The sequence below is a fragment of the Carassius gibelio genome, chromosome B8, assembly GCF_023724105.1.
Source record: "Carassius gibelio isolate Cgi1373 ecotype wild population from Czech Republic chromosome B8, carGib1.2-hapl.c, whole genome shotgun sequence".
Taxonomy (NCBI): Eukaryota; Metazoa; Chordata; class Actinopteri; order Cypriniformes; family Cyprinidae; genus Carassius; species Carassius gibelio.
Window position 1 is genome coordinate 4,633,763 of NC_068403.1, and position 241,011 is coordinate 4,874,773.

General features: G+C 35.6%; 4 protein-coding genes and 1 long non-coding RNA gene across 9 annotated transcripts; 3 read left to right on the plus strand and 2 right to left on the minus strand.

The window, feature by feature from the left end:
- Positions 1 to 31,172: 31,172 nt before the first annotated feature.
- On the minus strand, positions 31,173 to 139,946 carry LOC127963334 (uncharacterized). Of its 4 annotated transcripts, none has more exons than XR_008154784.1 (3): positions 139,791 to 139,946; positions 138,755 to 138,926; positions 31,173 to 31,187 (listed from the first exon to the last, which is right to left on the minus strand). It is a non-coding gene; the product is annotated as an uncharacterized LOC127963334 (long non-coding RNA). The 4 variants fall into 4 exon arrangements; XR_008154782.1 differs by lacking the exon at positions 31,173 to 31,187 and adding an exon at positions 129,663 to 130,931 and having other exon boundaries at positions 139,791 to 139,945; XR_008154781.1 differs by lacking the exon at positions 31,173 to 31,187 and adding an exon at positions 129,663 to 130,988 and having other exon boundaries at positions 139,791 to 139,945.
- LOC127963333 (leucine-rich repeat transmembrane neuronal protein 4-like) lies at positions 77,284 to 101,925 on the plus strand. The gene is made up of 3 exons (XM_052563179.1): positions 77,284 to 77,657; positions 83,660 to 85,272; positions 100,989 to 101,925. Exons 1-3 carry the CDS (start codon positions 77,654 to 77,656, stop codon positions 101,052 to 101,054), a joined length of 1,683 nt encoding a protein of 560 aa, XP_052419139.1. The 5' UTR covers positions 77,284 to 77,653; the 3' UTR covers positions 101,055 to 101,925.
- A 21-nt stretch (positions 139,947 to 139,967) lies between the features above and the next one.
- On the plus strand, positions 139,968 to 152,112 carry LOC127963330 (coxsackievirus and adenovirus receptor homolog). Its single transcript, XM_052563177.1, has 8 exons — positions 139,968 to 140,111; positions 141,297 to 141,402; positions 144,766 to 144,929; positions 146,113 to 146,314; positions 147,873 to 148,022; positions 148,283 to 148,405; positions 149,799 to 149,937; positions 151,375 to 152,112. Exons 2-8 carry the CDS (start codon positions 141,327 to 141,329, stop codon positions 151,619 to 151,621), a joined length of 1,101 nt encoding a protein of 366 aa, XP_052419137.1. The 5' UTR covers positions 139,968 to 140,111; positions 141,297 to 141,326; the 3' UTR covers positions 151,622 to 152,112.
- Positions 152,113 to 158,974: 6,862 nt separating this feature from the next.
- LOC127963331 (uncharacterized) lies at positions 158,975 to 161,414 on the plus strand. Its single transcript, XM_052563178.1, has 2 exons — positions 158,975 to 159,134; positions 160,180 to 161,414. Exon 2 carries the CDS (start codon positions 160,218 to 160,220, stop codon positions 161,199 to 161,201), a length of 984 nt encoding a protein of 327 aa, XP_052419138.1. The 5' UTR covers positions 158,975 to 159,134; positions 160,180 to 160,217; the 3' UTR covers positions 161,202 to 161,414.
- Positions 161,415 to 164,911: 3,497 nt separating this feature from the next.
- LOC127963329 (dedicator of cytokinesis protein 5) lies at positions 164,912 to 228,989 on the minus strand. 2 transcript variants are annotated; one of them, XM_052563175.1, is made up of 51 exons: positions 228,798 to 228,988; positions 223,759 to 223,842; positions 222,667 to 222,707; positions 222,493 to 222,548; positions 220,676 to 220,772; positions 220,356 to 220,504; positions 219,987 to 220,122; positions 218,974 to 219,131; positions 218,670 to 218,751; positions 218,327 to 218,456; positions 215,473 to 215,545; positions 215,134 to 215,276; positions 213,962 to 214,087; positions 213,650 to 213,774; positions 212,815 to 212,913; positions 211,808 to 211,880; positions 211,301 to 211,404; positions 210,342 to 210,522; positions 209,934 to 210,031; positions 209,759 to 209,848; positions 207,902 to 208,002; positions 207,559 to 207,693; positions 206,877 to 206,992; positions 206,421 to 206,487; positions 205,859 to 205,965; positions 205,631 to 205,767; positions 204,022 to 204,117; positions 203,658 to 203,756; positions 203,172 to 203,342; positions 195,657 to 195,757; positions 195,503 to 195,561; positions 195,101 to 195,255; positions 193,209 to 193,294; positions 192,338 to 192,494; positions 192,142 to 192,182; positions 191,959 to 192,049; positions 190,923 to 191,042; positions 190,179 to 190,268; positions 187,000 to 187,104; positions 186,323 to 186,464; positions 185,087 to 185,168; positions 184,926 to 185,010; positions 183,532 to 183,618; positions 178,818 to 178,994; positions 178,532 to 178,615; positions 177,087 to 177,224; positions 175,981 to 176,126; positions 169,092 to 169,236; positions 168,770 to 168,920; positions 167,581 to 167,702; positions 164,912 to 167,438 (listed from the first exon to the last, which is right to left on the minus strand). In XM_052563175.1, the coding sequence occupies exons 1-51, from the start codon at positions 228,838 to 228,840 to the stop codon at positions 167,337 to 167,339; spliced, it is 5,583 nt and encodes a 1,860-aa protein (XP_052419135.1). In that variant the 5' UTR covers positions 228,841 to 228,988; the 3' UTR covers positions 164,912 to 167,336. The 2 variants fall into 2 exon arrangements, with proteins under 2 accessions (XP_052419135.1, XP_052419136.1); XM_052563176.1 differs by lacking the exons at positions 164,912 to 167,438; positions 167,581 to 167,702; positions 168,770 to 168,920; ... (15 more) ...; positions 193,209 to 193,294; positions 195,101 to 195,255 and having other exon boundaries at positions 195,517 to 195,580; positions 228,798 to 228,989.
- Positions 228,990 to 241,011: the final 12,022 nt, after the last annotated feature.

Sequence of the window (241,011 nt, forward strand, 5' to 3'; positions counted from 1 at the left end):
AGTTAGTTTGGGGATCGCGAATCATTTGAATCAGTTCGGGGCGGGTTTGCAAATCATTTGAGTCAGTTTGGGAGTTTGGAGCGTGAATCATTTTAATTAGTTGGGGAGTTCGGAGTGGGTTCGCGAATCATTTGAGTCTGTTCGGGAGCTCTTAGTGGGATCGCGAATCATCTGAGTCAGTTTGGGAGTTCAGAGCGTGAATCATTTTATTCAGTTCGGGAGTTCGGAGCGAACTCTCGAATCATTTGAGTCAGTTTGGAGATCGGGAATCATTTGAATCAGTTCGGGAGGTCGGAGCGGTCTATATCACTAAATAACTGGCACAAGAAATATGAGCATACATACCCAGTTCTGTCGTCAGTCATGCAATCTCCAAAATGATGATTAAAGCTGCAAACTTTGCATGTATGCAAGAACGCATGCAATAACGTCGCTCAAATGCATGTACTAAAATATATTCTATAATTCGAGAATACCTAACGCACAAACTGATATGTTTTTTTTTTATTTGTAATTCAATGCATAGATAAATGTGAGCACAGTGCACACTAGTGTAGTGTACTGTGCTCACATTTATTTGTGCATTAAATTACAAATTTTACAAATCTACTAGAACACATATGAAAATGAAAATTGAAATGCATAAAATAACAAATTTTATATCCTGGCATTTATGTCTACTGTTGACTTCCAGCCATTAGTATGCGGTATTGGAGAGCAAGCATTTGGGAGTTTTGAGAAGTTGAATGAGCAATAAAGCTCTAGTGAGCCCCTTTATAAAATACCTGGAGGTGAGGAATAATACAAAAATTGTCATATACACTCAGTATTACTTGATCTAATTCACAAATATCTCAATTACAGTTTAGTAGAAATTAATTGTACTTAGTTGTTTTTTTGGAACGAAAACAGTCCAGTAAATTATAGTCAAACACATGTTTATATTGAAATAATGAAGATTTCTGTGCCACACCAGACTGGTTGCTGGCCCTCCCTGGCCACCCCTATGAAAACGTCCTGGCTCGCGAATCATTTGAGTCAGTTAGGGAGTTCGTAGCGAATTCTCGAATCATTTGAATCAGTTCGGGAGGTCGGAGCGGTCTATATCACTAAATAAGATGCAAGAAGTCAGTTTGGGAGTTCGGAGCGTGAATCATTTGAGTCAGTTTGGAAGTTTGGAGCAGGTTCGCGAATCATAGCTGTATATGGATAGGCATTTTTAACTTATTTAGTAGCTAGTTCTAATTATGTTTTACACGTGTGTTTAGGTGTGATATGTGAACTCGTATTTTTTTGTTTTAATGATGTGCCCTCTAACAGTATCAAGTATATTCAAAAACTAAACAAATCGTGCCTAAAAAGTGCAAGCATAGGCTAATGTAAAGTGACATGATGAAGTCATACTAGTGCGCGTGTGCATTTTGAGTGCGTTCTTTCACTGCATTATTCGGTGTATTCAAATGCATGTGAATGATCACAAAATTCAAGATATGGGGGTTAGAAAATGTATATATTTATATCATTTTATGTAGTTAATCAATATCACACGAAGAGTGCCATTTCAGTTTTTCTCCAAAAATCAGCATGATTAAAATGTGATATTAAGTTACTACAAACAATAATTTAATTATAAATACAAAATGTTGCAGAATAATATAATATATGACTGAATAATAGCCTAAATAACCTTTGTGCCAAAGGGGTTCTTTCTTGTCATTATAGAACCTTTTTAGCATAAAAGGTTCTTTGGAGTTGAGTAAAGAACCCTATGGTTCTATATAGTACCCCAATGAACCATTTTTTCTAAGAGTGTAGAGATGGTTGAGCATGAAATACAGCAGTTTTTTAAATACTCGGACCAGCTCGTCTGGCACCAGTGATGCACGGGTTGATCCAAAATGAGCAGGTGCCTGCAGTCACCCGCGGTTATGAGTCATCCAAAAATATTTTTTATTATATTCGGGTCGCGGTCGGTCGGGTCATTTGAAATAAGAATACCAATTAAACCTTTGTCATTTATATAGTACTAGACACATTTTTGATAGGCCTACACTTTATTGGCTGAATAACTGGCATGAAGATGACGCAGGAGTTCAGTCTGCATGTAGAGATGTTTTATCAATCAGTTAACCCGTATTTAATAAAAAAGAAGCAAATACATAGCCTAGCAGACAATGTAGGCTAATAAGGCGCCGGCACGATCACTTGCATTGCATGTGAACTGTAGGGCGCAGAAATTCAGCTTGTGCCTCACAGATTTGAGAAATATTGGCTATATATTACAGAAAGCTTGAAATGTCTTCTTTTAAATGGAAATATTCAAACCACAATAAATGGGCTACTCTCTGATGATGTAATCCATATGAAATGTGCATTTCTCTCTGGCATTCATGGCGAGCCTGCATCGTCAGCTCCATCTTTGCAGCGACACAGAAAACACCAGTTTATTAGTAAACAATTAAATGACTCCTTGCATATTTTCGAACCAGCAGGCCATTCTGGGTTGAGCGAGACCCCACGGAATGAGCGAGCGGATCGGGATATTAAGAAATGCGATCTTTGCTCACGAGCTCTGATCGGAATCAGAGCTCTGATCGGAACAAACCCGAGCCTCAATGTCTGCAGAAACATACAAATAGACATAGCCAGACTAGACTATTTTAGTACAAATTATGAGCTTACTGACAATTGTTTTTATAATTCTTGACAAAATTATAACATATGAAGTTTTTTTTTTTTTTTTTTTTTTTTTTGCCTAGTTCGTTTTGCCTACGTACCTATGGCCCAATGACGCTACGATGAGCATTTACTGCTTTTAAAAAATGTGGGTCAGGAAGCGGATCATGTACAATATTTTATTTTTTTATTTTTTTGGTCCGAGTTGCGGGTGGGTTATTTGAAAAAGTCGGTCGGGTGCGGGTTATTATTACATTGTCCCGCGCATCACTGATACATGATACATACATAGAATGTGTATGTATATTAAACGTATTATTGAACGTTCCCTCTGGGCCCCAGAGAAGCATTTACAGTTGCATAATGACACTGTAATGTGACATAAAAGCAAATCATTACCGTGGGAGAAAATAAGCTTTTTGTGCCATATTGATTCAATTATCGCACTTTTTTATTTCGAGTCAGCCTTGCGTCGCACCTGTGAGCTCATTTAAACCAAGAAGCTTATCACCAAAACCATAGTTTGTGTATGCAGCTAGAAAATGGAGAGTGTATATGCACACATTGCTCTATTGTCCATCTGATTGTATTGAAGTAAAGGAGTGTGAAGCCGCAGCAACAGTCAATAGCATGAAATTGGAAACTATGAGGCCGCGTTTCAATCAGGGGAGGAGGGAGAGAGGCGCCACTATTGACTTACGGTCCTGTCACAATCCCTTGATTAAAAATATAGCTTGGTTCAATTTCACAGCATTGACTGACTTATTGATTGCTATTTCTATACTTGAAGTAGCTTTTGCAAGAAATGAATTGTAGTTATTTGGACTAAGGGAGAACATTACTGAAGGCCGGGGGACCATTCACAGTCGGCATATCGCTTTCCTCGCTGCTAAAACCCAGAAAGTATTATACATTTTATGCACTTTACTATTCAACAGACAACATGCTGGGAAATTTCTCCAAGACTCCATGAAATCTAAGCTGGAGTTATATGGCTTTTAGTTTTAAACTCATCTGTACACAGTTTACTCCTAAAAAAAAAAAAAAAAAAAAAAAAAATAAATAAATATATATATATATATATATATATATATATATATATATATATATATATATATATATATATATATATATTTTTTTTTTTTTTTTTGCAAACCCAGTAACAAGTTCTTCAGTAGTTCTCACCACTGCTAACTGGAAAAGTAGTAAAACCCTGTAACTTGACTCTGGCTCCAGGAAAATGAGTAAAAGCCAGTGAATCTGATTGAAGCTTGGAGCTCTTGCCATTTCTGTGGGCAATAAACATCAGATGATCAATGAGCGGCTGCTGCACGGTGGCGTCTGAGGCCAAGACTATCCATTACCCCTAATGTTGAGCTTTGAGGAACATCAGTCTTTCCAGAAGGCAGAACAGAACCATAATCTGACTTGGATGTCTTACATGTGACCAGGTGATGTGAGAGGTCAAGTTCTTTGTACTTTTCTTGGAGAAACGTCTTGGTTACGTTAGTAACCCTCATTCCCTGAGGGAGGAAACGGAGACGTTGTGTCTTGTGTATGACACTAGGGGTCGCTCTTGGGAGCCCAAACACCTTTGACATACAGTATTTGAGAAAAGCCCAATGAAATTGGGTGTGCAGAATTTGCATAGCTGGCTACGCCCCAGACATCCATGTTAAAATAGGCATGCGTGGCGTCAACTTGCTCGTTCTGTTCTGAGGAGTCGAGAAGCGCCTCAATCCACTCAGAGAACCATGCCACAACTCTGCCAACCGTACCATAGATCCAACTACGAGGAATCGAGAGGAGAATGATCTCAACTTCACAATGAGAAATGCTACATTCAGCTCCGAAAAACAGAACGAGTGAGCAGATGCCACGCTGGCCTATTTATACCCGGATGTCCGAGGCTTGGCCGTCTATGCAAATTCTGCACACCCAATTTCATTGGCCCTTTCTCAAAGGTGTTTGGGCTCCCCAGAGCAACCCCCTAGTGTCGTACACATGACACAGCATCAGAGTGAATGACAGAAAGTGAACTCGGCTCTCACTTTTCACTTCCATCTCTTCCGCTGTCTGTATCACGCATTGACACACGGGTGCAGGTGTTTGATGGGCTGGAAACGGATGTCAGTCCATAAACCGTCCCTACACTGCATCGCCAACTCTGTCACAGCTGCTGGAGGGATGATGCTCTTCCTCACCCTCAGCCCTCATTTCTGCTCAGATTTCCTTTCCTTTCAACCCTTTATTGCACAAGCTGCATTTCTTAATTTTACAAGCACATGGTGAATATGAGATCAAGTACGCAATTGTAAAACAAAGAAAAAGGTAATGAATAATAGTGCTATAATGTTTTTTTTGCCATGACATCACCATTTTCTTTTAGAACTTTCCTCAGATATTTGTTTTTTCACTGTTTAAAAAAATTGAATTCAGTGAATATGGATGCAATAAAGTTTTTTTTTTTTTTTTTTTTTATAGCTATGTGTTGCAGCATCCATTATTAAAAATCCCTTGCAGTATTAACATTCAAGGCAAAAATCAATCATTAAAAAGAGACAATTTTAGAAGATCGTACCATGTAGCAATTAGTATTCTAACATCAGAACATATAAAGTATTCATTTTCAAAAAGCTTTCATAATGCATCCATGAAGTGGATGAGGAGATACCCCCTGACTATGGAAAGCGCTTTGAGTGCCTAGAAAGCACTATATAAATGTAATGAATTATCCAATTATTGTGTTAAATAAGAAGGAACGAACAAACAAATGAGATGCTTTCTGTCTTGTAGAGAGTAATGAAGGATAAGGAAATGTGAATAGCAGATTTGCCCTTGCTGTTTGCTCTTGTTCAAGTATCAAGGGTCGTATCAAACCAGCACGGTGGCCACTTCTCTGTCTAGTCTTTTAAAAACAAATCTGCCACCCGTGGAGCATCAGATGTTTGAAAGATTTGGCAAAACACTATTTTCTCTACCATTAATGCAAATAAGCCAATTGTTTCTAGCGATCAGTAAATCCACACATTAAAAACAAGTAAATATGTAAAAAGCCTTTAATAATTACCAGGTGAAATGGCAGTGTTTAATTTCTAACACTGAATGTGTCTGTACACTTTCAAACTTAAGACACCTAGAGAGGCAATCTTGTCTGGTCTCCATAGCAACAAATACATTTTAGCTCTTGACCTTTATTGAATAACAGAATTAAACACAGCAGTTATGCTCCAATTAATAAATGCCCAGAGACTGTTTACCACCCAAAAACTTCTAAAATCTGTGAATTTCCTATCAGTTTATACGTTGTCTTAATGTAGGTGTTTGCCAGACTCCAGCCTTAGCTCCAATCAAAGAAAGTTCAGTCTAATCAAATCTGGTGTTACACTGGAAGCAATAACGCACAGCCAAAATAAGTATGCAGAATTGATGGAGGCTGTTATTATGTTGTCTCGTCTCAAACAAAAGCAGCAGACAACTGAGAACAAGCATGGAAATATTCCAGATCATGAGTTCACTAGTTTACCGAGTGCATTAACATTTTAAAATCAGCATATTGTCAGTTACAAACTAAGTGCAGATTAAGTCATCATCATCATCATCATCATCTCACAACACAATTTTGTTTGTATTCACTTATTATATACAGTAGTATGAGGTGAAATAGTCATTAGGTAAAGGGTGGTCAAGCGAGTCGACCCCAACTACTCTGTTTATGTAGGTTTCTTTACTTAAACATTTACTGACACAGTTTTCATAATCATAATTACTATTAACAAACAAGATGTACACTTGCAAAAATGTGTAAAATGTTGTATTCCACAATGATAATGCCTTCAACTTGACTTTATATTTTCAGTGTGACAAATAAATAGGAAGAGTCAATTTCTTGACTTGTAAATTCACCCAAAATAAAATAAAATAAACGGGTAAAAATTGAATCTTAAATATAATTAGTTTTAACCTTTATATACCAAAATGTGGACTTTATTTCAACCTTATGATTTGAAATGATTAATTTCAGTCTATTTGAATAGAATTTTAATAATATGATCAGTTTTTTCTTTTTTTTGTTTGTTACATAAATATATTTGTTGCACTGAATGGCAATGGAATATTTCGCGCATATTTTATTTTATCTTATTTTTTATTTTATTTGATTTTATGCTGGTCAACTTTAGTTGGCTCTACTAATCCTAAAGTGAAATATTGTTGCTATAAGAGAACTTCGGTGATAACTGCTTTAAAGTGCTCTGTTGTGCTTTAATGTGGCCAGGCGTATCAAAGTTCTGTCTTGTGAAGCTGGCTGTGTGAGAATCAGAGCTCATGGAGACAAACAGCCAATAAACAGCTGCTTTATGCTGATAAGAAACCACATAACCAGCAGAGAAACCATATCATTAGTGACCATAAACAAACATTATGGTCTGGTCACCTTTGAATCATGGCGTTCTACAATTCCACCGCTGCTTTCCACGCTTATTTACTGTAATAATATGCACACTGCTGATGCTCCAAAAATACCTGGCGTTTCCTATTGCATTTTGAATTTGCCTGCAATAAAAATGCTGTGAAAAAGTAAAAGCACAAATTCGAAAAAAGCATAAATAAGCAAGGATTATAGACTTATTCCTTGAAATATGAAATATGAAAGGTATCTCTCATTCGCACTTTATGTGAGAATTGAATTGAATCACTTACTTAGTAAAATCACCATTCACTCTCAGTGCTGCCAGGGTCATGTTTACTGCAAAACTAGATTATTTTATAATGTACCATGGCCGCAAAAAAGTTTTTGTAGAAAAAGAGACTACAGTCTTTTAATATAGTCTATTTGGAGACAACGTATAGTTAAACCTAACCATCTGGCAACCTAAGGACCGCAATCGAATGAGAAACACATTTGATGTCAGGTAACAAACTAGACGTCACGTGAGATTGGCCCACATCAGAAATTTTTAAGCAGGCTAATTGAGTTATTGTAATATTGTAATCGCATGTTAACTGCTATTGTAGATTGACAAAACAACAAAGAGAAAAGAGTAGGCTATTAATAGTGATATCAAATGAAATCAAAGTTGATTTTAATGTATGAATGGATACTAGCATGTCAGTTTGTCACATATGACTGATATTCATATTTATATCTACATTTGTACCAGTTTATCATAAAAAAAAATGCCTTCTCATGTGTTTTTATATATATATATATATATATATATATATATATATATATATATATATATATATATATATATATATATGTGATTTATAAATATAAAAGAATACTGGTAGTTATTAAAATTTATGTTGTTTGGATTTGGTAAAATAATCGCATAATAATCGATAAAATGTAAATAATATATAATGAACAAGTAACAAATAAATACATATAATCATTTTAAATATTATATACATGTATATGTGTGTGTGTGTGTATATATATATATATATATTTAGCAACTTGAGAGGTAGAAAATATAGATTAATTAAATGCACATATTACATATAAAGTTGTTAGTCAAGCTAAAATCATTCAAATAATTTTTTTAAATATAATAATTTAAAAAAAGGGTTTACATTAAGGCTAACGGTGTGGACACAGAAAATAATGGTGAAAAAAAAAATTGTTTAGGTGAGTGTTTAGTCAAATTGGAGCTTGAAATTTCTCTGGGACCTGGCAACCCTGATTACTCTCAGCTGTATTTTCCTAGTCAGCAATGAGTTTGAATAGAGACAAACTGGATTCTTCACAGAGAGTTTTTCACATCTCAAATCTCCTCCAACATTTCAAACTGTGCTAAAATGTGCCAATATAACAGTGTCTGCCATAAAAAGTCACAATATGACATCTCAAACAATTCTCAAACACTTATAATCCCAAATGATCTGAGCTGATATTCATCTTCCGTTCTAGCTGTAAAATCTTACTGCATGATTGATTCATTTGTGCCCATTTATATTCCTCCTATGAAACACATGAATCTCCTGAGCTATGGAAGGACATCCTCTGAGGAACACAATACTCCTCTGGGACTAAAGAAAAGGTTTGTGTGTTATATTATAGATTATATACAACAATAAATAACTGGGCCATTGCCATAAAACTCTTAGTTCATACCTGCAAATGTAAATCTCACTCATTCTTAGTTCATCATGCAGAAAGGCCATAAATCTTGTGGTACAGAAGACCAACTGGGATTTCTCATCATTTAATTGGCTAATGGTGAGCTTTAAAAGCTCTGCATTTTCTGAAAATGCAAAAATAGAAAGAAACTCATTATTACTTGAACCATTTCTTTCACATTTCACCTTGTTAATCATTTTCCAGCGTAACCGGCTGACCGGGACTCTTAGATCATTACCGCGTGTATCATTACCGTCCCTCGCAGTTCCCTGAGGTTGTCCTTAAGCGGCTACGCAACTCAATGCATTTTAAACACAGAACTCCTTTGCATATATGTCCTGAAAAACCCTTCTGCAAGCAAACACAATTTCATTATGCATCTTCACAACAGTCTATAAAAACTGCTGTGCCAGCTGGACTGTAGAACTAACCTCTGAAAACACTCTTCCTAACCCCTTCACACAGCGAGCACACCACAGTAAACCATCCTTTTACCCTGATTTACACCGAGCTGCAACAAAGACAGATCTGTCCCAGGTGATCACTTAATTCAAAATCACAGATGCCCAAAGGAACGCAAAATTTACAGTGGTGCAAAAACAGAATCAACAGCTGCAGCGTTCATAAATAATGACACTATTAATTCAAAACACCACTCGCTTTCTGCTGTCCTGTGGGATGGACTCATATTTTCAGTGTAGCATCAGATTGTCCTGTAGGCAGATGACTGAAAAATTTGAGTCCATCGATTTATGAATCTTGAATGTTTAAAACCGAAAAATGTTAGTTGAGTGGACAAAATATAGCTTCACAAGAACATTATTGGAACTAAACTCTGAGAGAAATTCTCATCATGTTCTGTATAGCAACAGATGAAGTGCTGCTCTTCCACAGTCAATCAACCCTAGAGTTATAGAGCGCAGAGATCATTCAGAGCACAGGATCCTGAAACACATCAGCCTCCATCAGGCTGGATTGCAGAGCTGTCAGCCGCAGGGATTGATGCTAGCTGGCAAATTTGATGCCCTGTTGACTTCTCTTATGTTTCCTTTCTTCTCCACTGATCTGAGACAAACTTCTCAGTCCACATCTCACACAACAGACAACTAAACTGCTTTACTAACAAGAAGATATGTTTCTCTTCTTTTTTTTTCTGCAAGCTGTCTAAAGCTTTTGGGGCGTACTTTTGAATATAAATTCACATTTATGTGAAGGATTGTTAGAATGAATTGGTTCTGATAAGGGCTTTCATATGAGTTTTGACTCTTGGTTTTATAGTTCTCAACTGGTTTTTATTTCAGGCGACCCAGATTTTAACAGCCCAGGCTCAACAATAATCAAAATGAGTATAATGGCATGGGATGAGCAAATGCATGTGTAAATACATAAATAGCAGCTGTTTATTTATGATTTACCAATCTAACATATATAATAACGACATATATAATACTACTACTATTAATAGTAATAATAGTTTAGTTTAGTTGTCCATTCTGCTGGTCTCAGAAAGAAAAAAATTTATTTTGACACAATAATAATTCCGATAATAATGATAAATGCTATTTATACAGTAATGATTTAGTTCTTATTTTAGGTTTAAAATGTTATATTAGAAATGTATATTTTATGAATTAAAGTATTTAGTAATTATGGTATTGTTTACCATAAATACCAATGAGATATTTATGATATTACAAAATATTTAGTTTGTATATATATAATTTATGCATATACATGCATGCAATAATGCTTTAATTATTTTATATCTAAAAATATAAAATACTAGTTTATATTTTAATTGACTTTTGATATACTTTTGATCTATATGTATATACTAGTATTAAATATACACATATTTTATATAAGTATAAATGGGAAAAAAAATCTGATCATTTATTTTTATTTATCTGATCATTTATCATTTTATTATTTGCATGTGCCAGTTTTCCTATCAAACACCAACCTGTGACTCATTTTTGCAGTGCAGCCCACCAGCTGTGAACCGCTGCAAAACTTGTCAGCTCTCACTTACTTTCAAGTCCCCTAACAAGTCTGCATACCCCACCAGCGTGATCCACCGTTCCTTCCCAACAACGGCGAACACAAAGAGTAAGCAGTCTTAATTACTCCAGCAATTGACAGCCACCTGTCAGAAGAAAATTGACATGAACTTTGAGTCAAAGACTATTATTACATATCTTTCATCCCTCGCCATCCACCCAACCGCGCTAGAGATGTTTAATCGTCTTCTTTTTAGCAGCTAGAGGCAAGCCGTCTGAGCGACCGTAGGAATGTTTTAATGAGCTTATCTGAGTCAGGAGGCAGATGGCGTTAAGATGCTTGATGCTTAACGGGAAAAGGCCTCGCTAAAGGATGGAAGCGAGGTGTCTTGCAGGAGATGAGGCAAAAAGGTGAGTCATTAGTGTCGGGTCCCAGCCAGTCAGGTTTTTTCCATCCCTGGAGTTTAGAATTACAGATGACGGGGCGAGAGGTAAACAGGTTCTCTGGCCTACCGCGGGTTCAGAGAGCTAAAGTAGTGAGGATTCACATCTGCTGCGTGAACAAGCTATGAGCCCATTAGCTCAGCCGTGCTGGATAGAGGTGATGCATCTCGCAGGCTGTGACGTGTACATTAAATATCGCTGAGGTCACAGCTCATTCAACCTCTGAAGACCGCCATATCTGTTTTTGGGATGAATAGAGTTCAGATCTGAGGACTGGTGCAGGTTGTTTAGTACACTGAAAAGAAAGACTCCAGGTCGTGATGACATATGATAGGAGATGATTAATGACTTGATGCTATATAAAACTGAACGTTTTAAACAAGCTAATGATCTAGTGCATTTGAGTTGTGCTGTTCATACAGACAATGTCAGTTTGAATTGATTCCCCATCATTCCTGTACTCTGCTCCTACTGCATCTATCACACAATGGCAAATATTCTAAGAAAAGGTACTTTAATGACAAAATCATACAATGTGCACTACAAATGCTTTGTGATCCTGCACCTGATCTGCAGAGGACAGCTGCTCAGAAGGACAGAGACGAAAGACCAAGGTGGTGAAGGACATGCTGTCTTAGCTACTGTTCATGTACATGAAGAAAATAGAAAGAAGAAGAGAGAAGATGTTGTGAGTGTTTGAGTGTGTGCTCTTGTTTTTGTGACATATCAGGACACAACTCTGAATAATGACATGGGTATGGCACAGGTATTACAAGGAGAGAGTGACTTATGAGGACATAAGCCATATCTCCATTTTTCTAAACACTTATAAATAATACAGAATGAGTTTTTTTGAGAAAGTAAAAATGCACAAAGTTTCCTGTGAGGGTTAGGGTTAGGTGTAGGGTTGGTGTAGGCCCATAGAATATACAGTTTGTACAGTATTTTTATAATGGTTTTTACCATTACGCGTATGGGATGTCCCCACTTTTCACAAAAACAAACATGTATGCATGTGTGTGTATGTGTATGTGTGTGTGTGTGCGTGTGTGTGTGTGCGTGTGTGTGTGTGTGTGTGATAGAGCGAGAGAGAGTTTAGCCAGCTAGTGAACACACCGATAACTGCAGCTTACTTTTGCATGGCAGAAGAACAAAATGCGTGAGAAATAACTTACTGACTTACATTAACTGAGTTTTGACCACCCAGAGCACCTTAGCAGCCAAGGAAATAAATAAATACAATACAATATTGTCAGAACACCTTAGCCACTGCCCAAAACACCTTAGTAAAGTGCGCACACACACACTCTTTCAGCTCATATAATATACAGTCATGCCCAAAAATACGGACACCCTTGGTAAATATGATCAATGAAGGCTGTGAAAATTAATCTGCTCCCATGCTTATGAATACCTACATAACATCAAATGCATTAAAGAAAACTGCCATTCCCTAAATTCCAGAGGTTTCCCGCAGTCAGAGTTGCTTTTACGGAGTCATCTCTGAATTGGTGAGACTGTTATTTCTTACTGTTCTGAATGTGCTGACAAAATATGAGATCATGATCAATTATGCACAACATACATACAGTCCCTTCAGTGCGTGATTTGAATTCCAGAGTGACTCAGCTCTTCGCCTGTGGATCTGAATGCTAACATGTTTGCAGAAGGGTTTAGCCATCTGGGTCTGCAGCATTTTCCATTCATTTAAAAGTGCTTTCAATCACATAAACAAAAGGAGGATGTGTGCATGTTCTGGTCTGTGTGTGTGTATGTGTGTGTTGTGCATCAACACTCCCACCAACTGGAGAACAGCTAAAAATAATTCACTTGTCTTTCACCCAGATACCCTTTATATGTAAGAGTAGTTATTCTAAAGTATTTTATTATTTTACTAGTAGTTATTATAAAGTTGTTGTTTCTTCAGTACAAAATTACAATCTACCTGATGCAACTTCGTGATGCAGGTGTTCCCAGCATGTAGCAAGATATGAATAATTAATAAGGTTATGTGGTTTCACAGTTTGACAGTTTTCATTTCACTGTTGTTGATTTTGTCATGTTTAGTAGCCTGTTGTTTTGAAAAGTCTGGAGTTCATTTTCTATGTAAATTTATCAGCTTCTTTAAAAAAAAGAAGGTTTTCTGGGGTTCAGTCTTGTTTCTCAAATAATTTTTTATGTTGCATCACAGATTAGACTGCAGGCATTCAGTCCTTCATATGACTGAGCGGTTTCTACATAATTCGTCATAAGGAAATTCTACCATAACTGTAACAATATTGTTTATTTCAATGCTAACAACTTCAGCGCTATGGCATCAGATTGAGGAGTAAAAGTTAATGTATACATTAATTCTATACTTGTACTCTTCTGAAAATACTTTAGCCAGTTTGGTGTTCCCACTCAAAAATAACTGGTCTGGTATTGAAGGTATTGAGCGCTGTACATTCACTCTCCCCACCTACAGCCCCTGCCGGCCTGAGACTCGAACACACAACCTTTGGATAACAAGTCTCTCCGAATCTCAAACCTAGGCCACGACTTCCCCTCAATTAATAATTATTGTCAACTTGTTTACTTTTAATTAGCATGGGTTTTGTATTTCTTTTTAAAACTGGTTGATCATAGGTCTTTATTAATCTGAGTGTCTGCACTTTTCCAATGTTCTTTAAAACAGATAAGTGCTTGAACTGATCAATGAGGTCTATGATCAATCAGTTCAATGCACACAGATTGATTCACAAAAAAAAAAAAAAAAAAAAAAATTATGTTATGATGTTTATTTCCAGGAGCAGGAAAACATAATTATTTAACTAAGAATGCATTTGAAATACAGTAAACAGCTGCACAATCCACAAATAAAGTTGGCAAAAAGCCTGCAACTCCGACCATCCGTGTTTGGGGCTTGACTCGTGGCATTCTACTAAAGGCCGCTGCATTATCTATTAGGTTTTCTACTGCTTTTCTGGTTTCATAGATATGCTTTGTTGCATTCTGTCCTTGGAGAAAAGAGCAACAGACACTAGAAGCTGGCAGATTTGTAACGTGTTGTTACAGTAATCGTGTTTTTAGCAGAGATTGTTGTTTTCAGTCCTTGGGGATGCAAGCATATTCCACTGCTGGCTGCATGAGAGGGCTCCATTTCAAAGTCCTCTGCTTCGCTTCAACCACTTTTGTATGGAAATTGAACAGCATTTTCCTTTCGAAAACCACGGGTCACTGCCTGCCTCCTCACTTACCAGGAGACGCGGCCATGAGAGTTTGTAAAGTATTTCAAAAAGCTAACTAGTGCACTATCAAATGGAAATCGGAGTCATTTGAAAGACAAAATGCGATCGACTGATGTGGTTTGATCATATTTTATTAATATCTCAGATCTATAATGTAACATGGTCTTTGAGTTTGTTGTCAAAACTAAATGCTAATCATGTTATACGGCTTTAAACACTTCTAAAAGCTTCCAGAGTTCTGGTTTCAAGAAAGTGAAGCCTTTTTTATTAGTTTCAGTACAAACGCTGACATGTTGGAACATCTGCTTTGAAAATGAAGCTGTACTCTAAATAATAAGCCAGTGGATGAATGTGTAAGTGAGCACAGTCTTCAGTCGGAGAGCTGTGAGTCAGACACCGAGCAAGTGGGAGCCATCTTCTATATTACTAATACAAATCACATCGAGAAGACTTTGACACTGTCTTTATTGCCAATATGAGCTTTGGAACAATCCTGAAGTTGGAGACAACGTGTCTTGATTGAAAAAGTCTTCCCAGTGTCATAAATCAAAGACTGCGTAATACTTTTGTATAATTTTTCTTTGTGTCAGTCACAGACAGAAAGAACACAGATCGCCCACGGTATGTTTGCTGACCGTTTGATCCATATTGCAAACAATACCAGTCAGCAATTTTTCAGTCAGGAATGCTAGGATCTTATTACGATTTTATGCCACTACCATTTTCCCTTAGTCTGCACTGACTCTAAAGTCTGGCTAGAGGTAAAGATTACATTTCTAGGACTGCCAAATTGAACTGATGTAATGTGTGGGGGAAATTAAAATGGGTATGACTGCTAATAACTGCTAATCTGCTAAGGTTTTGCCAAATATTGAACATTGGAAATGTTCCAAAATAAAGAATCCCAAGTTTGCCACTACTGCTGTATATTTGCTGTTGGGTTATTGGCTTACATTCATCAGCAAGCAATAAATGCGATCTTATTTCAATTCAGTTCAACACAATGCAATACGATGCATTTTTTTTACAGGTGCTGGTCATATAATTGGAATATCATCAAAAAGCTGATTTCAGAAATTCCATTCAAAACGTGGAACTGGTAAATTATATTCATTCATTACACACAGACTGATATATTTCAAATGTTTATTTATTTTAATTTTTATGATTATAACTGAAAATTAAGGAAAATCTCAAATTCAGTATCTCAGTAAATTAGAATATTGTGAAAATGTTCAGTATTGAAGACACCTGGTGCCACACTCTAATCAGCTAATTAACTCAAAACACCTGTAAAGGCCTTTTAATCATCTCTCAGTCTCGTTCTGTAGGCTTCACAATCATGGGGAAGACTGCTGACTAGACAGTTGCCCAAAAGATGACCACTGATACAATGTACAAGGAGGGCAAGACACAAAAGGTCATTGCAAAAGAGGCTGGCTGTTCACAGAGCTCTGTGTCCAAGCACATTAATAGAGAAGCGAAGGGAAGGAAAAGATGTGGTAGAAAAAATTGTACAAGCAATAGGGATAACCACACCCTGGAGAGGATTGTGAAACAAAACCTATTTAAAAATGTGGGGGAGATTCACAAAGAGTGGACTGCAGTTGGAGTCAGTGCTTCAAGAACCACTATGCACTGACGTATGCAAGACATGGGTTTCAGCTGTCGCATTCCTTGTGTCAAGCCACTATTGAACAACAGACAGCTTCAGAAGCGTCTCACTTCAAAAAAGACTGGACTGCTGCTGAGTGGTCCAAAGTTATGTTCTCTGATGAAAGTAAATTTTGCATTTCCTTTGGAAATCAGGGTCCCGGAGTCTGGAGGAAGAGAGGAGAGGCACACAATCCACGTTGCTTGAGGTCCAGTGTAAAGTTTCCACAGTCAGTGATGATTTGGGGTGCCATGTCATTTGCTGGTGTTGGTCCACTGTGTTTTCTGAGGTCCAAGGTCAACACAGCCATATACCAGAAAGTTTTAGAGCACTTCATGCTTCCTGCTGCTTGATGGAGATGCAGATTTCATTTTCCAACAGGACTTGGCACCTTCACACAGTGCCAAAGCTTCCAGTACCTGGTTTAAGAACCCTGGTATCCCTGTTCTTAATTGGCTAGCAAACTCACCTGACCTTAACCCCATAAAAAATCTATGAGGTATTGTGAAGAGGAAGATGCGATATGCCAGACCCAAGAATGCAGAAGCGCTGAAGGCCACTATCAGAGCAAGCTGGGCTCTCATAACACCTGAGCAATGCTACAGACTGAGCGACTCCATGCCATTGCTGCAGTAATTAAGGCAAAAGGAGCTTCAACTAAGTAATGAGTGCTGTACATGCTCATACTTTTCATGTTCATACTTTTCAATTGGCCAAGATTTCTAAAAATCATTTCTTTATATTGATATTAAATTTGGGATTTTCTTTCGTTGTCATTTATAATCATCAAAATTAAAAGAAATAAACATTTGAAATATATCAGTCTGTGTGTAATGAATGAATATAATATACAATTTTCACTTTTTGAATGGAATTAGTAAAATAAATCAACTTTTTGATGATATTCTAATTACGGTATATAACCAGCACCTGTAAATATACACTCACTGGCCACTTTATTAGGTACACCTGTTTAATTGCTTGGTAACACAAATCACTAATTAGTATTTCAAAAACTGCTGATCTACTGGGATTTTCATGCACAATCATTTCTAGGGTTTACAGAGAATGGTCTGAAAAAGAGAAAATATCCAGTGAGCAGCAGTTGTGTGTACGAAAAGGTCTTGTTGATGTCAGAGGTCAGAAGAGAATGGGCAGACTGGTTAGTGATGATAGAAAAACAACAGTAACTCAAATAACCACTCGTTACAACCAAGGTATGCAGAATACCATCTCTGAACACACAACACGTTGAACCCTGAAGAAGATGGGCTACAGAAGCAGAAGACTACTCTGGGTGCCGCTCCTGTCAGCTAAGAACAGGAAACGGGGGCTACAAAAATTGGACAATTGAAGATTGGAAAAAACGTTGCCAGGTCTGATGGGTCTCAATTTCTGCTGCAACATTCAGGGTGTACTCACACTAGGCACGGTTGCCATGAACCGGGCCCGAGTACGATTGTCCCCCCTCCCCACTCCCCCACTGGCCTGCACTCACATATAGGGTTTCAGCATTCGTGCCGGAGCACGCCTACGTCATTATGGTGCGACGGTTTCGGGATAAACAGGAAGAGCGGTGCTCTCTGAACACAATGGAGTCCATCGCTCTGTTTTCTTTGTGGATAATTGTGTGTCGTTTGCTCCACAGCCCTCTCACAGCCTGTTGTTAAACAGATGTGTCACCTTAGTGGCGTGAAAATTTTCATGTAATCGTGCTGCTCGTATGAGGATGTTTGCAAGGTACCAGCTGAAGTGCAGCAAGGACTTTGCAGTTTTTATTTTTTATGTGTTTTGCACCTTTGCTGTAGACCAAAGCGACCTTTTCCCTGCCATGTTGGTTTTGGAGCGTCGCAAAACCGTGACGCAACGCGTCCTTTTCCGTGCTCCGGCACAGTTAGCACTCACACTGCATGCGAACCGCGCCCAAGTCCAACTGAACCGTGCCCTGGCCCACCTCTTCCAAGCGGGCCAGGGCCGGCTAATCAAGCCGCGCCCGGGCACGTTTCGGAGCACTCACACTAGTCAAACGAACCGCGCTTTAGTGGTCAAACGCACTCGGGCACAGTTCAAACGGGCTAGTGTGAGTACACCCTCGGATGGTAGGATCAGAATTTGACATAAAGAACTTAAAAGCGTGGATCCATCATGTCTTAAAGGTTCTGGCTGGTGGTGGTGTAATGGTGAGGGGGATATTTTCTTGGTACACTTTGGGGCCCTTAGTACCAATTGAGCATCGTTTAAACGCCACAGCCTGCCTGAGTATTGTTGCTGGCCATGTCCATCCCTTTATGACTACAATGTAATAATCTTCTGATGGCTACTTCCAGCAGGATAATGCACCATGTCACAAAGTTCAAATCATCTCAGACTGGTTTCTTGAACATGACAGTGACTTTTCTCAAGTGGCCTCCTCCACAGTCACCAGATCTCAATCCAGTAGACCAGCTTTGGGATGTGGTGGAACAGGACATTGATGTGCATGGATGCTTGAGAAACAGTTTAGAGAGGAGAAATCATCTACATATAAAAATTGGTCACAAATTGTTGATCACTTTCTAAATGATGAAATTATAGCATATCTACTAATAATTAAAAAATGTTTTTTCTTTTTTTTAAGCAAATATGTTAGAAACGATGCATCACAATACAAATGGCAACTTGTATACAATCCACACTTTTTAAAATCAATGCATTGCATCGTTAGCTTTTATGCCGATGCACTGGTGTGAATTGGTGAATCTTACTATCCCTAATACATACATAGTAGCCTGTTTCATAAACAGAGCGATGGATGAACCATTTAGGGCAGGGATAGGCAACTCCGTTCCTGGAGGGCCACTATCCTGCAGAGTTTAGCTTCAGCCCTCATAAAAACTCACCTGCCTGTATCTATCTATTAATCCCAAAAAAACACTGATTACCTTGCTCAGGTGTGTTTAATTAGGGTTGGAGCTAAACTCTGCAGGATATTGGCCCTCCAGGACCGGAGTTGCCTATCCCTGATTTAGGGGTTTGTATAAATCTGCAGAGAAACTTTGAGCATGAGAAAAATTTTAAACTATATTTATATTTCTGATAACAAAACCAAATCAGGACCTGGTTTCCCGATAACGATTTATCTTACGATTTAGCGCTTCAGAATGTTTTCTACGAGTAATTTTATGATCGTTCGTTATTGTTTTTACGTGCATTTCCCAAGAATGCACATAATCGCACTAACTGTACTTCAAGTGCTACTTAGGAGTCGCTATCCGTTTGTCAAGTGCTGAAATGTTTTTGATTTTTGATTTTAGTACACAATCGTTTATTGATGTTAACCTAATGCTGCGTTCCAGACAGACAACTTGGATATAATAACTATAATACAATACAATATTATATTATAGTGTACAATATTATACTTTACATAATGAATATTATAAAATATACTTTATATACTTATGTTAGGTAAAAAATGTTAGCCGGAATGCACTGTAAGTCACTTTGGATTAAAGTGTCTGCTAAACGCATACATTTATTTAAATTTATTTGTTTATATACAGTATAACAGAGATTATTTCCGGGTCCAATACATAGCTGGTTTTCGTGCACTTCAGCAAGTCATTGACATATTTATTTTTTTCAGTAATTTAAATGTGTATTTCTAATTTTCCTGCCCTTTTTAATTAATTCATTTATAAATTAATAAAAAACTTTCAAAGTGTACAATAAAACACAATCAGATCCTTATATTATAATCACATTGCACTTGAATCAAGTTAAAGGTGTAATCTGCCGATTGTCCTGCAGGTGACTGCATAAATCTGTCTTGTTACGATGCACTTAGGACTTAACGATTACTCCAGAGCACCCGTAGATCTATGATGATTTTCAAGTGTTACTTAAGTTATGATTCTTTTGGGAAACAGACCGTAATATTTAGATCAGTCGTACAATCGTTTTTACCAACTTCTTATGCTTATGAAGCTTTTGGGAAACTCAGCCCAGATCTGTACTGACTAAAGACTGCAACAGTGGACTTCCAGAAACAAAAATCTCATGTATTTTCTCTGTTAAGAAGCTGGTTTTACCAGTTATTTATGAAATCATAAACCCATTTATCCCATTTATTTTCTCTTTGGAGAAGTTAACAGTGGGTATCAATAGGTGACAATTTCCTATACAGTTTAAAACGGCTTTGCAGTTCATTTCTTCATTTATTTTCCCCGTAGAGAAGTTGATTCTAACAGTAGGTGAAGTAAGTGACATAATTTGCAGTACTTCAAGGGCTCTGTAGTATTTACGAAACAATTTTTAGGATCTGTTTTTTTTGATATTATATAACGTCCAAGAGTATTGTGCAGAGGTATTTATTTTCCTCAGTCTGCATTTAGTCAAAGGTCTGACAAGATACGAAGCTGACTATTCTGGGACTGCCAAACTCGACTGATGTAATATGCAGAGGAAATTAAAACAGGAATAATTCAACAAAAGTTTTTTTGTGAAATATTTTAATATTTCTCTTTACTTGGAACTTTTCTCTCCCCCTACAGAGCAGCTGATCTTTTAAGATTTTGCCAAACATTGTGACTAGGAAATGATCCAAAATAAAGCATATCAGGTTTACTGTGTTTGCAGTATATTTGCTGTTGTGTTATCAGCTTACATTCATTTGCTGTAACACAAATAAATAAGCCTGCAAGCAAGTATATAAATAAAAAATTATGTTAAATAAATAATAGAATACTGCTTTAAAAAAATAATAATAAAACAATAAATAAAAAATAAAAAACAGGACAAAAAATGGATTATTAGTAATTTATGGGGAATATTTTAAAGATGTTTGCAAAGCCCCTTAGGGATATGGACATCAACACTTATTTAGGAAGTCATAAACCCCTTAAACTTTCCAAAGAAACACTGAGAATTATTAAACTTATATTTTATTTATCTTTCTAATTACAAAGCCAGATGTGTCTAAAAAGCACTACAAAATAAACGTCCCATTCATTCTCTCCAAAAAGAAGCTGATTTTTAACAGTAGATAGCAGTGATGTAATTTCCAACATTGCCCAAAATGTGTTGTGAAGTTTTCATGAAAAATATTAAGGACATTTACCCATATCCCACCACAGTACCAGCAAAAGTGTTTTGCAATAAAATAGGACCACAATAAGTACATTGCACTTATTTTTGGATGTAAGTACATAGTAGTTAAGGCCACCTAATATAATGTGTGACCAATTTTTCTATAATAGAGAGTTAAAAATGAATGAGAAAACACTGTCCATGTCTGAGTACTACGGAGTCAGACTTTCCAACTTGTCTTGATTCATTTAAGAGACAAAAAATAAAAAAAATAAAAAACTTGGACTTCCAATTTGTAAATGTTCAAGCCGCAGGTGCATAATGTCATTCCAGCAAAACACCTTTTAGCACATAATAAACACCAGTGAGTCATTGAAACACAATATAACCTGTTCTGCAAATATTTATAATCACACACTTGCAGAACACATCAGAATTGCCATTTTATTTCTTAATATGCGATGTTCCAATTATCAAACAACAGAATGCTATATGGTCGAATGTCTGAGATATCAAGAAAGTGGCACATTCAAATTTGTAATGGAACTCAACATTCAGGCTGAAATTAGACTGCCAAGAAACACTCACAGATGAGTTTCAGCAGAGCTTAAAGTGCAAGAGAGATCATGTGCTTCGGTATTTCAGGTTGACATCACACCCGTTAATACCAAAGAACTTTAGCATATCCTTGCAAATGCCTTGGTTATTAACTGACCTGGTAGTAATCAAAGATTTCCACAGATCACCTAATCTAGCACAAGCAGAACATAATTTAGCACAGTGTCTATTTCTAACTCAAATTTCCAATTCATTTGTCCTTTGCACATTTCCCAAGAATACCACCAGGAGACTATCCTTTGGAGGTCGTTGTGATGTTTTTGAAGCCCCTCTCATGGAGAGCTGATGGGGACAGATCACATGAGAACTCATGGAACAATTTAAGGCCCTCTGCACCAGGTTCACTCCCATTCTGCCCAAAGTTTTATGCCGTCAGGCCAGATGTGCTTTCTGAGCCATGCATGGAAAATTGGCCTTGTAAGTTCTGACTCCATTGTAAATGTCTTTTGAGATTGTCAGTTTTAGGACACAAAGTAGCACAAACTGGCAACACATTTAGAAACCATGCTTTCAAATAAAGTAAAAGCATGAATAAATTACTAGTAGCACCGTACTTGACAATAAGCAACACATTCTGTTCTGACCAGTTTTGACCCAGATTCCAGCTGGCAGTTGTTGGATGGATGAAAATGACTTGTTATTTTAGGAGACACATACAGCTATTCAGACCATACAATGACATCTCTACTAGTCTTAATTATGTTTACCATCAAATTTCACCCTATTATGCGAAAACGTGAAAAATGCAACCTGGAATCCAGACTGTGCTTAATACCTCTGGCCTGCACATTGTAAGAGAAAACAAATAACTCGTTCTTCATTATGTTAATGGAACCTCTGGAGAAAGCTGTGTTAATGAGTACAAATTAATTTTTCATTTCAAAGAAGATAAAGTCCAATCCAGTGACAAAAGTTTAAAAAGTAAACAGAACATCCAAATGGAGCATTTGTGTTGAATTAAAGTCAACGCTAAATTAAATCAAATCTATTTACTCAACATTCCAATTGGAATCCACAAAAGTCTGTCTTTATCCTCCATCTAGCCCCCGTAAAGAATCATCTCAGAAGATAATCGTGGGAAGGACCTCCCTCAGGCTATTTGTTATTGTTTTCTGATTGATTTATGCCTTGCATCGTGATTTATGTGGAATGAGCTCATTGATTAATAACTAATACATTACACACACACATTTTCTCTTTGTTTTATTAGACAAAATCAACATACCTAAAGTTACCTAAAATGTGTTAAATAGATTTTTTTAAATTAATTAAAATCAACTGAATTCTAAAAGAAAATCCTTGTTTGTATTTTTGTCCTTGTGTGTTGTGCAGCTGTTACTTGAATAATTCAGCAGAGAAATCAGTCAAATTAAACCAAATAAGATAGGTTATATTAAAAATGCAATTCAGTATACTAAAAGTTAACTTTGGTGCAATTTAATGTTTTAATCATTAAACATTTTAGGGCACAATCTTTTTCATTACCATTTTAAAGTTCAATCAACATGTACGGACTTACAGTGTACAAATTAACTGATATATATATATATATATATATATATATATATATATATATATATATATATATATATATATATATATATATATATTATTTTTTTATTTAGTTTTTTACTATTTATTACATTTGAGAAAGCATCCATTACCTTCAGCATTTAAACAATTGTTCTTTCTGGCCCTCAAATCTGATTGATTGATAAAAGTGTTATAATTAAAGCTGTTGAGATATATTTTCTTTCATGCTGAAGAGAAGTTCAAAATCTAGAGCACTTACTGCTCTCATTCACTTCTCTTAATCATTAGACTGTAACTGTTTTTTCATTCTATATCATGGTTAACGTTAAGATTATGGGCTGCAAAATTCCAAATGGGATTTCCTTGTACACTACAAAGTACGATTGGGAAATTTATTGGACTATAATATACAGCAATCTCAAGCACACTTGGACAATATGAAATGCGACATCAGCAGTTTTGAAAGCCAGAAGACAAGTGCTTAAATTTTACTTGAGTGAGTCAAAGGAAGTGTTTTCATTGATGGTGTCTTAAATCTTAATTAAGTAATTGTACTCTTTACTTAAGTAAATCAATTTGCTTAAGCCATGCTGTAATTTAGGTTGATCCATAAAACCTGCTTTGCAAAGGCCTTCTTTCAATAAACTTTTATTCGTACTGAGGGCATCTTCTAGGCTTAATAGGGGCCAAATCCCCCCTAAACCTTACAAAAAAAATCCAATGATGCAATTTAGGACCTAGTTTCCAGGGTTTTCACATAAATCCATTAAGCTCAGGACAAGTTTTATGCATCCAATAAAAGAAGTACACCAGCAGATTATATTTTTGGGCCTCTTCAGTCATTGGGGGTAATGCATTACAAGTAACGTGATTTGCCTAAATTATTATTATAATATATTTTTTTAAGTAACTTGTAAAGTTATTTTTTTATTATTACTTTTCAAATAAGTAATGTCAGTTACAGTTTTCCCATTCAATGGTTAACAGTTCTCCTGTCCCCATGTTGAGAGAAATTCAGGGGAATTGTGTGCGCTGTGTAAACATGATGCTTAAAGGGGGGGTGAAATGCTATTTCATGCATACTGAGTTTTTTACACTGTTAAAGAGTTGGATTCCCATGCTAAACATTGACAAAGTTTCAAAAATTAAGTTGTATGTTTGAAGGAGTATTTCTGTTCCAAAAAAACCTCTTCCGGTTTGTCACAAGTTTCAGAAAGTTTTTTTTCGAGTATGGCTCTGTGTGACGTTAGATGGAGCGGAATTTCCTTATATGGGTCCTGAGGCACTTCTGCCGGAAGAGCGAGCGCTCCCGTATAGCAGAGCAGAGAGAGCAGAGACATTCACTGATCAGAGCGAGAGCGTCGCGAAATGTCACAAAAGGAGTGTGTTTTTGGTTGCCAGGGCAAGACAAACCTGCACAGATTACCAAAAGAGAAACAGCATTAAGGGACCAGTGGATGGAGTTTATTTTTACAGAGCATCAACGGAGTTGTGCAAGTGTTTGTGTTTGTTCCCTGCATTTCTAAAATGCTTGTTTTACAAACAAAGCCCAGTTTGACGACGGATTTGCGTATCGTTTATTTCTTAAGGATGATGCAGTCCCAACGAAAAAGGGTCACGATTGTGTGTTGGAACCAAAGGCGGTGAGTAAAACTGCTTAAAATATCTCTGCCTTCTTGTTAGTGCGTCCGCCTCACATGCCAGAGACCCGGGTTCAAGCCCCGCTCGGAGCGAGTCGTTGCTGCTGCTGCTCTCGTTCAGTTTCAGCCTTCACAGCTTCCAAACGCTGTCAACGCAACTGGCGCTCATGATTCTTTAGCTCCGCCCACACGTCACGCCTCCAGCCGCTCGTGTTTTTCCGGGAAAAATCAGTACAGACTATCTTTCTCTTATGAATATAATAAAACTAAAGACTTTTTGGAGTTATGAAGGATGCAGTACTACTCTATAGGTACTCAAGATTAACAGGATATTGATTGAAAACGAGCATTTCACCCCCCCTTTAATGTAGATCTAGACTAAATATGGACACACATTTATTCACCTTGCACAAAAACAGATTTAACATTCCGAAAAATGAATGGCATTAAAATACTTTAAAAAAAAAGGAAAAAAAAGAAAAAAAAAGTAAATGGTAGGGATGTAGCGATTAACTACGAGCTGGTTCAAATATGTGATGATTCAAATCGTTTGAGATGCTAAAAAAATTGAAAAATGTAATTAGAGTAGGACTTTATATGAATGCATGTCTGAGGGCAACTTACTGTCTTTAAAAAAAGTTTAGATGGTATTTTTTTTTCCATCTAGCCTTTGTATAATGCTCCAGCTGATGGCAGAGAGTTTTTTATGTAAAGTTTCACAAAACTCGAGTCAAACCATACTATTTTTGCTTCAAATTTTGAAATTGCACAATCTAATTTCGATTAAAAACTGCTCATGTTGCATGTATTCAGCATCTTTGTTTGGATCCTGATTAAAATGCAGTGCTTGCCTCTCAGTTTAAACGGAAAGAGCACAGACCAAGCCTTATTTTGTTTATATTACGAGATTTATTTTATTTGCATTATTTGATTTGGGGATTGTTTCAAAATGTTGGGAATTTTCAATTTTATTTACGTCATATTTTACATTTTGTTATTTAGCAGAAACTTTTACCAGTAGAAGCTACTTTTATTGTATTTAATCCCATTTTATTTAGCAATGTCTTTGCCACTGATCTTTAATAATCCAATTCAGTCATACTAATAAGCACAAATTTCTTTAGATAAATGTAACATTTGTGAGTTTTTCTTTGTTGTGTGTGTGTTTTGTTCTGGTTGTTTTTGTGTTTGTTTGTTTGTTTGTTTTTTTTTTGTGATTGAGGAGAGTGTTGAATTTTCTTCTCTAGCATCATGCAATCCAGAATGACAGCAGCTGAAAGATTTGTTTGAATTGAAGTGTGAAAGACATTTTCTTCAGCCTGAGGCTTATTCATTTCAGTTTGGTGTGGAAGTGCTTTTGCCAAAAATATAACTTTTTTACTTAAAAACAAACAAGTAAGCCCAGGCCAGATGAGAAAGAGTAATGCAGAAGTAATATAATGCATTACTTTCCATTAAAAAGTAACAAGGGTATAAAATTAGCTACTTTTTGGGGGGAGTAATACAATGATTTGTGAATTAATCTTAAAGCTAACTTTCCCCAACACTGGGCCTCTTCATTTAAATTCACATACATTAATTTTCAGTCAAATGTTAATTGATATTTCAAAGTCTGTCATCATATAGAAAGTAACCAAATAGTGGTTCTTTCTTAATTCTTATAGGTTTCTCTTTCCAAACATAATTGCATTCCCAAAAGAAAGCACGGTGACTTTCAGAATGAGGCAGCATTGGAAATATTATACTTCATTCAGAAAAGGTGATTCATCTGGAAGCTTCTTAAAAGAATAGCTTTCAGCAGTCATCCATTATGCACTGACGGCTTCATCAAACTGGATGCAGGCATCACAAATGAATCTCATTTGCACTTTGGCACGGACTGAATGATGTATATGTTGTGCATCTTCACTCTGACACTTCTTAACTATATATATATATATATAAATATATGTGTGTGTGTGTGTGTGTGTGTGTGTCTGTGTGTGTGTTTTCGTGACATATCAGGACACAACTCTGTATAATGACATGACACAGGTATTACAAGGAGAGGGTGACCTGTGAGGACATAACCAATGTCCCCATTTTTCAAAACGCTTATAAATCATACAGAATGAGTTTTTTGAGAAAGTAAAAATGCACAAAGTTTCCTGTGAGTGTTAGGGTTAGGTGTAGGGCCATAGAATATACAGTTTGTACAGTATAAAAACCATTACGCCTATGGGATGTCCCCACTTTTCACAAAAACAAACGTGTGTGTGTGTGTGTGTGTATAAAACCAATAACAAAAACAGCAAGAAGACCCTAAATTTGGGGAACAGATCAGTGCACAATTATGTAATGTAGAAACCATTTTCAGCCCAGGATATTTCTCTGGTCCTTGTCTGAACGGACAGGACAAAGGAATTAAATTTGCATTTAAATAACCTCTTTCATCCTCGTAAGGAGCCAAAAATGACTGAGGTAAACTCAAATCTCTTTCTCAGCTGCTCCCCGAAATGATACGGCTCACAGCGACACCAAATGTAATGCCCTTCCCAAATCTACCTTTACAAGACTCGTTCTGTATCAACGCACGTGGATCACTAAATTGCAACCTGATGCCTTTAATCTGCTTCTTCAGGTTCCAGAAGCTCTTCAGAAGTCTGTGTTTAGAGTATGATTGGCTTATTCATGGCTAAATCCCTGCTCGCTGCTAATCTCAGCTCGTGAAACTAGAAAAAGCTTAATCACCTTATGTCACTAACCAGATCACACTCAGAACGCTTATGATAATGACGGGACTGAACTGCTGTGACACAATGATTTATGGGGTTTTTTTAGGATCACAATATTATCATTATAAAGGAAACATCATTATATTCTTCAAAGCCTGGCACTAATGGCCTCAGATAATTCAGGAGGGAGAGATTCACTAACAAGCCCAAAGAATTCACCAGAGACCTCATTGAGTTACTCAACGGTCAGCTAATTTATGTTTGGAGCAGCATACTGTTAATAGGAGTATTTCTGCAAAATACATTATGTATATAGTGTAAGGTATATGTGAAGTCCATGTATGCATAAAATGCCCCAGAGTGACATTTTACTTGAAATCAAAGAAAAGAATGATTAATAATAATAATAATAATAATAATAATAATAATAATAATGAAAATATATTCTCATGTCTCTTCATCTGAAAAAATAAATAAAATAAATTGGAGAAATTTAACATTACATCATCACTTGTTCGCAAAATAAAATAAAATACTAGGCTTTAAAGGAATAGTTCACCTAAATATGAAAATTTGCTAAAACATTTCTGAAAATGTTTCTTCATTGGAACAATTTTGGAGCAATGTACAGTTACATGACCAATTATTGCTCACCAATGAAAACAAAATACAGTTAAAAAAAAAATTTGTTTTAGTTTTTTTTACTTTTATACTTTTACTTTTGGTAGCATTTTCGTTTGACAGATGTTTTGAAAATGTGACAGCAAGTTTCGTGTGACAGAATGTATTTTCACAGAGAATGCACTTCACTTTAGATAATGTGTAAATGATCGTACAATGCATCTGTAATTCAACTGCACTGCTCAAAACTAAAACTAAATACATTTTCAGAATTTTCAAGAATAACAAAACTACAACCGAACACATTTTGTTTGCAACGTAGAAGACAAATTAAGTTTCCAATTCTCAATATAATTATTATTTTAACAATGTATTGAATTTCCTTCTGAATTTAAGAACTCCCAATGAAAAAGAAACCACCAAATGATTTATTTACAACAGATGTTATTTTACCTTTTGTATTCTTTATGAAATGATGTGCTTTACATTTTCAAGCCTGTAGCCTAGCCTGAACACTTCTGTAGCAGTTATTAAAGGTGCTTTAGATGTTCAGAGCTATTTAATCTAACATTAATACCACCTTTTTCATAAGAATGTTTTTATCAACTCCATTAGGACTGGATCCCTCTCTACCTCTCTGTTGTAGCATAATAACGTTCACTTATACGACGTCTCGTGTCCCTGTATCTGGATGCCAATCGAATACCACCAGCTGCTGTGAGTGAAGTGAAACTTTCCGTGGATTGTTTTTAACTGCTGCTTCTGCATGTAATCGATAGTAATATCTGCCATAGTTGCTGAGCCAATGTGAGCTGATCTCCAGAGGTGTGTGTTTTTTTGTTGTTGTTGTTGTTGTTTATAGGAGAGTGCATCTGGTCATGGCCTCCTGTTGCTTTCACGCACGAGCAGCAGATGAATGCTGATCTGACGATGGCTACTCTTTGCCATAATGAGACATTGATTTTGTGCTGTCCAGAGTAAAATCCATCCCAGACTGCTAATCAGACCTCGGCTCTGAGGATTTGGGACAAAACAAGATGCAGTGGATGACATCTTCATAAAGAAATCAATTAACATGCTTGTCTGTACTAAGCATTTATCAATAAGACATATAGGACTAGATTTTTTGCCTTACAATATAATAATTATAAGAATATGCACTGTGAAATATTACCGGATTATACCTATAGAACTTACAAACCAATAGTATATACACACACACACACACTGGACGGACAGACAGACAGATAATCATAGATTTAGAATTTTATTTACTATTAAAATTAATATTTTTAAAGAATCACACAATGAATGTCTTATTTACTGCATGTCTGAAATGTCATTCAGTGAAGAGAAGCAGTAAGATATTGATAATACAAAAGAAATCTTGGGTTGCGCAAACTGGTGAGTGCAGACAGGTGTCGCTTATCTCCAATTACTGTCCCCAGGATCTCAGCCTCACCCCACTCATCACAACAGCATCATACTGTGCAGTATTTACTAAATGAAACCAGAAATAATCCATTGGTAAAAACAACCGCAATTATTATTCTAGAAATATGGCTGCAGAAGTGTAGTGAAAAATGCTGTTATTAACATGCTAATTTTACTAAATTGTATACTTATAAAAGTAAATTAACATCCAGCCTCAATTATGATTTCATTGGATACCACATATCAATATTATTCTTTCATCACATTAATAATACATGCATTTGGAGCAATGTCAACATTCATGAATAACGCATGTTGCCAATGTCATTCTCCATTATTTCTTTGTAGGTTCAACTATTTATCAATTTTTGAAACGAAGTAATCAGCTCACAATTACAGTTCCTCATTTTGCATTTCATTTCCTATCCGAAAACGTTTCTTCTAACAGCAGGTCAAATTTACAAAACCAGATTGGACTCCACAGGTTTCAACAGAATGCTGTGCCTTTAACAAAAGGTCCCTGGACCTTCACAAGTTTGTTTTTTAGCAGTTAGCCTGGAAATTGAACTTGACCTATAATTATTGCGGTGCCCACTTGATAGATTCAGGCGGTGCATTTTTATTAAACCGTCTTGGAAGAGAACAAAACAACGGGGAAATAAACTTGGGCATGCAACGAATCTTAAATGTGCTCAGGCAACACATTTATTTCCTCTGAGTCTGTCAAACTGAGAACATCTATCTTCTGTAGCGGACGCTCCCAATGCTCTATTTTTGGAGACGGCATCAGTCAGACTCTCTGCACAATGTGGTCATCATCTAAACGTGAAGAAAATCTGTGGCAGAGAATTAAAAAAGAAATTAAAACATAATTGCAGAAGTGCAATTAAGATTGAGATATGGGAAATAGTTGTGAAGGCTTGTCGTCACTCCACAGGAAAATGTCCTTTACGGTTCAAAACGACATTCTATATAAAGTAACGAGAATGTACATCATCTTCAAGCTTCAGGTCACTGAGGAACAAGGTCTTCACTAATCAATACAGCAATAATGAGAACGCCTTTCCTATCTATCATGCCAGATCACATACATTTAGTTACAACTGATGTGAAATATTATCTTATGAAAACCACTTATAGAACTTAGAAAAAAAGTACCATGGAAGTACTATAGTATATTTTAAATGTAGACATTGATTAAACTGAAAGCTCAAGTTTCCTTTGAGACACAGACAAAAACAACACTGGGCTTTAAATAGTTCACCCCAAAAGGAAAGTTTGCTGAAAATGCACTTACCCTCAGGCCTTCCAAGATGTAGATGAGTTTTTCTTTGTCAGAACAGATTTGTAGAAGTATAACATCGCATCACTTGCTCACCAATGAATCCTCTGCAGTGAATGGGTGCCGTCAGAATGAGAGTCCAAACAGCTGATAAAAACATCACAGTAATCCACAATCTATCCAAACCACTCAAGTCCACCGATTAACTTCTTGTGAAGCAAAATGTAGTGTGTTTATAAGAAACAAATCCATCATTAATCATTGCATTATGTTGTGGGTCAATCTGACCCATTTTGATTTTCAAGCTGTTGGAAATAACAGTCATTCTGGTATTGTATTTTTGATATATTGTGACATGTTCATATTTATGGCCAAGAACATGCATGCAAAGTAAGGAAACACTGATGTGTTTTGAAGTGCACACAAATAATTTTCTAACGATTTTGTTGTTTGCGGATCAATTGACCCACTTTTTTTTTCCGTTTTTTTTTTTTCTTTTTATTTCAAGGCAAAAGTACAGACCCAAATTAAATAAATTTATTGGGTAAATGTTGTTTAAGAAATTAGCTTTTTTTTTTAGGTCTATTTGCATTGTATATGAATTACTATTTAACTTATCTTTTCTTCCAAATATTTTTTACATTTTTCTCATTTAGGACCATGAACATGTCTAAATAAGTTCTGTTACAATTTAGAAGGTTGTTTTTTTTTTTTTCACCTAGGATGTCTGTGAAGAAAAAGAATTTGCATGTTTATATTTGATCTGTGTATTAAGTGACAGCAGTGTAATATACAGTACCTATACTTCAGTCTACGCTGTTAATATGAGCCAAACATTAAATTAAAAGTGAAAAAAACTACTTCTATTGCTTTAATGAGAAGACATTCCTTACTTTAATGCTGCTTTTAAATGCTCTAGAATGAAGATCAACATGGCAGGTTATGTGCAGCAAGAAACAGTCGTGGGCGAAGCCTGTAAAATGCGACATCAAATTTGAGAGATTCTGCAAAAGGCTTGTTCTGAGACACTGCTTTTGTTTTATGGGGATTGAAAAAGGAGTGTGTGGATTTTTTTCATTATAGGGTGTTTGTGTACACACACTGCCAAAACACATTTATGTTCAAGCAACATGTAAAAGTGAATTTTGCATATGATGGGTGCCCTTTAATGCGTTTTTAACTTCAAACCATTGATTCTGGATACAGTCTGAGTCCTCTATTCATTATATTACTTTTTTCAGTGAATAAATAGTCTCAGATTAGTCAGGAGAGATAAATGCACAGATGTTACAATCAAAAACAGTCTAAGACTCTTCTAAACAAAGGACTCTTGGACTCTCATTCTCATGCCACACATTCACTGTAGACGATCCATTGTTGAGCAAGTGATGTAATATTACATTTCTCCACATCTTTTCTGATAAAGTAACAAACTCATCTCGGATGGCCTGAGTGTGAGTACATTTTCAGTGCAATTTCCATTTCTATTCCTTTAATGTTTCCTTTAACGTCCTTTAGTAGAAAGAGACCGTCTGCATGGTTCAAAACAACCTTACAGTGACAAAAGCAGAAATCAATGCTGTATTCAGGGAACAAATAATTAGCAAACAATGGAGAGAATCACCCATTTAACATCGATGGAGGCTTAAAAGGTCAAACATATATCAGCTTGCATCGAAGACAAATAATTATTAGTGCTTCCATATAGACCCAGGCTCAATAATTCAACTATTATCCACCTTAAAACATCAAAGTGACAAGGCATTCACAATATCTTGCTACACATCAAGATAAGTGCTAGGACTGCATGTCCGTGGGCTTTTAAGACACGAAATGTGAAAGTGGCGATGACCTGTCAAATCAAATAACCAGTCATATTTCAGAGGATTCACTGTGATTGTTTTACCATTATTGAGATGCTAATTAACCCTCCCAGACAGGCTGTCAGATGAAAAACTAGAGAGCTCTCCAAAACACTTCACTGTCAGAGCCGGTAAATCCACAGCCCTGTAAAGTAAAGAGAAACGCTCTCCTAGCACAAAGCTTGTGAATGCATAGTCCTCAGAACAGCTCCTCTTAAAAGCCGCTGTCCTTTTCCAATGCTGAAATATTCCTGAAGAGTCTAAACACTGTGGATTTGTGACTTTTCAAAACACTCAGCTGTTGTTTGAGCACTGTGACTCAACCAATGGTGTGGTTTTTGTGAGGAAGAGCCTGTTTTTGTGAACAAAGCACAATAACATTCAAACGTTTGGGTGTCAGAAAGGTTTCTTTAATGTTAACGTTTTTTCTGCTCACAAAGGCTGCATTTATTTGATCAAAAATACATTGAAAACAATATGAAATATTATTATATTTAAAATAAATGTTTTCTATTCTAAGCTGTATTTTCAGTATCATTACTCTTCGGCATCACATGGTCCTTCAGAAATCATTCTAATATGCAGATTTGCTGCTAATTTCAAAGGTTTCATTCCATAAGGTAAAGAGTTCATAAAGTTAAGATTTCTCAATCATTCCTTTAAGCATAAATGCATTAAATTCTTTCAAAAAATAAAAGAAACATAATTGAGAATGAATGAATGAACCCATACTTGAATCCAAAAATGTATCTGCATAAAAGGAAATATGCAAATGCGTTTTCCTTCCATAATGTGACATACAGCAAATGTTAATGGAGCCAGACAAACAGTGATGAGTTTTGTGAATATGACTGATACTATAACATAGCTGATTTGCATACAAAGGAGGGGCATGTTTTTCATGAAAAGAACATAATGACCAAATTTAGTTGCAGATTTCAGCACATTCAGCAACTGCTTAAACTGGATTGTGGGTGTTTAATGAACATGACACTGTTTTTGTTCTGAACTACCGTGAGCAGTTTACCCAGCTGACTTCAGTATTGGCACAACATCCTTTCATAAAATGGAAATATAATTCCACCTCAGCTTTCCATGTTATATTGTCTCAGTCACACAGAACCGCCACACGTAGTAAATGTGCTTACCTGAAACAATTAGTCATCTTCAAAGAGAGCCTGTTTCACTTTTCTCGGTCACCCTCTGATAGCTTCAACTAAAAAAAAAAATAAAAAAAAACTAAAAAGAAATGTAGTGGGAAGATGAAAGCACACTCAATGCTTTACTCAGTGACTTATTTTAAGAGAAGTTTTGATTATCACACTTTCTGTCATGAGCAGGATGTCAGCAGGACAGAAAACAAGTTAATTAAGAGAGCGTGAACATCCTGGTAGAATTATGCATCTTCAGAATGAGAACTGGAAGGAACAGACAGTATGACAAGGAGAAAATGAGGAGAGGGGATTCTGGCGCCTACCGGGGATGAATCGCAACCTATTAACTTTAGGTAGATAGGACTGCCACTGTATGCTGTGTTTACCAGTTATCTTCATCTCGCTGTCTAAAGCCATGGTGGAATATGCTGCAAGAAATGAATTTCTTAGAAATAAATTTGCTCAAAATACAGCGAGCCCAACAACTTTCAACTGTCCTCAAAGAAAAAAGCCAATCATTTCATTAAATCAATTAATTATTTAACCAGACAAAAAAGAACAGCCTTTGTCCAATTCATGACTTGAGAAATAGAGAATAAATGACTAATGTGGACAGAAATGCAATTTACATATATATTCATTATCTAAATAAAAGTCTATTTTCAAAATCACTAAGTACTGACATTTAACAATGTTTAAAAGTCAAACTTTCCCTTTTTGTATCTTTTGAATTGGCCAAACTCATTTCAAAATGGGCAATCTGTCGAGATTCCTTAAAAATATTGCTAATCAGGACACATACTTTTTAAATTAGCTTTAGTCCGTACATTTCTTTGATTAAAAATTATCCAAAATCAATATCTGAGCAAGTACAAAACCAGCCAGTTTTCAAAACTATCACCTTACTTTAACCCGGATAAAAATTTAAATTAAATAGTTTATTTATTTATTTATATTTTATTTTATTTATTTTTTTGTACATACACAGAAAATCCATATTCATGTGTCTTTTCTTACGGTGTGTGGACTCCACATAGTAGAGAGATAAAAATAAAAATAAAAAAAATATATAATAAATATACTTAATTATAATTAATATTTTTTTTAATGTGAATTCTTTTTTTCTTTTTGTATTTTTATTTATTAATTTTCATTTGTATGGATGAAGCATATGAGAGTCTTAATGTATTGAATAATAATTAATTTCTTAGTTAACCACATTTGTTAATGTGAACTAACAATTAAAATTAGTTAATTCATTATATTATATAATTAGGTAATTAATATACCTAACTGTAGTTCATTTCAACATTAAGCGAGAGAAAGAAAATTATTAACCGACATTAACAAAAGTTTATTAATGCTGCTGCTTTAATTGTTGTTAAATGCATTAACTAATGATAACAAATTAGACCTTATTGTAGCATTACCAAAATACTGTGTAAAAATAGCTTTGGTTTTCTACAATCTGCAGCAACATTTATTCCAATTGCTCCATAAAGTTCATAATAAGATAATACAGAAAATATTTGTCATTTTAAAAATGACACACCTTTGACACACCACAAGACCATTAGAATGAACTAAACCAGTAAAAAAAAAAAAAAGGTTTAAAATGTTAAAATAAACTGTGAACAGTTTCAGCAAGTAAAAATATATATTGCTTATTACAACCTAAAATCTTGATATTAAAAATGCACATTATGTTCATGTCCATTTGCCAATTTCCCATTTATATCAGAATGAAAATGTATGAATCGCTGTCGCAATAATGGTGTTTCCAGTGGGACAAGATTTCAAGCAATGACAACATGTGGGTGTATCAATTTGCCCTCAATTTGGGCCGCTCTCACTCACTGTAATGATCTGACAAAAGTCACAGTGAACCCAAACTGAGACGGATTATACCTCGCTCATGCCAGACAACAAAGATTGTAAAAGCACAAGAGGGTCTTTTCAATCCAGTTATGACACTGAATCTGCCAAGTCGTTATGTGACATATGAAATGCCTTTGTGCTAGCGTTCATCTACTGACCGGAAAAAAAAAAAGAAAAAAGAAATGTCCTTTGGAATATTGGAATCATGGCTTAGGCTACAAGAAGACAACATGTTTGTTATGAATTCCAAACTTGCTTTAAGGGATATAAATTGCAAGATGAGTCCAATTTATTCTGCATCAAGGCGATACCAGAGGCTCTGGCATTCAGCGAAGTCATCGGTAAATCAGATAATGCCAGTTTCCCCTGCAGTAATAACAGACTTAGTTTAATGGAGTACTAGAATGAACCGACTTTGCAATAAATACAACAAAATAACTCTTTATTGGTACTGTTACCGCACTTAGATTTAAAGCACACGACCACAAAAACACATGGTATATTATTATTATGGAATAATAACACAGGTGAAATCTGCTGAAAAAGTACACACCCTCAGACCATCCAAGATGTGGATTAGTTTGTTTCTTCATCAGAATAGCATTGCATCACTTGCTCGCCAATGAATCCTCTGCAGTGAATGGGTGCCGTCAGAATGAGAGTCCAAACAGCTGATAAAAACATCACAATAATCCACAAGCAGTGCATTAATTAACGGCATGTTAAGGGAAACATTAAGTGTTTTTATCTTCAAATCATTCCTTACAACTAAAATGTAATCAATTAATAATTAACTTAATCCATCATATAGATGTTTTTTTCTCTCTCTCTCTCTCTAAGTCTGGTCTTAATCAGGGGGCTTTAGGTTTTTTAAAAAAAGATGCTAAGAAAAGCCAAAACCTGACTTGAAATAAAGTTAGAAAGCAATCGGGGCTAAAGCGGTTCCACAAACCACAGTTTAAGTTCCTGCAATCTCTATAATTCGATCCAGGTTCAGTGAGTCAAGATACTCTGATGTGTGCGCTTGGTCTAAAGCAGCCCTTAATTGCGATCATGGATCAAATCAATCCACCATGGCAAACAGCAAATATATTTGTGCTATTTAATGAAGTAATAAAGTGAAAAAGTAAAGTGAAATGTGATAATAAAGTCTAATAATTGTATGTGAGAGAGTCAGAGGTAATATCATTGCATTCCTATTGGTCAGTGATAGAGAAGTTCAGCTTAGCCTGACAGTTAGCCTGCCCTGGACCAGGTTAGTTTCCCAGCATAAATTACCACAGTGACTGAGCTTGAGCTACAGGATGGTAAAATATCTTACTCAAGACAGTACTAAATAAAAAAACAATATGCATTTAGTATGTCTCTCTTATTTTGTTAAAATTATTCACTTTTTTACAGATTCTACAAGGGGCTCCCAAACTTTTGCATGTCACTGTAGCTCTATACTCCTTCTGTATGTCAGAGATCAGCTCACCGGTGTCTGTTCTTATGTCTTTAAGAGGAATGTAGGAGAAGATTCAGCACAAGATGTTGTCTTGTTTTTTGTTTTTGTTTTTTGATGTCTTAAAAGCTGAATATTAATTCAGTCACACATGCTGTGTCCTCCATCTGACAAAACAGTTTGCTGAATGAATTATTTCACTCTGATGAGATAAAACATGATGTATGGAGGTTTAACTCCTTTTTCTCTTGATTTCTCTTGACACAGAGGAAACATACCATTTCTGATTGAGACTCAAGATTTGTTCAGATGTTAATACCTCTGATAAATCAACATGTTTTCTTCTTTCATTCTGATCCCTAAAGCTGATGAACTCATTTTCAGATCTGTTCCATTTATGGCAAACAAAAAATACAGTAATATCTGTGAAAGATTCTTTTGCTTGTGTTATTGTAAGTGAAATGTCTTAATTAACTTGATTAGGAAGGAGTAGCCCAAGCCAGTCTTTTGACTTGAGCTAGTAATTTCAAGCCAACAGAAGACTGTCAGATCATCTTAGCAATTGTTTTCTCATTTCCTACACTAAAAAGCATCCACAACAACCTAGCAACCATCCTAGCGACACCCTAGCAACCACAAGAACCACCTAGTAAACAAACAACAATGTGATAAAAACAGTCAGATCAACTTGGGAACTGCTTGTTCATTTCCTGCACATCATGGTCCAGGTTCCTTCATTTATAGACGGTTTCTCAAACTGTCAATACAACTTCCTGTATTTCTGCTTTCTGAACAGACATCTCGTCACAGCAGTTAGAGCAGCATTCGGTTCTGCTGTGAGTTTTCTCTTGTGTCTTTTCTCCTCTGGCCAGCATTTTCATCAGTTCCAGTTAATGCCTTCAATATACTTGTAGAGCCGGATCAATTTGACCTCCATAAGCCAGCTGGATATGATTCCATTGACCCTGTCTCTCTGAAAAATTGTGTCTAATATGGTTTTTGTGGCACTATCTCATTGCTCAAATCTCTTATTTGACAGGACTGAAGGTCCCGGGACCCTTAAAGTTGTCTGTCATTTTACTCCTAATTCCAGTTATGGATTTCTACTATGATATTTGGGTAAAAGAACCCAATCAAAACTCTGAATGATGCATCAATGATGGCATTGTGCTACTATATGACCGCATGACCCCTGACCCAGGTTTGGACTCAATTCATTTCCACACTCCATCATAAATGTATTTTCATGCAGTCCTCTTCTTATCAAAATATCCTTTGTAATAATCTTTGTAATAAAAATGACTTATTGACCCACTATTCAGTTTATTTAAAAAAGGTGGGGAGGTCCCAGACAAAACATAAATGAATATCAATTAAACTATAGCAACAGAGGTCTTCTGACAGCATCATTTTACCCCTTCTGTAATGCTCTCATCCCAGTCTCCACAGTAAACAGAGGTCATTTTCAAAAACAGAGAAAGTCTGCCATCTGCTGTTTTAAATGAGGAACTGAAGTGGAGCAATTTGTTGGAGAAAATGTATACCAAGGAATGGTTATTAGTTAATAGTTAAAGAACACTAATATATATATATATATATATATATATATATATATATATATATATATATATATATATATATATATATATATATAATGTATACTATATACATAGAGAGAGAGAGATAGAGAGAGAGAGAGAGAGAGAGAGAGAGAGAGAGAGAGCGCGCGAGCGAGCGAGAGTGGTATTATATGTATTTATACAGAGATAACAAAAAAATTATAAAATAAAATAAAATGAAATAAAGTTTTAATTTAGTTTAACTTCTTGATGTCTTAAAATAATCTAAATTTCAATAAACATTAAGAAATCTATAAGACATTGAAAAATAAAAAGTAAAAATGAAAAATCAATCAGTCAATCAATGAATAATTAAAGGTAAATAAACTAAATGATTTAGCTAAATATCTAAGCTTATATAATAAACTGGGAATAAACTGGAAAGGACTGTTATGTTGTATATCTGATAATTAAGTAAAACACCCATAAAAGACAAAAGTAGCCTGTGTTTAGTCCATGTGATTTATGGCTTGTGCTCACTTGTCACTGTTCGGAAACGTATTGATCTGAGATTAAGCAAATTCTCACATACATTTCGTTTAATACCCTGAGAATACCTTGATTTGAAACCGATTATCTGATTTAAACATTACTGCCTCTACAATCCACCAGAGTGCACTAAACACCACACTTTAGAAACACCCCACTCAAACATCAACTGAAACATCACTCAAACAGCGCTCAACATTTCAGATGCATTCACACATTATTGAGTTTATTTAATGAATAAATGTGTTAAATATATAATCAAGCTGTTTAATTCCGAGAGAACATCAGTCCAGAGTCATAAGCATATTAATCATGCGCGTGTTGATTTTCCCAGCGCACAGAAAACCTCAGCAAACTCAATAAAGACTGCAGAAACTAATTAGTGCTGCAATCACGATTCTTTTATTATTTCCATACTCAACTTTTTATTTTAAGCCTACATAATAAGAGGCATTGCTTTCACAATTACACGGCCTATATAACCTCCAAAGTCTCTCGCAGCAATTACGCACACAATCCCTCTGAAATTACCTCAAGTTCAGATCTCCCTCAAGTGCACAAAGGTTCACAAATGTTTCCTTCCACGCATTGAACCTGCAACACCACCCGGGTTGACCCTTGTCATTTTGATTATGGGTAATTTAGGTATTAATTTACCATTTCAACCAAGCTTAGATTATATATGATCCTTTATTAGCTCTGCTTTTATTATGCAGAAGATTTTATCCACGGCGGCGTGTGATCCCGCCTAGCCACTGACACGCACAAAAGCACAGTGGGGTTAAAGAAGAGGCTGGAACCTGAAACATCCTTTGAGGATGAAAAACTGATTTCTTTCTTTCTAGAGTGGTAGAGTCATTTCAGCCGTGACACATCTTGACCTTTAACCCCTTCTTTTCACATGCTTGGAAAACGCCAAATTGAATTTTCGGCACCGTCAATGCCAAAGCCTCTCATTTCTTGCCATCAAATTTTTCCTCGAGCTTTGATCAATTCTTATCGCTCTTCTCGTGGTTGAAATAGACAGGGCTGTGGAGTTCACGCCGACCGTGCTGCTCTTTGTAGTGCATCACTCTGAAGTAACAACAGTTTCTACCAACACCTAACCTCACAATCAGCTGCCAGCTGAAACTAGCCTCAAAGCCATGTAATGACAGACGACTGCTATACAAACATCCAACCGTACGTGTCCTGCAAAAACAGAGGCCAAAAACAAATGCATCTAACCTCATCGAATGGAATCGCAAAAACCTGCCTCAACTTCATACTCACTGATAAACTGAGAAATGTAAATGAATAGATAAACAAATGTATAAATAGCAACTTACAATACTGGTCAATGGAATGTTTTAATGTTTTCTGAAAGAAGTCTCTTCTGCTCACCAGGGCTGCATTTATATGATCAGAAATACAGTTAAAATCTGAAATATTATTACAATTTGAATAAACTCTTCTCTATTGTAATATTTTTTTAAGATGTAATTTATTCCTGAGATGTGAAGCTGAATTTTCACCATCATTCAGGATCTTGTCTTCACTGTCACATGATCCTTCAGATTTCATTATATTTATATGCCGATTTGCTGCTCAAGGACAAAAAGGACAGCATTTATTTGAAATAGAAATCTTTTGTAACAGTGTGAAAGACTTTAATGCCTCTTGCCACATGCATCCTTGCTGATTCAAAGTATTCGTTTCTTTTAAAAAATCTTACTGAAACTATTGAACGGTAGTGCAGAATGGATAAATGTTCATTATATTTTGTAGTAAATGTGTGTGTTATGGAGATCGGGTTTCAGTGGAGACTTTGAAACGGATTAACATTACCATTCGAAATAAAATAAACACACGTTTACGTAAATACTTTCAAATGGCACAAAATTCCTCTGATATACTTAAAATGATTATATCATTTGTATTAAAACAGCGATTCCCTCAAGGATAGCGGCCTGTTGGTTGAAAGCAGTGATTTATAATTAAGAAACTTCAGTTCAGATCCAGGATCCATCTGAACCTTGTAAATATATATATACTCAATATATAATCAGAAACACAGGAACCAGAAACAATACCAAAAATCAAACCCGAACACCATCTGTTTTAATAATAATAATTATCATAATCTCTAGAAAAACACCTGACAGTCAGGTCTTTCAGATTCATGAGCTAAACAGTCTGGATAATGAAGGAGGGGTACATGGGTAAACGGGTCAATCTGAGAATGTCTAAAAGTGGAAGCTTGTTGGGTTTGTTAGGGATTGGGATAAGGATGGAAGGAGATGAAAGAGTGGGAGCAAGCCGAGGGAATAACATTGGGAAACAAACTCAACACGACATGACACATCACCACATCACAGAGCTTTGTCAGGATACTTTCTACACTTTCACCTACATATTGATTCACTCTGTTAGCGAGTTGTTGTTGGTGGGTTTTTTCCCACTCACTTCTAGAAATGGCAGACACTTGAGGTTTAATCAAGGGTTTTCTTTTTTTTCTCCCGGGGCTGGATGATTGCAGCAAACTCTGATCATAGCCGTCTAATGTATGGACAAATGTGTCTAGCAGAGGTTTCCCTTCATGTTTTCTCTTCCCAATCTGATTTAAAGACACTTTTCACAAGGTTCAACCATTTAATCAGCATTATCAACAATAATTCAATAATAATAAAGTAAATTAAAATAAAGCTATTATATTATATTATATTATATTATATTATATTATATTATATTATATTATATTATATTATATTATATTATATTATATTATATTATATTATATTATATTATATTATATTATATTATATTATACAAATAGTCCCAGTCCTTGGTTCGGATTGGTTGAGCCACAATCAAATCCATATTATTATATTATATTATATTATATTATATTATATTATATTATATTATATTATATTATATTATATTATACAAATAGTCCCAGTCCTTGGTTCGGATTGGTTGAGCCACAATCAAATCCATATTATTTTATTATATTATATTATATTATATTATATTATATTATATTATATTATATTATATTATATTATATTATACAAATAGTCCCAGTCCTTGGTTCGGATTGGTTGAGCCACAATCAAATCCATATTATTTTATTATATTATATTATATTATATTATATTATATTATATTATATTATATTATATTATATTATATTATATTATATTATATTATACAAATAGTCCCAGTCCTTGGTTCGGATTGGTTGAGCAACAATCAAATCCATATTATTATATTATATTATATTATATTATATTATATTATATTATATTATATTATATTATATTATATTATATTATATTATATTATATTTTATTTTATTATATTATATTATATTATAATTAAAAACATTATTCAGTTCATGTTCAGCAACATTATTTCATTAGCATTTCTAAATTTAATTTCATTTAAGATAAAGAACTGAAATTATTGACTGGAAATGTAACAAATAAAAACTAGAACTTAAAATGAGTAAAATGGTCAAAATGATATTAGAACAACAATTACTAAAAATGTAACCTAAAGTGAAAATTGGATAAAATAAAAACCCATTCAAAATATAAATAAAAATGTCTATATAAAAATCCTAAACTATACAAAAATAGTTTTAAGATTAATTTAATATTATTTGTAGTCTATGTGGAGGCAAGACATTGCAAAAGTTTAAACACACACCGAACAGCCACAAGCCACAAGCCACATCCTTAAATAAGAGTGATAAAATCACTAATCTTTTCTGGACAAATGTATATCATCCTGTCATGACCTTTGTAAAGCCTTGTCACAGCTGAACTGTTTACACAGAGAGAAATCACGCACAGGAATGACTTCAGTGATAGTGTATCCAGCTAAAACACTAGTCTAACCACTAAAAGGGTCACTTAGACACTTTACAGTACAACTCAAATAACACATTTTTGTTTTGGAAGGAATTAGTAAGTGCTTTAAACAAAGTGCAGTTACAAAGTAATTATCTGGAACGTTGCCCTTAGACTTCCATTACAAGTGCATTACCGAGAACATGATTTTTGTTTGTGTTTACAAAGTGAGAGATGCTTCAAAATATTACTGTGGTACACGGCAGCCATTCGTTTAAAATACCTTAGCATTTATGAATCCTGCAAATTGCTTCTTATCGTAATGTTTTGAATAAACAAATCTACAAGCAATTATGAGGCAGACTTTTTTTTCAAGACTTCAGCGATATTTAAATGTCATTAAATGTCACAGACTACACTAAAATGAAGTAAATAACTAAAAGTTTCCTCTCAGGTGCCTGCAGAGAACACCTAAACCCTATAGATAATGCATGTGCTGCTGTTCAGCGGAGGCGTCTTGTGGCCCGTCTTCAGACAGATGAGGTTGTGAAAATTTCATCAGCTATTAGAAAAGACAATGTGGCGTGCTTTGACATTCATGCAATATGCACGCAAATCATTTTTCTGAATAAACTATGTGATGATGAGGAGTGAGCAACTAAAATAAGCTAAAAAAAAACTCGGAAAGGAAATATTTTCTTCAGTGAATTGTTTACCCTTAAATTACAATTCGGTGAAACTCAATCTCATTCCATGCAAGATGTTGATTTGTTTCTTATGAACATGCAGCTTTTCTCTTCACAAGATGTTAACTGATGGACTGGAGTGGTGTGCATTATTTGTGGATTATTGTAAACATCTGTTTGGACTCTCATTCTGACGGCACCCATTCACTGCAGAGCATCCACTGGTGAGCAAGTGATGCTCCAAATCTGCTCCCATAGAGAAAAAATCTTGGATGGCTTGATGGTGAATAAATATTCAGCTAGTATTTATTTTTATTTTTGGGTGAACTATTTCTTTAAGTTTCTTTGCTGAAAACTTTTAACTACACAGCAACTCAGAAAGTGAAATATACACTTCAGCTCATGGGTACCTGGTATACTTGCAACTTTGAACAAAACTCTGGGCGTTTGTCAAAGACTAGATGCCACTAACCTCGCGAACATTGCCAAATCCAACAACTAGTTCCAACTAATGCACTCATTTTATGAGACCACAAGCTTGTAAACATGATTGTGTGCAGCAGGCATACTGATGCACGCAAACTCCGAAAACCTGCAGAAAGTCAGCAAACTGCAAATTTTTAGCTAGTTCTTGTCAGTTTTTTGTGTGCAGTACACCAGCTGTGGAAGCAGAGATGAGAAATATTCAGTCAGTATTTGTAGAAATGTGCAAAACTCCACCAGCAGCACCACCACATGATTTCTTTGGGCATGATTATAATGACAGTTAGGTTACTGAGTCCACCAACACTGCACTGACGTTTGCATTATTTTCCTCTCTTTTGTCACACAGAATCAAACGGATGGTAAGGCAATCAATGGCATCAGTATTGAGCTCAATGTATATGAGTTTTCTATGTGTGTCCTCAGATTGGATACAGGAGAACATTTGATATAATAACCCAGTTTTGCTGCACGCTTTCTCTTCTGTTTGAATACTGGGCTTACCTCTAAATTCCCTGCCAAACACAAAATTGCATTGCACCATTATTTCCGGCAAAAGCAGAGAGACCTCAAAAAGAAAGTAAAAGAGTTTTTTCCTCACAGAAATTCAAGCACAAAACAAAACCTATTGACAAATAAACTAAGTGTAAGGGTTATTTAGAAAAGAAAGCAATATCTCTCCTATTCTCCACAATATTAAAACAAACATCTAATGTTGAAGAAGGAGGGAGAGTGTGTAAATATCATAAACACTAGGGTAAAGCAAAATCTCAGCTGACAGAATTCAAGACAGAGATTGCCAACAATCCCCAACATAATCAAAGCACCACTATATTTGGTCTCCAGCAATAAAAGAAGGAGAAAAATAAGATCAGCCTTCATTAAAAAAAAAGAAAGAAAAAAAGAACTGACACTGCACTCAGAGATGGTGCTTTTTTTTTTTCAAAATGAGTTTCTAATAAAATATAATATTAATAATAATTTAATAATATATATATATATATATATATATATATATATATATATATATATATATATATATATATATATATATATATATATAATTAGTAGTAATTAAGTGTTTTAATATAAAACTTGATGCACTGAAGTTTGAGCGGGTCTTAATTGCGAGGAAAAAGAGAAGTCATTTCTGTGAGACTCTGTATGATATGCTAAAACTCTGAATGTGCAGTTTATTTGGCTGAGAAATAATTTCAAAGGTAACAAAAAGGTAGGGGATAAAATTAGTTCACCTGTGACGCTCTAAGATCTCATTTACTCTTGGATTTTAAAGGTCAAATGTTCCATTTTAAGGTTTGCAGACCAATGCAAACCATTGACATCAGTGACATCAAGCATTGCATGATGCATCTTGATGATCGATATCTGAATGAGATTTGAGGAGAATATTAACAAAAATGACTCTAGAAAATTGAAAAGAGCCATATACTCCTTTAATGGTGCCTTTTTTCTCTCTCTCCTCAGTGTACTGTGTATAATGGAAATCTGGACATCTCATTTTGTGTTCTACGACTATAACAAAATTGGGTTTGAATTGACATGAGGATGAGCAAAAGTTTACAGAATCATCAACTCATTACACTAAACCAATACCTACAGTATCGTTTCATATATGAACCTCTCTCTCATGTACAGTAGCGTGTGAAACAGCGGAGAGCCACTCCAAGTCCTGCGCCTCTGATTTCGGGGGTTCTTAATTATGTTCGAGCACATGGATTGCATTAATTCACATCACTGTGCTTGAATCAGCAACTGACTGCGATCATTTAAGCCTCTCAAACTCCATTTGCCGCTCCTCTCCTGTAGGCTGTTGCTCTAATGGAACTAATGCAGTCTCCTAATACAAAAATCGCACTGCACCGAATACCAGATTTTCATTATGGCTCTACTGCCTGAAATGTGAATACTTTTTGATTGCAAGACACAAATTCTGTTCAGCTGGACATGTTTTAGTATTTGAAAAGTACAGATATGGTAGACAGTAAGCAGCGTGTTTTATTCTTAAAACAAAACAATCAGAATCTAATCAACAGCTCGTTTATAGTTGACATGGTGAGTATAAGTTCCATAGTGTTTAAATTTTAGCTACTGGTTAAGTACAGGTGTAGTACAATGCTTAGCAATACAATATATACTAATACATAACAGCCTAGGTCAATTCAGTGGCCATCTGATACATAATGCACACAAGAATAGTAAAATCTCTTGGTTGGTCAGGCTTTATACAGTTCTGTAAGCAAAGTCATTTTGAAAACAAAACACATTTCAGAAGTCAAGCATACAGCTCTTAAAGTTTATGAGGTTAGTGGCATAAAATCATTGTTTGACGCTTAAAGATGAGTTTTTTGAGACACTTATTTTAACAATATATATATATACATACACACACATACAGGTGCTGGTCATATAATTAGAATATAATCAAAAAAGTTGATTTATTTCACGAATTCCATTTAAAAAGTGGAAATTGTATATTATATTCATTCATTACACAGAGACTAATATATTTCAAATGTTTATTTCTTTTAATTTTGATGTTTATAACTGACAACTAAGGAAAATCCCAAATTCAGTATCTCAGAAAATTTGAATATTGTGAAAAGGTTCAGTATTGAAGACACCTGGTGCCATGCTCTAATCAGCTAATTAACTAAAAACATCTGCAAAGGCCTTTAAATGGTCTCTCAGTCTAGTTCTGTAGGCTACACAATCATGGGGAAGACTGTTGACTTGACAGTTGTCCAAAAGACAATTACTGACACCTTGTACAAGGAGGGCAAGACACAAAAGGTCATTGCAAAAGAGTCTGGCTGTTCACAGAGCTCTGTGTCCAAGCACAGTACTAGAGAGGCAAAAGGGAAGGAAAAGTGTACAAGCAATAGAGATAACCACACCCTGGAGATGATAGTGAAACAAAACCCATTCAAAAATGTGGGGGAGATTCACAAAGAGTGGACTGCAGCTGGAGTCAGTGCTTCAAGAACCACTACACACAGACGTATGCAAGACATGGGTTTCAGCTGTCGCATTCCTTGTGTCAAGCCACTCTTGAACAACAGACAGCGTCAGAAGCATCTCACTTCAAAAAGGACTGGACTGCTGCTGAGTGGTCCATGATTGTTTTCTGATGGAAGTCAGGATACCAGAGTCTGGAGGAAGAGAGGAGAGGCACACAATCCACATTGCTTGAGGTCCAGTGTAAAGTTTCCAAAGTCAGTGATGGTTTGCGGTGCCATGTCATCTGCTGGTGTTGGTCCACTGTGTTTTCTGAGGTCCAAGGTCACACTGTTGTATACCAGGAAGTTTTAGAGCACTTCATGCTTCCTGCTGCTGACCAACTTTATGGAGATGCAGATTTCATTTTCCAATAGGACTTTGCACATGCACAAAGTGCCAAAGATTCCAGTACCTGGTTTAAGGACCATGTTATCACTGTTCTTAATTGGCCAGCAAACTCGCCTGACCTTAACCCCATAGAAAATCTGTGAAGAGGAAGATGCGATATGCCAGACCCAACAATGCAGAAGAGCTGAAGGCCACTATCAGAGCAACCCGTGCTCTCATAACACCTGAGCAGTGCCACAGACTGATCGACTCCATGCAACACCACATTGCTGCAGTAATTTCGACAAAAGGAGCCCCAACTAAGTATTGAGTGCTGTACATGCTCATACTTTTCATTTTTATACTTTTTTGTTGGCCAAGATTTCTAAAAATCCTTTCTTTGTATTGGTCTGAAGTAACATCAAAATTTTCTGACATAGGCCTACTGAATTTGGGATTTTCCTTAGTTGTCAGTAAAAATTAAAAGAAATAAGCATTTGAAATCTGTGTAATGAATGAATATAATATACAAGTTTCACTTTTTGAATGAAATTAGTGAAATAAATCAACTTTTAGATGATATTCTAATTAAATGACCAGCACCTGTATATACAGTGCATCTCAAATTAGAATGTCGTGGAAAAGTTCATTTATTTCAGGAATTCAGCTCAAATTGTGAAACTCATATATGAAATACATTCAATGCACACAGACTGAAGTAGTTTAAATCTTTGGTTCTTTTAATCATGATGATTTTGGCTCACATTTAACGAAAACACCCTAATTCACCAATCTCAACAATTTAGAATACTTCATAAGACCAATAATAAAAATAATTTAAAAAAATTAGTGAATTGTTGTCCTTCTGGAAAGTATGTTAATTTACTGTACATGCAGTCAATACTAGGTAGGGGCTCATTTTGCTTTAATTACTGCCTCAATTCAGCGTGGAATGGAGGTGATCAGTTTGTGGCACTGCTGAGGTGGTCTGGAAGACCGGGCTTCTTTGACAGTGGCCTTCAGCTTACCTGCATTGTTTGGTCTCTTGTTTCTCATTTTCCTCTTGACAATAGCCCATAGATTCATAGATTCCATGTATTACTGCCACCTATCTCTCAAATGGGCTGCTGACACTCCTAATTGAGATTGTCAATGGTCCATCTGAGAAATAGGTTGCGGTAATGCACTTACAAGTCTGTGATCCGCCGTAAAGCAAGAAGACGACTTGTCAAGCTTAAAAAAAACTTAATTGCATACTGACCCCTAAATGTGCTGCATGGTATAATGTATACTCCAGACTTGCTCCCTTTTTTTGTACATTTCTACAAAAAAATCAGGTTCTGAGGTTCAGATGCATTAGGAGTAGTGTAATGCAAATACTGGTGAATGCAGTGTGTTACCAGAGAATCAAAGGCATGCATAATATGTACCATGACCACTGCACACTGAATTCCTTTTGAACATTGCAGACTCGAGCTCTATTCAGAGTTTTCTGCTGGAAGAATGAAACGACCACAGCTTTGATGGTGCCATGACAGCAGGTGCAGTTTTCAGATACAGACCGGCTGAGACGGAGAAGACCAGCTGGACGGCATGAGTTGGAAGCACACCAGAGCTGCTCGCTAGCTTGCTAGTATGATGATGCCATCTTCAGATCTTTGATCATTTACTGATCATACATGGCCTGTCCATTGCTTTGGGTCCCGGCATGTGATAGGATTTTATTGAGGGTTTGGGGAGGATTGAATTTGCTGTATATATATAAAACACATTTGATGTATAGCATCTTTCATTAAAATACATGTATTAAAAATAATTTATATGAACGATAGATAGATATTAAGAACAATGATTTTCTGTAAAGCCTCTTTGAAAATGTCTATTATCAAAATCACTATATAAACAAAGTTGTTGCAGGATAACTGGGTCAGATTGCAAGACATATGGTCATTTAAGCTCAATAAAACAGCTTTGATAAGACTAATTACGTCTTCATTTAATATGTGTATTTTTAACAAAAAATAGTGTTCATTTTGTTATGTGCAAAACTTTTTTAATTATCAAAAAGCTACTGAGTGCGCCTTTAACCGTGAGGTAACTTAATCATAATTACAAACGCATTTGCAAAGGTGAGTCACATTAGATTGATTGCCAATTAGCAATTAGCATTAGTATCTGTCAGAAATAAAAGAGGTCTGACAATTAGCATTTAGATAAGCAAGCTTTCAAGGCAACGTGAGTTCCACAGAAGACGGATAGTCTGAATAGGAAATCTGATTGAATAACAGGTGCAGCGATCAGAAAAACACACTCTTTCATGGATCAAGGCGAAGGTCTTCGAATGACAAGTGCAATTTGAACCATAATATTTTTACTCATAAATTGATAGTAAGTGAACACACACACACACAAACAGCAAATAGCACCGGACCAAGGTTTTTTTTTTTTTTTTTTTGTAAACGTTGGACCTTTAGTATATTAACCAAACTACATCACAATGTTTTACCTTAGAGGAAAAGGCTATACTCAATGGAATAATTCACCCTAAAATGAAGCAAAAACAATTATGTTTAATAATTTAATAATTCACCAAATATGTTGGTGGGTTATGACAACGGGAATGTTTTTCTGTGTGTGTGAAGTAGGCACTAGTTTTTATAACTAGCATTTATAACTAGTTATTAGTGGTTAACATGGTTAATTAGTGGTTATGGTTGACAATACAATAGTGCATTTTATTGGTCTTATTTATTATCTGGACTTTTTTTAAAATCATAAAAAGGCAGATGAAGCATGCATAAGATCAAAAACATGTACTAAGTCGGTTTTCAATTCAACTGAGTAATTTCCAAAGTCAATATTTTATGTCAATGCCTAACCCTAAGAAAGCAAACTTAATTATAAAGATATGTGCTCAAAGCTAACAAAGATATTCTCACTTAACTCAATTTCACATCCTGAGATTGGTCCCTTTGTGAGAGCCAGTCTGTTTTCATATTTAACTCGTACACCTACGTGAAGGATTCTCAACCTACCATCTGCCACAAACTGTAAAAATAGTTAGGTTCTCTAAAACTTCTCATAATTAGATAAAGGGATGTCATCAAAATATGCTTCCGAACCATTTCACCACAAAACAAGGCCCTTACCATCTGTGAAGATCACATAGCTCAACCAAAACTGTTCCAGGAGGAAAGTTTAACTCCAAATCTGTGGAGTATATGATCTGGAAAATATAAATTATAGGGTGATCAGCTTGTGAGTGGCAAACAGACCAAGTCCAAAATCTTGGAAAAAGACAGTGCTCCGTTTCAGAAGTCTGAAAAGATTTGAATAATTCAGATCTGTTTTTTTATTTTACCAAGCCAGAGTGCAGTGCTCACCACTTCATTCAATTTACAATATACATGATCATGTGCACAGGCAAAAATATGGACTTTCTTTTCCTTCCTCATATAAAAACACAGTAATGTCAATTCAGATAAGGTTCAGAGGTTCACATTCTGGGATTGTGCCTTGCACTGCATAAAGGTACTGCAGCATATGGAGTCTCTATGATAACATATGGATCCATCCTACCTTATTAAACAAAGTTGTGTTTGTGTCATGATGATTTATTCAGTACTGTCTGCACTGACAACCATTCTTAAACATTATCCTAGTCAAACCGGAGGAGTTCAGAGACTCAAACTGGAAAAGAAACTCTTGGAATGTAATCAAATAAACCAGGCTAAACCTCGTTGGAAACTCTGACAGCAAGCAAGCTCATTTCATTTCCTCTTGACAGTTGAATTGTGAAATATGTTCTGTTTTTTCCAACCTGAGATGCTGATCTGTCATGCATCAAAGCAAAGATGATTTCAATGCCTTTAGCATCTAAAATGTTGACGTTTATTATGCACTTATTTGACGCTTGCTAAAGCAACCATCATTTGCTACTGCTCATCCTAACCATTAAGCATCACACTTTGGTGCACATTGTTTGTGCAATGCAGATGAATGATACCTCAGACTGTACGGCTTGCTGAGGAGAGGAGTGCCGTTACTTTTCTAAGTGATCAGATTTCCATTTTCTGATCCTCAGATTCATTAAAAACCAATATAGGATGTTATATTGCATGAAATAACCACAGACCTTATTTCGGATATGTATCCAAAAACCATTACTAAAATAAAAAAAAACATTAACTTTGAGACAATGGAACTGAAAGTGTAAAAATCCTAACTCTGGTATTTAGTAATCATTCCTGCAACTCTCTGTCTTGGCAAACACTGTTTGCATCTTTTCACACAGCAGAAAACCATTCACATCTTTTCAGTACATTTGCAAATCTGCAGTAGTAGTTCTTTTCATTTTTCCATTTGATTCTTTTACATAACGGGTCAAATTTGGCATGGTATTGGTAAATAAAAAACTTGTGCTAACCAGTCCATCTGAGATATGCCATTCATTTTAGTAGGGATTTTGCAATCCTGAAAGCCCCACACCTGCAGCAGCTCTCCACAGCGATAAGCTCGCCAGATCAACCTCTCTCAAGCTCTCCATCAGAGGACAGCCAGAGTCAGCTGCCAGCTTCTTCAGATAGTAGGTCAACAGACCTGAAGTCAGTGAACAACACAGCTGTGCTCTCAGCTGTTCTCCAAAACCTCCTTGGATAACAGACCTTCAAAGACTGCCGTGTGCCGAGATGTGATTAGTCTTGACAAACCCTTCACTTTCTCAGGTCTCGGTAGAGCAAATAAGGAGGTGGAGTTGTCTTTGCAGCAACTATTACTTACTTAGTCTATTAATGGGCTGCAAATGAAGATACAAACAGGTTAAGATAATGATGAGGTAAAGCAATAAGCTTTGAGGTTTGTGTTTCTTGACATTGAGAATTAAGTTAAAAAAGAAGGTTGTTTATTAAACTGAAGTACTTCAGATATTACTCTACAGACTATTCAAATGTCATTTTACTCTACAATGACATCCATGTGGAAATGTATGACATCCTTACATCAGGTGTCATATATGTTATCTATAAAGCCTTAAATAATTTTCACATACATATTGTCTGAAGAGCTGTACCTGTAAGTTTATAACATATAGTTTACATGTCAATAATAGATACAGTATATGATTATTTGTATATGGTATTATATGTAGCAACCATATATACTATATCCAATTTCTAATAGGTTTAATATATGTGTGTGTGTGTGTGTGTGTGTGTGTGTGTGTGTGTTTAACTTCATATGACAATGCAATTCATATATGGAAATGTAATACATATAGGCTATTAGATATGCAGGAAAGGCTCAGTGAATGTAAGAAAGATATGGGCAGTATTTCAAACAGTACTAATTTGCTTGCATATTCAGTATATATCCTGCAGATAGCCAACGACCAAAAATGTCTTCTATGTTGTCTGTCAATTTCAATAGCAACTGAAAACCAAGGTGTACCCCGCCATGAATTTATATAACAGCAATCAGTTTTATCCTTTTTTCGTGACACCTTAATCTTAGTTCGTAAGAAGCAGAGTTTTTTTTTTTCTCCCACTTCTCTAATACAACCGAGTAGAGAAATCACCGCCGTCAACATCAATTTCCCTCTCATGATGGTTTAAAAGTGAACAGCATGGACAGTATCGAATTGGAGCATTGATTGTGGTCTCATGCAGTGCTGTATATTTATTTCTCACTGTCTATTGCCTAAGTCATCGAATGCAGAAGGAAAGAAGGTGAAGGCTTGCAATCATTGCCCCGATAAATGCCACCATCTGACGCCGGTGAAATATGGGCGTCATTACAAGCGCACAGTCAAACGTGATTGGGCAGTGAATGTTTACGGCCACCCGAATTGACCTTCATACCCTATTATCTCTCGGCCCTTACTGACAGCCTTGTAGAACATGGAGTCGCTGATGAGAATTGCCACTCAACTGGTCAGAAAAGCCATCAGTCTTGCGGATGTGAGCCACAGGTAACAGGCACGCGGAAAGCGGCGCACGAGAAACATGAGTCCCTCTGCCTCGACACGCCAGCCTGGTGCCGCCCGCTGTTCGTGCTGAGCTGAGCTGTCTCGATTGGCACTGCTTCTGCCCCATGTGCCTCAGTGAACACAGCCAGGCAGGAGTGTGGAATAATGAACAACAAGCCTGTCACTTTTTCGGGATCTTAAATTAGAATTAGCGGAAAGGGTTTTCTCTCTCTCTCACACACACACACACGGTGCAATTATCTCACTGACTCCAAACTGATGACTCAAGAGATGGCTGATGTTACACTCAATTTACAAGACTTGAATGAAATGATGGAACCCCCACTCCTTATATAAATAACAGCGTGGTACAGTGCAGTCCGTTGTCTAGCGTGTTTACATCATGGCTCTTGCATTGTAGTGATGTGTGTAAAACTGTCTAGGCATTGACAGCAAGAGTTTTTGGCTTGTAAAATTTGCCACACTGTAAAAAAAAAAAAACAATCCATAGGAAAACAGAAAAATTACAGTACATTTTCCTTTGAATTTACAGACACTTCTTTCAGACCTAAAAACACAATGTTTTGAATGTATTGGTTGGTGGCATGATTTTGTATAACTTATGGTTATGCATAAATTAATACTGAAAATATTTTAATGGTTACTTTTACAGACATTTATTTCAACCCCTAATGCAAACACAATGCAACGAGTGATTCAAAATATGGATTAAACACCGTTTCAATGTAGAATTTCAAATACAGAAAATACTTTCATATTAACAGTACATTGAGCCATATTTATACAGACTTCTCTTAGATTGCAGGGATTATGTATGTGTCCTCCAAAATGGGACCAGGTGTCTAATATTTATTGTCCTAAATATGAAGATGATTGAAGGAGAACCGGATTTTGAATTTTATTTAAAAAAAAAAAAAAATGTGAGAATGTGGCGCTTTGAAGTTGCTGTTTTGGGTGGTTAAAATTTCTGCTCAAAAATGTACACCCCCCTTGCAGAATATGCAAAATGATAATAAACTAAAAAGAAAAATGCATAATGTTGTTTAGTACTGTGCAAGGATTATCAATACAGTAATGTTTTGTGATAGTTGTTTGTCCTTGTTTGTGTGTTTATATCATGACTCTTGGACTGTGGTGAAAGTGTCTTGGCTAAAGTTATTTTAGGTGTTGAGAAGAGATGCTGAAAGCAGCTAAACTGACAGCAAGAAGAGTTTTTGGCCTGTCAAATATACTAGAGATGAGTTTTTTTTTTTTTTTTGAATAAACTATCCCTTAACTAGTATTGGAGCAGTATGTACCTCATTATTGATCTAAAGCGCTTCTCTCTTTTAAAGGATAAATTATGTAAATGTAAAAGCTGGTAATAATGTAAGTGAGAATTACCTGTATGAAATTAATTATGGATTGTTTGCTAAGATCAGTTGCTGTTTTAAGTCTGCAGTTATGAGGGGCTGTATTATGGTACTATAACTAGCATTTACAGGACATTAAACTCCAGATTTGATGGATTCTGAATGAGTCACAACCTTTTTTTTAATCAGTACATTATTTATTTTTATATTTGCACTCTGTGCTCTGCAAATGTGCCATGAAGCCTTGTAAAGCATCTCAAGGATCCTCTATGGTCTTTATAGCTCATGCAATTTCAGCATGCTTGGAAAGGCCTTCTCATGGGGACAGTATACATTTAGAGCAGGGTACATCATATAGAGAAACTAAAAAAAAATAAAAAAAAACCTTGTAGCCTGTATGCAATGTTGAAGAAACACTGGTTAATATTTTTTTTAAATGTACGTGTACCAAACATGTGCAGCATGTACAGTATTACCACAGATTAGTGCTTTTGCATTTTATACACTACAAATAATAATAATAATAATAATAATAAATGACCTAAATAATAAATTAATAATAAATAATAACTTTTAAAGTAATTTTACTTTGATTTAATTTAAACCAATTTTCACCAGTAAATTGCTAAGTTTCACAAATAATTACAAAGACATAACATGCAACACTGAAATAAAATAAAAAAAAATTAAGTAGAAAGATTAAAAAGTGACAAGTTCTATCACCTAATCTGAATTTAGCATTTCCCATCATCCCTCCTACTGCTCACCTATCATCCAGTCACAATCACCAGTTGTCTCTCATTCCACCTGTCCTGGCTAAAAAGGCTTACCACACACACAAAGATCAGATCGTCTAGTCTCGTCTAAGACTTATCAGATATTCTCCTTGTATTGTTACTTACCTGTTGTTCATCTACACTTCCAGGTCTCCTATCTCCAGCGTTTAAGTTTCTTGTCTACAGCTCTGTGTCTCCATCTCCAAGTGCAGAGCTTTCTTCCTACAGGAAAAGAAAGGAAAGTGATTACCTCTTCATCAAGGCCTGTAAATGTGTGTGTGTGTGTGGATTCTCACCTGTCTGATCTTCCTCTTACTGCATCTGCAGTACTCATCTGTGTCTCTGTTCCTCCAAACACCAGCAACTACAAGCCCAGGTACCCTGGCACAGTATATTGATCATGTGCTATTGCTAGATGGTTCCTCTTTCATTATTGGCGAGGTCAATGTCAATGCCAGTATAACTCATTTGTTGCTGTCCCAACACAGTACAGCCCGTCCGGTACCCACGGTTTATTCTGTCGAGCCAACTCCAGACCCAAAGTTCTCTCCAGTGTGTGAAATTGTCAGACCAGGGCCACTAGACTTGGGGGCGAAAGTGGCAGATTCCGTGGTTATTTCTCTCTGGTGGGCCCTGAAGAAATTACTGCGTCTCAGGTTCCCTTATCCAAAATCTCATCCAGTCAGTACCTCCATGCCAGAGTTCCATCCCATCATGGCTGCCGCACCTGATCCCCGTTAAGCCCAGTATCGACTCCAGATCCCCAGTTAAGCCCAGTATCGACTCCAGATCCCCAGTTAAGCCTAGTGTCAGCTCCAGTCCCAGAGCTCGCTCAAGAGTCCACACCAGCATGTCTCTTGGCGATAATGGACATTACGCTAATCCTAGAGTTCTTGAAACCCATCCTTACCCCAGAACCCACTCTAGGGTATTTCCCTGAGCCTCCTTTATCTCATGAGTCTCCTTCGCCTCCGCCAATCCCATCCAGCCCCTCCTTCGCCTCCTCCGTCCCTGATCACCCAATGTTAACTAGCCATGCATCTCCAGAGTGCCATCAAATGCACGCTCCTCCTGAACCACCCCAAAATCCCCTTTTTTTCTTTTGGGGGCTTATACCTGTGGCAAAGCCAGCCAAGACCACAGAGGATCCGCCATGGTCTCCTGCTCCGCCATGGCATCCCGAGTCTCCTGATCTGCCATGGAGTCCTTAACGGCCGGGGCCGCCTTGGATCCCAGAATGGCCGGCTACTCCCTGGCTCCCTGAGTTGCCGGCGCCACCCCTGGAGGTGTCCCAATGTGCACACACCACCCTTTTCACGTGTTTGTCGACTGACACAGCTCCAAGACGCCCGCCCTCTCCAGTTGGATTCCTTTTGGGGCGAGGTCGTGCCTTCCAGGAGGGGTAAGTACTGTCACAGTCAACAAGTCTGTCACCTAATCTGAACTACATTACCAATTATCCCTCCTTCTGCTCATTGTCACCTATCATCCAGTCACAATCACCAGCTGTCTCTCATTACACCTGCACAGGTTAAAAGGACTTACCACACACAGATTGTCTAGTCTCATCTAAGACCTACCAGATATTCTCCTTAGATTTTAACTTACCTGACGTCTACTTACCTGTTGTTCGTCTACACTCCAAGGTCTCCTATCTCCAGCGTTTAAGTTCCTTGTCTCCTGCTCTGTGTCTCCATATCCTAGTGCCGAGTGTTCTTCCTACAGGAAAAGAAAGGAAAGTGATTACCTCTTCATCAAGGCCTGTGTGTGTGTGTGTGTGTATTCTCACCTGTCTGATCTTCCTCCTGCTGATCCTGTTTTTTCCTCCTACTCATCTGATCACCCATCGCCTTATCAATGCTGTTGTGTTCAATAAAGCCTGCTTGAACCTTACTTACCATCTCTCTGGTCTGTGTACCCCATGACAATATTTCATATGTAATATTTAATAACTGCCCGAATAGTCCATTTAAGGTGAGTCTATTTTCCTACGCTTTGAACATGGATTACTGGCATAATTCCTGTGGGTGGAATTTTCTGACTTGAGCTGAAATTTGCCACGGCCATTGACAGCATGCAACAGACACAATACATAGATGTCAGATCCTGAAATCAAAGAGGAGACTGTTGCATTTGAAATGAGAACATGTATGCTCTTCATAATTAGTGTACATCCCATAGTGAGTTGTATCTTTTTAATATCAAAGGACTGAAATATGTATCTAGCTTGAATAACATTAAATGTGCATTTACATTCTAGATAAAAGCATTCAAACGGTCCGGGCTCCCTTTTGGACAGAGATCCAAGCTTCACATATTTCATTTCCACTATGACACTGAAATAAATTATTCATGCTATTCAAATCTAACAAACACACTCAACAAGTGAAACCTTCCTATTGGAATATTCCATGCTTGTGTCTGTAAAGATGTTTGATGCAGGCTGAGTCTTGTAATGGGGTTATACATCATGTTTGGCAATTGCATTCCAAGAGCACAATCTATCACAACGAATCATGCTGCTGCATTATTTACAAACATATGATTTAAAAGTCTAAATTCCACCCAGAAGAGAAATTATGACTGACAGTTCAGTTTCTGCTACATAATTGTCTACAGAGTCAAACAAACAGAAACTCAAAGGAAATCTGCACAACCATCTTTATGGAATAATTGTCCCAAACCAAATTATTTTCCTGATTCATATTATTTTAAGGATTTCAAAACATCCATCCTGTACACAGACTTTGTACCCGAGCTTTACCTAGAGGAAGGAAACTTCATAGAACTGACTTATCAAAAGCAGGCTGCTGAGCAGGACTTCAGCCGGAGGGGAAAGCTCATGGTCAAGCTCAAGCTCCATAATCGGAATATTATTCAAGCTACTATGATGATCTTGGTGACATGAAAAATGAGGTGCCAAGAGGCGAATGTATGAGCTCTAAATCACAAAAGAGGGCTTTTCAATGTACAGTTTATAAAACAATGCCTAAATATAGTCAAGCACTGGTCAGATCTGTGTAATAATAATCAGAGATCGACCAGACTGGCATTTACTAACTTTATTAATTATAAAGAATATGCTAGACTTTTAGTACACAACTTTTCCAATTCACTGTGTTAGGATGTTGTGGGCTGTTGTTATGTGATTGCAAAGTTTTTTTTTTTTTTTTTTGGGGGGGGGGGGGGGGGGGGGGTATTTTTAGAACTTTAGAATGTCGCTGTGTAGTTATGATATTGTCATTGGTTACCAGGGTGTTGCTATGTGTTTGCTAAGTTTTTTTTTTTTTTTTTCAAACTAAGGACTTTAGAACGTTGCTATGCCTTTTTAGGTCATTGCGAGTGGTTGCCAGGATTGCTATTCAATTTTCAGAATTAAGGATTTTAGAATGTAGTTATGAGGTTTTAGTGTGTTGTGGGCTGTTGCCATGGTGTTGCCAAGGTATGTAGGACTATAAGGATTTTAGTTGATATGCAGTTTTAGGGTGTTTTTTTTGTTGTTGTTGTTTATTTTTGAGAATTAAGTTTTTTTATATATATCACTATGCCATTTCAGTTTTATTGTGAACAGTTGCTAGGGCGTTGTGGATGGTTGCCAAGGTGTTGGAATGCAGTTTCTATAATGAAGGTTTTTAGAACGTTGTTATGCAGTTTTAGGGTGTTGTAGGCGGTTGTTATTGTGTTTTTAGAATTAAGAATATAAGAATCTGGCTATGCGGTTTTTAAGTTATTGTGGGCTGTTGCCAGGGTGTTACTCTGTTTGCTAAGGATTTTACAATTAAGGATTTTTGAATGCTGCTATGCAGTTTCTAGGGTGTTGTGGGCGGTTGCCAAGGTGTTGGTATGGATTTTAGAATGAAGCATTTTAAAATGCTGATATGCAGTTATCAGGGCTTTTTTGTTTCTATGCAAATGTGGTGTAAGGTGAGGAATCAGAGTAAAAATAAAATTAATAAATAACAAATCTACAGGCTTTTTTCAGATATTTTATCAATTAAAAGTATATGAAATGAAGGCCATACTGTATGTAGCCTATGTGTAAAGATGACAAAAAAGAGCTGCTAATAATTTTGATCACATGACCAATGCTATTTTCATCCTCTGATTCATCTTCTTCTAAAGGATTTGAGATCAGCTAATCAGTGAATCACTCTATATCAATTCATAATTTCTCATTAAACACCCCAGTGTGTTGGATGGCATCATCCTTCAGTGGAATTCATCTAGAATATGATCTACAGCTACAACACAAGGGAACGAGGCTTTTCTTGGAAATTAAATAAGTGTTTGGATGAGAAATCAAGAACAGACATGCAGTATTAAAACCCCACAGACTCACATTGAAGGAGGGACCTGAGCTGTACATGGAGAGCAGAATATCACATAGACTTGAGTATGGGCTCTTTTGGCTTGGGCTAATAAGCAACCTCCAGACCACCCTAGCAACCGCATAGCAACACACTAAAAAGCTCTCAGATCAGGTATGTAGCACTGCCGCAGCAGCCACCCACAGCACACATGAGCGCCGCTGAGTTTTGCCCAGGTAAGCACCACTCACATATTCTGCAAAAAAACGTACAAATCTGGTTTGAGTAATGGTTGTTAACTCCGACTTGAACACCTTCTACAACTAAAAATAGTCAGAAATACTGTATTTAGCATTGCATTAAATATCTGCATTCTGTAAAATCGTCTGCTTGAACAGAACCTTCTTCTTTCACTCATTAAAACATTGTTCAAAGGTTTGAGGTCAGTAAGATGATTTGTGTGCGTGTGCAACCTGATTTTAGCAAGTGTGACAAGTTCCTGGATCAACATTTTTGTTGACCCTGGAACAAAATTATTTGATTAACCAGTCAGATCTGAACCACCAGTTTATAGTTTGTGTGAAGTTTAGGCTTACAAAGTTTGCTGCTTGAACATAAGTGTCTTTTAGGGATTTCTCGTGGTTATTAAGGTTAGGTTTACTGTAGGTGTAAGGATATGGTCAAGAATACATTTTTGGATTAAAATGTTGTTCAAGGGTCAACAAAATATGTGGACCAAGGAACACATCTTACTTCACAAAATCAGGATGTGTGTGAGTGTCTATGTGTGTGTGTACTGGTTTGGGTGGTTTACGGGGACACACATTTGTATAATGACATGGGTATGACAGACATATTACAATGTGAAGGTGATGAGGACACTTCCTGTGTTCCCGTAAAACATACTTAATGTTTTTTATTTTATTATTTTTTAATCTAAAAATGCACAAAGTTTTCTGCAAGGTGTAGGTTTTTCGTATAGGGCGATAGCAAATACAGTTTGTAAAGTGTACAAAAACATTAGGCCTATGGAGAGTCCCTGTATTACCAATGTGTGTGTAAAAATGTATTTTATTCAGCAAGGAAGCAGTAAACATTTTTCTTTTTTTATTCAAGCAACATCGGTTCAAACTGATAAAACAGGAAAGGGGGAGCTGAGCTTACACAAGAGTTAGAAACATCATCAAGAAAACATAAGCATGGACTAGACATGTAATCAAGTTGTAGTAAAAAGGATAAAACAGAATTCATAGGCTGTCCATAGACTGAAAGCATTTGGACACCCCCCCCTAAAGATTACTTATTCGAAGAAATGTTTATGGAGCAGTCTATAAATATATGTCCCAGTGTACTGCATTAAAATGAAGGAATTTTCAAAATTGTTGTTCTCCCCCATCTGCTGCTAGAGTAAATCCAGTAATGTGTGGAATTGTCTGTGAGTTAGTACAGCAAGACATTGTGCTAGATTCAAGGTCAAAACAGAACAAAAAGAATTGGAGATGCTAGTGATTGGACTAACATTTTTTTTTGCCCGAGGGCCGTATCAACAGACAAGAATATTGGAGACCCAGTCTAGTAAATAACCACCTAGTAACCACCCAGAACAGCTTAGAAACCCTATGCTAAAGCCTAATCAAAGGCAAAAATTTCCCTCACACCATTAGATTATCTGGATGTTGCAAAGTGTTGCTATGCAGTTTTTACAATTAAGGGTTTTAGAATGTTCTTATGCAGTTGCCAAGATGTTTCAGTTTTTTTACTAAGATTTTAGAATGCATTCTTAAGGGTGTTGTGGGTGACTGCAAAGGTGCTGCTATAGGGGTGGATGGGGTCTTAAAATTTAGAATGCTTCTATGCAGTTTGGGGGTGTTGTGAGTGGTTGACAAGGTGTTGCTATGTGGTTGCTATGCAGTGTTTTTATTGAATTACGGGTTTTAGAATGTTGCTGTTGCTAGGGTGTTGTTGGTGATTGTTGGGGGTTGCTATGCTGTTGAGGTTGTTTAGAATGTTTTAAGGGAGTTGTGGGAGATTGCTAGGGCATTGTTATGGGGGTAAATAAGGTTTTACAATTAAGGATTTTATGATGTTGCTATGCATTTGTTAGAATGTTGTGGATGGTTTCCAGGGTGTTGCAATCAAGTTTTTTTTTTTTTTTTTTTTTTTTACATTAAGTGTTTTAGAATTATGCTACGCAGTCTTAGGGTGTTGTGGGTGTTTGCCAGGGCATTGCTATGTGGTTACTAAGGTTTTTAGAATTATGGATTTAGGAAAGTTGATATGCAGCATTTAGAATCAGAAGCAAGGATTTTAGACTGTTGGTATGCACAGTGATCCAGGTCAGACAGGTTTGTGAATCTATGGTATGCAATTATTTTCTAGATTTTGTTTTTGTTTGTTTTTTGGAGACCAGGACATCAGAGATCTAGACTAGTTAGTAACTACTTAGCAACACACTACTGTAGCAACCCCACAGTAACATGCTGAAAGCAATCACAATCACAACAGCATTGCATCATGGTGCTGAATTCTGTACTGGCAGACAAAACTCTTAGATTATATGGATTACTTTTCAACATTTACACCATTTTATGCATTACATCAGTGTAACTTCACAGATCTTGCACAATTGAGAAAATAAAATGTAACCATCAACAGCACATCTGTTTACTTTGGTTCATTTCACCTTTAAAAGGTTTCTCTGATCAGAAAGTAAAGCATTCAGTAGCTTCTATAATGGGTTTTACAGCCATGCACTGAATGTGAAAATACAGCGCCTGTGAGAGACTCTGGGTACGAGGAGAAACACTGAGCTTGTTCAGATTGGTTAACAAACGCATCTATTCATTACATCAGCATGCAGAAGGGCTCCGATACGGCCCAGATTCTCACACAAGAACTGCATACGCAAAGACGGTGCGTTTTACTGTCCACATTTACTGGAAACTGTTAATGGGGTCATATCATGTGGAAACACATTTTTTCTCATTCTTTTGCGATAAAAGTTTTTGGTTTTATGACTAGAAGACATCAAAACTTCCACCCGCGGTCCATAAAGAGCATTCATTAAATGCATTAAGCTGTAAAAAGAGCTTTTGGCATTTTGTCCCGTCTGTGTCTTTTTTTGGGCATATCGTGATCCAATTTGGACTCTAATGTACTCTGGATTGCATCCAGTTGCTATTTACACCCTTATGGTTTTGGAATTACACTATTGTTCAAAAGTTTGGGGTCAGTGGGGCTTTTTTTTTTAGATTGTAATTACAAACAAATTAATAGTTTCCTTCCAGAAAGGATTAATTAAATTGATCAAAAGTGACAGTAAAGATGTTAAGATTCAAATCTTTAAAGACTCAAATCTAAACCAGGCGCAATATCTCTGTAATTGTGTTGAGATGCATGCATGCATTTAACCTATTGTGTGACACCAAGAAAAATTCCTAATACATGGAAAAACAAGTGCCAACCATGATACATTATTCAATACAAGAATACACAACCAACTCCGCTATAATTAAGTGACATTTGAACATATTTCAGTGCTGATTGTTGTCAAGCTGTATTTAATTTCACATGCAAGAAAGCGAGTACACATGCATGACCTGACTTCTCTAAAAGATAATGCCACCTCATTAATCTCCTTGACTCCGGCATGATTGGGAATTTCTGGCACATTGAGCCACCCATAGAAGGCTTAAGCGATGCCACAGGGCACAGCTCCTACTGAGACTCGAAATTAAAACACTGGCCTCCCTCCGCCTGTGGATTTACGAGGAAAATTCAAAGCTCAATAACTGTGCGCAAATGGCCAAACTCTCAAACTATTCTGCTTTATAGCATAATTTTAGGAGTGCTTGTGCGGTGTGACCGTACAACCAGTTCCGTTCACTCAGCTCTGCTTTATCATTAATTCATTACCTGACCTTTCAGAGGTGTAGTTAGCTGCTTTGGGACGGTTCTAGTTTGCTACACACTACTTCCTTGAATTTATGTTCACAAAGCAAACTAAGTCATCCAGATGCAGAGGAAGTACATGGTGGTTCAAACTAAAAATGTACTATATATAACAAAACAACACATTTCTACATTAAATATGCAATATTACAAATATAATACATGTTGGTATATGTACATGCAAATGTGTATACACTCACAATGTTTTTCTGAAATGTTTAAATAACATTCAGGAGTATATGTAAATACTCCTAATTGTCATTAATAATGCATTAATAAAATAATTATTATTTGATAAATAAATACATTACGCTAAATATAATAGATATGTGTATGTATATGCACACACACACACTTTCTAAAAGGCGTAATTAACATTTATATTCAGTAAAGTTGAATACTTCCAATTATTTTTAAGTAATGCGGTTGCCAGGGTTTTTTATTTTTTTAGGCAATAGCACTATAGGCTATTCATTAGTGACATCTTAGCCACGGTCTGGAAATCAGTGCCACACATGGCCTTCTGTGAGTTATTGCTTCACAGAGGCTGACATTAACACTGTAGATTTCCACTGATACACAACAGTTTTGACAGTGCAAATCACATTACAATCTGAGGGATAATGCCACGGTCCAGTGCACTGTCATCTTATGTATAGCACCATGAAAAAAAGCTGTTTGTATAGCCATGAGAGACATATAACACGTGTCTGAAAGACCACAGTAAATAATTATGTGGTATTGCTTTCAGTTTCACTTCAGACATAGAGCACCGTGCGGTAACCTTCTCTTAAAGGTCAAATGACAGAGTCAAGATGAAACCGCTAGACGGACATCTAACCTGGAAAAGAAAGTCCACAAAGGCATTACAGGTTTGAGTTCAATTCCCATACCTCCAATTTCTGAACTTCTTGAGCCGTTATTTGCTTTCAGTGGAGATTCTGAGCGAGCGGGAGAGAGCGAATGTCTCATATGTGGGCGAGTGGGCGGCAGTAAGCCGAAGAGGAGCCACAAATACAACATAACTGTGAAAAGCCTTGAAATCTACACATGCACTTTCTAAAGAAGTTTGACACGCTGCTCCCGATGGTAACATCAAAAAAGGGAAAAAAGAGAATTGCACTGGATTCAATCCATCAGTGTGATGAACTGTAGGTGAAGAGTGCAATTTCTGCGCCACTGGCACCCTGAAGAGACTTGTGTGGTGTTTGCCCATGTAAAACTGACAACAAAGATGCAAATGTGTTGCTATGCGGTTGCTAGGGTGTTCTGAGTGGTTGTTAGGTGAAATGCATTTCAATAATCCAGAATAGTCTGGTCTCTAGATGTGGCTGTGGGAGCCAGAGTGTTTACACTCTTAAACAATAAATGGAGAAAGCGTTTTAACATTGCAAATGTAACACACATCACCATTAAACATGCATGTTTTCAGAGAGCAGGATTTCACATTTTATTGACCGGTATAGACGTGTCCTTACGCATCACTTCTTCAATATAAGAAGAGCTCGGCTTCAATTTATTAAACTAAATAAAAGATGACAAACAGATGAAGAGGATTTGAAATTCACTGTCAAACAGTCATTCCAGGGCAGTTCAGAAATCAGAAAAAAAGCATCCCAGTTGCACTTGGTGTGCCGTTGATGAGATGAGCTATTGTTTTTTGGTCATATTTCGAATTATGAACACAATAGCAAGAGCTGCACGCCATAACAGAATGTATTCATTGGTTCGAGCCACACAAACCAGCAAACATGCCAGAGTATTATTGTACCTTTCATCTCAACTCTCATAAAGGACACATCATTGATCAAGTGAGGCTGTCACCCACTCATTTCACAATATCTATGTGAGGTTTTCAAAAGGTTCATCTCATCCTGATAGCGACAAGTGGTGCAACAAAACAAGGGCATGTTTTAGAAACGCTAGAATTGCTGTGAATGCAATAATGAACCTGTGGTTCATTTTAGGCATATTGACAAATACGTTCACAGAAATGTTACCAAATACTGCATCCTTCTGATCAAACGCCATTTCCAAACTCAACAGTATAGACCCACACAATGTATATATCTCAATGAAGTTACAGGTTTACTGCCAGATTTGTAGTTCGGCAAAAAGGTACAAATGATGTCACTGGGTCAATACTCTTTTAAACTACACCTTATTTACCCCTAAAGGGTGAATATTAGTACTTTAAAGGTAAATATTACCACCCAAAATGTTGTATATAAGGACCCTTAGAAAGAGTACTGCCTCCCTGACAGCTTATTCCAAAATCAAGATGACAGATAATGCTCTATAGTAGTTGAAAAATAGCGTACCACCTACACTGCCATAATATAACCAATAGTATTAAAATAAAAATCAATCCTGATATAATAATACATTTTCTGAAGCAGCTATGCCTCTTTAGCTCTTCTTTCTACAAGTGTTTTACCATGACTTGTCTTTCACTGTGGATCACAAGATGTACAAATGCTCCATTTTACCAGGTGGGGAAACAGAGCAATTTTACCATGTCAGAAAAGCCATACAAGTGCAGATTATTTTTATTTTATTTATTTTTTGGTTCCCCAAAGGGCCTTTCAGTGAAAAGTTATTAAAAGAACAATTTTTTCTTAGTGTGAAGAAAATTTAATGAGCTAAAGAATGTTTCTCCATTGTAAAGATTCAATTGTAAGGCTCCATGAATGTTTAATATTCTTCATGAAACTGCTAGTATAGTGTCATATAAGGTCATATAACATAGTATTTTGCAAAGTATGTGAAATAAGTATTTATTAAAGCCCAAGTGAAAATGCATGTTAATTATGTTTTATTGCAATTGGTGTTCATTTCAACTGGAAACCACAGTGCATTGAAGGTTTGTTCTCATTTTACAAATGAACCAAGGTTATGCTGTTGTATTTAAGCGGTTTACTATCGGTTTTAACATGTGTTCTGGCTCATATTATATCCTTTTTCTCTTTTTCTTGCCAATACATTAATAAAAAGGACAAACAATGTAATTGATATATTGGCTTAGAATAAGAGTTTGTTCTAAACCACTAACCTTCAGTATAAAAACTCTAGCTCATAACTCATCCCACATCATTTGTGCTACAGAAAAAAAAAAATTCTCTCTCATGCAGCTTTATAGAGATTCATGTTATTACTTTTCTTAGCAATCAGATATGCACCTTTCACCTGAAGGATAATAAAACAGCTGAAAATGCATTTAAAGGAGGAACACAAGTCATATCTAGAGACTAGAATATAATACACACTTGAGGGTGGGCAATATATGACCTAGCAACCAACTAGAAAACCCTAGCAACCGCACAGCAATGTCTTGAATCCACTTTAGGCAACATACCAACCTTAAAGCACCAGTACTTGAACTAGCATAACTTTTCACTCTTTAAAACTATCTGAGACCACAGGAGACTGGTCATTTAAGTCATAAAAACACTTTGTTAAACTGGAACAATGAAATATTAAAGTTATATCAGCTATAGAGAGGAGTCAAGAGAGCTATATGAGGAGAGGTGGAGTGGTGGGTGAGTCAGTACTGATGGTCGAGGTACGAGATGGTGAAAAAGACTTTGAATAAGGTGCATTTCAAGGTTGATGGGGGACTGACAGATCAGCATTTGAGAATAGAGGAAAACCTGAGGCGGGAAGAACAATGTCACAGAGCTGATGAACTCAGATGACACTCTCCTCCACACGCGAGAAACTTGTTTGATGTCTTTTTCTCTTTTTTTCTTTTTTTTTGATGAGTTACAAAACATTACACTTGTGTAAAATAGTCGAATGCCTCAAGACAAACTTTGTTTTATGATAAGTTTAACTCTAAATGTGGACTGGTCAGCCTGAATAAGAAATAGTAATGTTATAATGCTATAACAATACAACCAAGCAACCTATTCTACACAACTCAAACCTTTATTTATTATTTAAATCAAATCACAACAAAAACCTTTTGTTCACACTTTATTTTAGGGTCCACTTGTAGCTATTGACAAACCATTAACTACAACTTTTGCCTCAATAAACTCCCAATTTGCTGCTCATTAATAGTTAGTAAGTTGTTAAGTTTGGGTGTTGGGTAGAATTAAGTTGTAGTTCACACCAAGAACTACAACTATAAAGATAACTATAAAGATAACGATATTAGCGTCCACACCAGCGAACGATATCGTCTGTTTATTCTGAGCGAATTTGCGTCTGCCGCTTTAAACCCTGGAGCTGGTTATAGCAGGGTGGATTCTGATTGGATGTCAATGTTTGTATCGTTCATCAGCTGGAAAATAAATCGTTCTGAAAATAATTCCAACAATACCGTTATGTAGTGTGGTGTGGACTCTGCTATTCTTTAATATTGAGAACGATTTTTAGAACTATATCTTTATCGTTATCTTTATAGTTATCGAGCTTGGTGTGAACGGGCTTTTAGGGACGAAGACTATTTATTATAAGTACTAATAAACAGCCAATATGGTAATAATAGACATGCTAATAAGCAACTAGTTAATAGTGAGAACTGATAAGCTAAAATGTTACTAACCTTTTTCATTTCTCAGCTATTTCTTCTAAACAGTGATGTCATCAAACGACTGTTTAAATTTATTGTATTTTACAGTATATAACAATACAATTACATTCAATGCAGCATATGCTATACATTGTTTAACTATTTGAATGTAATAAGGTAACAGTTTATTAATTAAAAAGTTTTTACTTTAGCATTATTCCTTTTTTTCTGTAAAGAACAAACTGTGCAACTATGCTCAAATTTGCAAGTATACAAGAGCCTGCAATCGACAATCAGAGATCTCAATTATCCCAAGGCCAAATGATGTATAAAATGAGCTATGATATCCACATTCATTTTACAGCACCACACTCTGTATACTTTTCTTTTTCTTAAGGACTCTTAGTATAGGCATTTTACAGAATCCGAAAATTCAATTACATCTCCTGAGCTAAGCAAGAGCAACCTCTAAGCAATAAAAAAATTCTTTTTGGGTGAATGGTTTGTTCGTCTTCCACTTTGTGCGGATTTTTTTCTTTTTCGAGAGGATGGCGGAACAAATTATTTATTTTCTGTGACAGCACAATATGCTTAAGGTGTCACAATAAACTAAGCAATGTGTCTTTCCTTTGGGACTGAGCCCAGAGTGCTGTCTGAAGTGAGACATATGAAGACTTCCTCTCATTTCCATAGTTCGGCATTTCAGAGTTTATTCAATTGAATTGAAATGCACTTGTTATTTATATACATTTACATGAATTTATTCCACATCAGTGCCGTATATAACATGGCCATGCGACCATAATTGGAAGAAAGCATCACAAATATTGGCATAAAAGTTTCCAGTTGCACATGAACTGAATAAATCCACCGCAAAAAATGTAAAATGCATTTAGCACACCATATGAAACATACTGTAATTCCAAATAACCTAAAACAACTTGACTTCAATAGAGGTTGATTAAAGTTCATAGGTTTACCAAGACTTTCTGCCACGTCAGAATAGATCGGCCCATTACGCAGTCAGAGGGCTGTCTGGCTGATAAATTGCATATTGTCATTTTCTGACCAGTATTCCACATTCACTGCAACGCAAGAGACTATCGATTAGGTAAATGTTTTAAGGGTTTCATGATGAGAGCTACAAACAAGCACAGTAGCAAATTCTGAACAGGGTGTCTCTCATTTTTGTCCTTTCAGAGCAAACCACGGGAAGAAAAACTTGCTAAACACTAACAAGTGCCACATGAGGTCCTCCATCGATCCAAAAGACTCATTCCTGAGGTTCTATTCTCTCTCTCGCCTCATGCCTGCCAGGAACTAAAAGCTTTCATATCTCACGCTCGTTCCAGACTCGTGGCCCTCTTCTTCCCTCTTCTCCTGCAGCGGCGGCCCGGTGGCTCGGCGGCTCGGCAGCTCTGCTGCCTTCTGAACCATTTCTTAATTACTTTCAGATGAGACCTGACAGAGAGCGCTCGCTCTGATTAACTGGACGCAGCGAAAACTAATTCCTCCATCAGAATTAATAAAGTCCAAGAGGGGTGTTTTGGAGCATTGCAATGATATCATTCTCCATTTCTGCATTGCTTTCCGCCATCTTGAATGAAGCAAGTTCTCAGTGGGTCATTTTGTGGCAAATCACAGAAGTTTAAGCACTCACAGTGGGTGAAATAAAATACACATGCAGTCTATACTGGAATAGACTTTCTAAATGCTACACAGCCTCGAGCACGTCCATGGTTTAAGTATATTCATAAAGCCCAGTTTAGAAACGTTCGAACAATTGACCATAAGATAAGCAATGGTGCTCTCATGCCACACATGTTATTATTTTTTTTTTTTGGGGGGGGGGGGGGGGGGGGGGTTGTAAGAAATTCAAAAAATAAATACCATTTAGTGGCCCTTTAATGTATCGTGACAGATCACTGTAGCACCTCAGTTCAAGTGTCATGTAAACCGATCATCTTTTCAAACTAGTTAAAGCATAAAATAAACACGAATGAAAATCAGGAGGTATCTTGTTTTGATTGTTTTGAAATAGTTAATAGTGAAATCTCCTGTCTGTTTGTTGTTGTTGTCTTTTTATGATTTTTTTCCCCAAGCAATTTCATTTTTTTTTTTCTCCAAGAAACATAAAAGTGTTTTTGTCCATACAATTACATTTAAATGCTGTTTGGTCCACACTGTCTTTCAAAATGTCTCCTTTTGTGTTCCACAGAACCACAGAAACTCATAGTTTTAGAGCAACATGAGAGTAATAAGAACAAAATTTTCACTTTTGAGTGACCTTACCCTGCATTAGGTATCCTAAATAACACTGAACAATATTTTTACAGCATTTATTAATCTAGACTCTATTCAGGTACTAATGCATTTAACATTAAATTGATGAAAAAAAAAAAATGAAAAAAAAAAATATTGCAAATAGGTCTTTTCACTGCCGCATTGTCAAAAGGGAAAGCAAATACTAAAATACAATAATGTGCATTGCTTTCATAATTATCACACATTAGCACTTTGTGCAAGTTCTCAAGGTCCTTTTTCTGAACATGTCTGCTAATTTCATTCTATATAACGTAATGGTTTTTACTCAAATGTTCTATTAAATAAAAGGCATGTGTGCATTGAAGAGAGCAGAGAGCGCAGACAGATGAGGGAAAAGCATGACATTCTCAAAAATTAGGAAAGTTGACAGGTCATGAAAACGTTATACATTTAGTTGTATAAAGGACATAAAAAGTCTTAAATGGTACAAGAAAGTCTTAATTGTGATTTCAGGAGGTCATAAATTTGAGGACAGTAAGACCGAATTGCAATACGGCGGCTTGATGTGACGATTAATATGATTTCATTAAATATAAGTGCTGCACTTTTCAAAGTCAGCTTCTCCGCTGTTTTGTGTGCTAACGTTACCAGGGAAACCATTTTATTTCTGCCATTCCAAAAGCGCCTTTCGCTGGCAGAGGGAGAATTTGCATATTTAATAGCCCATCTGCTGTTTTTGTTCAGACCAATGTGAAAATTAACCAAAGTTTGTATCCAGCAAAAAATGCAGAGATGTAAATATGAACTACGGGATCAACCAGAAGACAATGCATTATAAAATATTTAACAATTAAGACAGTAACATCTATTCATGTTATTTAACTAATAATAAACACATATATCAATACATGATTGATAATAATTGATTCAATTACTTTAATAATTAAACATTTGGCCTCCATGTTTAAAGGCTGGAATGTGAAGTATCATTTTATAAAATTTTGTTTTTGTGAAAACATGTATCTGAACTCTAAGTTAGAAATTTTTACATTGATTTGAATTGTATATGTGCAGGTCTAAAAGAGGTCTTGAAAGGTCATATATACAGTACGAGCTTAAATATCCTGCAGATACCTTGAATTTTCATGAATTTGCCTTGAATCTAATGGTTTTAGGTTGGCCTACATTGTCCGGACCTCGGCTGGTGAGGAGGGTTCATTACTGGACCTCAGGCAATAATAGTATAACTGAAAATCACATGATCTATACGTTACACTAAAGACTGTAAGTCAATCCAAAGAGTACCATTACTTGCCAAGTGAAATGAGTACAGCACTTTTCTCAGACAGACAGTTGTAACCTCTCCTACTTAACGGTTTGTGATTTCATTATGGTTACATAACATTATATTTTCCGTGCATTCTGTCAGCCTCAGTAATCTTATGAAGCCAAGGTGGAGTTTACAATATTGTTGTTGATGGTAAAAGGTTAATACATATACACCCCTGACATATACACACATGAACACAAGACACACACAAAACCTTAGAGTATGACGTGAAGACACTTGATAAAGCAGAATAAAGTATGTATAAATGCCATGCCTTTCTCCAAGGATACCTTATTCCTGAATGTTTTTTAAGGCACCACAGATTATTAATTCATGTTCACTCTATAGAGACAAGCTGAACAATGTTTAAGTGGTTTATTGAACGGGGGGAAACAGTTGGATGTGTTAACACTCCAGCAAATACAGAGGCTGCATGAATAAAGTCCATACGGAGTGTGTCGCCACAGGTAATAAGAACTAAATGCTTTTAGAATCAATTCTCAGTGTCAGTCATTGTCAAAAAAATAAAATAAAAAAAAGGTTTAACCATAAAACCTGAAGAAATCAGGAAAGTGAACAGATTTATTAGTGGTTAATTGGCACACAGCTCTTTTAAGTTATTACCCAGAAGCCTCAGCAGACAGTGTTGCATAAGCCAGGGCAGGTAGTTTGAGATTCGGTCTTGCATTTTCCAGTGCTAATGTGATCAGAAGCACCAGGATAAAAGCAATGTCTTCTAGTCTGAGTGCACTCTTTCAGATTACAATATCAGCTTAACATGTTATAGGTGGAGCTCTTTTCTGCCTTTTCTTTGAACACAAAAACAGCAGTAATAAAGATATTATTACTTTATTTATTTATTTTTTATGAAAAGTAGCTTAGCAGTTAAATCGGTGCTGGAGTTTCACTTTTCACACATCTGGACTCTTTACAAAACTTCACTGAGAAGAAACTGATATCAAAATGACTGCATCGAAATGCCATGCTTCATGATAAACCACCAGATAAATTCTTAAAACCCTTTAAACGCAGTGGCACATTTTCAGTGACTCAACAGTAATAGAACACTTTTTGTAGACACTTTTGACTTTATAACCTTTAAGCAACATTCCAAATATTGATGCTATTTACTATTGTGCCAGAAATCTTTGAATTTCCCCTCCCAAAGAATCCTCCGGGAGTTCATGGAGCTGCACACAGACAGCTGTGTATATGAGCTGTTGATATGAGATGTAGTTTGCACACACCTTGGCATTTAAAAATTGGACTCTTTGGGGATTCAGTAGCAAGTCATTGTGTACTGTTAATTATGTGATACATACAAGTGCCTTTAATGTAAGGTTTATATATTATTAGGTTTATATACACACACAAACACACACACACACACACACACACACATATACATATATGTATATGTATGTATATATATATATGCTGAATAAATAATATTTCCATTGATGTATGGTTTATTAGGATCGGACACTATTTGGCCGAGATACAACTATTTGAAAATCTGGAATCTGAGGATGCAAAATATTTAATTGCCTTTGAAGTTGGCCAAATAAATTCTTAGCAATGCATATTACTAATCAAAAAGTAGTTTTTTCATATATTTATGGTAAGAAATTTACATCCCAACATCCTAATGATTTTTGGCATAAAAGAAAAATTTATTATTTTGACATAATTTTATACACAAAACTTGTATTTTGGATACAATTAATCATTTGACAGCACTAATATACATAGACTAGTTGAAGCCTTTAAAAATATGATCTACTTTACATTCAAAGACATTTTACATTCAACAAATCCCTCAGCAAAAGTATGAACCTAATCAAGTTACTTGCCCTGCACAGGATATACAGTAAATGATTCCTCAAATCATGCGGAGAGGTTTGCTATTACTTTTCTAAAGAACTGGAAGGAAATGGGCAAAAAGGCAATTACATTTAAGGAGGCACCTGAGTCATACTTCGAATATAATAGAGATACTGGCAAGTAAGCAACCACATTGCAACACAATAAATAATTAAACAAAAAAAACAAACAAACACATACATAGAGCACCCTAATGTCCACATATCAATGATCATGCAATCAATTTGGTCAATGTTTATAATTTAATAATTTACATTACTCTCAATAACACACAAAATGTTTAAAACCAGGAAAGAGAACTTTGTTTTCCTGTGGCTCAGTGGTAGAACATTGTGTTAGCAGTGCAAAAAGTTGTGGGTTCAATTCCCAGAGAACACACACACTGATTAAAAACAAATTATAGCCTGAATGCACTGTACAGTACGTTGCTTTGGATAAAAGTGTCTGATGAATGTAAATATCAGCAACATTGTTTTCAGTTATATAAAACAAACTTAACTTATAACCACCAAGGACAAATTAGTTAACTTCATTTCAAAACATATGTAGAAGAAAGAAATATCTAGAAGCACTAGGCACTTTATGCATCCTGTTTACAACCATAATTAAAATCACTCTCTCTCACTCTCTTTCCCTCTCGATGGATGGATGGATGGGTGGATTGATGGATAGATCGATAGAACTTTAAAGAACTCCTCTCATGATCAATCGCCTTCAAATCTAACAGCTGAGGACATAATACTATAAATTCACAGGTTATACAACCGACATTTACTCAAACAAGTCCATCATTATCTCAGAGACTGCTCAGAGGTAACTCAATGTTTAATGAAGAAACACGAGGGGTTGAGAATGAGAGTTCTGGATTAAATATACAACACCCATGTTGAGCCGGGACAAAGACATCGCTGATCACCGTAATCACAAGAGTCATGTTAACATGACCTTTAAATGTCACTTTAAGCACATATAGCTCTTTATCAGAGCTGATTCCGGTCCAAAATGATGGTGCTGCTAATCTGTGATTAGCTGGTGAGTCAACAGCAACTCCTGACTTTGGCTGATGATTAGAGAAATACAACATAATTACATCTGACATCAATTAAAGATCACAAGAGCATCGCCTACTGTCTGCCAACAACTTTCATTTATTCAGAGGGTGATTTCAATGAAGCATTAAATAGTCAAAACAGTCCTCAAGGCACATCAAATCGTTACAAAGCGATTTCACTTTAGCGGCGATGAAAGATGGTTTCCTTCCTAAACTTCTGCAGGGCAAATTTTAAAATCTTACTGTCGTATAAAACTTTCTGATATTTATAGTGCCCTCCATGGAATCAGTGAGAAATGGGTGTTTATTCTGCACAGACTGATTTAGTTGAAGGTAAGATCTGTCATCATTTACACCTCCTCGTTCCAAACCCAAACTTTCTTTTTTGGTCTGGTGGAATACAAAAGCAGATGACTCTTTTCCATACACACAAAAAAAAGTGAGAGGATGAACTCTGTCAAGCTTTAAAAATGACAAATGCACCATGAAACTATCATAAAGTGGTGCATGCAACTATTGCAAGTCTTCAGTAAAATATCATAAAGATCTGAAGCAAATAGCTCAAGAGCCTATCTCATTCTGCCAATATCATCTCTTATATAAAACCTTAATATTGGCCTTCTGCTGGCTTTACAGACGGCAGTAGAAGAGATGTAATGTACTATAAGATCACACCATTAGACATCAAAATGAGACCACATTTATGTCAATCAGTGTATCCTCCTCCTTGCCATCAAAACTTTGATATTTAAACCTTGAGTTATAACTGCCTGACTCAGCGATTGAGGGATCAGGCTGTTAACTTCCCCGTGAAATGGTTTACCAAACACAATTTTCTTTCTAATGATCTCTTTCCAGTTGAAACAAGAAGTCAGGAGGGACACAGTAAATCTAAGACCTTGTTCTTGTCCTTGTTAAATCGCTTGAATAAGGCCATAAAACACATACAGAACATTTGTCCACAAGACTTTTGAGAAGCCTGGAGTTTTTGCTTCAAAATGATGTGAAAATTATCCTGTTCACTCATTCACAGAAAACAAGGTATTGATTTTAATTTTCTAAGTTACTTTTTGTCCAGAAAGCCTATATGCGAGGAGGCGTGAATTTTTATATATATATATATATATATATATATATTGTATATATATATATATAAATAAAATACTTTTTTTGTGTGTATTTAGATATATTCACTTGAGATAAAGTAATAAAACACAGCCTTTCACTCCACAAGACGGTGATAGATGGACTGAAGTGGTGTGGATTACTTGTGTATTTTTGTGATGTTTTTATCAGCTGTTTGGACTCTCATTCTGACGGCACCCATTCACTGCAGAGGATCAACTGGTGAGCAAGTGATGGAATGCTAAGTTTCTCCAAACCTATTCTGATGAAGAAACAAACTCATCTAAGCTGGCCTGGGGGTATTTCAGCAAATTTGTAGTTTTGGGTGAAGTATTACTTTAAAGATTCTGCAAGGGATATGCAAACTCATAAACAGATTTAAGTTGTCATTGACTCAACTGTATACTGTATGTATCTGCTATGAAGTGATTAAAAAAAAAGCACAAAGATTAGGAAACAATCCTAGGAGAGTGTGGTAAAGAAAGGGGGAAATCGGTGAAAAGCTAGAATATTTAATAATAAATAACCAGTTTTTCTTGTTAGAAGACATGAACAAAATGGCAACATCCACTTAAACCAAAGTTGTGGATTCAAATTAGCCACTATGTTGACAACAGGCCTATTGCGATACAAAATAAAATGCATGATTGATATCCCACCCAATATAAAAGGAAAATGTGAAAACGTACATATTTAGTTACTCTAAAATCATTTACAGGTAAACAACAGATATATTTGATGAATCAACACTTGTTTGAGTTGAGTTGAGATCTGCAGCCTATCAGCTCCCAGCGAGATCTTCAATCATTAAACCACTAAACCACAGCCACCCCCAGACGCGTGACGTGTGATCGCTGCCGTCCATCCGCGACGCTCCTCAATCGCTCGCAGCGCAACATTGTAAGCAGCGGATGCAACACGTCCCTCAGACTCACCGGTGCTGAAGCTGCGCGCTCCCGAAGATTCCAGCATCCCGCGTTCTTTCTCAGATACAGTATGGATCATGATGCCTTCTATCGCCTGATAAACTTCTCTTCGTTTTGTTTTGTCGCTTTACTCATCACGCTCGCATCATCTCGCGATTTAATATCCGTGGAAATTGGTAATCTGACACATCAACTCGGTTTTTTGTAGTTATGCTTGTCAGTTTGACTCTCGCGCATCTGCGCTCAATAAACTGAGGCTTTTATTTAGTTGCACTGAAGTTCAGCATCACCAAAAAGCGCAGAGAGATTTCCATCACCGTCTAAACACTCAGCTGGAGCAGAACCAGTGTCATGGGTAAGAACACGAAGCAAAGACACATTCAATTTGAATTATCTATTGTGAATGCGATATTTGTCTCGTTTGACGCGTTTGTTCATTATGGATTTATGCGTGTGCGTTTGTTTTGCATGCATTTCAATGGGCAATCAATTTCACCATTCCTGATTTCAGTCATGTTCTTTTCCACCTTCCTCCTCATTCATCACTAGACACAAGCATTTACTCAAACGCATCGTGATTTATATTGAAACACGGAGCTGAAATTGAAAAGCGTTAATGCTTCTGGACTTTTAATATGAGCCTTTTTGAACAAAGCGAGTTTATTAAAGATATCAACATAAGATGCAACAAATATATTAACAAAAGCATCTATTTTTCTTTTGTTTGTAGTTTTCTAATTATTATGGACAGAAAACGGACAATTTTTTTCCTTAGTGAAAAAATAATGTTCTGTTGCCCACAGTAACGCGTGCAGCACAAGTGCGTTTTCTTCTAGATCTATAAGGTTTGGTGCATTTATTTTATCACCATTATAGGAAAGCGTCATCCTTTTGCTTTTACCGGTTAATTATGTGCATTTATCACACAATTAAACATATCTAGTTATATACAAAAATGCTATATTTCCCTTATGTGTCGTTAGCAAAAATACTGATAAATATTCATAGTCTCACATCTGCATGCATAATAAGAAGAAAAATAACGACCACAATCTTACTTTAGATATTTGCATGGCACACCTCAAGACATCAACTTCTCAAAAGTATTTCTTTTCAACAGCCCTATTAAATACTCAGAAGCGGTTTATGATAAGTCTGAATTATATGGAAAAGGCTTTAATTGGTCTCTTGCTGGCAGTTCAGTGGAACATTGTATTTTGTGTCTTTGCATACTAGGCTTCATAATGTTACAGTTCCTTGTGTTTCCCATTGAAATCCACAATCATCATTTGAATCAGTGGCCATGTTATAATCAATTAAGACTGTGTATTTGAGAGCATCCATCTGTTGACACTGCTGACTCTTTGTGCTGTTTCTGAGTTATGTACAAATATACGTTTGTCCTGCAGTCACATAGATCACCAACTACTGCACAGTAGAACCAGAGTTCTGCATGTTCTCCAGAAACATTGATGTCACATTAAGCTTCTAACACACACATTTTATATTAGTTCCATAAAGTATTGGTTTTGAGGTTTTTGTGGTATCTTTAATCATAATTCAGATATATAGTCAATTATAAACAAAAATCTGCTTAAAACCAAATTGTATGGCAAAGGTTTGATCAGTTTGAGCTAAACCTGCTTTTATGTTGAGCCAAATGTTGGAAGAACTCCAAACACCTATAAAAGGAGCATGTGAGGTCCTCCTACAGAAACTGCACCTGAAAACCAGAGAATTCCCATACGTGGCATAATGTGCAGAGCTGCAGATCATCCTGTGATAAAATCTTTAACAAATACTCCCTTTTGAGTCTCAGAGCTGAACAGTGTTAAATGAAGTATGTTGACATGAATAATTCATTTTCAAACCACAGATATGTTAATGTGAGTGAACACTTAATGCATGCCATAGTATGAGAAAACACCAGCTGATAACTGTATTCTCTATCAAGATTAATCTAATTTATTATTATTATTATTATCAAAATGCATTATCTTAAGGACTCCAGGGAAAAGAAGGGCTTTGTCCATACGGCACAAATCCAACTGCATTAAGAACATTTTGATATTCCAGTCATGCACATCAAAGTAGCTTTAATAGAGTTAGCCATGACTGGTTACGATGCCCAGACTGCAGAAGTAGCCACAATACAGTTTACTCAGCTGGTAAACACTTTAAAATCAACATGTTTTACGTAATATGTTTCTATTTTTGTTAGTAGTAGTAGTACTAATACTACTACATATTCATCCATGAATGCTTCTAAGTGCATAATCTAAAACAAAATTAATTAAGAAAAAATTAATACATACATAGCAATCATAATTTTTCATTAAAACGTAAGATCTCATTCTGCCTCTGGAACAACTTTACTTTTGTCTTATGCAACTTAGACTTTAATGCTAACCATTAGTCAAATTGTTATTTAAGTTCCTGACAAAAAGATACAAAAACTGTCACCGGGGTAGCTAAAGGGGGCATAATATGCACTTTGAAGATAAATATTAGTGCCTTTTGAAAAGGTACCTCCCCGGTGACAGCTTTTGCCCCTTTTCGGCCAAGAGTGTAGGTAATGCAGCCTATGTAATTATAAAATACACAATGACAGCAAGGATTTGAACATTTTTTCAACTGGGATAAGTAGAGATGCTCTGGAGTGAACTTGACCTTCACGCCTCCGCGTCCCAGTCCTCAAAGCCTCCTCAAAAGTGAGTGTTTCAGGAGGGGAGTAGTCCTTCAAACCCACTGTAAACTCACATTATGTCTCTATTTTACGATGAAATGCCCACTTTAAACCCTAAAATCATAAAATCAAGTTTCGCTCTTTTTGCCCCTTTTCATTGGATATGCAGTTTGCTAAGTGAATCGCACTACGAAAACAAAACAGGTTTCTGAAAAAGAGCAATTCACAGTGCAATCGAGATATATTTTCCATAAGCATGTAGGCTTTCTGGGATATGAACCCATGACCTTGGCATTGACTGCAACAGTTGAGCTATATTACTTGCACAGAGAACAGATGGGGTTGAATGCTTGTTAATTTCAGCTTCATCTCTAACAAAAAAATAAAATAAATAAATAATGAAATTCTCAGAACCACAATGTTTTCACCTTTTCCTCAGGCAAGGTTTAGTTTGCTCTCCCCTATGGCTCTTGACAAGGCTTGTATTTCAATCACATCCATTTTCCTTATGATCGAATGACACACAATAGACTCAAATTAGGATTAGCTATGCCCTTAAACGTTAAACTCTGAGGACACAGAGAAAAAGGCATTACAAAAGCACAGCTAACTCCTCACAAGGAGAGTCCATTGGGAAGGGAAGTCCCTGTGGACAGTCAGCCTGAAAAAAGGAAACTTTAATACACTCCATTGGAAAGCGTTGGGAACTCATTCTGTGAACAGGGAATTGATGCTCGAGTGAAAGTCAATCTACCACAAAGCACGACATCAAGCAACATCCTCCAAAGTTTAAACTAGGTCTGTCAATCGATGTGAATTAATTGCATGATATCCCATTTAATTAGTCATTTTCAAATTGATTGCATTTATCAATATTAACTAAGAAAAGCTCCCAAATTAAGATCATTCATTTGATTAAAAGTTATTTTTGTGCAATTACTTGTAGTAAATTCAACTGACAGCTCTAATTTGAACACGAATACTTCTCTAGAGTAACTCTTGACCTTTCTCCATCTGGTGCATTTCTAGCTGTGTTGGTTTTTGTTATTTGGATAAAAAGACAGGCCCTACTGCTAGCAACCAAGATCTAAATACTCTTGTGTACCCGAAGAACTGGATAAATGTGGCCTGTCTGCCACATTTTGCTTTATTTGGTTTGTTACCCTGTTACATTATTTCTCAATCCCTCATTGCATTTATCTTGTTTCTTAATCATCTCCTGCTGAGTCCGGCCCGGGTATTCCGCTCCATGTCAGGGTAATGGAACACTGCTGCATTCATTTGAAATATCAACTTGTCTTTTTGCCAAGGAGATGGCAGCCCTCTTTCTCTCAGCCTCTCTCCTCGTCCTGATGTCGAAGCGCCTGTTAATGGCCTTCTGAACCACAGAAACATGGACACGAGTGTCTCAAATGTCAATTAGTTTTCTTTGGGCTCCTCAAAAAAATGTCTGTTAAAATGTGGCGGTGACACAGGTGAAAAGTTCACAGTTCCACAGTAAATTATTCATGTCATTTTGTGCATCCATCAGATCACGAATATGGCCTTTATAGTGAGACGCTGAGGTAAAAGACAGGGAGCAGCAAGCAACGAAACAATGTTTGCAACTTGATTTACTTCTATAATGTGGTACATTTCAGGTTGGTAGGTAGATACTGTAGATTCTATAAAAAAAAAATATATATATATATATATATATGTATTTTTTTTTTTTTTTTTAAATAAATGTTGTTCTTTTTCACTTTTTATTCATCAAGAATCCTGAAAAAAGTATCACAGGTTTCAAAATTGTTTCCAACATTGATAATAAATCAGCATATTAGAATGATTTCTACTCATTCTAATTTGTGACACTGATGGCTGATGAAAATTTAGCATTGCATCATAGAAATAAATTACACTTTAAAGTATATTAAAATAGTAAACCATTATTTTAAATTGCAATGATATTGTGCTGTTGTTCTGTATTTTTTATCAAATAAATGCAGCAGCTTCATGAGCTTAAGAGACTCCTTTTAAAACAAAAACATTTAAAATCTTACTGATCCCAGACTTTTGAACAGCAGTGTATAAACCTGAGGAAAAATTAATTACATTTTGATGTAACATTACAAACACAAATTAAGACCAGGATTGTCTTAATTTAAACAGATCGATTTTGATTTAATGTTTAGTTCAGGTAATCTAATCCAAGAAAGCATAATTGTAGCATGTGGATAGTCAGAAAAGCACAACAAATCTTCAAAAAAAAAAAAAAACTCCATTAAAAACACATTGGGCAGCTATGATTTTAAAAACATCCTTCTCTGTTTACTCTTGATGTTAAACAGTTAAGTGAGAGGAAAACATTACGCGAATAAGCTCTGCAAATCTTTGGCCTCTAATGACTCTCAAAGGTTTAATTTGCTCATTGATTTCTTTAACAGCTAGACGTGGAGATTGATTGCTAAGGTTCACATGCAGCCTTTTCTTGGACTATGTTTTTTCCTGTTGTACCAGTTTAATAACAAGCAGTAGAAAATGTACCAAATCCATCGAGTAGCCCACTGCTCATGAAATTTCCTTGAGGAAAACCCATACAATATCTCTGTGGGAGCACGGCTCTCATCAAATTTTTTGTCCCCAATTAAAAGAATGTGCAGTATTAATGGGTCATATAATTACTTATAAAATGTTGTCTTCTTTTTATATAAAAGACTGTAGGGAATACAGCCAGCTTGCTTGGTTGCAAAGTCTCCTGTTGGAAGAATTACTATTTTCTTATGGATCTTTATCCATTAAGACCATACCGCTAATGATCTCTGCTGCTAAGGGAAGCGACTTGGTCTCAATGCCATCTCTCTGTTCCAATAACTAGTCAGCAGGAGATGGGTGACTGCCCTTTAGCCACAGGATGAAACATATTTACTGCCCCAATAGGACACTATTATATCAAATTGATGACAGTGTAAACCGTTTGGTATGCCCCATTGGTAATGTACATCTCTTCTTGTTAAAGCATCAACGCAAAGCAGCAGAACAGTGGGAAACTTATTTGTCATGTGTTACTTGCTAATGATACAAGCAAACTTTGAGATGGATGACCCTTATGTTGCCTTTCTCTCATACTTAATTTGGCTTGAAGTCTAAGATGCATTCAGAATTCAGCTGCTTTGAGCTATGTACTGTAGATTGTGCATGCTATTTTTAATCTGCAACATTAGTTAAATCTTTTGAGGGGGTGTACGAGAAACGACTAACTGTTCCATGCATATGTTAGATGTATGCTGATTAGCTCCGCTCTGATAAGTGGATCTCATTGATTTCCATTCATTTAAAACACCCTCTTCGCTTCCCACTTGCTTCCATTTTGGCTAAAACCAGTGCACGTTAAAAGGTGTAGTGCTAAATGATGGATAATTCAGCTTGAATTTTCATATTCAATTAGAGGGTCCCCAGTGTTTTTTTTTTTTTTTTTTTTTGATTTCATGCATTATGTCTTAATAGCTTGCAAACACTGCACACTCTACAGGATGTTCCCCATCCATCACAGTCATGAATCGTTTTTCTTGATGATAAAGATGCGGCTGTGCATAACTGATGAGTGCACCCACTGTCACTTGCAAACCTGTGCTCACTAGGGTGAATACTAAAACTGACCTCAAATGTTGTCTGTCTGTCTCTCTCTGCAGGGCCCTTACTCTGGGAAGGGCGCCTGTCATGTTTTCTTCTCCATGCTTCTGTTCTCCTGCTGCTCAGCAAGGGGGAGCGGATGTGCCCTGTGAGTTGCCGATGCGAAGGCAAGATTGTTTACTGCGAGTCTGGAGCCTTTCAAGACGTCCCAGAGAACATCTCTCTAGGGTGCCAGGGTCTATCCCTGCGGTACAACAGCCTCTTGTTGTTGCTACCTTACCAGTTTGCTCACCTCAACCAGCTGGTCTGGCTCTACCTGGACCACAATTCCATCAGCGTAGTGGATAGACTGGCTTTCCAGGGGCTTCGCAGGCTAAAGGAACTAATCCTAAGCTCTAACAAGATTGCGCAGTTGCAAAACGGCACCTTTGAGACTGTCCCAAACCTGCGCAACCTTGACCTGTCCTACAACCAGCTGCAGGACTTGATGCCAGGGCATTTTCATGGACTACGCAAGCTTCAGAATCTTCACCTGCGATCAAACAACATTAAAAGCATCCCTGTCCGTACTTTTATGGAATGTCGAAGCCTGGAGTTTCTAGATTTGGGTTACAATCGCCTACGGACTATAACTCGTACGACATTTCTAGGACTGCTCAGGCTGACAGAACTTCACCTTGAACACAATCAGTTTTCCAGGATTAACTTTTTCCTATTTCCACGCCTCTTGAATCTGCAGTCTCTCTATCTGCAATGGAATCGCATACGGTCAGTTGTCCAGGGTTCGCCTTGGACTTGGCACACTCTACAGAAATTGGATCTATCAGGCAACGAAATTCAAGTTTTGGATCCGGCTATTTTTAGGTGTCTGCCCAACTTGCATACACTCAATCTGGAGTCTAACAAGATAAGCAACGTGTCCCAGGAGGTTGTTTCATCGTGGATCTCCATTAGCACTATCAACCTGGCAGGAAACATATGGGACTGTAGCTCTAGTATCTGCCCTCTGGTGTCTTGGCTGAGAAACTTCAGGGGGACTCGAGATGCCAGTATTATTTGCAGCACTCCCAAATCCCTTCAGGGAGAAAGAGTCATGGACGCAGTGAGGAACAACTCTGTGTGTGAGGAGATATTCACTGTGGAACCGACCACGGAATTAACACTTCTTTTGACTACAACTACAACAACTCTTTATGTAACAAAACCACCCACAACCACCACTACAACCCCACGCACCACAACTAGACAGGTTTCTAAAGTTACCCACGTACAAAGAGTCACCCCAAAGGTTTTGTTCCCTATTCAGTCCAACAATGAATTCCTACCACCCCTTTCGGTAACACCTAGCAGCCTACCCTTCACCCCCGAACCTGAATTTGAGCATATGACCTTCCACAAGATCATCGCTGGCAGTGTTGCCCTATTTCTATCTGTGTCTTTAATCCTATTAGTGATTTACGTGTCGTGGCGACGATACCCTAACAGCATGAGGCAACTCCAGCAGCACTCCATTCGACGCAAGCGCAGGAAAAAGACTCAAGAGCCTGAGCACAACATCAACTCTCAACTTCAAGAGTATTACCTAAGCTACAACCATGCCAATGCCGAGACCATGGATTCTTTGGTCAACGGGGCGTGCACCTGCACCATCTCGGGCTCCAGAGAGTGCGAGGTATGACCTACCGCTAAAAAAACGCATTCTCTGCACCAGGGAGTCAGAGGTAAAGTTTTTATGAGCATGACTGCCCGTAAACCTTCTCTCCTTCTTCCTGTTGCTACTTTGAAACACATCATTCAAATACTCACATTTAATTGCATGAGTAGAGGAATGGTTCACTTAAATTAAAAGATTCTCTCATTAGTCACTCACCAAGTAATTCCAAACATGCTGTTAATTGTTTTCGGTAGTTCTCTAAAGGTGAAATGTGAAGAATCTTCACACAAAGACTTTTTCATACAGCAATAGTTCAGTGACCACGTTAATCATGCTCATGAAACTTGTCATATGAATCTTTATGGTTTGAATGAATGGATGGTTAATGGAAAAAAATAAAAACTAAAAGATGCTCCTTTCATGTTCTACAGAGCAAATAACAGTATAAAAGTTTAGAAAGAGTAAATGATAAAATTGTACACTTTGGGCAGTGCTTGAATAGAGAGGGGGTTTTGGACCTTAAGATTTTGAACAGTCCACAGTCCTTATGATCAACACTGCACAGGACGTTGGTCACTATTATAAAAAGTATAAAAGAAGTAGGCACTTTAAAGGACTGAGGCTGCTCACTGAAAAATAAATGTGACTTAGTGTGGCAGGTGATGGAGCGGCTCCCTGCGGTATACTTTTCTCCCCACCATCTACCTGTCTATCTCCTCATGAGAAAGTCTCCTAACCTGTAAGAGACCAATCAATCAAGGACAATCATGTGGATAAAATAAATAAAATCACATGACCTCCTCCTTCAAATGCAAAAGTCATACTACTAGACATCGCCTGAGCCTCTAAATAAGTAAATAACAATAATCTACTTTTGTTGCTGCATGGTTTTAAGTGAACTATTCCTTTGAGTTGGAGTTGTCAGAGATGTGGCACACAGGGAAGTGTTCAACAGGATACAGGTTTAAATTCTGCTACCTTGGTTTACATTGATAAGTAATGTGTAAAAGTTGTAAACAACTTCATCCTTTGACCCATCATACTATTTTATTTGATTTTACCACCCGTAAGTGCTATTCAACCAGCTCTATTATTTTCTTTTGACGGTCTCCCTCGATTAAACCTAATTCATAGCTAACAGTCCTAGCAGAGTAGTGTCATCTGTAGTTGCCTCACAGAAACGAAGCCTTCTTGACATGAAACAACACTCACAATGACATTATTGTGAGTCATTATTATAAGCCTTGTGTTTATCACGGAACGAGAAGGAACTGAAACAGCGTTCAGTAATTATGGACTTAAATTATGGAGCTTTATTTTACAAAGCATTTTTTTTTTTCTAGACGCATTATGCTGCATGACTACATGCCCTTTACCAGTACCAGCTGTTGGAAATCAATGTACATATTCATGTTTTCCATCACCTTCAATTATTGCCTAGTCTTTTAACTCCTGCTTGGGGCTGCTACATTGTTCATTTGGTCACATCTTTGGAGCTCTGTGTTATAATGGGTCATCACATATTCAGTTTTGACATTTAATGAGTGGGATACTCATTTGTGCATCTTATTCTTTATCTTTCTTTCTCATGTTTGTGTCAGATCGACTCTGGTCTCTCTTATTATTTTGGGTGATGCAAAATAATTAAAAGTAGCCTCATAAAAGCTTTTACAAACCTAACCAGATAATGCATGACATTTCTGATGGGGAAGATACACGCCTTAATTGTACCCTGTTTGACTTTCTGTCCCACCCCAAGAGAAAAGCACAGCAATAGTAGGACTCACTGGATGAGATGTGACGGCGCAAGCTTCTATCAAATCCTCACTGTATTTTTCAGGGTGAAATACTTTTCTGCATGCATTGCATCAGGCCTCAACTGATGGACCATATTGAAAGGGTGACAGAAAGCAGTGGGAAATGCAAATTAGGCTTATCATTTTAATTTAATGTTCATTTAGTGTGATTATTTTAAAATGTGATGCTATTTATCGTGCCCTCTAATATTTGTTAACTCTGTAATTAGGTATTTTCTAACCATTCAAGCCTGAAGTATCCATTCATGTTTTTGTGAGTCTGCTTAAAATTACTTAAAAACCAAGTAAATGTAAAAAAATATAATGCACTAGCCAAATGTGTATGAAGACCAATAAATAAATAAGCAAAATATGTCAATGCAAATGAATGGATCCTACATAAATAGCTGTGAAGACTCCATTGTAAAATTAGTTTTTTTTTCCATTTAACTGAATATCAGCCTACATGTATTTAACAATTCTAAAGCCATTTTTGTCTATTATATGCTTTGAAATGTTAATTTTACATAAATATCTTCTCAGCAGATATTTGCAATCAATTCTGTTTAATTTCATGAATTGGCGTAGTTAATTTAATTTAATTAATTATCAGGCCTAAAAATTGATTTACAGCCATAATATTATATGGAACTAACCACGTAATCATGCATAGTTAGTAAAGAGCAATAAACAGCCTTATTAAAAGGAGGAGGGGTGGGGGTGGGTAATTTGGTACTATGGTAATTTGGGACAATTTCATCTGTATATTACAATATAATCAAATTACAACAGGGCCAATACGAGAATATGCATGAACACACACATACACGAAACTACACAAGGTAATGTCTGCTGAAAGCATAAAACTATTGCATTTCAAAAGACATTTACACTAACCAAAACAGTGAATCATCCTGCTGCTATCCAATTCTTGATGTCCAATGCAGTGAAACCAGCTGAGAGCCACTGCCTTGACTCGTGTCACCATAATGATGAAAGCGACGCCACTGGCTTTTCTCCCAGTGCTGATGTGTGACATTCAGAGAATGTCACATTTTACAGTGCCTGATAGTTTCATAAAGATGCCAATCATCTTCCCACCACTCTAGAAAGCTTCCAAATTATAAAAGTATACAGTGTGGCATATGCTCATATGCATCCTGCTGAAGGCATTTAGAGCTTATATTATTCCTCAGGGGCTAATAAATGACATGACTAATTTCTCCTACCACAAATACAAAAATAAATAAATAATAATAATAATAATAATAATAAATTTGTCTAAAACATGTCTGTTTTGTTAAGTGAGACTTGAGTATTTTAGGATCAGTAATGTAGTTGTTATGAAACTGATTTGTAACACCATAAGCAGAATACATTTAGCATTTGCATAAACATCATTTTTGCATGCTGTTCTTGTGCTAATTATTCAGTCAATCTCCTGGACAGTTGACGGTTCCCAATTCAAACCCAGCTGTTGTGGTTTTGTGTTTTGATTCGTTAGGACAACCTGGTGGAGCATGCATCTTGAATTTGAAAGGCATAAACACTAAATGTCATGCTCCGCTTTAACCTGTATTTCAGTACTGTGACTAACTTTTCCAATCTTCTGGCGACCCTAATAAGTGAGATTGTTTTTCTAGCTGTTTATCAGTGGCACTTCCACCTTGGCTTCACATTTCTAATCTCAGCATGAAATTGCTCATTTTTTTTTCATCCCTGCTGAAGTTTTCTAAGTGGATACTCGCTGCTTGTTTGCTTCTACAACTGATAAGGATACTTTGCCCCCAGAACCATGAAGTAAAATGCACTTAGAATTGCATTTTGAGTTCATATTTTTCGACTGAATGCACATTTCTTCATAGAAAACTGCAGGTCCAATTTCAAGCAAGGTAGTGTATGCAGTAGATTGTCGCAACATGGCTTTTCTAAAACAAATCACAGTTTTTCAGTTTGAGTAAATATCACAAAGCTGAGGAATTATATTTTGCGTAAAGAAAGTTTTACTATTTTTGCATGCAGAAAATGATTAGTGATTTATATATTAATACGTCTACTATATATATTTTTTGTTCAGCATTAATAAGCAATAATTTGTATAAATAAGTTACAACCCACACTTTTTTTTAATAAAGTCATTTAATAATTAAGAAAAAAGAAGTAAATCTCTCCTTGTCTCTCTCTCTTTAAAAACACTAGCAAATATTAATTTAAAAGGAATCTGTGTGAGCAGGTCTGTTTTGATAGTGTGACTGGCTCAGGCTGATCATTTAGACAACAACAGTATCAATTACGTGATAACTCCATCGTTTCCTGCAACAAAATAGGCCTAATGATAATTACTTTAAATTTGCACTCCAAATTAAACTGCACACGGCTCTTCCCAGGAGTAAGCCAAGGACGCCGTTTACACAGGCGTCACATTTATTAGCAATTTTCAAACAACAGGCTAAAATGGATGAGATACAAAGGCGAGGTGTATTAATAGACGGCAGTTGGCACATTTTTTAGAGGCTGCGGCATTTTCTGAGGGAGAAAGCAATGCGTGTTTTGTGTCAGGAGCCTTCAGACTAACGGATCAGAGTCAAGATGCTAATGTTATGTATATGTGCATTACATGCAAAATGGATTCCACTGCAAGGTGAAGAGGGATTTGTTATGAGTTATGCGAATAATCAAATCATATCAATGTAAATAAATAGTAATAATTATTATTATTATTGAATTACTGTAACATCTGCAGTTGTGCTTGGTGACTCAGAAATGTCATATAAAATGTGCAGCATTCTTAGAAATATGAAATGTCTTCACGTTATCATATCCTGAAGAAACCATTCATTTCACCTCAGATATTGCGTATCATTTGTGAGACGAATAAAACTTTACAAAAGATAATTCTATGCTGTGCTTGCATCCTTCCCCCTCGAGTCTTACACTCTTTGCATAAGGCACACAATTCTTGTATTTACTTGGATCGAAAGCAATGTTAAAATCAACATGAAATCCTGACTTCTTTAATATTATAAAATCTAATGTGAATCCTAAAAACGATTCAGTATATTTCATTGCAAAATCAAGTTTAGAACTGCTCGGGTCAAAACTACAAACCACAAAATCAGAAGTTGATTGTGTTTAGACGTGCTGATTAGGGGTGTTTTATCTGAAATAGTTCACACCACGATGATAGCCCAATCATTTAAAGAGTGTAATTGCACAGCAGTGGCAGTCTGTGACTGCTTATAAATAAAACACAGTCAACTGTGTGCAGACTTTTCAATTAGAATTTGTATCTGTCTAAATGTAGTGAGTAGTGATTATTTCACAGACATAACCCAGAAAAAGAGCAGTTCTGCTTTGAGGATATCTAGTTCACTTGCCAACAACTGTCTCAAATAAAACTCAGAGCAATGTGTGATGTAACTCATCTGTAAAACTTTATCAATACATGTTTATTGAATCTTTTTCTTTCAGAGTAACTGAACAAAACAAAAAAAAGACTTGTCTTGTTTTCCAGTACAACATCTAAACATAAAAGAAAATTAAAACAAAAGTGTGTAGCCTTGAAAAACAAAATCAGTTAAAATGGATAGTACACCCAAAAATGAAGATCAAGTCATCGTTAACTCACCCTGGTGTTGGTCTCATTTTTTTAATAGCACGCCTCCCATCACAATAAGCTCTGCGCTGTTTGTTTGTTTTTTATATGAAACAAAGTGTCAGATTTCAAATTCTGTCCATTTTATCACAATATTCAAATAATAATTACTGTTTAGATGCTGTTTAATGTAGAGTGACGAGTAGTGGCAGCACAAAGCACGTGAACTGATCACCTCCTCCGCTTTAATAAAGTTAGAAATACAGACCCAATTATGTAATTGTGAAGTCAGAATTATACCTTCATTATGAGTAAAAAAAAAAAAATGTGTTTGCATACACCATTTAAATTTAACCAGCAATATTATAATAAAATAGTACTATCGGATTATCATGTAGTTATATAGCTACAATTTATAGCAATAGTTGAGAGATTAATATTGATTTCTAACAACTTGTGTGTTTTTCCTCGGCGAGTTGGAGTGAACTGCAGTGCTAATAGAGTCTTGCACAGAGACCAACAGCCAAGGTCAGGATTTTCTGGCTGTCATAAAAACCTGACGGATTTATTCAAACATAAATTAGATACTGAAGATTACATAAATGAAACACAAATTAAATTCTCTTTAACTGAGGCACTGTAATCGGTCACTCCACATTAAACAGAACCAAAACGGTATTGTTTGGATATTATAATAAAATGGTCAGAATTTGAAACGCAGTATGAGGCATTGTTTCATATCAAAAATAGCAGTACAGTTAAATAATACAGCAAAGTTTGGTTTGTTTTTCAACAAACTCAATAATATAGGCCTACACCCATAACACTTGAAATATATGACACGTTTTTTTTTTTTTTTTTTTTTTTTTTTTTTTTTTTTACTTTTGCATCAAAGCTTGATGCCAGGGTTGCCAGGTATGTGAAACAAAGCTAACCCAATTACTATTCAAAACTAACCCTAAAGTAGGCCAGTGTAGTTTTTTTTTTTTTTTTTTTAAAGGGGGGCACCTGATGTTCAACCAAACAGCAGTGTATAAGTTATTTACACACTGTATCCCTCACTTCTGCAACTATTTCAGTTTCAGTGGAGTTTTTCCTCCATCAGTTAAAGGCAGACACTTAGTGCCCTATCTGCTGAAAGCGGCTGCCTTCTCGAGCTGTGGCATATGCACATACACACACACACACACACACACTCACACACTCACAGTGTGACAGCAGAGGTGTAGAGCTGAAGGGACGGTTGAGCTCAGGGGGTCAGAGGAAGTCCTGCTTTATTAGAGAAATCCATTGGCACAATCGCTTCATAACTGCCCTTGCAGTCTCCTCTCTCTCTCTCTCTCTCTCAACACTCTTTAAGGAGTGAGAGAGGAAATTAAAGTGAGCAGAGAAGCATAGAGCAGAATCCATCTTGGATTAAAGGTGCAGATTAAAAACAAACTGTGCGGCAGGATGTTAATGCTATTTATATCACACTACGATGAGACTTCATCTAAGAAAGAAGGAATTTTGCCTGATCCCTCGACCCAGTGGCTAATTAAACAGAAAGGTAATTCTCCTATTTGCAGTTCTTCTCCTTTAGTTTTCTTTCTTCTATTAAGCACAAATGGAAAACTTGATTCTGAATGTCTGGTATGCCCTATAAAATAAAAGTCAAGAAAAGAGAATGGGGAAAGATGCTGATCAGAAAAAAGGCTAAAAAACAGCATAAAGCCACCATTAAAACTGCCAATGCACTGCATTTCAAGTCATCTGAAGTCATATAACAGCTTTCTGGGGCTTCCATGGTGCTTTTACTGTCATTTTTTAGTCTAAATTAGCCACATTAACTTTAATTGCATGAAAAAGCCAAGCTAGGACAAAAAGTGCTTTTGTGTTCCACAGACGAAATAGAATTTTATGACCAAATTTGAGCTGAATTACTCCTCTAGAGCTAAAGCACTTCACCCAGCTGGCCTACAACAAAACCTACCAAAAAGTGCAGTATACAAGAGCACACCATGTAGAATACCATTACTGTAAAACATCAGATGTTGAGAAGACTCAAAAACTTGAAGCATCAACTTTAATTTAGTCTGCGCTTCCATCAACTATTAAAAAAGTCTTATATTAACTCAATAACTGACTGTTGTTTGGGAATTTAAAGTTAAGATTATGATTAACTTCCTTTTTCTTTATTTATGAATTATGATTAACCATCTTATTTTTTCTTGTGTATCAGCTTGTTGAGTAAAGAGAAAAGGTCATATAGTGTTATGTCCTGATATGTCACAAAAACACGCCCACACACACATACACACATTATATATATACAGTTTTGTTCAAAATAATAGCAGTACAATGTGACTAACCAGAATAATCAAGGTTTTTAGTATATTTTTTATTGCTACGTGGCAAACAAGTTACCAGTAGGTTCAGTAGATTGTCAGAAAACAAACAAGACCCAGCATTCATGATATGCACGCTCTTAAGGCTGTGCAATTGGGCAATTAGTTGAAAGGGGTGTGTTCCAAAAAATAGCAGTGTCTACCTTTGACTGTACAAACTCAAAACTATTTTGTACAAACATTTTTTTTTTCTGGGATTTAGCAATCCTGTGAATCACTAAACTAATATTTAGTTGTATGACCACAGTTTTTTAAAACTGCTTGACATCTGTGTGGCATGGAGTCAACCAACTTGTGGCACCTCTCAGCTGTTATTCCACTCCATGATTCTTTAACAACATTCCACAATTCATTCACATTTCTTGGTTTTGCTTCAGAAACAGCATTTTTGATATCACCCCACAAGTTCTCAATTGGATTAAGGTCTGGAGATTGGGCTGGCCACTCCATAACATTAATTTTGTTGGTTTGGAACCAAGACTTTGCCCGTTTACTAGTGTGTTTTGGGTCATTGTCTTGTTGAAACAACCATTTCAAGGGCATGTCCTCTTCAGCATAGGGCAACATGACCTCTTCAAGTATTTTAACATATGCAAACTGATCCATGATCCCTGGTATGCGATAAATAGGCCCAACACCATAGTAGGAGAAACATGCCCATATCATGATGCTTGCACCTCCATGCTTCACTGTCTTCACTGTGTACTGTGGCTTGAATTCAGAGTTTGGGGGTCGTCTCACAAACTGCCTGTGGCCCTTGGACCCAAAAAGAACAATTTTACTCTCATCAGTCCACAAAATGTTCCTCCATTTCTCTTTAGGCCAGTTGATGTGTTCTTTGGCAAATTGTAACCTCTTCTGCACATGCCTTTTTTTTAACAGAGGGACTTTGCGGGGGATTCTTGAAAATAGATTAGCTTCACACAGACGTCTTCTAACTGTCACAGTACTTACAGGTAACTCCAGACTGTCTTTGATCATCCTGGAGGTGATCATTGGCTGAGCCTTTGCCATTCTGGTTATTCTTCTATCCATTTTGATGGTTGTCTTCCGTTTTCTTCCACGTCTCTCTGGTTTTGCTCTCCATTTTAAGGCATTGGAGATCATTTTAGCTGAACAGCCTATCATTTTTTGCACCTCTTTATAGGTTTTCCCCTCTCTAATCAACTTTTTAATCAAAGTACGCTGTTCTTCTGAACAATGTCTTGAACGACCCATTTTCCTCAGCTTTCAAATGCATGTTCAACAAGTGTTGGCTTCATCCTTAAATAGGGGCCACCTGATTCACACCTGTTTCTTCACAAAATTGATGACCTCAGTGATTGAATGCCACACTGCTATTTTTTTGAACAAACCCCTTTCAACTAATTCAACTAATTGCCCAATTGCACAGCCTTAAGAGCGTGCATATCATGAATGCTGGGTCTCATTTGTTTTCTGAGAATCTACTGAACCTACTGGTAACTTGTTTGCCACGTAGCAATAAAAAAATATACGAAAAACCTTGATTATTCTGGTTAGTCACATTGTACTGCTATTATTTTGAACAATACTGTATATATATATATATATATATATATATATATATATATATATATATATATATATATATATATATATATATATATAAATGTTGATACTGATTAAAATAGAATGGTAACTTGAAACAATCAAATGCAATCAAAAACTCAACATAGATATGAAACTGCTGTTAACTCTGAATAATAAATATATGTTATCGTAAAGTGGCCATGCACTAACCAAAAATACAAACTATTCAAGTGCATTAAACTGAGCATGCTCAAAAAGCATATTAGTTGGACCTTCACCACCAAACTTGACAAAGTTCTTGCCATTTAATATTTTGGGTTCTAATAGCCCAAAGTTAGATTTTAATTTACATAAACTTTTACCTGTTGAATACAAAAGATGATATTTCAAAAAAAGTTTTGGAATCAAACAGCTGCTGGTAACCATTTACTTTCCTAACATCCCAGCAAGTATTTGGGCACCAACATTCTTCAAAAAAAAAAAATGTTTTTTGTTGTTGTTTTTTTGTTGTTTTGTTTTTCATTAGATGAAAAACTCAGTGAGTAAATGTTTGTTGTGCGGGGGTTGAACGATACCTTTAAAAGTGTCCGACTAGGCCAAAATCTTACAATTAACTAGTGCATGAATTCTTGCTACGTCTTACTCACTATTAGTAGGCAATATGCACGGAATACTGCACAGTATGCAGCATGCTAGTATTCCCTTCCACACATCGCCAGCTTTTCAAATCCAACCAGCATTGAAGAAACAGAATCAGTCTAATCAGCAAGTAAAAGAGGAGTCTTTCCTGCAGAGAGCATTGAATATACATCTTAAAAAGGTCACAATTCTCCCTCAGTTATCAGCACGCCTGCAATTGTGGAACTTATTTAACTTGATTTCAGTTATTCACAGCTAACAAGCTGTTTCACTTTTGTCCTGTTTCATAATGTACAATGGGGCACTTAAAAGCGCAGTTAAACTTTTTCTTGAAATTTCCCCTCTGAGAATGTCACAGTAGCCTGAAGATATCGCCATCCCTACCTGCAGATGCTGGTCTAATTTTTTATTTTTTTTCTGCAATCACCAACATTTGACATATAAAAGTCACTCTCCTGCTAGTAATAGAGACAATTATACAAATCCAAACTCCTACGAGCCCTCTGGGTGTGCATCTGCATACTGCCTTCACAGCCGTCAAAAAGGAAATTGTTGCATGACCTACATGCTCGCTTCACTCTGCAGCTTTACTCATTTCGATGTTACCTGATGGGAGTACGAGTGAATGCTGTGGGTGGGCATGTAAATGCGTGTGCACATATGCGCAATCACCTCTGGGATCCGATTCAAACTGGAATAATGTAAAAATAAACTAGGTACAAATGAGGTCTGATTGCACATGCATTTTTTTTTCTTGCCACATTCTGTTATTGGAATCCCTTTGACATCCTTTCCCAGAGGAGAGTAAAGAAAAAAAAAAAGGGCTTTCTTTGCACAAGCTCATTTGACTTCATAAGATTTGGAATATAGTGCGTTAATGTAAATGAAGAGCATTACCATGAAAGAGTTATATTTACCTATTTTTGAGCCCAATTTGAGCATTATGAACTATCATTGTGTAGCTATGAACATTCTTCAAAAATGAGTTTTGGATTGGGTTTTTTACATTTGTGCATTTTTAAAATTGCATGTGCAAACAATAAATTAAAATTTTTGGGTGAGATGTTCCTTTAACCTCATTAAGCCCATATACTGTATCATATGAGACATGAAAATATGCACATTTCTAATGCCTTCTGTCATCTGATTGATGATTCTTATTGTCTTAGCAAGTAAATGTCATTTTAGTTGTAAGTCATAGGTTTACTTGATTGTCCATACATTATTTTTAGAGAAAAAAAAAATCATGTTAAAATATGAGAATCAATTATAAATCAGACTCTTTTTGCCCACACAATATTAAAAAACTGAGTTTGATCATTTAAGAAAATTTAAATATCCATTAATAAGACATATTAATGGGAGATAAAGAGTGACAACTCATATTCATTTGCATTATTAATACAAGTAGTCTGCTACACTGTTATAAAGCAGTAATATAAATATCAGTAACAGCCCCAAATTGCATATTGTTGCTCGGTTTGGCCTCTGAATGAAATCGGGAGATTCTCGAATATCGTAGGAGCCATAAAATACACAATAAAAACACATATCTTAGATTTTTTTTCCTATGTAACAATGAGATTAAAATAAAGCACAATTGGAGACATTTGCTGAAATCTCCTATCTAGATTTTTTTCCTCTGTGATTAAGTTAGAAGCCTAATGTAAGTTTAAAGTGGTTCCCTAAAACACTGTGGCCGAAATCACATTGGACAAAAATAACACCACCGAATACAAAACCTCTCTCCTCTAGAGGGGAATGTTTAAACTATGCTCAGTCTTGCCTAGAAAAATTAAAAAGTCAGAGATCTCAATATAAATTCAAATATTTCTCACAAAAGCAAATGATCCTAGCTGCTATGCACATTTAATGCTGTTCCTGTATTTCAGCTTGTGAGAATCTGTATTTTTCTTAAGGGTGTTTTAGCAGAAACATCTGAGGCATATTGACATATCAAAAGACTAATACATAACAAAATATTCCATGAGACTTCTGAGCTGTGAAAGTAATAACCTTTCATTTTTGTGTCTCACTACTGTTATATTCACTCCAGCCGTCTGCCACATTATATGAAATGTGTTCCAACCTGGCGAAGTGTTGATGTTGACGTTTTTATTTGTCATCATAACAATTTATGTGGTCCATCAGTTAATTTGCATCACTGCATGACTCATGATTCTATTGTACAGGCGGAGAGGTGGAGTGGCCATCAAGATTTATATGCTTGCCTGTTTATTTGTCATAGCGTTTGGCTTGCATCTCTCAGAGCTGCTGTCCTTTATTCACAATCCACAGCAATTCAGGCTTGATAAATCAAGGCAAGTTTGCATACAAACACACACACAATTTAACACACATGAGTGCAGACGTGTGCTGAAAGGGTAGTTAGGTGGCACAGAGGCAGATTTATAATGATGGCATTATGGTAAGTGTTATTTTGTACAGAAATGAGCACCTCTGATGGACAGGCTCATTTAGAGTCTCTGAGAAAGACTAATCAATGATAAGGTGAGCGCTATCCATTCTCCGTCTGGAAAACTCTATAGCAGGACTGATGAGGTGCAAATTAAAAAGCCATTAGAGAAGCATCTCCCACCGTGGTGAAAAGAGTTCTCAGGTTAGCGGTTATCTGAGGTCTGAGTGATTTATAACAATCTGGAAATCTCAAAACTCAGGATCAAAAGAAAACATAGCTGGAGTCAAGGTTTATCAATAAACACACTGACGTGCTGCAGTGGTGCTTCTAAGGGCAATTAGAGTTTGAATCTGGCTCACAACGTTTACTTCCCCATTATCATCCTCAGTACGTCCCATCTTTATAAAAGTGTTTATAACGTAAACTACAGCTAGCTAGAACAATAGCTCGAACTAGCTAACTAGTATGGTAGTTTAAAAATAGCTAAATAAAAAGAATGACAGATAACTAGAATGATTATAAAAAGCTACCTAGTTTGATGGCCAACTAGAACAAGAGCTAGATAGAAAAATAGAAAAAGAGCAAGAATGATAGTTAGCTATAACTATAGATCAGTCAATAGTAAGCTAGAATGACAGCTAGAACTACTGTATATCTAGCTAGATAAATAACTAGCTAAAACAATCGCTAGAAGGACAGCTATCTAGAATGATAGCTAGAACAACAGCTAACTAGGATGAGAGGTAGAACGACAGCTATATCAATAGCTTACTAGAGTTCTAGCTCTCATCCTAGTTAGCTGTTGTTCTTAAATTTATCTAGCTAGATATAGTTCTGGCTGTCGTTCTAGCCAACTATCGACTGATATATAGTTCTAGCTATCATTCTTGCTCTTGTCCTACTATAAATCAGAAGATAGCTAGAATGGCAGCTAGATCTAGCTAGCTAGATACAATAAGTAGCTAGCTAAAACAATAGCTAGAATGCTAGCTAGAACAATAGCTAACTAGAATGAGAGATAGAATGACAGCTAGCTAGAATGATTGTCAGATAGCTAGCTAGAGCAACAGATCAGTAGACAGTAAAACGATATCTAGATGCGAGCTAGAATGAATGACAGCTAGCTAGAACAAAAACTAACTAGAACAAGAGCAAGAATGATAAACTAGATCTTTAGATCAGTAGACAGATAGTTATAAAAATAGCTAGCTAGAACAATAACTAAAACGAAAGCTAGAAGAATTGCTAGATAGCTAGAAAAATGACTTCGCTACAGCAAGAGGAAGAATGATAGCTAACTAGAATGGTACAGATAGATAGAACTATAGAACCTTAGACAGACAGCCAGCAGACAGACAGCCAGCAGACAGACAGACAGACAGACAGACAGACAGACAGCCAGCAGACAGACAGACAGCCAGCAGACAGACAGCCAGCAGACAGACAGACAGACAGACAGACAGACAGCCAGCAGACAGACAGACAGCCAGCAGACAGACAGACAGACAGACAGATAGACAGACAGCCAGCAGACAGACAGACAGATAGATAGACTAAAATGCAAAGAAAACTAAAGAACTGTATGTTCCCTTACGTATGCATGCAGTGTTTGCATAATGTCAACATGACCTTGAGTGATTCTTTTAAAGGTTTCATTAGTTTTTTTTTTTTTTTTTTTTTTTTCACAGTACATACTGTTCATGTACATTTAGATTAAAACTGGAAAGATTTGGTACTAAACTATCTTGCTGTAAGTTTAATACACCCACACAGTATTTAAATTGTTATTTATTTTTTGCACTAAAACCTTACAGTGTGAATAGAATGAGATGAGAATGACAGACTGGGCACAAAACAATTATACAAATACTTCTTTCTTTTGATTTCAACAAATGCAACAAACAAAAAATAATGACTCTTTTGATCTTTTTTATTATCATTTATCAGTCAACAGACTGTAATACTAACTGGATGTTCATTCGACATCAACTCAATAGAGAGATATAGAAGAATAAATAAAAAAATGAGGGTTTTGATTCCAGTAATTTTATTACACCATTATATATACTATAATTTCCAGTCGCCACTTTAATCTGGGCTGATAAGAACCAATTTACTTGACCTGCTGCGTGTTTAACACCAATAGCTATTTACACAAAGTGTAACAGAATATTAAACCAGTATATACAGCAACACAGAGCATCCTTTTCAGACAAAGTGCAAACAGACATGCCACTCACACAGTGGAAATTGAAGTGGAAAGCTATTGTACTTAGCATACATCGCCTAAGCAATGGTAGGTGGAGGGAAAACAGCTTTTTCAATAACTCAAGGTCAGTTATTTGCACTTAGTGTGAATGGATATTGCCTTTTCTAATTTCCTTGATCACGTCAATATATTCTGCTCACTATGCATGTATGTTTCCTGCCCACAGCCGTGTCTAGTGTTATAATATGAACTAAATAGGCAATTTAAAGTCATGCCCTAGCTATACTTGCCTTACAAGTACACCTTCCTCTTTATGTTCAGCTTTGACAAACTGAATCCTACTCAGTCCACTTTGCGAGACATGATATATGATTTATTCATAAGCTCAATAATTACAACTCTCCGTGGAGCCCTGCAATTGAGAGATCAGACCCCTACTGTTTTTGTGTCTTGAAGAATGAAGATCATATATTCAACTAACACTACAAAATAAAAACAGCATGTAAACTCCTCTGTTTGGCACATAATTACACAAAAAAAATCTTGTTGGCTGGATGAAAGGACATTTTTAAGCAGAGAACAAACTTGTGTTTCTGAGAAGGCACAGAGATTGGAGATGATTTGCATGCATCTGGTAACTCGCATTTAATGCAATACTGCGATGTATGCACAGCTACTTTTCCATAAGGGATCGTTTTAATTTAATCGGTTTTCAACATTGGAGCTGTTCGCAACACAGGTTACTCTGTACATGAGTGCAAAACATGTTTATGTGCATTAAGTGAACCGCTCATCTCGTGAATGCGCCGTGTAGAAGTTAATTGGAAAATGACATGCTTTTAAAAAATGTTTCTGGCTGCAGGAAGAAAGATACCGAATATATAGTTGTGACAGTTAATTGAATCTTCATCCAGAGTCAAAGACAGTTTAGCTCGATTAAAAGCAGAGCATTATTTGCACAAGAAACATCATCTTGGGAACGCTATCAAATTAAACACATTTGAAAGCTAATTTGTTTGGATGCATTGAGTCCGGGTGTAAACAACATGCTTAGTGCATTCCAATTGTGCTGGAAAAGTGCCCGATACAATGCTATATTTGTCATGTAAATCTAATGCATTCTCGCTTGTTTTCACAGAATGCATACACGTATCCCAGACCACTGCCAGGGGCCTGGATGGGAGACATATCCACAATTCACTGAGGGGCCCATGAGAAAATGCACCACTGACCATTATGATTTGCAACGGCTCAGATAAAGCCTTTCCTGAATTTTCCAAAACAAAAGGAGAAAGAATTAGGCTGAATGGGCAGCACACATCCTCAACCCCTCGTTTTGGACTCGTTTAAATGTTGAGCAAGCGGATACGGCATCAATTTGACACCCCCCACCCCACCGTCCTCGAGTCGAACCGGTTTGGTTTTTACTTCAACCAACAATAAACGTCCCCCACAATGGGGCTTGTGAGCACGCAAGGCAAATTCATCCGTAATGAACCAGCAAATGTTTCTCAACGCTGCCATTGTTGCTGTATGATAGCTACTACCTGCTCTCTCCAAGGAATCAACGCCCACTGTCCTGTTCATCCCTTTGTGTTGTGTAGTGATGTGACAAACTATTCATGCCGAACCATCGGAAACGTCTCTCGTGATCAGTGGACGGTAATTGCTCAGTTGAGCACAACCCACGAGAATGTTTCTGAGGACTACATAACAACAGAAGATATTTTTGACTGCTGTGAAGAAAAGCCTGTTTGCGAGGACTGTAACCTCACCACGAGTTCCCACTGTGTTTTGATTTCAACCCTGGCTGAACTTGGACACACCACGGGAGAGTTGAATTGTGGGTATCGTATATGTGTGTCGTGAATTCGCTTTTTTGTTCTCCGTTTAAAGTTGGATTTTTAGCAGTCCTTTCTCTTGGTTCAGACAGAAAAGTTAGCTGATTACTTTTTTTATGAGCAACATATCATCCGAATGTGATGACTCAAAGAGAGATCGACTTCATGTTTTTGAAACACTTGCATCCGAATGCCTTTGTCACTTGACATCTGATCATCACACTGGACGTTTTCTCTTTATTTTGTGCTGCAAATTTAACATGGCATAAAACACTGGTTCTCAACTATTGGCTTGCAGGTCTGTTCTGATCAGGGTCGTAGACACATAATACAATGCAGCTAACCATATAATCATTCATAGCTGACACTGCAAAATAAATGCTTTAATTTTGGGCGTCGAAGATGTGTGCAATCCAACTCTACAGTATTTTGGCACAAATGTATCCACTAAACAGAATGAAAAGCCAAAAATGAAGAGGCTGCATGACATAATCTTCAAAATCCATGAGCAAAATCCTAAACGTGAGGAAAATATGAACCACACTACATTAAATATGGGTTTGCAGGGTTTGTGTAGACCACAATGTGTTTTATAAGGTCAATTTGTGTCTGTTTAGGGCATCATGCTTTAGAAACCAAATTAGCTAGCTTGTGTCACGTTAATAATTTAGCATATTGTTGAACCTTTGCATTTCTTGAAAATAGTATTATTACATTTTAATGTTTGAATTTAGGGACATTTCTTACTTTTTGTATTGTAAATAATTTGGGTATCATGTGGGGTCACCACTTAATTTCTGAGGCAAAATCTGGGTTTCTTTTGAGACTTAAAACCTTTCTCAGATTTTCCCACTTGGACGACCATAATACATTCATCGTGTAACTAAATGCATCAAGCACGTCAGTGAATGAATGCAAACGGACAGAAATTCACGGGAAAGAATATGCACACCCACTGCCATCTGTCCAAAAGCATCCAAAAGCCCCTCTTGATTGTTGTATAATCATTATAATTACATCCATCATAATTGGTTAACATATATGCAGCTGTGTTTTCAGTCAGTAACAAACTGAATGAGAACTAGACCTGCCAGAGCAGAACAAATAGTTATTGCTATTAGTCAAAGATATTAGCTAAAGAGAGCTGAAGTTGAGATGGAGGTGACTCACTCTTAAAAATAATGGTTCTTTATTGGTATTGACGCATCAGTGAAGAACTTTAAATTTCCTTGGAAAATTTTCACTGCATAAAATGCACCTTCATAGTGAAATAAATATATTCAGATTATTAATATGGTGCCACTAAGGAGAAAAATGGCTCATTTAAGAACTGTTACCTGAAAGTTTCTTTGGAGAACCCAAATGGTTCAACAATAACATCACTGTTTAAAGCGCCAGCATGTTGCTAAGGTGTACTAAATGGTTTCAGTTCAATGCTATAGTGTTATGAGTTATTAATCCCAATTAATAAAGGCCCACACTATGGTATTTTAATCTCTAGATTAAAGGCTTAGGTCCTTTCTTCAATGTCTGAGGGAATTTTTTGCCTGTTTGATCACCTGCCAGGCAGAAATCATAAGTCAGATCACTTAGAAAATGAATAGCACATCTCTCCTCAACAAGCTGCGTGATTTGTGGTATCTCATGCCCAAAGAACAAACGCTGAGGATGAGCAACAAATGGATGAGTCACGCACAGAAACCGTCTTAATTCTGAGCAATAGTGAGAGTTAAGTTTGCCTGTGCAAACTCCACTGAGAAAAGATGTAAAACAAGCCACTGAGTTGTGTGCCATCATGTGTCCTTTAGTGAGAAATGGCCACCCTTAAAGTCTCATGTTATCAGATCTTCTTAGGGAGGGCCGTGTCTGCCAAGAACACACAATCTATCAATGTCACTGCAGGGACGGTCTGACTGTGGGGGGTTCTGTGCAGTTTGCTTAGTAACACTTCACATCCTCTTGAAGAACAAGCCAAATAATTCACAGATTTCAGATTAGAAGAACAGCTCTCCCCTGATTTATTGATTTTTTTTTTTAAGAAATCCTTTAGTCAGAGTTATAATAATAAAAGAACTAAAAAGGCCATCTCGGTTGCTTAATCATGCCTCTGGGTTTAAAGCATGATGAAGTGTCCTCATGTGTCTTCATACCTCCCAAGAAATGACTGGTCAAATTAAAAAGATTTTTCCCATAGTTCTCTGAGGGCTTTCACATGTTTATATGCTCGATATGCATGCATATTTTTGTTAGCCATCCACTTTTCAGCGTGCACAACAACCTTGGGTTTCTAAAGCAGGACTAGGCTGATGGGGAAAACGCAAATGATGCAATTTGCTTCTCTAAGAGGCCTCTATTAGTTGAAGATGTTCAAGGCTCTGTACCATTATGACTGAACTGAAGCAGACAGACGGTGAAGGTGTAAATACTGATTTGCATTTTGAGCTCATGTGTGAAAAGGGTCAAGGACAAATTGCCCAGTTTTGCTCTCTCCTGAATTGTTCTAAATTTGAGGACATGTCTTTTGTGTAAAAATAGGATTTAAAGCATAGTTGTTCTTTATGTTCTTATTAAAAACATTGAAATGCTGTGAAGATACATTCTGTCTTCATCTCTATAAAGCTAGAAAACCAACAGAACCAGAACACTCCATTTGCTGGTGTTTTGAATTTAATTGAACCTTGAACAATATATTTTTTTTTTCATGTTATCCTTTGATTTTTCCATCACTGGCTCACATTTAAAAACAATTGAAGCCATGGTAATGAAAAGCAAATCATAAAAGAAGAAAAACTTATTCACCCTCAAGTACTCTAATATCTTTTTTTTTTTCAGAACAGATGTGGGTAAATTTAGCATGGGTTCTCTACAGTGAATGGGTGCCGTCAGAATGAGAGTCTAAACAGCTTATAAGAAGTAATCCACATGATTCCAGTCTATCATATGATTTCTTGTGAAGTACGAATGTGCATTTGTAAGAAATAAATACATCAAGGTGATTTTTTTTTTTTAAATGCTAAATATGAAGAGAGAAATATGCACATATCAAACTTCATTTACTAGCGAAAAGACTCCAAAACGATTCTAAAGAAGTGGATCTTGATTATAAACATGCTGCTTTTTGCTTAATTGATAATACCTTGTGAAGCAAAAAGCATTGTGTTTATAATCAAAATCCACTTATACCTCTGACTCTGATTGTGAATTATTGTGCTGTTTTTATCAGTTGCATGCACTTTCATTCTGATGGCACCCATTCACTGTAGAGAATCTATTGGTAAGCAAGTGATGAAGAGATGTTATGATTAAGAAACAAGCTCATCTAGATCTTGGATGGTCTGAGTGTGTCGATTTTTGGCAAATTTTCATTTTTGGATGAACTTTTCCTTTAAAACCTAGAGAATTTATTTTTTTTTTTCAGCATGCCCAGTTCTAATCTCTTGTTAGAAAGAGTAAACAAAATATGCTCGTCAATAGTGTCATCAAGTCTTATTTCCAGGTCATTAATACAAATAAATGACACTGACCTTATTTTCCAGGTCAACTTTTTAATTAAACTTTCCACTAAATTTGTCAAGCTAATAATACAATATGCAAAGAAAACATTAACCAAATTCAATAATAAAAAAAAAGCAAAATAGAAGCATTTCTTAGAACAGATTTTGGACCCCAATGACAAGTAAATCAGTACCGTGTCAGTGTTGATCTATATGTGCATTTATTCAGGAGACAGACGAGGTTGTTAGAGGTTAACGATGCTGACTGAATCTCAGTCTGTGCTTGTGAATGTTTGTATAAAGGATAAACTGCTCCTCCTTAAACTGTAATACATGACACTCACACCTGCATCATCCACATGATGCATGCAACACTCACGGGATCACAATACCTGAAGAGAGCTATGAGAGAGAGTTCAATTAATGTTTCCAAGGTTTAAGACTAGTTAAGCTCTGTTGACAACCTCTGTGACATGATCTCAATCATATGGAGACACATACACTGGACGATTTAACCAGATCAAAAACCTCAGGATATCAAATTGGCTCATGCTGCTTCAAAGAATATCATAAAAGTGGTCCATTTGATGTGTGCATTAAATTCCAAGTCTTCTGGCACTTCATTTCTAATTCACCTGTGGCAAAATAAATATCAAAAAATATTTTTAATGTTCCAAGGAAAAAATGAACAAACACTGGTTTATGACAAATTGCTTTCGAGGTTCTTCCTTTCTAAGTCACTTTGGATAAAAGAGTTGCTGGATAAAAGACTTAAAATAAGCTTGCCCGCTGGTAAATTCATAATTAATGTATAAAGAGCATTGGTAATGACCCTGGTTAACACAAATTACAATATTGCACTTACAATAGAAGTCACTTTAATGGCTTTGAGGAGTTTAATATTGGATATAACGTTGTAAAGAAAAGGCGATTTCATCACGCTGTTTCAGGTAAACACAAATTATGTTCAAGTCTTGGTCACTTTTAAAACATTTATCCTTGTTTAAAGACAAATCAAACTGCACCCAGTGCTTGTGTTTCCATCCTGAAGGATTGATGTGGAAACTGTTTTCAGATGTTGTCTATATAGCTTTACTTTGACTGAACCTGAAACATTTCTTCATTGATTCCCTTATGACGATACATCAAGCACACTGTGACACACTCTGCTTTTGTATGTTCATCTTTCTCTGTGATCACAGGCCACACCTGGCTGTGTCTTGCAGCGTGCATTTCATACAAATATCAGCCAAAAAAAAGACAACACTTGCCATGCTCACATGTACAGACTTATGAAATCCTGGACCAGAGATAAAAGATATGTTGATATTTGTATTTTTATCTGTATCCTGTATGTATGTGGCTCCCTTTCTTGAAAAATAAATAAATAAAAGAAATACTTTCATAAAATCATCTTGAAAGACTGATTTGTCAATGTTGGTATACGCTGGTTACAAGACTGTAGGTTCAAATCCTGCATGACGATTAAAAATTACACAACTGTATTTAAATAAAACATAATATATTGAAAAAGTAGAGAGAGAGAAGAGACGCAGACAGACGGAAGGACGGACAGAGAGAGGGAGAGAGAGACAGACAGACAGACAGACAGAATTCATTTAGAATAATAAAAAATAATTAAATTAAGTTCCGTTAATTTCAAGGATGTGAAAATATGAGAAAGTAGAATACAATACCTAATAGAATAGATTTTTGTCTAATTTTTGTCTTCATTTATAAATAATAAATTAATAAAATCATTCAGCCTAACTGCAAGTCACTTTAAATTACTTAGACAAAATAGAGTCTGCCCATTTAGGGAAGAATGACTACTTAAAATGAAAAGAAGAAGAAAATAAATTTAATAAAATCAAGGCACTGTCCCTGAAATGCTGCACTAATATGTAAGCCTATAATAAAAGATTAATCAGAATGACTGGCATCCAATCAGTCCTATTCTGTATTTCATAATAGCATGGGACAGAAGCAATTGTTTCTCTCCTCTTCCTCTGCAGGGGTGAGATCTCTGTCTGCTGTGCTCCCCGTCGGTTTCTCCTCTGACGGTGAGGCTGGAGTTACGGGTGCAATGGTGTGTGAATAATGGATTGCCAAGCTGTCGTTGTCACTGGCTCGCATCCTTAAGAGAGGACACTAATTCGCTTTTAATTACGAGTGTCATTATAGAGACACATGAGTGACACAGCTGCAGTCATACCAACATCTTCCTCTTAATCTGCAGGGCTTGCTGTTTAGTTTCGTAGTGGTATTAGCAGTAATGAAGTCGTGCATCGCGCTGATTTCTGCTGCGTGTGAATGTTCTGATGCAAAGCAAGTAGTGGTTTAGCAGGTGCTACGTGACTCTCAGCGTGCACTCAAATGGACCTTTAAGGACACAATGATGTCTTGACAGAGGACATGTTGACTATTTATATACTAAATGATCACAAGTGGTTAGATAATTACCTGTGATGATTTTGTCACTGAAAAGTCTCGATTTTATTATTATTATTTATTTTTTTAATGAAAGACTATTTTGCTCAAGAAGGCTGCATATATTAAAATATATATTACAATAAAAGAACTGGTTTCTATTTGAATATATTGTAAAATGTAATTTTTTCCTATGATGGTAAAGCAGAATTTTTAGCATCATCACTCCAGTCTTCAGTGTCGCATGAACCTTAAAAAAATCATTATAGTGGTCCATTGTCATCATTGCCCAATTATTAATAATGGTTCTTATTATTATCAGTGTTGAAGAATTTTTATTGCTTGATTTGTGGAAACTCAGGATTCATTGATCAATTTGAATTTTGCTGAAAAAAAAAAAAAATATATATATATATATATATATATATCTCTCTCTTTATAAATACACAGTATATATCTTTGTTATATTTAATAAAAAAAATGCAGTAGTGCATTATAAATATATATATATATATATATATATATATATATATATATATATATATATATATATATATATATATACATACATACATACATATATATACACATACACACATATTTTATTATATTTGGATAACATTATAAATAGCACAAACAGCACATTTTAGCACAATTGACCATTTTCAGAATGATTTCTGAAAGATATATTTGAAACTGAAGACTGGAGTAATGATGGTGAAAATTCAATTTTAAATCACAGAGATAAATTAAATTTGTAAAATATATTTATTTATTTTAAATTTTAATCATAATGTATAAAATTACTATTTTTACTGTATTTTAGATCAAATAAATGCAGCCTTGGTGAAAAAAATTCTAAACATTTGATTATTCTGAACATTATTGGATATCCCATCCACAGTATCCAAAGAGATGCCATTGTCCAGCCATACAGTTCAAAATATTAAAGTCACTTAATATTGCTTTTGCTGCAACAAGAAGTAAAAAATTAAGAGAAATTTAACAGACAGGAATCACCTTTTCTTTACGTTGCCACTGCAAGAATCTAAGTATTCAACTCACGCAAATGATTTGTCTGTTCATGATTTTGCTGTGCGGACAAATAGTTTTACAGTGCACATCTGAAGTGAAGGGTGGAATTAATGTGTTGTGTATTAGTTAAATACCTCCCACGCTTCATCTGAGATGATGGGCCCTGCTCTGCTGATTCATTTAATTTTGTTGCAGAAAAATTACATTTGTACAAGCACGTCACATGAAGTGTCACTCATTTAATCATGCTCTTGCTTGCAGATATTGTCATAAAAAAGACCTGATGCGGTGTAAATATAATGTGAAGCTGGGGATTAAACTACAATCAAACAAGTGTCATGATGAAAGGTGAGATGAGATGAATTATGTAAATGCAGTTAAATATGGCTCTTATTTTCATACCATAGGGGACCATGAGAATAAAGGTGGTCTTTGTTTGCAAGTGAAATTCACCAAGAATTGATTTAACTAGTGGTTATGTAAATATATTTCAATTTGCATGAGAGGATCTGCAGTATGCAGTTCAGAAAGCAAAGACATTTGGCTCTCAGAGTTTTATATTCCTGTCATATTTCATAAATAATACTCTGGTCACCACAAGCTACAACATATGCATACTGCATACTACATGATGTACACTGAATACTGACGACTCTTGTATTTGAAATAAAAATGGTATGGTACGTCACTGCCAAATGGTTTCATTATGATCCATGTGTAGTTCTTGAGAAGTCAATTTCCAGTGGAAATGTTTTGTAATTTTTTTTTTTTTTTTGCTAATTTTTATTTAAGCTAGCATTTTTCATAATTATAAACGTAAACTTTTGTAACTTATATCACTTTTTTCACATCCTCAATAATCTCCCAAGTGTAAGTTTCTAAATATCGACTAAACTTAAGTCTGTGCTCCAAAGCATTCCAAATTTATGACAGTTAAAGTTGGTAAATTTCATTTTTCATTTCACACACAATCAGATTTGATTGATTCCTTTCTTTTCCAAATTACACAGAGTGCTCTAATGTTTCAAGAGTTTAGGAAAGAATAGGACACAAGCTTATTCGATAACGATTTAGATTCGATAACGCATTGTTAGATGTCAGTGTTTCCTGTCATAGCTATGCAAAGATTTGATTTTCTAAACAGTGTCACAGCTATTAAAATATTTCTTGTCATGATTTGACATTTATATTAAATCTCAAAGAGAAAAAATCTGATTTTATAGCGGCTTTAATTTAAAATATTTGTTTTTTCTAATCTTAATTCAAGTGAAGTATTAAGAGAAGTCTGACAGTAATAAGTTGAGACCTACTGTAAGGATAACCATGTCTGCTTTCAAAATGATTAAGTTGAAAACATAATCAGTTACATTACTTTAAAAAACTAATTGAAATCCTAGTAAACCTTCCCAACACTGGGTTAAAACAAAACTTTTTAACTAAAGTTTAGCAGTGTAAGACAAGAATAAGAAATTTGTGTCTGAAATGATTGTCTGTTCATTTATCACACTGGAAATGCATTTGTGCAATGCATTGTGGGATACAGCATGCTTTTGTTTGGCACATTCTAGAAACATAATACATACTGCAGAAACAATATGAGTAGCATGATTTGGACATCAACCATCTCTTTTGAGGATAAATAGCAGCTTTGAAAAAAATATTGACTTTATCAGCATGCAGTTTGCAATTATGCTTATCAAACGCATTGTGTTTATGAAGTACAGTCTTATATGACTTAAAGGCATGGCTGTACAATATTTCAGTGGCAAAATCAAATTTAGCATTTCTGCCGGAACGCATTGCGACTAAATCAAATCAGCGATCGTTTATCATAGCGTTATCTGATATCAGGTTTAATAGAGGCCAGAACTTGCTGAATCCAAATCACAAAGTAATTATCCGCCTCTCGTCTGACAGCTCTCCCTCCTTTAATTGACGTGCAGTGAAATCTTCGCTTTCCTTGTCCTGAAGGGAAACTCGCGTAATTGCAGCACAGCTTTTAAAGTGACGTTTAGCAGGTCCTCTCGTGGATTTTTCTCCTCATCCCAGCAACAATATGAGAAACATCTCAATCTATTATGAATTTAGCTCACGTCGAGTGTTCTCATACAACCACGTTTACTCATTAGGCAGGGCTTTAAAACCATTTGGTGAGTCCTTTTGGTTTGTTTACAACACTAATCACGGTCTCTTACAGCTCTCTCCCACTGGTTAGTAGATTAAAACTCTACTCAAAGTACTCTGCGCACACAGTAAAGCTCAGCTTGCAGGTGCACATCCATAACATCCTCACTGCTGTTTTTCTGTTGCTTCTGTCACTGGTGGTCACCCGTGATGCCCTTTTCCAAAAGCTTTTTACGTGTCAAAGATTGTGCCGCGACACAGCACCGTTTACTTGGCATTACAACTGACAACCTCAGCCGTGACATTTGATTCAGTTTTGTTGGCTTATCACCAGTACGTGTCCTATGAGTTCTGTCCTGAGCTTTATACGGGAAATTGCTATTTTTTAAAAAGAGGCCAACTACAAATCTACAAGACCCAGAATGTTTGCTTTATAACAAAAACTGAAAGAACTAAACAAAACAACGCAAAATACCCTTATGAGAGCTAGATAAGTATTACTTCAAAATCTGCAATTAAAAATGAATAGAAAAAAAAAATCTAGAGAAGTTAGGTTTGCATATTGCATACTTGCCAAAAAAAAGTTTAGAATATAGGCCATAATCTGTTGTTATGACTTTAAATCAATGGTTATTGATTAGGTGGAAACAACAATATAATAACAACATATTTGATAATAACTGATAACAAGTTCATGCACTTATTTTTACATTATTTATTACAATGAAGTGATTTTTTTCTATTTTAGTACATAAAAAATATATATATTCATGTGATTGCAAAGCTGATTTTTCAGAAATCATTTAAATACGCTGATTTGTGTTAAACATTTCTGATCATTATCAGTGTTGAATGTTTCAGTTGAGCATTTTGGTGGAAACCGCGGTGCATTCGTTTTCAGGATTCTTTGATGAATCGAAAACAAAAACAAAAAAAAATTCAAAAACAGCATTTATTTGAAATAGAAATCTTTTGTTACATAACTGTCTGTATTGTCACCTGTGTCTTTGATTAAAATCAATAATTTTTCCAAAGTAAAACATTTAACGTAAGCATCTAACATTTGCTTTAAAAATTATGCTCAAATCATTAAAAAACAACAAAAAATACAGTTCCCACAGACTTCCCACAAGCTCATCTGCATCTCCTGATGAAAGCATGTTTGAGCCACGCAGCATTTCATTGTCTCCAAACCTTTCCCTAAAACCCCAAAATATTGTTATGCTAAATGGCCAGTAGCATGCCAAAGCGTGTTGTGTAAGTAAAGTGAGAAACACAGGCGTTCGATGCTCACAATAGTGCTGCAGCGGTTCCCTTGCTATCTTTACAGTTTGTGACAATCACAATGCGACCCTAAGGAAATCTCTCTGTGGGAGACTGTGCTGACGACAATCTGCCCACAGAAGGCTTACAGCAGAACAGGGGGAAAAAAAACCTCTCAAATTAGCCTGACTCTAGAATTAGCTGAATTTGACCTTTTTTTTCTGGCTAAGCAGACAGGTTTGAGGGCTGCCCGGCCAATGAGCTCCCTGGTGACAAGCAAAAGAGCACTTTGTGTCAGTAACGGACAAATAGTGTTCCTTCGATATGCAGCCAAAACCTGTCAATCTGTGAAGGTGTGCACGACTTGTGGATTCAGCTTTAGAGGAAAAAGGTGACAAGGGAACATGGGATTTTTCTCCAGCGTTACAATCCGCCTAGGCTGGCAGAGTTTTCACATGTGAATCACTTTGTATTGTTAAACCTCCAGCACTGCAGTCGTGATATAATGTGATGAAGCGCTCGAACTAAAAAAAAAACATCCATTTGTCAAGGTGAACGTCGTGAAGGGGACACGTGGGTTGAGAAACAATGACAATCTGTTCCTTAAACATGAACACAAATTAGCATTAATAACACAGAATTAATATGATCATAGATTAATATAAATTAAAGTTTTAGGGAAAGTATGATTTAAAAAAAAAAGATAGAAATAAATGAATTTGTTATTAGGCAAGGACATGTTAATTTTATCAGAAGCGAATTCTACATTGTAACCAAATATTTCAAATAAATTCTGCTCTTTTGAACATTCTATTAATCAAAGAATCCTGAAAAAACAAAAGTACCATGGTTTCCACAAAAATATGTGAAGCAGAACAACTATTTTCTACATTGATAATGATCAGAAATGTTTCTTGAGCAGCAGATCAGCATATTAGAATGATTTCTGAAAGATCATCTGACGCTGAAGACTGAAGGAATGATGCTGGAAATTCAGCTTTGAGCACAGGAATAAATCATATTTTAAAATCTATTCAAATGGAAAATCGTTGGATGAAATTTTAAAGAGCCAGTAAGATTAAAATGCTAAGCTTCCTATCACTGTTTATAAGTGAAGTGACATTCAGCCAAGTATGGTGACCCATACTCAGAATTTGTGCTCTGCATTTAACCCATCCGAAATGCACACACACAGAGCAGTGAACACACACACACACACTGTGAGCACACACCCGGAGCAGTGGGTGTACAGTAAGTCCTGTACAACAGGTTTAAATTCATCCAAGGTTAAAAAAAAATCGTAATTTTGTCAAAATATCATTTTAAAATTACCTCAATTCTCAGAGATCCCCAAACGGTTCGCACGAAGCTGTTCAAAAGATTCAGTTTCCTTAAACCCCACCTTCAGGTAGCATACTGTGTTCTGATTGGTCAACTGACATAGTCAGTTTTGATTGGTTGTTCCGCACACAACTTCACAGTAAACGATGCGTTAGCATCTGTTTGGGGTGAATTATGTCTTATTCCTCTCACCGCGAAGCAATAAAAATAAAAAACTTGAACAGTCTCGCTGCTCGCAGTTTGAATCTGAATAGCGCGTTCAGCGCGGGGGCGTGGTCACATTAGATATAATGAAGGGAGACGTGAAAAACGGACATCGCGTTGTTTTCATATGGATTACTTTATCACAGAATATCTGTTAGCATTCTGTTTGTAAATGAAGATCAGCGCAGAGAAAGGCTGCAGACAGCACACATACTGATAAGACGCTCGGGAGAAAACATACACATAACTTCATAATCATACTTCGCGTTGTGATTCGGAAATGCTCGTTGGTCTAAATAAAGTTGGTAATGAACCATCTTTTATGGCCAAATGTTTTGAAAATCCCGCCTTGTACTCACCGAGATTAGAAAAGCAGTCATCAGTGAAATGTTGTGAACACAACAAAAGGGATTTGTTGTACTGCTCTGGTATTGTGGTGAAAATTAATTTTAGCCATTGGTTCTTCTGATCTTCATTCTTTGGCAGTGAAAATAAAACAAACTTGCCTTTACAATTAAAAACACACTGTCTCCTCGACATGATGCTATCACACCAACCAGAGCGTCTGTGTGGGGGGTGGGGCAGGTCAGAGTTCCGTTTCTCCCAAGACGGTAGGCGGAGATTATTATGCAAAGTGTTCCTAGTGACGTACATAGAGATGGGCAAAAGATTTGAAATCTATAACTACTCGTTTCAGCGATTCAGAGTCGACTCCTTACTTTAGAAGCCAATAACTTTATAAATCGTGTACTTTTTGGTTTAATTACTTTGCACATTGTTTACACTGATGGACAGCTACATCATACACTGTAATACAGGTCATTTTTGATTTCCCATCTGTGTGGCTCTTTAAATAATATTTCCCAATGTTTTTACCATTTATGAACAAATGAATACAGTTTTGGTGAGAATAAAATTATTCTCTCAAAAAAATTAAAAAATGTATGGTATAGTGTACTTTTTAATACATCTTCCATCCATAAAAACATAATTCATGTTTCCTAGAAAAAGGAAATGGTTCCTTTTGTAAATGATTTTCTGATTGCAGCCTGATTAAAATGTTTAATTAAAGACATTGTGTAAATGAACATATTGAAAGAATATTTATGGATTAACTTTGCTTTCCTTACAGGCGTGAGGCATGAAAGATGATTGTAATTGCAGTGTTGTGAATTACAGGTTTCCTGGACTGGATGCAAATGCTTTATTTCATTCATATTTTGACAATTCTTTTCAGCTTTCCTTCACTCTCTCTCCATTTCTCATACTATTCAATTTTCATGCATCCAATCTCGAAACCTAAAGATGAAGCGTGTAATTTCTACGCCACTTGTAACTTCAAGCCAGACTGAAAAAAAAAACTAAAAACGATGACGCATTGAGTGCTACACAATTCACCAGCACTATGCTGCCTTGTTTCCTGAGGTTTTCTAAATATATTCGTTAAATGCATTTATTAAATATAATTGAGTATGTTGTTATGGAGTTGTTATTCAGGTACAGTTTCTTACTAGTTTATCTCAAGACTGATATTCTGCTCTCTTGTTACAGCTCGGGTCTCTAGTACATCAATGTACATCACATGCAAAAGTGCAAATGAACAGTAATAAGCTGATATTGATGCCTGGCTTAGCACCACTAATGATTGTCTGATAAACAAGACAGACAAACTCCAAACACATGCAATTGCCTGAGTCAATGTCGCTGCTCAAACGGACAGATCAAGAGAAAAAGAGTGTTACACTTTTAAGAAAGTCAAACCACCTGTGTTTACTTATAGTTGAGGCCGAATAGTAAAGTGAAACTGGATGAATTATTTATACAGTACATCAGAACAAAATCACAGAGCTAATATTGCTAATATGCATTCAAAGCGCATTCATCATGCTAATAATCATCGATAGATAGCAGTGGCACAAGGCTGCATATGAATATCAATATAATAGTCATTAGCAGGAATCTAATGTTTTTGTCTCATTAGCAGGCTTGCAACTCATTGCACTTTCTTCAGGCTCTCCAGGGCCGCCGCTCTTCCAGAAACACTGTACATTTCAGAAGTGGACAGTATGGATTACAATAATATTACAGTGAGCGATGCAGGATCCCTTCAGCTTTTCATCTGGCAGCGAATACTCAAATGCAGACTTGATGACTCACTTGCATTGTCTGGGTCTCTGGATACAAGCCTTTTTGCCAACTTTGTGGGACAGTCAGGAGAGATGACTGCAATTTTAAAGCAATTGTTCCCTGATCTCGCTCCCTGCAATCTAAACCACAAAAGCCACGCTGTCAGCCGGTGCTTCAGACTTTTTCACAGACATCTGGCACAGACTGCATCTAGTTGCGTGTGTATAAACAGCAAAAACAACGTGAGAGAAATGAGGTCAGACTTTCTTCCATCGCACTTGGACCACTGACGGAAGACAAGCAATATCCCTCATGATAAAACTTCTGATGTTAATGTTACAGTACATCATAACTGATTGTTAGATAACATCAATAGGCATTTAATTATTGTGCATGAATAAGATTTTAAGTACATTTCTCCTGCTGTTCATCTTAACATCATGTAAAGAACTTATATAAAAAGAAATTATAAAAACTAAATGGGACTGTTATAACTACCAACATAATATATCAATAAAAAACAATATAATTTTCTGTAAAATTATATATATATCAGTAATATAGTATAATCTATCAGACGTGCACATGTGTAGCATACATCATGCATCAATATAGTGAAGAGCTGAAAACACCACGTGTGTGTGTGAGTGTGTGTGTGCGCGCGTGTGTGTGTGTGTGTGTAGTAGAGCACACATTCCCAGAGACATGTATAACAACACCTTAAGGGGTCCCATAGGCAGGATTTATTGTTGTGCCCCCTTCCTCAAATATGATGATGGTAAAAAAAAAACTACTATAGAGGTGAAAAATAACTTTTCAATAATCAAATAAAAAACTAAATGAATAAATTGTATTATTTACAAATCACAATTGTAGCTTTCGACATTAACATGTGGCTATAACTTTTTTATGACTCTAATTTATTTTATAGTCTCAAGCATTCAGAAATCATGCAAAAGGAAACTAAGCAGTTTTACTATGATAAAACCATGGTTTATTTTTGTAAGGGTTGAGAAGAACCGCTTCTCAGTATCATAAACTCGTCGTTATCTTTAGGACACGTCCCAAAACCATTCAAGCTGGCGGTTATCAAGCCTCTTATTAAGAAACCAAAACTAGATCCTAGTGTACTGGCAAATTATAGGCCTATTTCAAATCTTCCATTTATGTCTAAAATTTTAGAAAAAGTTGTGTCTGCTCAATTGAGCACCTTCCTGCATAAAAATGATCTGTATGAAGAATTTCAGTCAGGTTTTAGGCCCCACCATAGCACAGAAACTGCACTTGTTAAAATTACAAATGACCTGCTCCTTGCATCAGACCAAGGCTGCATCTCATTTCTAGTCTTACTTGATCTTTGTGCTGTGTTCGACACCATAGATCATGACATACTCATAGATCGATTACAAAACTATACAGGTATTTAAGGGCAGGCTCTAAGATGGTTTAGATCCTACCTGTCCGATCGCTACCATTTTGTTTACTTAAATGGGGAGTCATCTCATTTATCATCAGTAAAATATGGAGTGCCACAAGGATCCGTCCTAGGTCCCCTTCTATTTTCAATATATATGTTGCCCCTTGGTAATATTATTAGAAAATACGGAATTAGCTTCCACTGTTATGCTGATGATACTCAGCTATATATCTCAACGAGACCAGATGAAACTTCCCAATTATCTAAGCTTACAGAGTGTGTTAAAAATGTAAAAGATTGGATGACACACAATTTTCTCCAATTAAATTCGGATAAGACAGAGATACTAATTATTGGACCAAAAAACACTACACAGAATCTTGTAGATTACAATCTGCAACTAGACGGATGTACTGTTACTTCCTCTACAGTCAGAAATCTGGGTGTTATATTAGACAGCAATTTGTCTTTTGAAAATCATATTTCCAATGTTACAAAAACTGCATTCTTCCATCTTAGAAACATTGCCAAGCTACGAAACATGTTATCTGTTTCTGATGCAGAAAAGCTAGTTCATGCATCCATGACCTCTAGATTGGACTATTGTAACGCACTTCTAGGTGGTTGTCCTGCTTCGTCAATAAACAAACTACAGGTAGTCCAAAATGCAGCAGCTAGAGTCCTTACGAGGTCAAGAAAATATGATCATATTACCCCAATTTTACAGTCTCTGCACTGGCTACCTATTAAGTTCCGTATCAGTTACAAATTATCATTACTTACCTATAAGGCCCTAAATGGTTTAGCTCCAGCGTACCTAACTAGCCTTCTACCACGCTACAATCCATCACGCTCCCTAAGGTTACAAATCACTGGACTTTTGGTCGTTCCTAGGATAGCAAAGTCCACTAAAGGAGGTAGAGCTTTCTCACATTTGGCTCCCAAACTCTGGAATAGCCTTCCTGATAATGTTCGGGGTTCAGACACACTCTCTCTGTTTAAATCTAGATTAAAAACACATCTCTTTCGCCAAGCATTCGAATAATGTATCTTTTTAATTGTGAATGTAGTTGCATCTGATCAAAGGTGCATTTTTATTCATTAGCTTGGGTTAAACTAATTTTACTTTGTTGGATCAGCAGCTATGCTAATGATGTCTGTATTTTGTTTTCTATGTTTCGCCACGGGATTTACATCCCGTGGAAACTAGGATTTACACAAGCTCCAGTCTGGATCCAGAACACCTGAGAAGAGATGATGCTGACCCTCAGATGAACTCAGATGATGCTAACCCTGAATCAACAAACAGAACTAACAATTATTGCTAAATGTGTGACTGAATCATATAATAACTTAATAATATTGATAGTTCATCGTCTAGCTGACTACGTCTTGTATTATTATTATTATTATTTTTATTTTTTCTAAAATCCTGTCAAATGTGCACAAACTACTAGCTACTACTAAATATTGTAGAAACATAATTTTCTGTAAAGTTGCTTTGTAACGATTTGTTTTGTAAAAAGCGCTATACAAATAAACTTTAATTGAATTGAATTGATATGCACGTTTTTTGTTGAAGAAATTATAAAGCCTGTGTCATCTATAGCAAAAAGGTAGCCAAAAATTAAAGATTAAGTGAATATTTGAATGAAATGTTTGGTCAGTAGCCTAAACAAGGATTTAATCATCCTGTAAGTGTAAAAGCAGCAATCAAATGGCATTTGTAATAACATGTACATAAATTGTTTATACATTATGTATTTTAACAGTGTTATTATTAACCAATCATTATTGCCTCATTATTTTTTTTATATAATGCATTTTAAGCCATTTTAAAGGCTATTGATGGCTTAGGTCTGTTTTTTTAGCAACAACAACAACAAAAAATATTACATTATATTAATACTTTGTAAATTATTAGAGTTTGGGGATCGCAAATCATTTGAATCAGTTCGGGAGTTCGTAGCGGGATCGCGAGTCATTTGAGTCAGTTATGGGGATCGCGAATCATTTGAATCAGTTCGGGAGTTCAAAGCGGGTTCGCGAATCATTTGAGACAGTTTGGGGATCGCAAAACATTTGAATCAGTTCGGGAGTTCGGAGCGGGTTCGCGAATCATTTGAGTCAGAGTTCAAAGCGGGTTCGCGAATCATTTGAGTCAGTTTGGGGATCGCGAATCATTTGAATCATTTCGGGAGTTCGTAGCGGGATCGCGAATCATTTGAGTCAGTTATGGGGATCGCGAATCATTTAAGTCAGTTTGGGAGTTTGGAGCGGGATCGCGAATCATTTGAATCAGTTCGGGAGTTCGTAGCGGGATCGCAAATCATTTGAGTCAGTTTGGGAGTTCGGAGCCGGTTAGCGAATCATTTGAGTCAGTTCGGGAGTTCAAAGCGGGTTCGCCAATCATTTGAGTCAGTTTGGGGATCTCAAATCATTTGAATCAGTTCGGGAGTTCGGAGCGGGATCATGAATCACGAAAGATTCGCGCTTGTAAATTTTCAAATTGGCCATAACCTTTAATTCGTGGCAGCAGGGGTGGCAAGGCTTTCTTTTAGGGTGGCATTTGGCACCCTATGCCACCCCAGTAGATCCACCCCTGTATATATATATATATATATATATATATATATATATATATATATATATATATATATATATATATATTTATATATATATATATATATATATATATATATATATATATATATAGATAGATAGATAGATAGATAGTTGTAATCAAATTTACATGCCTCTTGAAGAGCATTTAAATGTTAATAATTTTAACAAAATAAGAGGCATCATAAAAATTGCATGTTATTGTTTATTTAATAAAGTCCTAAATAAGTTATATTATATTAATATGGTTCTCATAAATCATGCAAAAGGGTTCAAATATGCAGAAGATTTTGGAAAACCAAAGAATGTACATAAGGTTTTAGTCTCATTACTAAATGGGAAAAATCAGTACAGTCAGTTTCTGTATGTCTAAGTGAATATCAATAGAAATAGAAAAAAGCAGAAAAGGTCTTGTGATGGGGTTGCTGGAAAGTGAGGAGCTGGTGGCTGTTAAAGCGGAAAAGAGCAAAGCAATAGATGGATATGAGAAGAGATGGGGGCCGAGAGCATATCAAGAACTTTCCTGAGATACTTTAGCCATTGTTCGGAGTCTCTTGATGTACTTCTTGCACACAATGCAGACTCACGGTGCCTGATCTGATTATGAGAGAAATATAGCCACCGAGGGACAGAAGACTAGTGCAGTGCATATAATTTATTCACTTTCTATTAAATTTGAACTTTCTATTATATTTTAATAGACATCAGATGAATCCAAATGGCATTGAAGGGCTCTGCTGGCGCTGGAGGAGGACTGTGAGCAGCTAAATGCTTTCACTGAGGACCCTGTTAGTGAAGTGGACTTACAACAGTCACGTCAAGAAACTCATTTTGCTGTCTACAATCATACGAATCTGCAAGGCATGTCCTCAACTACTCATTCTGAAAGCTAATTTATCCTAAATGTTATCTGAAATTGGAAAAAAACTACTGGCAGAAAGTATTCCTAGAATATTTTCAGTTTTTTTTTTTTTTATTGTTTTATCAAACACAAACAAAGAAACAATAAAGTTGAAAAGGTAAAAATTCTATTTATGTCATTCATAGTGCTTCTTGTAGTTTTTTCCCTCACTAAAGAAAATAAGTACATCGCCTTTCTGTCTGATTTTTTATCCAGAAAAGATGGATTAAAAAAAAAGACAGAGTAAAGACATGTATAATGTTAATAACGAAAGATTTAGATTTCAGATCAATTCTGTAAATATCGTGGACAGAAAATAGAATGTTTACAATAGCAAAATTATAACAGTTAATTAAAGGCTATGGCAATAATAACAAATAAGAGTAGATTCCTGAAAAGTCAGCTTTGCATCACAGAAATAAATTCCATATTTAAAATAGACTCAAATAGAAAACCATTATATTAAAGTGCAATGATATATTTTTTTTTTTTTTTTTTGGTGAGCAAGAGACTTCTTTCAAAAGCATCAAAATGTGTTTTAATGTTAATGTAAATCAAGCAGCAATGTTCTAGAACACAATTCAGTGAAATGTCTTGATCGATATTGCATTTATACTTAGCCACATAAAACTGGTCTTTACAAAACTGATATAAATCTCATCTACAATTCTCACACTGCAAGATAATAAAGAAAATCAAATGCTTTGTGTAAAAGTATGTGTTTCCTGAGTGATTGGAAGTCGCTATACGTCTTGAAAAGTGTCTTGGAGGGCATTTTCACTCCGACTTTTCATGATTTGATAGCTACTCGATCAGTAAAAACCGAATGAAGTGAGCAAGTGTAAAGTGTCCCCTTATTTCCACACTGTTTACTGACAGGCTCATTTCACAGGCGAGCTGTGTTCTTCGTGGGTCAAAGCTGAGAGTAACCGCACACCTTTGAAGATGTTTGTCAGAATGAAACCCTGTTTTAGTCTAAACTAGGAGCTCATACACTGTATTCTGGGTTTTGGACTAATGGAAGCTGCAGTTTATTTTATTTATTTATTTATTTTTATTTTGCAGATGGCAGTTCTTAACAAGGTCCGCACACAGAGAGTATTGTTATCTGAACAGTGTGAGACCTTGTTAAAAATCACATTCAACCACACATACAGTACTTCTGATTTACACTGGAAAACACGGCTGTAAGTGATGCACTCTTCAAGGACAAAAAAATAAAAAATAACTGTCTTTCACAAAGATATAAAAAGCCATGTTTACAGCAACAAAGCAACTGTATGTCAGTGGTGTTCAGTGAGTAATGTGAGTGATGGCGAGCTTTGCTGTGTGATGTAGCTGTGTACAGAGAAACTGAACACAAAAATGAAACACTAACGTGACATGATCTATCTTCTGTGAAAACATGCAGGACAAATGCATCTTACTGTAAGAGAAAAAAATGATGTTACAATCTAAGTAATGAGAAGTATGCATTTTTATATTTATATTACAGGTTATATACAAAATACAAATATATATACAAATTAAATACACATATGTAAAAATAATGTTATGATTATGTATTAAATATATATCAAATCTAAGAATCTAAATCGATAAATGTACAAGCATGTAAATATTTCCAATATATACTTTATATATGCATAATAAATATACACACATGCATATGTCGTTAATAAAAACTTTTATTTTAAGTGCAATTAATCATTTGAAAACACTATATATATATATATATATATCATACATATATATATCAGGTTCATAATATAATACATTATGCACTACTGCATTTTTTAAATTAAATATAACAAATATATATACTGTGTATTTATAAAATGGTGTTTTATTGGTTTCCTTTTAGAAGAAAATTTGTCTTTCAAACAGCATATAGAGGGTCTAACAAAAAACTAAGAGTAAAGTTGGGTTTCTATTATAGAAAAAAAAGGATGTTTCTCTTTTAGTACAAGAAAAACACTTATACAAACAACATATGTGTCAATGCTGGATTATGGTGATATTTTATATATGCATGCAAACAAAGCTTCTTTGAAAGATTTTTGACTAATTCCAATTTTCGTTCTCATCAATGCAACTTGTATGAGAGTGTTGGTTGGCCATCTTTGCACAAATCGCAGGCTGGAACACTGGTCTATTTTTCTTTTTAAGGCCATACTTGGTAAACTGACTCCTTCCTTATGTTCTCTTCTGACTACGAAAGTCACTACCAGGAAGTGTAATCTTAGATCATATGGCCAAATCATGTATGATATCCCACGAATGCGAACTGTCGTTGGTGAAAGTGCTTTTAAAGTTTTCGCACCTTTTTCTTGGTATAAATTGCAGAATAAGTTAAAATTGGACTATTTACTGACAATGACACAATTATAAATGAGGATAAAGGACTATTTGAGTACTAAATGCACATGTGCTGTTACGGAGTACTGCTGGTGAATATGTTGAGATGATGTTTAAATTGCCAAAATGTCTTTTTCTGTTAAATGTTTGCATAATACATATTATGTATTTTTAAAATGGAACTATTATTCTGCCGTATTGGCCAGGATTCCCTATAAAAAGAGATTCTGAATCTCAATGGGATTATTTCCTGGTAAAATAACGGAAAATAAATAAAGAGAGAGATTTAATGTTGTTATATTTTATAAAATATATAAATATATTAAATAAGATGTAAAACAATTAATATGCCAAGAATTAAAATATCAGAAATATAAATATAAAAATAGCATTTATAATTAGAATTATAATTCAGATTAACATTATTATATAACATTGGAATATGTAAAAAGCAATATTATATATTTAAAAGAAAAAAAACATTTATATTTATAATATTCATCTTGTAGATGTATGCATTATGCACCACTGCATTATTCAAATTAAATAACATTTAAATTATATTTACTGTGTGCGTGTGTGTTTATTAACATAAATATAAAATATATAATTTTATAATACATATATATAATTTATTAGTATATATGAAACACTTTATTCTTCAGAATGTTCACTCTAAGCAGAAAGATGTTGATTTCTTGTCCAATTTTTAGATATATTGTTTTACTGCAATAAATCGCATCTGGCCAGTCATACAGCCCACCATTAACTTCAGGCCATCCAGCATCAGGACGCCCACTACGTCCAGCTGTACAGAGACCCGAAGACCTCCAGTGAACTCGCTGTCAGTGTGAACTCTTCTGTAGCTTGGTGCAAATGTATCTTTTTCGAACACTCACCAGTACTTTTCATCACATCTATCTTAGTAAGTGATTCACACAAACACTTGGACCAAATCAGCAGAGCGGCAAGGGCCATAAATATGCAGGAAAATAATCATCATAAATCCCCTACACTGAGGCTTGTCGGATTTTAATATTACTTGTCTTTTGGCCTGAAACTAAACCAGGCCATTGAAGTGAAAAGTAATCCATTTGGAGGAAAAGCTTGTGTTGTGGCACAACTCTTTAAATTGCCTTACCAACAAATTGTCCTTACCAGCACATCTAAGAGAAGTTGCCCTCGTCGACCTTATAAATTACGTTTTCATTAGGCTTACTTAAAAATATGATTAAGACTGACACACATTCTTCTGGGCTAAGCTTGCTGTAATCTCTGCTGATTAGATAGAAAAGACTGCCATGTCCAAACGTTCTGAAGATCTCGTGAGGAAAACCATTTCACTGGCGTTCTGCTCGTGCCGCTGCACAGCTTGAATTAGACTTATTACACAGCCCATTTCATCCACCGTACGCTTCAACTTACCCAATACAGGCTCAGCAGTTACTCTAAATGTCTTATTTAATAACAGAAGGATGTGGCACAAAGGCAAACTGACATAAATACAGGATAAAAATGAACGGTAATAATAAACTAGATAAAAAAAAAACTTTGATTGGATTGAGAAAGCCTAGCCTGAATGTGTAAAGCGGTTGTAAAAGCCTGAAGTTTGAATATTTGGATAGATGAGATAAATGTGATAACGTGCTTTTACCATGGTTAGCATTTTAGCATGATTAGCCTGTTACTAGCCTACTGCTGGCATGATTAGCATGTTCTTAGCATGTTTTTAACATGATTAGCCTATTACTAGCATACTGCTAGCATGATTAGCATGTTCCTAGTATGATTAACAAGGAACTAGCATGTTGTTAGCATGAGTTACAAGTAACAAGCATGTTATTAGCATGACTAGCATGTCACTGGTATGATTACCATGTTACTTGCATGGTTAGCATGTTTTTGACATGATAAACATGTTACATGCATTTTGCTGGCATGATTAACAAGGAACTATCATTTTTGTTAGCATAAATAGCAAGTGGCAAGCATGTTATTAGCATGACTAGCTAAGTTACTACCATGTCATTGGCATGATTAAGATGTTACTAGCATGTAGTTAACATGATTGGCAGGTTACTAGCATGTCACTAGCATGTTTTAGCATGTTGCTAGCATGATTAGCATTTTGCTAGCATGATTAGCATTTTGCTAGCATAATTAGAATCTCGTTAGCATGATTAGCATGTTACTAGCATATAGTTAACATGGTTAGCAAGTTACAAAAAACAAATAAGTTATTGAACAGAACTTTTTTATTTAAAAAATGAATGTAAAAAAAATAATTCTGTTCAATTTATTAATCCATAGGTATTATATAATCCACTTGTAATATTTTTGAACTAATTTATCAAGGCGTACAAGTCTAAAGCTGTATTCACACTAACACTGACTTCAATCACTGTTTACTGATAGTAATTACTGGATGCCGTAATGTTTTATCACTGCTGTATGTGGAGACAAATAGGCTAATATTGAACAGCTAAATACAAACAGTAAATTAACTTTACTGGTGCAGCAAAGGACCAGCTTAAACCAGCATCCAAACATACCTAACCAGCATATGCAGTTTTTTTTTTTTTTCAACTAAAAGGAGGCAGATCATATGAGCATCAATGACAGCATTTCACATCGAGCCACTGATCATCTGCTGTCCAACTTTCCTCAACTGTGTTGCATTGTTTGACACTTCCAGTGGGTCAATATCAGTACAAACACACCACTACAACCAGCCTGCAATGGTTGTCGGGCATTATGATGAACAATCACAATAGAAAGTGTCGTCCCTGAGAGATGTGACTCAGTTAAACAGAGTTTTGCATTAGTGTTCTCCTTTTGTCAAGTAATACCAATCACCAATCACAACCTTAGCAACAGCTATATTTGTAAATGCATTCAGACAGAATGTAGAAATCTCAAGACAGCATCTTAAGGAGGCTTTTCATTAGTAGCCTTCAAACAACACAAAAGCAATATTCAATATTTGCTATGAGTCACGTGATTTGGCTTGTCATCCGAGGAGTTAATCTCGTCATGAGTTTCCATGGAAGTGCACTCGACTCTTTGCTGTATGTCGAAAAGCAATCTGCCTTAAACGTTCTCCAGGAAACAATAGCTGTGCAACTTGGAATTATATTTTGGAAAGAAGTAATCATTCTAGAGAAAGAGCCTTTGATTATTTGCCTGTTCAAGCAACTTGGAGCACAAATCAGTTTTTCAAACCAAAGAATTGCCCAAAAGATTTCCCAAAACAACAGCTGTACTGCATTTCTGAGACACTACCTCATCTTAGATAAGCAAACCTAATCTTAAAATAATCGCTTTCAGAAGGAAACCGGTCATGAGGAAAAGAAAATTGTAGCTGTAGTGCTTTCAGCCACTGTATTAAATGATGTGAAACCACAAGTCTGTTCAGCCTTCATCGATAGATGATTCAGCCTGGCCACCAACAGAAGCTTTTAAATTAAATCAATAGCCCTATTCAGACCGGGAATGCTGGGTAAACGTGTGTTACACAGACAAACTTTGTGATTGTAATACAATCCGAATCAAACATAGCTGTGTTTATCCTTACATGACTCTGGAAAAGAATGTTTCTTATCAGCAAACTTGGCCAAAACCTTTAAGAAACATAATCTTGCTCAGATAGGAAAGTCTACTGGACATTGGACATTACTTAATTACGTACTTATTTACTTACATTACATGCATACATTACATACACTGGAAACAGAAAGGTTCTTCACATGTTAAAGGTTCTTTAAGGAACCATTTAGACCAAAAAAAAAAGGTTATTCTATGGCATCGAAAAGCACCATTATTCTTAAGAGTGAAGCATGCATGCATTTTACTCTGTGAGATAAAGTGTCTCTCTTTTCATATTTTTGAGACACTATCTCGGTTTCTCCTGCATCAAACATTGCCTTAACCTTACACCTTATTTAGTTTTATTTTGCAACACCGCATTTTATCACTTTGATAAGAAAATTATATCTTCCTGAATAATTTTAACATTCTTCTTTGGTTACTTATTAAGCAGTCTTGCTGGAATGTTATATCTTTGAAGAATCCTAACATGTTTTTAAAGTAAAGAGTATTTGCTGAAGTAATGTTTCAGAAGGAGTGTACTCATTTAAGATGTGCATATGCGCGCATATATATATATATATATATATATATATATATATATATATATATATATATGTTGGTTTTATAGTTGGTTTTACATATTATGATAGTTTGAAACATTTGAGATCAGCTTTTAATTATATTTTATTTGTTTTGTTTTTCAAAAATAAATCAATTAAATACTTTTATTCAGCAAGGACTAAATTCAGCAAAAGTGGGTTTTAAATGTTATGCATGTTTTAAATATTTGCAGTCACTTTTTAAAGAAATAAATGTAATACTTTTATTCGGCAAGGACCAGTTTCATTAAAAGAGATAGTAGTAGATGTTATAATGTTTGTTTATTTATTTAATATTCATTTATAACTGTTCTTTTTAATTTTGTTATTTTAATTAGTCATTTTAATTTCACATTTTTACAGTTTTACTGTATTTCTAATCAAATAAATGCATCGTTGGTGAGCAGAGGGATTTGAACAGAACATTTAAAAAATATACACACATTTATAATGTATGTTTACATTTTAAATATGCAGTACTATAACTACAATGACATGTTAATATATTGTTTACAACAACAAGTACTTAATTTCACCCCAAAAAAATAAATACATATACATTTAATAGTAATAAAAGTTACCGTATATAGATTTTTGTGTTCATTGTATGTTACAATATCAATTAGCCATATATTTTCTGAATAAAAACATTGTCTAAAATAGTTTAAAATGGAAATTCTATTAAAATATATTTTATACATTAAATTATTACATAAATCACAAACCAGTTTCTCTTTACCTTTCAATAAACATGCATGATTGAGTTCTGAGTGATCAATTCCTCATCTCATATATACAGTGTCATATCAATTTTCAACATAATTAACTTCTTGCTTTAGTATTGGATTCACATCAAAGTTTGCTACATATTGATTCAATCCATTCGCCATTTATTATAAATGTACGTATTCAGCATGGGTTTCAGTATACAAATCTACACACTACAAACAAAACTAATAACTACAGTGATCCCCATCTCACCAAAATAAGTAAATGAAATCACAGACGTGCTTTGCTTTAACATAGTTACTGTACATATGCTATTCAGTAGATTCTCATAAGTACCTGGGGCAGGTTACAGCCATAACATGACCCAAAACAAAGCAAGAGAGCTTCATCATCAGCATGTGAATGCCAATAGTCGATTTGTCTGAATTATAGTCACTGTGGATCAAAACACCAAGACAAAAAGCGCGGTCAACACAGATCATGCAGATGAGAAGCAGGAAACGTCTCAGTATTCAGAAACCTCAGCGGCGGGTCACCAGTGAGCTGTCAGCGCTTCCATATTGGGCCGTCAGTAGAGCGTTCCCTTGAAATGTTTTCTAACAGACTGTCAAACAGTAAAGCTATTCTCATCAATCTAGACAGCAAAGCACAACAGACGAAAACGCTTGTCACAGAGGAAGGAGGGGGTTCGCTAGATTGTTGTAAAGGAAATGGGACATTTGTAAAAGGAGAGACAGGGGAGATGTGGGGGGGGGGATCGGTGATGCTCATGAATTTTGATCTGTAAAGAAATTAGCAATTTCTGGACTTTGTCTAATAGATGCAAGCAACACTAAAGAATGCAACATGTTTACAACAGAAGCTTTCACGTGTACAGCCTTTAGCATAAATTTAAGAGCATTTTTCTATTTAGATGTCAAGATTTGCATTGGAATAAAGGCGTAAGAATAACCCTATAATGCTTACTGTATCATAGTGATTACCCAAATTATTTTTTTTAACATGTGCCTAGACCTTTAGCGTGAAAATTGTAATTATGGATTTGGCTTGTGGTTCTTGTGTCTTTTAGCTATGAAATTTTTTTACAGATTTCTATCAAATACATATAAGAATAACTTTTGTTTTTAGTAATATTTTAAGATGAACACTTACTGGGATTAAGTAGGTTTAGTGATTACCCATATATCTTTTTTTTTTTTTTTTAAAGTTTCAAAAATGTTCATTAGGATTTTGAAGTTTATTTGTTCATCTCTCAGTTATCATTGTATTGCATTGCATGAAATGTTTTGAAACTGTAGAGCTTTGATCACAAAACTGATCAGACATATTATAGGGATGTACAGAGTGACAACCTCAAAGGATTTGCATTTGTGCATTCTTTCTTTCTCTTTACTGCCTTAATGATTTGATGTTTTGTAGTGTTTCATATAAAAAAATTAATAAATAATTAAATCAGAAAAAAAGGTTTTGCGATTCGCACTCCAAAGTCCTGATCTGAATCAAATGATTTGTGAACCCACACAGAAGTTCCAATCTGAATCAAAGGATTCTGTGCTCCAAATTTCCGATTTAGAAAAAGTATCCAGTTGAAAGTGTCCAGTTATCTTATACCCTTGAAGTGAACGTAATTGTCAGTAGCCTATATATTGAGAAATTGTTGTATTTGATTGTATTAGTCTATATAGAGTGACAGTCAATGTACAAGAAGCAGATGAAAACAAAACAGCATAAAGTCAAAGTGGGTAAACTTTGTTTAATTGATCTGTGCACACATGCTTTAATCACTTCGGCTACCTTATATGAATATCACACGCACAAAGAATTTGGACACCCTGCACTATAACAGTTTACCTGCAAAGAAGACTCTTAATAAATTAATATCCACAATTAAAATCATCAATATCAAGAGGCCAAAGCAGCTGTAGACATTTAGAGCCACTTTTCAGCAAAGCTCAATTCCTCGGAGCCGGTCCAGAGCCAGTAAATCAGCTTTCTGAAACTGGCACCTGTGCTGGACAAATATGATAGGTGCACGCTGACCGAACAGCACTGTGGGGATTAAAACAGTTCACAGGAGAAACAGAGGAGCCAAACACAAGTGGCCGTTTTGACAATGAACCCTCTTCAAATGTAGGATAAGACTAATGAATTACTTCTGGAGAGTCTTTTAAAAATATGCCTGCTTATGTTCTAGTGCTATTAAAATGGCATTTGCAGCTACAAATTATAATGTCATCACCATTCCAGACGACTTGCACATTGTGTAATCTAATTATTTTGAATTGCACTTATGTATAGGAAGTGTCATGCAAAATGTCAACATCTCTTAAGCATTCAAATTGTGTAGTCTGAAAGTCCAAGCTGCTGATATTAAGATTCTTATATTATATTATATTATATTATATTATATTATATTATATTATATTATATTATATTATATTATATTATATTATATTATATTATATTTATATGAGATTGTGGGCACAATCTGAATTGTCATTGTACAATGGGTAAACATATATAGTATAATAGTATCTGACAGGTGCACAGTGACAAAAGTCATTTAAAGACTGAACGCTCCTCAGGCGTACGGCTGATCTTCATTGGCTCATTGAGGCGACATCTTTCCTTAAAAGAAAAATATGCACCTGTATTCCCCGTTTCCAGCTCCAATCAAAGCTCAGCTTCCTCTCCTGGAGTGTCTTCAGACATTTTCAACCTCCCTGCGGATTCGAAACGGTCATTTATTTCTTTTCACCCGCTTTCTGTTGTTTACCAGTGATTTGGACATCTGTCAAGGTAGTGAGTTTGCCACCCCGTTGGTGTTATTAGTGAGGCCCTTTTTGCCAAATCAAGTAAGATAGATGGGGTTATCAGTAGAGCCCTGGACGCAGATCAAATCCAGTCCGGTTTGGCCGCCATCCCTCCTTTTCGCAAGCAAGGGCGATTACCATATGACGAAGGGCGCCAGCACTGACTTTCACAGAGACCAGCGTCTTCAAGCAGATCTAGCAGTAGAGTAAACAGAGGAGGTTTAATTGAAGTCATAAAGAAGTCTCTTGTGTCTGTGCAAAGAGATAAAAGATAGTTCAAAGCACAATATATTCCTAAAATCTTTGATTCATCTTAGATAGTTCAGTGTGGAAATGAAGGCAAGCACCTCAGGCTGAAATGATGAAATTTCAACCCGATCATCAAAACTATTTTAGTTGCATTTATCAGAGTCTACAATGATGGCATCAGATTCTAATCAGTGTTCAGTTACACTGAAAATTGTTCAGGTGCTACACAGCTCCCATTTCGAAGTTTTAGACTACTGAAGGATTCAAATACTGAGCTGCCTAAGTAGACAGCATCCATGGCCGTAGCCAGCTATGAGGTCACTGGTGTCCGGACCATGGTAAATTTTTCATGTTCGAAAATAACATTTGTTCTCTGATTGACTAATTTGCTGGTAGACAACTCGTATGAATGTCTGCATGTATAGATCAGAATGTTTAGCGTCTGTGGTGTGAAAATGATCACTGTGAGATGCTTCCAAAGGGAACGAGTCCTCATAGAGTTATATGAGTGAGAGTCATAGACTGTATAAAAACATGGACGTAGTGTCCATGACGTCACCCGTAGACTCCTGAAGAGCGTTTTTGAACCTCAAAGTGTGCAGAGAGGTCCATCGCCATCTTGGAAGCGCGTCACCGTGCGACTCTCCCGGACAACTGAAAATGGGCAAAAAGTTGAGCCAGATCCAGCTATTATAAGCATTTATTTATTTTTTTTACTTGTTTTTTCACTAATTTTAACACTTTAGAAAAGTAAATAAAGTAGGAAGTTGCGGTTTAGGGTCACCGATAACTTTTTCTTATCTAATTTCCAAAATATTTGAAATAATTTTGGTTTATTTATAGGTTTTTATTAGTCTAGTCTAATATTTTAGTCATTAGTCTGGCAGTTATCAAAAAAGGCAACTAAGTTACACTAAGTGCAAATATCTATATTCTATTTATACTATGTTAAAATAGCAGGAGTTTCTGCTTTGTATACTACTTACTGCAAATAGTGGCAATTATCTGCACCTAAGTATTGTATTATAAAACAGTATGCAATAATAACTTGAGTCTAATTTAATGGATGCCACCTTATTGGGACAATAAAGCCTTCATTACCCCTTCCCTTAACTTTTTGATTATTTTCTTAATTTTCATTGAAAATAAATGCATTTCTGATGTGATTTGAAATTTGAAAAGGGAGAAAAATTTTCGCTAAAAGGCAGATTCGAACCCGGGTCGATCATGTCAGAGTATGTATGACACACATTTGACCTTCTGCACCACTGGTACTGACTCTCAGGTATTGTCTTTTGTAATCTTGACTATCCAAAATAACACGTTTGGTGGGCAATATGTATGTTTGCATGAATAATAAACAACTGATAAAATTATCCACCCCATAAATATAGTATTATAGCAAAATCAAGTTGGCTATGTTTTGGAACAGGCTCCGCAGCAGGAGCATCTGTGGTGTCTTTAAATGCTGTCTGTGGAGGAAGCTCACTAGGTTTAGGAACAGAACGCTGGTCAAAAGTCATAGTCATTATATTAATGATTTCTGCACCTGGCTTGTGTCCTCTCATTACCAGAAGTCATATACAATGTTAAAAACAAACATTTTTCACTTTAGGAATGAAACAATCATCACTTCTTCTGAAATATAAATATTCAAATGGACACACAACAAGGATGTGTTAAATTGTTCAAAAGTGGCAGTAGAGACATTAATCATGTTACCAAAGGTTTTTACTCCACATAAGTTGTTTTTTATTTTCTATTCATCAAAGAACCCTGCTGGAAACTGGTTTTCAAAAAAGTGTTAAGCAGAACTGTCTTCAACATTGACAACAAGAAATGTTTGTTGAGCATATTAGCTCAATATCAGCATATTACAATAATTTCTGAAGGATTGTATGAAACTGAAGACTGCAGGAATGACGCTGAAAATTTAGCTTTGATCACAGGAAAAAAAATTAATACATTTTTAAATACATTCAAACAGAAAACGTATTATAAAAAATATTTCACAAAATTTATGTTTTTACTGTATTTTTTAATCAAATAAATGCAGTTGTGGTGAGCATAAGAGACTTGTCAAAAGCATTTTGAAAAATCTTACCGACCCCTAACCTTGGAATGATAGTGTATGTTCAGTTATGAGCTCATGCACACACAAAACTGCATATTTTGGTTTTCATATTATTTTGCCTATTGTTTTAGTACGTTGCCAAGAATATTTGCTTTTTGCATGTTTATAGGGAGGTATTACATGTTTCAGGCTGAATGCCAAAATAATGTCAGAAACATTAACATCATAATAATAAAACTGGAGCAATATAGAGAATAAAGAGAGCAAGCATAGCTTAAGGAATAAAAAGAGCTCATGGCTCAGGAAAGACGGGCTTGAATCTTAAACACAGTTACCCGGGAAAAACATCTCAAGTGCCACACTGAGAATATGTTTACAAGACATCGATTGTGCTAAAAATGTAATAATTTTTCCTTCTCGCTTTTGAAAAGTTTGGCATACAGACACTGTCAAAACAATCCCCGTTCACACAGATCAACGACAATGACTAAAAATGCTGTAGTATTCATGCCAGGCCAGTAGTAGGCGATGTCATTTAGTAAGTAACTCACCAGTGCACATTTCTATACACATGTGCATGACATGGATAAAACTATGTTATTGTTTTCAAAAACTTGCTTTGGTTGTACATGCTTGCAAAAACTTTATGGTTGTAAACATTCCCTGAGAGAAAGGAGACTACAGCTTTGGTTACAATCTTCTTTCATCCTTTCCTTGACCATTTGACTAAACAAACCAAAGACATTCAAACTGACCAATCGTTCAGCATACTACTGCATGCATAAACACCTCAGAAAATCTAACACTAGATAGAGATCTACACGCAGGAGATGAACAGCTGCAAAGTAATATCTAATCGAAATGAAGATAAGATCTTAAACAATGTTCAGTGTTTAATAGGAATCCCAGCTTACATTCAAGGTCTTGTGAATTGAGCCAGATTCAATTAATGAGCTTAAGCTAACTGAAGCCACATTTCAACGAAATACAAGACAGAAACAATCTTCTTTCATCCTTTCCTTGAAAGTGTGACAAGAGACATTCAAACTGACTAATCAGCAAACTTCAGCATGTATAAACACCTTAGATAATACCCCTAGTTAATTAGTTAACTAGTTCGAGACCGCAAGATCCACGACACATGCCAGCAGGAGACTCCCTAATGAACAACTGGACAGTAATGCCTAGAATAGCCATGAATCCAAATTAAGATAAGATTTTAAGCTCTTAATTGGAGTTCCAGCTTACATTCAAGGTCTTGTGAATTGAGCCAGATTCAATTAATGAGCTTCAGTTAATTGGAACCACATTTCAACTACTTCAGTGATTTGAATAGTAGAAGGAAAACGATGTATGCACGTCCATGCACATGCATTATCATGGGGTTAAGAGCATCTCTACATGTAGAAAGCACATAATCACAGCGCTTGTGCGCCACATGCATCTCTCTACACTGCTGCATTCACATAAACCCAGGTGCAATTTGTGAGGCATCACTTCTTTCTTCGTTTTAATGAATGCCTAAGGTTTTTTGACTATTCTGACTCAGAATTTCAGAGAGCCCACGGGCCAAATTACCAATGTACAGTCACAGCATGATCAAGCGTATTCCCTGCCGATCGATGCCGCATAATTACGTGTCATCTCCTATTCTGCAGAATTAGCCCTGTCGGCTGATAACCCCTCTTCCTGACTGCCTCTCTCTCATCACACATTGTTCTGCAGCAGAACAACATCAAGGTTTGATCAGGTCCAATGCTGGTGTTGCAGCGCTACAGCAAACCTACTAATAGGCATCCTGCAGAGCTGTCACTGCATCCATCTACGGATGGCAAAGATAAATTACTCTGCTTATTAAGAAATTCACACCACGGACCAAAACAGAGCAGCTGCAACTGAATACGGTTTCTCTTGGTGCGCAAAGGCACATCAAATGAACCATGAATTTAGATTCTAATGGTCAAATTGTGTGGATTGTAATGGCAATGCATGTCTATTAAGGTGACTGCGTTTCACATTTCTCATTTTAAAAGTCCAATTCAAGATCTCATTACTCAGAAGAGTGGCTTTCTGACCAGCTGGGGAATTTCAGAAGGAAACCACCGAGCAACCTTCTCCGCTTCAGTACCAAAAGGTACAAATAAACAAAAGCGCAGCACTCTGTGAAATAAATCAGGGGAGCCAACAGGTGGCAGCAGTCCAATCCAGCATTTGCATTCAATAGCACAATGAGGAACATAACCTCGGCCTCTCTTTCTAAAGAGCCCATTATCATTTGAGTGAAAGCAGTCGCGGGACGACAAGCGCAGCGTTTCCCCGTGTGCTTTACCTCATGTGACCCCAATAACTCAAGTTAAAACACTTTCAAGCTGACTGAATCACACTCGGATGGGAGGCGGAGGCCAATTTAAAGGTGTACCACGTCATTTTATCCATGTTTTGGTGCTGCTTTAAACACAGTTTAAAGTGATTAAGACTCATACCAGCTGCCTAGAAACAGACGTTTTAAGGTGCGATTAAACTTTATGTTCCTGCGAATACACATAGCAAAAGGACCTTTGACCAGCCGGGGAATCTAAATGTCACAAGTTGTCCTTTTGGCTCAATATAAAGAATACAAACTTGCTCCCTGTGTGTCCCAGCTAAGAACAATAAAGTATGTTCCAGAACATTCCACTGATGTTCACATTAAGTTAGGAAAACATTACATTATGCTCTCTGAATGTTCAAAACATCCAGATTTAAAAATGTTTCAAACTGTTTTTTATGCAAACATAGTTAGGGAACATAATACTTTTGTCATTTTGCAAACATCATGGGAATGGGGCTTTTGAATGTTCTTTAAATGTTCTAAAACATGCAGTAACATTTAGAAAAGGGAAAAAAAAAACTTTCATGAAAAAATGTATAAACAACATTTGTATGCTAATGTTTTTAGAAAACCTTGCAGAGAACCTTGCCAGAATGTTCTGAGGACATTCCCTGCTTTTGCAAAGGTGTTGCAGGAAAATGGATACATAATACACACACGTTCAACTAAGATATCAGGAGTCAGATATGCCTGTGAATACATTGTTAACCAAAAACCCTTTTGCATGTCACTGCATCCACACCAGTAGGTGTCAGCAGGGTCCAAACTGAACACTTAGTAAGTAACACCTGTCTTTGATGAGTAAATAAAATGGTTGAGCTGGTAACTGCAACATATTACATTATAAATCAAACTGAAATGCTTGCCTGACCCTCACTGAACGTGACTAAATCAAAGTAGACTCGAGAAAACAACTCATGGCTCATGTGTTTTCCACCATCACGAGATTATCTAGGATATATTCTGGGATGAATTCTTTCCTCCAGAACTCCATATGGAGGCACATATGTGGAGTATTTCTCACATTAAACAGAAATAAGAAGAACAAAAACACCATGAGTCATGGAAGGCACAGTTTCACCAAAAAACAGAGACTGTCTCATGCAGCAAAAACTATTAACCTATGCTTTCTGCCACATGCAAAAACAACTAAAAGAATCCCATTGTCACAGGAATATAAACATATTCTACTAAACATAATGATATGAAATGATACAAAAGCTCTTCTCATGACAGTTAGAATTATTTGTGACGCTGGAACACAAAACAGTCATAAGTTACACAGGTAGACTATATTTGTAGAAATAGCCAATACATTGTTTGTGTCAAAATTATCAATTGATCTTTTATGCCAAAAATCATTAAAATATTAGGTAAAGATCATGTTCCATGAAGATATTTTGTACATTTCCTACTGTTAATATATCACAATTTAATTACTGATAAGTAATATGCATTGCTAAGAACTTAATTTGGACAACTTTAAAGGTGATTTTCTCAATATTTTGAATTTTATATATAGTTATTTATTTATTTTTGCACCCTCAGATTCCAGATTTTCAAATAGTTGTATCTCAGCCAAATATTATCCTATCCTAACAAAACATGCATCAATGGAATGACTCATTTATTCAGCTTTCAGATGATGCATAAACCTTAATTTAAAAAAATTGTCCATTGTGTCAGGTTTTGTGGTCCAGTTTCACATTTTTGCACAGTATATGTTCTCTATACACTCACCATTTCCTGGTTTCTTAAAAAATAAATTACACTGGGAGTCTTTATAAATCCCAATACTAGTGTAATAATAACAAATTATTCAGTGCAGCTTCCTTATTTAATTATAATTTTGCCAGTCAGCACTAAAAAGGTCCACCAAACTGTTTTCAGATAATTCAATAATAACAAATATTGACATTAAATATTAGAGTAAATTAAATCATTCTGGGAAACAAAGTGGTCCATAAAGTAAACATTCATTTATTAAGAGTTTCAAAATATCTATAAACTAATATGGCATTTCAAGCCTTAATTAGAAACATATCTATTGTTAGTGTTTCTGGAAATACTCCATAAGTTGTGTATGAAATCATGTTTACGAGTCAAAATGGGTCACACATCTCCAGCTGACTCATGAGCTGAAGTGTTTCTGAGATTTCTGCTGCCGCTGTGTCTGTATGACACTTAATCACAGATTATTGAAAATGCTGTACTGTCTTGAACTGTGGTAGTACTTTAAGGTCAGATGTTATACGGCGCAATTCATTTGTCATCTGCACAACAAAACATTATTTTGAATTGTTTTCAAAGCACTGCACCATATACAAAACCATAAAGTATGATCATGTCCCCTGACGTCCTTTTATCTTGTCAATATTTTTTCACTAATAATGGACTGAGCTCACAGATGAACCGCTTCATTGAAAACCACAACAAGATGTTTTATATGTACTTGAAAAAGAGAGATAAGAATTCTTAAAGCTTCTATCTCAAGGTCTTCATGGACGACTACATTGAATGGTCTTTATCTTCCAATCTGCACCAATTATCAGCGGCCGCTATCTCAACGATTAGCTGTGTAGCAGCTGACGGCCTTGAAGCAAAGGAAAAAAAAATCTCTTAGCTTGCCACAAAAGAAAGATGAGAAGAGCATTGCTTTGGTTTTAGCAAAGAATCAGCCTGAATCTGGAAAACAGACCTTTGGTCATTTACACCATTGAGCCAATTTGTGGCAAGTCAGCATCCCTGAACCGCACCAGGGTTGTGTACTGTTTAGAAGTCAATTCAGGATGCCTTTTAGAGTCCAATTCCAAAGTGGTTCATTTTGAAATAAGAAAGCAAGATGATGTTGAAATTTAATTCAAGTCTAGAATCAAAGACATTTATAAAATTGCTGCATGTGCCAGCAAAAAAATTAGTTGAAAATCTTAAATAAAAATGTATGTTGTCTGATACATTGTTTTAGAAATTTTACAGCTTCTAAAATTAACAATACATAAATACTTTGTACCCATCTTGACTTGTTTTACTGTTTATGGACTCACAGTTTGCAAAATCTTTAGCAATCTGTGGAATTTGTATATGGATATATTTTCATAAGGGGTCAATCAATCAAATGTTGACATATGGTACTCAATATACAATGGTACTCTCTCTGTATAGTAGTTCTTTGAATTTGAAATTAGATTTAAATTCATTCTGATCCCTAAGGGGGGAGGGGGACTGTTTTTGTAGTGCACAAACAAATCCCTGCAAAATTCTAATTCACACCCATGAATGAATCCCGATTCCTAAACTCTGAATTGTGCACACGTTTACACTCACCTTTTGATTTAGTCCTCAGTGACTCGTGATGTTGCCAGGGTGATCATATCAACATATCCACGGCTCCGTGTGTAGCTGTGGGAGTTTGAGGAGGCGTCGATGATCAAAAGAGCTCTTGACTGACAGAAAACTTCATCGGAGTCTGTGTACACACATCCATAGCCTACAGTGTCTGCAAGGAGAATCAAGTATTGTACATGTTTTGTAGTGATAATTAGTGTCTGAGCAGATCTGATTCCCCCGCGAAATAACACTGCAGTGTTTACATTTTTACATCAGCTTCTGCTCATTTCCAAAATAAACAGACACATATTGGCCTACTGGGCCTAATATAAAAATAAATGTTGATAAAACTAATAAAACTGATCACAAAATCCAAGCAAACTCAAGCAATCATTCAATGTGCAACACGTGACATGGTGAAGATGGGTCTTGCATTAGAAAAATGCCTAAATTGTTTCTCAGAAGTAAGCAAAATTATGCTTAAAAACATAACATGAACTGTATTAAAATTACCCAGAATTGCATAGGCCAAACAAATTCAGAATGACTCACATGGCACAGACCAAGTAAGAATAAGCACAGTTTTGTAAATCCAGAAACCGGGACAGTGTATGGCACTCAGCCATACCAGAATTAGCTACAAGCTAAATTTCATCTGTAGTCCCTGGGCAGGACAAGGTAACATACGATTAACAATCATATATAAATATACCATAAAACGTCATCACGCAAGTAGCCTTTCAGACAAACGATGACGAAGTCATCTTATCTAATAGCAGGTATATTTGTACCAAAACAGCATGCGTGATTGGATGCAGGGCCTTCAGTTTCAAAACCAGCAAGAAAAATATGTGAATCTGCTCTTTTAAATGTCCTTGTTTATGATATCCTAACTATGGATGATTATAAAGCTAGTTATGTTGTATATTTGAAATTACCATTGTTTTTATAACAGGTGAGAAGCACTGTTTTACTGCGTTTGATTCAATCACATGGTTTGAGCCAAAATGGCTGATTTGATCCATTTACTTACTGTGATTTTTTGAATACATTTCACATCAGATAATCCAAGAGGAAACACTCACTGAAACGAAAGCTCAAATTCCTACACAGAAGCAATGAATCACAAATCAAAGATGTCAGGTGTAAATGGACAGTTCAGCAGCAAGTTTCACTGAGTTTGTGACTCTCAAGCTGTGATTGGTGGAGGGCTGAGGGGCGGAGCCTTAGAGGAAACACCTGTTTACCTGCTTCAGGTGAGAGTGAGAGTTGGATAGAGGAACTAGCAAAGAAAACACCTCATAGCACTGCCGAGTTTGTTGGATTACGCTACATTTGGTTGTTCCATTAAAAGGTAATTTTTATTTGTTTCTCAGAAATCCTTTTTTTTTAAGTTATGTAAGCTGTATGTTAACAAAAGAACTTGTTGTGATAGAAAGGACTGCAGTTTGGACTTTGCCCTTTATAAAAGCTAACAGAGATGAAATTCTTGCCTGCTCTGACCTCCATTAATTAGTTTTTCTGGCTTATTTAATTTCTTATGAGACTGAAATGATTACTGTAGACCGTCAGCAAGCAAGTGCTCAAATAAGGCTTACTGAATTAAAAGCAGCCTGATTTCATTCTGAAAGGTGTGTGTGTGTATAGTACATGTTTAAGCTCTATTCAGTTTTTTAGGGGACTCTCTTCCACAAGGTTTAATTAATGTGTGTTTTATTGGCATCTATGTTGCCACATGATTTCTTCCTTTATGTAAAATTATAAACATAAAGATAACAATCACAGTTTCTGTGGTTTGAGAGTCCTTTGTTTCTGATAACTCTACCTCATTATAATGTTTGAGTCGTATTCTGTATGAACTGGCATTCTCTTGAGTGATTTGCATTTTATACATGCATGCAAATAGTAATAGGCAGAAACATCAGTCAGACAGTGTTTGAGATGTTTGGATTTGCCCATCTCGTCAAAATATCCTTATATATATATATATATATATATATATATATATATATATATATATATATATATATATATATATATATATATAAAATTCATTATAGTGAATCTATAGTGAATGTGCTTAATGCTACTTCAAAAATAATTTAAATAGTTCTATTTTTTGTAATGATATAGTATTGTATTTTATTTACATGCTTTTAGATATTTAAGCTTTTATAAAATAGTCAAGAAAAAAAATATATTATTCAACAGAAATGTTATAAAATATAGATTTTTTTCTCATAAAACAGACAATATATTTAAAAAAAAAAATGTGTCTGTCATATATATTTCACTTGAATCATATAATATATAGAGATAGATAGATAGATAGATAGATAGATAGATAGATAGATAGATAGATAGATAGATGATTTATTTTTTCCACCTTTGAATCAAAACTCAATACTATCTCATTTCAGCTCAAATGACATTTGAATTTGCCATATGTGAGAACCTTATCAGAGTCAGATGATTCACGCTTGCAAATGAGGTGTCCAGTGAGCGAGGGACAATGACAGTCTGTGCTTTTTCCCCCCAGGTTTTCTGTGAGAGAAGCTGACATTTGGCGATGAGCAAGTTCTGCTTTAACTCCCCCTTACCTTTGGCTGCATTATACATCACTGCAGTGTGTCTGAATCATGCAGGTGTGTAAAATATTACTTTTATTAATTTATTTAACAGTCTCTTTGGGGGCTTTCTGTGTTAAAGGTCACTTTTCTTTTCACTTTGTGTGAGCTGTATCGAGTTTCTACAGCAGTCTAAGTGTGACCATGGTATGCATAACTTAACCCTGCATATTAAGAAGTTACACTGGCCTCCCACTCCACTTTCTAGCGCTGAATATTACTTGATCTGAGATTCACTTCAATGCACTTGTAAAGTCATTCAAGTCAAGTCAAGTCTGCTTTTTTGTCAATTCTTCCACATGTACAGTACATACATACAGAGAATTTAAATTGCATTAGTCTCAGACCCTTGGTACATACAGATAACACAGTAGAGCATAAAAATACACTGTATTTTTACAACAGTATGCAATGAAGACGTATAAAAACACTGCAACACACAAGACGAAAAAAACACAAAAACACAGTTCTGACGGGAGAGAGAGAAGCCGCTGCCTGTGGACGCGCCGCCATCTTTTATAATGCATTTCAGATTTTAAAAAGCAGCAGATGTAGTGTGCATAAAACAATAAGGTCATTCATTATCTGTGAGCGAGATTTGCAGTGTATTAAATGCACTGAAATGATAGAGCATGAAAATGTGTGATTTTATTTTTTTCTTTTGTATTGCATTGCATTGATGCTCTCAGGGTTTTAACCCAGCATGTTGCTCAACACATTCATGCTTGGACTGTCTTTATTCCAGCTGAGAGAGACGATCCATAAATCACACAGACACTCCCTGTGTTTTGTGTGAATGCACAGTACTAACAGAAATGACACAGTCGTCTGACATGTTCTGTTGTTTTGGTGGTGCTAACAACAAGACGAACGTGACAATCTGTAGCATATCTCCCCAAAAAATAAATAAATAGCAGACTCCCCTAGCAGAGACTGCTCATCTGTACTCAAAGCAGTTTTTGGTGATTTTGAGACACAAAGACTGACAGGAGTATCTGAGGACTGTGGAGCTCTTCCGTTCACGTTGCAGAGATCATCATGTCTTTTCCTTCAGTCAGTTTCTGATGACAGTAAACTGTTGTTGTTTGATTACATTTGTGTAACCATGACAGCAGTGGCCTTTTGGCAAATTTTACAAACATTCTCAGAACTTTGGACAAGGGACTGGCAAGGTTCTCTCAAAATGATGAACGGTCTTCCACTAATGTTAACTTAATAATCACTTTAATAATGTTGTTGTTTTTTTTTACATGCATATTTTGTGGATTTTTTTTTCTTCTTTTTTTCTGAAATGTCTTAGTCTGGCATTCATCTAACACTTTAATTTAACTTCAGAAGGTTCAGAGAACATGCAAAAGTTCTCTATGATGTTCCCAAAATGATCAAATTTAATGTTCCCCTCGATCACATAACCAAGAAAAAAAATTATATATAAAATTCAAATATGTATATAATTTTTTTTTAAATGCTTTTAGATATATATATATATATATATATATATATATATATATATATATATAAGCATTTTTTTTTTTTTTTAAATATCATTGTGAGAACATTTAGAAATACAATTTTTATAATTGGGAATGTTAGCAAATTTTCTTAGAATATATTTTTTTAACTGGGAATGTACTCAGGATGTTAGCACAAAAAACATAAATCATTCATGGGCTGTTTTTATTTTCAGAAATGTTTTGGTATAGACATTTTTTTTTATGTTGCTACAGTATAAAAAGTATAAAAAGTTCATTTAATTTGTATAACCAAGATAAATAAATGTTTTTAAAAACATTATTTAAAAATGGACGTTTTAAAACGTTCAAATAGAATTAAAAAAAAAATGTTTTATAACTTATCAGGAACATTAGCAAAACATCGGTAAAACATTTTTGTTAGCTCTAAATATTCTCAAAAACATCATCTATACATTGTTCATGATCAGTTTGTGTGCATGTGTGTGTGTGTGTGTGTGTGTGAAACGCTTTAGTTAGACATTCGTTCACATCAACTGTATATTCAGAATATTTAGAAAACATTCAGAAATAATGATTTTATAACCTAATGGAAACATTCATAAAAATTATTCTTCTTAGAACATATTTTATTAGACAAAAGCTAATCAAAAAAAGTGTCATTCACAAACAACACACAAAATTAGCATTACACCCTGAGCATCAAGTTTGCTTTCAGAGAAAACATGCCTCTTTGCTATGGAACTTAGGCTTAATATAGAATGTTTTGTATTTACAGTATTCTGCTTGGTGCGGCTAATGCTATGCTGTTAGTCTGTGAAAGAAGTATCTAGTGATCATGGCTCAGATAATTGATCAAATAATGGAAGAGAGAGTTATAAGCAGCCATATATCCAGATTCAGCATGTCATCAAGTGCACTTTCAGCATTTAAAGAGCCGATGGATGGTGTATGGATCGCGGCGGTAGAGTGATGCATCCATACTGTCACAGTTTGGTCTGTGCGCCATCATCTTCCACAATTTAGCACTCGAAACCAACCCGCAAGATTGGAAATTGCACTTAGCAGATTTTCAGATCACAGACAGAACAGAATGTGTAAATAAACTGCACTATTAGCAGCCGTGATTCATTATACCAAATTCCCCTCTTGATCTGTTTTTGAAAGTGCAATGGTGTCATGCCACTTCTTCATCAATTATTGAAATTAAGATGCAAAAAAATGGTTTCTTCAGACATCATCACAGTAAATGGCATCATAACTATGAGCACGTTCATATATTAAAAGGCTAATCAACAACGTGTAAGCTCTACTGATGTGCAAAGAGGTTAGCCAGTCACAAAAGATGTTAAATGTCTGGTTGCAAAAGCCAACACGTTCTCACTCCCAATTAATATATACATGATAAATAAACACGGTTCACATACATATATTGTGTAAACAAAAAGTTTTATTTTGGATGCAATTAATTGTTTGACAGCACTAAAAGCAATGGAGGACACCAAAAAGGGACGCCAAGGGGTCCGGACCAAGCATCAATATGTGACGAGTTGGAAGTGAGAACGTGTTGCAAAAGCACCCGGTTTAAAAACAAATTGCATCTGTTTTTGGTTCAAGAAACTCTGACTTTCAAACCAAGCATAGGATATGAGCTCTTTAAAATCGATGTGCCAAAAATGCTTCGCATCAGGGGTTCTCAATTGGTAAATTACAATAGATCAGTTCTGATAGGAAAAATGGTTTGGAATGGAAATGCTAAAATGCAATCGAACATATAGTCGTGAGAAGTAAAGACAGAACTATAGAAATGTTTACTGGCTTTAAGCAATGTCTTTGAGAACCACTGAATTGTTGACTTGTTGACCATTAATCCATTATTCTGTGTGTCTCTCACTCTGTGAACCTTTAGCTTTGGCCGTACAGGTGACATCGACAGGACCACAGACCCTCAAGAAAGCCCAGGGGGAGAGTGTTACTCTGGGCTGCACATACACCTTGGATGCTGCGGATACTGGAGACCTGGACATTGAGTGGACACGCGTCAGTCAAGACATGACCCAGAAAGATGAGCTGGTGAGAGAGTGCTGAGAATACAGAATAGAGATTTGAGCACATTCAAGCACATTCTGTGTTGATACTCAGGCTTGGTCCTAGCATCTTTGAGAAATAGCAAAGATGAAAATTGATCTTCCGTCTTTAGAAAGCATCAGAATGTGCTTAAAATACACTTCTAAAGAAGTTTCTTAGAAGACATTAGGGTAATTGGCAATGTGAACCCACATCTATTTAAATAGCATCTTTAAATCACTTTTATATACTCATATAAAGGTTATTTTCATTACTTTCAGCTAAAACCAATATTTTATATATGTGTGTGTGTGTGGGTGTGGGTGTGTGTGTGTGTGGGTGTGTGGGTGTCTGTGTATGTGTGTGTTACAATATAACACAATTCGATTTATTTTTATTTAATACAAATGACAAAAGTGCAGCACACAAATTATAGAATTAAAAACTAATTCAAAATATTCATAAACTAATAGTACATCAACAATATCGGTATTAGAGTTAACCAAATCTAGAAGGATACTTGAAATAAACGAAATAAAATAAATTATATATAGAGTTCAATTACTTACTTAATATAAATTTTAATAAAACTGAATCAATTACAATTTAATGATATTTTAAATATAATAAAATACAATGAAAATAGTGAATGAACTATATAGGTGTTTAAAAAACAAATGTCAAAACGTCTTTTAATTCCAATTAGAATTTAAATTCAAAATTGATTTTCGAAACCAAGGAATTCCTGCATTACACGCTTACCTCTGTTAAAATAACAAACCAAAAAAAAAAAAATGAGAGCATCATAATCATTAAAAATAACACTGACTTTGACTTAATGTTATTGGCACTAAAGTTAAACTCGTGTTAGCTGAGAGACTGGAATATTTGTCACACTGCATGACAATGAACTATAAATGAAGAAAGGTGTGAAGAAAGCATGCTGTTCTTTACGTAACATCTGTTGTTTTTGATAAGACAAGAATGTAGGAATGTTTTCTCATCAGTCGTATCATCTTGATGGATTTTTTGTCATTTCCTCTCATTTCTACCTTGTCCGAACCGCTCAAACTCAGGTTTTTCTGGGATGCGTGTGGAGATTCGAAGAAATCTGTGTCTTAATGCCGGCAGGTGGTTAGACCTGTTTTATTAGATAAGACTCACTGAGCTGTGTTTCTCTGTCTGATAGATCTTATCCTACACTGGAGGGAAACAGTTCCAGCTAGGAAGCCCAGACCTGATGAGTCGCTTTAAGTTTGTTGGCGACCCGAGCCGCAGCGACGCATCGGTCAACCTTACCAGCGTCAAGGTCTTGGACACAGCCACGTACCAGTGCAAAGTGAAGAAGACACCCGGCATCGATTCGAGGAAAGTCACTTTAGTAGTGCTGGGTGAGGATGTGCTCTTTCTGTGACTCTGCTGACCGGTTCTGATACTCTTGTCAAGCCGCCAGGTTTCTGTTTTACCGGTTCTCCCTGCCCCTTTCATCCAGTCGCTTATGATGACATGACTGAAATGGTAGGTGGGGTGGACGCTCTTTGTTCACGTCTGTTTTCCTCTGCTAATCTCGGCCCAACCCTGCCACCTCCTCTGTCTAGAGACTCAATGATTTCCACCCACCGGCTCAGTGCTGGAAGCTTTTAATCCAATGATTCTATGAATAGTTTCATTTTTAGACTAGCTTGTTTCTATTTGAGATATATATATATATATATATATATATATATATATATATATATATATATATATATATATATATATATATATATAATTTGATCACAGGAATTAATTAGATTTGAATGTATACTAAAAAAAAGAAAAACATTATTTACATCATAATAATATTTCAGAATATTACATTTTGTCCTGTATTTTTGATCAAATAAATGCAGCCTTGATGAGCATTTAATGAATAGTTGTACAGCCATGTAAAATATTTTACGCTTTTGATCCATATAAATTATTCCCCTCCAGTTAACAAAACAATATCCATAATAATAATAGCAATAGCAAAATAATAATGATACTTTTTATTTTTAGTTTTTATCAATATTTTTTATTGTGTGTGTGTATATTTTATATATATATATATATATATATATATATATATATATATATATATATATATATAATGTGTTTATTTTTCATTAGTTTGGGATTTTTAATCTGTCTATATTTTATAATGTCTACTTTTCATTTATTTTTACTTAAGTTTTAGTTAATTTAGAACACAAAGAACACTAAATGAAAATGAGAAATGGTACCCTGGCAGCTAACTTTAATAAAATAAACTAACTCAAATATAATAAAATATATAAAATATATATAAACTTTTAAATATTTATTTTTCAACTAGATTATAATTTTTTAAGTTTAATTTTTTTATGGTTTTATAGTTTTAATTAATTATAAAAACAATATATTGAATATTTTCACAATATATTTGTGATGGTTTTGCTAGCAACACAATTAGGTAGCATTGTGAATCATGCAATGCTTTTAATAAAAAATAATAATAATATTTCCATGTGGCCATTCAGTTTTCTATACATCGTGACACAAAATTCATAGTCCTTCCTTGTCTCGCAACTCGCAAATATGAGTGTCAACATGAAAGTGCATTTACAGCCTGCTGTACTTCCTCAAATGTGACGCATTTGTGAAACTTGATATGAGGGGGAAACAAATGAGTATGGCTTGATTTTATCTATGAGGAATAATTTAGATTTTTTAAAACTGATGAGTTGCACCAGAATGCATGCAGTCAGGTGTTATGTGTATTTCAAGCATGTATGTCAAATGTCAAATTAAAATGAAAAAATATATTATATGTTTTATACTGTCCAGCCCCAGTACATGTTATGGGTTCAAAACAAATCTGTTTGCTCCATGCATCTGTGATGTGATTTGGTCCATCACGTCTGATTGTTTTCTTATGGTTTCTTTCAGTACGACCTTCGCCCCCCAAATGCTGGGTGGAAGGTAGCGAGGAGAAGGGTGGAACCGTTTCCCTCCGCTGCAAATCTTCCCAGGGTTCATCTCCTCTAAAATATACATGGACGAAAGAAAGCGGAAACCTGCCACCAACCGCAACACAGAGTGAGTTCCCACTGGTGAACGCAGGTCTAGTGCAACACTACTCAGTAAATACTTCAAGTGAAAGTTTAATATTTGGTACTGCTTGAATAGCTTCAGGCCTGTGCGTTGTCAAGCCAAATACAGCTGCTGTAGATGAAAACAAAAACATTTTTTGAGCCTCATGGCAACCAAACAAGTTTTTCTGTGTGCAATCTGCTGTAAACGATGCTGCAGGGCTTTTTGCAATGGCTGCACATTCTGAATGGCTCTTTTGTTTGAAGGTCCCCAGACCGGAGAGCTGCTGATCAGAAACCACAGTGAAAGCTACACAGGGAGGTACCTTTGTGAGGTCAGCAATGAAGTAGGCACTGAACGATGCACATACGCCCTTCAAGCATATAACCGTAAGTATGGGTGGGTCCGGAATGTATCATCACACCTAAGCTTCACTTAACGTCAAAGTGAGCGCATCAAACAACAACATGTCAAATCAAGTGTCATGTCTCTGACAGAAAGACAAAAGAAAGAATTAAACCTGTGAACCAACTCCAGGGTAGGGCTAAAGTAGCCTAATGTTAATTACACCATAAACCTGTCTTTTTAGTCTTCAAGAGCCAGATATTGGTGTCATGTCATTGAATTTTTATTTAATGTAGGGCTGCATAACAGTTAATCACAATGTTTACATGCTATATGTGTGTGCACTGTGTATATTTTTATGTATATACAAATACACACTCGTATGTAAAAAAATATGTGTATGTTTATGTATTTAATACAATTTATATTATTATTATTATTATTATTATTTATATTAATATAAATTATATATACATTTTATATATAAATCTAAATGTTTTTCTTAATATGTACGCGTGTACGTGTGTATGTATGTATGTGTATGTGTATATATATATATATATATATATATATATATATATATATATATATAATGTATGCATGTATAAATATACAGAGTACACAGATAGTATGTAAACAAACTTATTTTGAATGCGATTAATCCCGATTAGTCATTTTGCAGTCACTTATTTACTTATTTATTTAGTCACTTATTTAATGTGATCACAATTTAATACAAAGCATTGTAAGTTACTAATTATAAAGCTTTCATGCATGGTTATTCTAACAGCGCATGAATTATACAGAAAGCGAACAAAGAACATTTAGATTATCAGTCACTGACTTCAGTCTATTACTTAAAAAAAAAATCCCATTATAATCAATGAGGCTGTATACATTCTTACATACATGGTACGTACATTTGCTTATTTTGTTTATGATGAGTATTCACGAGAGTGTAGTATTCAGTCAGCGAATGTGCACACTGTACACAACTCAGGTGTTTCACTGATGACTCATCTGAATGCCTCTGATTGGCTGTTGAATTCATAAGCTCAAAAGAATCGTGTGTGATTGGTTTTAATGTGCAACACTGTGAACACACCTAAAAAGAAATTTGATGCAACAGGAGCAGATGCCAATCACCTTAAATCTAGAAATCCAGACATTCTCTTATGTATTCAGCAGATTTCTGTTCAGCGTTCATACCTCATATTCAGGGTAACTGCAGAAGCTTATCTGTTTATAGAGGCCATCATGCAGTGTCCTTGAACGAAATATGAAGAGTTTTTGTGCCCACGTTATTTTCATAAACCTATTTATTCTCCAGATGATTTCGTGAGACTGAATATTTTGTGAAACTTCAGATTAACTGTTTCTCGGGTTAAGCATGAGCCACTGCATAATCTGTCTTTTATCTAAATCTTTCATCTCTAGCAACGAATAAAGCGGGAGTGATTGCTGGAGCTGTGATTGGTGCACTGCTGTTGCTGCTCCTCCTCCTTTTGCTAATCTGGCTCCTGATTTGCTGTTGCAACAAGCGACGCTATGAAAAAGAGATTGCCAATGAGATCAGGTGAGATATTTCTTGGTTTATTTTAAATTGCAATAAAACTGAAGTAATGGCCCCAAATTAAGAATAAATTCCAACAGTTAAATCTGGCTACAATGTATGGCTGCAATTTATATTGTGGCCACGATTGAACTAAAACAAGGGAAATACTTGATAAAATGATGAAAATAATTTTTAATTCTTGGAAAAGAATTCTAGTCCAGAATATATTTTTGTCTGCATGCATTGGTGGTTGATTGAAAGGTGAGATGTGGGTGATGAATTTAAAAATGGAGGCAGATGAACGAAAGCTTGCAGGGGAGGGTGATTGGAGAAGCATGGCTTATGTCACCATATGTCACTTCCACAAGAAGTTCTAGTTATATATAATTTTTAATTATAAGGCAAAGTGTGAACATGCATTATTAATGCCTTTGCTGTCTCAAGTCCAGAATATCAACGCAAGACATCGCAGTTGAATAGGGACAAATGTCAACTAATAGATATCTCCATTCTCCACCAGTTGATTAATCGCAGTGCATTAAGACAACTTTGCACTGTTTTGTCACAAGTTTCTAAAAAACTTTTTTAAATATGCAAATGTTGGCTTAAAAAGGGTGAAAATCAATAAAGCGCAAAAACTTTGTGGCACTAGTTTACATTTTTGGTAACACTTTAGAATAGGTAACACTATTTAACTATTAACTACGACATTTCTCTCAATAAATTCTTAATTTGCTGCTTATTAATAGTTAGTAAGGTTGTTAGGTTTAGGTATTGGGTAAGATTAGGAATGTAGAACAAGGTCAAGTAGAATAAGGTATTAATATGTTTTTAATTAGCACTAATACATGGCTAATATTCTATAAATATGCATGCTAATAAGCAACTAATAGGTGTTACCTAATCTAAAGTGTTACCTTTTTGTACAACAAAGGCTTTCCACATATTTAACCTAAAAACTTAAATTCAGTTGCTAGAGGAAATTTAAGCATAATCAACTTGATTGTACAAGTCATTTCAATTCAAATTACATTAAACATTCAAATTAGAATTTCATGTAACTTATCAAAATAAGTTGAGAAATGTCAAATAATTAGAATAATTAGAGGTGGGGGGTGGGGGTTATAAATTCCATTCAAAGTCTTTTTGTCTCAAAAACGTGAGCGGTTTGAATGGGCTCAACACTGGCATACAGTCTGACTACATGCTCATAACCTTCCCTTCAGCAGCGAAAGTAGATCATAGTTGAAGAATGTTTCACAACAAATCATGGGTAAAAGCCTTCTGACTAATCAGCAGTACTGGTTACTCATCAGTCACAACCACACCCAGTAGTGATGCTCTCAACTGGATTAGTCACAGATACATGTATGCGACCTCTTTCTACTGCGGCTATACTGTAAATATTCCATTTGGATAACATCAACTGACATGTTTCTTTCCACTACCATATTTTAGGGAGGACGCTGCAGCTCCAGAGAGTCGCCCAGGCAGCCGTAACTCCAGCTTCCGTTCTATACTAAATTATCGTGTCCATTCGGGGATCCATTACAGCTCTGTGGGCAAAGCCGATGTCTCACGGGTCGGATCGGGCCGCAGCAGCACCCACACAGAACGCGGCAGAGTCCAAAGAGATGCCAGCGTGCTTGCATCTGATCACAGGCCTCCGCTCAGTTATGACAGCAAATATGGATACCCCGTATAACCACTGACGTCCTGCCAGGGGACACAGCACTGAAAAGATTAGACTCACTCAAAAGATGCAATACTGAGCAAGACCGTGGCAAGATTGGAGGACATTAAAACTGCACAGAAGTACATTCTCACATGTGCATTTTCCTGTTGTTCAGGATAGAGATCTTCTAATATATCTGTGTATTTGTGTTGATGAATTTTTGTATGATTGTTTTATAAGCATTTAGATCAAATGTGGTCATGGTAATAATTTGAATATATTAAACTAACAAACCTTTTAACTTGAATATACTGTAACAATAAATTCAGTCTTTTAAGATTGAAAGTAAAAGATTTAGAAAGTCATCTGAGTGGTTATGTTTTTATATAATCACCCGTGTAAACATCAGATTATATTATGTAAAGCATTATATAAAAATAACGATTGATTGAATTGAATACATTTTTAACAAATGTTCAAAATTTGATTATTTAAATAAATTAAAAAATGAATTAATAATGCCCACTGACCCATATGTGAATTTTTAATAGGAGATGTTTCTATCATCGGAGCTGTTTAAAGGACCTGATTGTAAAGGGTTTTTTTTCTTTTCAGGAAGAGCTAGATATTTTGAAACAATATGACATGTCCCAGTGCTGTTCCCCACCTTAAGTAAAATTTATTTATGTAGCGCTCTTCACAATGGACGACATTTCAAAGCATCTTTGCTGAAAAATATTACAGTAATAATGCCTCAAATTCCAGAAGGTCCTCGTTTGGAAGTTTAATTAAAAGAAAATGATGTCTTAGTATGTTTTTCTGTAAACCCAAGCAGGTAAGCCAAAGGCAAGGAACAAAAAACTTCACAAGGTGTCAGAAGAGGAGAATAAGCAAAACCCTGGGAGAAACCTCAAATTTCCTGTAAGTTTTCCAACATCCTAAAAACATCCTTAAATATATCCTTAAAATAGAATAGTATAGACACTGAAAGTAGCAAGAGGCCAAAGTTTGTACATCAGTTTAAGTAACGAAATAAAATAAAAATGGCACAAAGAGTCTGCCTTGTGCAAACGCCCTCTAAAGGCTGAAATACAAAACTCTTAAACACTACTGTAGGCATCATAAATTTGCCAACATGGTAAATGGTCACAGAGAAAAACTTGAACAACTTTGGATAGGTTTACATGACAATGATTGTACTAAATAAAAAAAATTAAAGGGGTCATATTATGTTGCTAAAAAGAACATTATTTGGTGTAATGAAATGTGTTCATGCGGTTTAAGCTTCAAAAAACACATTTTCCACATAATGTACATTATTATTGCTCCTCTATGCCCCGCCTTCTGAAACTTGTGAATTTTTACAAAGCTCGTCATTCTGAAAATCGAGGTGTGTTCTGATTGGCCAGCTATCCAGTGTGTTGTGATTGGCTGAATGCCTCAAGCAGCGTGTGACGCAAATGTTACGCCCATCACCATAATGTGATGCCGTCTGTCCCGGCGCGACGAGACAAACCAGTAAAACCCATTATAAACAAGGCATTTGTTACATCCAGTGAAAACATAATTACTGATTATAATGACCCAACTGTAACTGCTCAAAACTCACGTTTGAATCATCAGTGGCAAATCCTTTATGTAAACATACTTACAGACTGTGAGTCAGAAGCACCAGACTGTCCTTGCAAAGTTGGAACTGCTCCACTTTATAGAAACAGACACCAGTGTTGTATGCTACTCTTACAGGAAACAGTCCTCATCCTCCGTAAAATGCACTACGCACATTTGAATATTTGGGTTGAATTGTTCTGGAACACAGTTGTAAATACAACTTAAACACTGATTTCTAGTCGTGTTCTTATTTGGAAGAATAAACCAAGTAGTTTTCCTTTCACAATGAAACACACAGCAACTGCACAACATGGCGCCAGCAGTAACAGTGAGAATAAACGTTAGGGCTTCTGTGCATGAACATTTGGGTGGCTATACAAATCTTCCCACATCGTGATGTAGACAGTCGGGGATGTTTTAGAACGAGCTGTTTTAGGTAGGCTTGGTTGACTTTTAATTCTTTTATAAAGAATATCTCTTTGAATTTGAGACTTTAGTCTTTGCAACTTTACAGATCTTCTTTTTGCACCAAGAGCTTGTAACACTTTAAAGAGAAATTAAAAATTTAAATTGCATCATGACCCCTTTAAAACACTGGTCACTAGTTGAGGATGTCAGCTACACACCTCCACACATACACGTTTACTGTAAGTACATACTCGCACATGCCAGACTGAACATGTAATGACTGAACATGATATGCATTTGCACAACATTTGGCATTATCACAAATTTGCGTTTTTTTTTTTTTTTTTTTTTCAGGTTAGGCTAGACAGAGACGATAATGGGGTCTTTTTGCACTCTGAAACCTGTTTTCAAAAGTCTGCCTTATCAAGCCCCCCCAAATGTCATTGTCATGTAAATAAACAGCCAAAACACATAAAATGTTTTTCCATATTTAGTTGACACACAATTTACCAGACTTTCAAGTTGCTTAACCGGTGTTGCCAAGTCTGCGGTCTTCCCGCGATCCACGGGTTGAAACAACCTCAATAACGTGATATTAAATTGCTAATTTAACTCATGTTGCTAGGAGACGCATGACAAAACAAAACGTGTTCTAAAATCAGTTCCAAATATTAAACATGTTTCATGTCCTCAGACTGGATGAAATCAGAGACTGAAACAACAAAATGAGTTGTGTGTGTACAGAGCTTGTGCCCACCACACACAGTGTGATTTTTTGTGAAATCTGTCAACCCTGACTGCCCGAACTCTAACTGGCTCTGATTTTTGCCAACTAGTGTCGACTCGTCCAGACTGCAAATCTGTCCTCAAGTCCCAGACTGAAGTTTACCTCAGACAGATCAAACTTGATTGCCAAAGGAGCTTCTGTGGACTGTTTGCCAGCGATGGGTTTTCTGTTGAATGATTTGAAATAAAATAATATTTATACAATATTTTCTGCTTTAATCTGCTGCAGCAATGTTTTAAATTTGTAAAAAAAAAAAAAAATGTAACAATGGAATTAGATTTTTTTTTTCAAGCAATGACAGCCATACTTTTTTATGTTTTATGAGTGACTAAAATGAAATCAGGTGAAACCTTTTTTTTTTTTTTTTACATTTTGAATTAGGCTATACTTTATTTTCTCATGTCACTTTTAGTATTTTTTTGTTCTGTTATTTTTATTAGTTTTGTTATTTTATTAAGTATGTCTAAAAATATTTATTTATATTTATATATTAAATATTAAATATTATATTTGTTTTTATTTATCTTAAATGTTTTAGTTCTGTTTATTTTTGTACTTAAAGACGTGCTGGCTTTTAGCTAGCTGAAATTAAAATTGTCTTCACATTTTATTTTAGCTAACATTTATTTTGATTCAAATAACAAAAATAACTGTGGTTTTAGTGTTGTGTGGTTGTGAGTGCATTCATAAAGGCCTTAGTTTTTTTCTCGGTTAACCATTTTTCCCTTGTGATGCACCTGCATTGAGAAGCATTCAGTTCAATCAGCAGAGTGATTTGGAGATGATGGAAAGGAAATAGTTTCTCTGTTTGATTTGCATCTTCCTCTAATAGGCAGGTCAATCAATGCACTGCAGTAGTGTTGTGCACGAGCGCCCCCCGGCTGCAGTGTCACTAGCTCGCCTATTGCTCTGTTCAGCTCCAATCCATTTCTCTGTTTCCACTTTTTCCACAGAGTTGTTTGACTAATAACCTATGAGAAAATAGGTGGACTAGACGGATAATCAAAAGCATGTGGGAGAACGACATGAAATGGTTTGAAATGAAAGTAAGCGCATTTTCACGGCGTGTTTCAGGAACACATAGCCTAGCTACTATACACAGTGTTTTTGTCTTTGCTGATTAATTCGCATTTCATTGCAAAAAGCGAACACGAGTTTCTTTGCCAAGGTTCATTAGACACGAAAAATCAATATTTCGATGCAAAGAAAATCAAGATAGAGCACATAGATTTTTCTTGAAACCATAATTTTTACACCAGCTTGATTGTCTGCAATAAACGCCAGAGCAAAATCATGGCTATTCTGGTTGTTGCCAAGACTGTTATGCAGTTGCTAAGGAGTTTTGAGTTGAATAGCTCATTGCTAAGTTCTTGCTAGCATCAAGCCTCATATTCGGGTATTTTCAGTGTACATCTAATGGATTTTGCTTATATTTTTCCCACCAGTAAAAAATAAATAAAAAAATTGGTGCATGATTGCTTTAAAAATAACAGCAGGCAGTTTGGGTCATTATTCACAAATGGTGCGTTATGAGTTACTAAACTTTGTTTTGGCTGTGCAATGATTCACTGAGACAATTTCTAGAGTTTATATCTGATTTCAATCCAGTAAAATCGCTTAAGTGCATTCAGTAAACCGTGACTGTATCCAATAAGTGCAAAAAGCCCAAACTAATGGCTTCCTGACAGAAATGATATTGTTATTATACACTATGAGATCAGGTTTTATCTGTTCATCTATTGTTTTATGGTTCATTCCTGTTCCTGTAGCATTTGAACCCTATAACTTAAGGAAAAAAATGTGTTGTGTTGTTTTAGGCTATTATGACTTATTCACACAGTGGCAGGAAAATTAACAGGATGATACAGAGGATAACAAATTGATATTCTGATTCTATTATAATGTTTCACATTACTTGATCTGTTTTAAAATCCAAAATCCACATAATTCATAGTTGAAGTTGATTAATACCTACTGATTTTGTGAATTGGTGCTGTTGCAGTTTGTCCCTCTGAAATGATGTAACTACATGAAGGATGATGTCAGTAAGACACCTTTTAGTGAAATGGACTTTTACCAAGAAAACCTATAAAATAATTAAACTGGGGTGTCCAAACTTGGCAGAGTTTAGCTCCAACCCTAATCAAACACACCTGAACCAGCTAATCTAGCTCTTAACAGACAGATTGAAAACTTCCAGGCAGATGTGTTGAGGCTATCCAGAGCTAAACTCTGCAGGACCGAGGTTGGACACCCCTGAATTAAACATGTTCGAGCAGAGAAACAAAATGATCAAACTGAAATATTTCCTAATGAATAGCATGTTTTTCATGTTCTAAATGAACAGTGACACAATTGAAATGACTTAAAATCCACCAATTCTTAGTTAAAAGGGGTCAAATGATGCAATGTCAATTTTTCCTTTCTCTTTGGAGTGTAAAAAGCTCTTGGTGCATAAAGAAGATCTATAAAGTTGCAAAAACTAAAGTCTGAAATCTAAAGAGAAATTCTTTATAAAAGTTAAGACTCGTCCACACCCCCCTAAAATGGCTCGTTCTAACATGCCCCCACATCTCTACATCACTATGTGGGAAAATTTGCATAACGCAGATGAGATGTTCACACAAAGAAAGAAGGCGTACCTTTTATTCTCATTGTAGTATTGTTGTTGACGCCACCGCCATGTCGTATAGACGCTGTATGCTTCACTGTGAAAGCTAAACTTCTAAAAGAGGACACGACTAGAAATCATGTTTAAATCACATTTATAATGGGTTTTATGTTTATGTCTCATCACTCCATCAGAGGCATCAGAGTATGTTAAGGTACGTAACATTTCCATCACACACTTGAGGTATTCGGCCAATCACAACGCACTGGACAGCTGGCCAATCAGAGCACAAATCGCTTTTCAGACCGGTGAGCTTTGTAAAAATCGATGCATTTCAGAAGGAGGGGCATAGAGGAGAAACAATAATGTACAGTATGTGGAAAATAATGTGTTTTTTTAACCTTAAACCAAATGAACACATTTCATTACACCAAATAATGTTCTTTTTAGCTGCATGACCCCTTCAAAGTGAAATCTTGATGAAAAGAAAACTAATTCGCATGACTCCATCTTTAAAAAAATAGTCAGTTTAAAATTTTCTCCAGTATATTAGCATGAGGACATGAAAATGTACCATTAATTTTCTTTCAAAAGGAACTATAGTTGTGTGTTTGTCTAATTAAATCACTTTTGTATCGATCTATATGAATGCATTGTGATTTATTATTGAATAACCGTGACAGCTTTCATGGTTTATGAGTTGTTTGGATTCACAAACAGAATACTGTAGGTTCTCCTGATTAACCGAGGCTTCAATCTGTCAGATCTGTGGGTAAAATGTCAGGGTCATGTAAGTATTCTCACTATCAGAGGAAACTGACTGCCGGGTTGCTAAGGAAACGAGAAGACGTTTGGCTCAAGGCAAGGACCGCTGGAGGTGTTCGAATATTTTCAGCAAAATTAACAGAGAGCACCGAAGTTCATCAAGAGCAGCACGCTTACGCTGGCTGCGTTATCTGCTGCATGTTAAATAGCCATGTTCCAATTAAGACGCATGGTGCATGTGAATGTCAGGAGAGCTATATTTGTCTAGTCTTTCTCAGCGCCTCGTATCCTCGTAATGTGTTTGGGTGGAATGTGTGCTAGTCAAATAAAACCTGTGGACATCCAGGGTGCATTAGCACAGGAAGGATGAGTGCAGGCAAAGCAGTTCGACTGCCACCAGATTTGGCTTCCATTTACATTGGGCACATCTGAACAATTATACAGTATAATTGAGAACAGATGCCATTCAGCGTATGGCATAGAAACAAAGATTAATACATATTATAATCTCAGTTTCTTTCCTTCCAATAGCCTACTGGATATGTGCCTACAGCCCTGTTAAAATATGTTTAAAAAGGTCAACCTTTAATAAATGTTCATCTACATCCTTTCAGCCTGAAATATTTGACACAATGATTTATTTTTAGTGTGAAAAAGGCTGATTTCCTATATTTCCCTCTTAATTTAGGCATACTAAACTATTTTTTACTTTATATATTATATATATTTATTATCCATTTATTTCACAGTCTAAGAAAATATCCAAAAATAGTTGAAAAAATGGGTATAAGCCAGTTTACTAATTTGCATTAATGCTCTAACCAACACATTTTGTCATGTAATTGAATGTAGAATTGTTACAACGTGAAGCTTACTATCAGAAAGTAAATGACTCTGGCTGAATGATCACCACACCAGTGTTTGGATCACGCTTTTTCCAGTATTTGACCATGTTTTTGTGCATGTGCACCTGTTTAGATGTGCATCTGAATAAATAAAAGGACATACCTTCCGACCTTTTGAATTGAACCACAATGTCTGGATGGTGGTTAAAATGATTAGTCATGCTTCTGTGCCATAAAACACACTGCTTTAAATATGGTTATGGTCAGTGTATGAAATCATCCTTCAAATCTGGCTTCATAGCAGACGTATAAAAGTCAGGCGGCTATTGTCAAGAGCTTTCATCACCAAACACAGCAATTCAGCTTCAATTTTCTCCCTATCATTTACTATTTCTAAAAAAAAGAATGCATTTCACAATGACAGAACATCATTTTCTGGTATTTTTATCTCCTAAATGCACAAGGAGCCTGAGCACAGTGAAGAAGAGAGAAAATATTTAAGGCCTCCAAAACAAGGTACTTAAATGATATCTTTGAAGGAATTAGAAATCTTTTTAGTGTGTCTATGTTTACAGGGAAAATGTATGCTCTCATATTCATTTAGTGTATGATGTGTTATGTTTCTATTAAATTTGAGCCATTAGTCTTCATACAGCTGGAAAAGAAATGAAATGTCTTTTTTGATGACAAATGTTCGAGTTGATGAGTTCTCTGACCACTTTCGCAGACTTTCGTATATTTACAGTTTTATTTTGGTAAATTATTATAGTATTATTATTTTTCTCCTTTTTTTAAATAGCTTATGTTTTTTTTATTTTAGTTTTCATTTTAATTTTAAAATAATGTTGTAAGTGTGTCTTTGTCTTTTTAAAAATGGTTTTTAGTTTTTATATATATATATATATATATATATATATATATATATATATATATATATATATATATTTCTTTTCAGCTTTATTTTTATTTGAGATATAGTACTTCACCATAATTTTACATTTCATATATATATTTTATATATACATTTACATAATTTTATATTATCTGCTATTTGACATTTTCGTTTTGTTTCCTTTCTTAAATAAAAGCTTTAATTTATTTTTATTTCAGTTTGAGTAATTTTAGTACCTCACCATAAACTTATTTTCAGTTAGTTGCCAAGAATATTTCAGATTTTCAAATGTGATGTTATTATTTTTAGCATTACTTTGTTTTAATATCGTCAGTTAACAATAACGCAGGTCTAAAGATAGCATGTATGTGTTCATATTGATTTATACATTTATATATTTTTTACCTTTTATATTTATCATTTCAGTTATTGTTTTCTTTAAAAAAAAAATTGTTTAGCTTTCATTTATTTTTATTTCTATTAAACTTTTATTTTATTGTAAAGTTTACAAGGTAAATATTTTTATTTGACTTCATTTTAATTACAGATTTATTTATTTTTTTTATAAATGAACACTTTCTGGATCACTGGGGATCTAAAGATCTAAATGTAATCTCTCTGCAGATAGAGAACTGTATGAAAGAGATTTCTTTTCTTTCCTATGTGTAGGTTGAGACCACCGCACTCGTCCACTCGGGCGATCAATCATGTTGTCGTCCGTGACCAAACTGGCAGCCTGGGTGCTGACCGGCTTCTTGGCGATTCTCACCATTTTCTTCAACATGTACCTGCTTCTGATCAACCAGAGGAACTACCGGAAGAGCAGAAAGCACCGACTGAACCCGGCCGACTTCATCATCACAGCCATCTCCCTGGCCAGCATCTCCCTGCAGGTTCTCACGTACTTATGGCAGACGCTGGATGTGATCGACACTGTGTGCCACATCAGCTTAGCGGGAGCCATCCTGCTGGTGCTCATCTACAGTGTCAAGTTCATCATCTTCTGGAGCACGGCGTTCCTGACCTTCTACTACGGCACTAAACTGGTGGTGGAGCCTGTCCACTGCTACACACGTATACAGGAGGGCATCGTCAAACACGTCCACACGGCCCTGGCGGTGATCGTGGTGAGTGGTTTCGCCAATTGTGTCCCACTGCTGAGCGTGTTGACTTACTATAACGGCACCACCAGCGGGCTGAGTGACTGCGGCTCCATCATGCCCACCGACATGACCGGACTTGCCTACATCTTCTACTACGTGATCATCTCCGACATCGTTCCGGGAATAGTGATGGTCAAATGCAGCATTTCCATCTCGTACCACCTGGCCAAACATCTGCTGGACATGAAGGCCAGCACCAACGGCGCCCACGGGCCCAAGCTCGGCACGCAGATGCGGGTCATCAAGATGACTCTCAGTATGGTGGTGGTGTTCATCATCTTCCTGATCGTGGACATCTTCACCCAGATGACCGTGGTGCTGATGAGGCAGAACACACTGGCCCTGACCGTTCTCTTCGCCAGCATCTACACCACGGTCAGCGCGTTCGTTCTGGTCTACGGGAAGAAAAGCTACTGGAAGGAACTGATCGCAACTTATAACCTGTTTTTAGACGAGTACCCTTGTTTGAGCAGCATAAAGGTGGAAGAGGTCAAAACAGAACCGCATGAGCACAGCCATGGGCACTGAGCTAGATACAAATGATATTGTTGTGGAGCTTCTTGCTATGTTTCCTGAGAGAGACCAGGTGAGAAATCTTCCAAATCTGCACGGCGCCGGACATTCAGATCTTCACATGGTCTGCAGAAAAAGTGATGTCTGAATGGCATTGCAATAAACAAGTAAATATTAAAGCAAGTGGCAACTATTTTTCTTTAAAATAAAGGTCCGTTGCTTTGGTATTTTTTCATCTAATGCATTGATATTTACATACACTCTTAAAAATAAAGGTTCCAGATGAGGGTTTTCCCAGCGATGCCATAGAAGAACCAGCTTTGGTTCCTCAAAGAACCTTTCACTGAATTATTTTTTTCATTTTTTCTTAGTGTGAAGGACATTTTAATAATCTAAAGAACCTTTTTCCATTGTAAAGAACCTTTTTGTAGAATGAAAAGGTTCCATGGATGGTAAAGGTTCTTTGTGGAACCAATGATGTCAATAAAGAACCTTTATTTGTAAGGGTAATCTTAATACTTTCTATCAGTTATAAAGTATTTATAAATAGCTGCATTTATTTAATCAAACACACAGAAATTATATAGTTGTAGCTTTTTGCTATTTTTCCCGGAGACCCAATGAGGAGTCTTTAAAAACGTAACTTTGATCTTAAAATTATGCAACAAAAAAAAAAAGAGAGAGAGAGAGAGAGATTTTAAATGTACGGCAGACACAACACAACTGACAGATTCTGAATTGGATAAAATAAAAATAAAAATAAAAAAGCAAGTGGCAACTAAACTTTACTGAAATATTAAACTTTAATGTGCTAATTTTCTTTAAAACAAAGACCACTTGCTTTATTTATTTTTTTAATCGAATTCAATGAAATTCAGACATTTTAAATGTGGCATAAGTGTTTAAAATTCATTTAAATAAAAGTTATAAAATATTTATACATAGTTGCATTCATTTCATTATCAAAAAGAGCTCAGGTTGATATAATTTATATGGTTCTTGCTATTTTTTTTCCGGAGGGACCCAGTGAGAAGTCTTGAGACGTGAAAATTAAATACCTTAAAATAAAATTGAATCTTTAGAAATTCTAGCGATCATAAATATAAAAGCATTCATTAAACAATTTAATTTATATAATTAAAAATTACACAACTTATAATTGACTTCATAGAAATTACAAAGTAGTAGCTTCTTACTATTTTTTCCAGTTTTACATTTCTTTTCATCCGAGATAGTGTGATTTTATAACGCATATTCTTTCTGCTCTGAGCTTTAGATGTTATTGCACAATGTGTTATGAAAGTTTGCACAATCATTCTGCTCTTCTAGTCCTTAAAGGTTCATGTTAGTCTAACTTTTCAGTGGTTCACATGAATAAAGTATAAAAACATTTGTTCCTTGCCTTTTGTGTAAAGAAACCCCTTTGTGTGTTGAAAGTTTCTGCAACATCTTTTGTGCAAGCACATGCATGCAGTTCATCAAACATGACTTTTTTATTTATTCTAAAGTAATACAAAACCTTTCAGCACATGTTTGCATGAAGCAGCACAGTGGCTCTTACATGATTTCGACAGACTCAATCATGAGGCTCATTAAGCATAGAAACATTAATGAAAGACTTTCATCAGCTTTTCTTCTCCAGACTAGTACTCCGAGAGAGCTTTGTGTTGGAAGTGTTACACGTTTCTACTGAGCATTAAATGTTTTCTGCTCAGGTCAGTTTCGCTTTCTCATTCATAAAGAAATTATTTTTTAAGTGGGGTCATAATTATTACATTCATTACAACCAAAGCAAGCATTTAAATGAGTAATGGATGCAAAAACTCCACTGCACAGTTAAATGTACAGTAGATACATAAAACAGACTAAACAATTTCAATGTCTGAATGTCACTGCATTAACAAAATAACTAGACAAAACAAAACATTTCTGTTTCTTTAAAAGTGTTATTCTTTAATATAAAGGTCACTTTGATTTATTTTTTTCATCTAATGCACTGGCATTTAGATATTTTAAGTGTGGCTCCATTGTTTAAACGCTTCTATTGCATTCTATTGATCATAATTTTCATTTATTTGACCAAAACTATAAAGTAGTAATATTAATAAATATTATTACACTTACAAATAAGTGTTTTCAATTTACATATATTGTAAGATGCAATTTATTTTAGCATCATTGCTCGTTCAGAAAACATTGCTGACTTGCTGCTCAAGAAACATTTCTTGTTATTGTCATTTTTGAAAGCAGGTATGGTATTTTCCTTTTTGCGGTAAATTTTTTTACCGGTTTTTGTTTATGAATAAAATACTCAAAAGAATAGAAATTATTTGTAAACCATTCAAATCAGTTTAATGCAAAATATGGATGGATGGATGGATGGATTAAAATGTACTGACCTCAGAATGTTGAACGGTGTGGAATAAATATAAAAATATAGCAATGTGAAGCCAGCAGACAAAACACTTCCTGATGCAGAGACGAAAGATCAAAAGAAATTCAAGCAGCTCAGAAAACAGAGTCTGGAAATCAAACCATATATGCCCAGTAAAAAATCCTCATGACAGGAGAAGAAAAGAAAGACACATTCTGGTATCTTACTGTGCATTTGTTGAAGATATAAAGTGTAAAGGCAGCTTGAAAGGTACATAAAATATATGCATTCTGGATGTTTTTTGTTTTTTTTTTGCTTTTCATTTTTACACATTGTCATATTAACCATAATTCAAATACATTTGGTTTTACTGACTACATTTTTTTTGTTGATAGTTGAGAAGGAAAAAAAAAAGGAAATACTTTTACTGTGCTGAGACTGTGACGTTTAAACACTTTCCAGAAGGAGATCTGCGGAGAAGAGAACAGCACAAACAGTATATATTATGTCAGCATCCAAAATACCAATGTAAAGAAAACGGAAATGTGGATTTATGAGCCACATAAAGCATTTCCAGCAACGAATGCCGGGCTAGAGGATACTTTACTTAGTGTGCCATTTCCAAAAAATGACTAAATAAAAAAGCAACACCTTCACAGGCGAGATTATTCAGTCTGTAATCTCCAGCCTGAGGGACGGCAAAGAGCTTTGATCTGCTGCTGCTGCTGCGTGGATCTCACCCACCTCCTCCATTTCTGCCCGCTGAGCGAGAACACATGTCAAGAGCATAATGTCATCCTAGGGCTTCGTAAACTCAGGAGATGACCAGCTATTACCAGCGGTCCAGACGACTCAAGAAGAACATCATTTAAATGAGATCACTGTGACAGCTTCCTCTTCATTTAAGCACAAACACATTGGACCAAGACGTGTTTGTCACGTATTTAATCATCTTTTAGCCTTTACTAGTTCATTGGTGTGCCTAATGAATATACAAATTAACAATATGAGGTTATAAAGTTGCATGCATAAAGCAATAATGATAATTTTAGATGATTTTAGATATGAACTTGATCCAAATACAGGGTCAGTGTAAATCCCAAAACAAAACTAGCCACAGAAGTGGTGATTATTGCATTGATTAACTGATTTTTAGCAGTACAAGTGATTTGGACAAATATGTTTTCCCTAGGAAATAATCTTTTTTTTTTTTTTTTATAGCAGGGGAAAGAAAAAATGCATTGAGGTTATTTGAAAGAATTATTTCTCATTTAATTTGATTCCACCTGCAATTTATAACATTTGAATAGAGTAAGTGGCATCAAATCTCAGTACCGTCAGGTCTAAAAAGAAATGATTTATTTAGGCTACACAAAGGTAATTTGACTTATTAACTCTGAAACTGAAAGATTTCTTTTGGCACTTTTATTCAAACTGGAGTGCAAAAATTCTCAAATAACAGTTAGGATTGGTTGTTTTCTATTGGTTTTCATGGGTTTCTGCCTATAGGTGGCAAAAACAGTCCACTTTGACTGAAAAACACAAATAATTACTTTAAAAACACATGCATTTACTATACTAAAGTGTTTGGATGTTGAAATGATTCACATAGGCCAGAATACCATTGTTTTTTGTTCAGAAAAAATGATTTAATTCATTCATATCTTAAATTACAGTTTCAAGTTTAAATAATGCTGTATGTAAAGAAACATTCTATATTTACACTTACAGTCCCTTTAAAAAAAAATTGTTTTGGTTTTCCCTGGACTTCTGTGAAATTTCTATCACATTTGTTCTGATAATTGTGCGATTTAATACAGAACGTACAATATTTCATGCATAAAAATAATTTTCAGCGTGCACATCAATTAAATATCACCATATTTGCAAAACACAATCTTTTAGGTACAAAACTATGCAATCTTTATGAAAATTACCTTATTATACGAACCCATTTCAAGAAAAAACACTAACGCTGACAGACCCAGTGTAGTTTTCATCCAGTGAACTTTTAAGATTGATCCTACTATTCTGATGTCTTTGTGTAATAACTGGAGTGTCACATTCAACAATATGACAATGAATAAATTAAAACATCCAAAGTTGCAGTTGCATTCTATCATGATGAATGAAGAAGAATTTAGAATCACACAAAAAAAAACATAATGAGCAAAAAAATACAGTGTACAATACAAATACAGTGAATGTACTACTAAAGTGTGATATTTTGACTTGAGGTAAATTAACAAGCAAGCCCTAAAACCTTCCTAGAATTTTTCACTAAACTAAATTTACCAATCCATAAAGTACCACACTGTACCTAAGTGAGATTTAAAGGAATAAAAGATAAAACTGTGCTAACCCTCAGGTAATCCAAGAGTTTGTTTCTTCATGGGAACAGATTTGGAGAAATGTAGCATTGCATCACTCGCTCAACAATGGATCCTCTGCAGTGAATGGGTGCCGTCACAATGAGAGTCCAAGCAGCTGTTTTTAAAACATCACAATAATCCACACCACTCCAGTCCATCAGTTAACATCCTGTGAAGTGAAAATCTTCTAAACGAATCCACCATTAACACGCTTTTAACTTAAAGCTTCCGTCTAAAACTCCATATTCCATAATATCACTTTCTCCAATGAAAAAGTAATCTAGCCGAGTCAGGAGAGAAATATGCACAGATAATGTAAGTTGATACAGTCTATAATAGTTTTAAACAAATATGTGGGTGGATTTTGATGTGACGAGAGAACAGGGAACAGACTTTTCAATGGAGGAAAAATATCTTGATGTATTGGTTTTATTTATAACGAGTTAACTGATGAACTGGAGTAGTGTGGATATTTTTATGGAATATTGTGATGTTTTTATCAGCTGTTTGGAATCTTATTCTGACGGCACCCATTGACTGCAGAGAATCCATTGGTGAGCATTCATTTCTCTAAATCTGTTCTGATGAAGAAACAAACTCATCTACAATGTGCATAGTCTGAATTAGAGTATATTTTCAGCAAATTTTCATTATGGAGCAGACTATTCCTTTAAGTGTTGACACAATATGCACCATTATAGAATTCAAGCACAACTGATCAGTTTTTTTGCTATCATGACAAAAATAATCCTAGACATTTGAAATCATTTCGTAAAGCTTGCGTTTTTATACTGCATCTCTCTCCAATTAAATTTAATTCACAAGCTTTTTAAATGTTTGGAATTTTTGTATACGAATGTAGCTCTCTAGAGTAGAAAAAAACACAACCGCATCAAGTCTTTTCTTGCTTAAGGGGAAAAGTAATGCAAAGTGTGCTGCGGGTGAAAGAGGTTCAACTACAAACGTTTTAATTGCATGAACGCGCAACCTGACAATTATGAGCAATGTGCAAAGTGAATGTGTGCACAGAACTTCATTAGCTTTAAATATCTCTATTTATAAGGCACAGATGCATGTTGAGATAAACTACTGTAATCCAATGGATGTGAGGCTGATTTTAACATTCAACAAACCAAACAAACATACCTTTGGTCACGTTCCTGCCCAGCAGTTCTGAATAAATACACACTAGAGGTCCATTTCCAAATAAAAAAAAAATTAGATTGTTTGCTACCAAAAATGAATTATAAACAGGTTCAATCAGAAATCCCAGATAACCATGACAAATAATCTCTCCACTCTGATTTTTTAAAAGAGGAACAAGTAACGTTCAGAAGTGTATTTCACATCTGATACATGGTACCACAGACGTCTGCTTCTGGATTCAGGGGAACCGGAGGGTCTTCATTGCGGATTGTTCTCATAGGTGGGAATCATGGACTTGCGTGTTTTGGGTGGTGGTGGTGGAGGCTTGTTTTCAACTTTCATCGGTAAAGGAGGCGTAAACTACAAGTTAAATAAAAGAGGAAAAACATTTTAGCTTCCTAAATATATATCACAATACAGATGAAAGTAGAAAGGAAAGTGTAAATGCACTGCTTCTATTGGAACGGTTTTCTTAGTGCAGACTGTGCTTGCTGTGTCTTACGTCGGAGGTGAAGTTATAGATGCTCTCGCTCTCGTGAGGGTGTTTTTTGGGCGGCATTGGTGGAGGGGTGCTCGTGATGTCCAGTGTGCTGAAGTCACTTTCGCTCGGGAGACACGTGTAACCTACAGGACGATGATCAATATGAGGTTTAATAATGTTTATACAGATATGATGAGGCATAATGTTAGCTATCTGTAATCAGATGCACATTTAAAACTGGAATATAATTGTATTTTTTGTTTCATAAACACATAAGCCGTTCTGGATTAGAATCTGCCATCAAAATGATGAATTTAATTACTCCAGCTGCTTTGAGAAAAGGCTATAAACTATCCACCACCTGCAGGATCCTCACAAGCCATATAGCCTACTAGCCGCGAAAACTTCTTTTTGTTTACAGATGTAATCAAATTTCCCATGCATTGCTACCAGTACCACTCAAATAAGCAAATATGAATTATTATAAGCTGACAGCTGTGAATCAGGCTAAAGTAAGGCGATAGTTTTGAACACTGGCTGATTATACTTGCTCAAATATTGATTTGGCCAAAAAATTGTTACAGACTACAGCTTTAATAAGAATGGATTCAAAATGTACAATATATAAAAAGGACAGCATTCATAATATTATTTTTTTTATAAACTTATGTTTCAAATAATGCTTTATTTTTAACATGCTATTCAAAGAATACTGAAAAACAAATTGTATCAAAGTTTCTGCAAAAATATTAAGCGACACAACAGTTTTTAACATTGATAATAATCAGAAATGTTTCTTCAGCAGCAAATCAGTATATCAGAATGATTTTTGAAGATCATGTGACACTGAAGTAATGATGCTGAAAATTCAACTTTGAATCACAGGAATAAATGAAATTTTTATATACATTATACACACACACACACACACACACACACATAAAAAATAATAATAGTTATTATTCACAATTGTACATTTTTACTGTATTTTGGATCAAATAAATGCAGCCTAGGTGAGCATAGGAGACTTTTTTCAAAAATCGAACCCAAACTATTTGAATGGCAACATATATTGAAAACTATTTATTTTAGAGAATAAGGACTGCAGCCATCACTGTAGCATTATCATATTCATGCACCATGGCAAAGGAAAACCAAGAAAAAAACCCAATCATGTCGGTGCGTGTCGGATGTGTGGTTGTGCACTCACTGGAGCTGCGTGGTGTGTGTGGTGAGGCAGGCAGAGGGCTGAGAGGGTTCTGTAAACTCAAATGGGATGATTCTCCATGAAACAGTGATAGCGTGGGTCTCCGGTCTCCTAGCGTCAGACTTTTAGGCCTCGGCTGCTTCTCTGGAGGAATCTGCCACCACACAAACACAGCATATAAAATGAATCATAACTCCAATGATTAAATTAGTCTTTCCTACGATTTATTCCACTCAATCCCTGGATTTCACTATGAAATGACACAAATCAACACCAAACAGAACTCACTGACAGTCATGAACAGAGGAAATAAATACAAAGGCACCTCGCCGGTGTCAGCGCGTCGCCCCGGTAAGACCTGAGACTTGCTCATGCTCCATTCTTTCCTGTTCTTCTTACTTATCCGATTATCTTCCTCTGAGCGAGACAGAACCGAAACCCTGCTGTCGCTCAAGCGGGAGAGCAGCGAACTGAGAGAAAAAGAGAGACAATCAGATGAAACCCTTTTGCACACCTATACAAATCCTCTGAGCATGTCGTCCATGTATTACACATGTGTAAGACAACATTCTGATTGTGTATTAGTTTAGTAATCTGCTCTGGCAGCACGCTTGCTTATTTTTTTAATCTTAAAATATGTGACGAGACTATAAGTAAGCCACCTGTGGGCTGAATGATGCAGAAGTGGAATCCTCCAAATTGCAACCGCATATAAAACTTTAATATACATGCAATTATGTTTGAGAGATTCTTCTGAGATCTGTCTTATTCTCCCAGCTGTCTGACTTGGTAATTGCTACTTATTTATATGACATACATATTTGATTGGCATTTCACAAGAACACATCTGGAAAAAGAAGAAATGTAAATGTCAACATAAGATGCACTGATATAAAAGGAAGGTCAGTGAACAAAAGAGGTTTTTCAAACATAATTGGAAACTTTACAATTAAAAGAGAACTGCACTAAATACTCCTGCTTCTGACTAGAAAAAAAAAACACAATGAAAAAAAGCATAAACCATTGTTGCTATTGCTTTCAACTGAATCCTGAATGCAAAGAAAGAAACAATAAGATTTTCTAAACTCTTCTCAAGGACATGAACAAGTTTTATTTAAATGAAGTTTATTCTAAAACTCTCCAATTATGTCAGTCTGTAACAGTCTGAGCACCCTATTTTAGCACTGGATGCTTTATAAAACACCACAACGTACTTCATTTTACATTTTTTAATTATGTTGTTAATTTTTTATAACCAATATTTGACTGATAAAAATTTTGGCTAAATGTAAAAAAAAAAAAAAAAAAATACACAAAAAGCTGTAGAAACTTATATATATATATATACACACACACACACACACACACACACACACATATATATATACACACACATATATATATATACACACACACATATACATATATACACACACACATATACATATATACACACACACATATACATATATACACACACACATATACATATATATTTTTATATATATATATATATATATATATATATATATATATATATATATATATATATATATATATATATATATATATATATACACGAGACTGGGTTCATGAGAATGAAACAAGATTTTTAGATTTTTAAGAAATCCTCAACGATGAAAGGTGCATTTTAAAATCAATTTTATGAACTTTACAAAATTAAACATCTATTTTACATTTTAGGCCGTAATGTAAACACTGTAGAAGGTTTTGCCACAAACTCTACTGACAGGCAAGTAATAGCACAAAAATTATAACAAACACTGGTGCCCATCAAGGTTGCGTCCTCTCCCCACTGCTCTTCTCCCTGTACACCAATGACTGCACCTCTAAAAACCCCTCTGCCACTCCTGAAGTTTGCAGATGACACCAGACTTATCGGTCTCATACAGGACAGTGATGAATCTGCTTACAGACAAGATGTTTAGCACCTGGATGACTGGTGCATTCTTAAAAACCTGGAGCTCGACATGCTCAAAACAGTGGAGATGACCATGGATCATGCTTAAACCTGCCACAGGAGCTGCTAAAACTATTCAGCCATCATCGAGTCTGTTCTGTGCACATTAATAACTATCTGGCTTGGCTCAGCTATAAAATCAGACACCAGAAGACTACAGAGAACAGCTCGGACTGCCGAGAGGATTATTGGTGCTCCCCTGCCCACCCTTCAAGAACTGTATACATCCAGAGTAAGGAAAAGGGCTCAGGTACAAGAACAGTTTCTTCCCCCAGGCAATCTACCGGTTACTGTAAATGTTGCCACCATTGTGCAATAAAGATGCAATAAACTTTAATTTATTTGTTACCACCTACATCCTAGTACATCCCTACATCTCGATTCTATTCTTATTATATCATCTATAGCACAATTGCACACACAATTTAATTTATTTTCCGTTTATTTCTGTCTAATAAAATTTACATGTGTTTATTTTTAATCTCATCTTATTTTTAATGTCTGTGTATTGTTCTCTCTGTGTACTGGAAGCTTGTGACACGAAAACAAATTCCTTGTATGCGCAAGCATACTTGCCAATAAAGCTCTTTCTGATGCTGATATTTGGTTAATTATTAATTATATGGTTTCACTGAATAACTGTTAAAATACATAATGTAGTACAAAATAAACAATTACTTATTATTAAAAATGATAAAATCCTTGTTTAATACTGACCAAACATTTAGGCTAATTTAAATATCAATCTAATCTTAAATTTTGTGGCCACCTTTAGCAATAGAAATGCTCCAGCCTCTATAATTTCTTCAACAAAAAAATGTGGACATCACAACCCTTGCAAAAACCAACCATGGTTTTATCATAGTAAAACTGCATGATTTCTGAATGCTTGAGACTATAAAATCAATCAGACAACTGTATTAATAAAATCGTGGCCATAGTTAACCTCCTAAAGCTACAATTGTATCTTGTAAATAATATAATTAAATTACAATTTTATTTATTTACTTTTATATTTTATTAAAGTTGTATTTTGACCCCTATAGTTATACCCCTATGGTACTTGACCCCATAAGTGTTTTTTTTTTTTATAATAAATATTTGAACACATAATATTTGACAAAGGGGGACACAACAATACAATTCAATAATAATAATTATAATAATTCAGCTTATAATAATAGGGCAACCATTTGGCCAGCAGTGGCCCTGGCTGTATGTTTTAGAAGTTCCGCGCTCTGTCACGGTTAGCCCTTTGCTCACACAACATGCGTATCGCACCCCAGCCCAAACGAACCTTACTCTGGTCCACCTCTTCCAACTGAGCCAGGGACGGCTAAACAAACCGCTCATGGAGCAATCACACTATAGTCAAACGAACCAGGCTTTGGGGGTCCAACATGCTCAGGCACAGTTAAAGATTGCCTAGTGTGAGTACATTCTACATAAATGCATACATATATATCTATATACATACATAGACACACATATGTATGTTTATGAAACAATCAGAGCCATTGGACATTGGTCAGTACAACCATTTGGAATGTCCTGAGGAAGAAAGAAACCACTGGTGTACTAAGTAACAGACCTCAAACAGGTAGACCAAGGAAAACATCAGCAGTTGACGACAGAAACATTGTGACAAGAAAGACCCTAAAACGACTGTTAGTGACATCAGCAACAACCTCCAGAGGGCAGGAGTGAAGATATCACAATCTCCTGTTCACAGAAGACTTCATGAACAAAAGTACAGAGTTACAGCAGTTGATGCAAACCACTCATTAGCAAGAAGAATAGGAGACGACCCTTAAAAATTCTGGACAAAGTTTTATGCACTGATGAGACAAAGACTAACCTTTACCAAAGTAATGGAAAGGCTAAAGTTTGGAGAAAAAAAGCTCAACTTCAGCTCAACTGAAATAAAGTGGAGGTAATGTCATGTCTTGGGCTTGCATCGCTGCTTTTGGGACAGGCACATTAATCCTACTTGGTTATGTAACATATGACGGCAGCAGCAAAATGAACTCAGAAGTCTACAGAAACATTTTGTCTGCCAATTTACAGAAAGGTGCAACCAAACTGATTGGGAGATCCTTCATCATGCAGCAAGATAATGACCCAAAACATATTGCCAAGGCAACAAAGGAGTTCATCAGGGGCAAGAAGTGGAAGGTTTTAGACCGCCCAAGTCAATCTCCAGACTTAAACTTATAGAGCATGCATTTTATCTATGGAGCCAAAAGAGTCTCAATAAAGATAAATGCACACACTACATTCACATATGCACACATAGGATTCATACATGCACACACATAATTCATAAATACACACACAGGATACACAAATGCGCACAAAATTCACAAATGCACACACAAAATTTAAAAAGCACAGAAGATTCACAAATGCATACAAAATTCACAAATGCACACAAAATCCAGAAATACACACACAATTCAGAAATGCAAACAACATTTACAAATGCACTCAAGATTCACAAATGCACAGGACAAGATTCACAAATGTATTTCTGATGCACACACACATATATCTTGATTTACAAACTGCTTACGGTCTGTGAACTTCACTGCATTTGACACACAAATGCCTTTTTTTAAACAGGGAATGATCTGCAACCAATCAGATATCTCCCTTGTTTAAGCCAATCACAAGAATGCACCCCACGTGGGGGATTGTTTACTTATAAGCCAATCACATGAACGTGTTCACACAGCGCGATATGCCTGTGGTGCGGCATATTATAGCCTACTTATTTATGAAATTGTATGAAAATACAGATGTTTAGATTACAATTCAGGTTTATTTTTTATTATTTTTTTTTACAAAATATAAAATTAAAAATGTCTCAATACATATAGCCCAGACTGTGACTGCAGAAAAAAAGTTAACCATGGATTCATACATTTGCAATAGGCAATTATTTCATTTTATTGAAATATTTTAATGAAAGTAAAAAAAAAAAAAATTTTTTACACCTTTTTAAATATTTAAATATAACTAAATATTATTTTGGATGCAATATAGAAGTCACTTTAATTATAATATTCGGTCCCTACATGAAGAGAGAGTCAGTGGTCCACTGAGAGAGGAAAGTGACTCTCCGGCTGCGTGAGTTGATCGCTGCGTGAGGAAAGGGAATCGTTCGTTCAACTTTGCTGGGTGAGGAAAGTGAATCGTTCGCTGAGGAAAGTGAGTCGCTCGCTGCTTGAGGAAATTGAGTCGTTCGCTGCGTGACTCGTGAGGAAAGTGAGTCGTTCGCTGCGAGAGGAAAGTGACTCTCCGGCTGCGGAAAGTGAGTCTCCTGCTGCGCAAAGTGGGTGTCCGGCTGCACAAAGTGAGTCGCCGGCTGCGTGAGGTAAGTGAGTCGTTCGCTGAGGAAAGTGAGTCGTTCGCTGCGTGAGGAAAGCGAGTTGTTCGCCAGGAAAGTGAGTCGTTCGATGATTGGCTTATAAGTAAACAATCCCCCACGTGGGGTGCATTCTTGTGATTGGCTCAAACAAGGGAGATATCTGATTGGTTGCAGATAATTCCGTTTAAAAAAAGGCAGTGCAAATGCAGTGAAGTTCACAGACCGTAAGCAGTTTGTAAATCAAGATATATGTGTGTGTGCATCAGAAATACATTTGTGAATCTTGTCCTGTGCATTTGTGAATCTTGAGTGCATTTGTAAATGTTGTTTGCATTTCTGAATTGTGTGTGTATTTCTGGATTTTGTGTGCATTTGTGAATTTTGTATGCATTTGTGAATCTTCTGTGCTTTTTAAATTTTGTGTGTGCATTTGTGAATTTTGTGCGCATTTGTGTATCCTGTGTGTGTATTTATGAATTATGTGTGTGCATGTATGAATCCTATGTGTGCATATGTGAATGTAGTGTGTGCATTTATCTTTATTGAGACTCTTTTGGCTCCATACTTACAGTACAGTTTGTGCTAAAGAAGAGACTGAAGGGAGTAACCCCCCACCCCCAAAACTGAAAGAGGCTGCGGTGAAAGCCTGGAAAAGCATCACAAAAGAAGAATGCAAAAGTTTGGTGATGTCAGTGGGACACAGGCTTGATGCAGTTATTACAAGCAAAGGATTTGCAACTAAATATTAAGTCTTATTCACTTTAATATAGTTTAAGGCAACCTGTTACAATACTAATGGTCACATGAGCAATGTGTGGGTTCAAAACGAAAGGTTGTGTTTATCAGAGCCAGATGTGAATACCTGGAAATAAAAGCTGAAATGTTCATTTCCTGTCTCAATTTCATCTTTTGATGTCAAAACCAAATATTTTCAGTCTACAGCAAAAATTAAAGAATTGGCCTCACTGTTCCTATGCTTTTTTTTGGGGGGGGGGGGGGGGGTAATATAATTATAGTATGTTGTTATAAACGTATATAATTGAAAAGAGGCTGTAATCAGTATCTGTCCAGTAAACTGTATTTTATGATTGTTCTGTACAGCACTTTGGTCAGTGTAAGCTGAATTTGAATGTGCTCTTTAAATAATATTTACTTACTAATCAACATACCTCATTTTTTTATTTTACTTTATCTTAATTTTTATCTCATAATATTCCAACTGTTCCTGTCGGGAAGGGAAAATGTCATAAACTACATGATGGCTTAATTAAGAATTAAAATTTTAGTCATGTTAAATTAAAAATTAAACACCAAGAACATTTTCTCAGTAATCAAAGCACATACTAGGATGACGTCAAACGATGCAATGCGAGAGGGGAAGAAAAATGGAAAATGCATTTTCTATGTTTTTCCCACTAGGCATCATTCAATCACAATAATAACTGCAGCAAAAAAACAACTAAAAAACTAAAAGGCAAGTGTTCTGACCAGTTACGAATGACTAATTTGAGATCATTTCATCTGCATATACTCAAGGGAAAACAGGCTGATCAGTGAAAACTGGTTAAGGTCGTCATTCACTATTTTATCTTAATTATTGGGGAGTTAATGGTAATTAAAGACTTGTTTAACAAGAATCCACTTATCCAGCATCTACAAGAGCCAATTAAACACAGAGGTTAAACGGATTAATTTCATGTATGTCCACTGGCAGAAAGCGTAATTACATGGGAACTGATTCATTCCGTGACCTTTCCATGACCACGGGAACTCTGTACTGCACCAAATTAGCCTTCACTGCAGAGCTGAAAAGAGCGGAGTTTATTTCTAGAAAATAGAAAACAGGATGCAGTGAATACTGACTCCTGGAAAGCAGGTCTGGAGGAGTTTCCATCAGAGGAGCCCGAGGCGTTTGAGATGGTGGACATCCTTCTGAGCGTGGAGGACATGATGTACGGCATCACCATCGACCCCACGCGACTCTTCTTCTTCTCTGTCAGAGAGCAGGGCTGGAAAAACACAAGCACAAACACTTATATCTCATGGGCCTGGCATGGAGCTCACTGACTTATAGTGTAATTCAACTCAAACCTAAAATCTATCTTTGAACACATAAATGCGAATTTGCCAGTATTAAGAAATAGAAATGCAGCAAATCAGCATTTTAGAATGATCTCTGAAGGATTGTGTGAAAATTCAGCTTTGCATCACAGGAATTAATTACATTTTAAAATACATTACAATGGAAGACAGTTAGACAATTTTTAATTACATAAATGAAATCACGAATCAGTGAAGAGAGTTAATGAAGTGAGCATAAAAAAAATTGAAAAATTAAAAAAATCTTAACTTTAAGCTTTTGAGCTATAGTGCAAGTATGGGGAATTTTTTTACTTCGAGTATAAATTTCCAAGTAAAGCATATTGTAGCATGCTTCTGCAAAACAAATCTGATTTTAATATTAATTCATGATAGCATTTTAGGTAAAAATTAAGGGTTGTGTTGTGTGCCATCTAATAGGAACTGCTTGCAGCTGTCTCAGCATATAACCTGGGAAGGGAGAAAGTATTTCAACATCAAAACAATGACAAACTTCACCTTTAAGATATTTTTCCTTTTGGGGCCCAAACTTGTGGCATAAGCAAAGAAAAACATCTTAATGAAGAGACTAAAAAGTGTAGGTTTACTACGTTTGTGGGGACCAAATAAACCTGCAAATATAGCAAAAACCTGACACACACAGACAACTGTCACTTCATCAAAGCAGATCTGTCCTCCCTCATGCAGTTTACAGTCTCACGAAACTGAACCTTGTGTTGTTTTAGCTGATTTCAAAACTTCTTCAAAGAAAATGGTAGACAATATCTCATATGAATCACTTCCTCAGATCTGAAACATTTCCTCCCAGAAACTACAAAACCTCAGTCTCTCACAAATCCTTTCTTTAGAGTCGAATCCGTCAGACTCACTAGAGTAATGACACCATAGAGTTTCTCCACTTTAGCACGCAGGTCCTGGAAGCAGGTGACAAGTCTGTTGTGAAGGGGTTTGAGCTGCTCCGTGGATTTCTCTCCATGGATCCGGATCCCTTCATCAAGCAGTGGGACCTGAGTGGAAACAGACATTAAAACATTTTGAAAATGAAAAACGTAACATACAATTGAATTTAAGACTTTGATGCTTTTACAGTAGCTGATTAAAATATGACAAAAAATGCCATTTTAAATAAATACTCACACGTTTTACAAAAATATAAAGCAACACAAGTGTTTTTAACACTGATGATAATAAAAAATGTTTCTTGAGCAGCATATCAGCATATTAGAATGATTTCTAACGAATCAAACACTGAAGACTGGAGTAGTGATGCTGAAGATTCAGCTTCGCATCACAGGAAAAAAATGACACTTTACAATATATTTAAATAAAATAAAAAAATATATTTCAACCTGCAATAATATTTCCCAATATTACTGATTTAACTGTATTTTTTATGAAATATGGTAAGCATAAGAGACTTGTTTGAAAAACATTTAAAAAAGCAGGGGTGCACATCATTTTTTCAGCCTGGTTCTCATAAGAGAATCTGGAGATTTGGTTTGGTCCTCACACTGCATATAGTGTGACCCATTAAATGTAACTATAAAAAATGAATTAATAATAGTTATAATATTATTACACTTTATTTATTTAGTTTTTGTAAAATTAAATAATAGTAAATAAAATAAGTATAATATATAATATTATGTGATATAATAGTGTGTGATAATATTATTAAAAATAAAAAGCAGTCCTAGTATTAAATACAAATGCATTTATTTTATAGTAAATAAACAAAAAAAAAAAAATACTATTATTTACTACTACTTTGTTTGTTTGCCTCTTTAAGAAGAATCGTTTTATGTATTCCCCAATTTTAAGTTGCTTTGGAAAAAAGCATCTAAAAATTAATAAACAAAAGCGTTTTCATCATATTCAAACTTAAAATCAGCAGGCTTTTATTTTGGCGGGTTGCCGGGAAGTATACGCGCTTCCTGATTTAGCGCTGCTGATTAAAGAGCATCAGTGGATGAATGTCACAGTTTTGTATTGTGCTTTGAAACAGTAGGCATAGCCTAGATTTATGCTTTCAGGTTGAAAATAAAACTTATATAGTACAGTTTGTGATCTAAAATGGTAATTGTGCATTAACAGCTGTCAACCATGTTGGTACGCAAATGCGCTGTCAGAACATATTTATTACGCATTTTTTATTTTGGTCATGCATGCGGACCTGCGGACCACTTATGTGCACCCCTGTGTATAAGTCATTTTCACTAATCTATTTTGATACACACAGCCACACCTCTGTCTATATACTGTATAGTGCATTGTGTAAAGCTTTAAACACAATACAGATCTGCACAAGTGTCACCTGCAATGCGATCAGGTGTTTTAAGACTTCAATGCGTTCCAGGTGGTCAGGGTTCTTCTTCATGTAGGCCTCTGTAAAAAACGCCTGAGGGGCAAAACAAAAATTTCAATTAATATCAGCCAGTGCTCCAGCAAACTTAAAGCCTCGAGGCACACATCAATTTTTCATATATGACCTGGAGAAAAGGAACAGAGCAACTGTGGAGCACATCTGTCTGATTCAGCTAGTATTATCAGGTGGATAGCTTGATTTGGGCTTGATTTCTTTTGGTTACAGAAAGACTAACCTTCTCATAGTTGGAAAAGCCACCCATGACAGCTGGGTCCACGATTCCATTGAGCATCATGGAGAGGGGGTGCACAGGAAGAGAACGGTCACACGCCTGCTGCTGCACAAGATTACTCAGCTTCTCATTGGCCAGCTCCATGGTTTCTATGGCATTGTCTAAAGGGCTGATCTCTTCCTACAAATGATTGACAACATTAGACTTATTATTATAAAATCTGATTGTAGACTACCTGTTTTTGGAAAAGAAATTAATATTTTTATTAAGCAAATGTACATTAATCAAAGGTAACATGAAAACATATAGAATTTTGCTATTTAAAAGCTACTTCCTCATAAAACGAGGAACTCTGTCAAATTTATATGTACTATTGGACAAAGCATTCTTTCAATTATAAACTGCAGTCTGACTAATGACTGAGGTTGTAGTCCAGCCCCTTCTTAAAAAGCCTGGTCTAGAGCCTGCAAATCTAAATAATTTTCAGCCAATATTTAAGCTACTATTCTTATCTCAAATTTTAGAAAACACTTGAATCGGCTTGTTAGAGTAGCCTATTACCTTTTCTTAAAAATTGGTTCTGCTAGCAACGTTGCCTTTTGTTGCCTTTCTTATCTAGTTTGCAACTGGTTCAGAATGCAGAATGTAGGTTCCTCACTGGAACGAGAAAGAGGGACCATATTTCACCTATTCTTGCCTCACTACACTGGTTGCCAGTGGTGGACAGTAACGGAGTAGCTTTACTTCGTTACTGTACTTAAGTACATTTTTCAAGTATCTGTACTTTACTGGAGTAGTTTTATTTTGAGCAACTTTTACTTTTACTTCACTACATTCCAAAGCATAAAATCGTACTTTTTACTTCACTACATTTCATAAAACATATCGTTACTCCCTATAATATCACGTGCTCCGACACGCAGAAGCGGTGTCTGATTCATCATGAACGAACTGAATCTTTTCAAAATAAACTTTTAAATCGGATCGCGAATCACACCAAACGATTCGTTTACGAATTAGAATGATCCGATTGCAGCTGTTCTGGAGTCGACCACTCACTGATTCAAATGAACCTTAGTGCGAGTCACCAGAAGTAAGAACCGGGAGATCTTGTGAGCGCGCGTGCGTCTGACGTTGCTAAAAGTAAGTTATTAATGTCGAAATTTTGGATTAATTATTGTAACTGAAAATCATATTTAGGTCAAAACTGTCAGTTGTTTGGAAACTAAATCCGTTGTAAAGAGTGATCTATTTAAGCCCACTCAAATGCTCGAGTGCAGACACATCAATTCTAGGTAAAAAAAACAACAACAACAAAAAACCCATAAAATAACACAGATTAAGTACAATAACTCGTGCACGTTCAAATTCCCCGCTGCCGTAATGTTAACAGTTTTATTAAAATGTCCTATGTGACGTCTGTTTTTATATTGTTATCGACAGTAACGTTATACATATGTATATTGTTTGGATTAACTAGACGAGTAGACAGACATGAATGTTCATCGTACTGAAAATAAGTAAATATTGTTAGCTGATGCTAACTGTCTAGCTAACAAGCTTGTTGGTGCTAAATTGATGTAATTTTTATAAATAATGTCCAAATATTTTTATTCAGCCACCTATATATATATATATATATATATATATATATATATATATATATATATATATATATATATATATATATAATATAGTTTACATCTGGTTAGAAAAGAAAGGATGTGATGTTCAGAACATGGTAACTACAGTAATTATCAGTGGGAAGAGATGCACCCCGTTTGGCCAGGGGTGTTTTTAAACCACAGACAAGATTTGAGAAGGAAAAAATCATTATCTTTATTTACATTTTTTTTATTATTTTTTTCCGTAAAATGTTCTTCCCAACTTCAGGCCTTATTATCATGTCATATATACAGTACAGACCAAAAGTTTGGACACACCTTCTCATTTAAAGAGTTTTCTTTATTTTCATGACTATGAAAATTGTAGATTCACACTGAAGGCATCAAAACTATGAATTAACACATGTGGAATTATATATGGAATTATATACATTTCAAAAAAGTGTGAAACAACTGAAAATATGTCATATTGCAGGTTCTTCAAAAAAGCCACCTTTTGCTTTGATTACTGCTTTGCACACTCTTGTCATTCTCTTGATGAGCTTCAAGAGGTAGTCACCTGAAATGGTCTTCCAACAGTCTTGAAGGAGTTCTCCGAGAGATGCGTAGCACTTGTTGGTTCTTTTGCCTTCTGTCTGCGGTCCAGCTCACCCCTAAACCATCTGGATTGGGTTCAGGTCCGGTGACTGTGGAGGCCAGGTCATCATCACTCTCCTTCTTGCTCAAATAGCCCTTGATGCCTTGAGTGTGACTCTACAATTTTCATAGTCATGAAAATAAAGAAAACTCTTTGTATGAGAAGATGTGTCCAAACTTTTGGTCTGTACTGTAACTTTGATATTCTGAAAAACAACAAACTTTAAAATACTTTTTTCTTACTGGTGAAAATCAGATGGTCATCTCTGTTTTCTCTCAGGTACATCACAGTGTAACTTTCACAGTGAACATTACTCTCATCAGCGTAGTCCATATCAACAACAAAAATATATCTTGACTCCATATAGTGGTTATTTTGAAAAAATCCAAGGTATTTTGAGCAGTAGGATTATAAAAAGAATATGTGCTAATATAAAATTAAATTAAGTAGCCTATATAAAATTGCAAACATCTATCTTGCAGTACTTTTTTACTTAAGTACATAAAAACTCGAGTACTTTTGTACTTTCACTTGAGTAAAATTGAAAAAGGAGTACTTTTACTTTTACTGGAGTAATATTTTACCATATGTATCTGTACTTTTACTCAAGTACTTGATTTGTGTACTTCGTCCACCACTGCTGGTTGCCAGCTAAATTTTGCATTCTATTTAAGGTGTTATTGTTTGTTTATAAAGGATTACATGGTCAAGCGCCAGAATACCTTACGGATCTTTTTACCTAGAAATTGCTCTAGAGCACTATGGTGTTCCAATAGTATGACGCTCTCTGTGCCTCAATCTCGCCCTAAATTAAAGAAGATCGCGCCTTTTCAATCGTTGCCCCTAGATTGTGGAATGATTTGATCTCCTGATATTGGAAGTTTTAAATCTCATCTTAAGACGTACCTTTTTTCTTTAACTTTTTAATTTGCTGCTATTTTATTTTTTATTGGATTGGATTGTTGTTGATGTTTTATTGAATTTTATTCTTTGAACATTTTATGCTGTCCGTATCTGTTCAGTCAGTTCTGTTCACTGTACAGCACTTTCGTCAGCAGCTGCTGTTTTAAATGTGTTTTAGAAATACATTTTTCCTTGCCTTGCCTTAGTTCTGCTTGATCTTAGCTCAGCATTTAATATGAATGACCATATTATCCTAATTGAACGTTTTAAGTGTTATTTGGGCATCCAAGGAACTGCCTAAGGTGGTTTGCCTCTTATCTTCAAAATAAACCCTTTTCTGTCAAAATTGGAAATTTTTCATCATCAGTAGTTTCTATTATCTATGTGGTCCCACAAGGTTCTATTTTGGGACCAGTGTTATTTTCATTATATATGCTTTCTCTTGGTCTAACTTTTAAGAAATATAGTATATCATAACCCTTTTATGCTTGCGACACCCAGATGTATTTGCCTATGAAGTCTGAAGATGATACATGTGTTGAATCACTCTTTGAATTTCTAGATGTAAAATGCTGGATGAATACTAACTTTCTTCAGTTTAAAGAGAAAGACAAATGATTATATTTGGCCCTAGTCACCATGCAAAAAATAAAGCAACAAGGTTCATACAATTTGCATACTTATGTTAAAAAAAATATGTTAAAAAAAATATATTTTTATAAAGTTTTATTTTTGACACAGAGTTAAAATTTGAAAGACAAATTAATTCATTTGTGAAGAATATTTTCTGTAAGCTGCGAAATATCACAACTCAAATTGTCTTATCTTTCAGTGATCTGGTGAAAATAATTCATCCTTTTATTTCTTCACATCTTGATTAGTGTAATACTTTATACAGTAAATACATTTTGATTTTTGATTCTTGATGTGTTTCATGGGCAACAAATCAGCATATGAGAATGATTTCTGAAGGATCATACTGTATGACACCAAAGACTGGAGTAATGAAGCTAAAAATTCAGCTTTGCATCAGAGAAATACAATAAATTTTCAAATATATATGTGTATGTATACCCAATATAAAATAATGTAATTATTTTGTATTTTGTATCGTTCTGTTGGATTCTTTAACAAAATGAATAAATAAAAAAAAACGAATACCTTTAAAAAAAAAACTAACTTTTAAAAGTGTACACTTATGAGAAACACATAAGAGCATATCTAGAGATAGGAATATAATTACATCACTGGGCTGCATGATAAATTGCATGCGATATTTAATATTTAACTGACAAGTTGTGTATTAAATACAGCATGCAATTTATCGTGCAGCCCTATTAAATCAGCACAAATATTATTGCACAGGCAGAAAAGGTAATCACAATTTTATGAAAAATTAGACCGTAACATGCAATAATGACATGAGCAAAATAAAGTACATTTGTGAAGAAAGTGAATAGGATTCATTTTTATATTATGTTGTCTTTAAAATCTGTATTTTTGTTTATAGACACATTTGAAATCTAAAAAAAAGACAGTTTTAGTAACTCACCACAGACATGGATTTCACTTCAAACCACTTAAGGATTCCTGGGAAGCGGTACGCCGTAATGTAGGTGGTCCTTTCGATCCACATAGTCTGTGAGGTCAAAGACAGAGAGCCACATTTACACAGAGGGGTTCCTAGATCTGAAGTTTAATCTTCTTCATTTATGAATTATTATATAGGGATGAATTACAGGCTTTTGTGTAGAAAGATAGTGAAATGGTTCTCAGAATGACAACAACATTCAACATTCGAGCATCCACTTTCTGTTAAAAGAGTTATTAGGGTTTCAAGAACGTAGCGCAAAAAAAATGTCAGACATTTTTGGCCCTAGTTTGTACAGCCTTCATTGTGGACGCAATTCAACAGATTCTCTCAACGACAACGTTTTTTATGCAAGACTGAGTAATGTCCAAAATCCACTTTTTTAAACTAGTCCTAAGTTTTTCACCCAGTGGGAATCAAACCACTGTAGAAATATTGTCACAATATTTTACACTGTCCAGGCGATATTGATATTATATTGCAATATGAGGGAAAAAAATAACAGGCAAAATATTTTAACCTTGTATAACAAAAAAAAAAAGTGAGGGATTGGACATAGACCTGAAAAGTATTTAAGTGCAAACATGCACCATGAGGTAGGCCTGTATGAATTAAATTAAATATTGTGTGTTGGCCAGTGGTTCTCTAAACTTTTTCTGCCAGGCTCCCTTTTTGTAGAGAAAAATATTTTCAAGGCCCCCCACCCCCCTTCATTTTTTCCCCTTTTTTTGATGGGGGGTGGGGTGGGGGGGGGTCTCTTATGATCACCAAGGCTACATTTATTTATTAGATGGGAATCATGGCTAAAACATACAATGAAACTAAAAAAAAAAAAAAAAAAAAAAAAACTTGCACAAACAAAAGCAAATGAAACCCCGCGGCTCATGATAATACATGTGTAGAAAGAAAAATGTATAAAGACACAAAACGGTCTGTCTGTGCAAGAAACTGAACAGTATTTCAGACATAGATTTATTGTATGTTTTAGCAGTGATTCTCATCCACTTACATTATAAGAGTGAAACAGTAGACAGCAATGGTTTGAGTTAAAAATCTTTGTTTGTGTTCTACTGAAGAAACAAAGTCACTTACATCCTGGATGCCCTGGGGGCAAGCAGATAAACATATCATTTTCATTTTTGGATAAACCATCCCTTTAATAGTTTCGACTGAGACATGCTTAAATATATAAAATGTCAACAAAGTTATAATAAAAATATCATCCAAGTTGAATCTAAAATACGCTTTCACACACACCCTAATTATCCTCATCTGGTCAAACGCTGCTCTTCAATATTTGTTCAATGTTTTCATGCCTATATGCGGTAACACCCACAACATAAATCATAACTCACAGCAAACTCATTGTCAGGATCTTTTTCTCCTTTCCTGAACGGTCTTGAATATTGGAACTTCTCCACCTCGTTTGTCCTGTAATAACTGAGACAACAACAGAAGGTCTACAACAGCATTATTTATAAGAGACTTGAATGGTGACAAGTGGGTGAATTTATACTTGAGGATTTGTTCAGGAAGTCCCTTGTCCTTGAACTGTGAAGGTAAGTTTAAGACAGGCTTCACCGTAAAACACTGAATATCTGCAGAGAATTGATTAAGGCTAGAAAACTGTTCACATTCCTGTCATTTGGCCCCAAAAATCATTCAGACACAGGACTTGTTTAATTTGAAGCACAGACATTACCATTCACACGTTTGGGGTCAGTAAGCATTTTAATGAGTACTGGGTGTAAAAACTTCATCATGTTGGATCTCTAGATTTTAAAACAGTTTGCAGAAAAGGTGACTTTAAATGTACAGAGGTTATAAAAGAGTAACAACTAAGAAAGTTTGAATGTCACTGCATTATATAATTAAGCAATAAGCACCAAGAAGCCATGGTTTACAGTGATTTTACAACAGCTAAGGGGCGTTGTTAGGCACAACCTTATAAAACGGTTACTCCACATACGTAGTGAGGTTGTTTTTAATCCAATGCAATGACATTCAGACACTTTAAAGGTGTCACAAGTATTCAAATACTTTCAAGTTATAAAATCTTTACATTCTATCCATCACAAATCTAAATAAGTATATAGGTAAATATACAGTAACATTTAAAGGTTTGTTTTGTTAATGCTTTTGAAATGAGTCTCTTATACTCAAAAAGGCTGCATTTATTTGATCAAAATATATTAAAAATAGTAATATTCAAAAATATTGCAATTTTATATATATGTATATATAAATGTATATATGCATACCTCAAATAGTAATTAATTCCTGTAATGCAAGGCTGAATATTCAGCATCATTACTCCAGTCTTCAGTATCTCATGATCCTTCAGAAATCTTGCTGCTCAAGAAACATTATCTATGTTGAAAACAGTTGTGCTGCTCCATATTTTTGTTGAAAAATATGTTGAATATGACACATTTTTCAAGACTATTTGATGAATAGAATGTAAAAAAAAAGAACAGCATGATATTATTTGATGATAAAAGTCTTTACTGTCCCTTTGATCAATTTAATGCATCCTTTCTAAATAAAAACATTAATTTATTAAAAAAAAAAAAAAAGACCAGTAAACCATTGAACATTAGTGTATAATAGTAAATGTTTAAAAAAAAAATTACAAAACGAATAAAAAAAAGTAAAATAAAAATAAATACATTTCACATAAAAATAAATCTAAATATTTGAGACATTTAGGCCTACAATGTCAGTATTTTGCTGGGCTAAGAGTCAAGGATACGTTGTCCGGATGAATTACAGATGTTGTCACCAGGGGGCGATGTGCTGGTCATCTTCACCGCGTTGGGAAACTGAGACATCAGCTTCAAACTAAAGTCCTCCAGCCACTCATACTCTTTACCACGGTAAATGAACATTTTGTTCTGTTTGGAACAGGCAGAGTACTTCAAATAAAAATGTATGAAAACATTATAAATGTCCACATGATCTGCTGCAACTTTTAGCTAATAATATACCAGCTTCTTCCTCGACTCGAGTGATATCCATGGCTTGATATGCATGCACAACCAATAATAACTGTAGAGAGCCTTTCATGTTATTAGACGTCGTAGGGGCTCTTGTATCTTTAAAAGCGTAGCACTAGGGTTTCCAAACTCCAAAAGTATTATTTTCTTGTTGAAACCCAATTACTCAGAGAGCTCTTTGGGGAGAGCTGTAATCAAAATATCTGATTTCCACTGGCAATGCTTGATGCTGAAATGCCCAACATTGAGCCGACCCTGCCAGCATGTTTGTGTCACCATTTAATCCACAGTTTGCAGATTTCACAGCGCATAAACAACAGAAAATTAGACATTTGTGCAGCAAATTGAGGAACAACTCTCCAAGTTACGGTTTGAAAATGGTATCCCTCATTCCGGCTTCATTAAAGTCATTAAAAATGCTAAATTCACTCACCCTGAGGAAGGTTGGGAAACCTTGTCCGTAGTATCCCACTGCAAAATATTCCGGCTGGGGTCTCATTGCATGCATGATGTTCTCATAATACTGCGCCTGCTGTTTCTGTGTACAAAAACAACTGCTGTTTTTACATTTGATTTTGCAGTTGAGGCATTTAAAAGTCAAGCATAAAAGGAAGAGTTCAGCTGAAAACAAAAACAGTGTCATCATTTGTCTCTGACATTAAATGAGAGGTTTACATGTGTTCACGATGCTTTTATTCATGCAGTGTAGGTGAATGAGCTCATCATGCTTGTGAACCACATTGCAATTCCTATGAAGTCATCTGACAGCTTTAAGTCAGGACATTCTAAATATCCACCATTATTGCCAATATTTATCCATTTGTGTTAATTAATTGACAAATGCATAACTTTATTTGACCCCTATTGCATGTAATCCAGTTAACACAAAAGCTTCAGTCAACTTCTCTTACAGTTATCAGCCTCCAGAGTGCCTTTGATCAAAGCTCTTAACCCCTGGTTCTGCACTTGGAAAGGCCAACTATTCTGATCCTTTAGTAGCTTATTGTAAGATGAGTTATAATAATCAAGGTCTCAGCAGTCATTAACTATTTTTTTTTCAAATTGTTGAAATTGTTCTTAAAACCCTTTTGAATTTTGAATGTTCTTGAGATTCTGTGACTCATTTCACACATTCCTAGGTCACACAACAGCCTGTAATTTTGTCCTATACATTCATAAGTGGAGATGATTAAGTTCCAAGAATCCTTTTGTGTAAGCGTGGCTCTCTGAGTTCGATCTCTTCATTGTGATTCCTTCACTGCAGCTCTCAAATCTGTTTCAATAAATGGAAAGTCACAGATTTACAGTCAGAGTTACAGTCAAGAGAGTTTTCAGGGTTGGATTCACTCTTGGAACATAATAATTGTTTCCAACAAAATGTAAATTTTTTTCAGTAACTGAAATAAAGCTGATATACTCACTTTAATACAAAACAGAAATGTTGCCTTTGCAACTATCTGAAACTATTGAGTTTAAGTTAAAGTTCTAAAATATCTAGAGTTAAATTACATCTAGAACAGACAATAAAATAGAATAGAACAAAATAGAAAAAGAATAGAGAATGCTAGTGTTACAGGGTAAATAAATAAAGACAGCAAGAAGAGAGAACAGAAATAGAAATGATAGTGCTAGTGTAAGAGGGTCAAAGCTATTTTAGAGAGAGAGATGTGTTTCCAGCACATGTAGATTATATTATGCCATATTACTCTATTATAATACGTAAATGTATATTTTTCATCTGTAAATCTGTCTAATCCCTTATCTTATTTTTTTGTCTAGTTTATACACTTATATTAATAATTAATTTCGCACTTCATTCTTAATACTTTATATATTAATATTAATATTATTATTCCTATTGTTATTTTTCTATTGTTAATAAACATGTGCACTATTTGTAAGCAGCCAAGCTGCAATTGCTTTGGCTATTCAAACGTATAGATTTGTCATGCCACTAAATCACACTTTAAATTGAGTGAGAATAGAGTGTTAGTTTTAGAGGGTACATTTTTTACAACAAGTTAAAAGAAAACTAAGTACTGTATTTTTCGGACTATAAGTCACACCTGAGTATAAGTCGCATCAGTCCAAAAATACGTCATGACAAGGAAAAAAACATATAAGTCGCACTGGAGTATAAGTCGCATTTATTTAGAACCAAGAGAAAACATTACCGTCTACAGCCGCGAGAGGGCGCTATATGCTGCTCAGTGATAGACTACATGAGCACTGAGCAGCATAGAGCGCCCTCTGGCGGCTGGAGACGGTAATGTTTTCTGTTAGTTCATTTCTCTCGGTTCATGTCAAATTAATTTTGATAAATAAGTTGCACCTGACTATAAGTAGCAGGACCAGCCAAACTATGAAAAAAAGTGTGACTTATAGTCCGGAAAATACGGTAGTTACAATAGAAATAGAACAGAGAGTGCTAGTGTTAAAAGGTCAAGTGTAGATGGAAGAAATGTTTCTTTCTTAAAGACAACTAATGATTCAACTGAAATACAAAACAATTTAAGCTATCTGAAACTTAAAATTATAAAAATGACAAAAGCACACAGCAAAATCACTAACACTAGTATCAAATAGAATGAAAGAAATATTACAATATTAACAAATACTATAAATAATACTAAAACAGCTTACTACATTTATGGTTTTATGATGTTTTGTCATTTTTCAAGTTTGACAGCATCCCAATTGAATTGGAATATATGGGAAAAAATAACAGCCTGAACATTCTACTAATCTCAGTTTTGCTCCATCAGAAAAAAGAGAAAAGAAAAAAAAAGTAAATTATGAATGACATAAGGATGAGTGAATGACAGAATAAGTGTTTTTAAATGTTCTGTTGCTTTCAAATATTCTTAAAGGGACAGTCCATCCATTTCCTCAGTGGATCATAAAAGAAGAACATTTTGAAGACTGTAGGGAGGAAAAATACGATGAATGTCAATGAGAACAGAAACTGTTTGGTTACCAACAATCTTCAAAATTTCTTCTGTTTTCTGCAGAAGAATCAACATTTTGAGCATCATGAGGGTTATAAAATGACAGCTCTTCCATTTTTGGGTGAACTATCCCTTTAAGTTATGGCAGTTTTTACTGTACATTCCTTTTTTGCTATACAATTTCAAATCCGAGAAGAAATAAGTGAATTTACTTATACATTTTATGAAACACAGGACAAGGATAAGCTGAAAGCAGTTGTCCACCCAATTCATCGGCATCAACAGCAAAGTGCTCTGACTTAATTGAAGGCTTCTGCCAAGTGAGAACTTCACAGAGCCAAGGGCAGAACTGAGAGGAGAGTGTGTAACTGCTACAGAGCTGTTATCACACCAGAGTTTCCTTCCTCCTCTTGCTTGCAAATTGCCATTTTTATTTCCTGTGCAGAGTGACGGCTGCTACCCAGCAGACAGGGTTATGAGTTACAAACCCAAAATGTGAATAAATATGAAGTGCGTGAATCGAGACGAGCTCAAGGCACTAAAATGTTTGTACATCACAGAGCGTCTCCTGCTCTGGCAGAGGCTCGGGGAGGTTTGTCTGTGGCATTACCTTCAGATCATATTAACAGAGAAACAATGGGGATTTCTGACACGTCTGTCTTACCAGCAGTTGACTGAGCTCTATGAAATCAAACATTTGGTTTTCATGAAGTTTAACAAGTTGTTTGGCCATCTCGATGGCCTTCTCCCACATCTGTGGACAAAAGAACAAACAAGTTCAGAGTCTGGCTAATGAATGAGAACAGGAACAAAAATTAATTTAATTAATTAATTAATTAAAAATTAATTATTGTACTGAGAAACCAATATGACTTTCCTAATAAACGAAAAAAAAAAAAAAAAACTTGATGTAAACATTAACTGAAACAAATAATATAATATAAAAACAAACATTTTAATTCATCTAGTTTTCAGCATTTCTTATTTCTCTTTAGGTTAACCTAATCCACTAATAGAGTTACAAAATTTATATAAAACTATATAAAATTTAAATGTTATAATTTAATTATAATTTAATAATGACCCTGGACACTGGATTAATGATGCAGAAATGAAACATAAAATTACTTATTATTAAAATTGTTTAAAATTGTAATAATATTTACTTTTTTACTAAATGCTGCTCTTTTTATTAATTTCATTTATCCAAATAAATGCAGCCTTGGTGAGAATAACAGACTTCTTTTAAAAACATTACATAAATCTCACCAACCCCAAAATTTTGAATAATAATGTAGTTAAAATAGCAACTTTTCTGTTCTTTACAGTTGTCCTACCCTGAAAACTGTGAGCATGCAAAAGTCTAGCACTTGCATTAGATTTTTAGATGTACAAGCAAAGTTCATACTTTCCCCTTGTCCAGATTGCACATTATCTCCTGAAAAAGTCTTTCCTTTAGCTCTTGTTGCGTCCACCCCTGAGTTCCGTCCCTTGGGATCAGGTGGGGTGCACATGGCTTGTCGGACCACTAGAAAGAGATCGCACCATTCAGTCATGCTAATCTCACTGACCTCAGAGTCACCAAACTGTGTCACAAGGGCAACGCGCTTTTCAGTGCAGACAGTCAAATGCAAACAGACCAAGTTAACTTAGAATAATACGATTATTCGAATAAGAACCTGCTTGGTTAAAAAAAAAAAGGTCTTGCCATTTCCAAAATCTATGACATCCTTGTCAATGGAAAAATCTATATTTAAAATATTTTTGGATCAAAATGTGAATACATGCATATAATATTTCTGACATACTTTTTCATATGTATCATTTGTCATAATTGCATTTTATGACAGATTTTCTAAATAGTTTCTTATGACTAGACATGTGCTGGTTTAATTGTATTAAAATGTTTATTTATTTACTTTTTTTGTGCGTGTAATTTAACATTGTGATAATAGCATACATTGTGATTAAAGCTTCAGAAAAAAATGATACTGTCCCATGCCTAAAACATTTTATCAAAAGGCTTAGGATTAAATGTTTGCAATTACTGTCAAAGACAAATATGTATTGCAACCTACTGTACTTATGTTTTTTTTTTTATAAAAGTACGTTTAATAAAAAAAAAAAAGTCACGATTAGGACAGATATGAAATTAAAAGCAGCTCAAACTATGTATTTTTCTCAAAAGCTCAAATATAAAAAATTTTTTTTCCAAATATAAGATTTAATTTGCCAATTTTTTCGGTCACTACATATTTTTATACTCCTAGTTTGACTACTTTATTAATAAATGGAAAAAAATATTGTAAAGAATGTGTGTCTAAAATGTGGACTGTAAGTGTATTATATACTCTAATCTGCATTATACTGGCCATTGGTCCGCCTGCTTCCTAGATGTCTCTATCTAACATTAACAACAGTTAGTAATAGCACTAGGTCCAAACCTCCAACAGTTCAGCATGGAGCAGCAGAGTGTACGCAGCCTCAGTGTAGTTCTCACGGTCCAGATGTAGATCCCGTAACTTGTACAAATACCTAATGAAAGACCACAAAACACAGATCCATCCATTAGATTCATCCATGTGCCATCGGCAAGACAAGAAGTTTTAATCATCTGAAACACTCACCGGATATATATATCCTCTCTTTTCTTTTCTTTGTAAAAGTTCTGTGGACATGAGATGGAAGATACCGAGATGGGATTTAATTTGAAAGAAGACGTTTCTGAGCAACTGCTGACTGGATCCTGGCTGGTCTTTCAGCAGGTTGAGCACATAATAAGGTCCATTTCTAAATACTGCAGCTGTGTTTGAGAGTTCTCACCAGGACGTTGACGGTGCAGCTCATGCGGAGCTCAGGGCTCTCGTCATGGGTGATGGTGCGGTAAGCCAGCAGGTTCTCCAGGAGACTACTTAAGAGATACGCCAGCGCCTCACCGGACTGAGACAGATACCGGTGCCGCCGACAGTACTCCAACAGCCTGGACACAACACACACACACACACACAGAGAGAGTACACAAACAATGCACAGTTAGCCTAATGAAATATTACCCCAGTAAATGTATCAATAATTACATTTTCATTTACTACTTCAGTTAAAGTTAAAAAAAGCACTTGATTTTGAATGTACTTAAGTACTGATTTCCCAACCGTGTTTTTTTATTCTATTCAGCACTAGTCTGAATAGTTAGTACTAATAAGTTTAGTGCATATATTTAATATGCATTAATTTGCAAATAAGCAAACCTTTTTTATTTTTTACCAAAATGAATTCTATCAAAACATAAAACTTCAAAATAATAAAATACCAATTCAAGTAATAGATAATTCAACTGCGCAAACAAGTTAGCATGTATATATATGCAGAGAAAATAAAATGCACAAAGCTATACCATTTTAAGAGGAACGCTATGCAAACATGTTAGTTAAATTAGTTATATTAAACAGTTACAGGAAAGATGCATGGGCTTTGTGTAAATTTATAACACATACACAGTAACACAAATTGAAATATGACGACATTCAAGCATTTTAATGGGCATAAAGAGCATGTCCCTTTTACAGCAGATTTAGTTTTCAGATAGCTGACAGTGATCGTGATATTATTTTCAATAATCTTAAAATTAGTAACTTTTCTAAGTACATAACAATAAAAAGTGGCAGCATGTGTTAAGAGGGAAGAAGAATCTCACGTTTTCTCCAGCAAAATCTTGTATTGTTCATCTCCTCGGCCTCCTTCAACTTCCTGATCCAGCTTTGTGATTAGTTCATTCTCAAACTGCAAAGAACACAAATGCTTCATCAAACTTTCTGACCATCATGCAGAAGCCAAGGCGACATCTTATTTACATGAGTCACAAATTACATGCTTATTTTTCTGTAAAAATGCTTATTTTGTTGCAGGTGTCCTATTAGGGATACTAGAGTTGCAGATTTTAAAGAACACAAAAGACTTTTACTGTTTTCTTTGTATATCTCAGTGCACAAGCAAATGACGTGCTGTCACCATATGACTGATAATCCTGACAACTGACAACATGATTTGTATGTCCATTATTGATTTTTCTCTATTATGTATCAAACTGAAGTGTACTTTTTCTTGTGTATTTCCCACTTGTGATACAGTATTTGCTATTTTCAGAAAGTTAAATATTCATGTTATATTTTGGTTGCAAATCATAATCATAGTGCAGCATATTTAGGCAACTGCAAATATCATATCACTGGCTAAGAGACTGTTATGTTCATAGGTATACAAAGCATATAATTTCAAAATAATAGCACACAATATAAATTAAGGTATATACAATGTATAAAATATAACGTTAAATATTTATATGTATAATATTATAAAATAAACAGTACTTGTACAGCATTTGAAGTTGTGTTAAAATATAAAACAATGTTTTAGGGAAAAAACATCAATTAAAAATGAACAATATCATATTAGCATTAGTGCAAAATGTAAAAAAAAAAAAAAATTTATATATATATTATGGCTGTCAAAAATAGCGCGTTAACGGCGTTAATTAGTTTTTTGTCGTTAATTACGTCAAATTTTTTTACGCATTTCACGCATGCGCAGTGTGACAAATTATTCAGGTCAGGAAAGTCTCGTCGATCTCTGAATTCTCAAGATAGTAAAAAACAGCGGCGAGCGCCGCGACGAAAACACTGAAGAAGCTTAAGATTTTACCCCAGTTACTCTTAAATACATTAATGTCAAGCAGAGACGACTTTGGTAGTTGATACGCTGGAGCTTCTTCCTGTCATAGCGTCCTGTGTTTCACACTGCGCATGCGCAGAACGCCTACATGCAATGCAGCGAAAATTACAGCTGTTTGGGAAAGCATATGCATTTTTACTCGGTTTTACTGGCACTTGAAGCCTTCAGAACGTGAAAATATCGATGCTAAAGTATTGTGTCAGAGCAAATGAACACCTCCCAAAAACAAGAGTGCCCAGAGTGCTGCTTATGTGATGGTGGCGCATGTTTGTGTTTTTGAGTTAATTCTTTCGAGTTTCTCTATGCATAATTTCATAGATATGTGGCTATATTTAACCACTGGTTCACCTAAAACTCTTACACTATCTGTAGTTAAATGGCATGGTTTGATATAGTACTCAGGTAAATTTGATCTAAGTAAATGTTAAACTTTTGAAATTCAGAAAAAAAGAACCACATATTGATGAATCAATACATGAAAATATGTATCTGTGTCCTGTTATTTATCTTTTGGTATGCATTTCAGGAAAAAAAAATGGTTAGGACTCCGGTGTAATTGCAAATAGTGATGAATCCTGATTAATCCACTGAAAATTCTGATTAATTTGATTAAAAATTTTAATCATTTGACAGCCCTAATATATATATATATATATATATAAAAAAAATAGATAATAGATAAATATTTATGTACTTAAAATATTTTTAAGCTTTTGGATAAAACATTTAAAAAAAACTTGTCATAATGCATTCTTAATTTGTGACCAAATCACCAGCATAATGAATGTGAATAATCCCTAAGCACGTTGCCTAGTTAGACATCTTCTGCAGGTTTTGAAACACAGAAACAACCCTAACCTTCTGAAAGGTGTGGTCGGAGCTGAAGTGGTGTTCACACTGCATCATGTCAAAGAAGATGGGGATGGTGGCTTTCCTCAGCTCAGGCTCAGGCACTAACGTAGCTTGCAGGATCGGTCCCACCATCGCAGGGATGAACTTCATCTTATCTTGGCCTGGAAGTGACATGACATCAAAAATAGCCCTAATTCCTTAAGGAAATCAAAAAACTTATATATGCACTCTGTCTCAACCAATAAAGACAAACACTTTAATAGTGATTTCACCTTCCATACAAAAAGCCATTTGACCAAAAAGAAAGTTCTTTGGGACATTCTGTAAAAATTCCTCTCTACTTTCAGCCACTTTTGTAATTGTGTTCACTGTTTCTAACATATAAGAAGCACAGGAAAGAGCTTTTACCAAGATTGTTCCACATATCTCTCAGCTTGAAGCCGATGCTTTTCCGCATGTCTCCGTACCTGTTTAAATTTTTAGAAACTCAATTTAAGATGTCAGCCTTTCAAATTAAATGAGCAAAAACCAACGACAATGTACCCACAGGTCTAATACTCACTTGTTGAGAATCTTGTTGCGTTTCTCGAGTGAGAAAGTCTCCAGCTGTAAGGCCTTGTGGGTAATGAAGGCAATGATCAGGTGAAAATAGTTGTTCCAAAGCTATTGAGGAAAAACAACAGGAAATCATCAGGATATATATATATATATATATATATATATGAAGAGTTCAGATGCAAAAGACTAAGTGCCATCTGAAATTTTCTTCTAAAATTAGAATATTTAATCAGGCTTCTATATTTATGTTCAGTTATTTCACTTAATTGCATAGAAAGGCACCTATATACATTGACGGATGAACTGTTACTTCTTCTACAGTCAGAAATCTGGGTGTTATATTAGACAGCAATTTGTCTTTTGAAAATCATATTTCCCATGTTACAAAAACTGCATTCTTCCATCTTAGAAACATTGCCAAGCTACGAAACATGTTATCTGTTTCTGATGCAGAAAAGCTAGTTCATGCATTCATGACCTCTAGACTGGACTATTGTAATGCACTTCTAGGTGGTTGTCCTGCTTCTTCAATAAACAAGCTACAGGTAGTCCAAAATGCAGCAGCTAGAGTCCTTACGAGGTCAAGAAAATATGATCATATTACCCCAATTTTACAGTCTCTGCACTGGCTACCTATTAAGTTCCATATCAGTTACAAATTATCATTACTTACCTTTATTCTTTAGCTTAGGTTAAAATAATTAATTTTACTTTGTTGGAACAGCAGCTATGCTAATGATGTCTCTATTTGTTGATTTACATCCCGTGGTAACTAGGATTTACACAAGCTCTGGATCCAGAACACCTGAGAAGAGATGATGCTGACCCTCAGAGGACCTCAGATGATGCTAACCCTGAATCAACAAACAGAACTAACAATTATTGCTACAAGTGTGACTGCATCATATATTAATTATTAATAATATGAATATTGTTCATCATCTGGCTGACTACGTCTTGTATACATTTTTCTACAAATCCTGTCATACGTGCACAAACTGACAGTCACCACTTATAAGCTACTACTAAATATTGTAGAGTTCTGTAAAGTTGATTTGTAAGGATTTGTATTGTAAAAAGCGCTATACAAATAAACTTGAATTGAACCTATACATTGCCATTAGAGTAAAATTACTGAACATAAACATATGAGCCTGATTTAAAAAAAAAAAAAAAATGCTAATTTTAGATGAAAATTACAGATGGCACTTGGAGGCTTTTGCATCTGAACTCTTCATATCTCTCTCTCTCTCTCTCTCTCTCTCTCTCTCTCTCTCTCTCTCTCTCTCTCTTTCTCTACCTCTCTCTCTCTCTTTCTCTACCTCTCTGTCTCTCTCTCTCTCTCTCTCTCTCTCTACCACTCTCTCTCTCTCTCTCTCTCTCTACCTCTCTCTCTCTCTCTCTCTCTCAATTCAAATGAGCTTTATTGGCATGACTTGCACAGTATTGCCAAAGCATTGTACATTACATGAATAAGGAATAAACAATTATATAATACATAAAACAAAAACAGATTCGTAAAATAATTAAGTATATGTATACTTTCTCCTTTTTTTCTTCAAACGAGAAACAAGTAAAAGACAACAACAAATAACAAAAAAAATAAAAATAAAATAAATACAGTACATGTAAGAAATGCTCTTGCTTCAGTTTTGTCCACTGGCTGACAGTCTTAGTTTGTGACAGGCTGATACATATCTTGCTGCTGTTGTGATCATTTTGGAATTTTCCCCTAAAATGTGATTTAATTTTTCTGTATTTGGTAATGTCATAAATTTTGGTTTAATATGTTGGAATTTGTGAAAATATGCAGCTCTTATGTTCTGATAGTAATCACAGTGTAGTAAGAAGTGTTCCTCTGTCTCCAGCTCTCTCTGAGAGCACAGTGAACACACTCTCTGCTCTCTCGGCTGCCATCTCTGTCTGTGTCGTCCTCTCTCTACAGCCAGACAGTGATCGCTCAGTCTGTATTTTGTAAGTGTTTTTCTTAATTTGGGATCTTTTACACAGCTCAGGTATTCTGCTGGTTTATAATCTTTCTTCAGGTCTAAGTACAGCTCCATCTTCTTCTGTGATTTAGTAGCATGTTTCCAGTAGGTGATGTAATTCTGTTTTTGTAACTGGATAATTTGGTTTGGCCGGATGGTGCTGTGCTGGTCTGGCTGTAGTTTGAGCATCAGCTGTGAGAGAGCGCTCCTCTGCAGGTTCTGCTCCTGACACCGCAGGGCTTCAGCCTGGTATGAGCTCGGCTCGCTGCGCTTCAGGTGCTGGTAGAACTTCACCGCTCTCTTTTGGATATTGATCAGCAAGGGGTATTGTCCTAATTCAGCTCTGCACGAGTTGTTTGGGGTTGATCTGTTTACTTTTAGGATATTTTTACAAATTTGTGTATGCAGAGTTTCGATTTCTTCTTTTTCCCATTTTGAAAAATCTTGGGTTTTTAGAGGTCCCCATATCTCGCTGCCATACAGAGCAATTGGTTCAATTATTGATTTTAGGATTTTTAGCCAGGTTTGAATTGGAATTTCATGTCGAATAGTGTTTTTAATCATGTAGAAGATTCTCAGTGCTTTTGCCTTCAGTTCATTCACAGCCAGATTAAAGTTCCCTGTAGAACTCAGTTTTAGTTCCAGATAGGTGTATTCATGGGTGTGTTGGAGGACTTGGTTTCCTGCTCGAAAGATGTATTTATTTTCCCTACATCTGGATCTGTTTTGAAAAATCATTATTTTAGTTTTTGCGAGGTTAATTTTGAGAGCCCACGTTTGACTGAATGTCTGTACGACGTCGAGGAGCTGCTGTAGTCCCTCTTTTGTTTTTGACAGAATCACTAAATCATCTGCAAAGAGGAGACATTTAACTTCTGATTGCGTCAGGGTTGGGCCGGGGGCAGTCGAATTATTTAAGGCTTTGGCTAATTCGTTGATATATATGTTAAATAGAGTGGGGCTCAATGGGCAACCTTGTCTGACTCCTCGTTGTTGGGAGAAAAATTCTGTTCGCTTATTTCCTATTTTTACAGCACATGTATTGTTTTTATACATGGAGCTTATCAAATCAAATGTTTTCCCTCCAATCCCATTCTCCAGGAGTTTTAGGAAGAGTCCTTCATGCCAGATCGAGTCGAAAGCCTTCTCAAAGTCAATAAAGCAAGCAAAGATTTTGGATTTATTTTGGTATACATGTCGATCAATGATAGTGTGGAGGGTGTAGATGTGGTCCGATGTTCTGTGTTTGGGCAGAAATCCAATTTGCCTTTTGTCTAGGATTTTGTGGGTTTTGAGAAAGTTTTGCAATCTCATATTAATAATCGAACAGAATATTTTCCCCAGATTGCTATTGACACATATGCCTCTGTAATTGTTTGGCTCATATTTGTCTCCTTGTTTAAAGATTGGTGTAATTAGGCCTTGGTTCCAGGTGTCGGGGAAAAATCCTACTCTCAAAACAAGGTTGAATAATTTGATTATTGCAGTTTTGAATTGGTCATTGGTGTATTTTAACATTTCGTTTAATATTCCGTCGATGCCACATGCCTTGTTGGGTTTTAGCACATGTAGTCTATCTGTAAGCTCATTTACTGTGATTGGAAAGTCCAAGGGGTTCTGATTGTCTTTAATCTTTTCTTTCAGTATTTCTAATTTGGTTTTTAATTCATTTCGAGCAGGATTTGTTTCAGTTGTTTTGTACAGATTTTCAAAGTGTGTCCTCCATATGTTCCCGTTTTGAATGGCCAATTCTTCTTTTTGTGCTCTATAGAGAGTGTTCCAGTTGTTCCAGAAGTTATTGGTATTTATTGATTCCTGCATTGCTTGAAATAATTGTTCTGTATGCTCTTCCTTTTTTACTCTTAGAGTTTGTTTGTACAGTCTAAGGGCTTCGTGATACTGATGGCGGAGTTCTTCATTGTCAGGATCTCTGTGTTTTTGATTTGAAAGATTTCGTACTGTCATTCTAATTCTTTTACACTCTTCGTCAAACCACTTCTCATTGGTGTTTTTTGGTTTTCTTTTTAATGATTTTTTTCAAATTGCTCATGGAAGCTGATTGGTGGAATATATCTGTAATGTCCTTTAGTGCCAGATTTATGCCTACTTTATTTTGTGGATATGTGTTCATTATAAATTTGTCTAATAGTAATTTGATTGTTTGACTTTCTAATGCATTCTGATAATTTTCTGTGCTGTTATTTGTCCACTTGTAGGGTGGTTGCTGCTTCAGTAAATGAGAGGGCTGTCTGTGTGATTCGTTGCTATGAGTTGGTCTTAAATAGAGTGTAATGTTACAGTGGTCTGACAGAGGGGTTTGAGGACTGACTGTGAATGCTCTGAGATGCACTGGGTCAATGTCTGTGAAGAAGTAATCTACAGTACTGTTGCCCAAGAAAGAATTAAAGGTGTAACAACCAAAAGAGTCTCCTCGTATGCGACCGTTCACTATATACAGGCCCAGTGACCGACAGAGCTCTAGAAGGCTTCTCCCACTTTTGTTTGTTGATTTGTCATAATTGTTTCTTAGCTGGTATGAGGGCAGAGAGTGGCTGGTGTTTGTGATATATTTGTCTCCCTGTGTGTTGACAAAGTCTGGTTCATTTCCGGTTCTGGCATTTAGATCGCCACACATTAACACATTTCCTTTAGTCTGGAAATGGCTAATCTCATCCTGCAGGATGGAGAAGGTTTCTTCACTGTAATAGGGGGACTCAGCTGGGGGAAGGTATATAGCACACAAGAATATGGGACGTTCTCTCTCTCTCTCTCTCTCTCTCTCTCTCTCTCTCTCTCTCTCTCTCTCTCTCTATATATATATATATATATATATATATATATATACACACACACACACACACACACACACACACATTTATAATGCACAAACCATGCATAAGTAAAGTTTAATACTTGTTATACATTGTGTCAATAGAGATCTGTAAATAGTGATTAAAAAATAGGATTTACTGAGGGAAATCAATATTTATGACTTCATTATTTTGAGAACAGAAATGTCCTTGTTTCGATCACTGCAATAAAGCTCAGAAACAGTGGCAAATGCTTTTAAATGATTTCAATGTGTTCTGGGTTACATAAATCACAGATGAGTAAGGCCCAGTCTTGCTTTGATCATTTGGACAATTAGTTTGTATTGATATACTGTAATGCAGTTGCTTTTGTTTTAATTGACTGAGGTCTTACGGGGGAAATATTTCGGATGCACAGGGTGTTGAATGAATGGTAACCAAGCAACAGAAAGTTTAGCAGTTGGGTATTTTTCAAAAGCGTTGTTATAAAAGATGATATTTTCCAAATGCCTAAAGTGCAGGAGGCTTCCAGTGGGTGCAAAATCCATACGCTTCCCCAAAAGATCAACACAAATGAGTATCATAAAAACATGTTATATAAGAGCATGCTCTTAAAAAGTGTTCAAATGATTCACAGAAATGCCCTAACATTATTCTCCCGTAAAACAATTACATGCACAGGACAACTTCACACTTACTGCATTCAGAGATATTCAGAGCGCTTAAATGATCTGTGATCAAATAACTACTGCACAGTGTCACACACAGAACATTTCTTCATTATTATTATTTTTTTTTTATCTCTGGTGTCTTGTTATAATGTTTTGCACCAAAAACAACCATTAATTAGATTTTCATGACCATTTTCTACAATCTCTCAGACCATTAGGATTATAAAGGATATGAATTCCCAGTTCACATATTAAATAAGAAACAACACTTTGCTGTTTACACATGATGTGGTCATGTGTTTGCTATTGCATCTAATACATTACATTGTGGCAAAATCCATGCAGGATCTGTCAAGATCAGACTGAAATGATCAAAATCTTATTAAATTAATTTCAGCTACTGATTTCAGATGGTCAAATGCATGTCATGTTTAATGATCTAGAACACATTCTGACAGTGAGCTTTAGAGACACCTGATTGAATATTTAATAACTATGGCAGAATGACTTTCTGGTAGAAAAAGAACCATAGGTTTATATTTGTGCTTTCGGGATACATATTTATCCAAAGTGCACAACAAATGTACATATTTTAACCTCTCTGTTAGATGCCATCTTGAATACACCCATGTGAGACACCCCTGCTTCTGAAGGGTCTATGCTGCCTTCAACAGTCAAGCAAATGAAGTACAGGCAGGTGTTAGCAGGTGGGATGTGGTGCAGACATTGGATTTGGACGTGTCTCGAGGCTTTCCTGCTTCAATTTACTGCATGTGAAAGCAGAATTCTTCAAATTAAGGATTCATTAGTGCTGTTTTTAGGATTGGGATGGAAGCACAAGTTCAAGCACAAGGTCTTACAATAATGGATTGTTCAACATCTTTAATGTGGAGGGATAGTTTGCTGTATTCATGTGAATCAATTCACAAAAGGAAAGAGAGTTTTCTTTGTGAAAATTCCACCACCTACTCCACAAAAAAACATCTGTGGCATCCAACCTTTCATTCCTCACATGTACCATTTAATTAAAAACAACAATAAAATCGTTCTAAAGGTTGAAGTGGGCTCCAACTCTTCAACTCTTCAAGTGATTATTCAGATGCAGTTTTACTCACGGTATAATGCAGTAAATGGTTGGAAATAATATTTCATATCTTCCATTCATTATTTGTAGGACGCCAGCCACCCAATGTGTTTTTAAATATGTTTTTCCTCTTTATGTCGAGTTCATAGCAAGATATAGAAGTGAATGTAAAATTAAAAGTGAATTCATGAAAGCATGAAAACACCAGTGTAGCCTAATTTAATAAAACAAATCGGAAAGATGACTGACTCACGTAACTTAAACTAAAGCAAATACAGTGCTCTGTCACGTAACGCCATATTAAAGTGAGTGAAAAATGCATTATAAAGACATGTTTGTATTTCACTATAAACTTGACTCTCAGTTGTCCCAATCCTGGCTAATATACTCTCAAAATATTATACTTTTAATCTCGTATTTGCTACAAATTAAATCTCAAAACACGTCAACTTTATTCTCGCAGTATTTATTTTTATTTTTATTATAATTATCTTGTAGTATTTATTTTATTAGAAATGTGTTATTCTCTAAACATTCAGACATTATTCTTGTAGTATTTCGACTTCTCGTAATCTTAGATTTTTTTAATATGGCATTAAAACACCATCTAGGTTTTCAGGATTCTTTGAAAAACTGAAAGTTAAAAAAATAATGGCATTTATGCAGAACTCTTCTGTAAATTATAAACACCTTACTATTGCTTCTTATCAAATGAATGCATCTTTACTGAATAAAAGTATACATTTATCTTACACACTATACATTTTTTGAAAAACAACATCAGACAACACTTGCCATCTTCCAGTTGAAAAAAATGGAACTGGTTCTGATTCAGTTGCCTTCAGAACAACATTGGTAATCACTGCTTTTTAAGGCATTGAGGCTTGGCCAATATAGGAGCATGACTGTTTGTTTTTTTGGTAATTGTGTACTTGAAACCCCATTACGACTCCTTGTTAAACTGACCTGCAAGTGGAAGTGAGCGGAGTCCAGGAAGTATTTGTTGAGAACATCCGAGTACTGGTCAATCGCCCGCAGAAAGACTTTCATTTGATGAAGATTCATGATCATCCAGTCGGGCGGAAACACGTTGCCCATCAGGTTTTTGAACATGATGAAAGTCTCCATTAGAAAATCCTAAAAGCACAGATTCTTGTTGTTAAGAGCATGTACTTGCATGCAGAGGAAAACTAAGTTTAGATGCAGGCTGGTGAAATTACATTTGTGTTCCGCAAGGATATGACTGAGCAGGAAAAACAGACGCTAATTTGAAGCTGTGCTCATCTCATTCTGCTATTAAACCCTGACTCACTTCAACAGACGACAGGGAACAGAGCCACATGCGTCGCATCAGTCAGCTGTGTAAAAGGTGGATTATTTATAACTTAACTCTCAGAGCACGGAAGGCTCTGCAATGATGGATGGGGCCTGCGGAGAGAGCGGGAGACTTACGATAATGTCCTGTCTGGTTTTGAAGGTGCTGATGTATTGTGCGTAATGTGCGTCTTCCATTTGTTTCAGGATAGCGGTCATGCATGCCAGGTAGTGGCCCTGTGTCCAGAGGAAGAGAAGAAATAATCAATAACTTTACATGTGCTGCCCACACTGCTGAGAAAACTCATAGCCACGGGCCTGGGCAAAGAAATAAACAAGTTAAGTTCAGTGGTCCAGACTGCTGTTGTTATGAGTTTCAGAAGGTGTGTGGGTTTCAGCGCTGTGCAGTCGAAACAACAGCAGCTTTGACAGGAAACTAAGTTGATTTAGCTCTGTTAAATCTTTCTACAGCACTCTATTTTGTGGCGTGCCAATATCTTACTATGAACGGAGAGTCCAAACTCAGGTTGATGACCGTACGGTTGACCCTCCGCAAGAGACGGTCCACGATTAACTTCACATGACCGGATGTGGGACCCTGAAAGCGTAAATAAGGTGAATGAGATGCATTGAAGGATTCTTGAATGAACCCAGAAATGACTCCCTCTCTTAAACAAACAGCGGTGCAACTTCAGATGACCTTATTTTGGAGATTTGCAGCATAACTGTTCCAGCAAAGAGATGCTCACAAGTCACAAAAGTCTGACCTGAAATGTCTGCCTGTCTCAATACATATCAACCGAAATGTCAACCGATCTTGAATGCACACCTCATATTAACAAACCAGCAAAATGCATCATGGTTGAAAAATCATGTCTGTAAGCATATAAAGTCATTCAGTCTCATGTAGCCAGACCAAGTCTTTACTGCTCGCCAATGATGCATTTATTTGCTAATAAATACAGTAAAAACAGTAATATTGTGTAATATTATCATCATGTAAAATAAAGGTTTTGTAATATATTTCAAAATGCAATTTATTCCTGTAAAGACAAAGCTGAACAGCTCCAGCCTTCAGTGTCACATGATCATTCAGAAATCATTTTAATATGCTAGTCAATATTGAGTTGTGCTGCTTCATATATTTGTGTTGAATAAAAGTACTGATTTAATTGTTCTTGCACATTCATTTTTGAGATTTGCAAACTAAAAATGGTTTTCTGAGATTGTGACTTCTGTTCGACATTAGCTAGTTGACAAGAGAGCAAAATTTGCTACAGCATTAATGTAAGAAAGTGTTGAAAATGACAAAGCAGTCATTAATGTTTTATGAAAATAAAATAAGAGTAAATAAATAAACAATAATTAAATATAATGTACTTATTAAAAAGAAATTACATTTATTTATTACCCTTCGCAATATTTTTTTTTAAAGAGATACCGATACATTTATTCAGCAAGTATGCATTATATTAATAAAAAGTGAGAGTAAAGACTTTTACAAAACATTTAAATAAATGCTGTTCTTTTTATTTATTTAATTCTAATCAATTATTTAGTTTTGCCATCACAGGAATAAATTAAATTTTAAAGTACATTTAAATAGAAAAAAATTAGCTGTGTAATAATTTTTCATAAAACTACTGTTTCTATTGCATTTGTAATCAATCAAATTGCAGCCTTGATGAGCATAAAAGACTTTTCAAAGTATTACAAAAATATTCCCGACCACAAACTTTTGTAGCACATTTTTTACATGTACTATATAACAAAAAAAAGTCTATATTTATATCAAATATTAAAAATGCATAGATAAATCAATATCTATCATTCTTTTTTAGCGGGGGGCCAGTGTACATTTTCAGCGAGGAAGTAAAAATGACTGAGCCTTATTGTAAAAACCGGACTGAATAATTGATTAGGAATGTGTAAGCACATCTCTGTTTCCCAGTGGACTGATAAAACCTGTACTCCCTGACTCCTGGAAATTGCAGAAAGCCAGCCAATTACTTTGGCTCCTGCGGTTTTGCTCATCAGATGGTCTGAGGCAGAAATAAAACTCCTCATAACTTGCCGAAGTTGTTAGGGATCCTCAACCGCTTCAAGCTCACCATGTCTTTGCAGTCCAGCATGTCCAGGACGGTGCTCAGCAGCTGGACACAAGCCTCCAGATCGGGTTTGTTGGAGCGATCGTCCAGCTGCCCACTCAACTGATCTGTGATCAGAGGCAACAAAACATCTCTGCAGTCTAAAAGCACAAGAGAGAAAATGAGAGGGGTGGATGATACACAGCTTTTAGTGTGAATTATATGTTGACCTGAACGGCTGTCAAGTCCTACCTGGCTGTTTGAACAGGTTACTCTCAACAATTTTCACCAGACAGCCCAGCTTCTGCCTCACCATCTGAAATTCTGGAATGCTTTCAATGAACTTCGCCAGCTGAACACTGTGAGAGAACGAAAGGTTTCCACAAAAATGTTAAGTAATAACATTGTACACAAAACGTAAGTAAGAGAGGAAGAATCCATAAGCAATGACATCAATTTTTTCATCTGAGATACACTACTACACTGGTCTTCAAACTGTTAAAGATGTCAAGATCTACAGCACCAAAGACCCTCCGTAAATCAGCTCAAATAATAAACTGTTTTCACTGATTTATCAAGCATACAAGTTTCACATTACTGTATTTTAACCATCAGGAACACTGGTGCAATTCATTAGCAATTATACGTGCCTTACTGTAACCATGATTTATGCATTATATATATATGACTTTATTTGTATTTATTTATTCAGATTATGGTAAACAACAGTATGCCACAAATTTGTTTCAAAACCAAATCTATAAACTGGTGACTAGATGTTTGACAGCAATGCGATATACATTATTCACTTTACCTGAGCTCTACAGCGTCAAAGACCTTCTGCAAGTCATTGATGATGGTGGGAAGATATTTCAAGATTGCTCCCTAGGAAAAAAGCAGATAAACAGGAAGTTCACAACATATATAGTGGAAACACAAAACATTTTAAAACATAAATACAATTTCTATTTGAGTTTATTTTAAGAAGTAATTTATTCCGAGCAAAGCTGTATTTTCAGCTTCATTACTCCAGTCTTCAGTGTCACATGATCCTTCAGAAATTATTCAAATCAACAAGCAATCATTCTAATCAACAATGAATACAAAAATTGAACAGAATTTATCTCAACTGTCACTTTTGATCATCTTTATTCATAGGAGTATTAATTTCTTTGAAAATAAATGAAAGTGGATTTTCCAAATCTCTCTTTTCACCAAAGGTATCCTTTAACGTTTCTTCTAAACGTCTATGATTTATCCATGTAGAAACCTGCCTTTATCTTAACTCCTTCATCCAGAGGTCTGTCCATCAGATTGCTGATAGAAAGAAATAAAGTCCGAATGGAGTCGAGAAACTGCCCTCCATCTTCACTTTTCCCATAAAACCTAACAAACAACAAACAGAAAAAGGAACAATTTTAAAGAACATTTGAGTGGAAACATCAGTGCAACGAATGTAAGGTGTTGTGGGTAGATGCCAGGGCGTTAAAAAATGATTTCATATCATTTTTGTCTGTAGCACAAACAGTGTGGGATGAGGTAGGCATTTATTCAACTCTATAACTTCAAGTATGAGCAAAAGTATGAGAGATTATTGCCTTAAAGCAGCACTAAGGTCTGTCTGTCGGTCTATCTGTACACTGAGCAATAAATATGCTGCATATGGATGCATGTAATCTTATTATGCAGTAAACAGGCTGGACTGTAGATAAGTTTACCATATTAAAAATGTCTTTGAACAATGTTCTTAATTTAATTGGCTTTGCTGTGTTTCATTTGGAGGAGGTACAATAGCACCACGTGTTTGTTCTGATTTATTAGTAGTGAGTGTTTTCTAAAGTATTTTTTTTTTTTTCGCTTTTGCTTTTTCATTTACATTGTCAGATGAAGGACAAGTTCAATCAAGCCCTCCTCAAGGCTATTTCTGAGAGCAAATGAGAGTCGGTCCCTACCTCAAATAGAGGATCCGTGACTGCACAATGAAACAAAAAAGATACTTGAAGGCTTTCAAGGCCGAATACAGTCGCTCCGTGTGAGCCGGGTTCTCAGCATGGCTCACAAAATAATTCAACACTTTGGTCAACTTCCTGTGAACAGACAAGGCAAAGCGAGGCAATTACGGCATGCTTGCAAATCAGTACAGGTCACAACCGAGAATATCACTGTGGACAGGTGTATACAGAGAACAGGTGAGAGTGATGGCAGAGTGAGAATTAAATGTGGACAAAAATGGCCAAGATGTATTAATACACATGAACTGTGACACAAAAGACAAAGAAAAACAGAGACTCTTACTGGTACGCCAGAGTAGCGCTGAAGTGATTGCTAATGTAGGTCTCCAAAACAGGGTTGAAATGCTGAAACTTTATGTCGCCGATGAGTGAGATGATGAAAACCTGGACAAATAAATGAAAAACACAAGGTCTAGCCCTTCATATTATAATAAACTTCATATCTTAAAGTTGTGAGACAACATTAAATACAAAATGACTTCTGTAATAAATGTCTCTTGTTCTGAATGATTCTTCAGAAGAGAATCTAATTTAATTGTATTTCATCTAATTTAACTCTCAGCCTCTGAAAAACTAACTTTTTTTTGCTTTTTATGCAACCAAGGTCGAGTAGACGGAAAAAAGTCATTATTACAAACTTGATTGTTGCATTTTCTGACTTGATGCACAACCTCAAAGCACTACAATGCACAAACGTCTCAAGGACTGTCATAAAATGTGGCTGAAATAAATCAAATTCACCCAAAAAAAAGATGGATTTCGTAGAGATCAAGCACACATCACATGGTGGAATAATCTGACCTGTGTGTCTGTGAGGGGGAAGACATCCCACATGCAGATGGCGATGTGGGGTGTTATGGCATTAAGGTTACTCATACACACAACTAATGAACACACAATGATGCGGCAGAGTGCTCTTAATGCAGTTTGTAACTTTAGTGTAACTTTTCTGCAATAATTTAGTCCCAAAGAGCCGCGTGATCAGCGAGTATCACGATTAGAAAAGTAAGAGCAAAGTATACGTTTGTTGCTGGGACACAGGGCATCACAGTATGGTGAGGGGCGTAACATTTCTATCACACGCTTTAAGGTATTCGGCCAATCACAAAGCACTGGATAGCTGGCCAATGAGAGCACACCTCGCTTTTTAGAACGATGAGTTTTGTAAAAATCTATGCGATTCAGAAGGCGGGGCATAGAGGAGCAACAACCTTAAACCACATAAACACATTTCATTACACCAAATAATGTTCATAATGGCATATGACCCCTTATGATGTTAATATGAATATGTAAAGGAATATACCCATTGATATTAACAATAATATTAATAATATTAATATTTTATTACTTTGTCACAAGATTATATTAGTAGTAATAGTGGTAGTAGTATTAACTGAATTTATATATCAATATGATTGTTGATATAATAGCATCATTAATATTTCTATTTTCTATTTTACTCTTTAGACATTGTAATATTTGTATTATTAAATATGAACTTAAATGTGATTGCTATTTTTCTTTATTAATAAAAATAAGTAATGTTATTCATATTAAGTGTCATTATTAATAATAGTAAAATCTCTAAAAAGGAATAGAAAGTAATAAAATAGTATTCACGTTACTATTAGTATTAATATAAATAATACATTTCATATTAGTATGTATATAAAAAATGATAAACAAACTAAATTAATAAAGTAAAAAAAAAAAAAAAAAAATATATATATATATATATATATATATATATATATATATATATATATATATATATAAAGATAAATGAAAAGTAATAAAATATTAGAAAATCTATATATTTTTTAAATATAATTTTTAATATATTATGTGTGGGAAGCTTTTTTAGTGAGCAACACTCACACTGAGATTAAGGTTCTGAACAAGTAATAAACTTTGTTTTGTAAATTTCTATTTGTGATAATTAGAAACATTTGGCTTCCGTGGACACTGCACGAAAGTTAAACGAAAGCTTACAAAAAATATGTTATTTAATACGTTTTTTAATAAGTTTTCAGATGTATACAGGCTGGAAATTTGTCCATTACTGGAGAAATTCATCATAAACATAGGTTGGCAACTGATGGATGTCTCAAAAGTGAGTTAAATAATCTATACTTGCCAAGGCATTGAAAACCAGAGTATCGTAGGTTTCTTCCTCTGAGGTCTCCATCATGATATTAAAGAGAGCGTCCAGTGTGTCCTGCAGGAACTAGAGGAAAACACAACAAAAAACTTCAGATCATAAAAGCATCATTTTATAGATGGCCAAATGTTGTGTTTTCTAACACCCTTACTTTAATAATCTCTCCTCCTTCCACTTCCATCAGTTTCTGAAGAATTTCTTCAAGTCTCTCAGTGTTTGATCTCCAGTTGAGAAGCCCCAGAAGGTCAACTGAGTCAGAGGAAATTAAAAAAGTTATAAAAAAGCCAACTAACACAAGAACTTGGCTGTCTCATATGGTTACATGTGGCTTTTAAAGTGATAGTTCTGGCCGAAATGAAACTTTTGTAATTATCTACGCTCATCTCTCCCGTTGTTTTTAGAAGCCATGCAACAGCATGAGGAAAAGAAGTAATGTGTCTAAAAACAATATCTACTATCTAAAGTCAAAATGCAGAGGCATCAGTAAATGTCAGGTTTGCAAAGACATGAATTCAATTTTGTTTTTGGAAAAAATGATATAAAAGGAAATGCATCTTACCGTTTTGTGTAAGCTTTGTGGAGCAGGTGAGGGAGGCGATCTGGAAGCTGTCTTTGGTGATGGGAATGATGCCGGCATGATGAAAGGATTTTCCCGTCAGTCTCTCTTTCTCTTCCACTTCTGCATACGAGCCAGGAAGAGTCAAATATGTCTTGGCATCATCAGCTTTCTTCACATCAACCTGTAGAAACAGATACTGCTGCTTCAAAGGGAAGTTCAGAAAAGAGATCTACATTACATTTACATTTTACATTTAATCATTTAGCAGACGCTTTATCCAAAACGCCTTACAAATGAGAGTAATAGAAGCAATCAGACCAACATGAAGAAGTCATATGTCAAGATGATTTTAGAAACCAAAACTCTTTCAGCAAGAAACTATATTCTTGACCGAAATTAATACATTCAGCAAGAATGCAGAAAATGTATATAAATGTGACAGTAAAGGACATTCATAATGTTACAAAACATATCAAATAAATGTCCTTCTTTTGAACTTTCTATTCACCAAATCCTGAAAAGATTTCAGCAAAAATATGAAGCAGCAAAAACCTTCCAATATTCAACTTTAAAGTACTATTCTTTCTTTTCTATTTTACTATTGTATGGAGAAAATGCTTCATTTTTAAAACTAATCTGGATCAATGAATTAGTAATATAGCCACAAAAACATAATTTGACAAAAAAAGTGACAGAAATGCAAAGCTTTTAATTTTACAAAAACACAAATTTTATGTTAAAATGTGTACATTATTTGAGCTGTAAAGTTATTCTTGCCACTTTTACATTTTAAGTATTATGTTTTCATGGCAACAAATTTGTAAAACTGGATATAAAACTGGAAATGTGTCAAACTGAATGTCATTAGGCAATTATATGACACTGAATCCATGATAACATGCAGAACACTTTTTTTTATTTTGCAGACTAAACCAAGAACATTCCTTAAAGATGCCCACCTTGTAGACAATGAGTTCATGTCTTCCATCTGGAAGTGTGGTGCCATCCGACTTCATCAGGCGAACAAAAGCCATGCCAAAAGGCTTCTCGGACTTATCTCTAGCTACAGAAATGTAAACACAAAGATACTCAACTGAAAAACAATAGCGCAAGGTTCTCAACCTGGGGTCAGCAGAAATGCTAATGGGGTCAAAGTGAGATCTGTATGAACTCCAGCTTATATAGACTTAACTTGTTAAAAAATATATAAGACGTTTTTTTAAGCATACATTTTTTGGCCTTTGTTGGACTTACAAGCAAATTATGCAGGTTTTCTTGTGCATAAAATACAAAGTGAAATGCACACTACAAACGTGACCTGCATTAAAAAGTTGAGAAACCCTGCAGAAATGCATTAAGGAAACACAAAAGAGAACACGTATTATAGCTCTTAGCTTCAAAACACAGTTCTAGCGACTTCAGCGCCATCTACTATAAGGTTCTGTGAATGTCTCTATGAGACTCACAATCTTGAGAAGATCTGTGTCTAAAGGTGAGCCTCAGATGACATCGACACACATCCTCAATGGGAATGGCCACCTGACGGACAGAAGAGAATTAATTAATATGAACCCTGATGTAGCACTTAAGTCTCATGTCGAGGGCATCAATGCTCTTCTTAGCACATCGACCTTGACATGAAAAACTTTGCCAGAAATTTGATTTTTTTTCTTGCTAGGCAGCAATAAATTGGCAGGTGTATGCAGTGAAAATAGTGCAATCAAATAGAAGACAGAACATATTTGAGCTTAAAATGAGAAAAAATCCTGGCGACTACAAAAAAAAGAGAACATACTCTCTGATGATATGCATTTCACACAGTCATGCAACTTTAGTTGCACAATTAATCGAGTACTAGTTTCTCAGTCATTTTATTTTGCAAATTCCAAAAATAGTGACTGTTTTGCTCTATTATAGTATGCCAAACTTCCTCACAAAATATGATGCATTTTGTAGAACTTTTATTTTTCCACTTAATCAGAAGATTAAACACCACAAAAATATATATTTTATACATTCCTCTGATTGAGATTACAACTATTTGTTAAATTCTCAGCCATGAAAGAAATAAATGCCTATTTTCTATTACGTATATCTGTGTGTGTTTCACTACATCCAAACAGTGACAATTAAGGATTTTATAAAAAATGAAAAATTACTTTGAAATTAAATGTCTTTCTTTGAGTACTTTAAAATTTGTGTTGCAGATTGTAAGTTAAATTATACATAATTCATATTTATTTACTATAAACTAAACACGCTACATACATATAAACAGCTGATATAAATCATTCTTACTGTATGTGATTTTTGAATAATTTGAATAATAGGTTACAACACTTGATCTGCAAGCTACGTAATACAGGGTTGCACTGTAGATTGGCACTTTACATTAGACAAGGGACTTTAGCTTCAACACATCAGAAACCTAAACCCAGATGTCTTTGCTTTTGTTTTCGTCCTGTTTTTGTACCTTAACCGTCTCATTCCAGCAGGGCTGCTTGACTTGATAGTAGATGACAGACTTGTATTCAGTGATCCCTTCATAACCAACTCCAGGAAATATGGCTTTCTGAAGAGAGAATGAAAATGTGGAAAAATAGTTTCTATTTTCTGGTACAGTAAGTGGTTTGCAGCAGTAGAAGTTCAACTGGCAGTACACAACTTTAAAGAGTTAAAGGAAACTGTGTTGCATAATGTGCACCATATAAAACAACATCAAGACTAAAAGACAAGCTCAAATCTCTCTTTTAGGAAAGCATTTCAGAATGAGTTTCTCGTAGTCTTTTGGTTCATGAGTGTAAACAGGACATGTTTATATATGTACATTATATCTTGAAATAGCATTTGGCAAGAACAGCGCTGTACCAAGCTTTCTGTGCTGTGTGTTTGGACGTTTAAAGACAGCAGCCGTTTCATGAAGGAGAAAGATCTGCAATGTTTTTATGGCAGCAACAGTTCTGCTGTCAAAACACACACATAAAGGGGGGGAAGAGCGGCCAATGCTAAAGAGCGAAAGCGAAAACTGTAAGTCAACATAAACGAGAAGAACGGAGGACAATGGAATGAGAGAAGGTGTTTTTTATTCATATTAAAATGACCTTGGTGGTATTTCCTAAAGCATTAAGCCAGTGTAATCCCATGTTTTTTGACACAAATATATCTAACTGAAACTTTTTCCTTGTGACATTTGTATTAAATCACGAATTTACAAGAAAGTACACTTTATTAAGCGATGGTGTGGGAATTTCCTAATTGCGCCCAGACATTAATGTTAGTTAATATTTAATGTTACAGGGTTTCTGTACCTCCATGGGATTTCCTTCTTCATCCAACACGCTCATAATAACTTCGACATTTTTGGGGGTTTTCTTCTTGCCGCGATCAAATTCTCCTTGTAGCAGCGTAACATATATATCATTCCTTACATAACCTGTAGAGACATTGCAGCATTAACTAGATGTATGTTCTTCAGCTGTCTAGTAATGGTCATTGGAAGAAAAGGAAGAAAAGACAACTGCAAATGGATTTACTAAAGAGGGTCTTTGAGGGTCAGAAAAACTTTAATAGCACTGCTATTAAGATGAAGACGTTACGATCAGACAGATGTGCAGACCAACCTGGCAGGATAATTTCAGGAAAGCCCATTTTCCTGACTATAGCTGTTGTGCGATCCATAAAATGAGGATAATGTTTTTGAACCTGAAACACATCTCCAGGGAGCAGCTTTAGGGTCACAAACAAACCTGAGAGCAAAAACATGGAGTTATAAGGTCAGACGGGTCTCGTCTGACAACAAACTCAAGCCCTGAGGGAGCAGAATCTCTCAGAATAAAGCCTTGCAGAATCAATGGCTAATATGTCCAATAACAAATGAAAAACTAAAATTAGAATGAAAAGAATATATACTTCGAATGTTAAAAAAAGAAATGTAAAATTAAGTTGAAATTGAAATCAAGTTTCTCAACAAAAAATACAAACTCAATATAAAACGCATTAGCTAAATGTGTGCATTTACATGCCAAACAATGTCCCAGATTATTTTGTCTGAATATTGCATCATTCTCATTTTGAGGGACTATTCTAAATTCTATTCTATTTCTATTCTAGTTGTTAAGCAATATATTTGTTTAAGGTGTTAATATGTGTTAAGGCAGATAAAATTTATAATCATAGAAAGTGAGAGGTACACATGAATGCTGAAATTAATATGCAGGGTATTTTTACGACATATTCCTAAAATACTTTAAAATAGAAATGTTTTTTTTTTTTTTTTTACAATTTCACAATTAAAAAAGTGCTTTTATAAATATTTAAAAAGTGAATTGTCTATTTTAAAATCAACTGTATGTAAATGCATTACCATGACCGATTTAGCAATGAGGTTTTCTAGTATTTAAAATAAATGTGTAATATTAACTAAATTAATAAAACTCCAAGTTGACTCAAAATGTGACCAGAAAAAAAAATCTCATTTCATACACTATTAAACTGGTCATGTTGGTGATGATCATTAGTGACAGCTCTAGTAATCTTCCCAATTAAAAACAGAATGAAATTTTTCAAATTGGATGATATTCAAATTTACAGCTGAACCATCCTGGAGGACATGCATCTTCACATCTTATTCGGTCTCTATGCAAATCAGTTTGACAATATCAAAGTGATCCTGCGTTCATTCTCTCAAACCTTCCAAATGTTCAAGAAACAGCCAAGAAACTTCCACAAGGTCACATTTCTCCCCAGAGACAAGAAGCAAAGATTCATTTCTTGGCCTATTGGTCTGGATTACCCTGTCCTTTGTGGTTGACCTCACGCGTTGCAATGACCTTGTTGAAGACTGCAACGAGTGGCTCGTTCTCACCAATGACACGAGACGGCATGAGAGGAGACATGATTAGCTGCCTCTGACGGATGTATGTTTCCATGGCAATCCTAGAAAAAGAGAGTCCAAGAGGAGAAGGACAAAGCTGAAGAAAAAAACCACTATAAAAATACAGCCTCTGGGTAACAGTGTGTGATGGACTCTGCCAAAAATAAACAATAATTCATGAAAAGAACAACAACAAAAAAACAGAGACAGCTATCATGCAAACGAAGGATGTTGAAATCTCATAAAGGACACACTCACTGTTGAAACGGGATGAAATACTGCTTATCATCATCATCAATTTTCCCATGAGCAATATCTGTGATATCCATGACTGCAGACACAAAGAAACATCAGGCCAGTGCTGATACGAACCACACATACATTACATTTAATTACTACATTCAATACTGTTCACATTTCCTTAGAGGGAGAGCAAATATCTTGCATTTTCTAAGTATTTGTTTTTAGATGTATTCGAAGGCGAGATATGTGGTGCAAATGTTGTCTTCCTACTGTACAGTTCTTAGAATGTGTTTCAGTGCTGATAAGAGATTCATTTAGAGTCTACAGGAACCGCAATTATTAAATCAGTTAAGAAAAATGGCACATTTTCTGTTAAAACACTTGCTACCAATAATTGCTTTTGATTAAAATTTATAAAATAACTCACTAAAACAACTTTATTTGCTTAATTGCCTCAGGCCATTCAAGATGAAGATGAGTTTTTTTCTTCATTAGAAAAAATTTGGAGAAATTTAGCATTACATTACTAACTCATCAATGGATGCTCTGCAGTGAATGGGTGCCGTCAGAATGAGAGTGCAAAATGCTGATAAAAACATCACAATAGTCCACAAGCAATCCAAACCACTCAAGTCCATCAATTAACGCTTGTGAAGTGAAAAGAAATGCGCTTGTAAGAGACAAATCCATCATTACAGCATTTTTTTGTTTGTTTGTTTTTTTACTTCAGACTGCTACTTTTGGCTAAAACACGATTCCTTTATCCATAATATTGCTTTCTCTAGAGAAAAAGTTGTCTTATCTGAATCAGGAGAGAAATAGAGGAAGCATTATTATGGATTTGCCACTAATTTGGCCAGAAACTATGGTTTAAAGTTAAAATTCTGACGGCACCCATTTGAAAGCATGCAATGTAATACTCCATTTCTTAGTGAAGGCAAACTCATCTACATCGTGGACGGCCGGAGTCAATTCTCAGAAAATTTTCATTTTTGAGTGAGCTATTCCTTTAGATGCAATGGCTTCTAGCTCTCTAACTGCATACTAACAACCATGAAAACCGGACAGACATGTTCACAATGACGTGAATCAGGTGTTGCCTGTGCTCAGGTTTAAGAAAGCCACAGGCTTTGTCTTTGAAGCTCATGGTAAAAATGGCTTTTTTTCATCTTGAAAAATACAATGCAGGCATTCAACCTGATGTTATTGAGTACAGTGACTCAGCAGCAAAAAAAGGGTAAAAACATTTGACACAACATCCTTTTGAAACAAAAAAGGAAACACTATTTTCAGAAAATGCAGGTCGCCTTTAGGTTTGATAGAAACATCTATTGACAATGTAATCATTTCAGAAGACATTTTGGAGTTAAACCAAAAGTACAAGTAACAATAGTAATGTTTGATCTTTTAGCTACTTGCAAGACTGAAAACTTAAAACTGAATTGTGATAACAGGAAAATAGATCAGAACACTATAAGATGTGAAACACTGCATGAGCTTGACTGAGAAAACAACAAACTGGCAATACGGATAAATAATGTCTTTTGCTCAGATATTTGACAATGTGAGATAGTGCTGAAAGCGACAAGGACAAGAGTAAAAGTGCTGTTGTCAAAATACTAAAGAAGCAGTGAAGGTGTGATTCTCTTGATGCAATTAAACCTTTGTAAACCCACACGTCATCTGTAGGGTTCAAATCTATTACCACACAAAATGAAGTTGACTCATCCCTCAAGATCACGAAAACAGATCAAAAATTCCCTTGGAGCAATGCACTTAGATATGAAACCCAAAAGCAAAGACAGCTGAGAAATGTCTGTGGGGTTGCTCTTAAAGCACTTACATGCTTACATTCGTCAGCAGAACAAGATGTGCATTATATGAGCTGTAAAGCTGTCTGAATTGTCATTTTGAGGTGGAATAATTTCAAAGAACAGTTCACCTAAAAATGAAAATTTGCTGAAATTGTCCCCTTAGGTCATCCAAGTTTGTACATAAGAACAGATTTGGACAAATGTAGCATTACATCACTTGATCACTAATGAATCCTCTGCAGTGGATGGGTGCCAACAGAATTAGAGTCCAAACAGCTGATAAAAACATCACAATAATCCACACCACCAGTTAACAGCTTGTGAAGCAAAAAGCTGCATGTTTGTAAGAAACAAATCCATCAAGGACTTGCTTGATTTCATTTTTCAAATCTAGCTATAATATAAGGCCTCTATATAATATTGCTTTCTCCAGTGAAAATGTTTGAATCAGGAGAGCATTACACACAGATTAAGCACCGTTTACAAACAAATATGTAAATGGATTTTGATGTGAGAGGTCAACAGTGAACAGACTTTTTACTGAAGGAAGTGTTTTATGGATTATAGACCAACAGTTTGAAGTTAACCTCTTTAATGATGAATTTGTTTCCTACAAACATGCAGCTTTACTTGCGATGTTTTTATCAGCAGTTTGGACTCTCATTCTGACGGCACCCATTCACTGCAGAGGATCCACTGGTGAGCAAGTGATGTGAATTTCTCTTCATATAAAGAAACAAACTCATCTACATCTTAGATGGCCTCAGAGTGAGTAACTATTCAGCATTTCTGTTATTATGATTGAATTATTCCTCTAACCAAACTGACTGTCCATCTATGGGCAAACACAGGGTTTAGAAAATCTGACTGATAAGAATTCCATGCAATTTTGCAAACACTAAACTATTGGTACAAAATGATTTTTTACCATTAAGGTGTGTTGGTGTTTCTAAACGAATGACAATGATATGAAGTGGGAAATGAAGAGAACAACTAGGAAACACCTGGACCCTGTACAAATATACCATCTACTAACAATAAAGAAAGTCCAGAACCTGCTACTCCAAACGGCCTCCTCAGTCCTCCTGTGTGTTTCTTTCCCTCCTTCAGCTCCATGCAGCCCACACGGATGATCTGACACACCAGGAAGAGACGCTGTCTGATGAGGTCAGTGCTGCTCAGATCCTAAACTCAGAGACGCCACAGAAGAAGAACAGCAGGAAGCACTTCAAATTGTTTCATTAGCACAAAGAGGAAAAAAATCCAGTTTCTCTCGTTTTTAGATCTGCCGTTCAAAAGTTTGGGGGCAAAACATTCAAAAGTCTAACTCCAAATTGTTGAACAGTGGTATATGGGACTATAAAGACCTGAGAAAAGTATTCTTTTGATCTTTGTTACCGTGAAGAGTGCAGGAAGGTTGTTGAGTTTTTCGATCTCTTTCGGCATGCCTGTGCTGTCCCACCGTACCAGGAAGTTTTCACTTATAGGACAAGACAAAATGTGTCACATAAACTACTTGTTCTCCATTGAAACTGACACAAGCTGTGATATATACTGGTTTACTTCAGCCTTCAAAGAAATACCCGTTCACATATATTAAACACTTCTTGTGAGGAATTCATATGTTAAGGGCATTCTAGACATTTCTCCTTCAGCTTTTTAAAAAACAACATGCAAAATCAAAAGAAAGGTTCTGATTCACCTAATAAATTCAGATTTGTCCGGATCGTACAAAGACATGAAGAGTTCTGCGTCCTCGCCGATGTTGCATACAAAGTTTCTGAAATTTATTAGAAGGCTGTATGTGTGCACACCGATGAAGAGGGTCTGACGCCGCTTCTCCAGGTTCTGAAGCCGCATCTATCAGGAAAACAAACATTCATGATTTGAGACAACTAGTGGACAGACAACTTCAAAAACTGAAACAGTAGAGCGTGACACTAACAATGCCAGGGTCATGGGTCAATTTGCAAAGAATTCATGAACTAATGAAATCTACACTCTAAATACCTTGCAAGTTGCTTTAAATAAATGGGTCTACCAAATGCATATTTGAATAATATTTAAAAAGAAAAAAAATTAACCTTCAAAGCCCATTGAGAGGAAAGTCTATGATTGTTGTGTAAAAAACTATGATGCGTTGTGAAAAAAACTGCAAAAAAAAAAATATTTTATGCAAATTAAAAAGGATTTTAAAAAGAGTTTGAGACCAATTTTGCAGCAAAATAAAAGATACAAAATTAATATTAGACTTTTTTTTTTACTTTAACTTACCCTTTTTCTATTTTAATTTGAAGCTTCTCTAAACAACTTCACACAAAGAATCTATCAGTATGTGTATCAATTATTTTATATAAATGTTTATGCATCTGTTTATCTCCATTTATTATGAACTATGGTAGTTTTGTGCTATAATAGGTTCAAATATATATCTCTAACAAATAATTAGGCCATAGTTTGCTTATTGTTTTGTCGCATTTCAAAACTGAACAGAATAACCTACAAGTGTCATTGTTTTTTTTCTTTAGCAGACGGTTTGCACCACTTTGACTCAGTCATTCCATGCATTTATACAGTTACCAGCCAACTATCTCAATTATGCATCAAAGCTAATTTGGCAATAGTCATATGGGTTTCAACATGCAACAAAAAATAATAATTCTAGTACCAGCATATATATTTTGATAATGCACAGAGCAAAAACAAGTGTTTTACCTTCTCCTCCTGTATCCTCTCATCAATACTCTGTGATGCTGACTCGTGAGCCCTGAACAGACTGACCGTGCTGGTGCGTTCAGGGTCTAATGTGTTTCCAGCTTCATCGCGCACCACTAAATCAAGCCCCAGAATCCTGTGCAACAGAGACAGACAACACGAGAATACTAACACAGCCCTACCATATTATCATAATCAATTACAGACAGTTTTAATGCATTCCAGCAACTTAAATTGGGTAAACTCAAAATGTATGCTTCATGATATCAGTAACTCACATATTGAGATATTCGGGCCTCTCAAATGAAAAGTTACTCAAATATCTGTTTGGTGAAACAACATGAGGAAGTACAGGAAGCCAAACTGCACCTGTTCCCATAATCGATTTTCGCTGTGACTTTCTTCCTGAGCTCCACAAGGTCGTCGTTGGGAAGCGTGCCGGACACAATCTGCGAGTGGTACTCGATCAGGCTGTAGGCCATCTGCTGAACATTCCGGAACAGCGTGGTCTTGTTGCTCTGGTGTGCAGACGAACAGGTGATTAAAACAATATTACGGATTACAAAACACTGCGGATGGGATTTGTCTTTGTTGAACAAACACATCATGGGAAGCTCGGTGTTGAGCTGAAACGGATGGTGAGGTGAACTCAAACAAACCGCAAAGGCGACACAGGTGGGTTCACATACCACATAAAGCTTGTGCCATATTTGTGTCCATTCTCGTAGCGTGGTGCCCAGCTCCTGGACCAAGGGCAAATCTGTAGGTACAACAGTCTCTTGTTTCCTATACAGCAACAGAATGTTAGAAGAAAAACATGATTTAATCAGGTCCTCAAAAATACAAATGCAGTTCTTTAACCCTCAGAGACGGAAGAATCTTTGTAAATTATTTTGAAATGTCTTAAGGAAGCCATAATTATATATAAAAAAAACACAACAAAAAAACAAAAACATCTTGTTTACAAAATGTGAGAGATACATTTGCAAAAATGCAGAGCAAGGTATTTAGGGTTGAAATGTTTTTGATTCACTAAGTTTTCAAGTCACAACAAAATTCAGCAAAGTAAAGAAAATATTTCAAGCAAAAAAAAAAAAAGTAAAAAAAAGTTTGATTATTTCATTATTATTTCATTATTTTATTACATTTAATTATTCATATCAAAGTATATTTTATAAATAATGTATTAATTCTAATACAAATCTATTTATATATTAAAATAAAATATATTAAAATATTTTAAAATTGTATACAGTATATAAAATATATTTTTATATTAGATTTTATTTTATTGTTAACACTTGGCATTATTCAGAAGACTACAATAAAGTTTCATTTGTTAACATTAGTTAACTATATTATGAATTAACAATTAACACATATTTAAGATCAAAAGTTACGTATGTTTATATTAGTTAACACAATGGGAACTAACATTGTATTAACTAACATTTACAAAGATTAATAAATGCTGTGGAAAAAAATAATATATTGCTCACTGTTAGTTCATGTTTTAATTAATGCATTAACTAATGTTACAAAATGACACGGAAAAAGTGTAACCAATTTATTTTTGTAACATTCACTGAACAGGCTCATTTGTGTGAGAATTTCAGGGCATGCAAGTTTGGTTTTATTTAATTGCTTTATACAAAAATATTGCATAAGCCTTCTCAGAAAGCTGCACTACAACTCGGATGTGTTTATCTCTGTAAACTTTCATGATCCAAGAATATTCATACACCTCACCGACCTTCCAAACTAACTCAAAATGCACATTTAGAAGCCTACAGCGCAGTTGTATTGACCTCTATATATGATATCAAACACTCAATAAACTATCATAAGGCTAGATCATTTGGAATAAATTATATATTATTTTCTAAATATACACAGCCCACATTTCTGCAACAAGCTGCCTCTTATTTACACATGCATATATATATATATATAGATAGATAGATAGATAGATAGATAGATAGATAGATAGATAGATAGATAGATAGATAGATAGATAGATAGATAGATAGATAGATAGATAGATAGATAGATAGATAGATAGATAGATAGATAGATAGATAGATAGATAGATATAGATAGATGTGAGAAAAAAAATATTTCAGGCCAAACCACTGATCTAGATCAGTGGGCCAGACACATTTTTAGAAGATTGCTACATTTGGTCCAAACCACTCAGCAAGTGTCTGTAACGCAGTGACCATGTTGTGTGACTTTGGCATGCTGGAAGATTCAGGCTATATTTTCTAGCCAAATATGTTGCTATGCTACATTTCAGAGCATTTTAACCCCCGTTTATGAATTCTGCATTATTTAACTGCTTTGAACAAGGGTTACAATTGTGCTACAGTGGGCCTCTGAGGGTAAACGAGCAAAACTATGAAGCCAACAGCACCGTGGACTCCTCTGACAGCACATGCTTAATTAAGTGATAGACAATTTACCATTAATGAATTACAGAGCGTAATTAACGTGATCTGCCCCTTACCCTGTTCCCTCAACTTTGGCTTCTTTCAGATGAATATAGTTGGCAGGGAAAATGCCCTTTGAAATAAGACAAAGAAGCATTTGTGAGAACCCACGCAATTCATTCGCCTGCTGCAGAATGTCAGGTAATGATTAGATTGTCAGTTTAACTGCAGGATGATAATTGTCCCAACACCTTTTGTGATTTCTGTCGTAGTGTGTATCCTCGGTACCACCCTGGGAGAAGGAGAGAGAGAGAAAAAAGAACAGATCTTTGAGACGGATGATGCCACATGGCAGATGCTGCTATATATTATTCATATTACAGAATAAGGCAGATGTTCTGTTTGCTCAGAGTTAGCAAAATCACCAGAGAAACTAGAGTAGATGTAAATAGCAAAATCAGGTTTTCCATTTTTTTTAAAAAGTAAATGGAATATTTTCAATTTAAAAATATATTTACAAGAGAAGGGACATGAATGCAAGCAGTACAATGTCATAATAAACAGCTGGACACTCAATACTGAGTTGGGGGTGTGTAAATTAAATAATCATCACTGATAATAATTAGATAATAATGATTCTTAGTGAATGTTGGTTGTTCAATTTAGTTTGTGTGCATTTTCCAAAACTTTCCAAAAAAGCTTATGAGCAGTCTTTAATTACCTTTCACACCATTCCCTTTGGCAGAACAACTAAGTACACAATGCGCAATCATTTGCTACTCGTTTTGTTTTCTATCGTAATTCTGTCATTTTTAGTTATAAAAATAAATAGAAAGTAATTAAAAGACCTATATCAACTGCTTTCTTCTGAATATTTTGAATAACACTGGTGTCCAAATAACACCGGACCCCACTGGAGACATTTTTTTTTAATTTCTTAAGTGTTCCATAGAAGAAAAAAGCCTTACAGTTTTGCTATGACATGAGGGTGAGTAAGTAAAGAGAGAATTTTATTTTGGGGCGAACTGTCCCTTTCAGACCAGCTGTAAATGGAGCTTAAAGGTCAGAGAGAGAGAGTACAAAATGCTCATGGAAAACATTAACATTTCAACATTATAATTGGACTTTGGGTCAAATAAACTGCAACAAAGTGTAAAATATGAGCACTCTAAATCATGCAAGCAAATATGCTGCTTAATTTGAATGTCGCAGGCCATATATGAAGCTCTCAGAGCTTCAGCAGAAAACTCTGGGATACCCCAGATTGTGTTCAGTGCAAGTGTGAACACGCTATAAGAAAGTGTGGGAGGACATGTCAAGACACGCTGGAACTCGACACTCACCTTCAAACGTCTCAAGTATGTGCACCGTGTCCCCCACCTGAAGACTCAGCTCTGGCTCTCCTCTGGCGTCATAGTTATAGATAGCTGAAAGTGAGACAAAAGGGTGTCACAGACTGCAGAGAGCAAAGAGAAGCCGAAAAATAAAAACAACAAGGCTGCTGTCTGTCCTGTGAAAGAGGAAAAAATGACAGCGCACCAACTGTTGAACGAGTTCTGGAGTGGAAAGTTCTCAAGTTCTGCAGGGAAACAGCCACTTGACATGTCTGACGTCTATCAGTATGACTCAGATCTTCAAAGGAACAGCCAAATGCAATCCAAACTCCCAATGAGATCACAATAAAAAAAAGAGTTTAAGAAGATAATGTGAGCTGATTTTCCCCCAGAACAAGCCACAACAATGCAATGACACTGCTATGTAGCTGCTAGGATGTTTAGGGTGGGGGTGGGAGGGTTCTGAATTGGTGGGGGGTATATAATTGCAAAAATTTTGATTTTTTTTTTTTTAACACACACACACACACACACACACAAAAATTGATATAAAATACTAATACTACTAATAATAACAATAATTATTATCATTTTTGTACAAATATACAAATAAGAATAATATACAATATCATAATTAGTAAATAGTAAATTATGTTATTACTATTTTTATTTTTACATTTCATTTTCATTTTCTTGGATTAACATTACAGCAGCCAGTCCAGATATATTTTTCATTCCGCAGATGCTATTATTATTAATATTATTATTAAATACAAATATAAAATAACACATACAAATTATGACAAGATCATTATAATTATAATTATATAAATATTGTATTATATTACTGTGAAATTTAAAAAAACAAGTATTTAAGAATGTCAAATATTAATGTTTATATTAATTACTGTAAAATTACATTTATGGCTGTCTTAATCCCTTCATTTTCAAATGTTTAAGCATAAAAAAAATTATCTGAACGGAAAACCACAGAAAGCCCGTAAAGTTTGTCTTTTTGATTAATGTTTCTCATTGCTAGTACAGGAGGACTGCAGGCACATATTCAAATGAAATGCACATCTAAACTCAAAAGCAGATGCATATACTTATTCAATTAAATCAAAGTCTTTTCCATTTCAAAATTGTACTAATCCATATCATGAATATAGTTTTATTTCAATTAATCATGCATTGGGCCTAAGTCAAAAAAGCCCACATCAAGTCTGTATAATATAATAAAGACATAGTTTGGGTCCCTCCAATAGTGACACCAATAATAGCAAACCTCTTAAGCCACAAATCTGAGTCAGTTTCCCCATGCTGTAAGGGTTACACCAGACAATATGAGCGTTTGTGCTGTACTCGGATGCGATATTGGCTTGCACAACCAGCATCTGAAATGTTGGGCACAGAGCAAGTGCTGACTAGTGGAATGTGAACACACTAAGAGTGCTTTCCTCTTACTAGTAGTAACATTTTTTGGGCTGTTGAACTGCAGATGAACCTGAGAATGTGTGTCTACACTACAAGACTGAAGGCCTGAGTTTTCCCTCCCTCTTCAGTGCTGAAGGACACTTGGTGGGAGTGCAAGATTTCCTTGTGCCATGCATCTGCCTCCACACTGCTCGCACAAAACACGCACAAAAACTTTGATTTGTGTGTACAACGACACAATCGAGGAAAGTTAAGAAGAGTAACATTCTGATTCTTCATACACAGATTTCATTAAAGATACAGAAGTAATCGCTGAAGAATGACTGGCTGATACAGGAGGTTTAAATAAACTGTCAAGTATCATATATCAATGCAGGAATGCAATACATATGGATCAATGCTAAATTCACTGCTAAAATGAGCTGTCGCTAAGCCCCACCCCCAAATGTGACAGTAACGACATTTATAATAATGCAATTAAGTGAATTACCATAGAAACAAAAGCAGTTCCAAAGATCTAGATTAACTAGAGCTACACAATATATCAGGACTATACTAGTTATCTTTAAAGGAAATTTAATTATGGATGCTAATTTCCATGTTGTTGTTGTTGTTGTTTTTAAATTACTTGTGCAGTCATCTAGCTAAAGATTACAGATTACAGCAAAACTTTTGAGAATGAATAAAAAAAATCTATATATATATATATATATATCTATATCTATATAGATAGATAGATAGATAGATAGATAGATATAGCTAACATAATATAACTTTGTGATGCCTAAACTCAATTAAGAAGTACAGCATTGATTGAATATTGACAAAATTATTATTTTCATTTTTTTATCATAAGAAAACCATTTAAAACTGTATGTTTCAAACATGGACTAATTTACATTAAATTAGTTTAATTAGTTTAATTTTTTTCAATTCTTTTTTCTCCAACCATTTTTTTAATTCATTTTCTCCAACCACTAGCTGATGCATTAACAATAAAAGAGATAAACTACAGTTTATAAAGAACATGTTTTTTCAATGCCACACTATCTGCAGCGCACTGACACTCAGCCCAAGGGAGAATGGTTCAGGCCTTGTTCAGGCATGCACATTGTTCAGTTCAAATAAAGACTCATAGATAAACCCAACAGCTTCAGGCTACGTTTCACAACATGCTTCCACTAGTGCACTGCAGATCTCAAGCACACTTAACTGATAAATCTGTCCGCATCTTTTTCACAGCAAAGAAGTATGAAGCAACATTTTATTTCCGTTTAATCTGCAGCTAAGTTTCCATACAAGCTCATTACAAACTGACATGTTATGCGCACAGTGAAGAATAAAAAATGCCACCACATCTCATATCTTCTGCAGCTCGTAAAACCAGCCCATAAACTTCGGCCTGGTTCCCTCAGATTAATCATTCATAATAATACAGGTGCATGAAACTTCCCGTACCACACCCAAACAAATCCAGACCTCGTTGAGGAGTGCCAAAGACAGCGAATTTCATCACCGCTGGCTACATTTAAAATGCTCAGCTATAAGAAATGTGTGTTGTTAAGACAAAAATACCATATTAAGACACTTTATCACTTTAAAAAAACTGCCACAGTCCAGGCCTCACAGACAATGATTCAGTTCACACACTAGGCTCTATTTGAGCGTGTAATTTGTTGTCTCGGCCAAATGGGCCATAGAGGTGTCACAGTGTTGAGGCCTAGTGCATGCTGGGATGTGGGCTGTGCTAACAGACTCCATTCTGACCGGTCTTTGTATGTGCTCATCTATGACATCACTGACAGGCAGGCCACACACTAGCACACTGCCACTTGTCATGTTGCCATGAGCATTTTCATACGCTTTGCTCAAGTGCCATGATGAGCCGGGCCGTTTCAGAGAGCAGTTGTGATTGCACAGTGTAACTAATGCCTTGTGGTTATAGTGACATGGAGAAACAGTGCTAACATTATGGTGCGAAAACAACACAAATGTGTGTGAGTTCAGACACAAGTAAAATATTCTCCGAAGTGGAAGTTGTCATAGTTCTATAGTGGTGAATGGAAACTACGAGAAGTATAATACCTTTGTTCCCTTTTGCTCCAATTGTGAGAGAAAAACCATGCTAGGGTTTCTACGACCTTATAAAAGAAGGAAAAAATACAGAGAGGTTGATAACACTAGTCAGAAGACAGAAATATGTCAAATTTACCCTCGGCTCTTGTAGTAGAAACACTTGCACATCAGCTTTAACTAGTTTTCTGTCATTTAATAACACCAAAATATGCATCCAATTTCAAATTAAAATAAAAAATTTAAGAATTGCAGAAATGCATCAAGGGTCCATAATTCTAAATGCACAATGCACAAAAAATGTTTTATTACCAATTCCTCACCAGATGCAAAAAGCACTTTTAATTCAAATTCCTCAAAAGTATGTCAAAGTCCTCAGGGGTGGGAAAACTGGCCCAGTAGGAACCAGACCCGCTTGATGTCTGACCAACAGATTACATATCACTTAAGAATGCTCCACCACAACAATCGTCCCTGTGTGCATTAAACTGGCCAGCTGACCGCTCTTGGCATGAACATGAAGTACAGTATTGCACCACAGCAACTTAATAAATACATGTGCAACAGCCAGGGTCAGAAATGAAGCAGCACTCAGGGCAAAAAGGTCAACACATGCTGTCCAAATATTAAAATGTGTTCTGGGTCTGTTATCTAACATTTACTGTATGCCATAAAACTATATTCTGGCCAAAAGATTTTTTGTCAGCCATGTATGTCCAAACAGTTCATTTGCACACTGACTGTTCCAATAAATAACATCTATGGAAAAGTTGTCAGGTTTGCACTTCAGTTAGTTTCTATAACTATAATTTCAAATGCCTTTTTGATTTTTGAAACTGCATTTATTTTGTTATGATATTTTCTGCATGTGAAGTTGCTTTAATTTAAAATGTTAATTATTGTCTTAATATAAATTAACATAAATTGGATGGTTGCAATTGGAAGCATGGCGTGTCAACTAAGCACAAATGTACAGTATCTAAATGTCCTTATCAAGCCGCAAACAATAATAAAGCACATTTGCAAAACCACCCAGCCACTAAGCAGTGTGAGATAAAGAGTTGATTCAGTTTGGTTTTATGGGTGTGTTAACCTGAGCTCATGTTCACAGATTAAAGTGAGTGGAAGGGAAATGCTGTTTATGATCACTGGAACTCTGGCGGCTCTGTTGCTGTATATATTGTAATTGTATTGTCTTGTCAGACCTGCAGGAACTACATTCACTCTCTATTGTGTACTTACAAACAAACTACAGTAAAACTAATATATTGTTTGTGACCTGAAAGTGCAATGAGAAACCCATCCAAACTTCTCTTACAAAATGTGTCAACATAGCCAGTTGTTGTTGATGTGTTAAAGCATCGGAGTGGTTCCTGTATGATAACTGAGAACTTCTCATACAGGTATCAGAAGCGCGTGATGTGTGTGTGTTCAGGTAAAGGTGCGGCTGAGCGAGCCTCAAACTCCAACGCGACTTTCCAGAGTGAAACAATGAGTTAAAAGCTAAAATTAAATTAAAAAGCGCGTTGAAAGGCACTCACCAACTCCATATTTCTCTCTTTTAGTGGGAATCCAGCGCGTCATGGCAGGAAAACTTGAGTGAAGTGAAATAAATCATATGAACAATAATAGCGTTGCGGCGTTGTAGGGCTGCAGAGGTCCACACATCACAGTTCCGGTGTTACGCAAAGAACCGCTCGCTGCGCGCGTGTGTGACGCGCCCTCACTCACACACACACACACTCTCACACACACACACACACACACACACACACACACACACACACACACACACACACACAAGAAGACCGTAAAGTTTGTGATCGTGTGAAATTTAAGTTATTTGAAATCCAAAAGTTTGTGTAAAAAAGTTTTTTGGTTTGTTTTTGTTTTTTTATACTAAAAATAGTACTAAAAGTCGAATGGAGATAACTTTACTGATATTATGCAACGGTTCAGTTCAACTAATAGAGCCTATAAGCAAAGTTACAAATATTCAAATATTTAATAGATAGATAGATAGATAGATAGATAGATAGATAGATAGATAGATAGATAGATAGATAGATAGATAGATAGATAGATAGATAGATAGATAGATAGATAGATAGATAGATAGATAGATAGATTGGATAGATTGGATGGATGGATGGATGCCTTTATGTGTGTGTGTGTGTGTGTGTGTGTGTGTGTGTGTGTGTGTGTGTGTGTTAAGGTTTCCCAGGCAACTAGCCTTTTTTTCTCTCTCTCTCTCTGCCCTATAATGAATTAATGTATGGAATGATGAACAATGAATCTAACATTGACTTTGAGAAATAAATAGCCCTTACACCTTTCATAATGCATTTTCTTTTTATTTTTCTATTATTTATGTATTTTCTTTTTTTTTCTATTTTTGAATTTTCTATTTAGTACAGTTTCCCCAAACCATCCATCTTTTTATCAGGGTGAAAGTTTGCTATCTTCTCTGTTTTAAATTATTTTAGATTTAGAACAAGAATTTCATTATTAGAGGAATATTTTCGTGGACAGTGAGCCGAGCCAGAAAGAGATGAGATAGGAAAGAATGTTTGGAATCTTCTATTGTTACAGCAACTGCTGCGTCTCTCTCTCTCTCTCTCTCTCTCTCTCTCTCTCTCTCTCTCAGAGTGTGTGTTTGTGTAGACATGTGTAGGTTTATAGGCAAAACAAAGATTTGACACCAGAAAGCAATCGGTGATGTGTCACAGGTGCTGTGTAGTTTTATCTAACACGAGAACAGAAAACACACAGTTACAGTAAGTCCTGTACGTTGAAGGGCCGGCTCCCCCATCCCCCCGGTTCCTGCAAGGACCCCAGCTGTTTAAGTGTGGATTTAACTAACTACCCGCCTCATATGATTGCCTCTTCTGTGTCTCCAGTTTATTTGAGCAAAACAAATTCCATGATCCTTCTGCAAACACAGAGACCTTCTGTTGCCAGCCAAATGTGTTGAGAGAACATTCTGTCATTCTGTTCTGGCTTACTGTTCTGCCTTCAATTTTGTACCAACTCAAGGTTTGGATTTGGTCAATAGTCTGTCATTTTTATTTATTTATTTATTTATTTATTTATTTATTTATTTATTTATTTATTTAACTTTGGCTTATCATTCTCTGGCTGAATCTTCCAAACTCCACCCAAGAGTTACAAAAAGAAATGAAAATACGTTTGATCCAATCATCAAGTTAAAACAAGATAAAACTGCTTTGAGTATTTTACGTTTAACTTAATTTACCTTTAAATATAATTTAATTTCAGCATATCAAATCTTTAAAGAACTTCAGATGTAAAGAGGAGAACTGAAACACAGAATGAATCAGGCCTAAAGAGAGAATGTCAAATTAAGAGTGGTTTCACGCAGGCCTCTCAGGGGCTCAAGACTTGTCAGGCTTTGTTTTTGACAGGGACAGAGTGCCATCTAGAGTTCTCTCTGAGTCATTACTTTAATCTCAGTGTTTTATTCAAATCAGATTTTCTGATTCTGAGGTCAAAATCACTGCGCAAAACAGTGAACAGGAGGGTATCAATATTTTTTTTATTTTTATTTTTTGTTTAACAGTAGGTAATAATTATTATTATTATAATTATTATAATAATAATAATAATTATTATTATTATTATTATTACATCTGAGGTTAAATATAATGGCTGGTTGTTTTTTCTAACTCTTGATCATAAACAACATTAATGGAATCAGAAGGTTGCGACCTGTCAACATTACAGAATACATTAAAAAATATATTTGTGTGTGTGTGTGTGTGTGTATGTGTTGGAAAATTGTGCATAATGTTAAATAGATTTTTCTTTTAAATAATAGTATTATTTTATTTTTATTTTTTATTTTTTTTGGACTTTGAGTCACAAACAGCTTTAATGAAAGCTGGCCTGTGATTGTTAGCTGTCAACATTACAGAATGCCATTTAATTTATATATTTAGCCAACTGTGTGTAATGTTCATTTGTTAGAAATAGTGAATAGGGAAAAGGGTTAATTTTGCACTGTTTTCTTTCATTTTTTATTTTTTATTTTTTACCAATTCCTTACGGTCATTAACTGACTAAGCACTGGGGAATGTGGCCTTTAGCCAGCATTCAAAACATTCAGACTCAAAGCCAAAGTATCCTGGAGAGTTGAACAGACGACAAACACAGTTAGAAGAGGAAGATGATGAGGTAATACTTTACTGTGTACTGCTAAGAAAAAAAAAACTATGTTTCTTCTGATGTAAAGCAGTGCTGATAGTGTCCAGCTGGGGGCGCTATTGTACTTCAGAGCTCCACATCTGCACAAGGGTTTGAAGTTGTGTTTAACAGACTAGTGCTGTAGATTTGATCAAATCAAGGGTTTGGGATACTTGACTGACTGATAACACAATTATATAGAAATCAGCATATATTTTAGGCTGCAAGATGTTTGCTTCGAATTGGATGTTTCCTTTCAAATAATAATCTATCCTTCCTTTCAATGTATTGTTACTATTTCTAACCCAAATCACACATTGTCTTGACCTCCTCCTCAGGAATCTTCTCGTCACCTCGTCATGTGTAGGCCTATGTGTGTGTGTGTGTGTGTGTGTGTGTGTGTGTGTGTGGGTGTGTGTGTGTGTGTGTGTGTGTGTGTGTGTGTCTATATATATATATATATATATATATATATATATATATATATATATATATATATATATATATATATATATATATACACGTTTTCTCAACAATCAATAGTGTGTGTTTGCTCAGCAGAATCAAGTGCTTGTTCTTTATTTTCCTATCAGGGTCATGAGGTTTGTGAGTATTTATAGCATATTCAACAGATATTTTCAGTCAAATGTCGATATTTCCTTACGTAGATCATTTATTTCATAGCAACCAAGAGGGAAATAATACTGCTCAGTTGCTCTTTTGTGGCTCAGGCGACTTCACGGAGTTCTGAGTAATGTTTCTTTTACTGTAAGTATCAGTTTTGGCTTGGATGTTAATAAAATAAACAATACAGTAACACTTTACAATAAGGTTTACACTGGTTAACTGCATTAGTTAAAGGGCTAGTTCACCCAAAATTAAAAATTGTCATAATTCACTCACCCTCAAGTTGTTCCAAACATGTATGATTTTTTTTGTCTTCTGTTGAACACAAAAGAAGATATTTAAAATGTTTATAACCAAACAGTTGCTGGTCCCCATTAATTTCCATAGTATTAGAAAAATAGTCTATTTTGAAAGTCAATTGGTTACAAACATTCTGCAAAATGTCTTCTTTTGTGTTCAGCAGAAGAAAGAAATTAATAGTTAACCAATGATCACAAATTTCATGTTTGGGTCACTGTGGACTGTCCCTTTAACAACAAATAACAATGAACAATCCTTACTAATGCTTTCTTTTAAAATCAAAAATACTGTAACAAATGTATTCCTCATTGGTAGTTAGGGCCTTATTGTAAAGTGTTACCAAAAATATAAGTAATAATAAATGTGAATCAATAGTACACAGAGCTCATCATCAGATCAAATCATTTGTTCTTTTTGACAAGAAATCTTTGAATTCGTGCTCAGATCTCATGACATTTGATTGCAGACAGATCTGAAAACAATACCTGGGGACTTTTGCGTATCATTCAGTCTTATTGCCTTTTTTCTCATCCCCTTTCTTTCACTGCAAGAGGTTTTCTATCTTATGGTAAAATGAGCAGTGGTGATAAGAGCTGCATCAAAGCAAAAATATACTTCAACTACAGTAATGGCAGCAAAGTAAAAAATGCACATGAAGGCGCATGTGAAGCACGTCTGATGAAGTGTGGTATCAGAGCACAGTGAAAGCTTTAAATCAAAGCAAATGCTGCCTTTCATCTGCTTGTAAAAGTGTATGAAGCATGTTCAGGTTTTATGCAATCTGCTTCTTGTCGACAAGTGCTGTTCTGACAACTGAAAAGAATCAAGGAAAGAAGAAAGAATCCGTGATGTCTTTACAAAAGTAAAGGACATGCATGCTTTCTAATTGAAATTCTCCTCTCCTCCAGTCCCCCCCCACCTTGCTTTCCCTGCCATTAAACTCAATTGATCAGCAGCGCCGGGCACATCCAATCCATAAGTGCTTGCGTGACCAGAGCAGCATCTTTCTGCTAAAACATCTTTGTGGAAGTCAAAGGCTCAGCACTTCGACCTTAAATCTTGTCAAGGAAATGCAGCGTTTCTGGGCTGGAAGTGCTGATGGGGTTGATCCAGTTCCATGGATGTGACCGCTTTATCTCTAACTCCTACAAAATGATGGCAACTGTCTGCTTTTGGAATCCAAAACTGGGAGTGATTAGAATTTTAAATTCCATTCATTTATAAAATGACATTTACATTGTGGAATGCTTGCTCAGTATTGATTCTCGTGTCTCTTTCATCCATGCCTGAGTCTATTTTTTCTGTGCATTAAGTCAAGGGCAAATTCTCTCTATTTTCACATTTTCTGCAAAAACTGTGTGTGGCAATTAGCCTGCCCACGGTATTGTTGTTAGCAATGCCAAGTCAAGTCGCATTTATTTATATAAAAGTTAACTCACAAAGTTATGAAGATTCTTCCAGTAACAATGATAGAATATTCATTCAAAATGTGGACTTCAATAATATTTTTTATAGTGCATTGATAATGAAACATTTTAGTTTAGACATTCATTTAACGTTTTTCTGTTACTACCTATTTCACAATATTCAGAGAACATTTAAAAGTAACATTCCATAATGTTTGCAAAATTATGTTATGTTAATGTTTTTGGATATATATATATATATATATATATTAATAAAAATAGGTAATGTAAAACGTTAAAGTTTCTATTAAATGCATTAATATGAATGCAAAACTTGCGCTGTATTTAAAAAATTATGTTCCATTTCTTTTCTTTTTATTACAAATCAAAAAATCATTTAATGTATGTGTTACTTGCCATTGTTTTTCTTTGTACTGTTATTATTTGGGAAATTTGCTTGCATTTGAGTGAAAATTGTTTCAAAGTGAAACCTACATTACTGTTGGTGTAGAAAAAGTTGGTGTAGAAACCTTTATTACTGACAAAGTGCTAGTAAATTTCACAAATAATTACATAGATTGACAAGTAACACTGAATTAAAAATGAAATTTGTCTTCTATTGTTAATATTGTTTTATCAAATATACTTCAAAATGTTAATGTTTAACTTCTAAAAAAATTTTTTTTACAGCGTAGTTTCTACCGTAGTTTATTACTTTCAACCATGAACCAATCTTGAATGGGTTTATTGTTGAAGGAATGGAGAAAACACACACAATGCACCTTGCTTAGAAAAATAAAAGCATGTCTCTTTAAAAAGTCACATGATTGAAATCTATAGCACAAACAGTGCAGAACTAATAATGCACCAAAGTAGTGATGAATGGAATTCATTTAGTAGTACACAGTAAAACAATGATTACTCAATTGTTTGAGTTCATTTTCATTTAAAATATACTATTTCACTCGTACATTTAATTCAATTTGCTACTTAAAATTTACTAGCAATTTCTGAGCAATTTTTTTTTAAATAAGCCTTGCACCAACATTTTTCAGTGCATTCTTGTTTAATAGATAACTTATCATTGTACATTGTAACTAAATCTAATCTGATTTAGTAGTTTGTGTTTATGCGTCAAAGGCTGATGCTGTGCTATAATATTATTCTTCATCAGCCCATTCCTAGCAGTAGCTCATTGTTACTTTAATGCATTTTACTGCTTTTAACGCCACCCTTCAAATTATGTCTTCATTCAGCGACAACCAATGTGCATTACTGAGCATTCCAGCACCCAGATCAGATGATACAAGAGCTTGGCAGAATACAGCAAATGAACTTAATGAACTGTAGAGTACTGAGCCGTGCCATTCCGCTCAAAGGCGGCATTGCAGCACAGCTGGCTCAAATATAGTAGTGATTAATCAGCGGCCGTCTGAAGGTGCGTGTGGTGTGGTTTGGTGTGGCTGCTCTTGTGCTGTGGGGTGTGGTCTGGGTGCAATGCAGTGCTGGGCTGAACCACGTCACAAGTGGGACCACCTCTCCTCATCTGTAACTGCACTGCCAATATCACACTGAGACAGAGAGGGAGAGAGAGGAGGAAAGCACTGCAGATTCTGGGTGTTGCCTTTCAGGTGCTGGATAGAGGGTAAAGGTCAAGTAACAGTGGTGCAGCGATCAGAATGCAGCATTTTTTGCACCAAATGCATGGTAAATAATTCACATGCAACCCATGGTTGTGCTGTTTTGATTGGTTACAGTGAAGCGAGTGAGACAGGTGTACCGATACAGCCGTATAATGGATATGACAATGAAAGCTGGCACAGATGTAGAGGTTGTTAATCATCTGGGCTCAGTGGTCTTCTCCTTGTGTGTGTGTGTGTGTGTGTGCATTTGTGGGAGATTTATATCCACTGCAGTAATGAAGTTACACTCACTCTGTTCTTTGGCAGAAGCATTAAACACCTCTTAAGAGCTCTGCAGCAGGACGATAGCACAGTTTTACTCATAATACGTTATACCCATGACACGTATCATATGCACAAAGTGACACTGCTCATTATTACTTATCCTGTGTGTGTGTGTGTGTGTGTGTGTGTGTGTGTGTTTTCTTTCTCTTTTTTTCTAAATGTGTATTTACAGTGATAAAAGACAAGGTTAGTTGTTTCTGTTATTAAATATTCCTGGGTATGTTACTGAACTTGTGCACATCACCGGTGGAATCAACAGGAAAGTAACCCAACTATAGATACAAATGAATCCTTAATTTACGCACATAAAATAAACAAAATATATCCATATGGTAGTTAATTCATGACTGAATTAGGACGCTTAAGTGGTGGTAAGCGTATTGATTTCCTGTAAATAGTTATTTATTTGTTTCTTTAAATGGATAATGTATTTTTATTACTGCACATATTATTAATATTTATATTCAACCGTGTTAGTCATATTGAAATCAGATGTATTTCTCAAAAGAGACCAGGATCAGGTCCAGGAAGCATGAAAATACTTAATATTTTTTTTATAAAATATTATTAAAATATTATTATATGTAATAATAGTAGTATATTCCCGCTCTGTGGTCGCGATCTGAATCAAATGATTCGCGGACCCGCTCTGAAGTCCCGATCTGACTCAAATGACTCAAATGATTCGCGAACCCGTTTTGAAGTCGCGATCTGACTCAAATGACTCAAATGATTCGCGAACCCGCTCTGAAGTCGCGATCTGACTCAAATGATTCGCGAGCCCGCTGTGAAGTCCCGATCTGACTCAAATGATTCGCGAAGCCGCTCTGAAGTCCCCATCTGACTCAAATGATTCGCGAACCCGCTCTGAAGTCGCGATCTGACTCAAATTATTCAAATGATTCGCGAATCCACTCTGAAGTCCCGATCTGACTCAAATGATTCGCGGACCCTCTCTGAAGTACCGATCTGACTCAAATGACTCAAATGATTCGCAAACCCGCTCTGAATTCGCGATCTGACTCATCTAACTCAAATGATTCAGGAACCCGCTTCGATGTCGCGATCTGATTCGCGAACCCGCTCTGATCGAATTCCCGATCTGACTCAAATGACTCCAATGATTCAAATGATGGATCCGCTCTGAAGTCGCGATCTGACTCAAATTACTCAAATGATTCACGAATCCGCTCTGAAGTCCCGATCTGACTCATCTGACTCAAATGATTCAAGAACCCGCTCTGATGTCGCGATCTGATTCGCGAACCCGCTCTGATCGAAGTCCCGATCTGACTCAAATTACTCAAATGATTCACGAATCCGCTCTGAAGTCCCGATATGACTCAAATTACTCAAATGATTCACGAATCCGCTCTGAAGTCACGATCTGACTCAAATGACTCAAATGATTCGCGGACCCGCTCTGAAGTCGTGATCTGATTCAAATGATTCGCGGTCCCGCTCTGAAGTCACGATCTGACTCAACTGACTCAAATGATTCGCGGACCCGCTCTGAAGTCGCGATCTGATTCAAATGATTCGCGGTCCCGCTCTGAAGTCACGATCTGACTCAAATGACTCAAATGATTCGCGGACCCGCTCTGAAGTCGCGATCTGACTCAAATGATTCGCGGACCCGTTCTGAAGTCCCGATCTGACTCAAATGACTCAAATGATTCGCGGACCCGCTCTGAAGTCGCGATCTGATTCAAATGATTCGCGGTCCCGCTCTCAAGTCCCGATCTCACTCAAATGACTCAAATGATTCGCGGACCCGCTCTGAAGTCGCGAGCTGACTCAAATGAATTGTGTTTGATCAAGTTAGTCTGATTATTATTAGCGTTTATTATTATTAATACTATTATTAGTGTTTATTATTATGTGTTTATTATATTTTTATTTAATCATGTATTAGTCCGAATTCAAAGAGAAATCACAAAAATAAATACAAAAATGTGAAGAAATCAAATATAATCAAATCCAATTATGTATATATTTTACCAAGTATATATTGAGCTAGTATAAATCTATAAATAAACATATATTTACTAAAAATCATATTTAAATATGAAAGTTTAAAAAAGAAACAATCACTATTACAATATCGTGTCTAATTCTACTGATTTAATCACAGTTTTACATTCACGAGAGTAATTAGATATTAAACTGAAAAATGTGCTTCAGAAACATTCGTAAGGCTGTGAGTCCTGCATTAGTAAATATTCAGTGTTATGATTTATGCTATTACACCAACAGGGGGCGCTGTATACATACACACTACTGTACAGACGGACAGTAAGACACAGGGGACAGACTCAAATGCTTGTTTCAAGGTCTGATCGTTTGAAGAGACATTTAATCATAGAAGATCATAAAAACACATGGAACAACCACAGTAATGCTATCAGATCATGAGCTATTGATTTGGTCTCTTGTTAGTGATGATTATTAGTGACAGTATAGTTCATTAGGTTGCTGCTGTAGTGATTTGAGTTTGAATATGAGTGTGAAAAGATCAATATAATGATCATATCATGAGGAGTCACATTTTACTCAACCTGAAATAAATGTTCACTGTAGGAAAACATAGGCCTACTGTAGCTTTCAGAACTCAAAAGGTTCCTCCTTAGACTTTATTCAAACTACGCTGCAAAATTTCTCATTCTGAATCTAACCTTCCTGGTGTCAGACAAGGGAAATCATCAACACATGCCTGTCCACATCTCAATGGAATAAGGATGAAAAGCCTAAGAATAGAGTAAATCTGTCAGACATTGTGCTGCTTCTGCTCATGATCATTTCAGTCTGATCTGAAGAATCTGAGAGGAACGTTTCAGCACAGTTTATGGCAAAGTCTCTAAGATGCTTCAAGAGACCTACCTGCAAAGCAACAGTACTGTTTTAGGCACTTGTGTAAAAATTCTTGTCAAATGAGGATACTGTCAAAAATAATTTCATAAATAGATTTTCTTTATTAATTAAAAATTGTATTTACTAAATGAAATCAGCATTTGGTGTGACCATCCTTTGCGTTAAAAGCAGCTTTTTCCCTATAGGTGCATCTGTGCATAGTTTTAGATCGCAGGTTGCTTGAAGCATCTTGGAGACATTGCCACAGTTCTTCTGAACTGAGTCTGTCTCAGTTTCTTCTGTTTCTTCTTGTTGTTTCAGACAGACTGGACAATAACCAGAACAGATCTCTGTGTGGTGCACTGGCTGTCGACAGAATAAAAATCTCATTGGATTATTACAATTAATGTTTGGACATGTAAACTGATATTTCCTACTGACACACTGCAGCAAACGATAGAAATAACTAAATTAAAATCATTTTAGCCGGTGAAAATAAATGTTCTAAAAATGTTGGCCACCACTGAATATAGCCAACATATTATGAGAAAGATATCTATAAACAATTATGAACAAATCTGTAAAAGACAATAATAAAGGCTTATCTTTGCATATTATATTAAGTGGCAACTAAAATAGGTAATGTTTCCATTTATTCCCTTAACACATTGCATAACGCATAATCAACTTCCAAATCTAATCTTATCTGAATATTGTTACAGTTTATTCTTAAGGGGGCATCTTCTCCTGTTTTTATTACCCAGTAGTTCATTTTTTATGATGAGAAAATGTTTCCCCACAAGACTAGTAAAACATGCAATCACCCACAGTGTTGAGCAGCTAACGGTCCTCACGAGGAAAACAGCTTATTAAACAAGCTCAATAATATGCTGATGAAAATCTAAAAATGCAGAAACTTTATACAAGTGTAAGTGGGATATAAAATATAATTAGCTTAGTACACAAACATTGCAGAGAAAAACAAATGTGTGTTTGTGATGTTATCTTTCTCAGTCTGACTCGCTTTGTGCTTGGTGAGTATTTAGAGCAGTGCTGCAGAGGGGCGGGGCTTGTGATTGTGTGGACGACCTGAAGGAAGACCGCGCGCGTGAGTCTGCAGGAAAAACAGTGCTGTCAGGTGCTGCTGACCGGAGGAGAGAGATGCTGACCACCGGGGGAAGAATCTGTTCGCTTCCGCTGGGTTTGAGGGAGAAATGCAGTATTCAAACCACCACTCTTTAACCTCATGAACACCTTGCGAGCGAACCAAAAGAGACTGCAATTATGCAAGCACCTTTCTAGTACCATATATTTATATTTCTCAGCGTAGAAAACATTTATTTTCTCCTCCATTGCACACAAATACACCTCGTGTAGTACTATCTGTCTTACATGCCGGTTCTGTAGCTCCGGTAATCGAGCTGTGTTGTGGTTCTCTCTGGCGCTGACTCAGCATCTCTGCAGCCCGGTGTTGGCTCGCAGCCTGGGCTGAAGCATCGCACTAAGCACTCAAAAGCATGACTGTGCAATTTTATAACCGGGAAAAAAGCAACTTTGTTGAGCCTTACAATTACATTCGAGCGTCTAGTGTTCCACTGCGGCACGCGATTCCCTTTCACAAGATCAACAGGAGTCAGAAATATGAGATGGATGATACTAGAGAGGATGCTCAAACAGCTAGATCAACATATTATACATATCATAATATATAGGCCTACAATATTCATATTTAAACTGAAAGTCAATGCATGCTGTTGTATGTATTTATTTATTATATGTGTGTGTGCTCTTGTTTTCGTGACATATCAGGACACAACTCTGTATAATGACATGGGTATGGCACAGGTATTACAAGGAGAGGGTGACTTATGAGGACATAACCCATATCCCCATTTTTCAAAACGCTTATAAATCATACAGAATGAGTTTTTTGAGAAAGTAAAAATGCACAAAGTTTCCTGTGAGGGTTAGGGTTAGGTGTAGGGCCATAGAATATACAGTTTGTACAGTATAAAAACCATTACACCTATGGGATGTCCCGACTTTTCACAAAAACGTGTGTGTGTGTGTGTGTGTGTGCTTCCATTATCCAAGAACTAAATCTGGATGTGAGCATCATGTCATTCCCATTTCCTTTTTTGATTGTCAGGTTCATATTTTCTATTGATTACCTATAATTTGTATTGATCAAGTTCCTTTGTGAAAGCTTCTCGTAACCTCTGAGATGTGTGTACTGTATTTCCCATCATGCCTCACTGCTGATTTTACTCACCATGGCTACTATCTGGTTCAATTATTTAAGTGCATGGTAAACTGAAGTTTTTTTTTTGGGGGGGGGGGGGGGGTAGTCTAATTATCATCATCATATATTATATATCTATATCACAACATCTAGGAGATTT

What these genes read in the sequence shown, in the direction of transcription:
- LOC127963330 (XM_052563177.1), top strand. Translation starts at nt 141,327, where the DNA reads ATGAGCAAGTTCTGCTTTAACTCCCCCTTACCTTTGGCTGCATTATAC. An exon ending in TGACCCAGAAAGATGAGCTG is followed by an intron (nt 144,930 to 146,112) that starts GTGAGAGAGTGC and finishes TCTGTCTGATAG; the next exon opens with ATCTTATCCTACACTGGAGG. An exon ending in GAGATTGCCAATGAGATCAG is followed by an intron (nt 149,938 to 151,374) that starts GTGAGATATTTC and finishes ACCATATTTTAG; the next exon opens with GGAGGACGCTGCAGCTCCAG.
- LOC127963331 (XM_052563178.1), top strand. Translation starts at nt 160,218, where the DNA reads ATGTTGTCGTCCGTGACCAAACTGGCAGCCTGGGTGCTGACCGGCTTC.
- LOC127963333 (XM_052563179.1), top strand. An exon ending in CGGGCTCCAGAGAGTGCGAG is followed by an intron (nt 85,273 to 100,988) that starts GTATGACCTACC and finishes TTGTTTTCACAG; the next exon opens with AATGCATACACGTATCCCAG.
- LOC127963329 (XM_052563175.1), bottom strand. Translation starts at nt 228,840, where the DNA reads ATGACGCGCTGGATTCCCACTAAAAGAGAGAAATATGGAGTTG. An exon ending in TAACCTGTTCAAACAGCCAG is followed by an intron (nt 205,768 to 205,858) that starts GTAGGACTTGAC and finishes TTGTGCTTTTAG; the next exon opens with ACTGCAGAGATGTTTTGTTG. An exon ending in ATCCTGACAATGAGTTTGCT is followed by an intron (nt 183,619 to 184,925) that starts GTGAGTTATGAT and finishes TTGACCTCACAG; the next exon opens with ACTATGTGGATCGAAAGGAC.